At 26.0% G+C, this 275,869-nt stretch overlaps 16 protein-coding genes and 3 long non-coding RNA genes across 32 annotated transcripts; 8 read left to right on the top strand and 11 right to left on the bottom strand.

The window, feature by feature from the left end:
• Positions 1–32,193: 32,193 nt before the first annotated feature.
• LOC114120820 (nitric oxide-associated protein 1) lies at positions 32,194–36,258 on the bottom strand. The gene is made up of 5 exons (XM_027982865.2): positions 35,667–36,258; positions 34,793–35,580; positions 34,583–34,733; positions 33,897–34,475; positions 32,194–32,469 (listed from the first exon to the last, which is right to left on the bottom strand). Exons 1-5 carry the CDS (start codon positions 36,049–36,051, stop codon positions 32,303–32,305), a joined length of 2,070 nt encoding a protein of 689 aa, XP_027838666.1. The 5' UTR covers positions 36,052–36,258; the 3' UTR covers positions 32,194–32,302.
• Positions 36,259–37,111: 853 nt separating this feature from the next.
• Positions 37,112–42,855, bottom strand: LOC114120805 (choline transporter-like 1). Its single transcript, XM_027982843.2, has 14 exons — positions 42,747–42,855; positions 42,245–42,660; positions 40,966–41,105; positions 40,742–40,876; positions 40,377–40,648; positions 39,913–40,002; positions 39,692–39,831; positions 39,447–39,633; positions 39,268–39,384; positions 39,068–39,206; positions 38,865–39,002; positions 38,647–38,797; positions 38,348–38,569; positions 37,112–38,191 (listed from the first exon to the last, which is right to left on the bottom strand). Exons 2-14 carry the CDS (start codon positions 42,356–42,358, stop codon positions 38,039–38,041), a joined length of 1,998 nt encoding a protein of 665 aa, XP_027838644.2. The 5' UTR covers positions 42,359–42,660; positions 42,747–42,855; the 3' UTR covers positions 37,112–38,038.
• A 9,238-nt stretch (positions 42,856–52,093) lies between these two features.
• On the bottom strand, positions 52,094–54,724 carry LOC114120811 (uncharacterized). Of its 2 annotated transcripts, XM_027982850.2 has the most exons (7): positions 54,295–54,724; positions 53,911–54,149; positions 53,674–53,737; positions 53,360–53,609; positions 53,160–53,289; positions 52,986–53,085; positions 52,094–52,730 (listed from the first exon to the last, which is right to left on the bottom strand). In XM_027982850.2, the coding sequence occupies exons 1-7, from the start codon at positions 54,383–54,385 to the stop codon at positions 52,624–52,626; spliced, it is 981 nt and encodes a 326-aa protein (XP_027838651.1). In that variant the 5' UTR covers positions 54,386–54,724; the 3' UTR covers positions 52,094–52,623. The 2 variants fall into 2 exon arrangements, with proteins under 2 accessions (XP_027838651.1, XP_050053144.1); XM_050197187.1 differs by lacking the exon at positions 54,295–54,724 and having other exon boundaries at positions 53,975–54,117.
• Positions 54,725–63,283: 8,559 nt separating this feature from the next.
• LOC114120784 (survival of motor neuron-related-splicing factor 30) lies at positions 63,284–67,600 on the bottom strand. 5 transcript variants are annotated; one of them, XM_027982817.2, is made up of 8 exons: positions 67,116–67,598; positions 65,134–65,199; positions 64,929–65,067; positions 64,803–64,872; positions 64,522–64,648; positions 64,197–64,449; positions 64,011–64,137; positions 63,284–63,589 (listed from the first exon to the last, which is right to left on the bottom strand). In XM_027982817.2, exons 5-8 carry the CDS (start codon positions 64,604–64,606, stop codon positions 63,452–63,454), a joined length of 603 nt encoding a protein of 200 aa, XP_027838618.2. In that variant the 5' UTR covers positions 64,607–64,648; positions 64,803–64,872; positions 64,929–65,067; positions 65,134–65,199; positions 67,116–67,598; the 3' UTR covers positions 63,284–63,451. The 5 variants fall into 5 exon arrangements, with proteins under 5 accessions (XP_027838618.2, XP_027838617.2, XP_050054788.1 ...); XM_027982816.2 differs by having other exon boundaries at positions 64,803–64,855; XM_050198831.1 differs by having other exon boundaries at positions 64,803–65,067.
• A 1,675-nt stretch (positions 67,601–69,275) lies between these two features.
• LOC126549489 (RNA-binding protein PNO1-like) lies at positions 69,276–71,192 on the bottom strand. Its single transcript, XM_050198832.1, has 2 exons — positions 70,695–71,192; positions 69,276–69,603 (listed from the first exon to the last, which is right to left on the bottom strand). The coding sequence occupies exons 1-2, from the start codon at positions 71,034–71,036 to the stop codon at positions 69,343–69,345; spliced, it is 603 nt and encodes a 200-aa protein (XP_050054789.1). The 5' UTR covers positions 71,037–71,192; the 3' UTR covers positions 69,276–69,342.
• A 468-nt stretch (positions 71,193–71,660) lies between these two features.
• Positions 71,661–80,560, top strand: LOC114120771 (zinc finger-containing ubiquitin peptidase 1-like). 2 transcript variants are annotated; one of them, XM_027982793.2, is made up of 7 exons: positions 71,661–72,366; positions 72,455–72,575; positions 74,378–74,668; positions 78,071–78,455; positions 78,706–78,836; positions 78,915–79,126; positions 79,760–80,560. In XM_027982793.2, the coding sequence occupies exons 1-7, from the start codon at positions 71,995–71,997 to the stop codon at positions 79,793–79,795; spliced, it is 1,548 nt and encodes a 515-aa protein (XP_027838594.1). In that variant the 5' UTR covers positions 71,661–71,994; the 3' UTR covers positions 79,796–80,560. The 2 variants fall into 2 exon arrangements, with proteins under 2 accessions (XP_027838594.1, XP_027838595.1); XM_027982794.2 differs by lacking the exons at positions 71,661–72,366; positions 72,455–72,575; positions 74,378–74,668 and adding an exon at positions 77,198–77,948.
• A 4,485-nt stretch (positions 80,561–85,045) lies between these two features.
• LOC114120789 (replication factor C subunit 1) lies at positions 85,046–89,707 on the bottom strand. Of its 2 annotated transcripts, XM_027982823.2 has the most exons (13): positions 89,376–89,707; positions 89,213–89,297; positions 88,785–89,057; positions 87,695–88,198; positions 87,407–87,632; positions 87,260–87,328; positions 86,826–87,193; positions 86,597–86,764; positions 86,383–86,534; positions 86,207–86,324; positions 85,765–85,910; positions 85,307–85,694; positions 85,046–85,235 (listed from the first exon to the last, which is right to left on the bottom strand). In XM_027982823.2, the coding sequence occupies exons 2-13, from the start codon at positions 89,219–89,221 to the stop codon at positions 85,149–85,151; spliced, it is 2,508 nt and encodes an 835-aa protein (XP_027838624.1). In that variant the 5' UTR covers positions 89,222–89,297; positions 89,376–89,707; the 3' UTR covers positions 85,046–85,148. The 2 variants fall into 2 exon arrangements, with proteins under 2 accessions (XP_027838624.1, XP_027838623.1); XM_027982822.2 differs by having other exon boundaries at positions 89,213–89,707.
• A 145-nt stretch (positions 89,708–89,852) lies between these two features.
• Positions 89,853–91,839, top strand: LOC114120781 (uncharacterized). The gene is made up of 4 exons (XM_027982806.2): positions 89,853–90,058; positions 90,829–90,989; positions 91,066–91,475; positions 91,572–91,839. The coding sequence occupies exons 1-4, from the start codon at positions 89,986–89,988 to the stop codon at positions 91,738–91,740; spliced, it is 813 nt and encodes a 270-aa protein (XP_027838607.1). The 5' UTR covers positions 89,853–89,985; the 3' UTR covers positions 91,741–91,839.
• Positions 91,840–92,037: 198 nt separating this feature from the next.
• On the top strand, positions 92,038–94,287 carry LOC114120743 (uncharacterized). The gene is made up of 6 exons (XM_027982756.2): positions 92,038–92,301; positions 92,931–93,110; positions 93,177–93,290; positions 93,510–93,641; positions 93,764–93,906; positions 93,977–94,287. Exons 1-6 carry the CDS (start codon positions 92,218–92,220, stop codon positions 94,143–94,145), a joined length of 822 nt encoding a protein of 273 aa, XP_027838557.2. The 5' UTR covers positions 92,038–92,217; the 3' UTR covers positions 94,146–94,287.
• LOC114120742 (DNA polymerase epsilon catalytic subunit 1) lies at positions 93,649–106,916 on the bottom strand. Its single transcript, XM_027982755.2, has 29 exons — positions 106,731–106,916; positions 106,535–106,667; positions 106,234–106,452; positions 105,926–106,155; positions 105,307–105,629; positions 105,006–105,243; positions 104,491–104,737; positions 101,676–102,228; positions 101,174–101,615; positions 100,777–101,014; positions 100,507–100,709; positions 100,295–100,445; positions 99,831–100,229; positions 99,444–99,755; positions 98,177–98,604; positions 97,920–98,121; positions 97,659–97,831; positions 97,418–97,584; positions 97,015–97,354; positions 96,771–96,910; positions 96,374–96,584; positions 96,183–96,267; positions 95,835–96,038; positions 95,629–95,763; positions 95,297–95,559; positions 95,086–95,215; positions 94,812–95,023; positions 94,593–94,725; positions 93,649–94,529 (listed from the first exon to the last, which is right to left on the bottom strand). The coding sequence occupies exons 1-29, from the start codon at positions 106,784–106,786 to the stop codon at positions 94,368–94,370; spliced, it is 6,729 nt and encodes a 2,242-aa protein (XP_027838556.1). The 5' UTR covers positions 106,787–106,916; the 3' UTR covers positions 93,649–94,367.
• On the top strand, positions 102,552–104,457 carry LOC114120744 (LIRP). The gene is made up of 3 exons (XM_027982757.2): positions 102,552–103,163; positions 103,320–103,509; positions 104,216–104,457. Exons 2-3 carry the CDS (start codon positions 103,326–103,328, stop codon positions 104,407–104,409), a joined length of 378 nt encoding a protein of 125 aa, XP_027838558.1. The 5' UTR covers positions 102,552–103,163; positions 103,320–103,325; the 3' UTR covers positions 104,410–104,457.
• Positions 106,917–121,803: 14,887 nt separating the features above from the next.
• LOC114120776 (uncharacterized) lies at positions 121,804–129,380 on the top strand. Its single transcript, XR_003592151.2, has 4 exons — positions 121,804–122,164; positions 124,352–124,606; positions 124,679–125,038; positions 129,074–129,380. It is a non-coding gene; the product is annotated as an uncharacterized LOC114120776 (long non-coding RNA).
• LOC114120775 (NADH dehydrogenase [ubiquinone] 1 beta subcomplex subunit 7) lies at positions 125,150–131,347 on the bottom strand. 2 transcript variants are annotated; one of them, XM_027982799.2, is made up of 4 exons: positions 131,105–131,347; positions 130,852–131,020; positions 130,327–130,466; positions 125,150–125,289 (listed from the first exon to the last, which is right to left on the bottom strand). In XM_027982799.2, the coding sequence occupies exons 1-3, from the start codon at positions 131,211–131,213 to the stop codon at positions 130,355–130,357; spliced, it is 390 nt and encodes a 129-aa protein (XP_027838600.1). In that variant the 5' UTR covers positions 131,214–131,347; the 3' UTR covers positions 125,150–125,289; positions 130,327–130,354. The 2 variants fall into 2 exon arrangements, with proteins under 2 accessions (XP_027838600.1, XP_027838601.1); XM_027982800.2 differs by having other exon boundaries at positions 130,352–130,466.
• A 156-nt stretch (positions 131,348–131,503) lies between these two features.
• Positions 131,504–134,766, top strand: LOC114120774 (microfibrillar-associated protein 1). The gene is made up of 8 exons (XM_027982798.2): positions 131,504–131,702; positions 131,785–132,236; positions 133,120–133,210; positions 133,270–133,427; positions 133,639–133,811; positions 133,976–134,135; positions 134,219–134,308; positions 134,370–134,766. The coding sequence occupies exons 1-8, from the start codon at positions 131,651–131,653 to the stop codon at positions 134,550–134,552; spliced, it is 1,359 nt and encodes a 452-aa protein (XP_027838599.1). The 5' UTR covers positions 131,504–131,650; the 3' UTR covers positions 134,553–134,766.
• Positions 134,767–138,295: 3,529 nt separating this feature from the next.
• On the top strand, positions 138,296–142,790 carry LOC114120767 (acyl-coenzyme A thioesterase 9, mitochondrial-like). The gene is made up of 10 exons (XM_027982789.2): positions 138,296–138,755; positions 140,255–140,367; positions 140,449–140,567; positions 140,711–140,831; positions 140,893–141,005; positions 141,073–141,295; positions 141,376–141,578; positions 141,645–141,818; positions 141,891–142,041; positions 142,098–142,790. Exons 1-10 carry the CDS (start codon positions 138,709–138,711, stop codon positions 142,178–142,180), a joined length of 1,347 nt encoding a protein of 448 aa, XP_027838590.2. The 5' UTR covers positions 138,296–138,708; the 3' UTR covers positions 142,181–142,790.
• LOC114120765 (sodium leak channel NALCN) lies at positions 142,766–151,794 on the bottom strand. The gene is made up of 28 exons (XM_027982786.2): positions 151,499–151,794; positions 151,228–151,413; positions 150,942–151,165; positions 150,727–150,855; positions 150,512–150,657; positions 150,204–150,451; positions 149,842–150,063; positions 149,617–149,784; positions 149,341–149,532; positions 149,145–149,282; positions 148,876–149,082; positions 148,588–148,790; positions 148,391–148,519; positions 147,960–148,316; positions 146,791–147,043; positions 146,563–146,730; positions 146,288–146,496; positions 146,067–146,187; positions 145,455–145,588; positions 145,231–145,396; positions 144,964–145,158; positions 144,667–144,884; positions 144,369–144,592; positions 144,157–144,293; positions 143,582–143,718; positions 143,362–143,518; positions 143,191–143,307; positions 142,766–143,134 (listed from the first exon to the last, which is right to left on the bottom strand). Exons 1-28 carry the CDS (start codon positions 151,598–151,600, stop codon positions 142,823–142,825), a joined length of 5,199 nt encoding a protein of 1,732 aa, XP_027838587.2. The 5' UTR covers positions 151,601–151,794; the 3' UTR covers positions 142,766–142,822.
• Positions 151,795–152,197: 403 nt separating this feature from the next.
• Positions 152,198–170,057, top strand: LOC114120766 (terminal nucleotidyltransferase 5C). Of its 3 annotated transcripts, none has more exons than XM_027982787.2 (2): positions 152,198–152,722; positions 167,285–170,057. In XM_027982787.2, the coding sequence occupies exons 1-2, from the start codon at positions 152,585–152,587 to the stop codon at positions 168,587–168,589; spliced, it is 1,443 nt and encodes a 480-aa protein (XP_027838588.2). In that variant the 5' UTR covers positions 152,198–152,584; the 3' UTR covers positions 168,590–170,057. The 3 variants fall into 3 exon arrangements, with proteins under 3 accessions (XP_027838588.2, XP_027838589.2, XP_050054156.1); XM_027982788.2 differs by lacking the exon at positions 152,198–152,722 and adding an exon at positions 164,649–165,043; XM_050198199.1 differs by lacking the exon at positions 152,198–152,722 and adding an exon at positions 165,089–165,312.
• LOC126549346 (uncharacterized) lies at positions 165,569–166,606 on the bottom strand. The gene is made up of 3 exons (XR_007603487.1): positions 166,421–166,606; positions 165,744–166,184; positions 165,569–165,667 (listed from the first exon to the last, which is right to left on the bottom strand). It is a non-coding gene; the product is annotated as an uncharacterized LOC126549346 (long non-coding RNA).
• A 3,774-nt stretch (positions 170,058–173,831) lies between the features above and the next one.
• LOC126549241 (uncharacterized) lies at positions 173,832–184,736 on the bottom strand. Of its 4 annotated transcripts, none has more exons than XR_007603386.1 (4): positions 176,298–177,018; positions 175,569–175,675; positions 174,443–174,983; positions 173,832–174,168 (listed from the first exon to the last, which is right to left on the bottom strand). It is a non-coding gene; the product is annotated as an uncharacterized LOC126549241 (long non-coding RNA). The 4 variants fall into 4 exon arrangements; XR_007603387.1 differs by lacking the exon at positions 173,832–174,168 and having other exon boundaries at positions 174,311–174,774; positions 174,846–174,983; XR_007603388.1 differs by lacking the exons at positions 173,832–174,168; positions 176,298–177,018 and adding an exon at positions 183,337–184,736 and having other exon boundaries at positions 174,311–174,983.
• Between the last annotated feature and the right edge of the window lie 91,133 nt (positions 184,737–275,869).

The following is a 275,869-nucleotide window of genomic DNA, read 5'->3' as shown; positions in this document are numbered from 1 at the left end:
CGTTGATGAATGATAATAATAATAATAATATAATGTGCCATCCTAAACGGTTGGTTTGTTTGTATGCGTTGCTGTATTTGTACAGCGCATTGTTCCACGTTCTTCGTTCTTCGCTTAACATTTTATGTCCATTATTTCCTGAAAAATTCAAGTATGTATGTATGAAAATAATCAATTCCATATAGACATGTTCAATATTGTATATTAGTACGCATAAACGTTACGTTGAAAATATTCGAATTGACAGTGAGATTATAGTTTTGGCCAAAATAGACAAAACAAATACGTATATTCTACACTCGAATGGGCTCTATTTAATTCATTGAATTTTATACATACGAGGAACTGAAAAGATGATGTCACTGTCAGATGTCAGTAAATTATAGGTATATACCCAACTATATCTTCTGTTTAACGTTGATTATAGTGCGTACATAATATAATATATTAAAATAACTTTGCGTGGGAAAAATTTATTCTGACGAGACATATGAGATAAAAAAATCATAAAATGCGCGTTTAATGATACCATTAGTAACAATTTGAACCATGATTTATCTACTAACCGTCCATGCGCTGTGTATACATTTTTTATCACTGTTTACAGACTTTAAAATAAGTAAAATTTATAAAAAATTGATAAAAATAAATTCTCATTAAATTTTTAAAGAGGGGCTAACCCTATTTATTGCGCCTTAAGCTGGGAGGGGGGGGGAGTTATTGAACGTTTAATTATTTTTAACAACAAACTTACTAGTACCTAAGACGATTATTATATTTAGTATAATTTTGTAGAACTTTAAGACGATAAAGAAAAAATTCTTAAAAATCATTTTTATTTTTAGTATAATATTATAATATGTTGATTGTTGATTATTCCTATAGTATAAACTACTATAAATATTTAGTTCATGATCTAGCATTTTTCGTTTTACTTCAATTTAAACATGTAATACAGGCACACTATGATTAGTTTATGATTTTCAACATCTTAATTCTAAAAATATTTTTTTATCTAAACACAAAAAACTAGAAACAGATTTGACAAATATCGAGAAGAAAACTTCAGCTAAAATTTAGTTTATATGTAACTATTTAAACCACCCTTAAGCAGTACATGGGTTGAAAAATAAGCTACAAACACCCCCCTGAATCTTAAAAAACTTTTTGATATAACTTTTATTGAAACCTATCCAGTAGATTATGAGTTTATAGAAAACAAATTAAGAACAATTTACGTGTATACATATATAATGTATCATATAATGTCATATAATATGAATAAGTATCTACATAATTATTATAAACACCATAAACTCGTCACCAAGTTTAATTTATCAATTTTAAAAAACATATACTTACATTAATATTATATAATTATATACATATTATTATAATCATAAAAATTTAAAAACAAACGAAACATTTTTTCATTTTTTCGAGAAGTATATTTAATGCAGGTATATAAGTACCTATATATTTTTTATTAGCTACTATTATATAGACTTTGATACCTCAATGATTAAAATATGATTATTTTGTATTATAATATCAATTATATATTTTAACTTAACTGCTATTACTCGATTTTAAGCGTACACAATGTTTATTAATTTTCCGGTTCGATTAAATATTGAACGCCAATGAAAAATATTTCAGTTTTATTCATGTAAAACGAGTGGATACGACCGTGAATACAATGTGCTTGCATATCTAATGCATACTCCGTACATATTGCAATGCATATAGTAAATAAATGAGTCTTAATGAATAAATAGTAAACGTTTCAGGTGTCTGTAAATATTTACTGCTGAAACATACTCAAATAACATAATATAATTATTCAGAAGTCAGTATTTCATAAAGTAGAAACGAGTATTAGTGAAAAAGGACAAGGTAGGTAAGCTTAGGTGGAAACGAGTACCGCCCATATCATAACAATACCGTCCCTTAAGCGTAAATTTCTGCTAAAATAAAAATAGTTTGGTTTTTGTTTTAAATCATTTTTTTTTTCAAAATTATCGTTTTAAGATTTGTGAACAACTGTTTACTAGTCATAATAATTCTGGTTTTAATTCTATTTCTAATGTATTATGATAAATATTTTGAAAATTATATATTTAAAAATAGTATGTTTCTGTCTACAACATGGTGCAATTTTAAAGATGATTTATGCAAAACAACAATTATTAATAGTGAATCATTCTAAATACATTTTAACAAACAGCATACAACTATTTGTAGAAAACCACATCCTAATACTCATTAATATTTTTTTTTAATTTTAATTTCATGAGTTCAAACTATTGTATAATACATACAAATATGCAGTTCTAAATAAAACTATATATTCAAAAACCAAAAAGAAAAAATATTCCATCAACTGCAATAACTAAGTATAACATATTACGTATGGAATTATTGAGAACTTATGTAAAAACTATTATAAATTGTAATATTTTAACAATCACTTAGTTAAGAGTTTAAGACTAGATTATTATAATATATGCATAAGAGTATAAGACACAAATTAAATCAACAAATAAAAATAAGTATTATAATTTTTTAGGTTCAGCGAGAACCGCCCACTCATGATGTCCTATGGATGATTCTAAATGGTTCTCAAAGTATAAATCAAGAAGAACGAGATATGGCAAAAACTAATAAGTCTCTCCGTATTTCCGGAGTGATAGTGACGATAACGCGAAATGAAATCGAAAACCCGCAGAATAATAGCTTATAACTGTAATTTCTTTATCACGACATTACAGCTGCAAGAGATTATTGTCCTAAGTTAATTTTGAACAAGTTATATAAAGATAAATTCAAATCTAAAAAATTTCCTATTGCACTATTATAGAATATATCATTCATAAATTTTACAAAATATTATGTTGTTTCGCAATATTTATTAACATACATTTTTAAAAAAAAAAAATGAATAAAAATTCAAATGAAACTATTTTTAAAAATCGATTTTTTTCAAGATACGACTGCTTTACTCGTTTACCTTTCTTTTGTTATTGTTACACAGCTCGTCAACTGTGGACATTACGTCGTCCCGTGCGACTATACTCCATAAGTTCCTGAGATCATCAGACTTTCGAAGACTGCACGCGGAGTATGAATGATGACCGAGCATGATGCATACATTTCTGATACGTCATTTAATTATTTTCTATAATAATTTTTTCATGTTAGTTTTTCTATTCATTTATTTACTCACATTTTATTCTTTTTAGATGACGTTAACTTAATGTAATTCAACAAACAACAGTTTATTAATATGCTGATGTTCACTACTGTACGTTCTAACATCGTTCTAATTATATCATTTAATTTCAGTATGACTTTTATGTTTTCACATCAAACGTCGTACATCGTTTTTTAACGATTTCTGAAAATTAAATTCATAATTATTGAAACAAATTAATGTTTTTTTTTCCACTACTCATTACGTCGCTCATAATTTATTAAACTCTTATTAGTCGAATTTAATTTGAAACGCAACAGTGCACATCGACACAATTAAAACACATGGGTATTAAATGTACGCATTTAGGTACTTCGTCAGTTTCAATATACTATTGAAATCACTAGACGATTTATTCATAATATAGTACTCGTGCTAGTTATAGTGTACCTAATGAAAGTTTGAACATATCTCTTTAACTTTGAGCATCCCTTGCTCCCCGCATAATTATGCATCTGTTGTACGAGTATGTGTGCTTCAACTGTCAAGCCTAAGAGATCGTCATTGTCTAGCCTATAAATCTTTTCTGACCAAGCTAGAAAATTACCATTAGCTAACATAATCAAATTAATAAAAAATAATTTTAACTACCTGTCTCATTATACGCACTATATGGTTGTTATGGGATTTTTTTTTTTTAATAAAAGAAAATAATATTTAATTTATTATTTTTTATTCAAATGTATAATAAAAAACAATGCTCTTATACTTGTAGCTTAAAATAAATTTAAAAATTACCGACCAATTCTGTCGAAAGTTTCAAAAATTGTTCTTGGAAATATAAGAAAAATTTAAAAATTAATTTGAACCATGTTAAAAAATAAGTACTGACTGGCTCATAACTTTATTCTTTTTGTCTCTGAAGACATTTTTTCTAGTAGTATTAATAATCTGATCGTCAACTCCGATACAGAACTTAAATTTTTATTTTTATCAACAGACAATAAACTTACAGTCCCATAAAAATACTAAATACTAATAATATATTATTACGATCTGAAAGCCACCTGATTATCAATTATTACAATCAGTACTCCTGTACGCTGAAATGCGCTATACTGAAATTATTTATTCCATCTAAACCAAAAAAAAATGTAACTAAGATAACTGAACAATATAATAATAACATTAAAATGTTAACAAATGTTCGAATATTTTTAGTTTGTTTCAATTATTTTAAAAAGTACTGATCATTTTCCATTTTACCTCCCAAAAATACCTACTAAATTTAATTTTTCTAAAAAATTAAAAAATTGATGATCATATCATATTTTTCTTTTATTCAAAAAAAGTATCTTCAGACACACATTGTAAAATGAATATATTTATCGCTCCGCTCAAAATGAAAATATTTACAATATAATCATATAAATAATATATTACTTACTAGTTACTACTAATATAATATGCATACTAAGTTAAAGAGCAATGGAATATCAAATTTCTGAAAATCCAATTATAACAAGTTTCTAAATTGTACTTATTATTTTTTTATTATTCAACAACCAATTGTACACTGTGTTTTCAATTCATCGTACACTACAAATATTAGCTCGAAAAAAGTCATTAATAAATTATCTGCAAAAAAGCAGTTTATATTTTATTTTGTTTCTTAATAAAACTTATGTGAAATATACTATTGTGCGTATTAAGAGTAAAAATAATATTATCAATTGATTTTAAATATAAAATGTAAACATTCAAAATTATTTATGAGTTACATATATTATATTAAATATTAAATAAAAAACCCCTCCAGGTAAAAATTACGTCTACAGTCTACGCCAATGATTAAAATATAATATGTTGCCGATGGTCTCCTACACGTTGTGCCGAAACTGTCCATATACTAAACTAACAAGATCGCCTCAGCCATTTTTAAGGCACAATGGCACATGTATATAGTAAACGAAGAAAGTAAGGTCAAAGATTCGACGTACAACTGCTATAAATCCAAAAACTCAATAATAGCAAGTCACAAGCTCGCACGTTGTTGGCTGAGTATAATCTACTGAAAACCTGTCTACAATGACCTTGACAATATATATAATATACGTATAATAATAATAGGTGATTTATTTTTCCCCGACAAGTAAATTTATTGATAACTAAATACAACTGCAGGGACTGAAACCAAATTTAAGTATATATTTTCAAATAACCGGAACCGAACCAGGAACCATTCAAATTTTAAAAACATCGAGTAAACGATAATTATTTAATTTTATTCTTATCTCCGTAGTATTTATTTCTGATATAAAAGCACTTTAATACGTAACCAATAATATTTTTGTCACGAGTCGATTATTTCTCGTGAAATCTTAAAATGTAAATTGCTATTTATATTTCGTTTAATATGTGTGTTATGTATATTGTTGTTTGTGTATCCTTTATAATATAATATATAAAATAACAGACCTTTTTTATGCTCCCATTTTAAACGACACTATTTTACTTTTTTCATTTTTTTTTTTCGTAAAAACTGTACACGGGTGAAGCCGGGTGATTCAGCTAGTATAAGATAAAAATAAAACAGATGTTAGAAAAAAAATTTAGTTAATAATTCCTTAACACTCGGAGAGTGTTTATAGCCTATTTTTTTCAACCACTATAAGTTGCTTAAGAGTGGCTCACACTTGAATTTAATTTCGGCTTGCAAAAATCTACTATTTATTTTGTATGTTTTTTTTTTTTAATGGAACTGATATTCTAATATTGAATCTTGAATCTACGTTAGTTCTTATAAAAATTCCTTCTATTTATCTCTAATTTTTTTCATGTTTTAGGTGCGGCGTACGGCGTTTCATTCGAAATTTCAAATATTTATTCTTACAAAAATCTATTTTTCTTTTAAAAATAAACACAACATTTTTTAAAATAATATTTTAATTAGTGACCCATTGCTATAATATATACATGCTAAAAATATATATTAAAATTTCCAAGTTTCCAAACAAATAAATAAAAATTGATTCAAATAGTGTTTCGAAACCAATAGATTTAGTTAAATTATAAGTTAATTAATTTTGTTGCGTAATTTATAGCTTTACATAATTTTAATTGTATATTGGTTTTTCTTTTTACAGTAAAAAAATCTAAGATGTATAATTAACTTGTTTTCTGTTAAAATCAAATACTGACTAGCCCCTACGGGATTCTTAAACCTTAACCATAAAAGTCATATTTCCATGCAAGCAAATTGCATTCCAAGAACTACTTGTTTCATTATTTTAATCAAATATTAGCATTGGAACAATTTCAAAATATTTGGAACATCGTGACAAAACAAATTTTTTTGGGGGTAGGTTCCAATAAAATATGTATAAAATTTTGTATCTGATAAAGTAGAAACGATATTTCCCTACATTTTTCAAAAAACACCCGCATCCAAACATTGTTCTGGTCATTATGGAAATAATCTTGCCTGATACTTACATAATTTTGGAGGTTCTCATTGCACTAGACATTCATATAGATTTGTACAATCTCACAAATTTATCTAAAAACACACGTTCAGGGACATCCTTGGAGTACTCACTTATCCAAACAAGTTTCATTTAATTAATTTAAATATTCTCGTTTTACTATATAGGTATCAATATGTACTCCTAGTTTCCTATAAATCATGATAATTTTGTATCGTTCATATACTAAACCAATATAAAAATGAACACTCTATTTAGAGCAAAATAAAGTGAATTATTATAATAACTATAATAATTATTATATGATGACTTTTTTATACATAATAATAAGTGTAGATTTTATATATAAATACTATTCTAGAACCATTTATTCCTAGAAAAAAAATTTCTAAAAAATTTATATTGTATCTTTAAATGTAATAAAATAAAGATTTTCGATTGAAGCAACAGGCGCTTAATATGTGTACAAATACAATATAGAATATACGTATATCGTGTTGACATATTATACTCGTGTAATAATTTTAAGAATTATATAATACATATTGATGATGATAAGTACCTAATTATGATTGAAATAAATTCAAAATGAAAAATAGTTTTTTATTTAAATGAATAATTTAAATTGTTTCGTAATCCAAAGCCTTCGGAATTTTAAATAAATTATTAGTAAGTAAGTAAAATGTTACCTACTACCTATACTAACTTCACAGTCATTCAAATCGAAATTCCTTACATATATAATTATAACACGGCTAAGTCTTTTCAACTATAGTTTATATCTTAAAGTCTAAAATATTCTATTTGTAAAAAGCATATATAGTAGAAAACAATCGTTCTTTTTCGATTTGTATTTTTCACTTTGGATTTTATTTAAATAGGTGCATTCATTCTTATTCCACTCAAAACTGAGTACTTTATGTACTTTATGATGTCATAAACACGACGAACATAGGTGCCATTTGCCGATACGGCAATCAGAATTCGATGGCTTTCGTTTCAAACAATTTTCTAAAGTGGTAAAAGTATCATATTATTATTTTCCTACTCAAAAACAATAACCAAATTAAAACCCATATATTTCTGGTGTAGTTTCTATTACAATTTTAACAAAAATAATGATAAGATTGAATTAGTTTTTCCCAATATAGACGTTTCTTATCATTTTCGTTATGTTTTAAAAATGTAAATATCTGATGACGATACTCGTATTATGTTTATTATTAGTGGGAGAGGGAATCATTTTTAAATTATTGCTAGTATTTTTCTGGAATATTTTGTATTTTGGAAATAGATTTTTATCGTAATTATGATAATATATAATTAGTAATTACTCTACTCTCATTTTTCATCTATCATAAAACACAAACTCGTTGACATAAGCCTCTATTGGGACTTCAATGTTGTTCACGATAGAGAGATGTTATAAACATCAATGCATTAGTTCATTCTATACCTACCTAACCTATGCACTAGCTAGTCGTACTTGAACATTTTGTTAGAAATCATAAACTCAAAAATGTCGTATGGTTACTAACGGAAACCCGTTTTTTATACTTTTATCATTATATTACTACCAGCTATATGATAGTTATTGTATTACCTATATACCTATATACATAGTAATTATTCTTATTAAACGTGATTTTGGCATGTGTGCAAGTTTCCGTAGCGTTCCCGTTTCGGCGAGATATGGCTCTGAGTTCTCCTTGGAAAAAATGTGAACTCGTCAAGGGCAAATAAACGTATAGTAGTTGCTCGTCTACCTATTAGGTTTATCTTGTACACCTACTGAACTATCTTTAGGTACACACTCTGCCACTAACAACAACAGCTCTAAGATTTCCGCGACTACTGAACTCCAATAATATATTTTGAACGTACAATAATAAACAGCATTATTTGAATATGTAGTCCGCTTTCTCGAATCTGAAATACCATTGTGTCTGATGATCGTGGTCGAAGGAAAAAAGTGTTATTGGTCGGGCGTACGATAAAAGTACAGATACACTTACCAACCTAGGGCTGAAAGTCCATGTCGGATTAATGGCACCAAAACTTTAATTAAATCAGTTTTGTTAAATATGCCAATAATTTATTTATTTAAACACTAGTCACTGGTATCTAGTAAACTTTGGTGTTTTAAATAATTAAATTACTTATTTTGAATGTAAGATGAAAACATAATATTATGGACTTCCTTGAAGAATACTATACTTAAATTATGGAACAATTATAGCTAGTATTGTTCAAGACCTTTTTCAAAGTGAAAATATATATATTTCGTTTTATAGTACCTACCATATATTATTGAATTAATTCACAAGTATGAAAATATGTTAAATGAAAACCAATTAAAAATATTTTTATCATCGTCAAGAGTAATAAAAGTAGTTAACGTATTTAACTTAAATTCAGTAATAAATTATTGCATATGGTTTAAACTATAAATAGAAAATAGTATAAAATTAATCTAAATATTTTAAAAATGTCATTTTTTTTTTTACAAAATATAAACGTAAAAGCTTCAAAGCCTCGCGAAAAATATTTTTGAATTACCTACAATAGATCGTTATTCTTTGTTTAAATATTTAATTTCATCTAAATTTAAACTTCAAATTATTTATTAAAAAAAATGATGGATAAATATTTTTTTAGATTTTAGGTTCTAGTTTAAATTACTTATTAGAAATCTTTTCAAGGCCATAACTGGAAAAAAAAATTTTAAAAACTAATTTTACGTAAAACTCTCATTTTCCTTAATTTTTTTACTTATCTTCATTTAATTGTTGAAAGAACCAAAATCGGAACTGACAACAATCCGAAGTATATAATTTATCGGTACTTTTACATGCTTTTTTTGTTAGTATGTTAGTAGAAATAAGATGTAAAATTACCCATGGCACACATCGAATCATTGAAAATAATACAACCAGAATATAACAGTCATCTCGCTACTACTATTTTCGTACCACATGCAATACGGTCACAGAGGTTGCAAATTGTATTTTCTTTTTTAAATTATGTATTAACACCTCTCCGCGTTTTAAAGCCGTTGTCGTCGTCGCGCATCACAGAATATAAAGCTTCCGAAATATAAAACTCAATAAACCTATTACTTATTTTGGTGATCTTATTATAATGCTATGTTGTTTCGTGATCTAATGAAAAAAGAAAAAATCCAAAATTTAAGGAAACTCCTATACTGACTATGTTTTATTTGTTTTGAGTCAATATTATACATTTATATATCAGGTTGTCAAGTATAATTTTGATCTAAAATTTGATCAAAATGTTTATACATATTATTCTCTCTGTGTATAAAAATCAAAACATATATTATTTTATTTTGGTTCGAAAGTACACGTTTTTAATGACTATTTTTTTCATGATGTGGGACCTATATTATAAGTAGTAGGTACCTAAAAATTAGATATATTAAATAAAGTATAAAATCGATCAATAATTTATATTTTTATAGATAATACTAATAAGTGTTAAAAATAATGTAAAATATTCTCATCCCAACTTGAACTTATTAGACTAAGAATTTAATGGTTATTATTTATCATATAATTCTGACAAATCAACATAATCTTGTCAAGGTTAGACTGCGTAGCAACTATCATTATTATTAATACTAGTAGTCGAATAAATACCTATATATTCTAATGCTGACATTGTGCTCCTAAAAGTCATGTTTTTTATACTATATACCAAGGGTGGCCAACTTTCGGCTCGTATCATAGTCAAATGCGGCTCACGTTTTAATCGAAAAATCATCATTATATTATTATAATAAATTTTAAATTTTATTATATATTTATAACAATTTATTAAATTATATAAAATGTATTTATAAACATTTTGGCTTTTGATATCATTTTTTTATCCATGTAGCTTGTGAGCATATTCATGATGATCACTTCTGTAATATTCTGATAAACAAGTAAAAATAATAAAATATATTAAACATACATAATATTATAATGTTGATCTCATTACCAATTATTAATAAATTTACAAATGACATTTAGAAACTATATCTAATATATTTGTGTGAATAATATACACACAGTTATCAATTACCCAAATCCTAAACAACAACAATTTAACTACTACTTAAATAAACGCTAACTTAGAAATATTTTTCTGTACATCGTTATTATAAGTTTTGAATGGCAAACAATATTATTATAATGTAATAACTGATGATATAAATATGTTATTACTTATTAGTAATTATTACTATAACAGTTGCTCATTTTTTTTTTTTGCAACCATGTGTTCATAATATTATATTAAATTCTAATCACAATATTATTGATGTTTGGACATATTCTATACTGACCTGTTAATTCATATGTATTTGGTGTGTAATAATGTAAATATTTTAAATATATATCAGTTGAATCCATATTTTAGTAGTCACGCGATTATAATTTATCATAATCAGTTATAAATAATAATAGTATGCATCGATAGCTGGAAATTTAAAAATTCTAATACTTTATAATAATATAAAAATCTTACGAAATTAATTTTATTAAAAATGTTTGATTTATTATTATAGAAGTACGTTACTAAATAGTTTCCATATAATATTTAAAAATAAACAATCATTATAAAGTTAAATTTATAATAACATTATGTATAATACGAATAATCAATGAAAAAAATTATACTCGTATTAAATAATTTTCACATTGTTCATACAATTAGTTTGCTCATACATTGCACAAATTTACGATGTTAGCATTTATTGTCTCCATCTTACAAGAAAGTAATGTAACAAATTTAAAATCAACAGCTTACATTTAGCTTCGTAACTTTTAATACTTGAGTGTATTGACCGATTAAACAATTTTAATCAACAATAGGTATTTAAAATGTTTTGTTAAAGCCGTTGAAGATTGTGTTATTTGATGTTTTAATTTTTAAACGAGTTATGAACAAATTAAAATTGTTATATTTTATACGCTTATACAACTTGTTTTAAATTTAAGGTATCAATAAAAACTTCTGACAAGATTAATTTTTAGATTTGATAACAGGTCAATGAGCTCTCATAAAAAAATCTCAATATAAAATCAACAGATATTTTTAAAGAGGATATCTCACCATTATGCCATATATCTTAATCTTAAAAAGATGTTATGTAATAGGTACATTTACACTTAACAGTCAACGGTTCATGTTCAACTTCGTAATTTTTAATATTATAATGAATTTACCGGTTATAAAACATAAAAGTAACAACATTTTCAATGTTTTTTTGAAGGTTTTTTATTCGATATTTTAATTTTGAAGCAAGTTATGTATATTTAAATCTTCACATTTCACACATTTTTTAAAGTTGAAATACCTATAGAAAAAAAACACTTCCGTCAAAACTGCAGAAACAAACCAGACAATGTTACCATAGAACATTTAATAATAAGTCGATGCACTCTATAATAACTTACGAAGCAGCTAAAAGTGAATTGTTGAGCGTAATTTTCAATGTTAAATGTATACGTATTGTAAGTAGAGATGTGAGCTCGGTAAAATACGTAAATGTACGTGGTAAAAAAAAAATTATCTACATTTTACAGGGTTTTTTTTTATCCAGATAAATTTTTTTTTATCACGGTTAACTTTTTTTAAAAGATTTTACATGCGTAATAGCTATAATTTAAATACCTACTGAGTACTATATTAGCAGTCTTCAAGGCTATACCTACGAAAATATTGTATTTAGTCTTTTTACACATTTTATAAAAAGTGTAATCAATAATATCATAAATTATTTACACAGTTTAAATTTTAAAATATATTTATTATTTATTTATATTACCTATTTTTGATATATTTTATATTGTTATTACAATGATGCAAATCTAATGATTAATGAATTAATTAATGTCAGTATAAAAAAATTTAGAAATATATTAGATAGGTGAACTAACAAAAACAATTAATCAATTTACAGAATTGTGCGTAAATTTCACTAGCCAATTTACAGAAAAAATTTACCAGTAAATTCCACACTTCTAATTGTGAGAGGAAAATAAAAAAATACAAGTGTAGTTTCCTATCAAGATTCAAATGATCGTATGAAAAATGTAATTAACGATAAATATAAAATGCTATGCAAAAGGCTGGAAATCACTACATACATTCTTCTCTTGAAACACAGCAGTTCAACTTCTCTAGAGATTGATTGTTGTGAAATCAACATTCAGTTATACCGGGTTGTAAAAAAATAATAATAATGCATAATATTATATATGTGTATGATAAATGATAATAGTACACATATATAGTGTATTTCTATACACTACAAAGTTTTATTTTATTTAATGACGTTTTTTCCGTTCACATAAAATGTTTTATCAATGTACATAATATAAAAGGCAAATGCTTGAAAGGTTTTTTTTTAATTATTATATAATATAGAACATTGTTTTTAATCTTTTATTACATTTTTCTAGTTCTATTTTAAAAATCAACGACTAGAATAAAAATTACCAAGAACAAACTAGCAATATAAATTGACCTGGACAATTTTCTAGTTTTCCAAAAATAACATATTATTAACCTCTCAATTCCTAGTATAGGTAACGCGTAGATATCATAAAGCATTATATTATAAATCTTATTCTAACATTTCTAACAATAATAAAAATTTGATATTAATTAATTAAACAAACATACGCCTGAGAAGAAAAGGTAGCTATGTACGTCATAATTTAATGAGCCGAAATTATTAAGGAAAATAATACTATTTTAGACTTAAGATTTAGTAGGTAATAAAAATGACACTATATAAGAAATAGATTTATTATTGGGCGATTATAAACTCGGCCCGACAAAAAAAAAATATTGAAAAGATTTACAGTAAACTCGGCCCGTGTTTTTTTTTTCAAGTAAAAATAATTTAGATGTAAACTCGGCCCGGATAAAAATGTACATATAATTTTCTTGTAATATTTTTGAGAACCATTTAGGATTACTCAGAGGACACCACGAGGAGGTGATTCTCATTATCCTCCAAAAATTATTTTCATTTTCATATTATTCATGGAATAAAATTCGTTGTATAAATGTTAGTGTGTATTTGTAAATGTAAAAAATGTAAAAATATAAGTAAAACTGTTGTGTAAAAATATAAGTGAACAATTGTAATGTAATAATGAATAAATCTATTTTTTTAAGTAAAAAGCCATGAGTTTAACATATTCATTCACTGATATTTCCTTATTTTTATTTTTTTGTAAGTGTTCTTTCTAAGAGTTTTTTTTTTTAAATTAAATTACGTGGTGCTTATAATATTTTAAAGGTAAATATTATCGGACCGAGATTACAACGGACATTTTTATTACCTGAAATTTCCGAGCCGAGTTTACATTCTACCCAGTTGAGTTACAAGGGGGACATGGGGGTCAGATCTCCCCCATTGGCATTATTATAATTTGTTTTTGCTTGGAATATTTAGTATGCACTATGCACTATAATGTAATATTTTGTTATATTATGAATTATGATCAATCGAGCTATTGAATTTTAACAATTTTGTCAAAACTGAATACCATAATAATTTTATTTTGATTTATTTATAGCAAAGTAATGTTTGTTTGGTCGAAATAGTCGAAAACAACTATGATTATTTATACTTTATTATAATTTATAGCTTATCTTATTGTGTTTGATGTGAATTTTGAATCAATTAAAATTATATTTATTGTTTCTTATTGTTAAATATTTTACAACCTAAGTAAAAAGTTTTGAGAGGGTGGTGGATTTTCCAATTTCCCCTTTCTATTTAGCTATGTCATTTTCTATATTTGATCCCCCCCTTTCAGAAATCATGTCTACGCCACTGATTCTATCTAATTTATTATCTAAAAATTTTGGAGCCGAGTTTACAACAAAAAAAATAATCAAGGTCCCAGTTTACATTTGCTCGATTTATTAAAACAATATATAAATACAAAAAATAAATTTTTTGTATGTTCGTCTTCTATAAACTCAAAAATAAATTACTTCGCCATTTTCAAGTTACTTATATCAATAAAATTCTTAAGACTCGGAGGGCGCGGCGTTTACAGCTTATTTGTTCAACCCATGTAGATTGTTATACAGAAATTCATGTCTCACACATGAATTTAGTTTTGACTCACGAAAATAGAATATTTTTTTTATTTATTTAAATAGTTGCCGTTGGAAAAAATTATATTTCTCGTATAAATAAAAAATATATTGTACATAAACATTTTTACAAATATATTTAAAAAATACAAACTTTGAAGACAAATATTTATGAACGAAATTATAACGATTACTTTTATTATTTTCAATCATTATTTTTTTAGTTAATTAATCTGGACATTTTTTTGATGTTAACACTCAAATTCGAATACCAATATTAAAGATATTGGATTTACGTCAAATTTTAACCATTAGTTTAATCTGTCTCCAAATGTTTGTGTTTACATCAAAAATACATACGGAATCAAGAAGCTTAAAATTATAAAATTACTCATTTTAATTGTACTTGTATTATATTATATTTCAATTCTCGAAAATCGAAAAACTATGAAAATAAAAATTAATTTTTAACCCGGGTGAAGTTAGAATATCCATTACAAAAAAAAAAAAAATGAATAAATTTGAGTTGAAAAATATATTGGCCCACTATTGTACATATACTCGTATTTATGTAATATTTAATGATTATACATTGTATATAACTCAGTCAGAACACTTCCGTTATATTTTATATTTTAATATTCAATTTTTTTTATTGTTATTATTATTGATCTTCAATAAATTTAACTTCGATAACTTGGCCATCAGCACATTTTTTAGAAAAAAATTTTATAATGTATATATTAACCTACAGTATCTTTAGTAATAAATATTCATTTTATAATAATAATACTAACAGCAATACTATATAAACATGATAATATATGAAAACATATTATCATAAGGTCACTGACCCGGACACCACTAAATTATAATTTTAATATAAAAAAGTTTTTGTAAATTAGTAACCATCATAATATTAACACCATAAAAACATGATATTATAATATAAGGCTACAGGTAATATATATATATATATATATTATAATACAAAACTATAAGTAAAATATATTATTATGATGTATAAACCGTTAATTTAAAAAAATAATAATATAATTACCAAATAACCAAATAACCAAGTCTAAATTGAAGGAACTCAATGATGGTGAGAGGGGGTAAAAATCTCAGAACTGAGTATTATCTGATTTTTAATTAATTTAAAATTATGTACTGAGTAATTTACCAAGCATATTTTTAATAATTTATATTAATCTGTCAATACTAATAATTTGTGAAAATGGTTATAATATAAGTATAATAACTCTAGATATAATATATTACATCTATTTTAATTTTTGTAAAACTATTTTTGAGGACTATTATACTTAATATGGACATTAAAGTAAATGAAAAACTATAATAAACATTCAAATTTTGAATTAAGTGCATCAACATTTTGAAAAAAAATTGTCCAGTTTATAATTTACAGTACAAAAAGAGGGAACTCATTTGAAAAATAGTAGTTTGTACCATAACAGAACATTCCTTAAGTAGTACAAAAAATCTAAGAATTTAAAAATATAGTCTTTAAGTAAATTTAAAAATTCAGAATTTAAATAAATTAATAAGTTAATAAATAATAGGCGGATGAGCATACTCAATAAAAAAAAGTAGATATGGTACATCGCTGACTTTTACAATGTGGTTGAGTTGATTATCGAAACTTACTTAATGTATAAATTGATTCCAGAGTAAATTTACACACATAAAGTTAGTTCCTGACTTGGTTTCCTGCATTTTTTTCAGATTTTAAATTTGATCGATCGTCATTTTTTAATTCATTATGTTATCATGACTATTTAAAAATAATAAAATATGTACTACGCTTTTTTGATTTAGTTATTAAATGTTGTCGATCATTATTTGCATCATAGTTGGCTTTTTTCATTATAAACTAGAAGATTATTGAAGGGAAGGTAAGAATTTTAAATACGTCACTATCAAAAATTAGTACCTGCCAATGAGTTTTTGGCTATTACTTGTGCATTATTTCCTATATAAATACTTATTTTTCTTCACTTTTTACATATATATAAAAAAAGGAAAACAACTCGTATGTAACCGAAATTTCTACCCCACCAATAATATTTCACGGACGGCAAATTTAAACTCGGCTCAAAAACACCTTTTTTGTTGTAAACTCAGCTCGTAAATATATTAGCAAGTAATCAAAATGTCGATTGTAATCTCGGCCACCTTTATTTTCCCCAAGTCCTTTCATGCTCAATAATACATTACGTAGACATGTAGTATACATTACCTATTGTGTGTTCAACTTACCCGAATAATATACTCCGTCATCGACAAATTTCAACAAACGAAAACCCATGAAATGTACACTAAAAAGTAAGTTTTAATCATTATTTTAATTTCAAAATAGAAATCTAGAGTAAAGGAATTATTAAGAATTAAAAATAACGATCTGCACCAATACTATGAATACATGCATACCATATGTACATTATATATAGCTTACTATTTCAAAACAAATATTAATGCATTTTAAATTAAATTACATTTTAAGTTTATACTTATATTTATAATTTTTACCCATTCATAAATGTTCATAGAACCATAGATGTATAAGTATATTTAGATAAATTGAAATGAAAAATAAACAAATCACATTTGTTACATGATAATTCTGGGACGTAAAATCTGAATTTACTGCTCAAAGTCATTTATTTTTCCGTATAATTTATAATTAATAAATAATATAAAATGTGGAAATGTCTTAAATATTAATAAGTAAAAATAAGAGATATTTTTTTATTTTTTTATTTAATCAATCTGTGTTTTTTATTACTTGAAACAATTATTTTTTGAATAATTTGAAAAAAGGTTTATAAGTGATTTATGGTTAATGACTGTATAAGATGTAACAAGACTATTTAAAAAACTCCTGTTAGAAATGTTACTATATTTGTTAAATAGTCCTGGTACACTCTGTATACTCAAGAAAAAGTGCTATGAACATATATTATGGTTTTTGAGAATCACTGAGGTTTTATATTGCACAAAAAAATAAATGGCTTTGAGAGGAATAATCCCAATCAAACTCGAAAAATCTTCTTGCTAAAAAAAATGCTGTGAACATACAAATAAATACTTCTTAAACAATAATAATTATAACTTATAATCATGGTTTAAAAAATCAGGTTAGGTTAGATCAATTATCAATTTTCTCTTTTTTTATTTAATTAGTTTATAAATTACGCTAACGATTCAATCGACTACATAATATTATGTAGTACATATATATATTTTAATTTATGCTGATGATACGAAAATTCTTAAAGCAATTAATTCACTAACTGAAAATAACTAACTTTCTATAGGTGTAAATATTAACAAATATCTAACAATTAGTTTTTTAAAAAAAAAACCATACAAATTTGTGATTAATAATTGGTCTTTTAACTATAATTTAAATAATACTTTTCTTTCTCGATTAAATTCAGCTAAAGACCTTAGTATACTCTACAATTCTAAACTATTATTCTCTCATAATATTATTTTTATTACAAATGAAGCACTATTTATACTTCTCTCTTTGTTTTTTATTTTTATAGAAAGAAAAATCATTATGAAGTTTTTTTTACCTCTAGTCTGTAGTGAATCTAAAAATGATCAATTATAGTGCATGCAAACATCCATTTGACAATTTTCAATACAGCAATACATTTCATGAAAATTATGAAAAAACTATCGAAAACCTAGGAAGAAAAATGATAAAATTTACAATGACACATACAATTTATTTCGTTACCACAAACTTGTAATGTAATAGATATCGTATAATGTATATACCTATAGTATATTTGACCGCTTTGCCATTTTATTAATGTAATAATATACGGGATTTTATTATTACTTTAAATGGTTCAACTAACGATTTGCAAAAAATATAGATAACATGTTTTATGAATAGGTATTATAAAGCAATTATTTTTAAACGAATGTTGTTATTATGTCATCGATCTATGATTAAGCCACGACGTTCGAACACATTAAAAGTACATATTAAACAACTTTCGATGAAATATTCGTGCCACACCATGACATGTTGATGGCAATGAGTTTTGATATAATAGAATCCTTTTATGTGATTGTCTCCGTTTATCTAATAAACAATACAGTAAAATTCTACAACACAAAATCAAAATTATATCGTGCAGATTAATATTGGGAAGCTTAAAATATATAATGTGATCATAAGTTAACTGAATTGTTTTTTTTTTTTTAATCAATTCGTATATTTTAACAAACTGTAAACAGGATGTTTTTTATTCTGTTTTAATCCCGTTATCTCCATATTACTATATATATGCGTAAATAAAATAAACAAAACATTATTTTAACAGCTTTATATTGAAACCATAATTAATAATTATAATTTATAAACAACAACTGTTGTATGATTGGCGTTGAGTGACGACAAGCAATATTGTCAGTGATAAGTATAACATATTATGTAGTATTATAGGTGTATTGCCTAGTTAATTGGGTTTATAATCCCAAGTACAGATGACTACTGACAAAAATCAATATACGTAGTGAAATTAATAGGTGTGTTATTTAAAGAAGCACACAAAAAATAAAAATAAATTTATTTAAAAGAGCGTTCAATTCTAAGACAAATGGTACAGGGTCCAAAAAAAAATGTTTGAGCAAATAAATCGTTGTGTGCAGCGAGGAACTTTTACGCGTATACATCGTATGTAATAAGAACGATTCTGAGCAAAGATAGTCTAAATTTTTGGTAATCAAGGTTACCAAACAAATATTTTAAAAATCATATTAATAATATTTGTATGTTTTGTTATTTTTCTAACTACTTAAAAATAAGTTATAAATTAGTAGTTAGAATTTTTAATTTTGAGCTCCTAAAAATACCAAGTAAATATAAATTTGTTACCAGAAACCTTCCACAAAATTGATGATCAAAGCATAAAAAACTTTTTCTGACACAGAAATAAAAAAAAAACACACACACATATCAGAATCTACAGAGTCTAAGATAATCTGTGTCTATTAATTAATTACATTTTAATAATATTAATAATAATTTTGTACAAACAAAATTCTAGTTTGGTTTTATTACTAAAGAGAAAGTTACAAAATTATTTTATCATTAATACATTTTTTTAAATGGTCATCCGCCAGCTACCGACTACCATTTGCTTATAAAAATAACATCTCGTCCTGCAAACTGTATTATTTTGAGGCCAATTGTTTAACAATTATTTATAATTGAATTAATATTACATCTATTTGAACATTTAAACATCTATTAGCTGATTAGATATGGCTATTAGCACAATAACGAACGTAAAAACGTCAGTGTACAAATTATTTGAGTAATATTCATCGATTCCTACTATTAACATTCTTCGGTTTTTTTTTTTATATAAGTAATGATATTATTAAATATAATTTAATAAATATTAGGTACAGCATCGCTGCAACTTACTAATTATTGAGTTGTACATACAAAAGTACTTATGAATTATGGTGAATGCACAATGGGTGATATTGTGAGAACTCAATACATGTACGTGTACGAAACATGCTCACTTATTTTATTCAACATAGAGTATCGTGAATTCGTAAGTGACCGCAAACCGTAAAACATTATTATAAGGTATTACGATGATAATATTATTATAACGTTACAACATAAGCATTTAAATATTGTTTGTTGAAATCGATATTTAAATGCTTATAATACATACATAAATGGACAAAAAGATAATATGTATGAGTAAATCATGCATTTTTGTAAGATATGCACATTTGCAATCTTCATTAAAAAAAAAAAACGCGATACTATTTTAAAATAAGCAATATACGGTCGGTTCCATTTTAAATTTTATATATAGGTATCACGATAATATTGTGTGTGTTGTGTCAAAGTTAAAAATCCCAACGTTAAACTTTTCCATTGCATTGCATTGTATATTCATTGTCCGTCGATGCTGCAGGGTTGTAGTTTTCGAATAAATATTCAAGATAAAGCTGTTTGGATGCAATGATGGAAATTGTAATCTTACTTTGCAGTTATTACTGTGACTACTGCACAAACATTTTAAAAAACAAAATATATTAAAATATCAGTTCATAAGCCGAGTGACTACCATCATAAAATATTAATAATACCAATGTACTAATATGTACATTGTACATTATAATGTAGAGACATTCTTGTAAAAAATTTGAGTAAATATATTTAAACACTTTTTAGATTAAACTAAATAAGTGTTTGGAAAGTATTTTAAATACTGTCTTGGACATATATTTGTAATTGAAAATCAAATACTTTTATGTAAATACTTTTTAAAATTCAAAAGAATTATGTATCACCTTTAAATTGTATTTTGATTAATCATTATACTACCTTTTTTGTTTTATAATTAAAAATTTATTTTAAACGTTTATTGTTAAATTAATATTAAAGTATTTTAGAATTAAAATATAACACATTTTTATTTATTTTAATTTTTCGGCATAAAATGAAGTAGATGGCAGTTGAGTTTTAAATTTTAACGATACTTAAACATGACATAACAATTTTAAATAATTAATTATTAATCACTAAATTGATCCTTTTTCCTACTTGCATAATTAAACGCACACGCTTTATACATCATAGAATCGTTGGGTAATGCCCTAAAAATATTACGAATGCCGCAACGTACCTATAATATATTTCTAATGGTCATTTACATCAAATGATTTTTTTTCTATCGCCAACAGTCTCACTAATATACAATATTATTATAACAATAATAACAGCTGCACAAACCATAATCCGAATGACCAATGCGGATTATGAAGTGCCCTACTGAGATATTATATAGCATACAGGGTGATTTACTATACATACTCATCTCAATTTTTCATTTAATAATAAATTATTTTATGAATTGTTGACACTTTTTGTACTATATTATGACTATATGAGTGTCTTTTTGTGATACAAACTTTTTTTTTTTTTAAATAAGAGCTCTAATTCTATAATCCAAATTATTCGTGGGTAATTTTTTGAAAATACCTAATGTATATACCCAATTGATAATTCAAAACTTACAAAAGTAGTTTCTCAGTCATTAAAATATTTATACTTATGATAATAGTCCTTAAAAATTGTTTTTCAAAAATATAAAATAGATGTAATATAATATCAAATATTTACCATACCTACTGGCTACTTGGACCATTTTTAAAAATTACAAGCGTTGCTAGATTAATATTAAATATTAATTAAGTACAATCATTTTCAAATCACTATTGTGGTTCTACATTATACTTTGTACAAAAAGTCAAATGACTTATAAACTTATTTATTTGAATTTTGATTTTTATACATTGACATTTTCAAAAACTTATCTGTGAATAATTTACAATAGAAAACCTTTTTTACTCTAAACAAAAAGCTTGGACACTTCTTAAGTAATACAAAAACCTCAAAAGTTTTAAAACACTGTCTTTTACATTTAAACATTTTTATAAAAAAATAGGGTGAAAATTGTTAGTGAGTCACCCTGTATATACGTATTTCGTATTCAACTTATATATTTCATGTTATTATATCTTAACTCGCACGATCATTCTCACTATGTTAATGCATCACTTATAAAAAGTGATTTTTACTTACCTAGTTTTTACTAGTTTGACTCTTATTATTTTATTACGTGTTTACAATTATTATTTTAATTACACCATATTTTGTATAATATTCATGGTTTATGTAGATTTATCCCTCTATTATTATTGTTTATTTTATCTTCCAAAAAAATAATTTCCATGGAAAACGAAAAGTAAAAATTTTTATTCGTTATTTTGACTTCCATGTATTTTATTAATAATTTTCTTTTAACAAAAGACATAAAATTGCAATATACAAGGGCGGGGGTGACTATTTGATTATTGGAGTGAACAAAGATCCCAGTAAGTTAAAATGAGAAGAACAATTAGGGACAGACCCTATAATTAAGTAATAATAATAGTTATGATATAAGGTTGGAATCATAATAAATGAAAATGACGTTTTTTACAATTGTATCATGAAGTTATTTGCAAGGCCCGATTTTCGATCCACGAGGCAATGATATCGGTATATAATATATATTACTTATGAAACGTTTCGATCAGTATTTTTTTGACCCCAAAAAGTGTTTGCGGTCACTAAACAAACAGGTAAATGAAAAAACCGCTCTCGCTTTATAATATTGTTGTATAAAACCAATAACGCATAGTCGTCCGTCCGTTTGAAAAGTCACAAGGGCCATTATGGATAGTAACGCGTACGTGGGAGTGAAGGGATAGGCAATATACAGTTAGCCACTTCCGTGCGTATTTCCATTACCCCGCGAGGACTTGATAAAGTGTAATAGTATATATATATATGTATGTGTGTGTGTGTGTGTGTCATACGTGATCGACTAAAAAAAAAATAGTACAGTAGTAGGTAATATATTTGACTGCTGGAATAGTTACGCGTAACGACAATAATAGCTGTTGTTCACAACTTGGTCTATCCTGCAAATGTAGCTCTGTCTACTTGCTTGAGTGTTGCGTGTATAACTGCAGCTTTCGGGAAACCATTCGAGAATGTAATTTTTTTAATGTAGTATAAAAATGCTATAGTAATCAACTATAATATAGCTACCACAAACTTTTGTACGTCGTCTAACTAGAATAGAAGTGGTGAACATTTTTCGGATAACATGTCAACATTTTACAATCAAAGCTTCCAACAAATGTTATAGTAGTAGAGTTTAAAAAAATTTACCACCATTTTTTAATATCAAGTGCATATTGTATTTTGTAGTCTGTCAATACACAAGTGACATTACCTTCGTCCATCAATGCGAATTATAATTTCCCTATTTCGACTTGATCGCAACCAAATTGATTCTGGAAAATAAACATATATATTAACTCGAATATTGAGAGTATAAAAAAAATTTTCTTCAGCAACTATTTGTCTAGTCGTATACAATATTGAACTATGAAACAAAAATTATTTGATGTGAAGGGTTTCCTCGCTCGGCGGTGCTCGTGCTTTTTTAATATTGCAATAGTCGTTATTGACGTAGTCGTCAATATAATGATCATGCCGATTAAAGTAAACAGACAAAATTACATTAACGAAGAAAAATAACGCAGGTGATTAATATGTTTTAAATGTTTACAAATGTTAAAATTAGATATTATACAGTATACTTATAATATTTATGCAAAACACGACAGGTTTGTTATGAGACATAATACTTTTGTATTTAAATATATATGATAACTTATATAATAGTTGAGAAGTTGTAATTATATTTTAAAAATTGATGAAAGGCCTATCTATGGGAATTTGCTTATGACCTTGTCCTTAATCCGGTTCTGATTTCAACCATGGTCCGGATACGAATTACCGACTAAACTAGTGGTGACGAATAGATATGGTATAGGACTTCATGCAATAATTGTCTTCAAGTATGATTGAAAAATAAGACCAAGCTGGTTACGCAAATGGTTACAATTATACACAATTATTAAAGTTGTAGTACCCTCACCAGCCACAACAGATAATATTAAATAGATAATATTGTAATAATAAAAAAAAATAATGAGTTCAAATATTGAAGCTGATTGTTAATTTTTTTTTGTTATGAATTATTTATAAACCAGCTAGTGCCTAATACCTATACACAACCACATATAACCATTTTGGTAATCATAACACTTTTCACTCACAATTAACCATGTATATTGGTTTATATATATATTATATATTTAGAGATTTTACTTATCCATGTATATATAGTGTATACGTACCTACTTACGTTCAGTGGCATACATACGGGAAGGAATTTTTTTATATTTTAGACTACTAGTGCACCAAAATACTAAATATGTTGCTTTTTATTTACCTATTCATTAGATAAATTTGATTATTTGATTATGCGCGTAGTACAGACTAATGCGTAATAAATATAATAATTCTATCATATGTATGCAGCACATGTAATACATCGGCATACAATAGTTATTATTGTAAATAAGCACTTCTTTCGTCGAGATTTTATTTTATTGACAACCACAATGGCTAAAAACTATTTAATATTTTTAACACGATTGTACATTCTTATCTTTTTTTCACAAAAAGTAAAATACACTTTGAAATTGACAAGAATAGAGATAGGAAACATACAAATCCAAAATTGTGGTTAAAACAACTATTAATCATCAGATATTATAATTGCAATTTACTTACCTAATAAATACATTTTAACAGTATTAATGGTAATTAGCCTACCTGTTACCAATTATTTATAATAATTATTTTTTTTTCACTTTAATAAAATAAAGCATTTACTTCATTCAACTTAGACTTTAAATAATATTAATAAAAAAAAAATAATAATTCTAACTCCTAAGATTACCTGATATCCCTGTACACTTAAATAAATTACGTACCTTATTCCCATAGACAATTCCTAGGTAAACTATTACTATTTATCTATATTATGTACGAATATATTATGTTGACCCCTATTTTGTGTTGTATCATCTGGTGATTTAGACATTCAATGTAGACTCTACGCTATAGAAGCTAAATGATATAATATGTACTTTTGTTAAATTATTGCGTGTAAAATAAAGTAGTCACCGATCGGACAATATCGCTATTAAACATTTACAATCAATGTAAATATTTTTTTTAAATAGATAATAGAAGCTAATCGTCAAAACCAGTGAGCTTCGGCAAAAGTATATCGCCATTTGCCTATGGCATCTCTACAGGCGAAAACATAAAACGCCAAGCTTTCGAAAACTTTTTCATTTTTATGCATTCCAACATCACAGTTCAAAGTCTAAATATGTCTATCAAAATCGTGTATGCCACATTGTTAATATTTAAATAGAAAAATAATTCTACATAATATCACAAATCTACTTCCATTACAAATTACACTAACGAGAAAAAATTAAAAGTTAATTTAACTTTTAATTAACTTAATTAAATTATAAATTAATACACATTTTTAAACTTTTTATTCAGTTAAAAAAGATTTTTTCTCTTTTGTTTGTAAACACTAGCCTACTTTTTTTTACCAACTCAAAACTTTATAGTTTTTACTATTTATACAGTATTTCTATCTAGTACTTCGTTGAAGTTTTTTGTCAAAAAAAAAAAAGCAATTCACTCCTAAAATATTTGTTGAAAATGAAATCGATTGAAATGTTTAGAACTTTTTCAATGGGCCTAGAAATATGCATTAGTTATTTATAACTCCTCAAGAGTCTATACATTAATAAATTGCTTTTGGATTATGAAATTTTCATTCGATGCAGCAATAAATGCAAATAGCTGTTTAATTTCTAATTAACTATATTGCCTCTTCAATATAAATTAGCGTATACTTCTATAGTGGTAATTTATTCAGAATTTCACAGATAGACGACATATATTTTATATTAATCAAAAATATAAAGCTCAAAATTATAATTCATTTATTTTCAAAAGTCAAATACAAAGGTGTAACCAAATAAAAAATAATATTAATTAATTGTTTTAATATCTAACTATTTAATCCTATCTAATCTAATTGTCTTGTAATTATTTTAAAAGTATCCAAATATCAATATAAGTATATTATTGGCATAAGTAGACATTTGGAAGCTATACGCCCGCTATACATTATTTCGTATAACCCCTAATGAAAATTCATATTCATCTGTGGACCAGTAGAGTAATGATTGAAATAAGGGAAATTTTATTTTGAATAATGCTTACTTTCACCCCCCCCCACCACCGCACTATAAATAATTTAATCAAATTTCCACTTGTACTATTATAAGCTTTCGAAGTAAAAGTGTCACTTTATGGTACCTAACTAATATCTATCTATAATACAATATGTAGGTATACGGTTCGTACAAAAATAATTTAGTACAAGTAATTAACATCTTATATTCTATATAATAGCCATGAAAATTGATTAAAGGAAGTGAGTATTACGACATATTATTAATTATAGGTTAGAAATCATTGAATTTGAAAATTTAAAATTATGATCGATACATCTACATTTTATTCAAAATACCTATGTAATCGATTAAATTAGGTGACATGATATACATTATACATATTATACAATCTAGTCTCGATAACTCGAAAACCTCGATAAGTCAATTTTTTTTATTCCAAGGATATTCCTATATACTCAAATTTAACTCGAAAAATACATAAGTTGAATTAATTTTTACCTCCCTTGAATTTCTAATAATCGAGACTCGATTGTACTATTTAATATTTTACGTATACAATTTATAAACGCACTTACGTAGTAACGCCTGTATATGTACGTATATACTTACCTACTTACACTGTGCGTATAACACGTATATTCTTACTTCTCAGTGACTCAGTACAATATATGTACTATTATGACTAGTAAAATTATAGATTGAGTATCTATACCTATACTTATGCTCAATAACAATGTTTGTTCAATAAACGTATTGAGTGTACATCGCGATTTATATTTTTTTGGATTTAGAAGTCGACAAGGAAACAGTTTGTGTGTACTTTGCATATTACCTACATGTAATCTAGCCTATAAGGTAGCATTAGTGTTGTCACTTGTCGACCTCGAAACACAAGTCCTGATGATATTTTAGAGGAATACAGTATACACTATACACAGTACAATAAACATGCAAACACAATATTAAATTAACTTTTAGATTCTGAATGGAGCGAAGAATATATTGATTTTACAATTAAATGTATTTTTATTGTTATAACATGAGACACTTTTTCTACTAGTAAATTCTCCTATTACCAATATTAAGTACAGTTTCTAATAGAAAATTGGATTTAGTTCATACTCCGGGAATTGGAAAGTAAACTGCTGTACAATACTTAATATAAAATATGTATCTCGTCATTGAGTAGGTACTATAATGAATGCATGCTTTAAACTTGAATTCAATGATAAATCAATGTATACGATAAAAAAAACGCTTCTAATAATTAAAGACGATTTAACTTTTTGGCAACAAGGTTATATAACAATTATTCTAATAATATTAAAATTTTAATTTATATTTATATTTTTTTCTCATTCAATTATTAAAAAAGACTGAAAATTTCTAATTTTGACTTCCTTAAATTGCCAACTGGTTTTTCTATCAAAAAACCTACTCAACGATGAAGTATACTCGATACCCGCCATAAATCAAAGCGGTAACCTAGATACTTGATAACTTTTTATTTTTTTTATTTTTGTATTACGATTGTTATAATAAATAAAATACTATTTTACAAGATATATAGCAATTCGTAAAATATAAATTATAAACAAAAATCAAATTATAGTTTGTATGGACATTGGACATATGGTTAAAGAATGATAATACGGGAAATATTATATTATATTCTTAGAGGAACGATGAATGTATTTATTTTAGTTTCTAAAAACACTTTTTCTAATGGGAAAAATTCTCTTATCACCAAACTTTGAGTGAGGAATCTATTAATAAATTTAATTTAGTTTGTACTTTGGTGTTAAAAGTAGAAATTTCTTAGTACTTTATGAAAAAATACGAACATTAGTCATAATTTTTATATTATTATTAAAATAATTATTTGGTCTAAAAAAATTAGACCATCATCTCCGCTCAGAATCATTTTACATCAAACAATGATAAGTTAATCAATAAATTTAAAATTAACATACTCATTACAGCGACCAAATTAATGACGAGATATCCTATACTGTACGATTATTGATTGTAATTTACTAATATTAATAAAAACCTTTATTTATATTTCGACTTAACCAATACCAAGATTACATAAAATTATAAAATAGTTACGTTTACAATAATAATATCGTGGATGCTGAACAATGAACCCTGTAGTGGATTTGTCACAAAAATGTGCAATGCTAACAGTGCGAGTGGTGTATTATGATGTTTTTTTTTTTCAAAAGAGGAAATTCGAACTCAGGCAGTCAGGCCTGACCATCATTATGCGGCAGGCGCCAAAGCGAATAAAGTAGATATATAAATACACGACAGCAGTCAGCTCCCCTCGGGATTCGGTTTTGTCGTCGAATCGCAACGATATGACCAAAGAGGCAGAGAGCAAATGAAAGAAAAACGTCCTCGTTTAGATATTTTATATCATCGTGAGTGTGTGTGTATGATATGATCTCCCGCCGACCAGTGGCGGCGCCTTAAAAATGAGTAACCATAGAAATGAGACTATTTTCACTAGGGATTTCAACTTTCAAAAGGGTGTAGAATTATTGTAAACATCTATCTACACGTAGATAAGTAATAAATCGCCAGACCGATGTATTTTAAAGGTGTTATGATCGAGAATTAAAAATTAAAATAATACGATAAATGATAATATTTATTGATTACATGGTACTGCAGATATAATACACAAAGAATTAAAAGGTATATACTGATTAATATATAATATTATTAATTTTAGTTTAATTAGAATAATAAAACAATGAGTATTATTTTAGTAAAACCTAACCTAACTGTGTGAGTAATCAAAAATAATTTGCAAATGGTGCCTTATTGATGTAAAAACAATATGAAGAGATTGAATGAGAACACCTTACTTGCAACAAAAACCTGAACTCAGTTTTACAATTACTGCAAGATTCACTACAACTATATGCATCTAAACAATCTCCATCTTCTAATGAAAGAGTCAAAGAGACTGAAGCATTAAAAAGTAGGTAACTAATTAATTAACAATTGTATAAAGATTTAATTTAGAGACTAAAAATTGTATTAAAAAATATGGTGTATCATTTAAGATGAAAAAAATAATTATTGTGCAAGGTAATTTTATAATAAAAATATCCATGTGTAAACGCACTCATACATAATATTCAATAAAACATTATAATACGTGACGAATGACGATCAAGATATTATATTAAGATATAGATATTTTAATAAATATATATTACCAATAATTTGAAAGTACATTCAAGTTTCTTTTTCTTTAATTATCGATCGAGTATAGATTATTATTTACAATAATATAAAGTATATTATACTATTGAAATGGAGTGATAGTACCACTAAAATTTGTAATCAACTATTTCAATATTTAAAATATTTGTACATCAACATTTCATTTAGTTAAGTGTTCTGATTTATAATGTCATAATCGAGGTTCGAATGTTCCTGTATTGAAAAAATTTAACCATGTGAGTATGCACCATATCAAGAACTATGATATAAAAAAAAATTACATTCATTTTTATCGAGAAAACTATCTTATGAACTTTTATGAAATGACATTGTTTTATATTAATGCATTAATTTATAATTGTATTTATTGGATTTACGAATTAATTCATTTCAATAATTTAGCTTCTTTGTCAAATACTTTGTTTTGATTATAGTTTATACTATAAAATGTATAGATTATGTTAATTATTTTTGAAGTTTTCAAACACATTTTTGTTTTTGATACACGTCAAATAAATTAGTACTTACATCATAGCTGTAATTATATTAATAGCTTACTACGCAAAATAAAATTACATTTAATATTGAATTCTATACCATCGTTGAAACAAAGGTCCATATTACCGAGAGGCAAGAATTTAATACTGCACATGATCTGCAGCAAGATACAAAATATGCTGTTTGATTATTATATAGTAATATTATATTGATTCGGCTAAATTATAGTATTCTAACAATGTACAAATACCTAGAAAGTACGTCATACAAATCTGCAAGAGATCTACACTGCAATTTGGGTTCCTAACGTTTATGTTATTATCGTATTATATAAAAAGTATAATTATTGTTTTAGAAATAACGACGATACACACGTCAACTTCATCCTCCGTGAAAAACCCCCTACCGACTGACCACAACTCACATTATCCACCATAACTATCCTCACTTAACTGATATAATGATGGTATAAACTGCCTCGGTAATTAAACAACTCACACTCGAAAGCTTGACGACATATAGATGTATAATGTAACATAATAATAAAAAATTTTATTCTTAAAGTATTGAAAATAGGAAATTGTATTATTATTTGCATTTTATACTTCCTATAAAATATGTTGATAAACATTATATAGGTATAAATTATTATGTTTTATAAAAAGCTTTGTTAACTATAACAAACTAATAAGTACCCATTATGTTTTAGAGTCAAGTAGACGTATAATACTACCGTTATGTAATATTAGGTACCTAATTTGTTTTTTGAATAATTTTTTAAGTTTAATACACCTTCGTAGTACACTTAATATACAGGATTATGAAAGTTGTATAAATTATTCTGTATATGTATTAACTTGGTTTGGAAAATGTAAATATCATTAACTACCTATATAAAATATGTATAACAATAACAAAATAATCACATTAAAATATGCTCAAAACCAGTAGGTACCTGCACATTTATTACATTTAGAATTAACAAACATGAACAACTCACATAAAAATATTTTAATGGATTCAGCTGGTTATAACATTAAATACTACACAGTTATTATTGTTGCAGTATTCGAAAAATAACGTAATTTTACAAATCAAAATTTTTAGAAATGTAAAGAGGTTTGAGGCTCCCGCGAATGAATCAATTTTAAAGTAGGCAGTAAAAATAGCATTAAATCATAATATGGTAGTAGAAAATACAATGCTGGAGACGGCAATCTAAATTGAAACACTATTTACTATAATCGAATAACGATTGATCGATATTACATAATTATTATCAATCGATATTATTGTACCACACAATAGATGATCTATTCATCTATTCTATGATTGTACTATATAGCACGTGGCTCAGATAAAGAAAACAAATCATGTCATTATATCCTCTTCAAAAATTAAACCATTGGGTTATACATTAATTCATTACTAATATATATATATTATAACGTATAATATTTTACCACTAAGTTTATTTCTCACTTTCTCAGTAACCATATCTTGATGTCAAAAAAAGTTTGTCACTTGTCATATAAATTATAGGTAATCATGAATTGGAAACAATTATTTTTTCATTAAATAATAAATTGTTTATAAATTATAACATAACATTGTAATTTTATAAAAATATATTAGTTAGGCAGTTTGGCTTATTGGGTTATGGAAACATTGCAATTTTATTTTGAAATATATAGATGTGGTTTAATAAAATAACGAAAACTCTATTACCTACCTATAGTAAATTTTATCTTTAGTAAAACCAAACATAAGTTATTTAATGGTACATGCTTATTTTTAAACTGGATAGCCATCAAAATAAAATTAATATTACAGAGTAGGATCAAAATAATTTAAATTATATCAAAAATAACGATAAAATAAAATAATAATTTTCTATTAAAAATATAACAATGTACTAAATAATAATTTTACAAATATTTTGTGTATACCAAGGTTTTTTTTTTAATAATTATTACATTAATAGTATTTACTCATTCTTTGGATAATATGTTGGAGTAAATTTTATTCTTGGTCCTCTATGATTAACTGCATACCTTAATAATGGTGGTGTACGGATATAAATTCCTCGACTTTCAGGTGTCCAAGCTTGTAAATCACATATGTCATTTTGAAATGGAGTCACAGCAACCCATCCTTAAACAAATATATACAATACACATATATAATTATTATTTTACTCTATTTTATAATCAAATAGCAAAGGCATTAGAAATTTAAATATAATAAAATTTAAACTTTAAACAATGAAATACATCTCATAAACATTAAAGAGCATCTTAAGAGAACGTAGCACCGCATGAAGTATTTTTGACACATTATTATTTATTCTGAGGACAAGACGGTGCATTTTTTCCATTATTCCCAATATAACGTTCATTATATCGTTTAAAAATAGCAAAAATGTCAACATTTTTAAATGACCTTTAACTTTTTAAGTTTAAATTGTTTTAAAAAAGAACTCACCGTTTTCTCACAGAAATATTGTCAAAATTCAATTTTATAATAGGTATATATTATAATGAAAAATTTAAATATTTATGTGAAGCTAGTGTCCTTTTTAGTTGATTCTTAAATTAAAAAAAAAAATAATTGTTTATTTTCCTAACAACTGTAATCCAATTTAATTGTAATTTTCCACAATTCTAGTTAGATCACTAGTAAAATGTTCAGTCAATAAAATAGAATTTATAAATTATTCATTTTAAGTTACATCAAAGAAAAACAACCATAGAATGAAGTTTACATAAAATAAATTGAAACATATCTTATATTATAAAACTTCAATACACCTATGATGTAAAAAGCAATAATTACTACAACTTTTACATATTGTAGATTAACATATATTTAAAAAAAAAAAACTTGAAATACGATACTGATAAACTCATTGGACTTGTCTATATATTACAATTATCAACTATAACCAGAGGTGTATTTGAAGGGGACCATGGGGGCAATCGCCCTCCCTCCCGAGAATTTTTAGACCAGGAAAATTTTTATATAACTAATATAATATATATATAATTATTTTATATGAAAAATGATTATGCTTAAGTCGATTCAAAGAAAACTTTGCATAAAATCTTTGACTAAAAAATGTAATTTAACAAAATTGAGTATATTATATATTTATATATTTACATTGCTTAAAATTAGGGACTTATAATTCTTCTCTTTGCTTACTTTTGTTGCTTTTTTTTGTTAGATTGAAAACATGATTAAGATCCAAAATGGGGCAAAAACACTTAACTGGTTTGGCTTTGCTAAACATACATCATACAATAACCATATCAATAGATGATGTTTTAAATAGATTTGCTAGTACAAAAAATAGAAATATAGATTTTGTTCTATAAATATGTTGCTTTTTTTATCATATTTGTTTAACTTATTACTTTATAGGTTATACAAGTGCAATATAAAATTCATTATGTCTTGGTAAGTTTGTGAGAATAGTTGGGTAAACGCTTTTTAAATTCCCCCCCCCCCGACATGAACTCTCATATACGCCACTGACCATAACCATTATATTATATACAATAAAACTAGTTATTACTCACCTGCAGATGACAAAACAATGTCGGCACAACTAGTTTTTTCATTTATACCAGTCAATTGAATTGGGTTCTTGTAACTACTCAATCCAGGCCACTTGGACAGCCTTTCTATACTACCACACGGAACTGCTAATAAATGTGTACCTAGAAATTTCTCATAAAACTCATCTGCATCCTCTGTATTACAAACAGTTATTGGAAGAGTATGAGCACTAAAGACAGTTAAACGAACAAATTTAGCTCTGGACTTCAAACAGTCAATTCTACCAAGACCACCAACAAATAGTGTTTGCAAAGATCTTAAACTGAATGTCCTCGGTTTCATAACAGTGGTGGGCAGAGTCATCATTAGTTCTTCAGTGGTCAATAAATTAATAGATTGATCTGGATGAACCACGCCTGGTGTATCATACAAAAATTTACTGCCTTTGAATTGTGGATCATTTTCGTCAAAACCTAAAGTGCTACTAGTTACACGTCTTGTATTAACTTTAACTTGGTTTGAAGTAAATGGATCCTTTTCATTTTGTTGTGAATTCTCATTAGTACTTGATGGTTTATAAAAAGTAAGACCAATTTGACCTGAAATATAGTTATTATGGTTTAAATAAATTATTATATAACACATTATAATTGAAAATAATTTATTAATTACTATATAAAATATAATTAAATTTATAAATACTAACCAATAATTGAAGGTAAATTATTAATTTTCAATTTTGAAGAGCGTCTTTGGTCAGCATCTAGTTGTTGTTCTAAAATTCTTTCTTTTCTTTCATATTGAAGACGTTGAGTCCTCATATACAATCTCCAATTAGATGGCCGCATTATTGGAAACTTTAAAATAAATAAAATTAGCAAAAAAAAACCAAATAAAGTCTAAAAATTAACTTTACTTTTAGTAGATTCAATGTAGTACCAGGCCAGGGTGACATAGTTGCTCTTTGCACCAAATCTATAGCTTTTACTTTACAATAATCTGATTGCAACAAAGTATTAAACATTGTAGATTTTCCAACATTAGTACATCCAATTAAATAAACATCGCCTTTAGTTAACCAAAGTGAATGTAGTTTATTGATTAATTCTTCAATGCCAAACCCTGTTTTTGCACTAACAACAGTTACGTGTTTAATATTAACTTCTTTCGGAATGCTTTGAACCAATGATTTCTTAACATGTTCAACCCATCCAGGGAAATCACCAGGTAACAAATCTAATTTATTACCTACAATAACTACTGGCTTATTAATTCCAATACACTCCACTAAATTTGGCCAAATACTGCAAGGAAAATCTGTCAAATCCACCATTAGAATGATTAATGCTCGTTTCTTTTTGATGGGATATAATAACTTTGGATATTCAACAGGGTCAACTTGTACAGATAAAGCCGTATTATATTTTTGTATGAAATGGCATCGTTGGCATACCATCGTTCGGAGATCTTCGGGTTCACAATGACAAAATAACTCGCTGGGCAAGTAACCTGGTATTGATGAGTTCTGACAATGCAACAACGCTCCACAACCACCACACGGTATGTCACTGATTTGTATAGATGGATCAGGTGTACCATACTCAGAAGTCCATGAGGGAATGCTGTTTTCCTCTTCTAGATTTCTCTCTTCGTAACACTCATAATCACTCATCCAATTTTTTTTCATTAACTCGTTCAGCTCATCTGAAATGTTATAAAATAGCAATAAAACAATGTCATAGTAAAAAATTCAAGAAAAAGAAACTTCATCATAATTATGGTCAACTAACAATCATAATGTATTTCATTGTCTTCATTATCTTCTATCTGTTTGCCGACATCCTTTTCAGCGACGGTTTTATTAACAATGCTATACGGAAAATTATGAGGTCTGTCTATTGATACTCCAGCAGCTCTGTGTTTAGTTGTTTCGTCTACTGCAGCATACCCATCCAAGTATTGCAATGACACAGGCTCGACGTCACACTTCATCTCCTCAATCATTTGCTTCTTAGACTTCTCCCGGACGTTAGTCCAGTGTTTCACAGCCTTTTTACCCTGCAACACAGAGTTGTACACGATTCTGTCCAATACATCGTTCTTAAAAGCCGGCGACTGGCCATAGGCACGACACCGCCGCTTTAGGTGCGACCGCAACAACCGACTGGCGAACATCACACGAGTACTAGAAGTTGTCGTCTAAATTCACATAATTATAATATAATTCTGAACTTCTAAAGTACTATTTTTATGTAAAATACGCTACTTAATAAATTGAAACAATACTTCTACATAAAAATGATTATATAGAACTATAGAAACTAGAACTAAGAACTTATTTTGTGAAAGCACCCACGCCGGACTTATTATATTTAAATATTATCAGTTATCATTATTCCGGCAAGATTTAAAAGTTGCCTAGTTTTTATCAATTTATCACCAGTCACGAGGTTCTGTATCACTTTATTACTATTCACTACCGGCATCCGCACCGGCGTGTTAGAAATTAAAATTACAAAATACAAGACTCAAAACACAACAAAATACATAAATTCAATAACTTTTAAAACTAAAAAGCAGTGAACACGGAATTTTGCTTTAAACATTTCTAAAATAACTTTATTAAACTTATACTTTTAGTTAATAGTTTTTACTTTGAACTTACTTTACCACAAAGAAGAATGCCGCTCGTCTTTCACATGGGTTCTCTTAACTTAATACATACAGTATGTAAATTAATTGAAAAATCAGTAGCTGTAATTCAAAATAATATGCAGATATTAATCATGTGCAACACTAAAATCTATGGCTACTTCATCTCTAGACTACATCATTATTTCATTTTAAAATTAACTCAATTTGGAGTACAATTTATTGATATTCATTTTAAATTTAAATTGTAGGCTATACTGAAGACTACTGGAGATGTAATGAGTGCAGTATACAGTTAACCATTAAATGTATAGTGTAGTATAAAAACATAATTAAAATAAGGATACAAATTACATGCAAAAATAAATAAATAAAATAGTTGGAACATTTTTAAAAAATAAAAAAAATTTATTAATAAAAATTAACAACAAAAATTTCTGCCATATCAAATGTATTAAATCGAGTTTAATTAGTCCCTGCTAAAAGTCATTAGCTAACTAAGATAAACCATATAGTAAGCAGTGAATCATATTAATGATCTATAATATATAATATTTTATAAATAAAAAATATTATAACCAAAAAAATAATAAAGCTTATGTATTTTCCAGTATAAACAGTGTACATAATCAGTATACTACATAATACACCAGACAGTTGTAGTCAATAGATTCCTTACTATAAAAGAGCTGTTTTTATTTTACAACATAATTGAATAATTAATATATTTGCTACAGTCATACTTTTAATTATACGTGAAATACAAATTAAAGAATTATAATAAATTTTCTTTAAAAATTTTAAAAATAGTTATACCTAATAAATCATGTTCTTGTATTAGTTTTAAAAAAGCTTATTAAGTACATCTTAAAAATAATCATATAAATACACTTAAAAAAAAATATTATTTCAACCATCTGAGGATTATTACCAATAATATTCATTATATTAACAATTGTTGTTTGAAAAATATATATATACTCCATTAAAATAAAATTTGTATAAACCAATTAAAACATGAAAAATATTTAAATATTCAAGATAACATATAAATAAATATTTATAAACATTGTCTATAGAAGTATTTAATGAGTCAATAATGAATTAATGGTCCCTTAAACATGAGGCTTTATTGCTCTATTAAATTGTATTGAGCCTTTAAACTATCATTCATGCAAACTGGCAATTATCTAAACTCTAAATTCATAAATACATAAATACTATAAAATAAAATAAAATGTCAAGTTTCAACAAATGTATAATGGTCCATCTTAAAAATATATATGTTTAAATGAGTTAACAATTTTTTTTTTTTTTTTTAATAATAGGATAAACAGATTGCACAGTGCTCATTAGAATAGTAAGCAACTTAATGTAAGTTAATAAATATAAATATATGCCATCAGTTAATATAAAATAGGTATTTTTTAAACAATTATTGACTATAAATAAGACAAAGAATCTTGGAATCTTAGGAAAAAGTGTAAAATGCGTAAAAGCTAAAACAACCTTATGTGTTGGTTTTTATAATTTGTGTGTTAGTAGAATTTTTTACAATCGGCTTTTTAGACTTTGATAGTTTTATTATTGGACTCTTGTGCCACATTTCTCCATTAATATTTTTATCTTCACATACACATAAAAATAATGTATCAATTACCACCTGTTAAATGTAAAACAATAAAATTATCTTAAATATATTTAAATAAATATGACTCATTATGAAATTACATATTAATGCATTTATATTTAGTTATATTAATTATAATATAGACAAATATAAAAACCTATTAAAATAATTGTAAAAAAATAATTTTACCTCGTGTAATGAAATGACACAGTGAGCAACAAAAAATGTAAATATACATATAACGATGATTGGTATAGCATGAAAATGTAATTCTGAGTTAGATCGTAAAGTGAACAATGCCAAAGAACCAACAATCAGAGTGACCAAACACTTGGCCAGGAATAATATAAAGTCACCAATGCTGTTTATGGAACCCAATCTCAAAGCGTTACCAACAATAACATGCCAAGCCTTAAAAGAAAAAGAATCATTTTATTAACATTTTTATAGTATTTAATATTTATATGATAAAAATAATAATAATATACCCTCGAAGCAGCTAAACAAAATCCTATGCCTTCCATTGATACTATGGTATATGCATTATGATTGATATACTTAAAAAAATTGTCAAAGGAATATGTACAACAAGAGCATGTCTTTTTTATACAATGGTTATCTGTTTTTGTTGAACTACTCCTAAAAATGTTAATTTATTTTATTAAACAAAATTATAAAGCACAAACATTGAATATTTTTAAATTACTTAGAATGACATGTTGTCAATATAAGCCTGGGAATTTTAAATAAAATGATTAACAGAGATCCAAGAGCAATAGAACCCAAATGGTAGAATGCTAGATTATACATTGATGAAAGGACAACAGATTTTTTATTTTTTCCACTGAAAAAAATAAATAATTTCTGTTAAATCAATAAATTAAAAAAATGCAATTATAGATTACTCACTTGGTAAAATACCATTTTGCGACTGCTCCAGAAATAATCATATGTTGACATGCTAATATAAATTCAGATGACCATATTAGGCCAATTAAATATACCCACCACATATAACGTACCCAAGTAGCATCTTTAAACTCTACAGCTGAAACACAATGATGATAACTAATAAGTAACCAATGATATAAAAATAAAATAAAACACACCATTGATAAATGGCAAAAAATGTTTCTCCGACTCTTCCAAAATCATTGAATCATTGGTTGTCATGTTTTGCTCAACAAAATCAGTTACTAATTTCAGTGATCTTGTACCAGGATAATCTGCAACAATTTATTTATCTTAAAATAATTATTGTTAAATTATGAACTTAAATAAAACTTACTTGCTGTAGCTAAATGAAGGATCACAGCAGTCCAAAATGCATACAAACCAAGTAGCACAGAAAATGTACACATAGGTTGCCAATATAAGGCTGGAAGTTTAGACAAACAATCAGCCGACTCATGAAACAAAGTGGACAAAAAATTCAATCGCTTACGCATAGCCAAAACCAACAAAAGTATAATAATCTGTAATTTAGAATATGAATTAGAACAATGATGTATTAAACACAATAATTTAATTTACCGAAAATAATGTAAAAAGGATGGAAAGTATTAGAAAGGTGTGTTCATTGCAAGCATCGGCACTTAATGTTTGTGCTTCGATAGTTTTGTCAAGACGTATTTTCAAAGTAAAATATTCCCACCAAAGTAAAAATACATTTACTGAAAAATTCAAATTATAAAACATAATTATTAATGTTTCTATAATAAACACTTTTAAATAATTAGATAACTAAATATTACCTAGAACCATCAAGCTGACACCAATCAATAATATATAGGCAACAATTTTTGTAAGTAAATGAATCAGTAAAATGATGATAAATGTCAATACTATAATTAAAACAAAAAAATATTTCATTAAATACATTTAACTGAATGTTAGGCATAATATTATTGCAGTTTTTTTTTTCTTTTGTATTCTTTTTTGAATCTTAGATAAATTTACTTGGGGTTTTTATAATAATATTGTCAGAATAGAATGCAAACACTTAGTTCTAAATAGAGTTTAAGTGATTTTAAATTTACCAATTCAGTTACAATTTATATCATAGTTTTAGTCTTATCTGCACACTTCCATGAGTTTTGCAAATGAAAAGACAGACTGTTAAACTAATATTTAATGTATTCAAATTATTTTGGGCACCCTTATTTTTAAAACTTCAATTTACCTAGGTTTCAAAAAAAAAATTTCATAGCATTCTTACCAAAAGCTAATATTGTGAAATACAACATTTGTGGCCAAGTTTTGTACAAATCATTCAATATTTCTTCTGTGAAATCCCAATCATTCATCATACTATAAATATTGTAAATCAAAGGCAATGTTTGATTATTCAATTCTTCAGGAACACATCTATTCAACACATGATGACTTTTGTAAACAGGGAATGGAGGACAAGGCCCCAAAGATGTAGTGATAATAGTAGACTTGTAAAGCGCTTCATCAGTAGTAAAATTGTTCAAATCAAAATTGTAGCTATGACAAATAATTATTAAGAATACTATTATTATAGCACATACAAATAATAATTGTAAAATTGTAACTATAAATATACAATTAGAGGATTACCTGCAAAGTAATGAATCTGTTCGGTTATAAAAATTCTGAAGATCTTCCAACGCTAATATATCACTATCTGGACATTGTTTAACGCATATCTGCATACTATGTTCAATGTTGGCTGGATCTAAATAGAATAGGAACCTGAGATCCAACAGAAATTGTTAATTGTTAAATTGATAAAATGTGTTAAATTCATATCTGCCAATTGAGGAGAACATTTTAAAGTTTACTTCTTATCTGTAGTGTCCAAGTTGGAGAGTTTGCCCATTTTGAAATTACCAGAAGAACCACAAGTGTTACCAAAACTATCGTGGCCATTAATCAAACGCAGAGGATCGCCATAGATAAAAGCAAATACAGCTATAAATATCTAAAAGATTATATGAAATTAGAAACTTGCACATACAATTAATATTTAATAGGTAAAGCAAGAGTGGCCATTAATGAGTTAAAAAGTTTTTTATAATTATTATTATTATTATTATTATTATTACAAAAGAATATATTATTTACAATCAGCTAGAGGTGCATAATACAATAAAGTAGCATTTGTGTTGCAAGGATCTACCTTGGTATAATAATCTACTTACAAATACATTTGTATCATAATTTATTTAAGTTCAGATGTCATTTTATGAATTTTTCGGAGTATTTTCATTCTAAGATGTGACCACATAGATAGTAGATAGTATATTAATTAGTGTGAGTTTTAACTTCTGTTTGTGGATCAACAAAATTTTATAAATGGCTTACAGATTTACAGTCAAGTAAATGATTATATTTTATAAAATTGTATACATAGTCTGTACTTATCTGACACAATAATTATAGATCGCCAATTATACCTAGTATAATATAGTAAATCACTTCCTAGTTCCTACACTTAAAAATAGTGGTAGATTACCTGCTACATGAATGTACAAATTATGCAGGAATTAGTATATATATTTGGTTAAGTTGGTTAAGAAAAGAGAATATTCAGTGACACAACTTTAAATTATAAAACTCATTTTATAGGTAGGTATGATTATATATAATATATACTATTTAGTTAGAAGGCCTGTTGTATTTAAGGTAAGATAGGAGATCGATCATAATAAACGATGATTGGAAATGGAGATATAGAGATTAAATTAGTTTAATTTTTAATTTCTGATGATATAACAACTATCTTAACTCAATTTGATATTTATTTATTGAATTAACTAATTCAATTTTCACTTAGGTTAATTTATTTTGTTTTCAATTAATTCTATTTTCAGATGAAAAAGCTAAGATTCAATGAAAAAAAAAATATTTTTAAATTGGTAAAAAAATAAGTAAAATAGTGATTTTATCAAACAAAAAAATGTATATTACTTAATAAAAAGTTAACCAAAAATGAAATCAACTTTTAACTTTTAAATTTTTATTATTAATGCATAACAAATTAATATAACTCAGTTTAAGAAAATCATGAACTTTCCAAACATTGGTATATAGAAATATAACATATATTTAACTACTCACCATCAGACACCAGAGAACCAAAAATGCGCACAGCCATACTATGTCCGTACACCCCCTGACACGGATTTGTCCAGGTACTTCAGGCGCGTCACGGTCGAATCCAAAGCAAGCCATTTTTGATTCGATGTAATTAGTAAACCATGGGCTATGAGTCAGCTAGGGCTAAAAAGAGGCGTGTTAAGTGTTATACTTCGTCCAGATATTTGAGGTGAGAATAATGAACGATGAAAATGTCATCAACGCGGCAACAGGTGGCCAGCCACGGCACTATCTTGCGACAACATCTCGATTGATATTTTAAATTTTTAAATTTTTTACGGAAATGTAAACAGAGCAAACGGCAAAATGTGCAGCACGTGACAAGTAGCAGTGAGTGCAGACCGACCTCAACAATGGAAAAAATGGAATGACGTTGACTGACGAGTGACGACAACAATATAAATAAATTATTATAATAATATATTATATATATATATAATTTAATAATTAAAATAATATGTACCTGTAATGTGTTATGTGTATACTATCTAAGCCATGCTTATAACCAAATATAAATTTAGGAATATCAATAATATAAACAAATAGCAATTATTATTATTGTTGTTATTATTACTTACTACAAAATGATATATAAACATTACGTTGATAACGCTTATTCACACTGATAACATATATTTATATATAATTTTGTTATCAGTGCGAACTACGGACTGTAGACCGTCGATATTATGACGTGACATGTGCGATCGATCCTGAGGAATTTGAATTTTGAATACACCTAGGATAATCTATAGTAAGTACTTAATCTTAGCTATAAAACTTGCTGCCTACAATTTTATTATTATAATTTTTTAATATTACATAAACAATAATAAAAAACGTAGGTAAACGGATAACGCTTTGCTGTACATTAAGTTTCGAGTGGATCTCTATTATAGTGTTATGGATGTGTTAAATTTGAATTCAATGATATTATATGATTGTATACGAAAAACGATAATAAACGAAGACGGTCTGCTATCCTTATTACCAAGTATATTTTATTAATTTATTATATATTAAAATTATTTATTTACTTTTAGTATTTCGGTAGGTTAATAATTAGTATAATTTTTACCAAAAATATTGCATTTTTTTATGTTATTAATACTCAAACTCAATTATTATTTAATAATATGTATTTTAGTATTTATATTTTATCAACTAATATCACTCAAAATTTAATAATATGTTTTTGTAAATACCGTCAAACAGTATAAATATACCTAATAGATTCGTAGTACCTACCTACCTATAATAAAGAGATAATATTTTAAAATCAAATGTTATTGCGTATAGTAAAATACTAAAATTCATAATAATATTATAAAATACTAATAAATAAAAGTTAAAGTTGCCCCACGAACATGGGCGCCCATAAGTAGAATTTTAGGGGAGGTCAAAATAAAAAATTCTCAAATGTAAAGATAATAATTATATTATGGTAATATTTATTGAGTTACAAGTTTTTAGTATTTTTTGTCCAGGGGGAGCGAGTGCCCTATCTTACCCCTCCCAATGGGCGCCCATGCCCACGAATAATATTTTTAAATTATTACAAAATAAAATATATCGTTACTTATAATTGTATAAGTAATTCTAATTTGAAATGCTCATAAAAATTAATTTTGCCTACTGGTAAAAATTTATTTTATTTTTCGTATGTAGATTGAAAAATTAAGAAAGAATTTTGTATTAAATTTTTATGAATTTTGTCAAAATTCTAACTTATAATACTTATAAAAAAATGTGTATCTTTAAAACCTATTTTAATCATGTAACCAACTAGGTACAATACTTGCCTAATATTTTATTAGGTTAACTACAATTTACGATATAACAATGAATAATTAAAGTCGAATTGCTTGGATTAGAGAAATATCAGAGGGGCACCTGGTACTAAACTTCTATAAAATAATATAATTTATTAGAAGTAGTATCACGTATGACGAATTACAATCAATAATCATGTTTATATTTTTCTATAGTGTACTTTAGGTACACTATAGAAATAAATTAAGTATTATTTCAATTATTATTTTACCTATAAGCTTTAATTATAGAATTAAATTATCATAATTATTTGGGAGCAAAAATTAATTAATTTAGTATACTTTATTAGTATAGTATATTATACGTTTATTGTGCATAGTATATTATGAATTATAATTAATATTTTTATGAATAATTTTTTTAAATAATAAAAACACTACGACATAGATAAAATTATTCTCTATGTGTTGTAAAATTTTGGTTATTCTATTATAATAAATTATGATACGAGAAAAGTTGTCCCCCGCGAAACAGTTTTTACAATCGAATTACGAGTGGTGTGGCGTCCCTTTGTCTGATCTCCAGTGGTGTGGCAGAGGCAATCATATTTCAAACCCTAAGTAAAGTATTTTAACAATGACCTCTCCACCACCTCCTTACAACATTATTACATATATGTAATAATTTAAAACTGTATGCTAATTTAGAATTTTTTTATACCTAGGACATAGCAGGTCATCAACAATTTTGTATAAAAAAAAATAGTATGATAATATAATATTATAAAATAATACATTTATTCATACAAATTTTAATTTTTAAATTCAAGAAAAATATCTAGGGTTAATCAATTAAGGCTTAATTATTGACAAATAACGACGTTTGGTGAATGACTACCCCGCTACCGCAGTAGCTTGAATATAACATTAACATTTAACAGTAGTGAGGTGACATATTTTGTTGAACCGTTGAAGAACCTGGCACTATGACATTTCTAAGCTTTTTACATTTCTGTATGACGGTAAATCAATAGTAATATTATAGTATATTACAAATATTTAAAATGCAATGTTAATAAATATGATATCAACTATCAAGTATTAGTGCAAAAGTCCATTTTCCCATAGTTACTAGATTTACTGTTTGGCAATTTTAATTTATAATAATGCTGAAAAATATTTTACGAATAATAAACGTAATAATTAATAATAAATTAGGTATCTGTTAAGAATACACTTGTAGTAAACTGAGGCCGCCGCTTTACTATAACTACACTAATACACTATTATATTTTACTATGATTTAGCATTAACATGTTGTCACCAAACCTAAATGTTACCATACTGTTTTTATACCTAAAAATAAATCACTGTATTATTCATTATTTAAATTATATTTTAAAGCATAGAATATTGCCTAAACCACACATTGATTTTTAAAAATCATTCGTATTAAACAAATTAATAAAATTACATTATAATTGTATAATGTTGTACACTTTTACATCATATTTGTAACATTATAATAGTTGTACCATAAGTACATAATTAATATAGAAACTGATTTTCTACATTTTTACATTTTCGGCTTATTTTAATACACCACCTAAATTCTCTACCGCATATGTCCGTCCAGCCGAGAGTCAGTACCTATATATACTATTTATTGTTATACAGGTCTCGTTATGCTGTTCGGACAAAATTAGACTAATTTCCCAATTTACCGGTCTTAATGAGTTTAAAAAGCCGCCACTTTTTTAAGTCCATTCCTAGTATTAGTTTGTAAAGGTTAGATACTGCAGGTTATTAGGCCGTACCTTAACGCCGCCGCTTGTTGTTTAAGTCTATAGATATTAGTATTAAATTTACTAATTTCCCTGGCAGAGTTATTTCACTTAATTAATAGTATTTCAATATATGTATATATTATATGTTATAATAAGTAATAAATAACTATACATTATATTACTCAATAACTGATGTTTATTCGGTTCACCTTCAACTAACCTCCTCAAATCCAAATGTGAGACTGACAAGTGTCGTCAGAGGTTTTTATTAAGTGTACTGTGCAGTAGTACGCAAGTACCTGGGATCACTACACTCGAATTTTAGTATCAGATTTGAGGTCGCAACTATACATTTTCAGAGTAAGTAGTGAGTACATATTGTGTTTAGGTTTTTTATTGAAAATTCGATTTTATTCTATTCCTCCTGAATCCTGAGTAACTTCACTTAGAAGTGTAAGCTCCTATTGGAGTATGACCTCCCTTCTAGTTTCATAATTTGATCCACCTGTTTTCCCAGGATATAAGTAGCTCCTGAAATTAATATGAGGTCCCTATTGCAAACTGGCCTACGGTCGTTAAATTTCTTTTTTCTAATCTGTGTATATATTGTGTATACCAGTAATGGCGGGTTCATTAGTGCTTTTTAAGTTCAAAACCTCAAAACTGTGTTTATAATTATTTTTGGTCCATTTAAAAAGTACGTGCATTTTTAATAGAGTATTTCACGTAAAGCAACCAACAGAGTCGAGAGTAGCAAACGATAGTGTAACCCATAGAGTAAGTTCAATATTCAGGATCAGGCGGACAACCACGAATCACTTGTAAGTCATTAAAATTTCAATATATTAGAATATGGTTGAAACAAAGTTTGCGAGTCAAATCAGTGTTGGGAAATAAAATAACGAGCCTATAGTATAGTTGTTACTTGTTGTACAAATCGAAATTCGACGAAAAACACACTATGTATTCATCTCTGCACAATTTTAAGGCACAAATTATCAAACTATAGGTTTATATTATAAAACCTATAAATAAATTTTTAGTCATAAGTATAAATCAATAAAAGCATTTCTCTAATCATGACGAATTTCACTATACTTATTTATTGTAAACATGTAAGAGTTTAATCTCATAAATCATTATATCCCAAAATAGTTCATTTATATCCACATAGATTAACAAATTTTTTTTGGAACATTTGAAAATAATTTAATTGGTTTTATCAGCATCTAGATATTTTGTTTGTATTTACAATTTTACGTTCGTTTCTTGCAGTAGGTATAATAAAAAAAAATTTAACACTGTAATATTGTTATAGCCTTATGGCTTATAGGTATATAATCGTATTATATTTAAGAGGTACATTAAATATCATTATACGTGTATAGTTTCTGAAAAAACGGTATATTTATTATACGTATACTGCAGTTATAAAATACGTTAGGTACACTTTTTTTACATAAACATTTTTTTATACCATAATGGCATAATGTGTTTATGTCTATTTTATATATTATTATATTATAAGTACACTTTACATGACATTTGTTTGAATGCGTGTAGGTATTATGAACACACATACATAAATACATTATGTAAAATAATACATAATATGTAATAGTGTAGTAAAATACTAACGTATGACATATTCTCTGGCAATTTGAAATTGTCACAAATATAACGACCTATAATAAGATAATGCAGTGGTACATACAAGTGATTTTCAAACGACATATTGCATGTCAGGCCTCCATTGTCAGTCATTGTACCATAGGTCCATAGGAGTTATCATCATGATATTATTATAGTGCCTATGTATACTTATACGGAAAAAAACAATAATAAAAATCAAAACAAACAGTCGTGTGTACAGTGTAGTGCAGTGTATATCATTAAAAATTATAATATAAATAATATAATAATAAAATACATAGGTACACTAACACTATACACAGTGATTCGATATAAAAGCATATTCACCCATCTGTAATATATCAAATTATATCAGTGTATTTATTTAAATTTTTTATACTATATTTTCGATTTGTTAAGCGGTTTAAGAAATATATACTATATTTCTAATTCCTATGTCAAACTTCATAAAATCTATTTATCCCGCAATAACTATTCGTTCGAAATTTGTTATTTATTTAAGAGTTATTAGCCAATAGTTATAATATTAAAGCTCAACAATTATTTTTTAAATTACAATCAATTTCGACTTTAACAATACAAATAAATTATATATTATACAGCTCCCAATATGAAAATAATAAAGACAAAACATTTCCTTATCATGTAATAAAAAGAAAAAGATTGTATAGGAATAGATTAATACACCTTAAATTATATCTAACCTAACCTATTTAAGCACATTTATGATAAAAAAAAATTAATTTATAATGTATTTGTGTAAGTGTAATTGTGTGAACAAACTATATAGTATACCTATACCTATACAAATAAACAAATTACAGAGTGTACTGTGAGGATTTACCCATTGCGATATCTCTTGAAATAATGGAGGTATCATAATTTAGATTTTTTTTCATATGAAACATAGAGACAAAAAGGACTAAAAGAATTTCATATTTAAATTCAATTTCATTTTTTGGTAAAAAAGTTTAAAAAAAATTAAAGATAGCCATTTTGTAGAATTTATTTTTTTGAAAACGTTGACGTTACGCAGTATCGTATTTTCATTAACATCGTGATTTTTAATATTTTTTTTAGTTTTGAGAAGTACAAATAAATTACCGTCTGATAACAATGATCATTAAAAACCATGTTTGATATCATTGCAGGCCCGACTAAACTCCTCAAGGGGTAGGCGACATAGGCCTACGCCTAGGGAGGCATTTAACATTTTTGTATATTATAGATAAAAATAAATATTTGATGTAGTATGTGAGGGGTGAAAAAACTCAAGTATGCCTAGGCGTGTTTAAACACTTGAACTGGTCCTGTATCATTGTCAATATTAGATAATTCACAGTTTTTCAAATAATGAAATTAATAAAAAAAAAAATGTCGAAAAGTTAAAATTTTCATAAAAATAAACTCTACAAAATGCTATCTTCAATTTTTTTGAAAACAATTAAATAAAAATAATTTTTTTAACTATTACCAGAACATTAAATTAAATTAAAATTGAAAATTAATTTTCATTATTTCAGGAGATATCACAATGGGTAAATACACACGAGTTAAGTTTAGGGTTTTGTTAACAAAATTAAAAAACTATTATACATTTATTTGATAAATATCTTTAAAAAATTGAATAAATATATCTTCAGTATTGCTTACTAAAAATGTATAATGATAAATAATTTAATATTAAAATTTTAAACGTCACTAAATATATTTAAGTAGGTATAGTTGTTGCGTATTCGGATAGATGACATTTTTCAAGTGGTTTACAAGTTTTCTGTTTATTTATATTATATATTATTTCAACAAGAATATAATATAATTCTTTATTCAACAAGGTTATTGGGATAATATAGCAATAGTAAGTACTAAGTAGTACCAATAATAACAAAAGTTATGATTACGTAGAGCACGAATAACAAACAATACCTACATATCTATCTATATACGAATATATTTAATATATAATATATATGTATAAAGTATAAAGAATAAATAGGTCACAATGTCACACATACGACACGAATGCCAAATCATGTGTTCAATCTATAATGCATGGAAATTTGAGTTATAGGTAGGTAATGTGGATTGTAGGTATATTATGTTTAAATGCTATACGTATATAATATATATATAATAATATACCACACACACAGTAGCATATTTATGGCTGGTGATCCCTACTATGACTTTTTTTCTTTTATCTATTCTATTCATTGATGGTATTCACTATTCAGAGTATTATTATAATACAGAAAAAAATACATTGTAGTACGCTTTTAGTAAAAATAGTTTTACGATTAATGGTGTTTAAATATACCTACCACTTATATTTGTAATTGGTATATAGGTATATGGGTACTCTATTTTGTTTTAGAAAAACAGTTTATTAAGTTTTATATTTTTAAAAAATGTTGGAACATTTATATTTTGCATTTACGATATTAATAAATTACTAATTTTTCAAATTTCACATCAATAATATTGTATACTTACTCCCCTACATAATATTTTAAATAGTGTATTTTTAATTTTAACGTTATCTTGACTTTGGAACCCAAATACCCAATCGATGGTTTCTGACTATAAAATTTAAGGAAATTTGTGAGGAGGGCACAGCTCCCCTAAGGCTCTCTAAAAACAAAATCAAATATACACCACTGCCTATATTAACCTACAATAAACCAATAATTACAATCAATATATACAAATATATGTAGGGACGGCCTGGGAGGTTTCTGGTGGCTTGACGGCTGTATTACATTTTTTTTTTTAAATAATTAGGTAGTTTTTAATTTCTTTATACTAAAAAATTATATCATATGTCTATTACATTTTTCCAACTTGAATTTTTATCCCAGGCCGTCGCTGTTATGTATTTAAGATACAGAAATCATAAATGTTATGTAAATGTAATAATATAACTACTATAGAATATATTATAATCGTATCAAATTTTACGTCATTCGTCACTCGAAAACTCAACAATTCATTATTCTTTTATAGTTGTAATTTTATATACATATACCTATAGGTAGGGTATACCTATGATAACATGTATAATAAATTTATAATGAACACGAGTGGATGTTAACACTGTACCTTATTGTACCTATACCTGTAATGGATATATAAATTGTAAAAATCTATATAAAGATATTCATTATACAATATACCTATTATATTATACTAGTATACTACACGTGACACGTCTACACTATATCTATATTGGTCATATAATCTATACTCTATACTATATATTATTTAATAATTAATAAAAGATATTCATATAAATTTTATACTATTTCTTATATGATTATATTTATTTTTGTTTTATGTATAAATTTTCAGTATTTGAACAATGTAAAATATTATTATTGTAGTTTATTATTCAAGATAGATACCTAATTCTTATTGACATGTGATAATCTAAAAAATAATCGTACTTGCGCTTAGGACGTTTAGGTACATAATTATAAAAATGAATATTGAATTTTCTTCACAAATATTATTTCACCAATATTTTTTTCGTCGAGCTTTTAGGCAAAATGCCGATTTGGCCTGCACTATAGGGACCTACATCAGATTATCTAAATAGATAATAAGTAGATTCGAATAATAATAATAATGAAACGTCAATGACCTAACCTTATTTTTCTATAATGCAATATATTATGACGTAGATATGTTGCGTATTAGACTGCAGAGACGTAATTTAAAATACGTTACAATAGTCAATAGAATCAGTTGTATTCGACAGTATGACGCTCGTCCCATCAACGGCATTTGAAAAATTGTATTTCGTATTTATTGTTCAAATTGTTCAATAATGAATGATGAATAATTTCCAATGTATGTACTATACTGAATGGGTTGACGACTTAACATAACGTTCCATGTTTTTGTTAGGTTGACCTACTTATGAAATCAAAAGAAGAAACATGCGATAAATATTATACATAGATATATTTGTCGATGAACTAATGTTTCAATAAAATCTGTCTAAATGCATATACACATTACGCAATACCGTTGAATATAAAATACAATGTAAAACCTTCATTTACTACAGCTAAAAAGTTAAAAGCTTATCAATCATATAGGAAATCATAAGCGAATTAAGATATCTCGTAAATTACAGCATATCCTGATATCATATTAAAAAATAAGCCAGTAATCTGCATTATCGCGATAATACAAAAGAGTTTTCAAATATATAACAAATGTTATGAATAATAATTATTATACACCAGTTTCTAATAGTTTTGAAAACTTGTCAATTGGACTATTTATGTTAGATTGTTATAACATTGTTGGTTTTACTTTTGTACTTCGGTAATGTTTAACTGACAATAAATTTACATTGCTTTTAAATAATAGTATTTAAAATCAATAATAATATTAGTTATACCTTTAAATATTCAAAATAAAACTTACAATGTTATCATTATGTTAATATTTAGTTACATACAACTACACACAAAATGAAATGGGTAATTTGTGTAACCACAAAATAAGTATCACAAGATATAATTAATTTTATCATTAATACAAATTTAATCATTTAAACACCATATAATTTATAATAATTTAATACACAATTATTAAAGACAAAAAACATATAATTTTATTATCACTTCAATATAACACTACACTTTTTTACATGATCTTTATAATGGTTTAAAGTGTTTTAAATATTTAATTTTAAAAATATAGATTGACTAGCCAAACCACAAGCTTAAAATAGTTGTAAATAATGTATATTTAAAAATTGTCTAATTATATTAAACAAAACACTAATAAATAGTACAAAAACATTCAAATCTTTTAATTTAGTATGATTTTTTAATTTCAAATACATGATTAATAATTAAAAACAATTGTATTTAGTAAAACATTATAATATTAATAGAATTAAAATTAAATAATAGTAAAATAATAACAAAACATTAGGGCGTTTAATACGCATTTAATTTATGTATCACAATAAAAATGGAAGGAACATAATGGGATTTAGCGAATATTTGGCAAAATAAATAGACTCAAAATAAAACAAAATATGAGAAGTAATATTGAAAAATGGAAAGATAAGTTGAAAGAAGACATTACATAAATTAACACAACAAACAATTCATTCGGCTTTTGAAAGGCCGTTTTCAGTCAACAAGTTGTCACACTTTTTATAAAGAGACTGGAGTGGTACATGTAATAATTCAACCAATTCTGGAAAACGTGGCTCTGTAAAATTTAAATTAATTATAGTAGATACAATAAAAAAATGTTTTAGATAACTAGATATAACTGTAATCAGTGGCTGTCTTAGGTAGGTACCAGCCTTGGCCCTGTCCTGCCTCACAAATTTGTATAATATTTTCAGCCTCAAGTCATAAAAAATTATTTTCTGAGGCATCATCTAAAACAAAATGCCCAGGCTTTTCCAACTTAAGGCCGGCTGTGACTATATAATAAATTACTTTTCGATACTAAACTTACCATTTTCTGGATTAATGATCCCATGTCTGATCAAAAAATCAATAATTACAGGGCAACTAGTAGTCTTAAAATCTGGAGATAAAATTCTGTTCACAGTTTCCTAAATGAAAAATTTTAATGAAAACAAAATAATAACACAATAGATAATAAAATATATACAAAATAAATACTAACACTTGCAGTCACCAATTCAAATTTTTCTACTTCATTGTCTTGATTCCGAGGCACAAAATCTGGAGGTAATTCTAAGTCAAAAACAAATTCTGTATCGGGAAACAATCCTCGTTCACTTTCATAGAAGAAACTAAAACATAAAAAGTATAACATTTACATTTAACAGAAAATTAATATACATTTAAAACAAAATATCTTACGACACAGTGCCAGCTGATTGCAAATTTTTCATAAGGTCTGGAGTTAATGATGCTTCTTCTTCTCCTTCTTTATAAGCAGTGTGTATAACACTGTTTCCAACTGATAAACCCCCAGCAACCATATTATCCCATTTCCCAGGCCATGTCTGTTTAGTCAATGATCTTTGTTGAAGCCAAATGCATAATCCTTTCTGTGGATGGTTCACATAACCATTTATGTCGACACCATAATTACAAATCCCAAATAGACCTACAAATAAAATAGCCAATACAATTATTTGGATAAAAAATTGTTTATTGTCTAGGACATTTACAAGTAGCAGACCGATCCATTTTTAGCAACGGTTGATCAGCAAACATTGTCCGTACTTCATAACACTAAATTGAAACATATTTCATTAGTTATTTTCAATAATCTTACAATACATGTATTCATAAGAAATAATGAAAATACTAGGAAATACAATATTTGAAGGTTGTTAAAATCATGCTAGTAAAATACTGAATAAATCAGAAATTGTTATATCAATAAAAGAAGCATGTGTTAATACCTCATCCCTCCACCCTTTCAGCGTTATAAACAATTTTTTTTCTTTCATTTCTTTAAGTACAGACTCTATGTTAGCAGAACGTTCATCGTAATCCCTGAATGCTGGGTTCAGTGTGACACTATTGGGGTTGACGATAAACACATTCGGATAGCGGCTTAATTCTATTGTGACGGTAGACCGGACCAAACCGACTTGGATGCCGTCCACGATGAATGCACGACATTCTTTTTTCTGTAATCCTGTGAGTTGACAGAGGATGATTGTTAGTGGGTATGGTTTAAAAAAAAGTGAGTATGGTTAAGGGTAAATAAAGTACGATAGAACATAATAAAAATTATAATCATACAATAATCACTGGCACAGGGTAAAAGGAGGCACACGTACCGTTTAAGTAAAAGCTGTTGAACTTATGCGCTAGTTTTAAAAACTTGGACATTGTACGGCGGTGATGTGCATGTGCGGTAGAGTCGTTCATCACCGAATGAGAATTATTACGGTTGTGGTATCACCGCCGCCTCCGCCGGTTCAATACGTCATCATCTAGCAACGGTAATGACGAGACGGATGACGAATCGTCCGCTAACTCAATTGAAGCGATAGCAATTACCTATGACAAGAAATCGTAATAGCGCCCGACGGGAGCGACACAAGTCATAAACTGGTCGATGTGTTCACGACGACGATAATAGTCAATAGACAAATATTGTTATTATTTATTATTAATTAATGTTCTATATTGGTGGTATTCACTGCGGAAGGAAGCTGAGTAAAGAGGAAATAATATTTTTATTAATTATATTAATGAATATCACGTATTCGCATTTAGAAATCTTATATTATATTTATTGTTAGGTGATAAGAAATAAAATTCCGCTGGATGACAGATGAACGTTTACCAGGTAATCGATATACCAAGAGGTTTAAAATGGCGCAATATACTGAACTTTCAAAATATACGCCATTTTCCCATGCGACACAAATCTTAATAATACTTATGTCCATTCCGGAAAAACAACAAAAACCTAACCTAACCTAAACAGGAATTTTTACACAAAACCAGTTTTTGACAGAATCGATTTTTTTATACGATTGTAATTTAAAAACGAACCACTGTAATTACTTGAAATTTCCACCAAATTTTTATATTAGTGTTATTTACCTACAGTTAAAATTTCAAAAAATTTTGGGTTTTTTTGAGTTATTTGTGGAGAACTGAAATTTAAAATTTTTCAAAGTATTTTTTTTTAACTATTGATAAAAAAAATTTTGGTGCCTAAAAAAAATTTAAAGTCAAATGATACAGTGGCTAAGACATGTCATGAGGCGGATTGGCGGAATACTGATACAGTAACCAAAATAGTACTAAATTGGAAACCAGAAGGGAAAAAACCACGGGTCATCCTCGGAAGAGATGGATGGATGTTGTAGAAAAGGATTTGGAAGATCTTGGAGTGCAGGATTGGAGGGAGATTGTGTAGGATCGTAATAAGTGGAGTGATTTGGTGATAGCGGCGAAAACTCTTGGAGAGTTATGAAAGCCAGGAAAAGAAGAAAAAAAAATTGAAAATTTATACAGGGTTTCTCATAAGTCGTTCTTACTGTGGTTAAAAAAAAATCAAAAACCGTTAGTCACAATTTTTTTTTTTATATAAGCGTTTTAAGTTCTAATTTTTAAAAACTAACCTACTTCAAAATTGCAAAAATGTACAAGTAATTTTGTAGTTGAAAATTCATAAAAGTTTTCGTATTATATCTAAGGTTAAGAAATTCAACACTAAGTTTTCCATAAGTTTTACTATACTGAAAACTCGAAGCCTCATTATAGGAAAAATGTTAATAAACATATTATAATATTACGAGTATATTGGCTAGAAAGTATTGATTAGTTAAATCATAATACTGTGCTGGCTTATTAGAATAAAATATATTATAATAATATTTAAACCTATTGTTTATCTTATAATTTTTATCGTCGGTCAGTAAAGTTATTCAAATACAATTTCATGGTTTATATTAATTTAATACTTAAATAATGTATCTGTTAATTGTTTTTATTCTAAGTACACTATTCGATTTTTTTTTTAAGTAGTTCTGTTTAACAAAAGTTATTTTTTATTTAAAATGTTTTTATTCTAATTTACAATTTTATCTTTGGTGTATAATTTTTCAAGAATGATTCGCAATCAGATGAGTATTATTAGTATCTGCGTTTTCTAATATTGTCCACATAATTCTAGATATAGAATCATTTGATTTGTTTTATTTTATTTTTTATCATTGGTATAATGATAGTCAAGAAAGACAAGCAAGATTTTAGATGTATAATGGATTATTAATGATACATGAAAAATATGTTACTTTTGTATTACAGAATTATTAAAATAAATATCATTGAAAATATATAGGTAAGTGTAATTTATTTGTGTAATATTAGAAATAATTATAATAACCTTATTTAAGTTAAAATACTTAAATACTACCTGTTTTAATAGTATATCTGTATTATAATATTCATTTATACGTATTAAATATTAATTATATTTATTTTAGTTATAACTTATATGTGTACACATATTATAACAGTATTGAATTCAGCAGACAAAAACATATCAATATGAACGAAATTATTTTAATTGTGGAGTACGTTTTTTAAAAATTTGTAATATTTAATCAGATTGGACAACAATGATTACCGTTATTAGATCACCATTAATATCATATACGTCTTGAATTCAGCACTGATAATGAGGGCAATGCGAGATTTTCGGTCACATAAGAGATACTATTTCATTAAATCAAAATTGTATTTTAAACATTATAATTTTAGCTTAAAATTTGCATAACACGATAAATTGTGACAATTTCACATATTATAGCTGCCCGAAAGTTAACCATTGTCCTCTATGTGGATTAGGCCTAAAGTTTATACTCGGGGAAACCACATTAAAAAAAACGCGCCACATGCAATACCTCATGCAACATTAAAGTTGATATAATAATATAGCATCGAATATCATAATGTGCTAAGGTGGTGAGGAAACTTGCATTGAAAATTGAAAGCAAAGTTTCTCATAAGTTAGTCTTATAGTGATTCAACAACTATTATTATTATTATTTCGTATGGCGTATAATTCAACAATTATATAAGAGTACCTACATACTAATTAGGCACATTTTTTTTTTATTAATGCTTAAACTTTGAAGTTCAAATAACAACAAAAATTCGTCAAAATCATGAATATTTGCAAATAATTTTTTGTTAAAATTTACAAAATATAATATATTTGTGTAAGTATCTAAAAGTTGAAAATTTAATACTAGATTTTCCATAAGTTTGGCTTACAATAATTAAAAAAATACTTGAACGTTGTCCAATTAAAAAAATGTTATCGTTAGTTTACATTTTTACGAAATTCAAAATTTACTCGTAAAATAACAATTTACTATCAAATAATTTTAGATTTTTGTTATAGTTAAAAATAATTATTCTAAAAAACTTGAAACATACACCAGTTATTTAAATTGGCATTTTCTGTACATGAATTAAATTTGGGAATCTATACAATAGATATTTCCCCCCGAACGGGACAATTTCCCCCCGGACAAAAATAAATAAATATTAGATAATAATAATATAAAATGCAAATAAATAAAATATGTATAAATAATTAAATTAATATATAAATATAATTGTATAAATGTAAATAAATGTACTGTTTAGTGTTTACGAAAACTAAATAATACAAAATATCAAAAATATCACGAAATATCATAACACTGTTGATATTAAAATATAAAATTAAATATAATGAAAATCAAAAATATGACGGAATATAATAAAACTATTGATAAAAAATAAAAATAAATATAATTATTGATCTATAAATTAAAATTTTTATTAAAGCACTTGAGTTGATGAGTAGCTCATCTGTAGATGAGCTCTAATAAAAAGCAAAATATATTTGGATGATTAATTCGCACTAGTGTTGCATATTTATTATTCCACTCTTCCGAAATATTATTTGTTTTATTAACAAATTGAGAAAAATGCTCTAAAAACTAAAAAAATTCATTAAAATCGTAAAAAAAAATACAAAAAAATTTCTTTTAATTATCAGTATCATATAAATATATTAAGATGATCGTATATTTTTGGTAAAACCAAAGTAGATTCCTGGTTTCAAACCTATTTTTTTGTAAAAATACATATATAATATATATCGATTCGGGGAGGAAACGTCTAGGTCCGGGGGGGGGGGAATGTCTAGTACCGCTAAAATTTCCGGAGGGAAAGGCACAGAGGGGAAACGTCCATGTACCTATAATTTTGGGTATTCAGGTTATTAAAACATAAACCACCTTTTTCAGTACCCAATTTACAATATATTTTATGTGTTATATCCTAGGCTGAAAAATCATCTCCGTTCGGAATCATTTTTCGTATACAATGATACTCATCATTGGATTTAAATTTAACGCATGAATAATATAGTGACCTTTGCAAAATATTGAAATGGTTAAATATGTAAAATGTATTATTACTTATATTGTTTATTACAGACTACAGAGTTATATATTATATTAATGTAACTACTATTTACTACTTACAACCAATTTCAGTTTTGTGTAAAGTACAGTATACATTACTATATAAGCCATAAGGAAACAATAAAGGAAAAACATTTTATTAGGAGGCTGCAAATTTTATGTTGCTCCTGGCAGCTGGCACAATTTTTGTAAATAAGAGCCTGATTACTTAGTTATGAGAGGTGGCTAATAGCCACTGGCTATCATTAGTCATTACACATAATATGTTACAAATCATTTTGTGCTTTGTCCACCGGATATGATTAGGTAATTAAAAACAGGTATTATTCTTCTATACATTGTATTTGAAACAATTATGATGACATGCAGACACACGTAGTACACAATAGTATTTGACTGTCTGTATCCGAATTAGTTCCCATACCTAAAAATTGACATAATGACATCCGAATTGATTCCCGACATTCCAGGCAACACCCATCAGAATTGGTAAACACTTAGACAAAATAGATAATAATAATATCTATAATATTATTTAATATTTAAATTAATGTCATTAAAACCGATTAATGTAAAGCTTGATGATTTTTTTTTAATTACATTTTTGAAAATTATATTGACAAAGATAACTCATTTCCACCAACAATGTGGGCCGAAAATACGAGTAGTATAGAACGAACAACTACCCAATTGTTGTGAATCATTTCACAGAAAGTTCAATAGTGTTGTTTTTATTCTGCACATCCGAACATTTTTCAATTCATGGACGTATATTTAAAGAAATCCAAATTGAATCTTATATAAAATTACGGAGTATAGAAAAAGCACAAAATCTTAAATCTAAAAATAAAGAAATATAGGGTAGGTACATAAAAACAGAAATGGACAATTATAAAAATAATACAATTAATCGATTAGAGTTTAAAAAAAGTTTGCTATAAATTGTTACCCCAATAATGCATTAATATCTACTAACAAAAAAAGGAAGTAGACAAATTAATATAATTTTGTTAATTAATACCTCTTTATTTTATATTTTTAATTTAAAATATTATTATTATTAATTATTATATGTACCATAACAAAAAATTATAAAATGGCAAAAAATCATAATTTTTAACTATACCTGCATAATATTGTGTAGACAATCCTAAATCTGTATAAAATGGGAAAGAAAATTGAAAATCCTTTGACCAAGGAATCAATTCGGATACACCCTTTGTAACAAACCGAGAACCAAGTCGGGTATTCCGATTTGACTGTACATAACGACATTTAAAAATACCAAGTATACTAAAATCAATGATAATAGACTACTAGAAGAATAGACTCTTAAATTTAAATAGACGTTTAGCCAGTTGAAATATTATCTAGTATGCACTATGCATAGGTACTATGATAGTTGCGGTCATGGTCACAGTACCTAAGTAAATGTAACCTTTTTGAAGGGTAACCGCAACTAGTAAACACCGATTTAAAGATATATATCGTTTTCTTTATTACCTACTCACATAAATATATTTTTGTAATATTATTATTTTTATTTAAATATTTAATCTTTGAAAGTTTGGAACGATTTTTAATGTTTCTTAACATATATAAATTTGCACCTTAGTTGTAATATTAATAAAATAATGAGGGCATTCATTATTTTAAAATAAATTCATAGGAATGAAACAATATAAATTATAATATTATTATTATATCAGTATTTTGTGGAATAAATTATAAATTTAAAGAGGTTACAGCCTACAGGTTTCATACCTAACTCGTCAGTCGTTATTTGATACGATGATAAGATTTTACTTGTGGCGCAACAAGTAGGAAATTTAGCTAAGCCGTGTCATTGTTAACAGCAATAATATTTCATTTAACGTAGTCATCCATAAGTAATTTATCATTAACTCAGATATCAGCCAAGTAAATTCTGATTACCCTAGATTTAAATAGCTGATAACTAGGGTTCGGATTTATACGTATTAAAAAACCAAAATATGTATATATATATATATATTATATGTAATAAGCAAAATAGTTTAATATTATGGTTGAAATATAGGTACTTATATGTATATATCAACCATGCTTAATATGTAAAAAAAAAATAAAAATATGGAAGGTAATAAAAATTTACAAAAAAGAATATTACTGAAAACAAAACTAAAAATTGCTTTATACCTACCTAAATAACAAAAAAAAAATTAAAATTAAAACATTAAATTGAAATTATTACCGATTAAATTGAACCTTATTCTTCTTGATTTTGATAGCAATGAGATATTATATTCATTGTTACTTACTTAAATTTTCAAAATGGTATACTCTAAAATTTGGCTGTAACACAGATTTATACCCACTGAATGAACAATCAACCTGAACTTATGTAATTGTTGCAAATTTTATTTTAGAAATATCCAAAACAGTAAGTTCAGTCTGGAATAATGTCTCATCGATTCCATAATGGACATCTCTGTTTAATTTTATTGAATGTAAACCAGAACTTTTACTTAATACTTCACTTAATACACTGTTCATTTTTTCTTTAATAGCTAATCCTAATGGTCCTTAGCCCTATTATACTTGTTCTATGTTATTTAAAGCTTCTTCGATGAGTCTTAAACTTTGAATTAGTCATTTTACGTGTTTCTATTTGTTTTATTGTATCCTCCAAGGCTCCAAATATCCAAAATTGACATATACATAAATTAAAATTAAAATTATTTTTTATATCATCTTTGTTGAATAGTTTAATCGCTTTTTGAATAAAAACTGCTAAAGTACGATTAAACGTAAATATGACCTCTTTTATTTAATCAAGTTAGGTACCTATCACAATAGTGTTTGATTGCACTTAATTATGTCCCCCATACCCCCACTTGGCAATTATCAGTTGGACTTAAAATTATACAGTTGATAAAATATACTATTATACATATATATATATATATACTTATGAATAAAGACAATAATTTCAAAATCGAAATATAGTTACCAATTACTATATGCGCCCGCAGAAATTTTTCTTGGAAGGATATTTTTAAGCATTCAATTTAACAGTTTAAAACATATTTTTGAAAAGTCAGGGGGGGGCAAATGCCCCAGCTTGCATCCTCTTCCGGGCGCCTATGATAGTTACACAGAATACAGATGTATTGTTTAAATTAACAAAGAAACTACACTCATTATTCCAGTCAATATTTATAACATTTAATAAATGTATAAGTACGTAAAGTACGTCATAATTGTATTTTATTAATTTGACTGATTTTTATTTTTTTTAAGGAAGAAGAATCAACTATGATTTTGTAACAAAATATTTTTTATGAAATAGCATTCATATATGAGACACATTAAAAAATTCACAATGCATTTGGATCATAATATAAATAACAATATAAAAGCATTAAAGATAAAAAAAAATCTTGTACCTACCAGTTAAATAGTTTTATGAATCATACTGTGAAAATGAGTGATGGAATTTGCACAATAAAACAATTACTCTGCAATTGATAATTGCATTTAATATTTATTAGATACACATTCTCAAAATTCATTTCTCAAATTTTTATTACTGGCATTAATTAAATATATGTAATGTGTATATTTAATTAATGTAACGATTACCTTCTATTAATTAACTGCTCAGTTCATGATAAGTAACTTTTGTTTCGTTTTAAATAGTAATCAATTAAATTGGTATAATACATAGTATCATAGTATTCAATATACTCTTTTTTAAATTATTATAATTTTTAGTTATTTGACTGAACAAAATTGGTATAAAGTACTAAGCAAGAGTTTAAATATACCACACATTATTACATGTAAAAGAAATTATAGAATAATAAAGAAATCAACTATCTACTTAAACAATGTGTACTGAATTTATGACATATGTATAAGATTATTTTTGTTCTTTGAATATTTGCTTCATTTTTAAACAACTATTTTGTTAACTGTTGAGTCTTACCAGTCATCACTAGAGTAGAGGAGTTCACATATATATTCTGTTAAAACGTAAGAAACACACATTTATACGCAGTATATGCAGCAAAAATTGATGAAATATTCCTAAAATAAATAAGTAAATTTAAATTTATTTATTTATCCATATTTAATTAATTAAACATGCAATATAATTATTATGATTATTTATTTTATGCTATAGGTTTATTATCAAAAAAAATTAATATTCAATGTTTTTAAAAGAATGTATAATAAATTGTTCTTTATTTTCCAGAGTGAAGTTACTAGTTAGAATAACGGTCCATGATTATTATCTTATGTTATAATATAGTATATACTGAATGATTTTTCAACATCTACAGACGTTTTATTTTTTTTTAACGTTTTCCAGGTCTGGGGCCATAGGAGATAAATCTTGAGGAAGTATCACATTAGATTTGTACCACTCATTTAAACTCTATTTTTTTTTTTTTTTTTTTGAAGTTGCTGTATTAAGTTGAAAACTTAAAATATGTTTCTTTATTTTAATCCAATACAGAGGAAATATGCTAAAATATTCTTTAACATGTACCATAAACTAAAATATTTTTTTAGGTCAATATAATATGTATTAATATGAAAAAAAAAACTTTTTTTGATAAATTTTATAAGTTATGAAGTAAAACATTTCTTTCTCTCATCAAACAGCATATGCTTGTTAAAAATATGCTTTTGCATAAAAATCCGGACTCTAGCTATCGCTATTTCAATTTATAACAATAATTTTACGCTATACATATTCTATACTTCTATAGAATAATAGAATATATATTTTTATTTACACGCTAATACGTATTTTTAAAATTAAATAAGTAGTAACTTTAATTACACATAACTTATATTAATGAAAAAATATACATTAAAACATTAAATGTGAGATTAAAAAAAAAAGAAAAAGAATACAATTAATAAAGGTAAATAAGCATGTTGATATGATAGCCTTAATTTTTTTTTACAAAATTTTAAATACAATGCATCGATTGCAGTCTTATTTTTTTCTTTTCTCAGCAGTTGGAAATTCTGTCATGCCTTTTCCGCCCAGGCCACAGGTGCCAATACCAACTCGTCCATTAACATTATCTGGCGAAGCAAATATACTTTTTTTTGGTATGCCCTTTTTCACACCCTAAAACATATACAAATATACATTTTTCATAAATTAAAAAATAAGCAAAATACAATTTAATTTTTGATAGTATACATTATTAGAGTGAATATTTTGCAATTTAAATATAATATTAAAACTGTTTTGTAATATATTTTTTTAATTTTTGAGTAATATGAGTTTTTTTTCTTAGCACTTTGAAATTTTATTATAAACATTATATTTTAAGTCTAATGATATGACTGAAGAAAAAATGTATCAGCAACATAAATATATTTATAAGTTGAATTTAAACTTTAAAAAAAAATACATTTTTTTGAGGTTAATTAAACTTAGTTTATACATAATTTGGTTTAGTTTTTGGTAAATTTATCAAATTAACCATTATAGTAAGTAGAAACTTATGAATTAATAGGGTATAAAAATATTTGATATATCTTACTTTAGTAGCAAATGCTAGCCATTTATTTTTCTCAACTTCACGTTCCTCTTCTAACTGTTTAAATCTCTGCTGTTTAGCAAGTTTTCTTTTCTTTTGATATTCTCTATACTTGGCTACAGGTTGTTTCCTATTAACAAGTAACAATAACTTATAATTAAGAACAAAAAAATTTTTTTTATGTTTTACTTGTGTTTCATTTCATTAGGATGAGTTCTAGGCAAATCTTTAATAAAATCTAATGTTGTTACTGCAGCAGCTTTTTGTCCATCTATTAAAACTGCCACCGCTTCTCCATCAATAGTTTCAATAGTACCTTCATAAAATTTACCATCATCCGCTAGTTGTGCCAAACATCTGTCTCCTGATTTCCATTCACCTTTCGTCTTTGCAACAGATGGTAGTATATCAGGTTGATAAGATGATTCTTTTTTTGTTTGAACTATGGAAAATAAAAAAAATATGTTACCAATTTGTTATTCAATATACTTTACAATTTATTATAGATGCATACCAATTTCTTTTTTAGGCTGAGTTTGAGTTCTTACTAGTTCAGCTGTTAATTCAATAACTTCTTCTAAATCAGTTTTCAGTTTCATAAGTTCTGGGTCATCAGGACTATTTGTTAATGCAGCTTCTACCTATAAGTAGAATAAAATAAAAGCAACACAAATATTACAAACATGTAAATATTTTGACAACTTAAACTAATTAGATCCTAAAACAAAAATATATAGAATTGATACAATTATATACTATGGTCAATAGACCATAGCTTTGCCAGACAAACCTTACCGGTGCGTATAAACGATTACATCCGGATGTAGAATGTTCAACATGACTGAATCCTAAAAATTCCGAAAATCTTTTAAAAATCTTTACTAAAATCTCAACCAGGAGTACTTTTAATTAAATACAGACCATGGTTATTTGTTTTTACAGTAACCAATCAGTTGGTGAATAAATATCAGCTAAAACTGTTCCAACTGCAGTTGCCAGGTGAATTGGGTATAATGCAGGTAAAGCAAATCTGAAGACTTTTATGATCAGCAAATTTTCTCTACAATTTTATAAACCGGGAGAAATTATAAAATATTTTAATTAGTTGTTTGCCTAATTGTAATACCTTGATACTTTGGATGATGCCGATGTAAGATACAGATGATGCTAATAATGTTTTCCAATGCTGCATCTATTTATTATTGAAAAAAAATATTTATGGTGAAGAATTTTCACTATAAACTGTTACCTATTTTTTAATACCGAAATAATATTTTTTTTTTTTTTTTTTTAATTGAACTCCATGAGAGGCTATTATTTTATCTCAATAATAAATAAATAATTTTATTTTTTATTAGAAACTAATATAGAATAGAATAATAGGATTAGGGCACGTAAAAATAAAATAAAAATATAAACTAAACAATTTAATTTTACATAAAAATGTTGATGATTAAGACAATAACATTTAAAGTATTTATTTGTCTAGCATATGCTAGATATTTCAATAGCATTGTCTTTACATGTTATAATCAAAGAAAATACTACATTTTATAAGCCGGTCAAAAAGTATACATCGATAATGCAAATTACACTAATTTGAGTACTGGTTTGTTATAGCCTAACCCGGGTTTGTTATGGCTTTACCAACCATATAACAATAAATACATCGTACAATTAATAATCTAATAATTCAACAGAAAAAACATACCGTTATAACTATAAAGAACCTATCATAGATATTTATCACATAATATGGATCGATATACTATATTATATCAATCAAATATCACAGTACATATTAATTTGTCGTTAGTTCATGTTTAGAATTAATTTTTATACATTTTTACGTGTTTTATTGTCTATTTATCTATTGTAGGTATTTATTATTATTCCATTTTTAAAATACTTTATCAATATATTGTCAAACTATAAGATTAATATACATCAATAAATAAACTCATTATTTTATACTTATATAATGTATATATTATTATATGGTTGGTGGACAACAACAAACCTGAGTGGCGGGGGCTATACAGTTTTTACTCGCTGCATCAGGGCTATAACAAGCCAGTACCTTAAGTTATACTTAAAAAATGTTTATTCTCAATTTACAATGAACTATAAAATGGAAAATTAAAATTAAATAAGAATTAATCAAAACATTCGTTTTTTTTTAAATAAATGAATTAAAATTTTAAATTATATTTTTCTTAATTTCATTAATGTAAATTGTAATATTAGTTCAAGACCATCATATTATACTCAATGAAAATTGCAAAAACATCTAAAAATATCTTAAGGTATATTTAATTTAGCAAATTTATAGTTAATATTAACAATGATCATAAACTCAAAATTTACTTATTCAAGGACATTTAAAATTTGTAGAATAAATTAGTTATTTTAATACCTATATTAAAACACTTATACTTCATATTATTTAATTCATTCGTTTTAGTAAATTTAAAATACTAATATACCTACAACCTACTATTATATTAAATAAATAATTTTTGCACATCAAAAAAGGGTAACTATCAGGCAACGTAAATTATATTTTTAAAAAGAGTAAATTTAGTTTTATTAACACTATTTACAAACATTATACCTATTACAACTAAAATATAATTAATTGATTGAAATGGGTATCTTGCAAAAAGCATTTTAAGTTCTAAAAAATATGTTAAGCTGCTTGTTGATATTCTAAACATCTATGTAAACACTATGCCACATTTAAGCTGGGTCATAACTACATTGTTTATCGTGTCATGTCTATAAGTTGAGCTCGGCTCAACTCTGAAAATCTCTCGGTAGATCAAGGTTAGTGAATAATACTATGATGATCAATCAGAATACAATAAAAAGCATTTGAAACAATAGACAATGTAGGTGTGAACTCAGTTCAAAATCAAATAGATTTTGATGATAGCATATGGATAACATCAATGAGTAGTACCCAGAAATTTTTTTATGAATGTCTGACAAAACATATATTATGTTACATATCGCAGATTTAATACTTTATTTATTATTTCATACACCTATTTTGTAATATGAAACTATATAAGTAATAGCATTATGCAGATAATGAAAAATAGTTACCTGCTGTAGTTGCAATTTGTAATTGATTAGCTCGTCCGCCATTGATAGCAGTTGTGTAGTTTTGTAAGTGCAAATTGGTTTGCGAAAAATTATTTATACAAACAATGAGGTTGACGCTGCCAAAACCGTACGATTTGGTAGATCTTTTAAGATATATAAATAAATTATATATGAATCTGTGCGTATCTTAGCAATACAAACCGTGACCTAGGAGTCCGATCTATCACCACTGACAAGTGTTAAAATGAAACTATTATGATTGTCGTAAAACGTTAGTTGTGATTAAAGTTTTCTGATTACGATTTCTAACTTTAAAGTACTAAGTAGTAAAACGTAGTCACAACTCACTGGTTACTGGCCACTGCTAATGTGACGCGAATTGGTAGAACTTTAATTTAATTATAACTATTAATAAAATAACAATAGTAGTAGGGGCAGAACAGAATGTCAAGTAAACCATAAAAAAATAATACAAGTTACAAACTTACAACCAGACAGCAGGTCGTGTCAACAACTCATATAGCTCATCGACCATGATCGAAAATTAATAGGAATGCTATCTAGGAAACTAATAATCACTATCACTACTATCACTACGCATTTGTCTAACATGACGTCACATTATTTTTGTTTTGTAATGCCAAACATCTTATCAATATAAAATTCAAAATAAATAATCTGTTTAGGTATAAACTATAAACCATTAACCAAGGTGTATTAATTCATCGGAAATTCGGAAACTAATAAGTAATAACTATTCCTGAAGTTTTAAGTTGAAGCATTATTTCGACAGGTTATGGACTTATGGTGTATTATATAAAAACAAAAATCACACACGTCGCACACCCATCATTGTAAAATCAATAAATTCCTTACTCCGTAATTGTACGGAATCTAAAAATGTATGTTACGATTTTAATGATTATTTAGTATTTAAAAATTATATAGTACTTAAAAGTCTGTTTCCATATCGAATAGGTATGTTAGGTATGTTTCTTAAAATTGGAGTTTAAATAGTGTTTATCAAACTCAGAGTCTTAATAGTTAATACTGTTCTAAATAATTGTTTAAGATAATTAGCTAAAAAATAAAATATTGAAAGAATTCTTCATTTTTAGGGTATATCAGCCAGTTTTTGTTGCTCAGATCATAGTATAATAACTATAGTCTATAATAGTATAATACCATATACTCGTATCATAGATTTCAAAAATAAAATAACTTACATTACTCAAAAGGTTATCAGTTTATAACATTTTATAAATTATGCTATATATTATTTACTTAATAAAATTGAACAATCACCATCAGGTAACCAGGTAACAGGTAACACCATTTGTTGGGAGGCGGAAAAAATGGCCACGGAAAAAAAACCCAAACTAAAAAACACACCCCTGAAAAAAAGCCCAAGAAAATAAAAGTGCTATCATTGTAATCTTATATTATGAAATATTTTATAAGCTGTGGTTGATTGTTGATTACACAATGGATTTACAATCTTATAATATATTTTTAATAATAATTTTATCATATAATTATTTAATAGAGCATAGGGACAAAATATTCTCGTTTGTGGTAACATAATAATAACTAATAATTATAATACGAGAGAGATCATAGTCATAATAATTAAATAATATAATAATAATAAATTGTTAATTTAAAAAAATAATTTTCGATAAGTAGTCTATACAATCATGATAAAATTCAATAATAACTTGTAGGCTATATCTATACATAAAAAAATTTAAATTAACTTAACAGTATAATAATGATAATTAACTATAAAAAGCTAAGTTAAAACAATACAAAATTTAACTGAATAAGTTATATTATATTAATAAGTTTGATTAAATAAAAATAACTTCCTAGTTAAGTTAAAAAGTAAAAAAAAATTAACTTTTTAATAAGTTAATGCCCACCATTGCTAAAAAGTATGTATGTATAATTTAATAAAGTATTATATTTTACTACTCTGTATATTATTTAAAATATGTATCTATAAATAAATGTAAATATATTATGCATAATATATTTTTTTGGGCTTTTTTTCCGGGATGTATTTTTTCCGCTATTCCCATTTGTTACTGTTTAATACTTCTTAATCTTTCATTAAGCCAATATAAATTATACGTCACCAAAATAACATTGTACATAAACTTGTATAAATTGTAATTATTTATTAATAGTAAATAACATTTTTAATTTAATACTAAAATACACAATTTTATAGAACTTTACTCTTGGAGAGTTGTTGTAATTGTCCATAAACTTTAGAAGGTGGAGACCCAAGAATTAGATTACAAATAGCTCTCATGGCTACCTGAATATTTTGAAATGATCCTAATATGTGAATTTTTGAGTCTGCCAACACTATTCTAGTTTTTGTAACATTTTCAATGGTAAACTTTGTTCGTCCTCCTTTTCCAGCCAATCTTCCAATAGCACGTGATAAATGATCTCCTTTTAATGTTTTTACATCTTTAACCTAAATAAAAAAATAACCAATATTAATATTTTTTAAAATTAGATAAATAGGTACATTTATATTATTATTAAATAATTTGTTTTGTGAGGGAGAAGACATTACACAATCTAGAGGTACAGAAAAACCTCATTGATCCGGAATAATTAGCGCTCTAGGTTATCCGAATTAAATAAAATAACTAAAAATTGTAAATTTAAATTTAAAAAAATGTACTATACAAATTTTAGTCTAATTCATAAATCTAAAAAATAGAACATACTTTTATAATAATCATTAAATATACATACACATAGTATTAGGGCACACTTTTAGGATAAACTAACATAATTTATGTATTATAAATGGCTTTCGGGATTAAGTGAAGTCCAAATTAATAAGGTTTTACTGTACTTATATGAATATCAAATTTATATCTAGTAGTTGGGATACTACTGTTTGGCTAAAGTTCACTTTACTAATCCCATCAGGTTTTTAAAATTTTTTTTCAGACGACTTGATTTTTATGCTTAAAACGATGGTGTAATTTTCTTTTCCTGGAAAATATTATTTTAGAAGTTATAGCCTTCCAAAGTTTACGATTTTACATTTATGCGCATACGCGCAACGCTACTTGACTGCAAAGTGCAGCACCTATAACAAATTTTAATTTTTTTTTTTACGTATTTAAACAAGTTTTGGGACATAGTTAAAAGTTTTGTTCGAGCGAGTGACTCCTCTCGGTGCAACAAAAATGCAATTTTCTTAACTTTGTGAACCACTTGGGGAGATGTTGCATAGCAAATCGGGGGATAAATTATTATTGCACCATCGTTTTAAACAGGTTAGAATACATAAGTACAAAAAAATAACAAAAATGGTCCTCTGCACGGTATTATAGTAGTGTTGTGCACATGAGCATCAATATTAAATCGCAAACTTTGAAAGGCTATAACTTCTAAAACAATAGTTTCCTTGGAAAAAAATTTACACCATCGTTTTAAACTTAAAAAACCAAGTCTTTATAAAAAAATTTGAAAATCGTGAAGGGGTTGGTAAAGTGAATTTGTTCCCTGCCATATTAGTGGACACTGTTAATGTATTGTAGTACATACTTCAAAAGATTCAACAAACAAATTGTCCAGTCTTATTAATGCTAGCGCATCTTCCACTTCAAACCCGTAGACAAACGCCTTGACAAAGTCTGCAGCTTTTTGCAAGTGTTGCGAGCCGATCTCGTCATCGGGGACGGGATTTCTGATTTCAACGTTTCTGGATTTGACATTGAATCTGATATCTAGCCTAAGGTGTTCGACGACAGGTGTGTAAATCTTTAACCAATGTTCTTTGAGCGGTGTGAGCCGATGTGAGGGCACAGGAACTTTGCGGACCTCCCGGTTGTCGGAGGTGGACTTGGTGGACTGAATTTTTCTCAAAGGTCTGTTGTGAGTTGACATGGCGTACTGAAATTTGAGGGTTCTTGTGCAAAAAAGTATTAAAAATGTTTAGTTAATCTAACACGAAGAAATGGCATAGGTATAAAAAATAAAACCTATTAGATAGATTCTGATGAACCACACGTGCCTGGCGTGCAGGTAAGGATAAATGATAATAATTATTATTATTATTATTCAACAAATAATAATACATATTATTGAATTCTGAGTGATAACAATGATAAATGGTTCAAAATAAATGGAGAAGGGATAAGAGTACTTTTGTCTGAGAGAAAAAAAAATCATATGTTTTGATATTAAAAACATCTGATGCTCTAAGTGTTGCCATCGTACATTCTACGTCGTTTTGGGTCTCTTTTCCGACGAAAACTTTTTACATTTTCCACTCTCATCTCACTAAAAGGGTGAACTGGGCTGATCTATCCATGATTTATCATCTAACACAGTCGTCAAATCGAAGAATCAAACCGTACTTATTTTCCCGTGACGACCTCGTTAAACAGCTGGTCGTACTCCGTAGTGTTGGCCAACCTATGTCGCCCCGTACCTTTGTTATCTGGTTCTAGGATATTGATAATCGAATTGTCGTAATTCACATAATAATAATATTATATGATTATGCTCGATGTGATATTATTATATACACACATCATATTGCATTATACATTATTATTATTATACACGCATTCATTACACACACGAAGAGTATAAAGGAGGAATCTAAAATTAATTTTTCTGGCTTGTTTTTGAACATCATTTTTTGATTTTTCTCCATTCGTATTTCGTTGTTTGTTTTACTCTTTGACTACGACGACGACGACGACAACGAACGACGACGATTAACAACAACGACATCGGTGACGAATAGTGGATACTCCTTTTCCATACAGACCTTTCGCCGCCCCGTCTTCTTTTTTGTCACATTTTTATTTTCCAAACGTATTGCGTCTGCAGAAAAATGTCACTGAGATCGAAGACGGTGTGCGAGATATGCGGTGAATCGTTTTTGACCGAAAACAAACTGTCTAACCATATAACAGAACGACATGTTCATTCGTCTACGAGCCCATCGCCAAGCGTCGGTTCATCGTCAAAGCGCCGAAAACTGGACGCCGACTCAGACGTCAGGTGTCCGCTTTGCGATTACGTTGACCTAGACACCGATCGTCTGCAGCAACACGTTAATCGCATGCACTTTGACCCAGGCAGTCCACGGCGTCCGGGTACTGTAGACTTCCCTTGTCCGATATGCCCACTGGCGTTCGACCACTGTGATAATCTCGAAACTCACATAAATGAAGAACACCACGATATTGTTAGCCCTCAAACGGTAACATAAATATACCTAACACAGTATTTGATACTACTGTATCCCATTAATGTTTTATTATAAATCATGTTATTTTCTATGTCTACAGGACTGTGATAGTCAGAGAATACCATTGTTGGAAAACATCAATGAGGGTTGTGTGATATGTGGAATGAAAAATTTTGATAGCTTAAGAGATTTGGATGCACACATTGAGCAACATTACCGAGGTATTGCCTGTTATATATTATACATTTTATTCTTCTATTAGCACATTATGTACTGTCTTTATTTATATATCAAATTATTTATTAAATATTAATATACTTAACTCGTAAACATTTAAAGTATGTTTATTATTATTTATTTTCTATAATTTAAATAATTACATACTATAGTCCAGGAGTGGTCACAACGAGGCTCGCGAGCTGCATGCAGCTCTTAAATCAATTTCGTGCGGCTCTTGAACCAAACTTAGACTAAAATTAAATGTAAATTAATGTTCCTCCATTTGATTTAAAATGAAAAATGTATCTTTATTTTATAAACATTGCTTTATAATGTAGCTCACCTCGAATTAATTTATAAATTAGCGGCTCCCAAAGTTAAGGTTAATGGCCACCCCTGCTATAGTCAGTGGCGCATTCAAAGGGGAGCAAATTGGGTGGGGCAATTGCCCCCGGCGTCAGATTTACAAGGGCGGCAATTTTTGTATATATTTATTAAAAATAATTATAATAAAATCGAATAATGTCTGTACAGTATACACATAGTATACTTGTAATTTAAAATTTATAAATTTTAGGTACCTACCAAACACTGAATAGTCTTTTTCAGCTCTAAAAGAAGTAAAATCATATTTACAATCAAATATAAAAGAGGAAAGATTAAATGCATTGGAAATCTTAAATATTGAAAATGAACCTAAAAAGAATATTTTTAATGATAATTAATTTGCATACCTATATAATTAATATTTTTCTTTTTTTTTTTGAAGGGGGTAAGGGTAGCAAAAATATATATAGCCCGGAGTGCAAATTTTCCTAACCTAACCCGAGTATAGTATGCTTAAATTCATTGTTGTTGTTTTGTATCATTTATAAACAGTGATTATAAAAATTTAATATGGTTATCTGCAAGAACTGGGTCTAGACTAATTAAGCAATTTACACTATTTATAATATAATTGTTTTTAATAAACTAAAATTTTAAGAAGTTTGTATTATTAGGTATATTAGAATTATTTAGATATATTTTTTGATCAGATCATAAATATAAAATTCAGCATAATTTTCTAAAATTGATTTACAGTGTCTTGCGATTATTTTGGGTTGCCAGTTACAATTTTTATTTATTAATTACTGAGGATTTAATTTAATTAATGAAAAAATCAAAATATTTAAATATTTATATTTTTGCTTAAATATACTCCTATAAAAAACTTTAAAAAATTTTGTTCAACATTAATTTTAAAAAAATGGTATATTAAAAAGATAAATACTGAATAAATAAAAACAAATGAGAAATTGAGTAATAGATTGAACTGATATGGCAGTATCAAAAATTGTTTATTATTTTATCTTATTTGTCACCACATTCATTCTCAATTATAATTTATGAAAAATTGAATGTATTTCCCACAGTATAATGTTGATTGTAAATATATCTATATAAAAGTAAATGTAAAAATATGTAATAATAATTCTGTTTTAATTGATTTAGGTTTTTATGAAATAAGCTCATTTTTAATCAATATATAATAAAAAATCTGCATTCAAAAAATTTTGTATTGAAAATAATTGTTCTATTAATCACTTACAATTAAAATTGTTAAACTCCTATAAATTGAACACAATTTTTATAATCCAATTTTTCTCTTATCATCTTATTCATTGTAAAGTTTAAAATCTATTCATTAGTGATTTTAAAATTTAACTTTTAAAAATTATAAATATAAGGATCTACATACCCTAGTTTTTATAAAATATATTGATTATAAAAATTCAATCAAAACAATTTTTTTTATTTTTAGGTTCAACACCACCTACCCAAGATCATTTACCCAATCATGATCAGCTATTGGCAAAACAATTGGAAAAACAAGAACGTGAACGTATGAAACAAAAAGAACAAGAAGATTTTCAAAAATTACAATCTGCTTATGGCATGGACAACAAAGGCAATTATAATCAACAAACTATGACTAACCTACAAGAAGCTGTATCCAGTGGGCAATTAACTGTTTATGATTATTATGAAAAAATATATGAAATAAAAATGGCTGAAAGTAAAGGACTTGATACTGGTGAATCAGCTACTAGAGGTTAGTTTTGTTTGTTATAATTTCTTTAAATCTGTTCATTTATAAAACTATTGCTTACTTGATAAAATTCCAATAACACATCAGTAGTATCTATGTGGCTTGGTGTATTGCTTCTCAAACTGGCATACTGACTTCTATAGTGTTTTTTTTATTGTATATCCTCTAAATAAATTTATTGTGATGTAAGCATACCTATATGCTAGTGGTGGGTCAAACTCAAAAATATGGTCTCAAACCGAACTTTTTAATCGTACTTCAAAACGAACGTCTGAAATTGTATCGGATCTAACTTAGTTTAGATTTTAGAACTATAGTACTATAGTATTATAGTTGTTATATTCATATCTTTCTTAATACACAAATCGTTAGGTACCTATCTAATGTTTTAAAAATAAAAAAAAAAACAGTTAAATGATTTTAGATTTGTAAATCTTACGAACTATGAAATTTAAAATATCTAATATTTTATTTATAACTGTATTTTAAAATTAAAAATACCAAACATAAATTTAACTTTCATAGTGTTAAATTAATTTTAATTTATAAATAATTAAATAGATACTTAATGATTAAACAAGTAATTATAAAATAAAAAGTAAATAATATTATTATGTAAAAATCAAGATATTTCAACTAAAGTGGAGATAGTCATGTTCTTCTTGAGGATACTATTAAAACACTTCCAGAAAATAGTCCATCACTACAAACTGATGTACCCCGTAAACCCAAAAATTTTAAAATCACAGGTAGCAAATGAGGAAATGGTTAATGATTTCATTCTCACTATTTTAATGAATCTGCTGTTGGTTCAATATTTTTTAGCTTTAAGTAATTTTCTATCTAATAAATTTAAAAAAAATGGTAAATATATTAAAATAGAAACTAAGACTAATAAATAATAATAATCAATAATCAATATTCAATATTAATATTAGTGTTTTACATTGTTCTACGTGTTACAAACGTTGATAATATAAATTATAAATAGTAGGTACAAACCAAAATGAATATCTTAATCTATAAAAAGTTTGATAACACAAGAAATAATCATATCTTGGTCTTATTTTTACTTTTGAAGTATTTAAATATATAGTAGACAATAGACTAAATAAAAATAAACACTCGGAAAAATTTTGGTTTGGAATATTTTACGTGTTACTTGTGTTAGAATTTTTTTTGGGGTTCATACATTTTTTTTTTTAAGTTCAAACTATTTTGATTTTCAAACTTTTTGTTGGAGTTCAGTTCGGTTTGGTTTTTTGAACTTAGATCAGTTTGACCCACCTTTATTAAATACCTATTAGAATTTTCAGTTGCAAACAAATAATGAATATTGTACATGTGGATCGTGTGTATTTGTGTGTGTAAAGTATATAAGGTTATATTTAACATGACCATAATTTTTTTTCTTCAAAGCGGGACACCTGTACATTTTAATAAAAAAACCCATATAATTTTGCGTAAAATAACATATTTTTATATATGTAATATATTCCTATATTTTTTGGATTCACATAATCTGCTTTAAAATAGCTTGTTTGGTTTTTATGTATGAAAGGAACTCTTGACATGATTTTTTTGATTGTGATTTGTGATCAACAACCTACCATATACCTACCACAAGTCGACTTTTTTTTAAAGTGGTACATTTTTAGGTTCTTTGGGGACAGCGGGACACTTAGCTCATAAGCGGGACGTATGGTCACGTTAGTTATATTATACTCATTAACTTATAAATAATGTGTGAACATTTTTTATCTTTGAGCATCATATAATTTAAATTTGTATTTTGTAAGAAACATATGTGTAGCATAAAAATATAAGCTTTTTATTCTCATAAAATATTATAAAAATATCCAAAAATCAATATTGTAAATTTATAATCGAAACATTCTTACAACCAAACGGGTTTTACCTAATAGTATGTAGGTATAAGTAAATGCTTTTTAGTTATACAACACAATTTTCATATTGTTATGTATAAAATGTTTTATGTCACATAGTTAAACTATCTATAAATTGTAAATAATTAAAATTCTTGTGACCAATGACCCAAGTAACCAATGCAGTTTTTATTTATAATAAAATGTTTTATTATTAATAATCATTAATCATACTTAATAAATTTAAAGACAAAATATATATAATATATAGATTTATGCTAATTATACTCTAAAAAAAAATCGATAAATATCCTAGGAAAATAATTTTCTAGAGTTAAATAGACTTATTATTCTACTGCTATTAATACTTATTAAAAGCAAAATGATTGATAAATAATATATACATTTTTAAAGAAAAACATTTATATTCAGTGTTTATTATTTAACTACTAATTGTTGATTTGTGTTCCGTTTCTATAAAAGAAAAAGCAAGTGTAGTTAATTATTCATAGGTTATGTTGCATTATAATTTAAATAATAGCTGAATATGATATTTTATCTTATCATTTGTCAACCATATGTTTTTTTTATTGAGCATTTAAAACAAACAAAATCATTATTGATGTTAGGCATTATTTTTTATTTCTTTTGTAACAACAAAATATGATTTATAAAACGTTTTATTTATTGCTTTAAATAATGTTAGTTACTTTGGTGCATAATATTCAAATCTCAATTTTGTAGTTTTTCTTGCGTGTTTTTTTTAAATGTGAAAATTAAAGTATTATAGGACATGGCTTCAAAAAAAGTATTTTTACCTTGTGAATTTTGCAACAAAATGATTGTTTTGGAAAATGTGTACACTCATCAAATAGAATGTCAAACAAAAAATGATTTTTTAAATAAATGTGATAGTGAAAACAATATTTTGCTTCCGTGCGAGTTTTGTGAGATTCCTACAGATTCAAATAATTTAATAAGTCATCAAATTATATGTAGAAAAAAATTGAAGAAAATAAATAACAGAGCTTATACTACAGAAAAAACTGAGTCAAGTTTAAATTCCAAAAATATGATGCTATCAAATGTAGATGAAACATTATCTTTTCAAGATGAATTTAATCATAACCTTTCAAGTTTATCAATAACAAAAAATTCTGTCCAAAAGAATAGTTGTAACTTAGATTTGAACTTACCCAGTACTAGTAAAAACTATGCAGTTCCTACTTTGGTATTAAGAAAACCAAAAGTAATAGATGATCATTTATATAATAGTTCATTATCTTCAAACCGAAGTATAATTTTACCAGTTGAATGCAATTCTAACACAAATTCAATGCATGTTACTAATGTAAAACATTTTCAGAACGATTCTACCAGCATAAATGTAACTTACAGTGAGCATAAATTCTTATGTATAATATGCAGATTATAATATTATATTTACAGATTTTAAATAATAATTTTTTACTTTTGTTTAATATTCACTCAATTATACATTTTATTTAAATATTTTTAGACTTGATTGAGTATATTCGTCACTTCAGTGCATCATCGCCAAATGTAGTAGAATTACATCTGGCTTCTCCGACCGACCATTATAGATCAACTTATGGTGACAAAGGTTGGGGATGTGGTTATAGGAATATGCAAATGTTGATGTCTAGTATGCTTTTACAAATGGATTATAATGAACATATATCAAGAGTGTGGGAAGTTGAGAAAGGACCTTTACCAAGGGCTTGGATGCCATCAATATCAAGATTACAACAACATTTAGAGAAATCATGGAGCATGGGTATTGATGAACCTGGCAGAGAACAACTTGGCGGTACCGTATATAACACAAAAAAATGGATCGGAGCCACTGAAGTTGTTACTATGCTAACAGCTTTGAAAATTAAGTAAGTTTTATTTTGAACTACGAAGAAGAAATATAATTAAATAAATTTTATCCCATCAATACAAATTATGTTGATTTTACTTTGTACTTGATATATTAAATAACATAGGTATTAAATTGATTGAGAAATTGTGATGAGAAATTATTGGAGATTTGATTCTTTTAAAATCTTTGACATTTTTAAAACATATTTTAATATATAATGTTTAACATATTACTTTAATAATGATTCAATATATTTCATTGTTTAGAACATTATTAATAGACTTTCGAAAACCAACTGGTTTGAAAAATACTCATCCAGAAATGTTTCACTGGTTGTATGAACATTTTAGCAATAGAAAAAAACAATTTATTCCTCCGGTTTATATACAACATGAAGGTAATTATTGTACTGTTTTTTTTCTATATGTTGTCAAAAGCTAATAAATAATTAATGATGTTGTTTGTTTTTATTTAGGTCATAGTCGAACTGTAGTCGGTGTTGAAAAATTATCTGATGGTACAATTTTGCTTTTAGTATTAGATCCAAGTGGTCATTACGATAAATTAAGAACAGAAGCTGGGATGACAACTATGTCACATATAAGAAAATCTATGTATACATTCAAGGCAAAGGAGTATCAACTAGTCACAGTCAGTGGCATAATGACAAGTGATTCAGAATTTGAAGTGAGTAAAATTTACTCAACCATTTAATTCTGGTTTTAAAAGTCTAAACTATTTTTCCAAGAGTATATTGCAGACTTATATACTTAACAAGTATTTATACTTAAGACTAAGTAGCTAGTTGATGGAAATAATATTATTTTATTTTTAACAATAATATTAGTATCTATATAACTGAGTCATTCGATTAATTATTTTTTTTAAATAATTCTTATTCTTGAGATACAAATTTTGGTAATTCTGAATCCTTCTGGTTATTTAATATCACCATTATATATACAATAAAAAAAACCTAAAAAATTCAATTTTTAATCTGGTCTTTACTTTTAAAATATTAAGAATAATTGAAGCAACTTACCAATTATTGAATAATTATCCATATTTATTTCTGGTGGTAAATAATTATTGATAACAATCTTATAATATTATAATTCAGGAGAATTTTTTTCGCAAGTAATGGATTAAAGACAGTTTTATTGGATTTGATAAAGCTATAATTACCATAGTCAATACATTTTTCATATAATATTTACTTTTTGCCCTTAAACATTTCATTTCAGTAGTTAAGATATACTTTAAAATGTTGTCAACATACCAGTTTCATTACAATGATTTTTAATGTTTTTATTGTTCCAGAGTGGCAAAACAATTAAATCTACCCGTGGTTCATAACAACCATCAAGAAACTAAAATTGATTTTGCAGAGCTTAAAAATTTTGTTTATATTTTAATTTTCCTTTTATACATTCTAAATTCTGTGAAATACAATTAAAGCCCTAACGCGAACTATAATATTAACACTTTTAGAATGTCTTAATATCTACATTAAAATTTACTTTATCTAATGTTTATAATATAATCACTCTTAAAATCCATCATTACAGGTAGTGATTTTAATAAAATATTGTACTTTATAGAATTTATATATATATATATTTTTTTTTTTATAATTTAATTTATTTATTGTCAAAATAAGAACTCGCAAAATAAATAGAGTTTTTAAATTAATACGTTTATTAGACTAGACAAAATTAATGTATGTATCTACAATGTAAATTTGTACAAAAAAAAAACATTTACAACAAATTTTAGGAATGCTTACTATTCAAATATTAAAACCCATTTTTCTCATGCATTCCTTATGTGCTTCAATTAGTTGTCGACAATTTTCTTCTCCGTTTTCCATAATACTGTAAAAATCAAATAAGTAAATAACAAATAATTGTTTATGAATCTATATCTTTTTTGTAGTTAATTTTTAGAAATAATATCAATAATTTGAGTTTCCATTAAGTAAATATATAAATATATGCATATATTTATGAGTGTGTGTGTAAGTTTAGTTTTAGATATAACAGATTTAAGATATATTTTTTACTTGTATAATAATAATACTTGAATACTGTCAAAATTAAAATATTATTAGATTTTTGTTGATTTAGTTTTGTCTTTTTTTTATTTATACATTATATAATATATTATAAATAGTATGAGCTATAATAAATGTTATTATATTGATAAACCAAGTATATAAAATATTATATTACATTAGAGTTTTGGCATGGAATTGTATGAATTGTACAAAATATTAAACATCCATATACAACAAATACAAATTAATACTAAATGATATACTATATTTAAATACCTAATTAAATTATAACAGTACAGTTAAATTATAACATTTAGTCAATGTTGACTATGACTAGTCATTAGTCAATAACGATAATGCCTGATTTGGTAAGGAATTATCAGTTAACATCAATAACTAGTCATTAATGATAATTAACAATAAAAGAAAAACATTGATGAAAACATTAAAAATCGAATAATAATATTATTATAATACTTATTTATTAAGGATAAATCATAATCTTAATCTAAATATCATTATTTCATTTATTTTTAAATAATAATAAAATTGAGTTGTTAAATTTTATCTGCATTTCATTTAAATCCATTTTTAAACATCATTATTGAATTATTACATTTTGTTAATTAGTATTTCAGAGCACAAACAATACTGTGCAATTGGGGGGTATGTGTTCATAACAATACCAGTTATATAGAACAATAATTTTTCATTTTTTGTCAATTTTATTAAAAGTTATAAGTAATTAAAACCATAACAAAAAACCAGATTTACTATATATATTATGGGTACCTAATCTACTTATGTTTCACAATCAGATAGATTAATCACTAATAAAGCAGTGTTGATACGGATTTGTAACATTGTCTAATATAAAACTTAAAAGGAAATGTTTTTAAATTCTATGATTATTGTACATAAATTATGCACATAAACATTATTTATATTTTACTTATAATAAAGCCACTAGTAACCAACTGATTTATTTTGTTATAAGGAAACTTCCATTCTTCATGGAATTCATTAAACAGTATTATTGTAATCAATATTTTATTAATTAAAATTTTTCTAATAAGCAATTTGATTAAATCGTTAAAATATATGAGGTTGAAGGTTTTTTCAAACAAATTTTTGGAGATATCTAGATATTAGATTAAGTTTTTAAAATTTACGTTATTACTCATTATTATTGATAAAAAGTAAGATATAGGTTCATAAGGATCTTTATATCATGTTTTAATCTGAGGCCCACTTATCTATTTGAAGACCAAAAACACTTTAAAGCATAGCTGATATGTTTTTAAATAATTTATTGCAAATTACATCCTAGATTTATATAGGTAATTGTATTTAAATAAGTAGTTTTAGATTTACAGATGACAGAAACTATTATTTTTACTGATAAGTAAAATTTCCATAAGAAAGAAAGTGAGTATCCGAGAATTCAACAATCTGAATATCATAAAATAGTAAAACCACTACAACTTGATCAAGATGATGAAAAAGTTAATTAAAATTATTATTTACTATTATCATTAATTATACATTAATATGAACATATAAAATAATTTTAATTAAATTCATATTTTTGTATCAAAACACAAATACTGCTTTTTTGAGCTTGTACACAAATCAAGTGGAATTGCCTAGTTTGCTATTAGACACAATTTAAAAAATATTAAATATTGGGTTTTTAACAGGGATAGAGAATGTTATTGTGAAGTAAAATGTTTACAAGTCTTATAATATTGCTGGCTCATGAGTTTTTTTTAAACTTATCACAATATTTTGGCAGGTGACCCAAAAAAGGTTTGCTGTCTCTGATCTAAAATATACCTAGAATGTCAAAAATAAAGGAAATATGATAAACATGCATGATGCAATTACTGTTAATTCATATTATAAAAAGTAAATAAATTGTATGTATCAATAGATATATAACTATAATGTAAGGTCTGCCTAAATACAATATGAAATTAAAAAGTAGTTGCAAAATTAATAAAACAACATTACCAAGCATCTCTGATTCTTTTCGTTTCCGGACAAGCACAACAAGCTTTTAATTTTTTTGGTTCTTCGGCGGGCTTATTTTCTGACGATGGTGCAATGGATTTATCACTGATCAAGGGCGTCATTTTTTATTTAAAAAAATACTGGGACGGAATTAAAATTCAATAAAATGTTGCGTAAGTTGACGCAAAAAAGTGCGTTATGTGGTTATGCACACTGCGCGGTAAAAATGTAATGACTCAACCAGTCAAACACATATAACACTCTGGACTCAAGTCGAAAAGTGAATTTAAATGTTGAAGTTGGACAGTTTTAATCTTGGTTATAGATTACAGCAGGTTATATAGAAAATAATAAATATACTTTATTATTTTAAGGTTATATTTGTGAAGATGTTGGAGCAGCAGCTGCTGCAGAGTGATATCACAACTATTCTATATTTTATTATTATGATAAATATAATCTAATAATAAAAATGGAAAAGTAAAAAAGTAAAAATAAAAAAGTAAAAAACATTCGTGCAACACAGAACACTTATATCAAAATCATTTAAAAACATATTTTTGTACATAATTTCCAGTCAAAATAGAACATTATAATTTTTAAATACATGGGTTTTAATACTTTTTATTGTAATTTTTTTACTATTTTAAATAACATATTTTTAATTCTGAAACAGTATAATTTTTGATATATTTCATTATAATATGTATATAATCCAAATTCAGATAAATAGTTAAGGAGAAGTGTTAAAAATTTAAGTGAGTGGAGTGGTGGGTTATGGAGACTGCAAAATGATGGATTTTTTTTTTTAATTTTGATTTTTAGAAATCGAAATTCTCTAAAAAAATTGTTTCATAATATATGGAATTAAAAATGTAATTTGTCATTCAAAAGGGAATAAAATAAAAATAAAAAATATTAAATTATATTTTGTTTTTACTGGAAATGATGTACAATTTTTTTTTAAAAACGTTCATAGATTTTTTAATATTATAATAAGTGTAGTTTAAATGGTTTGATATAAGTAACACTCACTATAATATAGAAGTTTCAATAGATAGAAGATATAGATAGAAGAAAGTGTAAATCGCAGCAATGGGCCTAAAAGGCCTTTGAAGCTGGAAAAAAAAGTACATAATATAGGAAAAATAAAGAAATAGGAATTATTTAAATTAATTTGGATTTTCGATTAAGATCTGTTGGCTATTAGAATTTCTTTGAGTACCTAGTATACTAATTACAAATTTATGCAAATGATTACTTATCATTATATCATTTAGGTCGTATTTATTGAGAGATTACATTTTTATTATAGTACTATTAAAGTAATATAGTATATATCCATTAAACCCTCAGTTATTACTTATTAATATTTCCATTTAATTCGCATATAATATATATGGTATATAAATATAATAAAATTAATAAGTTATGTATCAATTTATAATTTACATATATTCTATGGGAAAAACAAAAATAACATGTTAACATTGTCATCCTATCATAATTTATGTACCGCAAAAGGAAATTTTAATTTCTTCTTCAAGAATAAACTTATAATATACATTTTCTTAAGTTCAAAAGAATGTACTTTAATAATTGTTGAGCTATTATAGTTACATACTAAAAGCTATTAATAAAAAAAAAAAAAAAAAAAAAAAAAAAAAAAGAATGTACTGTAAATAAGTCAACATCTCATCAGCCATCACCATTAAGAGAAGTAAAATGCATCAATTTTCAACTTAAATATTTTTTCAGATACCTACCAAATTAGACCATTACATTTTACTATACACAATAATTTTTTTTTTAATTTAGATCATTTTTAAGCTATTGCCTATTATACCATGAACTAAAAAATTAATAAAAATAATACATGATATAAATATAATGCATCATTATAATAATTTATTATAATGTATCTGCTTAAAATTGAGTGATTAATCTCACAATGATTTATTTATGGAATCAAATTTGACACATGCATTACAGCAATCTATTCTGATAGCTATCTATTGTGGTACATTAAATTACTATATTGCAGAGCTAATTACCTATTTTTTAAATTTGTTTTCAATGCTTTTAACGATATACATTTTTGTCTTACGGCTATACAGCCAAATACATAAAATGGTATATTAATAAATAAAAAAAATTCCTTTGTTTTTACTATCATATTATTATTTATGATTGCTATTTTTTCATATAGAAATTTGTTTACTCCTTTGTTTAGTTATTTTTTCAAAACAATAAATATTAATTTCTAAGACATAGGTACCTTGTGAAGTTGTTTCCAACTAAGTTTTACATGGTAAATCATTCTTAAAGAATAAAGACCATCATTATTAATATTGAAAATCATAAGAATACAACAATATTATTCAGTATTTATCACATACCATAATAATTACAAAATAAAAATAAATTATGAAATTATAATAGTTATCCAACATTTCTAAAAATAATACTTGAATAATTGTAATTATTAATCTTATAAAACATAATATGTATTGGTAAACATAGTAAATATGATGCAATTAAAAAAAAAGTAAAAAATTATATTTTATTTCTCATACTCAACTGTAATTATTATAATGTTTAAGTAAATAGGAAACAATTTTTGCAATAATAGAAAACAAGCTATTTCTTTTTTTTACTTTTGCCACTATTCTTGATTTTCTTATCGGGAGGTGGTGATGCTGCTTTTTTACTGGCTTTTTTCTTCACCTAGATACATGGTAGTTTAAATAACATGTATTTTATATGTCACAAATAACATTAAATATATTTATACGTACAACCATAATCAAGGCATCATTTGTAATATCTTCTTCATCTTCATCATCAGTAATATCATCTATTTCTTGTTCATCACCCAAAGCTTCAACATTATCTATTCCTTTTTTATTCTTTTTGGTTACATTAAATGTTGGTGCACTTTTATTATATGCTCTAGTAAAGGCACTTTTCACTTTAGCTGGGATATCAGACATTAAATCTTTATGGCCAGGCCATGAAGATAGTTCATTAAGAGATTCCACGTCATCTTTCACAAGATGATAATGATTCATAAAATCTAAAGATTTATGAACACCATCACTGCCTTCATCAATAAGAGGTTTAAGAATTTTATCTCGAAGTGTGTTTAAGTAATCAAGATTTATTGCTTCTTTACTGGCAGATAATCTAAATTAATTATTTAATATATTTAACACATTTCTTTATAATACATTTATAGCTTATTATATATACATACCTTATCCTAGTATGAATTTGTAATTCTTGTAAAAGTCTATTCATTTTATTTCCTTTAGAAAATTTCCCTAGCCAAGCAGGGAAGTTGATTTGTTTACTTACATGACCTCTAAGAAATTCTCCAGGGCAATAACTAGAAAATATAGCCTAAGCCAAAATACAAATACTTAATAATTTAAATTAAATTTAAAAGGATTATTAAAATACAATTTTTATTTTTATTTGATTATTTATTAAAAAATGTTGATAAATAACTAAAAACATTTCTAATCAAAAAAATAAAAAGATTGTATAGTTAAATTATTTTTATTGGAATAAAATTGTTTTTCAATTAATTTTTTAGTTGTTATTTATTGTACCAGTAACACATATCTACAGGAAATTAAGAGCAAAACATTGTTTCTTAGCTTATTAGATAAGAAAAAATATTAAAATGTAATTACTTGTGCGGGGAGTAAACTCCAATTATTGGTGGATCTAATTTTTGCACTAACTATATCTCCTATTCGTATACTGTCAGCTGCTAATGAATAACGTTCAAATGTTTTCCATTTAGGACCTCTGAAAAAATATACAACCAACTAAATAAAGAAAAAGGATTATCTATAAATAAATTTACTCGACATCATGAGGAACGGCAGCTAAATAATTTTCTTGAACAAATAATGGAGATATGTTATAATCATAGAAGAAAAGGTCACATTTATCAGTAATATTCATAGATTTATGTTCTTCAGCAGAAAAAACTTTACGCACAACATCCCATGGACCCTAAAACAAAATCATTACACAAAAAATATGAATAACTAAATTCAATATTAGTAATACATTACCATTTTAATATATTTTTTGTTTATGTTTAAATTATCTTTCCCTGCAGCCACAACTGACAAATGATTGAGTGTTAATCTTATATCATTATCTGTACTAGCAATAATTGAAGATAAAGTGTCTGGAGAAATTTTCAATTTTTCTTTATAACATATACTCATCATAGCAGCCTACAATTATATATGATAAGTACAAATATATTTGACTATTAAAACTAAGAAATATTTTTACTTTAATCTGTTCCAATTTTGGTTTATGAAATCGAAGATCAAAACAATAGTTGGACAATGTACGTATTTTTGGATGATTCCGATCATTACACATACATATTACTGGGCATTTAGCATTTTTAATTAAAATTATTAACTCTTGTACTCCCCCACGATCTTCATTGCCTGCCATACCATCAACTTCATCCATTAATAGAGCATGTTTTTTAGTTACAGATTTTCCACCCAAAAAAGGACTTAAAGAAGTTGAAGATAAAAGTTCAGATACATGATTTTGCAATTGTTTCTTGGATCTCGTATCTGAAGCATTAAATTCTACAATATCAAAGCCCAACTCTTTACAAACTAAATGTGCAGTTGTTGTTTTTCCTAAAATCAAAATATAAAAAATATAGTGTTATAAAATCAAATCATACCTTTTTTAAAAGCACTTACCAACACCAGGAGAACCAGAAAGTAGAGCGGCTTTGAAAAATGCTCCATTATCATCTTTAGCCCAAGGACCTATTAATATATTTAGATGTTATACATTTGATGTTATACATTTTAATTAAGAAACTTGCTAATATTTTTCAAACTTACTTGGTCTAGTTAATTTTTTATTGACTCCAACTCCATGGTTTGAATACCAGGATTTTAACCAATTAACCAGTTTATTGACATTACTTTTTTCACCTGTTTGACCAATAATTTGTTTTAAAGTTAATGGTTTATATTTTTCCACCCAAAGTTTTGATTCAACATTGTTGGTAAGAACAGTAGGTTTAATTGGCTGAGCTGGAGATGATTCTGTTGTATAACCACTTTCCTAAATGTTAATTAAAATGATAAATTAAATAATACAATATTTAAATAAGTAATATTTCTTACTTGGGTATCAGGTGAATCTACAGAACTTCTTTTAATTTTTTTGTTTTCTGGTGTCTTAGTAGGTGAAATTTTTCTTTTAGAACCTGATTTGCCAATAACTGATATTTCATCATCAAAATTAAGTTTTTTTTTTGGAGATTCTAATCTTGAATTGATGGTTTTGTTGTCAAGTCCCAATTTTAATGGTGAAACTGATGGGCTTATTAATTTTTGTGGTATTGTTGGTAATTGAACAGTATTTTTTGGAGACGGATTGGGAGATGAACTCAATTTAGATGATGATTTGGGTGTAGTAACAATATTATTCTTATTAGACGGTGAAGCTGTGGGTGTTCTGAAAGTATCAGATTTAGCTGGAGATTTTTTTGGAGTAATTTGATTTAATTTGGCTGGAGATTTTTTAGGAGATACATCCACATCACTTGATTTTGAATCATTGAGTTTTTTTTCAATGTTGTCTAATTCCCCCCATTCAAAATCAAAATCTTGTTCAAGTAGATCAACCTAAATAATAATAAATTCATTATTTAATAAATTCTTCTCAAATTTAATTAACTTTTATAAAAAAAACAATATTTCATTGAACTCATCCAAGAATATTTAAGCTATAACAAATATATTACATTTTTAGAAAAATTATTTAAAATTTAATATACCTGTATATCAAGATAATATAAATAAATACGGCACACGGTCGTATGCTATCTACTAAGAAAATCTTATCTACACAAATCTAAGCACACATGGCGTATGCTATCTACAAGTTTCATTATTTCACACAAGCATAATTCATCATTATTTTTTCCATTTCTATTGATGTATGTAAAAAGTGGAATATAAATTATAATAATAGTCATATATGTAATAAATTTGAAAGTTGAAAATGTGACAACAATATTGATAAAATATACTTTTAATTATAAACTTATTTTAAACATAGAATATGTTAAAAATTAATTCTGTAGATAAAGATTACCAACGGCAGTGATTATACAACATTTTATCTAGATAATTAAAATAAATACTTTAGTAGATGTTCATAAAATATAAATTTATAAATATATGTAAATCAAATACATTAAATACACACTTGTTTCTTTTTTTTGGGTTTAATCACATTGATGGCGCTTTGTTTTACTGGTTCTGAACCAAAAACATCTACTGGGTTAATGAGTTTTCGTTTTTCGGATAATTTTTGTTTTGTTTTATCTACTGGTGTAGGAGGTACTACATCATCTTCATCATCACTAGCTAGAACATGTTTTTTTTTTGATGATTTTGGTTTTTGACTTGACGATGTTGTTTTATTTAGGTCTCTCTTTTTGTTGCTCGAGTCAGTTTTTGTGAAATATGATCTTATATCCTATAAAATTAAATTTATTCATAGTTACTTTGTTGAGAAACAATGAAAACAATGTTTCAATTTTAAACAGAACATTTTAAAGCATAATCATTAGTACATAGTGTGTTCAGCAAAAAATTAAAAATGTGTAACATTGATGATATGACTATACTTACATTAGGCATGTTGATGTTGTTTGAGATAGATATTACGATCACAGAATATTATTATACTACGAGTGTAGTCACAAATATCTAATACCTATGAATGAAATATAAGGAGATTCTTAAGATAATTTAAATTACTCGACATTAAAGCAGTTCGTAGTTTTGAACTAACCAAAACATTGAGAAATATTAAATGTCAATCACTTAACCACCAGGCACCAAAACACTATAATTACTGTTTAATAATACTTAAAATTGTGTGTATTAAACTTGTAACTAATTTAAAACTAATCCTAAATTAAAATTGAAATACTCTAAACAGTCTAACCCGTGATTGAAACTTTGAAAAATTGAAACTATCAACCGGTAATCACGATTATTATTAACTATTTAACCATAGAATAGTATTAATAGTAATAATATGAATATACCGTGGTCTAAACAAATCAACGTTTTGGAAGAAGTATTTTGTGGAACAAAAGTCGAAAAATACAAAATGGAGCGAAATTATAGAGCGAAATAAATACCCCGATGAGATTAAAATATAAAAGTTATGATACCATGTGATACCACGTGATCATGGACCATAGATATATATATTTAGCTAATGATAAGCCCTGCATCACCTAATGTTCATGATATGATATCGGAAGATAATACAACGGATAGCGAGTAGCTTTTAGCAGTATAAACTAAACTAGACATGAAAGTTTTCTCAATTTATTAGTAAACGATTTCACACTACAACCCATACCTATTTCTTTTTTATAAGATCATTAATAATGTTAAATTGTTGTTATCGGATAGACCTTCCCAAGCCAAAGAAAATGAAACTTCAAGCTACCATCAGCAAAGGTTAGAATATAGTCAGTGATGCCTAGTCTTTTTTCTTTAACTAACCTTTGTTTTTCTAACCTTTCGGCTATATTACTATATTAGTCATTAATTATTATTTATTTAGTAAAATTTTAACTTTGTGCCACCAATAATTGTATAATATATATATTTTTATATTTTATACCTATTTAATAAAGGTTGAGTTAACTACTTTACTACTTACTTTATTATAAAGTTACTGTGATCCCTCTATTAAAGACTACAAGCCATCAGTTGGAAATATCTTGAAACTGGAATATATTTTTGTGTTTATTTTAAATATTTTTGGTACATCTAAGACCTATTGCAATAGACCTATGTAAAAGGACATACAAAAACTAATGATACGCCATACTTATGGTATTCGAATATCTGCAATCCTATATTCCTATCCCTTAAATCAACTGCATTCTCAAAATGATCTCCATATGTTGTGACAGTGTATTTTATTAAAATGCAGTACTTAAATATTCCCATCTGCACAAAATATTTGATTTATTTAATTTTAATTTTTGTAGTCTTGGTAGGGTTAAATATTTATTTACAATTGTTATTATTATTAGCATATAGCTATTTAATAATTGTTAATTATATATAATAATATTAAAAATAATAATAATAATATAACAATTAGTAAATTTATGTTATTTAATAATTCATAGAAAAATACTATTTTGTTATTATAATTTATAGCGTATCTATTAATCTTTTAATTATTGCATTTTTTTTAATGACATGTTATTTTTCAGAGAAACTAGACGACTTACATAATATGTGTAAAAATATTATCACAAATCAAGCTACAAACGATTTAAAAAAACTATTTGATGAAGGTGCTCTGATTTCAAGAATGTGCTGTAAAGTAAAAAAAAAATTTCGCGGAGAAAAACTTTTTAGACGTCTTAAACAAGTAATTAGCAGTTGTCTTAGAAACACTGATTAAGTATAAATTTAATTATTACTCAATATATTTTGTAATATTTTAGACCACTGTTTCTATTAGAAAACTCCATCAACTAAATATCGCTGAGGTTATACAAATTTTACTGTCGACATTTGATAATGGTATGCCAACAAAACAAGCTTGTCAATGGGTTGGCACTCGTATTTTAGCAGCTTTAAATCTGATCAATCAATTACAGCAATTCAGTGAAGGAATAGCTCAACTGATAGTGAAGGTGTTCCAGAATGGCCAATGTTGGTTAGAAATGAACCTTGCACTTGCTATGATTAGCAGAGTGTGGATACTTACTAAATCGTTGCTCAAATCATTTTCACGATCCTATGAAAATTTTATACCTCTAGTGAATCAATTAAAAATGTCTGAAACCAAATGGCTACCAAATTTTGAATTACCTGAATATTTAAATAATAATATATTAGAAGATAGTCAGAGGTAAATGTTCATAAATACTAAATACTATATCGCTTAACTGCTTAAGTGAGGATGTGAAATAGTGTAAAACTTTAATAATAAATTATTTTATTTTAGTGATTCAACTGTGGAACTTGTGAAAAACCCCGGTTCTGTTATGAGTCGTAAACCAGAACAAGAAGATCCAATTATGAAAAAAAGGAAAAGACCTGGAAAACGAAATAGAATGCTACAAGAGAAACATAATAATACAATTAAAGTTGTTAAAAAACGAAAAATTAATTAATTTTACACCATATTTAATTTTTTTTACATTTGCTTATATTGTTGTATTCATGTTATACCTTTTTTAAATGAATAACATTTTTTTCATAATTTAACATAATGAATTTCTTGTTAATAATTACCTACATCATTGATCAAATATATGTTTATTTAATCAATGTATTATATAAAAGGCTGTACCTTAGGGGATTTTGAGGGTTCACCTCTCCCCCTACAACAAATTATTTTTTTGGAATATGACTTTCATTATATAAGTATTTTATCATTGATTGTAACATGAAAAAGTGAAAATTCTTAACTTGCACTTTGCAGGGAATGGTCATGGTTGTCATGGATACGGGTTTTATCACCTATCAATTTAATTTGAAAATTTAAAGATATAGTTATTTAGTGAACAAAAATCGTTTTTTTTTTATTTTCTCACTAAGTGGTCAAACAATATAAAATACAAATTTAATATTATTTACACGAATACACCATGAACGTTAAGAATAATGATAATTATGTGACATCTTACAGAGCGGCTCATACATTGATACCTAATGTACCATTCGAAAGTAATGTAAGAGCGATTGAATTGTAAATTTTTAAACACCTGTCATAATATTTTATAATTTTGATGTATTGAATTATTATGAAAGTTACTTTTAATAGTAATTAATTTTGGTAACTATACAGTTAATAAGTGGAATTTATTTTTATATTATTAATGAGTAATGGTGACGTAAACACCAGGGTAGTCAATTTTTATTCATGGAACTTACATTTTTTCAACCCATCTACCCCTGAAGTAAAGTTAAAAATAAAATATGCAAGTTACTTGTTAATAACATAACCCTTCAGTAAAGCTTTACCCATTAACCCAGTGGTCTCAAACTCAAATTACCAACAAGTCATATATATTTATGTCAAAGGTTAATGGGAAAAATATTTTTTTATTTTTACTCATTTTAATACTAACTCTAAAATAAACGAAATCTAAGTTTTTAAAAAAATAAATATTCATTGCAAGCCACATATTTTAAGGGCTAGCGGGCTGCGTATTTGAGACCACTGCATTAACCTATTCGTTATTTTTTTTTTTTTTTTGATAATTTATTCAACATTTCTATATAGTACTGCCATCATTAACGACTTAACAAGTGTATTTTAAGAGGATTGACAAATCATAAATGTTTTTTTTTTACTAAGGTATCGTCACTAGACCCTGGAATTGAATCGAAACCCAATATTCCAGAGTTGAAACAATGGAATTATGACACGTCGACAAACATTCATCATGATTATAAAATTAATGCAATGGATCCTATTCAGAAATCTACAAAATTAAATGTTGACCAAATTCAGTATATAATGCCTCATTTTGAAAAAGTACAATACATAATAATCCATCAATCATTTTCAATGTATAAAAATATACTATAATTTTTATTGCAGTATTGGTCAAATCCTCCAAAACCAATATACATACCACCAACTGAATACAATGATAAATACATACAACCAAAATTGATGTCGAACATCGAACATTTGCCAGCAACAATGATTTGTGTAAGACTAAAGTCTTAAAACTAAACGATATAATATTAAGAAATTAATTCCGGGTTGCATAAAAATTCACTTTTATATATAACATTTTATAAATCAAATAATGAGATCTAATAACCACATCATAAACATTATTAATCTTTAAAATTTTAGTGAACCATTTAATGAATCAATTTTTTTTATGCAACTCGGAATTAAAATTGAGTTATTATTTAAAAACAGGGGCAAATAACACCAGATGCTCAAAAACATCTTAATGTAATGCAAACGTTAAAAGTTAGTGATGCTGGTGCAATTAGAAAAGTAGACCCATATGTTAGTACTCAGAAATTAGATTACATCGAAATAAATCCAGTAAGTGTCAAGTTCTAGTGTATATTTTATTAACAGTTAAAATTAACAGAATAATAAAAAATAATATTATAATACAATATACATCAATTTACATTTATACATTTTGTAAAATACAATACTAGGATATAGCAAAACAATTAAATTCTAAATATTCAAAATTAAAACACATTAAACCAGCATACAAGCCATTTTATGATGAACCAATATTCAATCGACAGAATGCTATTCGTTTACTGCCAAACACATTAAAACACATTCCACATAAGTAAATAATAATTTACAAATTATAATTGAAATTAAATTTCATTATGTAAATCATGTTATATTTTATCCAGTGCTCTTAAATCTGAGATGAAAGCTTCATATAAAATACCAGTTCACATATCAACATTTGTGAATACTGTTGAAATTCCAATATCCATATCCAGGAATTTAACTTTGTCTCAATTATTGTCTGTACCAGGGATGTACACAAGTGAATACTCAAAAATTGGTGGACATTAATAATACACAAATTATATCATCATAGTAAATAATTAGATGATTAATGATTACAAAAAATATAATTTTACAATACTTAGACTTTTTTTCAGAAATAAATAATAATAATTAGTTTGTTATTAAAAATAAAAATTGATCAAATTAAGTTTTTACATTAAATTTTTTTATTGTTTTTGAATCACAGCTTTAGTCACCGTAAATTGGCTTATAATATTGGATTATATTTTAATCCAAATATTGTTTTAGTATTTGTTGTAATAGAGTCATGTCATAATAATCAGCAATTGCTTTAAATGTTTTTAGATATGACATTATATCATTTCTGGGTATTACTGTAGTGTAACTACCAGCACATGAACAATACGCATTGAGATTTTCCATTTTTATCTGTAAAACAATAATTTAGTTGAAACAATTTAAAAATATTTATTATATTTATTATATACATACTGCTGAACATTTTGTACATTGCAGATCTTGTAGAGTATATGCCATAACTTTTCTACCAAGAGCATCGATCAAAAAATGTTCGATTAACATATTATCATAACAACTATTACAATTAGGACATAGCCATGTTTTTCTAAAAATATAATTTATGTATTTAGTTTTTTTTTTTATAATAATTGATTAAATATTATTGATATTAATTCTAAACAGTTAACATACTTTCCATCAACTACCCTTCGATGGGAATCTTTACACAAATCTATGTCACGGCAATGGTTACAACTTTTACAAATTACTTCAGGTAATGTCCAAGAGAGACACGGGTCTGTCCATTCAGCTTCATCACTAAAATTACCTACACCAATTAAGCGTAAAAGATTTTTTCTTAGCTTTATGACATCATCTTCAATTCCAAAATCCAGCGAAAGTACCTAAAATATTTTTGACACATAAATTAAATTGATTTAAATAACTCTGGAAAAAAATAACTCACTTTGCAAACTGTCTTCACAAATTGCAGAGCTGGATTTAAATGTTTTCCTTTATTTTGCAAGAATGGTGAAAGTGTTTCTTGTAGTTCTACATCCAACACTGGATATTTTTTGTAAATTTTTTGTGTTATTCTATTTAAAATATTATTTTATAATTATTAATGAATTGAAATAATATAAGGTAATATAATTTAATAAATGCATTTTACTTACGAGAATAATCTTGTCGTAAGTTCATCTGCAATTACAGTTTTTGCATACTCTGCTACACCTTCACATGATGCAACACCTAACATGTTGCTTTGGGTAACTTGTGATAATGATTCTGATATACGTTTTAATGTCACAGAATCAATTGATCGCATATGTTTATAAATAGCACTCATGTAAACAGCAATTGTTTCTTCAAAATGTTTGCGAGCATGACAAACATTAGGTAAGAATTCTGAAATGTTCCAATTCATTTCAATTCCCACCTAAAAATGTACGATAAAAAATACATGAATTATATTTTTATTTGTTTTTTTTTTTCAATTCTAAATTACTTCTTCAATATCAGGTCCAGGTGCTTTGTGTTCTTTGAGAAGATGTTCAACGTCTTCATTTGACATATCAATTATATCACTCATTGCTTCTTTTAATTCATCAGAAAACTTGGCTTTTACTCCAGAATAATTCCACTATTTAAAATGTTAAAATAAATTATAAGGTGTCAAACACTATTAACAATGGTTAAACAAATTAACTTTACCAAATCTAGCCACATCAAATATTCCCAACATGGTCCTAATGATATTTGTAAGCTATGAAACAATTCTTTGTTGGTAATGTTTTGTACAACATAGCGCACATAAAAAATTGCATCTTCTAATGATTTTTTTTTTGTACAAATAACTATTTTATTGAAATTGGCAAATATTATAGTAGAACCAAGTCGTTTAAATTCTGCAATTAACTGTATACAAAAAAAAAGGTAAATTAGTCATATGATCTTATAAATTTTATTTAACTGTTGAGCTATCATAAATATTCTAGTAGCTAATAAAAGTAATAACAAATTTTGTAATTGAAAAATTATTTTTATAATATAAGTACATACTTGCATGAACAGTTTTCTCATCAAACTATAAAGTGTTTTGCGTAAAGCAGGATCATACAATAATGCATTTGGTGATCTTAACCACCTGAAAAATCATTAAAAAATTATAACTCATTATTCAATAGTATTAAAAATTCATTTATTTAATAACTGTAATAGTGATTTGATATATTCAATTATATTTATATTACCTATAAAAATGAACCATTTGAAAATCAGCAAATGGATTTTTGTGCAGTACAACATCACGAAACCAAACATTTACCATGGATCGTAAAACTCGAAATGCAGCTGAGCATAATGCTATTTCATCGTAAGTTGGTGTTACATAAGTTCCACCATCCATTATTTCTTCAAGAGAAGCTTGAGGTATTTGATCAAATGCAACACCAGCACTTGTACCTGAAAAATATATTGATAGACAATGTTTAACAACATGAATATAATTTAAATAAAGCATTTAATAATTTCAAACAAATAAACCACCGTTAATGCATTTGTATAACTAAGCTTCTTCATTAAAAAATTTCAAAAATTTGTTTATTATATAATATTAAATACCTTATATTTTTATTTATATTTAAATACCTTCAAAATCATGAATATGATGTGACTGTAATAATGTTGTGACAGGTAAGGCATCAATTTCAAGTTCTATACAATAGGAAGTATAACAGCCTTCATTATTGACAAGCATACTTGAACTTTCTTCAGAGTCCATTAACATTCTATTTAAAAAAAAACAATAAGAATTGGTAATTTATACAGGCAATAAGAAAATATCAACTATATTATATCACATTAAGTTACTTATACAAATAGGACTGATTACCTATTGTCATCTGTTTCACGACCACCTAAATCAGGTTTATCAGTTTCTGAAATCCATAGTACAAAATTGTGCTTCATCAAATGTCTAGCAAAGAAAATATCTGATGCAAATAATGTTACATCAGCTGGTAAATTTCCAAGAGGTATTTGTAAGTATCTGCATTGCTCCAACATAATATTTATGTTTTCTGGACTATTTAAATAGTGATTAACAATCAAGCTGCACCCTAAACGTTGCCATTCCATTTGAGCATACATAGAGGTAGTAGAATCTTGTACGTGGAGAGTTACCACTGGGAATTCAGTCATTATTGGAATGTTAGATAGCAATACTTGACTATCTAAATTTGAATACAAAATTAATGATTTAGAAATAACACATTTCATAGGATTTTTTTTATTACCTATTGGGGATTGAATCACTAGCATTGTAGGTCCTCGTTTTTCATCCCTATACGATTGAAGAGTTCTCTGAATTTGTCTGTAAACTTGTCTTTCTTCTGTTTCTACTCTAACTTCAAAAGTTACATCAGATGGAGGAATACTTGATTCACTGTGTCCACGAGAAATTCTTCAAACATTTAATAAAACACACAAATTAAAGTTAAAAAAAAACGTAAATCAACTACTATTAAAAATTATTACTTGTTATTACGTTCTTTGCTATACAAAGTATTTAAATTTGCCATCCGATTTGTACGAACCGTATCTGTGACCCAAACAAATGCTTTTTTATTAGGTGTTAAAAACAGTGCATACATGGCACGTATACCCGTTGGCGCTTTATTACAGTATAAGAATATATCTTTTATAGAACTCTGTAAATAAATTAATAAAATAAAATAATTTTTTTTAATCATTTAAAACATATTGATTAAATTTAATGAAGAAAAAAATTATACTAACATTGGTTAAATATTTATGAGAAACTTGTTTCATTTGCTCTAATGAAAAATTTCCAAGATCTGGCAATGCAGCCATTTTTTTTGCTGATTCCAAAGTAACAGAACACATACATCCAAGGTTTAGTAAAGCCCTTAATTCCGGTGTAACTTTAGTTTCATATATTCCTTCAACACCAGATTTGGATAGGTTGCACATAAAATTACTAAACAAACATTAAGTTTTAAATAATGTTAAGACCAGAACAAAAATTTACTTACTCTTTGGTTTCACCAAAATCTTTTTCCAAAACCGTATACTGGTATAAGTTTAAAACTGGTCTGGCTCTGGGCAATATCATATTCACTTTAGTACAAGAAATATATTTTTCACTGACATCAATCTCTGTTTGTCTTTGGTTTACATAAAAGAACCTAGGTATATTCATTCGAATATTGTGCAATTCATCCCCAACCATGGCCCAAAGTTTTAGAACACCGGGTTCACCAGATGGACACACTTGTATAATCTGCCACGGTTGACTCAGTAGCGTTTGCTGTGCCCGTCTTAAAAATCCTCCTAGGGTACCAGCTCGTCCTTTAGGAACATGGATTTGATCGTCTCTCAAACGTTTACCATGTTTACCAATTATTTTAGCTCTCATTTCAAGTTGCCAATTCCATTTTTTCTTTTGATATATGATCCAATTCTAAAAATATTATATTTAACTTTAAATTAGTGAAAATTACTAAAATTGTCATACATTCTCTATAGTAATAATTACAGTTCAGATTTATAAGTTTTTACATTTAGTTACTGAGTATAATATTATACACTCTCATAAGAGTGAAAATTGTGGACGATTCATTAAACATTGAGTTTACAAGGAAAAGTTTTTTTTGCATATTTTAGAATATTTCAATGGTTATAGAAAATTTAGCATATTTAACATATTTTGAAACATTTGGTCCATTATAGGAAAAAAATTTTGATTTCTTAAAATTTCAATAAAAAGGTACCAGAAAAAAATTGTTTGGATCATTTACAGCAAACAGATTTAATAATACTTAGAATTTTTTTTGTATCATTTTGATACAAAAAAAAACACATTACTTTTATGGGGTCAAAATGTTCATTAAACAAGATGGCTAATCTGTAATGTTAGCTGTTATTTATCCATTCTTATAAATACAAAATATTTATTACATCAATTATTCAAAATTGTTTTATGTTTTAATTATATTTTTTATATATTATATTTCAATAGTACAATAATTCTATTATAAAAGTGTATCTCATTTGAGTATAATTAGATACTTAAAGAATAATTTAAAAAGAAATAATACAAATTTATAGATTTTTTAAAGCGAATATAAAAAAATATTTTTAGGTTTTTTTAAAGAATAAAAGCATCATATTTTAGATATATTTATAGAATATAAATCTGGATTTATTATCTAGTTTAACAAATAAAATACTTAAATAATACTTTTTTTCAAATATAATTATACCTACAAAACAATATTTTATTTTAAAAATTATACCAACCTGAATATCATTAGCTGGAGGTGGAGGTCCTAGAGCTTCTTTCCAGTTTCTAGCATCAATTGGCGAAGGATCACGTTTACGTTTTTTGGTTACCATTGGTCTTGGCCTAATGTCTACATGGTTATTATCTTCGTTTTCTCCAAAATCTTCTATATCTTGAAGTGCATGTTGTTCAGTTAAATTTTCCTGCACATCCATTGGCTTTATTTGAAACATAGTATTAATTTTTCTTTGTTTTAAAGGATCAGCTTTCATCAACATTTTTTTATGTAACCAATCAGGATGTTTAACTCTTGGAACTGGATTAGCAACCTAAAACCAATTTGAGAATAATTTTGATTATTTGTAGATATATTTTTACTTAATACAGAACAAAACATTACTTACTCCCTGTAATGTTGCTGGAATAGTAATGATTTTCTGAATTGTGCCACTTAAACGTTCTATATAATAATCCCAATCAAGAACATCACGAATATCAATATCATCAATTGAATGGTCACCAAGCCATCTTCTTAAATAATGTCTCTTCACACTTAACTCAGATTGAAATATAGCTAATGGTATAGCTCTTTGTGTAACTGGAGTACCTTCTGGTTTTTTGGATATTATAAAACGACAAGCAAGTCCTTTGTCTTTCACCATTTGATCGCCTAAAAATTCAGCTAAACGTTTAGCTGTAGATATAGAAGTTGATTTTTGAGCTCCATAGTCTTCAAGCTTACGGCTCATGGATCGATTTTCTGATATCAGTTCAAATAATTCAGAATCTGGCATGTTTTTACCCTATAACAAAACATTTTTTAGATTTTTTTTATCCAATTAAATTTTTTTAATTATAATATGCTTACTTTAGAGTACAAAACATCTAGCCAATAGTCAGCAACAGTTGCAACACTTTCATAACATTTTTCTAAGGTATCACCTTTTAAGAAGGCTTCAAACACTGATGACTGAAAAATCTTAATAATTTGAAGTTCTCCCCTTCTTTTAACTTCAAATCTATCAAAAGTTAAAAGCTCATTTAAAAAATTTTATACAACAATTTTTAAGTCTTACATACCCTTTCAATTCTGCCAGTGATTTGTCTAAATTGAACACAGCATAACGCTTTTTAAGTTTTTTTCCTTCTTCTTTAGAAGCTGGTAAAACCATTGCTAAATATGGACCATCGACTTCAAAGAAAATAGAATTTTCACTTCTTTGTTCATAAATTAAATTTTTCGAATCAACTAAATCATGATAGATGTGATTGGTGAAATGATCCTAAACAAAACTTGTGTTTATTTTCTATTAATTAAGTAAATATATTTATAAGATTTATTTCACTAACTTTGACCATTGAGTTTAAAACTGCATTTGGAAAAGATACAGTAAATTTAGGTTTTTTTGCATGCGTTGATTCAACATTATAATTTTCAGGAAATGTTGATGGAAGTATACACCATATACCGTCAGTATCTAATTCTAGAGGACGACCAATTTTTTCAATTATTTCACGAGCTTTTGTAATTATAGCAGCACCAGTACAACACACTATTCCAGCCATTTCCATACTATGCCAACGTGCACTATAAATGAAACAATACAAATAAAAGAAAATTTAGTTTAAAATGTTTGACAAGAACAGAAATTGTAAGAGATCCCTTTAAAAAATAACCTTTTGTAATGTTAAAAATTAACCCAACTATTTAAGATATTACTAAAATGATAGCCTTATGTTGTATTACCCTTTTCTCATGACATATCCATAAAATGAGTTAAGGATACACTTGTGTGCTAACTGTAATGAATCATATAATATTTCACGGTTTTTAGCTGATTTGATTTCAACAGGATCACCAATTGCTATTGCTTCAGAAATTTGTTTTTTAGCAACTTTACACAGCCCTTTATACTCATAACGTCTATCTCTGAATGCTCGAACAGTATCAACGTAAAATGAATTTTCTTTTTGACAAATAGTTGTAGAACGTTCTTCAATTTTGGTTACATGAGTTTTTTTATATACTTTACGACAATATTCAGTCAAACGTTTTTTTTCCCAAGTAGCTCTTTCATCTCTCCTCAGTTGATGAAATGCTCTAGGAGGGTCATTAGGAAATTGACCAGGGAACTTTTCAGTTTCTAATTGCTGTTGGATACGTTGAAACTCAGTTCTTGAGGCAGGCACTAAAAATAAAATAAGTAAATTAATGATCATTACACAGTTTAACAATAGATATAACATACTAAGCTCTCCTCTCCATTGCCAAGTCATAGTTCTTTGGCATTTAGCACCTGGAATATTAAAATCACAAGCAGCACAAATTTCTTCATTAACCATAGCTGAAGGCTGTAATCGATTCGTAAGTATAATGTTGGGATACATAGCGCCAACATCTAAATGATATATTAATGGTTTCAACAATGGGTAAGGATCTGCTTTTAGAGCTTCCAACTTTTTAACAACATCTTCTAATATTTCATTTAAATTTGTTACACTATCCAAAGGGACCTTTTCTTCTTCTTCAATTGCAAATCTAAATATTTCAGATGATTTCTGAATGAGCATATCAAAAGCTGATGTATCTAGTCTAAATCTACAAGGTATGTCAGCTCGAAATACACCAGATTCTAAAGCTTCTACATGGCCACCAACATAAGTTTCTTGATCTAATACATGGCCATCATCACTAAGTTTATTTAGTTCTTGTTCTTGTTTATTTGGAAAGATAATATTCGCATGAAATGCTTCTACCATCAAAAGACTTTCACATAATGTTCCAGAACCTTTTCTTAAAACCTAAAATGCATACATCTAACATAAATACTCATACTAAAAGTAAAATTATTAGTCAGTTTTTTTATTTTATAATACATTAATGGGATTAAACATTCATTCAATAATAATAAACATGTGTATTTTATGTACTAAATATTAGTTTTAGTCTGATAATATTTAAATTAATTAATTAAAGACTAGGTACTTATTACTTATTAGTTTTACTTCAGGAAGTTGTTTATAAAAGTTGTATGTTATAATAACTACTATGAAAACTTTAATTTTGAAATATAAGATTTAAACTAAATATTTTGTTATAATAGCATTAGTTTGCTAATTTAGAAATAATAAACTTGTGTTGGTATAATCAAAATTGTTGTAAGTTATAGTTAAAATTAAAATATAATACAGATAAATAACAAATTAAATAGATTAAAGATTATTAAAATGTGTGACAATCCAGTACACAGTGTGACCTTTAATTACAAAATCTAACCATAAAAGTGTCAGTTTTTAGAGATGTTTCTATAAATTATTAGTGAAAATGTACCCATAATAAAAACATATTTAATAATAAACTAAAATTAAACTAAACTGTTATAACAGAAGACATGTGACATTTTGACATCTCATTAATATTATTTTATTTACCTTTAGAAGTTGTGATTGGGCAATGGGAAAATGTAATAACAACCATCAACATTTAATATATGTCAATCAAAAATTAAATTAATTTTCTCTCAATAATTATTAATATCTTGACCCTTGTTCAATCATCATCTTAATGTTACTTGATGCATTTTAATTAATTACAACTATTGGATCTTTACTTAAACTCCTACGTAATTTTAAAATGGGGATGAAACCATTATATATAAGACCAACAACGGTTGAAAATAATCAGTTCATCTACTTTCTGCAGACCATATCCTTACCAATTTAAATATTCATTCAAGGTATGTAATTTTTTTATATTATACCATAGTATTGTAAGGATAATACTTTAATTCAATGTTTAAAAAATTGTATTTGATTGTTATTTAATTTTTTATGATATAACTGTAACTATTTTTTAACATTTTTTTTTTTTATATACCTATATACCATTTTAGAATACAATGAAGATCAGTGTACATTTGAGTATACTCCTCTTAACATTAGTCATCAAAATTGTAATAGCCAATGCTAACCTACAACTACCTTCACGACAATATTGTGGTTCTAGTTTGGCAAACATAATGCAAATTGTATGTAAAAACAAATACAATGGTCCATCACATGGAAAAAAACGAAATGAGATTGGTAAGTTCATAATGTGTATACATAGTACATACAAACCATTTTAAACTAACCTATAAGAATAATAAGTAATTATTTTCAAAATAAAACAGTCACTGATTTTGATTCAAATTTAAAGTATTTATAAGTTATTGAATAAAACGTCCAAAATGTCATGCTTTTTAGTAATATGAAATAGGTAAAAATAAATTTAAGACATAATATAATTGTAAATAAAATAATCAAACTCTATCATATTGGAGTTTTACACATGGAAATTTAAAAACATACTAAGTATAACGTCATTGTTAACTTAAAAATATATATTAACTTATTGTGATGTGTTTAAAAAACATTTAAAACGTGCTATTTATTGTTGTCATACAATATATAATTATTAATAATGTTATTTATAATAATATTTCAAAAAATATTGATTATTCTGTATTGTTATAAATTACATTTTAATTTTATTATCAAATAAAATTATGCATGATTATTTTGGACCCTTTTAATAACCTTAAACAATATCTTGTAACTCAAAATATAAGAAGTAAGAACCAAGTTAATAAATAAATGATATTTTTAAATTATTTTGTCAGTGGAAAATTTTAACAATTAGATATTACATTAGATACATTTTTTCAAATAAAATATAAACAAACAAAAAATGTATTTATGTACTATATTTAAAATCTAATTAGTAAAATTAAAAATATTTTATTAATAGATTCAGATGTATTGGATTATAAAGACCTAGAAGACTATAATGCAATTGACTACCCATACCAATCAAGACAAGAAGCAATGTTATTTATGCCCACACGTATAGTACGCTCTTCTAAAAGAACTATTATCGACGAATGTTGCCGCAGACCCTGTTTAATATCTGAACTAAAAAGTTATTGTGCTAATCAAGATTAATAGATTTAAGTGTTTTTAGATGTTAAATAAAGTTTAAATATTATTATATTAACATAATACTTATTAAAATAAAATCCATACCTCATCAGGCTCCATAGGGATGATTGTGCATAAAGCAAATATAAATGGATGAACATATTTCATATATAAATAATAAGTAGCAACAGCATCAGACACTGAATAATTAGATAGTACTTGAGGTTCATCTGTTGCTAGTCGGCACATATCTTCTGGATCAAGCTCAACTGGGTCATAACGTAATTTGGCTTTAGCAACAGCTTTCAAATTTTGCGATCCTACTGGAAGATAAGAATCTCGTTTTACCCAACTAAAAAAATAAAATAGTCAATATTAAACATTTAAGTATTAAAACATTAACCATTAAAAATAATTATAGTTATAAAAAACAATAAAAAATAATTCAATACATTTCATAAATACATATATTGCAATTTTAAATTGTACAAACTTTATTTAATTTAACCAAACCTCATTTCAAGAGATTATGTTAAAAAATAATTTTTACAAAATAAAATAAAACAAATATATATAGTTTACCCATATTTTAATAAACATTAATTTAATTTGTTTTTTACCATAAACAATCCATATGCATAGCTGGCCGACAACTATACACTCCAGCTGAATTTTTAGAAAACCCTATTTCTTGTGACATATTTAAATCATGAACTGCTGCTCGAGTTTCCACAAATGGCCAATCAAAAAAGTCACCATTGTATGTTACAATTATATGAGGGCGGATTTCCATTATGTGCTCAAAAAAGCGATTTATCAAAGCAGCTTCATCAGGTTCATTAAAAACAGTGAATAAACCTAAAATTGACAAATATTAGAACTCTTAAAATATCAATATTTACAGTTAAGTTACTGAATTACCTTCAAATTCTGGTGTAGGTGTATACTCAAAATCAACAACATCTGCAGATATAATTTCCCGATTATTAATTAAATATCCTTGACCATCAATCATATATGAAATCATCATAATTTGATCAGTATTTGCATCTGGAAATTTAAGTGGAAGTTTTGTGGTTTCAATATCAAATGCCAAGACAATCATATCAGGACGGTCTATAATATCATCACGGTGAGTAAATATAGCTTGGTTATATGGACCACGGCATTGAACTGTATACCATAATCCAGTAAATATCTTTAGATCTGTAGATACTCGGACATGATATACAACATCATATTCTCTAGAAAAGCACTTAATATTTTATTATATTTTCATATAAAACCAATATATAATTTCCATAAATGGTACAAATTCAAGTATACTTTTGAATTTCTTCAAGTTATTTATAGTATAAAAAAATTAGTTTTTGATTTAAAATATTACAACTCTTATTTGATAAAATTTTATAATTATTAAGTTAAGTATAAACAGCATTAAAAATTTAAATACTAAGAAAATGTTAAATTCTTAATATTACGAGTATATCAACCATTTTTATTATTGTATTTATAAATATAAAATAATTTAATGTATAACCTGATATCAATTATATTTTCCATGTGATCAACTTGCTTCTTTGTTGAAGCTACTTCTGATAAATTAGCTAAAGATTCTGTCAACATTTCTGTATAATAAGAATTATTTTTTAGTGCCATACGATTTTTACGTACTGCTGGCATTATAGCTTGGCGCATTTTATTCATTTCAGTAACTGTTGCAAATGAAATTTTTATATATCTTTGTTGTAAACCTATCAGATGGTTTGGCTAAAAATATAATATTATAAATGATTAATAAGATAAAATAGTCATGAATTAGAATATATGCATTTATCCAATAATTACCAGGTCTAGGTCTTCTTTCATAACAGTGTCAATACTTGTAAAACTGCCAGCAAACTTTTTACTTATATAAGCAACAACTTCTTGAACATATTCTTTTTTGGCTAAAAGAAAGAAATATGGTTGAAATGGTTGTGTAATTCTAAATCGAGATCCATCATCTTTAATGAAATAATAATCAACGGCAGCTACCAAACGTTTATCTTCATCAACAATTTCCGTCTACAACATTTTTATTAATCAGCATTAGTAACATTCCATAAAAAATAAAGAATATTATGGTTTTAATACAAATATTATTTACGCTATGCATGTTGATGAGGTAACCAGTATGCTCTTGATAATCTTTAACGCGAACAAAACCATATTTATTGTCAATTATATCATTTTCTATGGATTGCTTCAATCGAACATCATTGGAATCTTCTTTGAATTGGCTGAATAAAAATATAAAAATATATAACATTTAAATCTAATGCATAATATATTATAATACATACTTAAAATATGACTTCTCTACGGGTTTAACAAAACGGCCTGTATTAGCAGGAGCCATATTTGCATATTAAAATTGAAATAACACAGGTCCCCGTCAATACACAATACTAAAATACTAAATTACTGAATTAGCAAGTACTGAAAAATGAAAATTGAAATGAAAAATACATCAATATTTAAGACAATTGAATTTATTATGATAATACATTGAACAAATTGGCGGGAATTGTAATCATGGACGAAAAATTATTGTGTGTATATTGATAACATTTTAATATTAAGCGGAAAAACATCAAATATGAAATCTCAAATCATAGACATACAAAGATATTAAGGTAATTATTTTATGTCTTTATTGATTTTCTTTATTAAAATAAAGTTTTACATTTCTCAAATTAAATCAGATATATAATAAAAATGTTCCTACGGCCAGTTTTTTTTTCAATATCTCCTGGCCATATATTATTATTTATTATTTAAAATTTGTATACCGTTTTAAATAAACGGATCATTTCCATCGCTATCAACGATACGGTAATGTAGATTTTTACGTAAGCTAATTATAAACTGATTTTTGTTAATACAACTTAATTTTTGATTATTGGTCAAAGAGATTGTTTTAATTTATCTGAGCCTCCTTTGCTCCTGAAATATATTCTCCATCCTTAATTTTGAATAATTTCAACACTAATAGTAGTAGGTATAGTACTTTTAAATTTTTAAGAACTTATTGATTTATAATAATGTAAATATGTAATTTTATGACTATGAAGTCGATTAAGTAAGTAAGAATATAAGATAATATAACATCATGAAAATATAGTACATTAATACCAAGTCTAAAACAAATTGTACATTTTTCTATAAACCGGTAACCTTGGATTGAGTGTTTTGTAGTATAATATAAAATTTATATACCTAATTGTAAAACTGTAAATGTTTTCTAAATTGTTTGAACTATTCTTTAACTGCTTTACAGTGGCGCAAATCTAGGGGAGCAGGGAGGACAACTGCCCCTCTTCATACTGTTATCTCACAATGTAAATTATATTTTCTATTTTTATTTGATACATTTTGTTAGTATTTATATATAAATGAGCACAGCGAAATATTTTTTTAATAGGTGGGTATTGAATACTTTTGTTTTGCCCCCCCCCCCATAATTTTAATTAGTTTGCGCTTCTGCTGCTTTACACTTTTCTGAAATTATGTAGGTATACCTACTCTGTAAACTTTCAAAACATATCATACATAGATACCTATATACTCTATAGTGTTAAGCACATTGCACATATAATTTTCAGTTTATTAAACATCCAGTTTATTCTTCATGATATCTATAATAAGTTCTTTAAATTATTGGTAGTAGTTACCAAGTAGGTATATCTTGTATTGAAATATTGACAGTTAGGTATAATCGATGGTTTATACAATACTAAATAATTAATATCAAAGGATATATTATTTTATCTTAATGCGTTAAGCTCTGCACGATTAAAGATATCTTTAATCGTGGTTAGGCTACTCCTTTTTTTATTTTTTACCTAAAATAGAATACTGACACTATCGTTTATCACTGACAAGAAATGTTTTATCAAAATCATATTTATGAAAGCATGTTTGGACAGACTAGACTAAGTAGTGTCTATAATATCATCGTGCTATTGATCAACAATAATCACAACTGATTGATTATCAAGCTCACTGCTAGCTCAATAAGATCCAAAAACATACTCATAAATACAGGATTATCATTTATTATTAAATATTCCATACTTCCGTAGTGACCTGTAGTAAGTTACTGGCTTATTGAAAGAGTTTCTGAGATAACTCATGAAACAGTTTTGGTACCTATAAATGCAGTTTAGTTTCTCTTCGTCAATTTGATTTTTTTTACTCGAAACTTATATAACACGACGAGTTAAGGTTAGGTTAGGCTAATTTTTATTCTGTAATTATTCTTAATTATTTTTGATAAATTCTGATAGCACCTACGTTTTAAACAGGTGAAAATACGTAAGTAGGTACCTACCAAATAAGAAAAACATTTTTATATGAAAATCGTGGTAAATTATAGCGTATTGACTATTGAGTATACGTTTAAAACGCAAAATTCCTTAAAGGCTATAACTTCGAAACTAAGTCCGAGGAGACAAATTCTTATTATACCAATGCTCTTAACTCGTTGAGTTACATAAGTTTCGATCAAAAAAAAATACCAAATTGGCGAGGGAGAACTAAATTGCATTTGTTCCTTATTTAAAATTACCTACCTAGGTAGTTTTATAATTTATGACTATTTATCATCTATAGACTATAACAATGATGGAACGTAACTGATTGTTTATACTATTATATAATAAATAATGATAATTTATGATAAATTTAATATTGGTTAAGATTTTTTGGCGAATGATTAAAAAAAAAACAAAAAAATTATGTAAGAATAATCTTTACCTTACATACAGATGTGGTCATGTGGATAATAAAATGGAATAAACTCAAACTTATTTTTTCTCCATAAATATTTTTATTAATATCTTGTGTTTAGTGATCAATTTATTATCATTACATTTATTAAAATAATTCATTGAAAGTTCAAAGTATTATAGTAGGTAATATAATTTATAAAATCGACCTACAATGAGAAAAATAGGTTTTTATTATACAATTATATTAAGTGAGAATAATAATTAAGAAACTATATTACGCGCTCATTTGCTTAATTTTGCTAATGACATACCCACCGATAAAGTATTTGTTAGTACTAAATTACCAGGTCTCATATTAATAGGTGATGACAATTTTTTAACACAAAAAATAATTAATTAAAAAAAAATTGCTTCATTTTTCATTAAAAGTAAATTTTCAGTCTTTTTTCAAATTTTATAATCTGCATTTTTATGATTTATAAAACATTTAAAATTCTGAACCCTATATTTTTAAACCATTGAGAGAAATATTTATATTTTATTTTTGCTAAATTTTGTTTTACATAAAATGATCGCATTGTTATGATATTATTCAGCTCTGCATTGGTTTTGTATACCTATATATTATAAACCCATAAAAGGGGTTCGACCTATATATGACACACTGCAGTGATTCTAATACCTAAAATCTAAATAAATAAATAGAAATTCAATTTACTCAATTTAATATGGGAAGTATCTATTTATAGAAAATTCATGCGCTACAATTCAATATATGTACTTACTTTATTTAATATTTTAAATTAAGTATTAATTATTATAAAGGTTAATTTGTTTATTTTTAATGCCACACTTATTTATTATTACTTATTTTTTAAAAATATTTATTATATTAATGGATAAAATATAGTTTAAATAATTTATTATTTATAGAATGAATTAACAATTTCATGCTTTATTAATTTGTTTCTCACCTTTCTTGAAAAATTTCTACCTGGTGAATTTGCCAAGTGCAGCGAATAACCCACTATCTATTGAAAATTACAAACATAAACAATCGAGACGTATGATTTGGTTTAGATTTGATATTATACTATACGTAATGTGTAAAGTCGTTTTTACAAAATAGTATTCAGATTAAACAGAATTCATATATTTATATATAATATGTATTAACATATTATTATCATCTATATATATATATATTAGAATAAGAATATATATATTCTGTTTCTGTATGTACTAATCCAAAATTGTCTTTGTTCAATAATAAATTGCCCATACATGTTCATTGTTCTCCAGATACATTAATTTTAAAAAGTGGCAAATTTGATTTGATTTGTATAATTTGAGGGACTTAAAGATTACCATATTCCAGTATTTTATAAGTGAGACTGCGGAGGATATAATATATATATCACAGCAGTTATAATGATTAAAAAGTTAAATTATTATTAAAAAATAAAAATTCATAAACATCAAAGACTTAACATTTTCTTAAAAATATTTATTTTTGAATTTTTTAAAGGCATGATAAAATTTTCAAAATATTTTCGCTCTCTTTAAGTTATTTAATATAGCTTTTTAAAATGTTTGGCTAATTTTTTTTTTACTAAAAATTAAATTACCTATCATAATTAATCTTCGTGAGTAAAAAAATTTAAAACTTTAAAATAACTTAGATAGGTAGGTACCTCACCTATAGGCTTATAAGCTGTTCTTACAGAAATAAAAAATATACCAAAATAAATGATTTTAATAAGTATTTGACGTTCAGATTTTGACAAAGTTAGTCAAAATTATCAAATTTTAAAAAATTGTTGTAGTTAAAATTTTGAAATTTTCATTAATTTTTTTTATGTATTTGTTTACAAAGCCAAATTTATGGAGATATTTCCTAGTCCGTGAACTTTTATAGTCACCGTAGTGTAATCTAAAAATAAATATGAAAAAATAGTTTTTTTTACTACTATACGTCAAAAAATAAAACTTTCAGTGAGGTTTTATGACAATGTAAATATAGTTTTTTAAATTAAAATTTTAAATAATAAATAGATAAAATACGTTAACAAATATTTTTCATTCCAGTGAAGCCGATATTTATTACATACTACACATTATGTTTATAAAATTTATTATTTTTTATTCTTGTGTATATTAATAATAAAAAAATAACTCAACAATAATGTATAATTATACGTATAATTTGATGTTTAATAAAGACATTATTGTCTCTGGAACTCAGTCACTTATAATTTTATGTTCGAATGAAATCCGGAAAATTCTTTATCTTATTAGCTTTTGCATTTTTTCCACTTTTCTAGTACCTATGCCGTTTCATCAAGGGAAAAAGCACCTACCAGACATGTAAAATCCTCTCTGATGTTCTACAAAAGTAAATGCTCTATTCGATGAAGGATGCAGACATAGTCATAATAATTACACCAACAGCTGAAAATATCATTGCGAAAATGCATATATGTGTGTTAGAAAATGTCAAAAATGCAACTGGGCGACACATAAAAAGAGTGGCTTTCAAGTATACACTGATGGCAGTGACATAGGGTGCGACCGTGATGTCGAAGAGGGGAGGTTTATATATATGTTTATAGTAGCTGCTGGATATACTTTGAACAAAAGAAATTTTTTTGTTCATTTTTGTTATATGCATCTCCCCACTACTTTTGTTCACGGTGCGCACTGTTCTACGCCAATTATTATTATTTTTCACCAAACTATAAGACAAAAGCCAACTCCCTCCGCCTTGTCGTTAGAACACACGTAAGGGATTTTTTTATACATCATAATGAGGAGCGTTTTTGTGCGTGCTTCAAGCACCCGCCACTTACGCGCCTGTCACCGCTCTATAGAGGCCTGCCACCATTGCCATCACCACCACTACAACTTCCAACATCACATGATCCATGCTATATATACCTATCTAACTATTTAGTATTTAATATAATGTACAATAATATATATAGCTGAGAAAAAAGGGGTGGAACACTATTTGTATAGAGAATCTATTGTTCAATGTTGGGTATAATTAACATTACGACAAAATCACGAAATATAGAAATTTGAGGAACCAATGATTTACTTCTTCTAATACCTATAGGCTATAGCGCAATTTTTAGAACCCATGGATTATTATAGGTAGTAAAGGTATTACAATACCGCAGTAGTTCCGTTTTACACCTGGTTTTTTTTAAATCCACGGGGCCGCCGCCTTATGTTCCTTCCTGTGAAAGACGTTATACATAAGGAAGAACCAAATAGAATGGGACCAGTTTTTAGCTAACATCTGCCCTCTTTTGTTCCACCATCATCGAATGTAATAAAATAAAAACTGGGGGTCTTTTCATTTTGGGGGGAAATGTCCAAGGGCTCTTGACATGCGTATTCTTTTCATAAATTGAGTGTCTAGAAAACAGAAATGTAACAGTAATTTTACTTTCTCGATCATCATTTCGGCTCTTAAGTTGTATGTACCTATATGGCTATGTGAATAAAAAATATAAGATATATAATATGTATACCTATAATAATTCGATTACATATAGCTAGTATAATATATATATATAGTATAAGCACTATAACTTAAATACAAATTCTTTAATTAAAACAAATTCGTTTAAAATTAGAATATCTTCCATATTATATACATATTTATTATTTATACATACAGCATTTACATAAATAATAATAGTGATTAAAAATAATACCTAGTTAAAAGTGTAAGTATAATATTCAATTGATTTTGTAATGCTAGGTATATAGTCGGTTTAATAATTACGATTGTATTATAATTTATAATACACACATACATTTTATATTTATTATAAAATATATAGAAGTAAATATAAAATATGTTATAAGCTTTGTGGTTTTTAGACTATATTATAATATATACACTCTTGTTTATTATAATGTAATAAAATATTTAATTAAAATTATACAAGAATTAGAAATAGACGATAAAGCGTGGTTTACAGTGTTTACACGATTGGTACTAGTTTAATAGTTTAATAGTGGGCTATAGTTTGTTAGCATATCCAATTAGACAATGCTTTCTTACTATCAGATAGTGAACTGCTTACTAGTCGCTACTAAACTAACATCGTATAAACTACGCTTAGAAAATAAATATTATGCTAATAAATTCCGTTAATATATATTGTAGTTATTATATAATTTTAGTAATAATTTTATACAAGTAAAGACGTACGCCGTTGTATTTAATAACTTTTAACGGAAATAAATAATTTTTCTTAACTACCACATAATAACAATTAACAATCATAATACAATTTATTAATGAATAACAAAAATTGTTTAAAGACAAATCATTGTTATATATCTAAATGTTTGAATATTATCAACATTCAAACTTAATAGATGAAATATATGTACGTGATTTTGCCAATTTTTTTTTTTTAATTTCAAAATATTAGGTACCTAGTATTATATTTTAAGTTATTTTGATAAAAATTAAAATAAAATAAACAATTTCAAATGCGTATAAATAACACAGATTAAATATTTCAAAATATACTTAAAATTATATTTTCTATAGAAAATTTTAATAGAATTATTTGTTAAACATTTTTATGGTGATTTGTTTTTTTAATAACATCAAAAAAACAAAATTAATTTTCTGTACATAGGATATAGGTATATTAGATGCTATTAGATAGATACTAAAAAATATTCACATGCGTTAGGTGATAATTTTTTTTATTTGAAAAAATTATTTAAAACCCTTCCACTTTGCTCCGAATCTAAAACGAAATCAAATTGGTCGAAAACTACGTGTTGCCTAAGTAATCTTGTTTTCGCACATTTTTTGTTTTAATAATTTGAAAAACTAGAAATTCACTATTTTTTACCTCCGCCTAAGCTCCTAACTAGGTACAATTACTAACAGAAACTATAATTATTGTTGGAGATTAAAAAGAATTTTAATTTTTATTTTTAAACACATTCAGAAAAATGAAAACCAATACATCCAAAATAATTTTGTTTAGAGTGAAAACATTTTTTTTTTTTTTTAATTATTTATTTATCAAAATTGTAGATTATATAATATTGTTAAACCTTATATTAACACCTAGTTATTTATTAGTGTTGTCAAATACAACTGTAAAACTGTACATATTATAATATAAATATAAATGTACATAGATATATGCCTTTGCGTTTTGTCTTCTTAATTCTTATAAATAAATAAAAATGCAAACACTACAAAAATTACACATAAATATCTTGAAATTTCACAGTAGATTTTTATATTTTATTAGTGGGTACGTCACTGTACGTGGTCTTAGAAATATAGACCTCGATTTTAAAGTGTTTCACACGATTGATACAAGAATATTGCACAATCCATTAATGTGACTTTTATAAACATGTTGATTGTTTAATAATGATACCTATTTACAAGTTATTAATTATAATATATTAATTTAATAAAGATTTTAGTTTAAGTTTTTGATAACTTTATACAAAATTAGAAACTGATTCTTAGATTCTAATTCTATAATTCTAGTACGCGTAACTATGAAACTATACATTTTAACAATATGGATAGAGCCAGATAGGTATCACTATAAAAGTATTTTTTAATGTTAAATGTCCTAAATATTGTAATGTATATGTTATTGAAATACGATACTATACATAATAATAATAATTCGCATTCTATTCTTCCATCATCACAGTTCCACAATTTCACGTGTTATATTTCAGTAAAAATTAGAAGATGACAACTTGTAAATAAATATGTTTGTATAAATATACATAATATAATATAACAGAGCGTATATTATATATTTATTTAATAGTCACATAGGTACTAGTACTTATAGATTATAACTAAAACTTTGTAGTTAAGAGAATACCACAACCGACAAGTGCAAGGGAACATACAGCCATTACACAGTGTCAATTTTTATAGCAGTGAACACGTTTAGCTTCATTATTTTTAATATTAGTGAGAATTAATCTATTATCAAACTTAAAGGTAATAATACTATTTGTGTTTGTACGTTGGATTTTTACACTATATTTAATTTTTTAAGTAAGTTCTGAACATTTTTATGTAACTATATATAATTAACATAATCAAAAATGTATAACTCAATTAAAAATTTAAATAATTGAAACCTAACCTAGCCTAACTAGTTAGGTCAATCAATTCACTCTAATAATAATCTAACTAACAAAGTTAAATGTGAACAGCTGGGCGTATATTTGGAAGTTGTGTATTTGTAAAAGACGGAGACAATCAATATTCTCTAAATTATTTTCGTTCAATTTTAAATGCATTTTTTTTCAATTTTTATTTACTTTATATAGGTACTGTATATTTTGATTAGTAAAGGAAAAACACTATACATAATTTGTATAATTAAAGATAAATATTACTAGTAAACGGTATACTAAAATACAGAATATGGAGAGTGTGCTGCAGCTATATACGCTTATTATGCTATTTAGACATTAAACAAATATCTGTAGACTGTAGTATTATATATTATAATCTTTCTCTACACGTCATATTTTAATTACTAAAACTAAGACTAATCACTGAGTATATAGAGATATTATTACCCAAGCAAGATTTGATATGAATATTAAATACCATTTATGAGTTCAAAATTATAATAAAATATATACATTGTAGATATAAGTACGTGTATGAATATAAATCAAAAATAAATACAGCTTATTTATATTATTATGTCGATTAGATAAAAAAACGCTGATTAAAAAAACATAATTGCAAGGTTAAAGGCTTAGATCATATTATACGATCTAAGGTTAAAGGTAATAGGTAAATAGCTAACATGGAATAATAAAATAAAAAATGTATAGGTATATCTATATACAGGCAATAGATACTATATTATTGAGCAATGAGTATATTATAATATTATGGTAATACGTGAAAAAAGTGTTTATGAGAGTATAATATAAAACTAAGATTCACAGGAAATAGCCGTGTACAGTAGTAAATACTATAATATACTTATAAACTGGTTCAAATTTCAAATAATTGCTCTGCTGTAATGTACCTTGAGATTAAATACCTAACTCGCTGTAATGTATGTGTAAAATTTTAATTCAATGATCATTGTAAATGAAAAACGATTTTGATTGAAGACGGTGATCGGTGACAGACGACAGTCTATCAGTTTATTAGTCTCTAAAACTAAATATATTTTGTGATATATTTATATTATCGTTCAAGTAATTTGTTTTACTATTAGCATTATCTACATTAATTATAAATAGTATTTAGTAAGTTAAATAAATTTTTGTCGAAAACATGGCTTTTTAAATAAGTGCGTATAAAAATAGTGATTAATAATAGGAATATGTTCAAGTACCCATATGAATAACATTTTAACACTACTCAGCATTTAAAAAGATCATTTTTATTTTCAAATATTTTGTAAAATATAAATTATGTTTTACTTTGTATATTATTATTGTCGAGGATTTTAAACCTTGAAAATAGATGAAAAATTTCTGTTTCCCAATAGAATGATCCTATTAAGTTTTAAATTATTTATTTATTTTATAATACCTATTGTGTTTTCTAAGTTCATGAAAATGAAAAATAATTAAAATACAGGATTTAACATATAAAGTCATTTTAAATGGTTAAACTTCCGGAACACACAAGTACCGAATTAATTTAAACGGATAATGTAAATTATATATGTGCTATATAAGTATATAACATATACGGTTAGCTGTGGGAAGGGAGGGGGCTTAAGTATATATAATAATATAATATATCTGTATGTATATACATAAAGACGTCGTTGGTTAAGAGATTTAACTGCTACAAGATTGCGAACTGCAAACATACAAAGAAACAAAGAAATTTGCGCGGTAGAAGCTGTGGATTGATCGCAACATTTAAGAAAAAAGAGAAACAGAAATAAAGCCGTGGTAGACGTCCCAACCTATAGCTATATGTAATATGTAATATAAAGGTTGATTTATCAAACATGCTCACCCTTTTTTTTTTTTATAACATAGCTACCTATTCAAAATCTAATTTTTTAGTATACTTAAAGATTATAATTTCAAATTCATGCGAGATTTTTTAAGTACTCAGAATGTTACGCGGAAATACAAACTTCTATTTTTCAAATGACACCACCCCGCTTTTATTCTAAATTATTTAGCGAATAATTTTTCTGAACATTTAAATCAAAATTTAAACGAGTAGTTTTTCAGTTATATTTAACTTGAATGCGTACTAAACATAATAAGTAATAGGTCCATGATATATTGGATTTGAAAAATTAATTAGCTGGTAATCAATATTTTTATTTTAAAAATAGTTAAAATATAATAAATAGCAAATTGGATATTATTTATAATTTGTATATTTTTAAGGGCTTTTATCCTTATTATAAATATTTTGTTATCCGAAAAACTGTTCATTCGAATTTTGAAATAAAGCAAATAAATAAAGGGTTTCTCACTTGAATAACAAAAGTTTGTACCAATACGCTTTTATAGAACAAATTAACTCAAGAGTTTAAAAATATATAAATCTGTAAGTATACTTAAAAATTCCGAAAAATCAGAATTTTAATTAATTATCTATATAAAATAAAAAAAATCTAGGATGAGTTTGCTTGATGAATTACTCTGTATATTGTACATTAACACAACCGCATTGCAGAAATATAGAATAATATGATGAATAAATGGTAAATGCCTGTTTTTGTGAGTACCTACATTAATCGACTGTAAAATAATACAAATTAATGGCTCTAAAAAAAAAAAAAAAAAACATAATAATTATATAAGGCTGCGATTATTAAGAAAAATATATTATTTTTAGCTTATTGTAAAACATAGCTTCTTTAACACAAAGTTTGAATTAAGTACTGATGAATTCAATTTTTAAACTTTTTTTTATTGCACTTTTGATTTATATAAGGTCTGTTTTGGTCTTTTTTAGGTCATTATTTTTAATTTTTTTATTACTTTGTTTGATATTTTTAATAGTATTCATCAGTTTAAATTTTTTACTCACGTTTTATGAATTATTTTTTAATTTCCATCTTACAAACATTTTACACGCTATCCACGGACGTCATATAGGTACACCTATATATGGCTATATACTTAATTAATAATATAGTCTTTATTCTTTAAATAAAATATTATTTACTTGAATACTTGTTATACATTTTTATTATTTATTTTAAAATACGTATAATGGTTCATAGTTTCATATTATGTATACTTAATACGGTGCATTTTGATTGTACCTAAACTGTATTTTTAAGTTTTTTAATGCATTAAATTTACAGCCCTTGAAAATTATAGGCGATTTTTTACTACTCTTGCAGATGTATACACGGAAAAAAATAAATAGTTACAGTTACCATTTAAATAGTTACCTCAACCATAAACCATGGTAGCTATACAGACTATCATTCTACATGGTTGGGAGACCTATAATCTCCTATAGTTGATATCACTGTGTTCAGTGTTGGAACAACCATTTTATATGGTTGAAAATGATCGACATTAAATAGCTACAATAACATAACGTTATAGTTATAATAATCTTAATTATTAGATATAAAATATTTTTTCTTACTTACAATAGTAGTACAATCAACTGCTCAATATAGTTGCTTCAACATATAAGTTTGGTTGCTTAGACCTAATTATATTATACGTCAATTAAAATACCTATATTGGCTACACTTATTTAGGTAATATGACAGTCATAGATAACTTGTGTTTAAAAAACTTGTGAAATAAAATGATGGGGACCACCTTGCAGATCTGATTACATCGTTACCTTAGGATCTTCGTCGCAATTTCGCCACCCAAATTTGAAATAATAAACATAGGTAATCTAATATATAATATAATATAGATTATGTACAAGTATAATAACATTAATAAATAATAACTGTCTGTATTGTAATATGAAATCATATCTCGAGTTAAATATCCATATAATCTTTAAGAAGAATAACTTCCTTTACCATATACTCGTATTTTTTAATGAATTTTCTCAGTTTTTTTCACTTCATTTTTCCGGAACTATGAACTGTTTTTTTCTTGCTGATTACATATAACTATATAAGTATTAAATACAATTATATAATATGTATAATTTTTGCCTATATATTATAGCTGTATTGCCTGTATGGCTGTATTATACATTTACATATACTAATTACTAATAAAAAAAGGTTATATTTTAATAAATGAATGATTAGTAAATCCTATAAAATTTTGTTTTCTTAAAATTTTGAAATTGTGTATTTAAACCATAAGACGTCATACTCCGCGCATTATGTGATTGTGGTGGTAGCGTCTATATGAATAGCATAGCACAGTTAATGCATAATAGTATACATTTTACGCCATTTAACCCATTTTATTTTATTTTTTTTAAATTACAATAACTTTACATTAAATTAAATAGTTAGGATATTACTTAGAGCTCTACGAATAATTTGTTCAGTGGCGTAAATAGGAATTAATTTCGGGGGAGGTTAAAAAAAATGTATGATAATATTATATATAATATTATAACAATCAAAATCAATGCCCACACCAACTATACATTTCAGGGTGGTTTGAACCCCTAAAAACCCCCTTTATATACGTCACTGAATTTGATAAATATTTTTATTTGAAAAAAAATTACGGACATTTAAAAATTTTAAAATTCTTATAATTTATAAGTTAAAATATTAAATACACGTATATAAATAAGTTATACATTTACTTCAAAATAAAATTATCTCAAAAGCCTATGGAATATGGAGGGCCTTAAAAATATTTTTACCTTCAACTGTGATAATAGGTCATTTAAATAAAATATTAAAAACAATAGCGTAAAATATATTATATTCCAAAATTCTGAATGTACAATTTACCATTTAGTTGCATGTGCATTACTAAGATAGAGTCAATAACACTTGTAGGTACTATAAAAACGTCATCTTAAAATATATTTATAAAAATAAATTACTAATATACTATTTTATAATTAGGAATTTAAAATTATAATATGTAAAGACCTTCCCCCCATGAATTACGAATAGGTCTAGAATCTAGATGGATATACCTATAGTGGAAACCGACGGACGCCGCTGCAGCAGCAATGATGAGAAGTTTATGTAACATATATAGTACATACATATGTACCTACGTAAATAATAATACTTTAATATATATAATTTATATAAGCAGGCAAAAGGTTAGTGGTGATACGGGGTGCTCGGTGCTGCTATTTTACCGGTTCAATTTTTTTTCAACTAACTCTCTGTCGCCCTTCCACACCCCTTTTTGGCTTCTCGTGCGAGTGAACTCCGAAACACTATACACGCGCGTCACTATACAGTGTATTATTATATAGCTGCGAATATCCCCACCACCAACGACGACTCTGGAACGCACTGCAAACAAAAGGTTTGCCAAAAGGGATCTCGGCACACACATATAATACTCTCCCCCATAACAATAATAATAATAATAATAATAATAATAATAATATATATTGTGTAATATGCGCGCGCGCGGACCCGTGTGTAAGCGGCGTACGATTTTTCGGCGGGTTCTCATATACAGGGTGATCAACCGTGCAAGCTCATCACGCCTTTCTTCTTTTAATAACGTATTAATTCAAATTCGGTTTTGATTGGAATTTTCGAATATACTTAATACTTTTAGCCTATAAGCTACATTTTTAAATACTCAGATTTTTCGTAACATATTAAAAATGTCCTGTGGCGATACAATCTTCTGTTTGTTTTTCAAATGAAAACCTCTTTTTTTTAAAACTGTAAGTTATAAAAAATATACTCTTTTGAAAACTTTGATGTACCTCTGAATCAAAATTTAAGCAAATATAGTTTCTGAACTATTAAAATATGCATAATAAAAACCTTAAAAATGTTTACAAAAATATAAAATGTATGTAATACTTAATCTTATACTTTCTCCCATTTTCATGGACTACAATCCTATTATTAGTGTAGAATATATAATAACTCAAAAACTACTTATTCAAATTTCAATTTAGAAACATTGAAATTTCTAAAAAAAACATCATCTGCTATCTTTACATTAAAAACGGTGGTTAAGCTCATTTTAAAAACAAATACACGCAGGGCACTTTTTAATTGTAGTGTAAAAATCTAATTACAGTTTCTCCATTTTTAAATATTGCAAATATTATTATTAAATTGTCATTTTAAATCTAACTTAACTTATATGGCAATATATTATGGAAATATGTCATATGTTATAATCTGATGGCTAATAACCTTTGCTGTTGAAGTCTTAATCATCAAATAAAAAAATGAAAATCCAAGTACCTAATTAAGATTATGGTTTTTTTGCATACTTCGAAAACAGGAATATGAATAAATGCATTATTTAAGTAAAAAAGGGGTGAGCAATGAGTATGCTTGATGAATCAACCTGTATAATATATGATATGCGTGCGATCGCATATTTCAGTGTGTGCATGTGTGTGCGCGCGCAAAGAACAAGAAGCGATGGATAAATAATAATAATAATAATGAAATGATGATGAAAAAAATAATCGACATTATTTTCCCGCCAGTCGATTGTCGCCGTTGCCCGTTGGTCCGAAACTCCCACCGAAATGCGTCAGTCGCCGGGCGCGCTCCGGCGGGTGTGTGGGTTCATTCATCAGGCACCCGGCACCGATCGGGCGAGTCGTCCGGCGGCGGCGTGTGCTGAAGGAAAAGCGAGCGAGAAAAAAAAAAAGAAGAGAAAAAACCTTAAAAACCGATCGCGCGTGAGTGTGCGCGCGCCCGCGGTGGTGCTGTTCAGTCGTAGTCCGATCGTTTCGTTGTTGCCGTCGTCTATCGTTTTACTCTCCCTCGATTCATTCGTTCCCGACGGCGTTGTCGTTAGTGGCGGCGTTTACACCCCCGAAGAAAGACGGCCTAAGGATATCGCGCTTATCACTGGTAATATTAAAATAATATATAAATAGATTTCTTATAATACATTCATGATACAATATAAATACATAAAATATTGAATGTGTAATAGTATGTACTAATAATATAATATATGATTGCGAATTTATATACCATTACCAATTCGAACTAAAAACTATACGATATCGTAATTATTTTATTAATAAAATTTATATCATCCATGTTATACTGCGTAGTTTAATAGGTAATAGTATTATTTAGTTTATTATAGCTTGAATTCATATTATTATGGTACGTATGTATATTTCCCTGGTAAATATTATATTTTAATACTATAAGGTGGTAAGTAGAGTCTGCCTCTGAACGGCGCTGTACATGCAACAACAACGACAACAATAGTAATAATAATAATAATAATAATAATGGCCCGATGCTCCGGTGGAATGCTGTGGATTATAAAAAAAAACCCACAGGGGGTGGGTTCGTAAATTGCGTACATATATACCTACAATAATAATATAAGGGAAGTCGCGAGAGCACCGCAGTTTGTGATGTGTGTACCTTATTATAGTTCTACCTGCGGAGCGAAGTGGAGCAATGTATTATATTATTATTTTGTACCTGAGCGCAGCATATAAGGTTTTATTATTATTATTATTATTTTTAAGCTATAATTTAGTTTTTCCTAGTGTAGAGTGTAATGATATGATTAAAAATGTTAAATTAATAGAAAAGAGACAATTATTTACAGTAAGTGTCAAAATATTTTATTCATATAAATATATATATTCACGTCTCGTAAAAACAAAAAAGTCAAATTTTAACAACGTGCTTTGTAGCTGAGATTTTATTTAAATTTTTTACACGACGAGAGGTAAAAAAAAAAAATTTTAAATTAAACAGTATTTTAAAATGAATCTTAGTTATATTATCGTAAAAGTTTGTGTTCGGTTCACAAAATTGACGAAATCGCCTTAAATATCTGGATCTATACATAGAATGAAAAAATTACATTCAAATACGAAAATACATTAATTTAAAATTTCATATTATGAATATTGTACTAAGAAAACTGTCTTATATTCACCAAAGAAAATCCCTATAATAATAATAATTAAATACATACTTGTTGTTTAGAATTTCAGATAATTATTGAAAAAAACTAAAATAAACTACGAAAATTTTTTGTTTTATATTTATTAATAGAATATTTTTAAATTTTAACGTATAGGCCAAATTTACGTGATACAAAAAATCTAATCTAATCATTTTAACTTTTTTAAATAAACGATTAAGATTGGCCACGGACTAAGACATAGGTAAGGTATATCTTAGTCCGTGATGTTCGCTAATGTTATTTAGGAGTTGCCATAAAATTAAACTATCATTGTCATCACTGTAAAATTGCATTATAGTTTTTGTTTCAACAAATCGTACTACGATTATTCCACAGAATAAAGTTGTTTAAACAAAAACGACTAGTCATGGTATGCCAAAATACATAGGTGCATATTGAAATATATAAATGTATATCGATATTAGTCGTAAAATAAGTTCCGATGGCCTTGAAAAATTTCAGTGGACATAATTGGTTTAATGGTGTTTTGTGTATATTAGGTTATAAGGTCATAGTAAATGTATATGAATATATATTTATGATCAAGCCCATTGGAAATAGGAAAATTTGGCAATTTTCGTACAAAATATAGATATATACATAAGTACTTACAAAATATGACATACATGCGTTACATCAAACATTTTTTTTATATAAACGATGACAAATAGTAGGTTATTGTCTCTTGGTTAATCGTGTGCGCCATGAGTTTTACGTCTACACAAAATATACCCGTGTCGTGTTATATTATTTAATTTTGTCAATAGTACTATAATTCAAATCAAATCAATTATATCGTCATCATAACTACATTCAATTTTGATACGGAGTGTACAATATTAAAAGATTTACTAATTCATTTTATTTATCTAAAGATAAATAGCTGATAGTAAATGTTTTTTATAAAATTAATTTAACAGTTGATATATACTGACTTATGAAATAAAACTCTATATTATACGTTGATTATTAAATCGAATACCTACCAATTTTCTTTTTAAATTTTTTTTTTAACAAAGAAATAGAAAATAATAATATTTTATTAATCTGTTTTAAATAGTTCCAAGGCTATTATATTAATATATTATATTTTACAGTTAGACGAATTGCCTATCACTAGATGGGAACAATGAAAACAACAAGCGTTCAGTTAAAAATTTTCGCTAGATTTAACTAAAACAAAAAAGAAAGAAAAACGAGTTTTATTCATTGACCAACACACGAAGCCTTATAATATTGTTACCAGACACCGGTAGTATGAGACTGTAAGCCACCAGGTATCGGGTTTCGACAGTCGTCTTGCATTACCACGTGTTCCCACCCATCAACCCTGAGGAAATTGTACTCGCATGGTAAGTTCTAAGGACAGATATTTTAAAACAATAATAATACCCAAGAATATAATATGATTTTTATGAATCAAGGGAATGGAAACAAATGAGTACCTGCCTACTGTTATATTTTATGCAACGTCGCTGCTGCACACCTTTTCCCTCTATATGCGATAATAGGATAGATCATCATAGAACAAAACTATTTTGCGTATATAAGTCAAAGGATTCCCGACGGACAAGCACAGTATTCACAACACTCTTCTTTTGGATGTATCAAAGTGTATCCATACATAGTATATAAAACGAGAGCTGTGTATTCGGATTGTTAAACGTCAGTGAATACTGGTTTCGTAGTGGTGCATAGAAGTAATTTTTGAACTAGTCTAGCACCATTTGAAACCAGTACTTATTGATGTGACGTCTTCAGAAGATCTTATTCATTTAGTAGAGGTACCTATTAAGCTATATAATTTGTATTATTTTTTTTTTTTTTATATACATATATATTTTACTGTCATTTGTTTATTTTTCATGGTGAAATTAAAAATTAAGTAGTACATATTTCATTTATATCAATACAAAGTGAGTTTTATTTATTATTTTATATAACATATAATCAGAACAAAATATCTATACCACATTCTAAAGATTCATATTGCTCATATATTTGCATGTGTTTCTTCATAATATTCAATATTTCTCTGGAAAAAAAAAGTTATAACAAATATTATAGTGTATTGTGTAATCTTCAATATGTTTGGTTATTAAGTACGAAATTAACGAAATTAATTATGATCACTTATGTTATAATTTTCTACTGTAAATTATTAATTTGTTAAAATACATTTTATATTTTTTTTTAGATGTGTAAAATATTTTATTTAATTTACATGACTTTTTTGTCATACTTGCATAATTGTTTATTAAATTATCTATATCTTAAATAATAAATTAAATATATAATTATTCTTCAAACTAATAGGAAGTTTTTATTTTTATTAAACCTATTAATAAGAAAATTATTAGACTTTGAAGGGGTATTTCTTGTTTAGGTACTTAATCATCAGATTATCTTAAACTCATGATATTATATAGTAAAAAAAAAGTTTTTGTAAAAAAATATTTTTAGTTAAATTTAATAATTTCTTATAAATTATAAAATGTTTATTATCTTAAAAATAAATCAATACCATTAGTTGTTAAAAACCGTAATAACTTAAATTATTTAAAGTAAAAATTTGTTTTAATATGAAAATAAAAGCGGGTAAGTGGGTACCGCTCTGCTGTACAGGTGCCGTGTGGATCACTATTATATATTATAGGAGTGTTAAATTTGAACCTAATGAATAATGATAGTTATCTTTGTATACGAAAAACGATTCTGAACGAAGATGATTTGTCAGCCTAGGATAAAATTTCCAGTGGTTGGTGAAAAAGGTGGTTTATTATGTTTTAATGGCCTGAATATACCAAAATTTAAGTTCTTTTATAATTATTATAAGCTAAACTTATGAAAAATCTTGTATTACATTTTCAACTCTTAACTACTTATGCAACATTTTTTATGAATTATACCTACAAAATAATTTGCAAATATTCATGATTTTGATGAATTTTTGTCAATATTTGAACTTCAAATGCTAATAAAAAAAAATTGTACCTATGTATTCTTATAATTATTTATTGTTGAATTACTATAAGACTAACTAAAGAGGAATAGTGTACTAACTTTGTATTATAATGATCAATCACAAAAGAAGATTGTTGATTGTGTGCACTATAAGAGTAACTTATGAGAAATTTTGTATTAAATTTTCAAATATTTTTATTGGACCAAAAAAATTGAAAATTTCAGTTGTATATAAATAAATCAAAAAAAGTCAACATATTTTGAAAATTAAATCATGTAAAAAAAAAATGCCAATCTAAATAACTGGTGAAATTTTTGAATAATAACAAATATTTGAAATCGTTTGAGAATAAATCGTTATCGTTACGATATTTCGTAAAAATTTAAAATTCAAACGCACTTAAAATTTTTCCTATAATGATGCTTCGAGTTTTCTCTATAGGTAGATACTTAAAAGAAAACTTATTGAAAACTTAGTGTTGTATTTTTAATGCTTAGTTATTAACGCGAAAATTTTTATGATTTTTCAACTTCTAAATTACTAGCAAATTTTTGCGTTTTCGACAGATTACGTAAAAATTTGAACTATAAATGCTTATAAAAAAAATTGTGACTAACGATTTTTAATTTTTTTTAGCTAGAATAAGAAAAACTCATAATGAACCTTGTATTAAATTTTAAAGTTTTTTTGGTAATCCAAAATTTTTTTATCGACATTTCAAAAAAAAAATCTCATAAAAATAGAAAATTTCAGTGGTCTATAAATAACTCAAAAAAGTCAAAATTTTTTGAAAATTTAACTGTATATAGATAATACTAACATAACCATATAGTGTAAATTTAAATTATTTACAGTGATTAGTTTTTGAATTACAACCATATAAAAAAATCGATTTAGTCGAAAACTGGTTTTGCGTAAAAATTCCCGTTTTACCGTCACTTTTTTTGTGTTTTTCTCGATTTTTTTGAAAACTGTTGGAAAATGTTTACTTTTGACCTGTATAATGCACCAAGGATATTAACTTTTCCATCGGAAACCACTCCTAAAGCTAGAAATTGAAGCATTATTTCGACTAGTTATGCTGTACACAGACACAAAAAAAAAACACACATCATTGTAAAATCAATAGGCACATTCATCACTTCGTTCAAAATCTAAAACTATTTATAACATATAATTTGATTTTGTGTTGTACCTATAATAGACTATAATCAAACATTTAAAATGCAATTTTTTATAAATTCATATACAGTAGGACCTCGATAACTCGAACCTCTATAAGTCAAATTCTCGATAACTATATTTTTCACCCTCCAAGGTGAACAACACCCTAATTCGAGTTATCAAGGATCCACTGTATATTTTTATTTTTAAATGTTTTATAACATGTTTATAAAATAACTACATTAAAGAATTGAACTATTTAACTTGGAAAAATAAATGAATCTAATAGATATGTAAAAATATTTAAAATTAAATAGTTTATACAGTATAATTTTTTAAAACAATTTTAATTTATGCAAATATTCTATTTATTAGAAAAAGATTTTATAAGTATAAAGTAAAGTTACTGATGCATAAATAATAATAACTATGATTCAAACTTTGCTCAGAATATTTTTTTAAAGTGATCAATAGTTTATTTATAATTTATTAACACAAATCTTGTGTCGAGGTGAGCAAAATGTGAAGAATGCATAATAGTATTCAGCTTTTTTATTTTATGTTTAGTAACAAATTTCAAAATATTTAAATAATTAGTGGGTATGATGGACTTGAAAAAAAAATGTAAAATTGTTATAATAATAATAAATATTGAAATTTAAAACTAACTCTTTTAAATATATAACAGTTTATAAGATAATATTAGTCATAATAACTCAATAATATGATTATAATACAAATGTGATATTATAAAACAAAAATAGGAAGTAGACATTTGATAAAGATAGCATTTTAATATTGGAACATAAAACAGAATGTAATTCAGAAGTTTTGTGTTGACTTAAATCAACTTTCTAAGTAATATTGTTTGTCTTTTAAAGACCCAATTCCATAATATTTATTTATATTTAAAACCAATTTAATTTATACATACAGTGTAATGCAATAATTTAATCTCAGGAAGGTAAACATTTGGAAATTGCATTAAATTATAATTTTAATGATAAACTTATCATATTATCATCATACATATTATATTATCTAATTTTGTTGACTTTGTAATCTGATTTTTTGATAATTATTGCTGAACAAATTCAACAATTTTGTCTTTAATTTTATAAATTCATACTTCTGTATCACTTTGGAAAATTCTATGTAAAAATGATTAAAATTGCATTTTAAGATCAAGGATTACGTAATAAATTTATAAATATCATAGGTACTACCAAACAACAAAATTTATCAGACTGAAATAATATAATAAAAAAAAAATTGTTAATCTACCGCATTATAAAATAATAATAGTAAATATTCCAGTTTTAGCAGTTTTTAAGTTTCTATTAATTACACAATGTTAAATGTTTGAGAAAAACTAAATTGTTTATCTATTAATGATAAAAAGACATTTGTTTTACGTTATTGATATTTTATTAAAATGTAGTTTTCAAAGAATCATGTACATTTTAATTAACTACAACTATTTATAATAAATAATGATGAATGCCTAAACACATTGACTGTGTACTGATGCCATTTGGTGTCCAATATATATTTAAAATAAATGGTGTTAATTCTCTATACGTTACTTAATATTATTTTATTATTTTTTAGCGTCATTAAACGCATGTTTTAAAATATGTATTTATAAGCTGTTTGAACGTATACAAACAATTTTTTATGTTATTTTTAGAAAAGTGACATACACGTTGGATGAAGACTGCAAAAAGACAAATGCAGTCATGTGTTAATAAACAGTAAGCAAAGGAATTTAATTTTCATAAGACACAAAACAGTAAATAAACAGCAAAATGCACATGCTTTGAAGAAAAATAAATGCCTTGATATTTAAATGTTGTTTTCACATATAAATTTTGCTACTTTAAACATTACAGATTTTAATCCAACAGTAAATTGATTGATTAAACAGTAACACAAAAAAAAAGAATATTTTATTAAAAAAAACTGAAAGAATATATAAATAGTTAAACATGGGTTGAAATATTTTTCACAACATACCTATTTTTCCTTATTATAATGAAAATTACGATACTTGTGCATTATCGCGACTACCATATATTATGGATTTTAGCGACGCCGTGTCCCAATTTAATCTTGCATTTTGCAAGTGAATTCTATTTCTAGTTTTAGGGGCCAGCGTTGCCAATCGCTTGCTCGAACATTCAAAACGAAAATATCCCTCAATTTGCTAGGCAACACCACCTAAGGTAGGTCACAGGGTTAAAAAAAAACAATGCCCATGGCCTATAATTTTGCCAACAACATTATCAATAAATACATTGGCATTAGCTTTGGATAGTTTTGTATTATTATAAACATATTAAAAAACATGTATTGCACGCTATGCATTCGACCTCAATTAATACTTTAAGGTAGTCGCGTTCATCATTGCAGTAGTCACAATAACACACAATTATCAAAATTACATTTGACGCTGATAATTTTATTTTATATTTTAGACTACAACCTACTTCAATATTTTACTTAAACGGAACTACTTTTAGCTAGAAAATTCGCCAAATAAAAGTTTGGCAATAAAATTTATCAGTTTGAAATATAGCATCTAATAATATCTATCCTAAATTATTTAATTATGCATAAAACGAATAAAACCTTTCATAAAATAATAAAAATATGAACTTTGTGACATTTAAAAACTAATTTTTGTTACAGAAAAATTACTAAATTCATTTAACTACATAAAACAAAAATAATTAAACTATGTAGGTGTATAACTAAATAAAATACAAAAATGTTTAAAAAGTATTGATATAATTTTATTATGAAACAAATTAAATATCGAACACTACATTTAAATATTTTTTCAATCACATTTTAATCAGATATATGAGTTAAAATAAACACTTAAATCTAACAAAATGTAACTATAATCACTGTATTCTAAATAGAAATTATTATAATTACCTAAATTATTAAATGATATTAATACCATTTAAGCACTGATTGTGCCTTCTTCTGCGTTTGGTGCACCTCCTTGTCTCAATTGATGTCTTCTTTGTAATAATCGCTTTTCTCTTTCATAGTCCTTCATACGATCCAAATAACTAAAATTTATAATTAAAAACACTTAATAGTTATGTTAAAATTTCCACAGGAATATATTCAAAAGCAATATAGAATATTATACATATATATATATATATATATATATAATTATAATTTTGTTACAAAAGTAAAAGGGTCAAGCAACAATCTTGTACAATTGCTATCAAAATGAAACAATATTTCATCAGCTTGTTTATTTTATAAGTGACACAAAAATTGACTAAGTTACATATAAATTATACAGGTCCAGACTTATAATATGTATAATCTGTATAATCATGATAGTAAATAACTTGATGAATAAGTTAAGGACAAAATAGAATAATGCATGCTCGAATTTTATAAGTCTGTCGAAAACCTGCAACTCTATAAAGTATGACTTACTCGTGATATTGGCATTCGTAATATTCTTCTCTTTCATGATGACAATGGTGATTGAATGGAAAGTGATCCCTGATACAACCTCTTAAATTCAATAACATGTGTGTACAAAAGTCTCTGGCATCCAACGGAACTTTAGCAGATTCCATTTCTGCCAGTGAAGCAATCATTTCTAAAGAAGAATTTAGTTCAAAATTTAATACATTGTATAATGCACAATGAAACTTAAATCGTCAACGTGTGGTTGATACATTACTTTTCTCTCGTCTTTCTGTCGTAAAACCAAAGTGAGGTTCAAACTGAGATGGTTTGTCTCGTAACGGGGTCGTCTCTGGAGCGACATATTCCGACCAAGTGTGTCCCATATTGACAATATCGCCAAACGTTGATCTACAAATATAGTTATAGTTGATGAAAAATTATAAAATTAATTATTTGTATTTTACAACAATTATAGTAATAATATATTGTAACTTTGAAGTACAACGAATGTTAAAAAATAGAAAGATAAGAAATTATCTTTGATAAAAATCATGAAATAAAAAGCATATCACAGCTGTTCAATTACCAATGGCCATTGGCCGCTGAACTCAATCGAATATAATTTATAATATTTTTATATTCTGTTATTATTATCAACACGATAGATAATATCTACATTCTACTATTTACCGTGATTATCATTAACACTCAAATAATGTATTATAAATTATAATCCTTTAAGTTATAAACGTTTAAATTATAATATAGTATTATAGTGTCTAGTTCCTGCCGTTCCTGGATTCCGTCGTATTTGTTTAAAATGGAGGAAATTCAAAGTACAGCTGGTGCTATTCCTGTGCGAAATGAGAAAGGTAATACTACAATTTTAATTACCTGCATAATAATGTCTTGTACAGTTGTACAGTAGCTAACTTTATTTTTATGGTTTCATAGGTGAAGTATCAATGCAAAAAGTAAAGGTTCACAGATATGTTCAAGGCAAACGTCCAGAATATGCTCCAGAGTCTACATCTGAAGAAGAATCAGATGATGATGACTTTTTGGAATCTCGTAAAGTACGAGGTGCTTCTCCTACCACTAATTTTGACCCAGAACAGATGATTCACTTACCATCAGATGCCTTAAATGATGCACGTCTCAAACGTTTGGGTGGTTTAACTGCTCGGCATAAGCATAAAGAGAGGCGACCTTTGCATGAGCCACAAGTTATTAAGGATGATTCATCTGATAGCGAATCTGATGCTGAACGTAATCGTAGAAGTCGTAGGCAGGTATCTGGTGATGAAAAAGATAGTAATGATGATGATGGAGAACTTAGCGACAGTGAAATAGAGAAGAGAAGACAACGATTAAGACAAAGAGTTTTGAACCAAACTAAAGAAAAGGTAAAGTAAAGTAACAAAAATATAATTCATTTTTTATTTTTTATTTTTACATAAAATAATCAATTTACGGGCCTATGTAACTTTATGGGCTTAATGAATATATACGTTTATTGGATATAATCAAGGCTAATTGGAATAAAAATTCCTCAAAAATGACATTTTTTTTTTTTTTACTTAACTATTAATTTTATTATATTACATAATACATTATAAAAGTTAAATTGTTAAAAATGTCCAATCAATTTAATTTTATTAAATGTATCAAATTTTAAAATTATATGTTTTAATTGTTGCATATTTTTCTCATAATCTCTCAATTTATTGCATTCATTAGTTAAACTATGTAGCTATCAATATTAGTACCTAATCCTATTCAGTTAAGGAGTAATTGGTTAATTATCTCTTCTACCCGAACTGGTCCTGTAACCTTGTTAGATCAATATAAATAAAATAGGACACTTATGGCTAGATTTTGTTAATTTTTATTGTAATTATTATCTAAGCATATTTTATTACAATGTATATTTCACACATTACTATACTATTATAATTTATCTTATTCATTATAGGTAATGACCATTTCACTTAACATATATGTTAAAATGTTATTGAAATATTTTTATGAACTAAAGTAACTGATTTGATTTTAAATAATAATACTTATAAGTACATTTATACATAAAAATAATTTAAATATACATACGTGTATAATTTTTTTTAATATTATTCATTTTTTAATTGACCCCTCACCCTTTTAAGTAGCGGACAAAATTTTAAGGTTTATTATGTATAAATATAGTTGATATACTTTGAAATCGCTAAATAGTTATAAAATAATTAAACTTTAATTTAGTCTTAAAAATAATGTTGTTTTCAATGTTAGGAAATGAATGAAGTTCTTGAAAAAGAAGATGAAGGACATAGTTCAGATGATGATGATAGTGATGAATCTTCAGAATATGAAGACTATTCCGGTAAATGATTATACTTATAAATGTTTATAATTTAATATAAAATTATAATTTTATTTCAGCATCTGATGAAGAAACTGGTCCTCGTCTTAAGCCAATTTTTGTAAGAAAGAAAGAACGTGTTACTATACTGGAAAAAGAAAAAGAAGAAATAAAACAAAAACAATTGGAATATGAACAAAAGAAAATAGCAGAAGAAAGACGCAGAGCTACATTAAGAGTAATATAAAAAATGAATAGATATTTGGGTATTTTCTATGGTCTCTCATTATTAAAAGTTATAAAAAAATAATAATAATAATTAGATAATTATTACAAACAATATAAATTAAATATTAAAAGTATTTATTGAGATAGGTACTCAGTAGTCCAAATTATTTACAACTAATATAGTAACATTGATATAATTTAATATTATTATTCATAAATAGATGGTTGAAGAAGAAATTCGTAAGGAACAATCCTTATCAAAAGCAAACAGTGCACTTTCTGAACCATGTTTAAATGATGTAAACACAGATGATGAAAATGATGAAAACGAATATGAAGCATGGAAACTTCGAGAATTAAAACGCATCAAGAGAGACAGAGAAGAACATGAACAGTAATATTTAAAAATATTTATATATTTTTGCATTTTATAATTACTTAATTTTTAAAAGATATTTTACTTTTTAAATTATAGGATATCAACCCAATGTTTCTAACATTTAAACAATCAAACAAATTTAAATTAACTTTTTATTAACTCATATATATTTGTTTTAGGCGAGAATTTGATAAGGCAGAAATAGAACGTCTTAGGAATTTAACTGAAGAAGAAAGAAGGTTGGAAATTAGACTTAATCCAAAACAAGTTACTAATAAAGCAGCTAAAGGCAAATATAAATTTATGCAAAAATATTACCACCGTGGAGTATTTTATTTGGTAAGTATTGTTTTATTCATTAAACACTAAATATAATATTTTTAAAACACTCACTACCTAGTTATATTTAATTTTTTTTACAGGATGAAGAAAATGATATTTTCAAGAGAGATTATTCATCAGCCACTCTTGAAGATCACTTTGACAAGACAATCTTGCCTAAAGTTATGCAAGTAAGCTATTCAAAATATTATCAATTTATTTCGAATATTGTACATTTTATTTTTATTTTAGGTTAAAAACTTTGGTCGTAGTGGACGCACAAAATACACACATTTGGTTGATCAAGACACAACTAGCTTTGATTCACCCTGGGTGTCTGAAACTGCACAAAACTTGAAATTTCATACAAATCAAGCAGCAGGCATGAAACAAGTATTCCAGAAACCTACTTTAAAGAAACAACGTACAAAATAAATCTATGACTTATGACATTGCTGTACAATAATAACTGATTTTTAAAAATATTTTGTATGATAAAACAATAAATATTATTGTCGTACATTTATAATGTATAAAATGTGTGTACAATATAATTTAAAATATAATAACAATTATTATTATCAGTCATGTTTTTATTAATTGTAATGTATAAAATGCAAATTTTTAATTAATACATAATTTTATTAGATGTAGATTTTTTTATTTCTGATTAAAATAAGAATATTTCATAAAACCTCTAATAAAATAAAATGTTATTATTAAGAGTCTTAAAAGTGATTAATGTCCTGATGTGGGTTGATTTGTTTTCCTTGATAATTTAAATCAATTCTGGTGTCTTAGTAAAGTATCTTGGATGTTTTTATATAAGTTAGAAGATATTATTTATAACCTGTCATCTGCAAAAGTATCTAGGCTAGTGTTGGTAGTATGGAAAATATGAGCAGTGTAAAAATTGTATAATAAAGGAGCGAGGATGCTGCCTTGAAGTACACCTGCTTTCATGGGATGGACTTAGGATAGTTCTTAATTACAGCGTGCCATACATGTACGATGGGTGAGAAAGGGTTTGAGAAGAAAGTACAGTGGAGTAGGTAGAAGAAGTTTGTGTAAGAGGGGTTTGTGCCAAACTCGATCAAATAGTTGGGCAACATCTATCAAATCAAAAATTTTACTGAGTAAAACTGATTTTGTTCTAGAAACACGACTATTCTATGAACTTGATGAAAGGAGGAGTATTTATTTCTAAAACTGAATTATGTATTTGGTAAAATACTTTTTATCATGCATGATTGAGTAAATTCTTTTGAGTATTTTTTTTTTTAATTTCGAAAAAGTGAACAAAATAATATATTTATAACTTGCATAAAGTTTTTTCGGTAACACAAACCCCCGACCACCGAAAAAAGGATGGTCGCCTATCTTGGGTTATAGGTTCAATCATAGACCTTATACTAATAGACTGGCCTTTTATACACGTAAAACGGTCATAGTTAAAGGGCGCTTTTCGTGTGTGACTTGTGACTGCACAATGTTAATATTATATTTATATACACAGGGTGCGGCAGGTCAAATCCGACGATTTACAAAAATTAAAAAAAATAGAAAAACATTTTTTTATTAATTTTTCGCCAAACAAATAAAAACTACACAAGTGGAATTTAATGTTCTATATTTAAAAACTTCATTTTTTAAAGATTATGTTACACAAACGCCTTCCTTGGTTAGCCATACATATATCATTATTCTTGTAATACGTTTTTTCCACGAACGCACGCTGTTCACTCGACCAATGCTTCATGATTACTAAATTCCGGGTATAAAAATGCAATAAGAACATTCCCAAAATCTCTATCACTTTAGCCCTGCTAACCAGTTCTTTTTAAATTGTCGGGTTTGACTGCCGCACGCTGTATGTACAATGACAACACTGATATGTACATTATTCTGTACATTATTTCAGTATGTTTACCCGGTTACTTCTATAGCTACTTTATAGTCAAGGCCAGTCTATTAGTTCAATGCCAATGCCGTTGAGATTCTTGAAACTTTGAAACAATTGTTAATCAAACTGCCTTCCAACTATTTGCATTCGTTTTCGCAGTGATGACAGTCATCAACAACATCACTGTGATATTCGAACTTTCCGGTTTTCAATCATTTCATATTGTTTGCGTTCCGTGTACAAATCTTTCACCGTTATTTGTTTATTTTATCAATTGACATTTGACAATTATTGTACTGTTTGCCATTTGATCACTTTAATTATTATTCTGTATTGTTTTTATTAATTATTACCAACTAAAATTGTATTGTTTTTAAAAATATATAACAATTTGGTACTTATAGCTAAGAGTTGAAAATTTATTGTATAAAAGATTTTTCATAAGTTTGGACTACAATAATTATAAAAAAAAGTTGAACATTGGTCAATAAAAATTTTTACGAAATGCAAATTCACTCGTAAAATATCGATTTACTATCAAATGATTTAAGATTTTTATTATAGTTGAATAAAAAATTAGTTATAGAAACTTGAAACATACACTTGCAGTTGTTTAAGTTGGCATTTTCTGTACTTGATTTAATTTTGGGGTATTCAGGTTATTAAAACATAAACCATGGTTGGTTCGGTTAGGTGTAGATTAAGGAAAGGTGCACCTTTTACAGTACCCATTTTAAAATGTATTTTATACATTATATCCTAGGCTGACAAATCATCTCCATTCAGAAATGAACTGTTTTCGTTTACAATGATATCGATCATTGGATTAAAATTTAACATATTCATTATAGCGTCTTACTCCTCTATGCCCGAGGTTCACTCGATACCTGTTGTACAGCCGAGCGTTACCCACTTGACTACCTTTTTTTTTTTTAAATATATGCATTTGAAGTTAGGTTAAGAAATATATATGATCTGCAAAGTCCTACAATCATCTCCACATAATGCCGACTGGTAATTAAATTCCGGTTACTGCTAAAAGACAAATCGTATATAACCGAACATTTGAAGGGTCAACAATAGCGACTAGAAAGCGCCAACGAGACAAACGTCAAGATCTAGAACACAGCGACCCATCCTGAGCCTGAGTATCCCTCATCTAAAACTGTCCCCCAGCAACGTGCTTGCCCCAGAGTATTAGTATTAATATGCTATAGGGAGGCGGATTTATCGTCCAGGTGGTTGCGACTTAAGTAAAAGAAAGGCGCACAGACTGGGTTGCCGCAGACCAAATGCGATCAGCATGACAGCATAGCAAAACGAGAACGGAGGATATAAAAGGAAAAACTGTATAAAACTAAATACCGACGAAGTACACAGTTACGAAGGATCAACCAGGCGTCCAGGCGCTGATACGAATTAGGAATGCGGTCTGGCCATGGGAACAATAATTTAAATAAATCTCAAAAAAAAAAAAAATAGGCTTTTCGATCAATTCTATTTACTTTTAGTTCTGTAATTTATAATCGTGATGATGATGATCAACGATAACATGGACGGTTCACGTTATCGCCGTAATTGCTTGCATATAGGCAATAGACATACGCAGACTTTTCACCACGTACCACGGACTATATAAGATATACCGTGCTTTTCACAAAGAATACCAGTGTATCCACAGATATATAGTTGTATTATTTATCTGTGTGTGTATCTACTTAAAAATAACTTAATTTTTTTCATAAAACAATGCTCAATTTGTTGTTGTATAAGTAAAATTATAATTTTAACTTTGAAAATTATTACTAAATTATGTGAATTTAATTTACTTAATAATTTAGTAGGTACAGTTCTAATCTTTGGTCAAAATAATATAAATTATAAAATATAAATGTCCAAACTCATTAATATGCAAGCTTAACAGTCAATTTTTTAAACTGATTTATATTAATTATAATTTATAAGGTTTATAAACTAAACTTATCAAAAAAGTAAAAAGCAACATATCAGTTGATATAATATTCTAAAAATTTGCAACATCTACTTACAGTATTTATAATTAACAATAATACTATTGTACTAAACTGTATAAAATAATATAGTAATTAATAATGCATAATATGAAATTATAGAAAGTTATCTACAATATGGGATTTATTTATGTTCTATACATACAGCCATACAGGTAGACGATAGTACTATCAGCTGTAAAAGTGTGATCTCAGAACTGTCTGTCATATTTCTGTGGTCATTCTCCTACGCTGTAGATACTAGATAACATTCTGAAATTTTGTATTCATTAATAATTAATATTTTATACTATTATCTATTACTGTGCACTGTGCAGGTATTAAAAATTTACAATATTATGTGAATTGTCAAGTCATCGTTTTTTGAGTAGTCTTGCATTCAATATTTCAATCGTTATTCATAAATCAAAGTACAATCTATTCAAATAATTACCATTAAACAATCTCTTAACTTAAAATTAATAAGTGTTAGCAAATTGAATAAACAAAAAACTTATGAACTGTATGATTATAATGATTCACAATTTATTCCCTAAGTTGCAAGTAGGTGTGGCATAGTCTATAGAGATTATGATTATCTCAACCTTTACATGGTCATTACGCAAAAAGTAATTTGTAAATCAATAACTTTGCAATAAACAAAAAATAATAAAATAAAATGAGTCCTAAAGTATTTGTTAACATCTTGACTTCTCCTAAGTCTTTGTAAGTATAATAAAAATATTTTTAATAATTTATTTAATTTTATTAAACTATCAAATGCTATTAATTATAATATAACTTATTATTAGTTATTAATTGTGGTAAAATAATGTGTTGATTTTATGCTGAGTAAAAGAGTGTGATAAATGATTTGCAGATAATTACAATAATTATTTATTACCTAATCAATTTTTTCAGTAAACATTTGTTCTAGTATTTAGAAAAGTGGGAACATAATAGTATGTCAAATAATAAGATATTTATTAAAAATTATCCAGAACTAATTAATAAGCCATATTTATAAATGTAGTATGTACTTATAGTTATATCCATATTCTCTGTTAATTATAAATTTAAAAAAAATATCCTTACTTAAATAGAGTAGAGCTATTTTAAATTAGTCTAAAAACTTTTATATTAATTAATTTATACCTGTTAATTGATTTTGCTTATTACCATTATTTTAGTATTCTTAGTAGATAACGATGAACAATAATAGATAATTATATTGATAATGAACAATAAGCTAATTAGAAAATTATATTTTTATGGTAAAATATTAATGGCAAAAAATTGGTTTATTTTATAAATGAGAAATATTAAAAACAATTAGTTTAAAATTATTTTTTAATGATACACATTTAACCAGATTACCAATAACCAGAAATAATTATTTCCTCTCTTTTGATTTATGACTTTTGTTGTATATTATTGAGATAAACTAGATAGATAATACGAATTTGAATTTATATTAATGGGCTTTTCAGTTTCTAAACTAACTAAGAGAGTTATTTCCTATTGGTTTATTGAAAATTAATTATTGAACATTTATATTTTATTTTTTATTTAAATCTAAAACTATAGAAAAGTACACATAGTAACTGTATAACTAGTCTTAGTTGTAAAGTTGCAAACAAATTTAATTTAAGAGAGATGCATTATTAAATATCGTTTTAAATTGTAAAGCTAAGCTAGACCGGAAAATTATTTCTGATAATGTCACTACTTACTCAATCATGTTATTGCTTATGACTTATGAGGGAAAATTAAAAACATTGCCCGTGAGGGTTTGGTTTAATAGTTTAATAGTTTAATAAATAGAAAATTATAAAAAAATAAACATAATAATTATCAAAAATTATTTTTCCGCATCAGATTTTATCAACTTAAAAATGATGAAAATTGGATAAAGCATAGACTATAAAACTATTAAATTTTACATTAAAATATGTATTTTAATATATATTTTTTAAAATAAATTACAGACCAATATTAAGTTGAAATTATAGTTATATTCATTCTAGATTTAATGATTTAATATTTAGACATTTTTTGATTATAATTTTAATTTTGTAAAATATAATTAATTGTTGTAGGTAGTTTATCTCATTGATTAAAGATACCTATAATGTGCATTTGTGGCTAAAAAGAATTAATATTGACAAATTCCTAAATTTATATAAGTAAAATAATATGTTAATAATGGTTATATTAATTTTTAGATTTAGGAAAAACATAACACATGGAATATATGTTCAGCAAATATATAGGCGCTGGAAGAATGAAACAAATCTACCGCCAAAAGACTTCTGTAAATTACAGACTATGCAAGACAGTAATTATTACTATATTATTTTGATTACTTGTTTAATTATTATTGAAGTAATTAATTTAAATTATAATTCAATTTTTTTAGTTAAACTAAAACTATCTAATATAATGGGTATATCTGGAAAATATGAAAACGAAGATAGAGGTTGGTTATCTGAATATCTACCGAAAGAACAAAATGATCTACCCCCACGCTCTATGAATGTAAGATAATATTAAGTTATGACATTGTATTTATTTCTAAGAGGTTTTCTTATTTAAAACATTAAAATTGATACTTTATGTACACCTATGATTTAAATAATTAATAGTAAATTATACATTATCTATCTTACGTAATATTATAGGATAGTTTTGATAGAGCTATAGTTCCTTTAAGCACTGATTTGGCATTGCAAAATAAGTACACTACAACATTCAAAAGCTTACGAATAGGACGCCTTTTGGAAGATATGGATCTTTTTGCAGGTAAACATAAGAGAAAATAATGTTAAAAAATTGTTAATGATATTATTGTATGTAATTTTAGTTTGGATTGTTATGAAGCATATTTATAATCCATTGCAACCTCCGGATGTCCCAACCCCATACGTTGTTGTAACATTACTGGTAGATGATGTCGTCATAAATGCTAATCGATTTGTAAGCTAATATCTTTAATATTTATAATAAAAAATAAAACAACAATAATCAAGATTTTTTATTATAGCCAGATAAAGATTTAATTTTAAGTGGCCAAGTAACTTATGCTGGCAAAACCTCATTAGAGGTTACTTTGTGGCTGGAACAATTTAACAATGATAAATTTGAACGTATTACCAGAGCTCATTTTGTATTTGTTGCTAGAGACCCAACAAATACATCATCTGTCATGGTAAATAATTTAGTACCAGTAGGAGAGCGCGAAAAAAATCTAATGATTCTTTCTGCAAGTAAATACAAAAATTGAATGTTTTTAAATAAAAATAAATGTCATGTTTTATAGACAAGATTAATTAAATTTGGTTTTTAGAAAAAAACGAGGATAGAAAAAGGGCTCGCCAAAACTCAATATTGAATAAAATGCCAACACCAGAAGAACAATCACTTATATATGACACATTTATGAAAACAGTTAATAGTAAAGAGCCAATAATTGGTAATAAAGTATTACCAGCAAATAGTGTGTGGATGGATGACACTATGCTTGAAACTAACATTCTTTGTCATCCTGAAGTATATTACCCATACAAGTAATATAATACTATTTTTCTTTTATAACAATTTTCAATATAATTTTAGGATCGAAATTTACATAATACTGTTTTTGGTGGTTATTTGATGCGTGTTGCTACTGAACTTGCATTTTTAGTAGCAAGTGCGCACAGCAAAACAAGAGTAACATTACAATCAATTAATAGTATTACATTTCGTAAACCAGTTCCAATTGGTAGCAAATTAAAGTTAAATGGAAAGGTATAACTTAATTGTTATTAATCTATTATTTAAATTATAATTATGTCTATATATTCTTTATTAATTCATTAGATATGTTATACCAGTGGTAGAGTAATGATAGTAGAAATTATTGCAAAAGTTGAAGAACTTGAAAGCAAAAAAAGTCTAACTTCAAACTCCTTTTATCATGTTTATGTTGCTCCAAATGATGTCGATTCAGTATTACCTCAGAACTATCATGGTAAAAAGAATAAATTATGTGATTCGTTGGACTAATAAAATTAACTTACTTTTTAGATTCGATGCTTTATATTGATGGACGTAGACGATACTTGGATTTTGTTAACTTTTTAGAAAAAGGACAATCAGAAAATAACTGACCAACTATGAGAATTATAGAATATTTTAAGTGAGGAGTTCAATATTCACACATTCTGTTTTAATTTTTAAGTATATAATGAAACTTTAAAACTAAGAGGGTATTGCTGATAGGTAAACAGTCATTATTCAATTCCAAAGGAAGCTTAAAAAAACAACAGCTTTTTATTAAAAAAATTACCTCTTTAATTTTATAAACTTAATATTTTCATTTGTCGCATTTTTGAGTTTATAATTTGTTAACTAGATACAGATTATTTTGTAACTATTTACTAATACATTTTTTACTAATATATCATTTCTAGTATTAAAAATATTTTTATGTAATTTGTGTTAAACTAATAATATACTCATAGAATTAACTTTAGCTGCCAATTTATAGCAAGCAGCCACCATTCTAAAATGAGTTTATTTGTAATACAAAAATTATGTATGTATTGTATGTTTAATTACTAAATATAACTAAAAAGTTTATACATAAAAATATTATATGATCAAAATTTATAATTGTACCCTAACTTTGAATGTACCACTAGAATAGTTCAAGACAGTACATTATTGAATAAACGAATGGTAGAAGCTTATGCTTTGAATCCATCATCATAAATATAATTATAAGTTAACTAAATACAATAGTTAATCTATTAATAATTATCGTCATCACTAGATGAAATATCTGAATAATGGTCTAATTGATCTAACCACCATTCATGTATTTCCTTTACTGCATTTGAAACTTTAGGGGTATTTGTTTTTTGTTCTCTCGAAGAAGTCGAAACATTCAAATTAGACATATTTAATGGTTTTAAGTTCCTATAGGAGGCTTTACGATTTTTTTCTTTATCTGAAGGGTCCGATAAGGTTGGTGTCAAAAATTTGCGTCCAGATCCACTGCCAACACTATCTGAACGTGTAATTCCTGAAGTTGATTTGAGCTTTGAACGATTTGTATCAGACTGAAATTAAGTAATGACAAAACATTAATTGTTTAAAACTTTTTTAAATAACATACTTTTAAATCTTTTTCTTCGTTTTCTTTTTCATTATTGGCAGCTTGTTTTTCTTCAAAATCCCTAAGCATCATTTCATTTGTCGCACGTAAGCCAGCTAATAGACTACCTTGTTGTCTCTGAAAAAAGTCCAACCTTAATATTTGTATATTGAGAAATATATTTCAATTTACATTAGCTGCTCTCATTTTTCGTAAACATCCTTCTAGCCAATTACGTATGGTTTGTTTAGCGACTTCTTCTTGAATATTGACTTCAAAATCTTCACGTGCAACTAACTCTTCAAGTTGTAAAGCCTTTGTTATATCAACTGTGCGATACGATAACATACTGTGTAAAAATAAATAAATTATATATTCATGTTGTATATTATTTTAAGTATTTTTAAATTACTTTAAAACGTCATGAAATGTTACTTCTTGTCCATTGTGAAGTCTTTCTAATTCATAGCACATGTGTTTCAATAACATTTTTCCTTTTTGTGGATCGGTTTCTAATCTACCTTTCAATAGGCGTAGCAAAAACTTTACCTATATATAAAAAATTTTAAATGATTTTATTATAGTTAAAAAAAAAAAAATAAAGCTATTAAGCAGTTGCTTAACTCAGAAATACATTTAAGTTTTGATAAAAATTTAATTTTTTAGATAAATTTTCTTAATTTTAAGTATGGATTGCAAAACTATACTCTAATCCAAATGAGATCAGCCTTGCGCTGCGACCAGTTTTTGTCTGGTGGTAGTCAGGTTCCCCCCACCTAGTAGTATTTCGACTGCAACTTTACTAGCAGCGTAGGCCACGCTCATGCGCACAACTTGGCCGCTGAAGGCTGATCTCATTTGGAATAGAGTATAATTATATTTAAGATGATAATTTCATATACATTTAACAAATGTAGTTTAAGTTATGGATGAGATGTGCCTTGTCAAAAAATATGCAAATAAATCATTGTTTTCTATTAAACTTACTTTGTATACTTGAATGACACCAGCTTGTGTATCATCAACAATGTTCCACGAGTGTTGGAAATTCCTAATATCTGCATATGAAAGCAAAGCATCTTCTTCGTTGGAATAAAATAAGGAAAAATTTTCCATAATAATTGCTGAAAAAGAAAGTTATGTTATTGTTTTGTACTAAACACTTGGGTTGTTTTATTAAAATTGTAAAAATAAATTACCAACTAATAGGTTTAGTACAATGTATGTGATCATTACGTAAAACGAACAGAAATAAATTAAAGCGGCTGCATAGTTTCCACAGTCTGTTTGCCAATAATTATCAGCGGGTGTACATTGTGGTGGTAATATCATACAGTCATGCATGATTTTGTTCCAATCTTCACCAGTAACGATGCGAAATAACATAGCTACACCAGTAACAGGAGAACCAAAATTTGCAAGTCTGTAAAAATAAAAATGTAAAACCAAAAATATTCTTCAATATAAGTCAGTATAATAAGGTATAAGAATAATTACCTGCCAATTCCTTCACCATACTTTACAGTACCAAATAAAATAGTTCCAGCCAAAGCATATGAAAACACCAATAGAAACATACCAAATATAATGAAGAAGCTTTTACACACTGAGACCCCAACAGTCAACATGAGCATTTTAAGTGTTGCATGTTTGCCTGTGATAGTAAAAAACCTTAATACAACTACTATATAGCCAAATGAGAAAGATAATTCGTTCTGAAATTAAATAATGATTCGACATAAATACAATTTAAAAATTAAAATAATATAAATATAGGTGTATTTAAATATTTACATGGAATACAAAATGTGTAACTATCCAAATTACTCCTAGAACAGTGACTAAAAGATCATATCGATTCCGACGTGATTGCCAATAACCACGAGCAGTGAATGCTATCATTTTCATAATTACTTCAGCTACAAATATTAAAGTAAGAAATGCACTAACCAATGATAAAGGTTCAGTATGTTTATCTACGGCCCGCCACTATAACAATAATTCATTTTTATATGTATGATAAAGATACAATGTAATATTTATATTGAAATAACAAATTACCGAAACACATAGTAAACAACTGTTGATTAACACAATAACTGCAAAAAACCTTTTAAAATGTATTTTTTGAGTAATATCATATATAAATGCCCGGAACTTTCTACGATCTGGTCTCGGAGGTAAATGTAATGGTTGAGCAATCTTCAGTCTTTTCTTCAAGTCACACCTGCAATTATCATTTTTAAAATATCTATTTAGAGTGAATTTTTTTTTTTTTGGATTACCATCGTCTTTGATCTACAGTAAGTAATGCAGTTCCTTTGTTTTCGGAATAATTAGCAATTACGACACCGACAAATAAAGTGAGGCCAATCATACATCCCAAGAATATAAATATATGAATGTATATTGCATGAATCTAATAAGACAAAAAAAAAAATAATTAATTTTACAATATTATAATATTTTATATTCATAATAAAAAATAATATCATGCTTTCACACTAAATTAAAAACAAAGAATTCAATTTTTTTCTGAGCATTATAATAAATAATTATAAACAGAAAAATGAAGCTAGGAAGCGCATATTATGAGAATCAAATAAAATTCAATCACATAGGTATTGACTTTTCAAATCAAAAATTTAACAGATCTAGGTTCCCTTAGACTGTCGTAATAGCCAATAAATATTGGAAAAATAATCGTTCACAGCTATAACATTAAAAGCTATTTGTCTTATTACACTAAAAATATAAAAAAATTAAGGCTTAAAATATATGAGAAATATACAGTTTCAGCCATGCTTTGATTCTATATAAGGGCTAAACCCCTAAGCTTTTTTAATGACAAGTCTTTTAGATGCATGCCCGATCATGGCAAACAAATTAAACATTACTGGTCCCAAAGCGCTGATCAGTATATCACGAACATCCAGCCAGCCTTTGAATGATAACACTTCAAACAGAGTCAGCATTGCGTAGCCTATATTATCGAAATTGAACCTCCTCGGGTTCGCCCTTCATTGTGAATACATAGTTCCTCAATTTGTTTTTTTTTTTTAGAATTTTATTAAAATGTACCCAAAGGTAACATATGATACAATAGTTTTATATTTACCAAACTCTTGGCACTAAGATGGCAGGATAAGTTTCATTTGGTCCTGGTCGCATTTTCATTTTTGTGACAAAAACTTGACGCATAAAAACTCCAGTACAAAGAGCACGGTCTTTAATAGTTGGATCATTACATCGAGCTAAACGACCACCAAAGATTTGAACACCATAACTGGCAAATACAAACATCAGCACAATCAACAGTACAGATACCTAAAATCAAGTATATATTAAATAATAAATTTAACTTAATTAAACATAAATATAATTTGTACTAACCAATAAAATTTCTTTAAATCCACGACAAAGTTCATCAACTACCTTTCTCATGTGTGGAACTAGTGAAAATATACGTAATGGGCGTACACATCGGCAAATCATTAGTAAATGAGCAGATGAATTTGTAGCTACATTGGTTGGCATCCAACATAAAAATACTAAACTTGTCTAAAATAAAAATAAATTGAATGCAAAAAACATAATTTAAAATATTAATGCATAACTTACTACATAAACAAATATATCTAATATAGCAGCAACATCTTTCATATATGCTTTAGGAGTAAAAAAAACTCCATCAGCTAAAATTTTTAAAGCCAATTCCATACTCATGAAACAAACAAATACATATTCAGCTATTTGCAAAGCTGGAGTTTCCATCACCCGATACAAAGGTGTTTCAAACATCATTGATATACAACTTAATGTGGTCACTAATATCATTAACCAATCTAAATAAGTTACTAATCCCAAAAAGTTACTGAAAACAATTAAAATATACAGTAGTAAAGTATAAATTATAAAATTGTTATTTTCCATTTATAAACCCATGTCTTATAATTAACTAACCAGACAATTAAATTAGTATTTTTATAATATAAAATACTTCAAAACAATACATAGATAGTCAAATAAGTGATAAAAGTAAAATCATTTTAGTATGACCAAGGTTGGGATTTGGTAGCAAAATAAACCCTTGAAAAAAAATTAATTTTTATAAAGGAAACAAAGCAAAAATACATTTGTTTAATTTTATTCTTAAAAAAAGAAGAATTTAATTATACATTCAAAAAAAATTGTTGACTATATATTTTTAGCAAAGTTATTTTTGCTTAAACTTATGTTATTGGGTGCTAATATATTTTTGTAAATTGAAATTAACCTTATATTAACTGATTGAAATTTATCAATTAACAAAAGTATTTGAATGTGCTACAAGAATATTTACATCAATAAAATATGACAGATAATTTTCCTTTTACTTAAGGTTTAATTGTAACAAATTAAAGTTTTTTTAATAAAAAATAATTCAGGTAACTGATAGATTTTAATTTTATGAGTCATACATTTATTACATTTTAACTTATTTCTACTAATAGTAATAATAATATAATATTAAAAGGAAAATTATATAAATATATGAAACTTTCATCAAAATTAAGTAAAATAATAAAGAAAAAGTACATTTAGTGAAAAAAAGTAAACTCAAGTTAAATTCATTGAAGTTAGAATAATTTAAAATTTAAGAACTACTTATCTGTCCACCACACCATCAAAATAGCATTTGCTATAAAACCTGAACCCTAATTATGACCTATTAGATAAACTTTAGACAAAGTATAAAGACGAAGGGTGTAACAAAGGATGTTGGTAAATTAAGAATAAACTATACTTACTGAAATCCTTTATATTTAACCTGTCGTTCTTCTCCTGTGAGTGGATCTCTTAGTTTCAAATCATATCGAGCATACACAATTAGCTGACATAATTTTCGAAATTTGGATTCCCTTGGTACAATAAATAATGGGGTGTCAAACAATGGATGATTTTCTCGTAAGTCTTCTTCTCGTTGATTACGCCTCATTTCTGCTTGCTGTCGTTTAGCTTGCAATAACTTGATATCAAGATCATGGGGTCTAGCTCTTGTGGCTGTAGCTAAACGATTCATACCGCCTATATCTCCATTTTCCATAAGGTGTTCATATGTTTGTTTGAGTTTCATTGATCCACGACGAATACTATGTCTCATGGACCTTAATATTATTAAAATATTTACATTTATGAATAATAATAATATTAAAAATATAATATTTATAAATATTAATACTTTTTATGGTCCATGCGTGAATGTTGCATATTATTAACAGTGCCTTGAGCATGTAAACCACCTTTATTACTAGAATTTGGAGGTAAATATGTTGAATCTCCCAAAAGTAAACGTTGGTTATTAGAATCACTGTAATGATTAATAAATAATTATTTTATTTTATTATAACTAAAATTTAGTAATATTAAAATATTTACTTAATTATGTTTGAAATAATTGATTTGCGAATTTCTGGTGTTACTGTTCGCACTTTAGGTGGATTGGATAATAATCGCATTGGATGCTGTTTACGAGTGATCAAGGGAGGTTTGACTACTTCACTCGTTTTATTTATAGTATCTGAAGAAGTTTCTTCATCACTTTTATCTAAAACAAACTGTCTCATAAAACTTTCACGAACCTAAAAAAGAAAAATTTGCTTTTAATATTATAATTATTATAATTTTTTCTTTTTATTCATAATTAAGTTTAATTTGAAACATTACTTTAGGTAAATTAAAATCTGATGGTTGCTTATGTATGGAGGTCATTTTAGGACGATCTGGAAATTTTTCAAAAATTCTTAGTCTAAATGGCAGTGTTTCTTTGATTTCGGCACTTTGTTCACGAAAACGTAATTGTTTTAATTTTTTTAATTCTTCGTCAAGTTCAAGATTATCCAAAATTACAGCTACAAAAAGACTTAACACAATCTAATAAAAAAAAATGGTGTTTTTAAAAATTTCTATGTTTCAAAAATAGTTTATTTTCTTACAAGTGTTACAAATAAATGATAGAGAATAAAGTAGACAGCAACTAATGGTACTAATGTTTTACGAGTTCTTAACATTGTTTCATCCATAACATCAACCCAGGCTTCTTGTGTAAGAATTTGAAACATAGACATGAAGGCCTATTAAATATAAATACATATTACAATTTTAAATAAATTAAAACAAAAGAAGACTTACTTCTGGGAAAGTTTCAAATTTTGGAAAATCGCATAAAAAACAAAATAGTTGCATGGAAATTCCTGATGAAATAACTAATAAACACAAAGTAAATATGATAAGACTACCCAGTTTTTTTCCAGGTCCAAATATCTTGTATACAAAATCTTCTAACATAGGTGAAGCTTTGATCAATCGAACAATTCTTAAAACCTAAACATAAATTGATTTAAATGCATACTTGAATACTGTTATCTTATTATCTATTTTAATGATGAAGAATACTGAATAACAAACCTGAAAATAAGTTAACCCCGATAAATAGAATTGTGGAAAAATATGTAATGTAGTTCCAACAGCTAACATAAGTTCAAACTTATGATATGAATGTTTAAAATATTCTTTAAATCCAAGTAAAACCATTTTAAACAATGTTTCAAAGTTAAATATTATTGTATATACAACCTGGAAAAATGTAGAGAAGTAAATATTTAACTTCCAAAAAATATTAAAAATGATTACTTCAATATAATAGTATTGCTGATAGAATTCTTCTCTTTGCCGTCCATCATGCTTAAAATTCATTGTAGCCATCGCAATTCCATTACTAAGTATAATGCACATAACAAGTAATCGAAACCATGCAGAATTAAGAATTTTATGTCCTAATGGTGACGCTAAAGTTCGATGTTTATTCTGTTCAGGAGTAACTAATCTCCAACCATTTTCATCACTAATTAAAATCTAAAAAAATTTTTGTACATAAAAACAATTAATTTAATAAACTTTTAAATTGCAATAATAATAATTAATAATAATAATAATAATAATAATAATAACAATTAAAATGTAAAACTAATAAAAAATGTATAATATAATCTTACTTCAGTAGAAGTTTTGTTTCCAACATGTCTTCTACTTCCCCACAGTTGTTGAAATTGCACACGCATTTCATTAAATGTCTCTGTAATTACTGCGATAAACACATTCTTAACTAACCATGCTAAGAAGAATATTAATGTAGAAAAGTAAAAAATTGCTCTCCAGGCTGGAAGACTATCAAACGTTCGGAACATTATGTATACCCAACCCTCTTGTGATGCAGCTTGATATACAGTGAAAATACTTGTTGCTAGAAAATATAAATACTCAAGTCTAGACATTAAAAGTATATAATAACGTAATAATTTACCAAATTCATCGAATCCACTGAAGCCAGTTATGTACCTTGATAATTCTAATTTCATACATTTCATACCTTCCGGACACTGATATCCAGCACCTGGTTCCTTAGAACAGAATGAGTCTGGTATGGCTAAATTATTAAGTGTTACACTCCTGTTAAGCATTTTATGAAATATTATAAAATATATAATGCTGAAATAAATACATTTAAAAATAAATTACGTTGGATCTGTTGTATTAAGAACACAATGATTTTTCATTTCACCAAAAAGTTGAACACCAAGTACACCATATAAAGACATAAAAAACAGGAAGAACAGTGTTACATTGTAGATTTGTTGACTTGATCGCCTAAAAGAATTAAATATAATTAAATATAAAATAATTCAAGTATTAAAAAAAAAAATATATATATATATATATTTAAAGTTAAGTACTTGAAAATTTGATTTATCCTAGATTTTGGCATTGAGAATTTTAGGAAGACACGTATAAATCGGATCATTATAAAAGGCCTTGGTGCTCTTAATATTGATAAGTAACTAAATTCGGGTAAAAATTCCACAATTTCAAAAATCTGTAAAATTACAGACACCCAAAGAAAAAATGCCATCGTACCATCAAATTGACACCAGTGGTCTTTCATATACGGTGATTCTCCCTGGACAAAAACAATAATAATGAAATTGAAATTACATAAGATGTCAAGAAAATCACTTATACCTTTAATATCCCACGAATGTGCATCTTTGCTATCATTTCAGCAGTATATAAACCGGTGACGGCAAAATCGCAGATAAACGTTGCATACTGTAGAAATGGAAAAGCCTTAAAAGTTTTTGGAGTATTGAGACTGACGCATAGTAAACTCAGTAGCGCGCAAAAACGCATCAACCGTCGGACCCAAAGCTGTAGAGAACAAACGTATTGGATTAATGAAGAAAAAATTATCCATGTTTCCATTTTCGTTCGGGCAAACGGTTAACGTATTTACCTTGTTAACCCAATCGATTTCAGCATTCTCATTTAGAGATTCATCCTGAACATAGTCCGGAGCCATTATATCCGCCCGGATGCTTTGCTTACGACCCAACATGCCTCCAATCGCCTCACATTTTCGATTTTGTTTCGAACCTAAGCCTCAAAAGTATAAGCTCAGCCTTCGGACTACGGAAAGTCATTTACAGCTAAGGACGGCAGAGTGGAAATTATATATATATATATATATATATTTTCTATGGTGAAAATTCACTTTTTTTATTTCGTTATTCCTTATCGTCCACTCGAATATCGGATTGATTATTTTATTTTTTTTTATAATAACAGGGGACTTTTGATAACAATTATCAGACTTCGTTCAAAGCGCGGGATCATGGACGAAAAAATAATGAATAAAAAAAAATATTTTTAAAGTAAATTTTTGTTAAACAACCTAATGGTGCATATTTTTACTACATTGCCGTATATTTGAACTTATTTTGTAGTATAGATGGTGATTGATTTATGTAATTATTTTCAAATATCACGTCATGTACATGATTATATTGTATATATATAGACAATCGGTACCGAGTAGTGAATTCCCTTATCTATCATATCATAAACGCACGACCTCCGTTTGAAAACCGGCAACATCGCATAGTCCTCCACCACCACAACACGACGACGTTACTACGTTAGGTCGACCACAAGCTGCGCCAATCGAAGCCATCGCCGCCGGTGAACAGCGCGGTGCTAGTAATCCGGACGTTTTTTTCAAATGAAAAAAATCGACATACAAGATAAAAGTTTACCGATTGACGAGTGACGATCGTAACACTCGGACTGTTTTACTTCACTGCTATTATAATTTTCGTCTTTATCGCCACAAACCCGCGTCTGTCTCAAAAATTATTATTAATGTTTTAATTACCTAGTTAACTTTTTTTTTTGTCGTTTTATTTTTTCCAAACTATTCGACGAAACTTTTATAAATTTAAATAATTTGATAATTAATCAAACCACTTAACTATATTGTTGGCCGTCTTTAGTTTTTTTCTTCTCAAACCAACTTGTATCTTTTCCATCAGAATATAACATTATGTGGAACGACGGTTACCATCATCTCAGTTGTAACAGAAACGGTATCTGTTCATTTTACAGAAGGAGGCATGTCTACCAAGACTTTCAGTCGAAAATGAAATCTGTCGAACAGGGAACGTCGTTACCTATAATGCAGGTCAGTGTAATGTGTGACAATAATAATAGTATAATTATTAATTACTAAGCAGTAATCAGTAAAATATATGTGACTGGCCGGCGGGTGGAATATTGTTGTCGCGAAATGTTATTAACATATTTGTATAAATATCGGTCGTACACCATCGGCATGACCAAGTTTGGTTCGGTCCGGGGGCAGACCACCGCGGACCGGTTACGGTGACCGGGTCGTGTGGCAATTTACTTGGTGGGAGGTTAGTAGGAGTAGGCGTTTGTATCGTTTGTGAACAGTTTTCGCTTTCTTTCTCCTTTTTTTAGCTTACAAGTTCTATTTGTGGTCCGGTGAGTCCGGGTTTTCACGTGTGTTTTCCTATATCCTATTATTTATTAATTATTATTTTAGTCGCCACTACAGGAATATGCCAACGTTGTGCGTTCTCAATGGAATACCTAATAGATAATATTTTAATTATTACTCGTTTGTCGTTAATGTTGTTTCCAATTGCTACGAAAGAATCTAAACATATACATTTGTGCTATTATTTTGTGTTTTCGAGTGTTGCGTCAAGAAATCTAGCCTAACCCTAGCGAGTAACAACAGGTCACAATGACCGCTCGTACCTTCGCCTTTTTCATAGACCGCAACAATACGTAAATTATTAAAAAAAAAATACATTTCAAATAATCATCAATTATATTATTTTATTTACGTTAAATAATGTTGCGTTTAACGAAATAATAATATCAACAAATAATTTTAAACTTTTATACCTATTCCGGTGGTTGGTGGTTTGTTCATAATTCATATTATAATACCGTTGGAAAACTATCACTCATATCAGCTGATGATGCATTTCAAACGTGATAAGAACATATGAGTCACGTCGTGTTCTTTTTAATATTTGTGTTACAATAATAAGTTGTAGTCTATTAATCATTTAATATATTATACACTCTCACATACACTTCCATTGGAAATCCTATGCATGGATAGGTCATTTTTGATTGAAAACGAAAGAAGTTATTTATAAATAGGTCAAATTGTTTTCAGTCTAAGTACTTACACAAATGTAAATAAAAATACTTTGCCGTGAATCCTAACCAAATTCTTGCCTCGGGAAACCGCCTATCTTAATCTACTTTTAAACTGGTATACAATGCACCGCTAATGATACCTGAAGGTTATGTTAGGTGAAATTATGAGCTTGGAAGTGAACATATTTTTAATTAATGTTGAACTACGATTAATGTGCTTTATGTAATTTAAATTTAGTTTTTTGATAATAAGCAGACTATTTAATATAACTTTAGTAATACTTCGTAATATAATATATGTAATATGAATTTACTCGATAAATTTTACCTTTTTTAAAAATTAAATTTCTAAAAATACCTATCGTATACCTATGGTATATTGTGATTTAAAACAACTTTTATATATTTTTAAAAAAATTGTAGGAGCTTTTCTACAGCTCTTTCTTTTATGAAATGATGATTTATTATGGGTTTTTTTCTCCCATTAAAAAGTAAAGCAAACCCTACCCAAACCCCATATTTTATGTTAAAAACTCAATTATGAATATTTTTCCACTTCAATAATTAGCATATAATTAGCGTGAATTTGCGTAACCTATTTTAATAACTTACACCAAAGGCCCTACTTTTAAAATATACTATTGTAAAAATAGGCCGGATTAGATGAATCGTATGCTGCTATTGAAATCTCATTTGTGCACGCCTATGGTCTATTGATGTTAGTAATATTTAGTTATGGATTAATTTCATGAGTCTTATTTTGTTTTGAAACCAATGATGTAATTACGTCACTCGATATTTTTGTTAAATTTATTTACTAAATTAATTTTCAAAGAATGTACTTTTTTTATGATAAATCATCAATGTGGGGAAACCCATTAGCATTACTTCCTCACATCTTGTACTGGTTTAATTATAAATGTTCATTAATGCCTATTAATATTTTATTTCCTTTTTTGGTTGCGAAGATTTGTATTGTATTTCTATTTGTTAAAGAATCAACTACTAAGTAATACTTACTAGTTAGTTAATAAATAATACCTACTTGTAACACTTCGTAAACTAACCTAAGTCTAACTTGATTATACTCTTATTGATTACTGTTTAAACTAGATAATACAAATATTTAGACTTAAATTTTTACTATCCTCATTAGTCCTATAAAATATAATGAAACTTAAAAGTTTTGAATTCTAAGAAAGTAGCAAGTATCTGTATTTCTTATTTTTCAAAATAATTGACGTTCTGAATTAAATATATCTATTAAAGAAATAAAGAATTCTTGAGCTATCCACATAATATTCTTATAGTTTTATAATAGTAGCTTTAAAATGATCAGTAAAAATATACCAATTGGTAAACGGGCAACGATCATACAAATTATTTTTCGTTTATAACTTGGTCATAAATTACTAATCTAAAGTTTGCAAAATATTTCCAAGTCAGAGTTTTATAATATTGATTGTTATTTGTACTGAATAAATAGATAAATAAAGACGTTATTACTAATTAGTATTTAGTAGTTTGGGCAGTCTGGCTATTCATATCAATAATTTAAAAAAATATTTAATTTCTTTAACCAAGAAGAAAATATATTTATTTATTAGAAGACAAAAAAAATAAATAAAAAAAAAAAACGTAAAATTTCCAATCTAATGGGTTTAGTTTATGTTGAAGTAAAAACAACACAGACATAACAGCTATTTCATGTTGTTTTTAAATTTAGCAACAAGTATGAATCGGCAACAAATTGGAAACTTTGCGTTTTCATCGAGACAGGTAAATCGAAATATTTATTATGTAAAATGTTTCTGTTGTTTTTTTAGGAAATGGGGTGCTGCATAGTTTAAATAAAATTTAGTAATTTTATAGTTATAGTTTCATTTATCTATTTTAAAAAACTCAAAAATATTCAGTATTAAAGTATTGATAAAACAAAAAATAGTTTGCTTTAGAAATTATCTAGGAAATTACTTTGATCAAATAATTTATTTTTATGAAGAAAAGTTGGTTAAACTTGATTCAGGACTTGAATCAAAATCTAAAATTTTAAAAATCTTGTTTATAAGTTGTTATATAATAGACTTTTTATAGATACCTACGTCAATAAAGTATAGTTTAATTCATCAACGTAGTTACGTAAATATTATTTATTAAAAATACAAAATATTGATTTTTATTACATAATTCTTGATTTAGATACTAACATATTGTTCCAAATAGGTAGCTATAGATACGCATTAATTTGAATTTTGGGATGAACTTACATGTAACTGTAAAATAAATGTTGTAAGATAATATTGATATTTATTAACCGTTTTGTTTTATTTTCACAAGATTTATATAGTTTTTGTGGATAAAATGGATAAATATTTTAAAATTTGAGTTTTTTGATTTTTATACTAGGTATTAAAATAACATAAAATATATTTGTTGGTCTGGTGTAAACCAAGCATAACATACTAGAAAACGATTAAAACATTTGAATTATTCTCAGTTCTATTTTTATACATTGTCCTGTATCGACGTTAGTGTAAATACGTATATTTAGGTATGCCACTTAACCAATATTACTATAGTAAAATTGGCAAATTATCGAGGGACAGCTATGAATATTATGTATTAAGCATACCTCATATGTTATTTAAACTACTATTTCATCAAATGTCATGACCTCTAATTTATGTTAACTTAAAATTTTAATAATTTTCTTCATTGCATTTATCTACTTGGTCGAAGTTTAATGTTTTAAGGTTTAGGTATGTTATTTTATGTTGAAAGTTTAATCTTGGATATAATAAAAGTTTTTAGGTACTTACAAAGTTTTCTTTACTCAATGTTATTTTTTATGTATTTATTTCTATTTTATATCATAATCATTATAGTATTAAACCTCGTATTACCTAAACATATTCCTTTTTTTTATTATTCAAATAAGTATTTACAATCTGCATTCGACGATACAATAAGCAACATTTTATAATAAAATGTACAATGCGTAATGACGTGATAGAATTAGGCATCCAATGACACTATTTCAAATACATACTACATTATAATTATTAGTTATAGTTATAACATACTCCCTGTAAACAAGTTTGTGTTGGGAAGAGTACCTATTTATGATTAGTTGATTAATCAACCACCTTAAGTATTTGGTTGAGAATACTCTGGATGAAAAAATAATAAATTAAATTTGTATTACATTCATACATTTTTTTTCCACTAAACAGTTTGTAGTTCAATTATAATTTTCTGGAGTGTTTAAAATTGATAAGATTGAACGTATAAAAAGTTTTTTTAACAATTAACTATTTTTAGTACTAATTCCATTTATTGACCACTGACAACTTAAGGTTTGCTTTCATTTCGATCTTATAGTGACTCAGTTCAATAATAATTATCATTTATAAATCTGCAATATCTGATGGCAGTTCATTACTGTTCATATTTAAATACTTAGTTATAGTAAATTAGTAAATATTTTATATAGTTTTAAAATATAACGTAGAATCATTATATTATACTGTTTTTTGTGGTGTACTATACTTGACTTCACACGAGTCATTTATTAGAAATATTCTAATATAAAATAATAAATATATAATATTATTTATTTTTATTGTCTGATGTCTAATAAATAGTATGATTTAAACCAATACCAAAATGTATTATGTAATTATTTTCAATTTAAGTAATTTATTATGTAATGCATTTAAGATAATAATTTGTTGAGTATTTTAAAAAGAAAAGTTGTTTGGTAGTTTTTGTTTTTCATCTGTTATAAAACGTAGTAGTTATGTACAATTTTGTCCCATTTATAGATCACATAAACGCCAACTGTCGTTAATGAGATAAACTAAAATTGGTTAGTTGTAATTATTGATGTACAATAAATTACTTTTAAATGCATTATATCAGCTATGATTGAAATTGTTTTAAGTAATAAATATAATTCCTTATTTTGTTGAGAAAGTTTAGTTATGTAGGTATATCCCAGTAACTTTAATAATTTTAACCGCACCTATAAACATAATATTATATTGATTGTTTACCTTGTATACTTATTATACTGAATCGTTCGAGACGTTCCACATTAGGAAAAAAATGTAATAGTACGTTGTTTTTGGCAGATCTATGTTGTACCCAATGACGTAGTAAGGTCATTCCTTCGGAAATTCGTTTTTATTCGCGGGACCTCGATTGTAGTAAAATGCACGTAAATAATATAGTACATTCTCTATAGAGTTGAGTTATTACAATACGTATAATGTATACCTAATCGAAAGTTACAAACTTATTTCAAAGATAAAACTTTTACTAGGTAAAAATATCATTGGTCAAATATAAAATTATAATTTATTGATTAAATAATATTGTATACCCATATTTTTATTTAATAAATACTTAACAATTACTAAAATAAAAGTACTTATAAAATGAATCAATTATTGTAAATATAGAAGCTTATTAGTATAGTAAAATTTGAAGTTACCTTATTGAAGTTTAAATGTTAAATAAATTTTGCGATTTTCATTAATAAATATAATACAATAATTGTGTGGTTTCAAAACTGTTAAAACTCGGATATACGCTACCGGAAAGTAAACGGGTCATCTCCTTCCGGTTGACGTTCCATAGAAGTTTTCCACCCACTACTTAAACAGTTCCTTAAATTTATATTAACAATGAAAATACAGCGGGGAAAGTATCATCAAAAGGTTTAGATGAGTTTTATTTTCTATGACGCCTACACGTATTTTAGATACCCAACTCCATATTTGATAACAATGTTCGACGATAGCATTTTCTATTTAAGCTGAAATATTCAACATAAATTAATTCATCTTTCTATTTATTCTATTTTATTATAATTTAAACTATACTGCACGACGTTATAAAAACATAATGTAATTTGAAATGTGTCCAAAAAATAAAACATGGTTAATCGCTATTGCATTTTTCTTTTCCTCAAATTCAAATTTATAAAATTATATATTTTATGTTTAAATTGTAGAATATCCTTATGCAACATTAAATATTCATAGGAGATAGTCGCAATAACAAAAACCTTTACCACCAATTACATCAATTTTGAGCCGCATAGTTAGCATGCGTTTAACCGCCGATTATACACGGGTACTGTTCAGGTATTTCGAGGCCGTGGCCATTCTCTCTTGAAAGACTAACTCACTACCCTGACATTGGTCCTTTATATTATAAAAAATATAATGTAATATTTTTGTTTTTCTTCTATTTCTTAAAAATTAGTGTTATATTTTAATATACATATTACGTGTGTCTATGTATAATTTATACTCTAATATACCATACATCATTTAAGTTCAAAATACATTATAATATACAATATTTAATGCGTTATGTTTATTTAAGTCAGGAGTGATCGGAGATTCAGATTAATAAACGGTTCGCATATTAACTCGAACGCTTGATTGTGTAATAACGCACGTTCTCCCGAAGACCTTGGTGGACACACTCTCCCCCACAATTAATCGACGGAGGAGAACCACCTTAAATGTTACCGTTGCGACGATACCAAACAGTTTTCTTTAAATGACCTAGCATGAGTCACTTGTTAGTTGTTGACAATAGGTTCGATTGAATCTAAATAATTCAGTTTACTACCTACCTATTTTGTAATTTATTTGTTCTGCAATCCTAAGACTGCTGATATATTTTTATTAACTATATTAGATAATGGATGTATGTAATAGTATATTATTTTAAATAATTTAAAATAATACCCACCGGTTACATATTCAGAAATTAAACATTTTAATATTACAATATTTCAAAAGTATTTTTATACGGATATCAGTTTATTTATTTAAATACCACTGCATTTTTTTTTATTTTACGCTTATAATATTAGTTATACTTAGAAAAAAGTAAATACACAGTGTTTTGTTGAAAAATTAAATATTAATTTTTAAATACGTATCATAAACTTTTTTTTAAAAATATATTATTATTGCTATTAGTACAATTATTATTAAATGTTAATATTATGGTTTATTTGATTTTAATTTGTTCATTATACTGTTTATAATTGGATATCGATCAATAATTAATATTAATATTTTTATATCTCATAGTGTAATAATGTTCAGCACTCCGCTGTATAATTTGTCATTTGACTACAGACAATAATTATAATTGTATTGTTCTCTTCTAATATCTATTTTTTAGAAAAAAAAGCTTGTGGATAGGATTATGGTTAGGTATTTTAATGGTCTTCTTCTTAAACCTTAATAAGTTCAAACAAGTAATAAGCATATTAAATTTTTACTCTTATTGATTTATTTTAAAACAATTTTTACTAAAAATAATAAAATATGTTTAATAGTACCGTTTAATTAGATATTTTATGTCTTTTTAAATTGTTTATTAATATCAAAAATTCTATTTTTTTATTGGATGTAGCATATTTGTGTACCTATTAATACATGTAATTTAAATGAAAATAAATTCTATTTCAATTCTATTTTAGAAACATTGTTCCGGAAAATTATTATCTTTGGAGTTTCGACTGCACTTAAATACTATATATATGCACTTTTTTTTTTCTGTTTGAACCGACGACCGGGAGGGAACCGCTTTCGCCTATATATATGCACTATATAGACTTATAGTGTATAGTGTACATACACACAATTAAAATTATTTAGTATTTATTAAATCTTTAGAACATAATATTATTATCTCACTTAGTATTTCCAAATCTATTTTTAATGCACTTCGATTTAATGTCAGAAGTACTTTTGATCATTATTCATTAAGTTGTATTAAGTTGCTACTGATTCTTTTTGTTTACTTTTATGTATTATGATGGATCAAACCGTTAATAACTTATACGTGTACAACTTTACGCGTAACTTATATGAATTTTTAATTTTTTTAATAGTAATAATTTGTGTTTAAACTATATATTTATTAATCGTTGAACTACCATTGTATATACAAAAGGCTAATAAAAACAAAATTATTATTGTTAATGTCTGATTTAGAAACCCATTTTTTAACATTTACAATTTCAATTACTGGCATCTTAGATTGGATTTATTTATTTGGAAATCGATGTTACGTTAATAAATATTATAGATTCCTTACAAATAGAGGAATGCGAAATGTTTTGGTTTATTTATTTTATTTCTCTATTGATATGAATAGTTTCTGTAGCAGAGAACCCAAGTGTTTTATTACTATTTTAAATAGATATTTTATAAAACATAATTTAGGTTCTAAATGATTTGTTAAACAGGACAATATTCAATTTTTTTTGTTATGCTTATGAATAAAAATTAATTTTCATTTAATAAATATCTGAATATTTTGAATAAGTATTAACTGGCATCTTTTATTAGATTATTATATTTTAAAAACTTAGGTATTAGACTCAAACAAAATAATTTATTTTATAGTTTGCTTATTAGATGACAGTAATAAAAGTATGGATGTAAAATCATTTTGGTCTTAACAGTATTAAAGTTATTTATTTTTTTTTAAATTCTTTTTTATAAGAAAAAAAGCGTTGGGAAAAGTATTATAGTGTTATGAATTTTAGTTAAGTGATTAATTAATTTATTTTATCAAATGTGTTACTTATCAGATCACCCAAACTGACGTTAGTTAAAAAAATAATTTAATTGTTTTTATTATTATTGAGTATTTTACGGGTAACACACATCAACCTGGTTTTATTTTTGGTCGAATTCATTAATATGTGAGTGAAGTTCACTAGGTGAGATAAAAGAATTTATGTTTGACATTTCAACCTTGAGAACTATATTAGAACATTATTATGCAACGGTAACCAACTGAAAATAAATTATTAATATTATGATTAGTCTATGAAATATTTTGATGTCCAATAATCAATATACTTCAATTTTATTGTTTAAAAATTAAAAATATTTTTCGATATTTCTAGCTTTTTAGTACAAAATTTAAATCATGTATTTTATGAAAAATTGCGTTTAATTTTGGAATTTTATTTGGCTACTATTGAATTATATAGTTTGATCTTATTGTAATTGTAGAAGTATTGACTGTATAGTTTCCAAATTTTTTTGTTTGTAGTTGGTTTTGAAACTTATGATTGGTTATCTATATAACCAGTTATTGTTTAATTTTTTTTTCTCATATTTAGTGAGTGGTACCCTTCGTGCACAAAATTTAAACATTTGGTGTTCAAAATTCAATTAATTGTGTACCACATTAAAAAATTGCACTTTTTTTTATGTGCTAAATAGTAATTTATGAGTTTTATGTCACTTAAATGTTTACATAATATAATATTAATTTAGTTATTATCTTATAAAAGTTTATCGGAAATCTAAATTTTTAAATAAGGTAAATTTGTAAAGGTTTGTAAATCTTGTCCATAGAAATATAGAATACAATAACAAATTTACATAAGTATCTGTTCTATAATTTATACTATACAGAATTTTTTTTTTGTAGATTAATTATTTTGAATATGAATTGTTACAATTTTTGTAAGTAAACACATCTGAATTGAATAGTAAATGTTTGTTGATTAATCATTATTACTCTACAAAGACATTTTTATATTAGGGTTATCGAATATAATGACCAGCAGTAGTGTTATGAAACGTTTGAAGACTTAATTATAAATTAAATTTGGCCTGATTATTCGTGTAAAAGTATCATCACAAATCATTTTAAATATCTCATAGGTGTCTAAAAAATTATAATGTTTGAAATTCTGAACACATGATTCAATGTTTTCCACTCAATTTAAATAGAAATCTGTATTCATGTATTAAAAATTATCAAATTTGTTTTGAATACTCATAAGGTGTTAAATAATTTGTTTTCCCCTCCAGTTTAGATATATATATATTCACTTGCGTTGGACATAAATATCTCATAAATATCCATAAAAAATATAACTTTAAAATTAGTGTTTTTTATAGATTAAGGCTATTAATTATTCGATGAAATTATTATCATTTATTTTTTTAACTTATTATTGTTAGTACTCAAGTACTTATAATCTATATAAACTACAGTATTTTTAATGGTTATTATGATATTGTCGAGTGTATAGTTTATAACAGCGTATTTTGCATTATGATATTGTTATTCTCAGCACTAATACAATATAAGCTATAGAAGAAATCGTATTAATTATATTATATAGTTAATTAGACAAGTGTTAGATTTTTAACGAATATATATATGTATAGTTTGAATAAAAAATTTTAAAAAAAGAATAAAGTATGCATCACTCATTAAAAATTCAATGAAATCATTAAAATGAATCAAGTTTAAAATTATTTTATAGAGACAAAAGTTAAATAATAAAGAGTAAATGCAAATGCACTTTTAAGGAATTTTGGAATATAGCTCCCGACCCGAATGGCAGTGTTGCCTATGACGTAGTTTTCGTCGTTCAAATGACGTCATATCGCCTGACGCCCACGCTACTCCCGTTGGCGTCAGACCATTTGGGATTATAATAAAAAAAGAAGGAATACATAAACCACCACTATCTCTCTTCATCCCTTTTCATTCCTGTTCCTCCTTCATTAAACGAAGCGTATTTTTGATGCTTACGTCACTATTTCCCCTTTTATTTATTTGTAATATGTATTCAAAATTACTGTAATAATATAATTATTAAAATATAATATTCATGAATACAATAGTTATTAGTACCTTGATAAATGATAAAGTAACCGTGTCGTGTGTGACTCTTGACCTGATATCACACATCAATTGATCGCTGTAAGAAGCAACATAGTTTAATCCCGCCAAAATAATCTTAAATTACACCTCTTCAAATTTGTCTTACCTTAATAACACAATTTGCATAATTAAAGAACATTTATTTTCAAGTTACAAAAAAAAAAAAAAAAATTGGCATGTTTTTAATTTAATTTTAAATTTATTAAATTTTAAACTTGTGTATTGAAATAATGTTGTGACGTAGGTTAATGTTAACATTTATTCTTAACTTTAATAATTAATAACTATCTATTACAATCTGTTTGTTTTGATTTCAAAACATTTTATTTCAATTATGTAAGTACCTACAAGTAGACGGTAACAAATAATACTAAATCGTTAAAACATTAACTACATTTTAGTCGTTGCGTTTATGATAAATTATAATTTATAATCGGCGCGATGACGTGCTATTATATTATGTGACCATACGGAATTGACTATACAACAGATGCGTGTTAAGGAATTTTTAGTGTAGTGGTTAGGCCGTTAGACAATTGTTTTTATAGATTTTCAAAGGGGGGAGATTAAGAGGTAGTAGAGTTATTTAAAAAAAGATTATACATAAAAATATACAATATTAATTATACATAATTAATTTTAATATACAAATTTGAATTATTTATTTAAAATGATTTAATCGACAAAGTCAAGTTTCACAGATCTTATAACCTCGTTAATCCATTTTTACTCTTATTTACATTCATCTTTACTCAACCACCCTATTTACACCCACGACCCTCGATAGATAATATTATTATTATATAGTCGCTGCGTTACGATGGGTAAGCAGCTCGTAGCTTGTATTGCACTAGACAGTGCCTGTCGTTGGCGTATAAAGCGGAAAGACTTATCTAGTAATTAGATATACGGCTGGTATTTATTTTTTCTGGCATCGCCACTCTACCGTTTCGCCTTGCCCTTTGAACGATATTTTTAGACCGTACGCGGTAACACCCGCGTGGTCGGCACCGTTCGGTCGCCGGCAGAGATTCGTGTACAATAATTACCGGTCTACACGGTAAATACCAAACGCGGCGGCGGTAACCCGACCGAGTGCGGTGGTGGTGTCGCTGTCGTCGGTACTGCAATGGGTGGGGATGGGGATCGGCTAGCGGGTCGTCGCCGGCGACGACTGATCGCGGATCAGCCGTGCCGTGGCAGTAGTTCCGTTTCGTTTGCGGTGTACGATCGTTACGTCGTGTGCGCGCGCCCTCCGGTCCGCTCGTCGCCAAGTAGCCGCTGCTACTGCTGCTGCTGCTGCCGCTGTCGTGTCGTCGCAGACTCGTATTTTTACGTGTTCCGCCGTCGTCAGTGATTCGAGCCGCGTGTGGTGCGTTCATCAAATTGACGTTAATTTTGCTGTTTAAAAGCAGCTCACCATCGCGCACCAGTGCAGGAGGAGGTAGAGTGTGGGCTCATTACTCTGCTCCTCGTCGAAATTGTGCAGTTCACGCCCGCCAGAAGCCGACGCAAAAACGCCACAGGAATTGGGGCGCGTATTATGATGGAAAAAGACCTGTGCCTCAAAGTACGACGATTTATACGATTTTTGTTTTTTCCATTTTCATCTACACATCTCTCACGAATTTTGAATTAATTATAAAATATTTGAATATCACGGTTTTTTTTATTGTTATTATATCCATGCATCGAAATATCCGCGCACGCGGTGTCCCGCCGCCGCCGTCGAACGTTCGCGAATTCGCACCGTTCCCCGCAGGGCTTTTCCTCTTCCCGCTACTCCGCGGGACGCGCCGCGTAGAATGTTCCAGAAGGTTCGTCGCCGCCGCGCCCACGGTAAGCGAGCAGCTGCTCTCGGATAAAACCTCTTCCTCGCCGCCCGCCGTGAATTTTTTCGTTTTCCTCGGTTTATCACCACGATGATATTAACAACAATAATATTATATTTTTAGCAATAATGATATCTCGTGGCTTGATATTAGTGTTCTTTAATAATAATATTAAAATAACCTACGTGACATATTGTTTCGTTTCCTAAACAAAACGTGAATGGTCGATATTTTTTCGCCCGTGTTTTTTATTTTATCGGTTACCGGAAATTCGATTACGGCGATAATATAATCGGACCATATGTGAAGGTCGTGCGTAAGTGCCTTACCGTGTTTTTGTATTTTCGTAATTTTTCTGCTATCTATCGTTAAAATGTATAAAAAAATAAGTTAATAAATTTGATTAGAAAAGTCTCATCTATAATTAAAATTGTTTACGCTGTGTAAAATAGATGTATTTATTGACTTGATTTAAACTAGGTAGGTATCTGTTCAAAATTATCTTTCTGTAGCGAGTATACTGATTGCATTCCCAATTTGTGAACTGTGTAATTTTGCAAACATAAGGTTGTTTACTGCAATCTACGTATTGTATATTTAGGCAGTTATTACGATCGTTATACATTAACAATTCAAATGTTGACCAAAAAAAGTACAATTCTGTATATTATTACCGTCCTTGACTCTTAATGTGCTCGCTATAGGTCGATGGAGCACAATGGTCCAGATTCGTCGACGTAATTTTTTCGTTCGAATTATAATTTTATGAAATTCACCTCAACGTTAGTAAAAACGTCGCCGTTGCTTAAAATATTCGTAGATACCTCTCTACCTGTCTGTTATTTATAAATTTTTAATCGTATTGTTTACGACGTCGGTCTAAACAATAAAATGGCAAGTAAACAATTTGTTGTAAAAATATAGATTATTAAGCTGTGTATTGTTTATTGGTAATTTTTTTAAAATATTTTATCGTATACCTATTATATTATGCGTTATTGCAAAAAAAAAACAATATCTACATGATTTCGACGTAATAATAAACTTGTGATTCCGCCATCGCTTTGACGTTTTGTTGGGTGCTATTGGTCACGATTTATTGGTGGAAAAATTACCTGCTAAATCTGTACGCGTGTCGACTGATCAGTACGTCACCATGCCGATCGTATTTTTTTTTTTTGTTTTCCGATGATTTCAGCAAACGCAAATTTCGGTTTACATTACCGCGTTTGTAACGTCATCGCGTGCATCATTCTCCGAGTATTTGGTCGTCACGGTTGGCTGTCATCGTCGTAACAAGTATTATAGTTGCTGGTAATGTACACCGCTAACCGTGTGTTGCCGACGGTGTGCACAGCTGCTGTGCCTATAGTTATTCGCGGACTCAACACCAATCGTTGTCAACACGACGTGCGTAAACACAAATAGTTAATAAATACGTGAACCAACTTGAATTGAAGTTCTCGCGCACGTATAGGTCTGTCATCTTTCGAATAGGTTTTTGTCATATTCTGATAGGCCGTGGTATTCATAGGGTGTCATTCACTAATCATGAAGTATATCAGAGAATTCACAGAGTTGGGTCGAGTTTGACTTTTGGCTACGTCAAACTAATTATACCCATGGAGCCGCCTTACACCTGTCGGTTTTAGCGCAGTACGTTAATAATTTTTAGGCACTAGCTAGTATGTGTTGTGTGAGGCTCGACGATTTGAAACATATGGCAACACACATGCTCCACTGGGGCGATGATTTCAAAATCGACCTTTCTTACAGCAGAATATATTACAATAGTATAACCTCGACCTTTGTTCGTTTGTCCTTGAACAACTCACCGGTTCATGTTTGTGTATAGCCTTTGAGTCGGTGCTATACCGCGTGGTTAGGGTTTACATACCGCAATTACTTGTTATTATGTTTTACAAATAGGTGTTTTATATTTGACTCGGTTAACCGTAACTCTGTTTTTTTTTTTACAGAACGGACGTCTAAACGTTTCGACAGACCTGAACCACGTGCGACCCTCCGCCATGTTGTCCACGTGCGATGATCGCCATCGCGGGGCTACCACCACCCCGGGTGGCCGCGCGCAACAAACCGATCTCAGCCGCCTGGCCGTCCTAAGCTACGAACAGGTGGCCCGACTAAACGACGTGATGGACGAGACGGTCAGCATCCACGGCCGTGGAAATTTCCCCACGCTCGAGGTACGCCTCCGCGACCTAGTGGCGATGGTGCGCGACCGACTGCGAGCTCAGGCCGCCCCCGAAGACGACGACGTCGCATTCACAACCGAACGATCTGCGGCACCGTCCCCGGACGCCGACGACACGTGCTTTCAGGTGCGGAGCATCAGACTGAACGGCGGGGCGGCTTCGCACGTGCTGACCACAGACACCCAGCCATACAACGACCTGGACCTGATATTCAACATCAGCCTGTCCGGAAACCGAGACTTCGACCGCGTCAAGTCAGCCGTGCTTCGGGCACTTGTTGATCTGCTGCCGGAAGGTGTCAGCCGCAAGAGAATGACGCCGTGCAGCATCAAAGAGGCATACGTTAGCAAAATGGTCAAAGTAAACAAGGACGGTGATCGGTGGTCGCTTATATCGTTGGGCACGTTGCCGGGCCAGAGGAACGTCGAGCTCAAGTTCGTCGACCGGATGAAGAGGCCTTTCGAGTTCAGCGTCGACTCGTTCCAAATCGTGCTCGACTCGCTGCTCTTGTTTTACGAGTGTTCCAGTGGCGTGCCGATCAGCGAAAGCTTCTACCCGACCGTGGTCGGTGAGTCCGTGTACGGTGACTTCCGGGATGCCATGTACCACCTGGAGAACAAGCTGATCGTCACCAGGAATCCGGAGGAGATCCGGGGAGGTGGGCTGCTCAAATACTGCAACCTGTTGTTGCGCAACTACGCGCCCGACTACGACGGTGATGGTACCAAAAAACTGGAGCGGTATATGTGCTCCAGGTTTTTCATCGACTTCTCCGACATACACCAGCAGCGCGCCAAGCTTGAGAACTATTTGAAAAATCATTTTTGTGCGCCTCAAGAGGAATACATGAAACTCCAGTACCTCAACGTGTTGAAACAGGTGGTTGAGGAGAGCACGGTGTGCCTGATGATACACGAGAGGCATCAGACCTTGTCGCTGATCGCCGAACTATCGTGGCGACTGATGGCTGGTCAAGGCATGTACTACTATTACCATCCACAGCCACAGCTGACCATGTCCATCGGGCACCATAGCCAATTGCCGGCACAACTACATTGCCCTTCATAAGTGTGTTTGAATTTGATTTTTTTTTAAATTTTATTATTATTATTTTATTAGAAAAATGATACGTTTAACAATTTAACAACAAAATGTTCATCATATTATGTTATTATATATATACATGATCTCTAAAAAAACAAGTCTCTCGCACTCTGCTCCGCCCGTTAGCCCCCCTCTATATCTCAACAATTTTTTATTTGACATCCGCGTAACGGCGCCGACCCAGTGAACAAATTTTCACGTTTGTATGTTGTCCGTACGACTTAAAACGATTTATCTTTAAATGTCTGTTAATTTATTTAAATTGTTGTTTAATATATTATGATAACGCATTCGTGTTTTACATACATTTTCCGTTTATAAAATGTATTAGGCTTTTTAGTCTTTATGAAGTTGAACAAAAAAAATTTTTATACTTACTTTCGTTATGTACTTAATTGGCTACAATTTTTTTTTGCGTTTTGGCAGCCATCGTTGACTATTGAATATTATATATCATATGAAACATAAAAGGGAATACATTCTGCAGTATACAGAGCGAAACGGTCAACAAATGAAACACCAAATTTATTATTATGTTATTAATTTTTCTAATCCAATCTTTAGTTTAAAAACAAAATAATATTAATATATATTTGTACATTTATCTATGATTCGATAATACACTAGACGATTAATAATATTGTATGCATTTTATCGCACACGTCGTATTATAATAGGGTTCAAATCAATCCGCAAATTCCATCATAAATATATTTATATGCTAAGAAAAAATGTTTTGGGCCCGAGTATGAGAGACTTATTCTTATTATTTTCTTTTTAATATATATATATATAATATACACCCATACAAACACACAAACCACGCGCATACTCAGTATAATTACAAAAATTTGTTGTTCTACTCGAAATTAAAAAAAATATATTTTAATATTATATCACGTGTTCGTGATGTTTTCTCGACCGGTGAGATTGTGTGTACTGCGGGGGAAAAAAAACTTAAAAAAAAAAATATGTCAACCGGTAAACCGCGCTGAAGTTTTAAATACAATCGTATAGTAATATATCATTCTTTTATAATATTATTAATCGTCTCCCTTACAAATATTATGTGTGAAGTTAATCTTTTTTTATTAATTAAACTCTCCCCCCTCAAAAAAAAAAAAAATTAAAATAAAAAAAAAAAAACAAAAAAAATTTTAATTTAATTAAACATCTTATTTATAACATTGCATTGTTTGTAATAAACATTCCGATTTTTAAAACGTGTAAATAATTATAAATATTATAATATTACGCCGAGAAAAAACATTTACGAAAAAAAGATGAACACCGTCGTGACGTTCGCGCGCACCATCTCTCTACTATAGTCTGTAAACCACGTGATAATTAAAAAAAAAAAACAAAAACCAAACATCAACAATTTTTCATTAAAGGCGCGTACATTATTTGGTAAATACGGATTATAATATAATTATTATATTATCCATATAATATCAAGCGTGTACCGTAATTTGTTACAATTTAATTTGTATGAAATATGTATAAAATATAATCGTTTATATATTTATTTTTTTTATTTAAAGCTTCCAATCCAATGTTTGTTCAGTATTAAAACTTTAAAAAAAACTATGTTAAATTATTTTAAATATATTCATCTAACGTCTTTTTATCGAGCAATTCTGAATGTCCTAGAGTTATACAATGTTGTGATATTATTATGTCAATCTATTATTATTATTATTATTATTAATTATTATATTATAATCATCATTATATATTATTATATAAATATATATTATTCTTATTATATATTATTGTTATTATAAACTTAATGTAATTTTCTTCTTGAATTATGTTGTTTTCATTGTATTATCGTCTGTGACGATATATTCTCGGTTATTGTCCGTCTGCCGAGATTTGTACGTAGTACGTACTAATATAAGTACACATCTTCCAGTAATAATAATATTATATAATTATTATAATTGATACCCTTCCCTTTTTCTTTTGTTATATAATTACCAGATTGGCGTTTAGAGTGAAACCACAAAAATAACGCACTGTTTGTAAAAAAAAAAAAAAAAAAATGTTTATATAAAAATAATAAGGCTGACGTCTTTTTAAGTTTTTCTCTTTTACGATATTATGTGTTAATGAAAAATTTAAAAGTATATTGATGATATTTTACATATTATATTCAAAATATTGTTACGAAAAAGAAAACCATTAGCGTTAAATCATTTTTAAATAAAAGAATATTTTAATTATTATTAGATAGTCTTTGTTTATAGTGTACTATGTAATAATATTTTAAACAAAAAATAAACCATTTTATTTGTGTAATAATTATTTTTTGTTGATTTATTGGATTGCCTTAAATTTACATATTATAGATGTTCGCACATATACGTTTTATTTTAAAATAATAACTAATATTGCATAATATCATCGTGCACAACCGTGATTTTCGGTCATAAAAGGTAGTTTAGTGTTTTTATAGCGATATTATAAGCAAAACGAGTCATACAATTTTTTTATACTGCCAGATCAATGGGTGGTATCAAGCATTTAAAACACATTATTTGGTCGGCGAAAAACATATAGTCGAAAAATCATTAAATCCTCTGCTGAAATTATTGAGTAGGTTCTACCTATACAAACTGTATAAGTGTGAAATGAAGAAAAAGTGCATACTATAATATTTTATAAGTTATAACTATATACACTTAATCGTCTGTTGAATGAAGGTAAACCCACACATGAAAATTCCAAATTACTGTGTATACGAAATGCATTAAGCGGAGGTTTAATAGAATTTGTGGCTTACATTTCTATATTTAAGTACCTAAAGCTTGCAAATTCATGTTATTTCAACACGTTTATAAATATTTTATCCACTACTAAACGTTTATATTTTTTGCGAGTGGGTGCCGCGTTAGTGTTTACCAAATTATCATGTAGTGCAGCAGTATAAGTTTAGATAGACGGGTAAATACAAATATGATTTTCCTCATACTAAACTTGTATATTATTAAACTAATTAAGTAAACAAAAACAACGTCCAACTCACTACAAATAAGATTTTAAAGGTTTTATAGAGATGTGGTGGGGCTCAAATTGCGTGACTTGATGAACTGATCATGTCGAAACCAATTACTAAAATAGTAATATTGGCTTCTATATTTAAAACTATTATATTTGCTATTACTGTGAATAGTAAATACATTCATTTTCCAAGTAAATTTTTGGTTTTTAAAATAGGATTAGTTTTTTTTAAGATTTAAAATATTTACAAGTTAAAAAAAAACAACGTTTTTACTAAATAAAAAATTAATAAAAATATGTGTATTGTGGAATACCGAAACTTGTTTTACATTCTCTCTGTAATTTCCACTAATCTAAATTGTTAAGTTCATAAAAAAAAAAAATTATTCAGTACTTCATACTTAATTAAAATTAATAATTATATGTATTTTGAAATATAGATACTGACTCTAAAATTGATAAAATTAATCGAATCATTATTATAAAAACAGTTGATTTCTTTTGTAAAAAGTGAAGACGACATAATATGTCATATCCTAACGTTCACAAATACCTTCTTAAACGATTCATATAATTTTTTTTTTTAATATACAAAAATTATTTCTTAAAACTTAGTAAGTGTAGTTATATTTTAACATATATAGCATACATAAATCATTAAGAGGAGGGGGCTGCATGAAGTGATGTCTTGATGTCATGTCTTCGTCTCACAAACATTCATAACAAATTTTAGTTCATTAAATCTCTTATATTGATGGTTTAATTTTTAATCGGAAGTGAATGATTCGGGAAGTCAATAAAGATTTTAACTTCTCATATTATGGCACTCAAGTGAAAATAAAAATGTTTCATCTATTAACTTAGTGCTAAACTATGTATAGATTGTAAATATTCAATAAATAAAATATTTAATAACTACTTATTTGTATAGATATAGGTACTACATTCACGATTCCACATGATTTTTATGCGACGTTGCCATTATATTTATACTTGCTCTTATTATTATTATAAATTATAATACACTAAGTCTATAATGTATAAAGTCTAAACTTAATTCATCTTTTCAAAACAGCAGAAAACCGTCTTATTACACAAAACGCCACTTACTTAATAATAATATAATTATTTTTATATGTTTTCCGGTATGGCAACGTTGCATTTAAAATCATTCGTATACCTATAAAAAAATTAAATTTGCGGAATTGTGTATCGTGTTATATACTAGTATACCTATAAATGGTTATTAAAATCTACACGATTCGGCAATTTTTAGAAATAGTGTTGTTGCCAATTTAATATTAGAGTGAATTCCAATTATCAAATCTAAGAATCTGAAGGTAAGAAAATAATAATATTGAATACCTCGTACCTAAGCTTTTATTAATAATTAAATTATTGAGAAATATTATAAGCATTTTAAAATTGTATTATTTTACATAGTAATATAATCAAGGGTCTTGGGAGTTATAGAAGTTTTAATCGATAATATAATATATTTTACATATTATGTAAATAAAACATCTAAAACATGCAAGCAATTTTATAACATGTAAAACAAAAATGTAAAATTAATTAATTATTAAACATAACAGTGTATTACTTACTAGAAATGTAGAAATCATTAAATAAATGATTGACAAATTTACCTACAAATGAAAAAATACTTTTTTTTACTTAAAAATGGACAAAAAATGTATGCATTTTAAATAGTTTTTAATTTTGTTATTATATATAATAGTAGGTTTCAATCATGGTCTGGTACAAATTGAAATCACAGAAACCATTAGCTTAACCTAAAACTTCCAAACTATTTTTATATAATTTCTGATTTTTTCAAATTTGATTGATTAATTTGTGTATTACAAATTATTATATCATATAGGTACATTTATATTATGCAAGGGTATAATATGTGATAAATAGAAATTATTTTTCTATTTTTCAAAATTAAATTGTATTTACTTCGAATAATTTTTGTAAAACTGGGTCATTAGTCTTTTTATTATTGTTTTTAGATAACTTTTTATTTATTTAGTTTAAGTATACTTACTAACTTGTCCAAGGGAGCCAAGAAGTCAAAAAGTCAAGCCCTTTACCAATACATACATATCAAATAACTTCTTTTATGAAATTTTTAATTTATTTGTTTGTTAATTTGTTATATTACTTATATAGTTATATACATATAACACAAATAAATAATAATAATACTAATAATAAATTGTTTAACATTATAATTTATAAGCGCAACTAAGGGATTTTTGTTTGATAGCAGGTATTTATAAGAGAATAATAAATAATAAATTTAAAGGTAAATATGTATGTGGTTATAGTGGCGTACATTCAAATGAATGAAAGTGAACGCATCCACCTCCCAAATATTCACTCTGAATGACTGGAACATTAGCCTATTAGCCTGGCCCGACCTGATAATGATATGTAGGTATCTAATCGGGTTGGGCAGTGCAAAATTCTACTTCTTGTGCTTGACGAACAGACGTGTCTTCGGAAAGTTGCAGGGATGCTATCACACACTTCACAATAATTATCCCCGTGAAATTAAGGAAATTTTGTAAATTCTTACACGAAAAAAAATACACCCCTAAAGATGAGTAAGTAAGTTACACGGAGAAAATATTTTGAAATTATAAGATTTATCTAGTATAAGATCTATACATGACAGATTATTATTTACCAATAGAAAAATTAATTATTATACATAATAGTAAATAATAATAATGTGTAATAAAACATCTTTAGGAATATAGGCCTCCGTTCAGAATGAATTGTCATTGTATGTATACTTACATAATATATATTGATTTATTATTGAATTTAAATTGAATACTTCCATTATTTCAGTGACCTTCTCAATGACGAAGTATTCAGAATACTTACTTTAAGTACAACAAAACGACTTCCCTGGTTTTTAATAATAATAATAAAATATTTAACTTAAATCTAATCTAAATATACTTTTTAGTTTTTCTTACAATCACTTGGTCTGGTCTTTGTCCTAAATCTGAATAATATAGGAAGGGAATTTGACATATTTTCGCGATTTTTTCATTTATACGTAGGAGCATAGTTTTGGATCGTTTATAGAAACTTACATAATATTTTACATTTTTATTATTTGTCTACAGGAATTTACATAATAATATAATATGACTCATAATACTAGAATATTTTTTTTTGTGTAAGAACTTACATATACTGCTATATTATGTCTCCGTGTGGTAACTGTAACATTTTCCCAAAAATACAATCCCTTTGGATTCACGTGGCGTTGGCGCGTTGCGCGTAGCCACGCTCCTCAATAATTAATGGGTTTGTCTACTCTGTCTGCCTAAAGTCGAATCAAAACAAAATAATTCTTTTAATTTTAATATATGATATGAATATTGTCGTTAAAAAAATTTCTAATAAAATATGAAATATTATATGTAACTACCTAACTACCTAGCTATACGTATTATAACCTCCGAAGACGACCCGTCGGTGCCGTCAAAGTTTCCAAGGTTGAAAACATTATTCTCTATAGATTATAATGCCAAAATACATTGGACGTCGTTGTCAACGTCACCGATTGTCGCGTGATAGTTCTAATGTAATATGACCGTGCGCGCGATATTAACTGTCGTTTTTTAAAGAAAAAATGGTTTTTTACTCGAGGTAATCGTGTTTTTATTTATACGTTGTCCGCGTTACTTTTAGGGACATATACACACACACATAAATAGTATATACATGATACTTTTACATAGTTGGTAGGTACTTGGAAACATGGACCATGCAGTTACTTGTTAAAACATTTTTATGTATAAGTATTGTATTTTTAAACTTTAAAATAGGTATAATATAATTATTTTCTATAGGTACCTATTTAAATACAAATGTAAATATCAAATAAATATTTAAAAAAATTACTTACCTATGTAATGCTATAGAGTTCCTCACAGTATTGGAATTTGACTAGGTAGGTAATTAAGTGATTATAAAATATATTTTGTTTTTTTTATGTATCTCAGATGACCTCTCCTATATTGCAAACAATATTAACAGTGTACAAAAAATAAAAATACTAAGAAACTCCATATTATTTAGCATTTAAATGTATAAAATCATTAATTAATTATAAATTTCAAATACTTAAGAAGATATCAGCACACTGTCTGTTATCTCTGGCTTACACGAAGTATATTAAGAACAGATAAAACGCATGCAAAATAATATATTTTATTATGTTTTTGGGTGATTTTAGAGTAAAATAATTAATTAGAAAACTCGTAGGGAATAATATGTTTTTATTATTTAAGGTTATGAGTGTTGTTGTGAGTGTTATAAGTTTATGACATATCGATTTGTCTAAATATTTTCAAACCGTTTATAATCCCTTTAAATGTATATATTTTTTTAAATTTGAATATAAAATAAAATATAAATCGTTGTAATAGTTGATTTATTCAAAATACGCCAATCCATTTTATTTACTTTGCGTAATATATTTCAGAATTCAGAAGTCTAAAGGTTAGGTTATTATTGTACAGAAGCAATGCGCCGTGGCTAAAAATAATTTTATGAATTCATTCGTCTATATATTTACAGCCGTGGTGATAATAAAATGAACGCGTGTGCATAACCAAACGATGAATATACGTACGAGGTAAATGACCAAAAACCGGACATGTGATGTGATTCCATAATATAGAATATAGATCATGTAGATATTTGTTTCCGGTAAAGTAAAGGTAATATTTTATATTAAAATAAATATTATAATACTATCGCATGTACTAATAATGGGTTTTGCTACCGGATCATTTCGCTCGTCTACCCCCTGAGGGCTTTTCCTTCACATCATAATATATAAGGATTGTATATGTTTTTTGACGTTTTGCAGAAGTCTAATATTTGTATTTTAAAATATTTAATTATATACATTTTCTTTAAGTAGGTAATGATTAATAATATGTATTTGTTTGTTGCCATGGAAATTTATTATGTAGAAGATATAAGTACCTATATTATACAAAACCTTTGTTTTTTATACAACAAAGATATCGATACAAAGTACAATATTGTGTGTGAATTGTGATGTCACTGTTGTTTAAATTTAAAACCGGAAATTATGATGGTGATTGCCAGTTGTCATGTTAGGATAAATCGTACGTCCCAGTCCAGCTTTAATGGCGGGGATCCAAAGTTCAAATTGTTTTGATTGGATAGGTGAGGGGAAAAGACCTTTATAACACTAACTGAATAATGCGGTTGAACAATGAAGAACCATTAATTAGTATTACCACTATTACCACGTTTATTACTTACAGATAATTGTATAATTACCTTATATCTATAAAACTTTTCAAAATGCTTACACTATAGTAACTTCTACGACATAATATAATTAAGTATATTGTTAATAAAATTATGATTAACAGTGAGTAAATATTATTATTTATTGGCTCAATATGCTTACAAAAGTTAATCAACGTTTACTATATTATTGAAGAATGAAGGCTAAAGGGCGTAATTATGCGAGATGGAAGGGCTCAGTGCAATTGCCAATTGCATCCGATAGTTGATTTTTAGGTTACATCTTACAGATTTGTTATTGAAAATAAGATTTGCTTTTTACTCCAGATGAGTTAACTGATGATTTTAGTCATTTTTGTTGATGAAAGTGATCATTTTAGATTCTGAACGAAGTGATGAATGTATTTTGAATTGTAATTCTTGAACTATTTGAACATTTTAAGTATTTTAGTATTAACTATCTTTTAAATTTATTTTTGTTTAACCATTTTTGATTAATAAAATATTAAAAACGGGCATTGATAAAGCGTGTGATCTACCGGGTCCGCCGTAATAAAGCGTGTTATCTACTGAAAAACAGTAGATAAATAAATAAATAAATAAATATGTAATATTATATTATTATTAAATTCAATAAATAACTATATTTAATACATTAAAGTTTTTTGTGTCCACATAGCAAATAATACAATTAGTATTCGTTAAAATACATAAATTATGTTCAAAATATGATAATTGTTACAATATTACATTTTATGAAACATATAAACTTTTTTTATATCTTCCAAAAAATGTATAAATAAATTATTCCTATTCTTTATTGAGTGGTACAAAAATTTAATTAAATGGCGTGGTAATAGATTTTCACTAGTTCTATATAAGCATTTTTCATAATATTTAAAATTTTGATATCGACCATAAACATTCTATTGTTTGTGTGTTAGCCCCATTTACAGGATACACGAAATTTTTAAAATGATTGACAGTTAAATCTAATGATTATAGCCAATATAATTTTAGACTGGAGTATGATTTCCATTTATCGGGCACTATGGTAGTCCCTGGTAAGTGGCAAAATGCTCCGACGATAGACCCAGTGACCTGTAGGCTATGAAATAAGATAAATTCATTTCTTTAATCGGTTTTTTCAAGACGTTATCGTACATTTTAACCGTGTATTTAGTCACAAAAGGCATATTATCCGTTACCTATTAATAGTAGATCACGGCGGACCCGGTAGATCACACGCTTTACCAATGCCTAAAAATGTTTTTGAATTAAACCCATTTAAATTTGTATTAAATATTAATAATTCTTCACTTCAGCACTAAAATATATATTGACATGTATATGTCTTAAGGCTGGGGGTCATTCTGTTAATTTATCCGACACCAAGAATGTTACCATTTGAGACGACGATTGCTTATAGCAACTGGTTGGTATAGTAACCGCGGGTTGCTATGAAAAATGTATAAAAATTATAATAACAAAAAAAATATATATATATTATATTATTTGTTTAATCAAACTATTTTTAACTATTTTTAATTTATTTTTTTTTATTCTAATACCAAATTGACATTGACATTCTTATATCAACTATATTCAGTAGAAACAAGACATATACATGTACCAATGTATCTGCATGTAGTGTAGATACTCTTTAGTTTTTTATCTATGACAATATTGTCATAGGTGAATTTATAAAGTAGTAGGGATGATATTTATCATTGTGTGTACACATTTAAAAAATATTAGTAATTATATTAAAGAAATTGATATATTTTACTTATTTTTAAATGTTGGCTATACAATTTATCTAATAGGCAACATAAAAACTATACTTAGTGTAAAGTAAGGTAATTATAAAAAATAGATGGGTGTCAAAATCGTATGCGGAGGGGTCTAATGTCATGGTTAAAAATTTTTGGACTTTGGTGCCACTATTTCAGTCAATTTACTTTTATAGGGCGTCATTCATTTGGGCGATAACTCAAAATGTACCTGAGTAGAGCATATATTATATCATTTGGGCGAGAAATTAACCGATCGCTTAGAGTTAACTTAAGGGGAATTTATAAATTATTGAATAATAGGGAAGTAACCTAACCTAACCTAACATATTACCTATCTATACAATATTTTTTGTATATTCATTACAACGTCTACAATTAAATATTAATATTATTATTATTATACGTATATCGTTTTGGCTGATTGGTGATAACTATTTTAAAGTGTGATATGTATTATGAAATTCTTGTTGCCATAATTCACAACCTTTTAAAATAAATAAAAGTTTGTATTAACATTTAAAGTACCTATTTGTAAAATATTTTCTTAAAAATAATAATTAAATTAAATTTGTAAAATTAATTATAAATGATTTCTTATCGCTTTATTTTTTGATTTTAAATCGCTTAGCAACATGAAAGCTAGTATGCATTACTTGATTAAATTTTCGAAGATTATTGACGGTTATTGACCGACAATAATGCTTATAAAACAGATAATACCTAAATATAATATTGTAAATATCGTTTATGATAGAACAGATAAGAATTATTGTCACGCCAATTAGTTATAATTTTATAAAATTAATGATGTTTTAGGAATAAAATTATATAACAATTTTTTTTTTAATTTTTGCTATATGGACATCCATCCAAATGACGGAACAAATTCCGTCGATGACGGTAAGATATCCATTTCACGAAATATAATCCATATTGTGTAATTACGTTAAGTGGAGAAACCGCGGTTCCATTTTGTGAAATGGATGCAAACGTTGTTCATATCGTGAAATGTGCAATTCCACGATGTGGATGTGACATATATAAATTTCATAAATTAATAACTCGGCTCGCCCAAACGATGTATTATTTTGGGTTATTCACACAAATGAAAGCCGTCCCTTTATACGAACCTTCTAAATTTATAAATTTAGGTACCAATAAGCGCATACGGTGCATGTGGAGTATACAACATATATTTTATATATAATTTTTAGATAGGCGGATTTTTTTTCAAGTAATTCTCAGGTGTATGATTCTAAAATAAGAATTTCTCAATGAAAGCCAATTCGAATTTAGTAATTTATTAAAATGTTGAAAATCGAACAGTTTGTAACATCCCTAGTTTTTATGTAGTTATTTAATAATAGTTATGTAATTATTAATTACATTATAAATATTTAATGACTAGTAATTTCAGTATTATTTAATAATTAGTATCTACCTTTTATAAATAAAAAATAAAACTCAAAATTATTTGAAAAAAAGTCTCTAAACAAGTATGGTAATAAAATCAGGTGTTGATGTTTTTTTTCCATACATACTACATAGTTACTGTAATACAGTGCTACACCGGATATTTTTGTTCGATTAATTATGTTTTGTTTTTAGTTTATTTTTTTGCCATGTATGATTGCTAAACCAGAATTATTATTTTTTAAATCTTTCTACTAGAAACATAATAGGTAAATTATTCGAAGTAATAGTATAACAATACTGTGTGTGTACTGAAGATCATAATATGTTTTATTACACCATTATGAGTTTAAGTTAAATTAACTAAAATAATAAGTATATTATGTATCTAAGCTATAATTATTCAAATATTTTAATAGTTATGATTTTAAAGAATTTTATTTTCGTTCTATAAGAATGCCCTTCATTGCCTAAATGAATCAACTTTCGGAGTAATGTTTACTACCTTTAGATATTTATTCGTTATTTATTTTTATTATTTTTTTCATACAATTTACAATTACATTTTACAGGTATAGTTTGTTTTTGTATTCTTAAAATATATATTATGATCGGACGGTCGGTTGAAAACATTCCTTGGACGTCAAAAACAAGTTTTAATGAGTATTCATTTTAAATACGGTTAAAAATGTTTTTCATAAAAGACTGACGAGAATGTTGCTTTAATTATAAGATGTTTGTTACTTATATAGGTTGAGTAGGTATTGCGAGAAGGCTGTGGACGTCTATAGCTCCGTGTATTCTCTATGTATATAAATATATAATAGCATTTAAGAATTTAAGAAATAACAGTATTGTCAACCAAAAATACACATAATAATAGCGTTATTAGTATAAAATGTTTACCGTGTGTACACAGAGTTCGCAGACTAATGGCCATATATTAAAACTTAATATTATAGCGAACGTAGGAAAAAGAAAACAAAAGTAATTTAAATCGATTGTGGTTATTGTAATGTTTTCTCATCACAGTGGGTGAAAATCGAGGACACTTCAAAAACAAAAACACCACTTTTCGATCGTTTTCTCGGTCGTTATATATTACATTGATACTTATAATAGCCAATAGGTACGTAAAAACATATTATTGCGCGTTACAAGGGCGTGAGGCGCGAGGCTGGATTTTATAAAAACCAGATAGCCTGTAAAATATTTTTATTCAACTCGCTGCGTGTTACTTAGCGGACAAACAAGAAATGAACCACTGCGCCCACTGCAATATCCTTGGGGAGTTGATATTTATTTTTTTCCTTCGAGATTTTACTATCGAAAATCATCGCGAATACCTCTTAATGGTTTTATGCACACTATTACACTTAAGTTGACTTTATTTTCGTTGTATGCATATTTCTATATCTATTGAAATTATAATACTGCGTACGAATTGTGTCTATATAGTACTTACTATATGCGATTATACAACAACAATAACAACAACAAAATTTAGCTCTGCGAAGCGGTTAATAGTAAACAAATTATTTATGCTGAATTCAACGATTGGTGGAAATGAGATGGAAAATAATAATGCGTACTTCACATACGTGCTATGCTATGCTATAGCAATATTATTAGTGTGTAAATTATTGTACAATAATGCACAAATTATCTTTTTCTGTTAACACATCAGATTGTAGTTAATTAGTGTTAAAAATCGTACATCTATTATTATTGTTATTTTACGCACCATATTTTTTAACAGAAAATTGATTTTAGATAGTGGTTGAAATTTTATAGATGATTTTACGAGTTTCTCAGTTGCGAGTTGTTTCTAAATAGTGTGACGAGAAACAACAGAAAAGTGTAGAGAGTAGATAATCTTCGAAAATTAATGGAGAAAACTTTTTTTTGCAATAATTTTGTGTATTGTTCCTAATGTTCCTGTATAGTGATTCTATAATATGTTATAAATTTATTTTTGAGACGTTGGGGAGGGTGGTCTTACTTTTAAATAATAGGATAAGTTGTTGAAGAAAAAAAGAGTTTGTTTTTGTGTTTGTAAAATATTGTAATTGTTTATGCTTTTTTTATTATGAGGACAGAGTTTTGAATCCGGATTTATAGAAAATGTAGTGATGTTAGGGCGCGGTTCAGTGATAAAACCTGCAAGTCTTACATACGTATACATAGCACATTAGGACTCGTACGAAAGCGCATTTAATTATACAATAAAGAAAAGAAAATGAACATCAATAAGAAGAATGATCAATTAGGTGTTGTTGTTATTGTAGTTTTACAATATCTTGTGAATTTTCCGCGGATTGACTTATTATTGTGGTTCATGGGGAATACGACAATTATTCTAAAATTTTATGAATGCATTTTTATGGCATCTCGGTAATCTAACTTGTTTTTATCACTATAAATTGTAAATGGCAAATGCTATAGGGATTGATAAACGAGAGTTTACAGCGAATATGTTTGATAATTTGAATAAATGCCAATTCTCAAATGTAGTAAAGAAAAGTAAAACTACGTCGTCAATACTTCATTGCTATTGAATTTAATGTTACAAATTCGGAACATAATGCTAAGAAAAATAAAATTGCATAAATGTAGTGAGCTAGGTACTTGATATTTTCTCAGCGGCACTAAAGGCACTAGATTTTGTTAACGTAATTAAATTATTCATTGGTTGATAAAGGTGCCTATAAATACTGTACTCGAAATAGCCAATTTGTAAATCGTATTTGAAGTTTTGTATATTGTAATTTTTGTAAAGTTAGTACATATCCGTATGACCGTATCAGTAAAACTTTAAATGTACCGATTTCAATATTATTAATTATTAATTATATTAAACGTAAGTAGAAATATAATATTAAAGCTCAACCATAATGATTAAAAAAAAACCAAGAATAATCAATAAATAATAATTAACTGAGCTTAGATTATTGCTTAGAATAAAGGGGAGGAAGTAAAATAATATCTTTGTCCCCTCTCAATACCACAGATTATGCGTATGGTTCAACAGCGGATATCTACTAGTATTATTAGATAACTAGCGGGTTCAGCGTATATTAAATTATAGCAATGGCATTATAGTATACTATATTATAGCTATATATTGTGTAAATGTAAATTAGTATGTAAATATAAAATAATCTCTGTGGTACTTACTAAATATTCTCACCAATCAATATGCTCTTCCGGAAATTAAACTTAAAAACAATAAATTCTTTAAAATACAGATACGAGATACCTACAACATAACCGAGTGTTTTATGTTATTTAAAGTTTTTGAACCAGAATGAAATATATGCTAATAAATCATTTAATCACCACATCTATTCTTTTGAAGAGATATTTTCTTAAAATAATACTAAATTATTACTGTTTAATGTATTAATATATTATGCTCGTAATGTACTGACTATATATGTGCTTATACAAGTATTAATATAATATTGTTTAAGTATAATATTTTGGTTTTTTTATGAAAATTTGATATTATATTATGACCAAAGCAATCCCAAAGTTTTTCCAAGCCAGGGGGAAATTAATTGTGAGCCTTGAATTTTATCATTATAAATCTGTAACACTTTATAATAAAAATATAGTTATTCAAATTATCAAAATGTTTGCAATTGACCAACCAAAGTCATTCAATCTCATTATAAAATTATGATAAAAATACATTTAATATAATTTTCTATAGGTAACCAATTAGACAGTAATAACTAGGGCTCAGATTTTAAAGCATATGCTTCTTTTGTTATTTAGGAGATAAAAATCTAATTTTTATACATAAATTTGTTTCACAATCTCATCATTCTGATCAAAATAAACCAATTTATTTGTGCTTTTTTATGTAAATGCTTTTTTTGCTTTTTTATTTTTTTTTCAATTATTCCAGCTATGAATTTTGTATGTTTATTATGCTATTGTAATAAAAAAAAATTTTAATAAGAAATATAAAAACCCAGAATGCAGGTATTAGATTATTATTGTTTTCGTTATCGGCTTGTTTATTAAATGTATAGATTTTCGATCTATATATAGGTAATATAGCCTGCAGTACCTATACTATCAGTATGCCTATAACATCGATACCTATCGATCGTTTCAAAATTTAAGATTTAGTGTTGTATTTTAAAACCTCTTGAATGAAGTTTGCACTAATCACTTCAGTGGATGTAGAGAGTTCGTTTTCTATAAAAATATTCTGTCGGACAATAGTCAGTTTCATTTCTGAAAATCTAGGAAATACATGGTATTTAATAATTCTTTTTTAAATTTAAATTAATTTTTCAAATTTTTTTTTATTCATTTTTATAACTAGTTCATGTTAATTTTTGCCTTTTGGTAATGTTTTTTTTCTTTTTTAAAAATAAATATAATATGCTTCTTTTCTACTCTTTTAAAACAATCGTGTGATTTTTTTTATTTGCTTATTATGCTTTAAAATTCGAGTCCTACTAACAATTATGTACATCGTTCTTATATTGCCATGTCGATACTTCTAATAACAAATTTCCTCAAGAAATTAATTCGCTCTTCAGCATCGAGGAAATAATATAAATATAATGATAATAATTATCACTTAAGATAATTAAAAACGTAACCTACTTGTTTGTATAATATAATTACAAATTACATAAATGAAATAAAATTATAATATATACATTTTAGAAAGAAAAAGATTTTTGCAATAATAAGTCAAGTCTTAATGGGTTATGTCAACTGCCGAATCATAAGATACGTATTATAGGTATTCATAGTTATAGATTCTTAATTATAATTTATAAGTATTATATCTGACTAACAAAAAGCCCATTTAGAAATTTTAAGGGCTCTCTAGAAATTGTCCAAAAATGGGGCCTTAGGTAAAATAGATCTGTTGTTCCCTCTTTTGAACTGTTACTATAGCAATATTGTTTACTTTTAGAACGTATTTACAACGCATTCACGTAACCGTCGACGTCATCCGGTTCACGAGGTAATAGTGATATTGTAGTGCATACACACACACGCTCATAAAATTTAAAATGCGACCGAAAGTCAACAACGCCGCTGCTACCGTCGATCACGTCCGGCAATTAAAAAACGCAATACGCGACGAACGACTATTATATTACATTATTATTATTATTATTATTATTATTATATTATTATTATTATAATGTGTAACGCGGCGGCAACAGCAACGGCCGTTACAACCGTTTGGGCCGGCGGGCACGCGGACGACAGACCTCTAGAAGGACGGTTCGGCTGCGACGTCGACCTTGTTCGGGCGATTTACCTCGGCGAAAATAAGAGAAAAAATAAAAATAGTACCTATTAATAAAAATAAAATGAAAACCACCAGTGATTTTTATAATAATTATTACACGCGGTGACCTTGACATTTCATAACGTCGAAATTATACGCGAACACTCAGCACACAAACACGCTTAAGCTTAATACCTACCTATTTGTATTTAACACGCGTATTAATATTTAATAATAATAATGTATATAGTGTTGCACTGGTGTGAAAATATGATTGAGCGATTTATAGAAAAAATACATTTATTTCTGAGTGGCGCCTCAAATACACTTGGAAGAACGTGTTTATTTATTTTGTACATTTTTAATACTATTATCACTGTGCATACTACATAGTTGCTCCTAAATTATCTGAATTGTCTCGTGTAATTCTTACATCGTAAATATAAAGGTTAATATACTTACACTAGTTGCTTCCAAGTTCCATTGATTAAAACGTTCATTATTCCATATGAGTTGCCTTCTAAAAATGTTCTTACTATTACAATAGTTACCTCACATATTAATAGTGGTTCGTAAACTTCACTAAAATATACTATGCAAATTAGTGAGTTCATGTGCACATAATATTATATTGTGTTACAATTATAAAATTTAAGATTATAGTAACATATTATATTTAATACGATATTAATTAATAACAGTAATAAATATTATTCTTATTTAAGTATAAGACGTATCTACATCTTGTTTTCTTATAACTAACATCTTGGTTTTATTTTAAGTTTTGGAAAAATTTCATAATGAAATTATTGAGAATAATGACGTAAGTGTTGAAATATTTAGGATTATGTAGAACAATTAAAAAATATCAGTTATAGGTAAATACTTATATTATATAAATTTGTTAAAAATAATACATAGGTAACTAATAAAAATAATAATGTAATTAGTTAATACAAAAACATTCGGTAATATAATTAAAATTATAAATATTATTTTATGATAATAATTAAAATATTTATGTATTTTTATATTGTTTAGAAATTACTTAAATATTTATTACCTATTCATTGTGAGGTAACTATATAGAATGTCGGAAGGCAATTCGTATAAAAATTATTGACCTTTTTGGCTTCGGGAAGCAACCGGTCTGTATCCGATTATTATTATTAAAGTGACGGTTACAAACTAGTTAATGCATACAACTTTAAAAGTTAAATTTTTTTTTATTAAAAATAATATTTACAGCAATAAAATTTGCTGAAATTTTTTTTTTACATAAATTAGCAAGAACCTGCACAAGAGGAGGAAATAGAATCCTTAGACATTAACTGTCCGACATTCTTTCTTTATCTAAAGTTGTGATAAATGGGTTGATTTAACGGATCAATTTGGTGTAGTGTGTTTTGTAGTATTTAATTGCTGTAATGGTTTTAACTGTTTCTATATCTATATATTTATGTAGTGACAATGTATTTTTACGATAAGACATTAAAATATTTAAAATATATTTATTAATTTTAAATTACTTAATGATACAATAAATTACATATTTTTATATACTTTTTTTATAGCCAACGTAAGAATAAAAACATACTTTTTGTAAAGTTTGACGGGATTAAATTAATATTAGAACATGCTACATGTAGGTACTCTATTAGTATTCTATTTTAAATTTGATGGGACTTAAATTTTGTTCTAATTAGTTTTATCGGGACTCTGTTATATGCTAAAATGCGTCTACCCCGATCGTATTTTATTATATTGCAATTATTTTTTATTTATAATTGATTCACTAATCACTATTATATATATATTGCTAACTATACTAACTTATACGTATAATAATGTGTATTTGTAATATATGTGGTTTTTTTTTATGAATAATTATGAAAAATCATACGATAAAAAATACTTTCGGTCGGTCTTCATTCTTTTCAGATTTTCAATAGTCAGGACTCACCCCGCTCAATATAATTCCCACGGGTGGGGTCACTTTAATATAATAAGTAATCATTATGAAAAGATCGAGGCTAGTTAATAATAACCCGTTTGTTCGGATTGGAGCCAAAAAAGTGTCACAACCCTTTAATGTTCCATCATATTATTATACTGTAGGTAAACCCATTGCAATCGTAAACGATTTTAATACATTTATGTTGTTGTATGTACGCGGTACGCCGACGTTAGTTAATCTTAATGTGGTACGACGGCTTAAATTATAGCAAATTTATAATACACGATACGCTTATTTAAAATTATTATTCACAGCTTGCCCTTATTTGAATATTACACATAAAATATAACTATAAAATATGCTTTATGTTACCAGCTACAGTACCTACACTGTCATACATTAATACGTATTTAATCTTATATTTTTTCCTTAAAATAACAATTTATCTATTCAATCGTTTTTTTATAATAATATATAGAACTGTAGAAGTTTATTTTTATTATTCTTCGAAGTTTATGTAGATACAAAGACTGCTGTTTCAAATATTATGTAATATATTTTTTTTTACACAATATTAATATAATAACTGAAAATTAGTTTTATCATCAATAGGTATTATACGAGTATAATATAGTATAATATTATTATTGAACACACTGCAATTATTTTTATCGTACCTATACTCAGTACTCGAACATAATGTAGTTGTTATTCAGGTATAATCTATAAAAAAATATAAATAATTGTTGTTATAAACGTGTTACAGTCTAAAGATATTATTTAATCATTCAGCCATTCAGTAATCAGGGGAAGAAGTTGCTCCAAAAATTTTACAAGGTAATCAGATATATTTTCAGGTCAGTGGCCCATGTTTAATTGTATTATTATAATAGGACAATAATAATTCAATTTAGTTTAAATATTTTATTTAATTTTTGTCATAAATTATCAACCAACATAAGGATGTTATAAGTTTATCACAAATAATATGTGATATTTAGTTATTTTCTTTTATTCAATATACCTAATTCTATAAATAATTATTTAAATAATAATTAGACATTTACTTCGAAATTTAAAAATTTAATTTAATATCTAGTTTGGCAGCAGTTAATTATCTATCTATAATCATTATATACTTACCAGTATCGGTGTATTTTACTGTTAGACGTTAGATACGTAAGTAAAAAATAACAATTCGAAAAAATCTACAAATATAAAGTAAAACAAATATGTTAGAAACAAACCTTAAGTTAGGTTAAAAATATTTATAAGATTATTATGTTTACATGAAACAACGGGTTCTAAATCTGAATTATTATTGAACGATCCAATTACTGAATACTCGGAAATAAAAACATTTATTTATATAAGCTTTACATTATGTTAGTGCGTCAATAAAAAAATTAGTACCTATAATAATATGCTTAATTTTTACTTTTTCAAGTACCTATCTGTAAGCATATATGTATATTAAATTATTTATAGTTTCAACCAATCATAAAATATTAAAATAAAATATCTTAAGATTTATTACTATAAATATCACACAATTTTCGAAATTAAACAACGGGCCACTTTTTAATGACTTTATATAAGCAACCCAGTCCAGTGTTGGCTACTACACTCTTTTACTACTTATAGTGAAACAGTGTTAGATTATAATTATATTATATTATTATTATAAACCATGCATTTCAATATTCAATTAATATTCATAGCAATATTAATTTAAACTTAAATGTTTTTTTTTGTTCCTAACAAATGTTAATGACTTATAAATAATACATTTTAAACTCAATTTAAAAATATTCGTTTTAAAAAGGGAAAACGAATGTCTTGAAATGTTATAGTATCGTTAATTGACAATTGTTATATTTATATAAATAGGCGCAATTTTTTTCGGGGAGGGGGCACATAAATAACGGTTATTACTATATTTAACACGCGCTAAAAAGAACGTTGCCGTTGTTTATTTTACACCAATTGTACATAATAAAACAGTGACGATATATTAAGTACTTATATCGTATTTTTACATACATTTTTCTCATTCACTTGTTCAGTTGTAAAGTTGACTGTTATGTATACTAATTTTTTAAATTTATAATTAATTATTTTATTTCTATAATGATAAGAAATTGTAGACATACAATTACATAAAGTATAGAAATTATCGAGATAAGTATATTATTTTTTTAGGTATATATTTCAATAATTGCCTGAAAATAATTTCTACTATATACATGCTTGTAAATATGTATTTAGAAATATTTTATTGTAGTCACTGGTTTTTTCTTTTGCTTAAAAGGGTTATTAAAAAATTACCTTTTAAATATAAATCATATTTTTAAATTTAGTGTTAATGTATTTGGGCGTCCGTTTTATTAGAAAATACGTTTTTACTTCTAAAAAGTGTAAATAATTAAAAATATATTATTGAACTAAGACCAAAAGTTTATGCTTGCGAATGCTTTTTACCAATATACCTAAGAATCCAAAAAAAAAAAAAAAAATGATGCGAGTTTTAGAAATTTTAAACTAGGTACCCCTATGATCAAGTATATAATATAATTTATATATTTATAACTATAAAGAAAGCAATTATGTTTAATTTCTCCTTTGGTAGATTTACCATTTACGTCTGTAAATATGCATTATTATAAAGTTATATAACTTATAAGTTATAAGTATATTATATACAAAACGCATATTAATTTTAACCTATTGTATATTTTGTTATTTTAGTAGAAGATTGAATCTTAAAAATTATTATTTTTATTATATTAAATATATTTAAACATATTAGTATAAAAATAAAGATATATATAATAGGTATAAATAGTAAGTTTTATAAAAGAAGTTTACTTAAGTAATTATAACTTACAAATATGCTTTAGAATTTTTTTAAATACAAAAATGATGTTCCGATTTGCTCAAATTACTTATATAAAAAATATACTATGTGGGTTACCATAAAAAGTAAACTTGCACATTTAAAGATATTGCTTTTATTTTTAGGATCCACATTTTCTAATTCTTATATTTTACATTTATAGCGTAGGTACTACTACATGTTATTTCTGTTAACTACACGATACTTATTTTCTATAGATGATATTTATGACAAAAATATATTTGTTATAGTCTAATTTTCAAAACATTTCATCTAACAACACACTTATGATTTATTATAACACTTTTCTTATCAATATTATACTCTTTTATTTATTCTCACATGCAATGTTTTAATAATTTAAATATTGAATTATAGTAACCAACTAACTCAATATTTTATATAATACTTCGTCGTTATTGAAAATTGAGCAAATATATAGGTTGCTATAATTTATGTGTTAAATTTAAATTCAATCATTCTATACAGGTACGAAAAATGGTTCTGAACAAAGTAGATAGCTAGAATACTGTCAATTACTATAATATGATAGTTTATTATAGTATTATTTAAATATATATTATATACTACATTTTTATTGTATAAAAATTGCTTATAAGTTATGAGTCAACCGAAGTACCCTAGAATGGTTTTGACATATAAAAAATTCGAAATTAGTCTAAGTATTTTTGAAAACTGCTAATGGAAAATAAACGTAATGACAAAAAGTTTTAAGTCATCATTATAACAAAATAATTAAAACATTTTGAGATAATTAATTTTCGTTTAAATATCCAATTTCATCATAATACATTTGAACTTTAAATGTTCATAAAAATAAAATTGTACGTATTATTTTTTATTTATATTTTTGAACTACTGTGGAAATAATTCATAGGGGAGCTTAAGTTGAAATTTGAGTACATATTTGAATTTTTGATCAAGAAATAAAAAGTCTGTCAACATTAGAATTTAAAATGTTAAAAGAATGTCTTAGATCAAAAACAGTCAAATTATTTTTTAAATTTTATCATGCATAGGAAATTTTATTATAAATATTTCGTGATAATGTTATATTAACACAGTTATACCTTTCTGATATTTATAACAAAACAAAAATGAGAAAAAATAATTATTTTATGCGTGAATATCCGATGTCGTAAAAATTATTACTATACTTCAAATGTTAGCATAAAAAACTATAGTTAATTATAGTTAAGCCTAACCAAATCATAATTTGGCTTTCTAGTATTTTTTTTTTACATAGGTTATGTTTATAAGTTTTACAAAAACTAATGAAGAGCTCTGTATTGTATTTTCAAGTATATCTATCCAACAAATAATTTTTAATCGGAATTTATAGAAATACACTTTGAAAATTTCTTATGCCTATTATTTATAATAGTAATAGAAATATTTTAAATAATTTATCGTAAATAGATTATAATAATATAAACACTTTGTAAAAATATCCTGTATCTATAATTTATTGTTTTTGAGTAATACTAATAAAAAACAAAATTTATTTTGTTAAGTTGGATTTGCGTAAAAATGTCTGTATTTTATTAATTTTTGTTTTTTTCCATTATATAATTCATTTTTAAGAATTTTTTTATTATCGACTCCACAACGTTTTCACTAGCTCTAATTTTTTACTAGAAACCTTTTCCATTTTTTGAAATTGAAGCATCTTTACTGCCTCGGAAATGTTTACAAACACATACATACACAAAAAAAACTTGAAAGTATATTCAACTCATTTTAGTTCTTTCAGAATCTAAAATATTTTTATTATTATAATATCCTATATTCAGGAAATAATAAGTAGAAACTAAATTTATTAGCTAAACATTTTTTTTTTTTTTTTTAATGTTACATTGAAAATTACAATTATTACGAGTATGACATATTATGCCAATTATAGATAGATGTTTTGTGTTTTGTGAAATTAATTTTAGTAATATTGTTGTAGATATACTTTTACAGCTATTCGGCCTTGTTAGAGAAAAATACAGTTTAATATGCACATAAAGCAATCATAATATGTAATAAATAATAATAAATTTGTATTTAATACGAAATACTCAAATTATATTTATCATAATTCATAAGTATTTTTAGCTAAAGTTTAATAAAACGGAACAATATTTTGTTGGAAAATAATAATGTTAGAATGTTAAGAATTAAGAAAAAAATTTTCCTAGACTATATGTTTTTGAATCTGTATTGATTTAGAAATAGATTCTGATGGAAAAATATTAACTAGAAAATGTATGCATTGAGAAATTTAACTTGGCAAATATTGTTTTGTAATCGTATTTAATAAAATGTATTTTTCTGAAATAGTATTAGCTCAGAAACATATTTGACCGGAAAGCTTTTCTGGGAAAATTAGGTATTTGTTCGGAACCGTATGCCGTAACCAATAATAATATAGGTACATTTCCAACTAAATATTTTTCATAAAAATAAGTTTCTAAACAATTATACGACCCTGACAAAAATTTGTAGAGTATATTATTGTTCAAACAACTGAGTTTTCAACAGAATATTTTCCAAGTAAAATGTAAAGTTCTCAAGCGAATTCGTCTCCAACATAATATATTTCAAACGGATTTCGATTCCAAAGTAATGTGATTCAGTGTAGTGGCGTACGCAGAATTCGTTTATTGTGGAAGGGGTTACCAATTATATATGTATAAAAAATGTTATTAATGTAATATTCCATAAAAGAAATCATTATACATGTTTTACTTATGGGGGAATTAATCTCCCCACCCTTCGGTACCCCACTGATAGGTACTGATTCAATACAAATATTACAAATACAATTCCAATAATATGTGTCTCTAACGGGATATTTTGTAATAAAAACACGATTCTCAATGAATAATTTCCATCCGTGTGTAATAAAAATTTTTACCTATTTTTACCTATATTTTTCTTATTTATAAATTGTTATACTACAGCTTACCTATACATCATTAAATGGGTATCTGAAATAATTATCTAGTTTAATAATATTTAAAATAATTTGATAGCTATACATCTTCGAGATATTATGACAAAAATGTAATAATTCTTAAAAAAATCTATTACATTTTTGGTTTTTTTTTTATACTGATTTTTAAATAATAATGCTTATCTATATGCACGTATGAAATATGTACCTACATCAATATCTCACTTATTAAAATAAGACATATCGACAACGACTGACTATGTAAGATTAATATTATTATAATAAATACAAAAACCACCGGTAACAAAATAAGAAAGAATGAAAATAATTTATTCAAATATACCTATAATATAATATTTAATGTATTATTTAAATGCATTTTGTTCTTAAAAAGTGGTTATAGTATACATAGTTTTTTGTCTCTGTACATTTTTAAATTTTATGAAAACATTCAATTTTATCTTAATGTAAGCTAATTATTTATAAACTATGATTTATGACAAATCTGAAACTTATATAAGTGAATAAATAAATTATTTTTCGTGGTTTCAACTGTTTCAAGTATGAATATGTAAAATTAATTTATGTTTCATAAGCCTTTGTTTGTTTATTTTAATATTACATAACATTCAAATAATTCAAAGAATTAAGTATAGTCTAAATCAATACATTTAAGAATAACTAGTAGTGGATACAGGGAAGGTAATGAGGTGAACGTTCCCCCCTTTGAGTCGTGTTTTACGTAATTCTAATATTCTATAACTGTTTATATGGTTGCTATATTTTATGCAAATCCCTCATAAATATAATATAGGTATTAATTAAAGCAATATATTTTAATATCAATAATACTGATACGAGATTTAATTTTTTTTTAAATTTTAAATAAATAAATATTTTTTGATTATTTGTCCCCACCCCTTAAACAATTATTTGGATCCACCATTGGAAATAAAGACACAGGTAATAATTATTATTCAGCATGATATGTGCATAAACACCATACCTTTATTATACAGTATGATTCAACAGGGAAGCTCATCCTATTTTTGATTTAATAATATAATTATTGAAAAACTAGTTTTCTTGATTTGTATGTTATATAAATAAAGATCATATTTTAAAATTTTTAAGGTTTTTTGTACTATTTAAGGATTTTCATGTGAAGATTAAAACTTTTGTTATTCAAATGAGAACCTTCATTTTACACTGCAAATTATTTAGTGGATATTTCTTTCCGTAAAATTTGATTTATCAAAATCAAAATGAAAACTAGTAGTTTTTTTAGTTTATATACGAGTTTTAAGAACAGTAGATTTATGATAATATGTTTGAATGATTAAGAGCCACGGTGTTTTAAAATGTTTGAGTAAATAGTATTAATAATATAAATATTTTTTAAGTTTTTTCTTTTGTGAAATACCACATACATTTTTAATTTTATATTCTAAAGCAAAATATTTTGATACATAAAAATTGAAAATTGGATAAGCGGTTTTTGAGTTATGAGTTATGACTTAATAAGAAATTAAAGTTCAGGTGAGTTTAGTGTTGAGGTACTGGATTACCCTGTAGAATGGGAGAAAACTACTCTGCTTACCTAAACTTTAAATACTTATAACAGTTATAAGTTATAACTCATAAACTACTATAGTCTGCATTTTTGATTTTTATTATCGAAATACTCGGAGAAATATTCTGTTTCTGAATATGAAACGAAAAAAATATGATGTCTTTCAAAAAAATAAAACTTAAAAAGTTAAAAGTAATATAACGATAAAAGTGTAATTTTAAAATAAATATTGTTTTAAGAAGTTATTTAAACAATTTTTTTTTAAATATTTATACATTAAAACAATGAAATGTTCAATAAAAGAATTAACCATAATACTTAGTAAATACTTTGTATTTATAGCACTTTCAAATAACTATATGAAAAAAAGTTTAAAGTAGTGAAATCATTTATATAAGGCTTATATAATTTCTTGAACTATTAACATATTATTTATTTTATAATTTTGAAGTCGTGTAATTTTAAAAACATGTATATATTGGTAATTACTTTTTGACAAATGTTTTTTTTATAAAATTTAGTATTTTAGTTTTTCACTTTTTTAGACAGTAAAATTTGTAATTTTAATAAGTAATATTATGTAAAATCACATAGGTACTTACCTTATTGTTCAAAAAAGCTGAAAACGTTAAAATATAAATTTACTATATGCAGTACAATATATTATAAAGATTATGGTATGTTTTTACTGTTGAAAATTCATTTATTTTTTTGGTTATATTATAATGTTCACTTCACTGATTAAATTTAATAGTCCAATTTACATATTTGAAATGTTGGTTCATTGAACATGTATTATTTGTTACACAAACGTTTTGTATGAAATATAATATGTAACTATATGTACCTACCTACTACTTATGATTCTATGACGTAGGAAATTAAACATATTTAAACTATATCAATTAATTATTTCGTATATTTACATATTTGAATTATCGTACGAATACCTATTATACTTACAGCCTATACTGGTATAATGTGTAATCTGCAATAACAATTATTGATACAAAACAAAGTTTCAGTACAATAATAAGTAATAATAATAAATATCAGTTTATACTCGTATTAGGTATATTATAAACTATAAGTACGGCGAACACATAGGTATGTTTTTACATTTTTAAATATTACATCATTATATTGTTTGCAAGTTTAAACTATTTGTATTTTAATCAAACCATTTGAATTTGCTAATTTTTATTCATATTACATCAATGGTGATTTTAGTGTATATTATTTCATATTCATATTTTATTAATTAATATTTTTATTTCATTATTTGTATTTATTATTGTTTACTTATAAATAACACGCAAATAAATTTTAAAACGAATGCACATAACTGCTGTATTTTAGTAATAGCATATTTTTAAATAATATATGCATATTATGTGCATTGTGCATATGTGCATATATTATGATCATTGAAAAGAATAATTTTTATACCTTATATAAATTCGATTAGTTTTTGACTATTTTGTATAATTATAACAAGAATGGATATCTTATCAACAAAATAATTACCTCTGTTTATATAGCTTTTGTAAATCAATCGAGTACTCGAATCAATACGTAATATCTAATGAGTATAATAATATAAAGTTAACTCGCAAAACATTCTAACATTTTTATTTATAAATCAACGTGTGATTTTCGTTACATATACAGGCCATAGTTACAATCACGAATAATACCTTTACTTTAGATCATACAACTCACGATAAATAGCTATTTATCAAAACAAAATGTAAACAGTCAAACTATATAATAATTGCTGTTTATGTTCAGTTAAATATGAATGTATTATGTATTATTTTAATAATAAACGTGAAGATAAGAAGTAAATATCTGTATTAAATACAATGATACCTTTACAAACAGCAAGTGATTGTATGATGTACATGTTATTACGTTTTAAAGTGTAACCTTTTAGGCTATTTTGTTTATTGTACAATAATATACATAATAGTTATAAGTAACTGAGTCAATATATCGTGAAATATTTATGACTATAATATACTTATATCTTTTTTTTATTATTATTAGTTGTTACCTATATAATATCATAGGAACTTTTAATTGTTTAATTAAGCTCGAATTATTTTTCAATATTTGTTTATCAATTATCAGTTTTTTAAGGTTAGATTAATAACAATGTTATATTGTTATTCTCTACTTGTCTTGGTTTTTATTTAATTTATTTCAATATTATCAATTGGTATTTAATGATTGAAGAAGTAACTAAGTAAGGGCTACAAAGAGACATCTTCAGTAAAGTTAATTTTTCTAGAGGAACAAAAAACTATTTTTGGTTTTTGCATTAATAATATATCAGATATTTCCATTTGCTTAATATTTCAGTATCTAACGATTGGATTATTCTGTTGTTGCAACAATCGATGTGTTTTTTATTTTTGTAATGTAAACTAAAAAAGGAATTTTGGCCAAAATATAAAAATGCTCATTAGTCATTAATGTCCTTCAATCTCCAAAAAGACAAAATGTTCTATACTTTAAGATGAAATTTAAAACAACTACTTTTGCAAGGTTTTATTCTATGTTGTTGTTGATAATTTTTAAAAAACGAGATTGAATACTATTACAAAACCTATTAATTAGGTTATAGTATGGTAAAAATAAAGTGTTCGAAATTAGACTTTTACTTAGTACCTAGATTTAGTTTAATTATTTTTAATTATTCTATGTTATTTGGACCTATAGTTATAACGAATAAAATATGGGCTTTTTAGATATTTTTTTAATAAAGTTACATTAAAATATAAAAGTAATAACCTGCATTTTAATGACATAAAAGTCCATACAAAATATTATCTATTCTAATATTTCACAATATTTTGTTTGGTATTCGTGGTATTCGCTCTATGATTATATACCTATACCTAAATTAAAAGTTTAATTAAGACAAATTGTTCTGAATTTAAGTTAATGAAGTTAATCGAAAAACATAATTAAAATTGCATATACGTAAACAACATTAGTACCTATACAATTTACTCATATTCTATATAATGTGCTCATAATAATAATATATTAAATAATTATTATTAATCAATCTAAAATTAAATAGATTTATCATTCAATTATTATGTAATTTTATTTTATTTTTAATTTAATTTCTTCTTTAGAACTAAACAAAGAATCTTTTTTACTTACTCAATTTAAAAAAATATTCATCGTCAAAGCTAAAAATTGATTTAAAAAAAAAAACACACGATTTTATTACGGGAAATTACCACGAACAATGTCGAAATTGTTTAACCGTGCCCTTTTATGATTATAAAACTCGCAATTATTGTTATGATGTACCATTCAATTCAATTGGGATAGGCAACAATAAAATAACAATATTGATTACATTGATTTATTTGGTTGCGTTATTAAATTGACTGTAAATGTAAGACAGACTCAATAATAGTAACTTTCAAAACATTTTCTCAAATATTAAATTAATAAACTGGTCAATAATAATAATAATAAATTATTATTTAAATTTAATATACTTTAATCTATTTAGGTACTTAAAGCATATTTTTATTAAGGTATTATTTAAAAATAATATTTACTTCAATTTTATTCAAGCATACAAAGACCTATATAAAACAAATATATTGCTAAAAATAATACGAATAATCAATTAGCAAAGTCACTGTTAAAGATAAATGTAAAAAGTGAAAACAGAAGAAGCCCGGGAAAAGACCCACGTAGTCTTGTCCAAAGGCTGGGGAAAATGTTTTAACATAAGACAATGTGTACTGAAGATTATAATGATAAAGTTTGAAGCTTGGAAAGTAGAATTTAATATAATATAAAACAGAAAAGCAATAGATTGTAGAGGTACAAGGGCCGTTCGACTTGCAAGAAATGTCACAATACATCATATATAAATGAATCAATACACACTACGGAGTATAGGGTCGACGTGTAAATAGGTTTATCATATAACATCCAAAGATAAGTGGTTGATATTAAATGATAATATGATGTCCAAATTGACCTATTTAAGGTTTCAAATATCATCATTATTTGAGAATAAAATAGAATACTTTAATTGCATGTGTAATATAAGATATAAGTATTATAAATTATAATATTATGTATTCATTTACATTATATATAGTATTTTATAATCACAATCGATGATTTTATTTTTCATAACGAATGTAAACGGGAAACCTGTAATATACTAGTTAACCGATAACACTGTACTTGTACAAATGTAATGCAAAATTAAAAATATTTAAATATAATGTAATAATGGCCAGTTTTTATGGATTAAATCAAAGAATTTTTTTTCCGTAAAATTATGGTTTTTATATTTTATACTACACAGATACATGCAATTTATTTAAATGAAGAAAAACAAAACATTATGCAAATATATTTTATATGAATGAGTACTCACTATTCGTATATATAATTTATTACTTACGTCATATTTATGAAATAAATTATATTTTAAAATATTAAAGGAATAAAAATACTTCATTATCCCACCCATAATAACGTTTAAATTAAAAAACCTTACGTTTAACATAATATACTAATAGATACTGCATTCACTCTATAAGAATACGACGGGGATAACAAACAAGTAACTTTTGTCAACTATAATATTCTAACTTCTTTATATGTCTTATGCTCGTAAATATTGAACATTAAAAACAAATAACAGGCTTAATGTTATTAATATGCTTTGCGGTCTTATTTAAAATTTAAATTTATACCTAATAATTTATTATTGTTAGGCATATGAAATTTCTCGTTTGTGTTTAATTAGTGTAATTATTGTACATCATAAACCAGCTTATCTGCAGCAGTTGTATTATTATTATAGAACTAAATTTTTTTTTTCATTAGAAAAATTTAATTAGGTACTATAAATAAAAAACGAACTATGGTTTTTTTACGAGATGATTATAACTAAATATATTAAATATTTGTAAATGAAAATGAAAATTAAAAAGTATCTATACATAGGACGTATCTATAGTTGTTTTTATATTTTATACAGCAGGTATTATTATTAATTTTCATTGTAAGCACTATAATAATAGGTAATTGGTAATAATTAATAAGTATAGTTGCTACTATATAATACCTTAAATACCTATGCTATTATGGCTACTTAGTTTGTTCATCATATACTTAGATAATAAACGAATTGATTGAACACGCATTCACCAATGCATATGATGAATCATAATCACAGGTTAGATATAAATACATATACCTATATAGTATATATATATATATATTTTTTTTTTTTGGTAAAAGAATGAGAGAATCGAAATGTTTCCAAAAACTTGAAATAAGTAGAACACAGGGGTAGTTATTTTTAATTACTCATTTTTATATTATCTGTATTATAAGTATATTGTATAATAATCCTGAATAACTTTATTTATACATGATTAATAATATTATAATATTAATATATAGAGATACCTACATAAAAAATTAAAAATAATGGACCTATAAAATTTAACGTAATCAAATGTTTTTATTTCATAAGAATATTATTTATTAAATTCAAAAATGTTTGCAGAACTTCACTCTACTCTACTCTTCTATGCGGACTTTAAATCTGGAAAAATAAATATTCTCGTTTAATTGGTCGTCACTGTATTCACAATTTCAATTGTTATGGCATGCCTTTACGGATCCGTTCAAGATATAACGCTCGTTTTATAATAATCGATTAGGTAAAAACCTTGTTAGCACGTTATAAAGTTACTTTTTCAAGGAAAAATCTTAAAATAATATTTTTTTTACATGATTTTATTGTTAAATGTCCTAAAAATTCTAAAAAAATAAATTACAATTAAATAAAAAAATATAAAATAAAACCTTTTGTTTTGATTAAAAATTATACGAAACATCTTATATATTATAAAATGATTATAAAATGAACATAGCGCTAATAGCTTCAAAAAACAATGCAAAGTGCATCGAAATCCCAAACAAAATTATTTACCTATATAGTTATTATTATATAGCTTATCAATTGTTATTTGCACTCTTTATTGTAATCTATTACGAGTACTTAAACTCTTATTTTACACTTTATACTATACCCAATAACTAATAAGTGTCCCAGCACACCCTCCCATCAAGTCTAGGTTTTAATATTTATCATAATTATTATTATTTTAATTGCCTACAATATGAAGAGTATTTGAAGGACTACCTATATACTTACTTATAATCTTATAATAGTCTGCAAAATTTTGTGTATTTATTAATTTTATTTATTTGTTAGGTAAATATGAACTAATTACAATAAATTACTTAATTTATATATTGTTATAATTAGAGCTGGGATTTTAATGCTCTAAAAAATCTCAAAAAATGCAATATAAAAATCCATTTATATTTATTATGGCTTAATATAAAAATTTAAAAAAAATTGTATAGTTAACTTTTTGTTATTGTTTGTAACTTGTTTTTCTTTGTTGTATTTCTCTTTTCTTAATCATTTATTATAAAATAATAATTAAAAAAAAAAAAATTATTTTAATATTTTAACTTGTTTTTGCTAGTACATATTAGCCAATAGGTATATAACCGTGATAATTTAAGCGGAAAGTCCTAGCTATGATAAAATTGTTATCAACGACAATCGATTGTCATTTGTCGTGCTATATAATTTATAAATCGTACCATCGAGTGTTGGCAGTTTGCCAAAAATATCTTGTTATCGCAACAATTTTCGTTCATTTTACGAACAAATTCTGAAAAATGCTAAGAAAACTAAGAAAATGCCCTAAAATCTTCAAAAAATGACCTAAAAATGCATTTAAGGTTAATTTTGATAAAAAATGCAAAATAAAAATTACTTAAACTAATCAGCATCATCCAAAACACATTTTATACTTACGAAGCAACGTTTTGAAACACTAGAAAAAAAGATGCATTTTCATCAAAATCCCAGCCCTAGTTATAATTTATGATTATTTTTTTTTTATCGGTAATCGTATATTACTATAGTTTTTATAGTTATGCATGCATTTAAAATAAATAAATGTAATCAAAGTATTAATATTATTTATTAGATTTCTATAAAATTATGATCATACTAAAGATGTAAAAATATATAACGAATATCAAAATATAGTTTCAGCGGAGAAAATTAGGTACATTAAAAAGTTGAGTTTTTGTTTGTGGTTACCTCGACCGCCATATGTTTTTAAATTGTGTAATTCAATCTTATCGCTTCGTAAATTGTCTGTGTACAATATTTGAAACGAATCAATTGACATTCATTACCTAATAATATTGTGATTGTCACATCATTGCAGATATAAATAATAATAAAAAAAATACAGTGTATCAGAAATGATTGCACAAATAAAACTGATTATTTAAAAGTAAAATACAAATATTAGTAAATTAGTTTTTAATTTTATTTATACATAATATAATATCTATATACTATTAGGGATGATTCACCAAGCTTGCTCTCCATAATTGTTTTCTTTAACTATGCTTAAAATATATTTCCAATTATTTAGATTTTTATACCATTTAAGGAGTGTTCTGTGGCAACAAAAATATAAAAAAAATAAAAACGTAATTGAAAACTAACTTTTTTAATTATAATTTGTTAAGCAGATGATATTTTTGAAAATGTTTATGAATCTGAATTTTGAATAAAATTTGAATGAGTAGTTGCTGAGTTATTAAAATGTATAAAATAAATCTTTAAAAATAGTTTTGTAAAAATATTAAACGGATGTAATTTTGAATAATGCATAAGACAAAAGGTATGTTAAATTATCTTTGGAGAATTTTTTACAAATTAAAAAATGTTAATAGAGATTAAAATGTTAAAATAGTACTTATATCTTCCAAATAAATTATCATAGCTTTATTATGACAAAGTTAAATAGGTAACTCAAAAAATATTTACTCTTTTGATGTTTGATTTTACTTTGACATTTTCAAACAATCTCTTTAACAATTTATTGGGAAAAGGGTGACTAGCATATGAAAAAAAGTAAATTGATATCATCACAAGATACTCGTTCTGCGTGGATAATAGATCTAACTATCATAGAAAGTATTTTAAAACATGACCTTTTTTCCTTAAGGTAAAGTTATACTTTAACGTATTAGAACTCAGATTTTGGATCGATAATTATTGAAGGAAAAAGAAAAAAAAATTGGGCGATTGATAATTATTGGTGAATCAACCTGTATATAAATCTAATCGTATAGTAAAATATATTTTCACAATATAATTGATAGATTATGTCTATTTCTGATGTAATTTGAATAATAGGTATGGCAAAGTACGCCTTCAGTATTATATGTGATACACAAACAAACAAGTTATATTATAATTGAGTTGATATTCAATTTCTAGAACCTATATAAGTATATAGCAGTCGGTAACGCGTGTTCTAAACAGAATGTTTGAATGTTTGCCACATCCAGAAAAATAAATATCAAATTAATGCTTTATGTAGTACCTACATCATATCATTAAAAAAATGTATTATTTTCCTATTTTCCGCATAGAATATTAAAAAAAAATGATAAACAATAAATTGGATGATTCTTGTAACAGTGAAAACTTAAAGCACTCATTTATTAAAAAATTTTAATATTTATTTGCGAATGTTTTTTCACATACTACTAAGACATTACAAAACATTTTTCAAAAATATTTCTTTAATTATCAATAAATAGATTTTTACTTTTTTGAATGACTTTAAATTTAAATATGATTTTTAATTTCATATTCCAAGATTGAATATTTTTTTAAGAATTTCAATTTTTAAAAAAACAAACTCCAATCGAGTATTTTATTTATTAATTTATAATAATAACAAAGTATTTTAAGTTTAGATAAATGGGAAAATATGATTTAGTGGAGGCAGTTACACATCGGTGCGGCACATTTATGATTTTATGAACACATATTGCAGAGTCATTGTACATATTGTTTTATAAGCAACGGCATAGAGCAGAGGACTTGGGGCGATAGTAGAATGTGTAATAAATAATATATTTTGGACTTGAATTGTTTACTACCAACAGTAAAAATTGTCGGTCAGATGTATATCAAAATACCAAAGTTCAATGCTTTTCTGGATATTGTTTTCGCTTCCGATTCCGATCTGTATAGTATTATTTATTATGTTTTCAATACATATGTATAACATTGCCCGACGAAAGGTAAAAACCCAGCTGTAGCAATGGCTCGATGATATGTGCGTGGAATACATCTATATTACGTGTACGGCTTACTTAATACTATATTAGGTATGTACTAATAGACATTTGGCCGTCAAAATATTAGTGTGTGTAAAGTTTTTCCGATTACATTAAATTATTATAACACACATATATTTCTTACTAGACCTAGACCTAATGATTTAAAAACGAAGAGTATATAATAAGTGCTTATTATTATATATTAGTACATATTATTGTTCAATTAAACGATAAATACCCGAAGTATATTAAATTATATAATACCTATCCATTTAACGTAAGAAACTTATTATTTTAGAAAACACAAAACACAAAATATTTTGCTTTAGAATAAGAAATAAAAAATGCAGATTACCATTCAAATAAAAAAAAAATGGTAAAAATAATAATAGTTAATAATAAAAAATAGTAAAAAATGAATGTTACTTAACAACATTAAATTACTTATATACGAAAAATATTTTCAAACACTTCTAATATTTCTGAAAAAATAAGTGTCTTTTGTTAAATAAATTACTTACGGTATTCAACAGTGTACATAAATTACTTGAAAAATAATTTTTTTAAACTGCTAACTAGGTGGATAAAAGAAAATTTATTATCGGTATACAAGTGATGACACAACCACATTAAACAATATTATAAAAGTGAATGAAAATGTTGTAATGACCATAATTTTAAAATATTTACCATGGTTATTTGTAAGTTATTATTAATTATAATTAAAAAATATTGTACCTAATACCTTTGCATATTATTATATTATGTACCTACATATTAAGTCAATAGATGGAACAAAGTAGGTGCTTATAACAACAGATTTTTGAAAAAAAATATAATCTATTGATTATTCAGATTGAATACCTATAATACAATTACAATTCAAGTTTTGACGAGTGAAGTAGTTTGATGATGTATAGGTTTTTTAGGTACACCCCACCACTTTACCCCTCTTAAACTTTATTAAATAGTTAACGCTAAAAACTAAATTAAAAAAAATTATTGTGTTAATTATAGTATAAAAAAGTGGTATTTTACGAAAAAGTAGTTTAACATAACTGTATGTATAAAAGTTTTGACTGAAAAAATTTAAACTAAGTTTTAGATTAATTGGATTGCCCTGTAAGGCTGTATATGCGTACATGGACTAATAATAGTGAATTTTACTTCGTTCTACCCACGATGTATATGCATATTGTCATCTTTACAGTTGCCAAGTAGTCAAAAATAGTTAATTTTTGTGTGTGTGTGTGTGTTTTTTTTTTTTTAATATCACTTCATGGTTGTGGCAAATGTTCAACACCATATCAACAAATGTGCAACGATCATATTTCTCCAATAAAATATTTAAATAGTTAGACGTTGTCGTGTTAATAGTAACAATAATAATATAATGTGAATAGCAATATAACATCGTATTATTATAGTGCTGTCCTTTATTGACTGATAAAATAATTTCGGCACCGACTATGACTTGTGTGTCACCCATCATAATATTATACTGAATTGATGTATCACAACCATATAAATAAATATGGAATAACATTTGCGAATACTGAATACTCGCTGTGTAAAATTTATATGAAAATAATTATTATTTGTGAAGCTAATATTTTATTTTCTATCAGACTTTATATTATTTACGTTTGCAAAACAGATTTTTTTGTTGTTGATATATTCGCTTTCCACACACAGGTTAGGTTATATACAATATATTACGCATTTACGCACATAAGTATGTATAATATTATTAATATTATTTATGTATTATACTTTTTGTTTGTTTAATTTATTTATATATATTATGTATTTATGTAATGTTTCATTATTAAGTCTTTGAAGTGAGACGTTTAATTAATTTGTTCGTGTTTAAATGTTTTAGTAATATTTAAATATATATATACCTATATATATATAATATTATGTAACTAAAACAACTACTGTTATTTTTTGTATTTACTTATTTTATAACACCTAGGAGGTATGTATACACAACAAAATTATCGTTTACACCATTGTTCAATGATTATAGATATGTTTAAATAATAGTGGAATTATTTTTACTTTCATATTACATATTAATAGAATATTACAAGTACATTAGTGTAAAATACATTTTATTATAATTTGAATAAGAATCGAATTATTTTTACTTTCATATTGATAGAATATTACAACTACATAATAAATTCAAGGGCTATGAATTTAATACATTCGCTGAATGTTTTTGCACATATTTATGGGTTTAAACATAATATGATATTATAACGTAAATTTTTTGTTTATTTAAGCATATATTATTTATTTATTTATTTATTCAATATACGGGTATATCAGCTCTTTTTACAAAGTAATAATAATTTAAGTACAGAGAAAAAAAAACAGAAAATATATAATATAGCAAATACTTATATACTTATATAATTTAAAACAGCAAAATGATGGCAATAAAATGTTATATTATTTCCTTTTGCTGATAAAAATTGTATTTTTATCATTTAATTATTAAGAAAAGTATTAGGTATTTAAAGTTTTTTTCAAAATGATTTGCATTTAATTTTTATTATCACACACACACACACACACACACACACACACACATATATATATATATAATAAAGCTATTAAAAAAGTCAATAACTAACTTTTTGCTGTCACAAATAAATTATAATATCTTGCATACATTTTTATTGTACATAAAGGTAATTAATTTGAAATGTATTTTGTCGAATTATTTTACTTTTAGCTAAATATTTTACATATTATAGGTTTGGGGTAGGTACTTTAATATTTTTTAAAAACTTCTTAGAAATTGGTCGTAACAATTGTACCATATTTAAACTAATATTTGCATTATAGATGTTAATATGATATTATATAATATATAGATATAGATATATAGATACCAATCTATTTTACTTTGTAATTTTTAATTGTTAATGTTGTTTTGATATTTTGCATAATATATGCATTGCATATAATTTCTATATATGCTTATCTAATTATGCATTCATAGTAGGCATACAGAGTGATTATTTTAAGGTGAATTACAAAACGACAAAATATTAGATTTTTTTTTTGTGCTTCAATTATTTGATTGGTTTGCCGCAGCACTTATAATGCTTCTCTGTCCAAATTCTTTTAAATCTCTATAACTTCTCATATCTAATATTTAAATCCGTTGGAAAATCGTCCTAATGATATCATTCAATAATATCATAGCAGAATAGATTTTTATGTACTAACAATTATCATGTCATACATTACGCAGTAAAAACCATGAAATTATACAACAAATATACAAAAAAAAATCTTTACAGTTAAATCGTTATTCATTTAATAATTATTAATTTATCAATTAGTAATCTAACGCAAAACAAATATTTTTTTAATGAAATTTTTTTTAAATAAAATTATGAACAAGATATTTAAAATTAGGCAGTAAAAATAAATAACAATTTTTGATATTATTTTACCAAAAACAATTATATAGGTAAGAAATAGACAAGATATGTTATAAGAATCAATATAGAATAATGAATACACATGCAATTTTTTTGAAAAGTGTAAAAATATAAAAAATGAAAATATATTCAATTACATTCAAATTCACGCTCTATATTCATAAAAACAATAATAGGTATAGATAGTACTATAATAGTATACTTATATATCTACGATGAATATGAATTTAGATTTTCTGTTGATTTAATTTATTTTAGATGTTCCAATTGAGACTATATTTTTAGTAAAATTATTCTAATTGTTTCACACGGTAAAACAATCACCCTGTACCTAACAATAATATGTTTATGGATTATAGTATTGTAGCTGCAGGTAGGTATATTCAGTAATGTTTTGCAGCTGCGCTTACTCATTATTATACTAGTAAGAAAAAAAAATTGTGGTACAATAATTATTTCGCTTAAAAATCCGCCCAACAGTCTACATTTAGAAATGTTGACCTGCTGCTGTTGCTGGTACAGCAAAGGATCAAGGTCAGTTTGGGCGTGCCAAGCACGAGCAATATATACTTGCCCCCGTAACCGGATTTTCGTATTTTACTTCTAATACGACAAGAGCAATGCAACAATATAATATAAAACGGACGACTGGTGTACAAGTGTGTGTATTGTGTGTGTATAATGTGTGACCTTATGTCATTCCTAGACGATATAATATGCGGAATAGTTGCATCATAAATGCAACGGTGTAGCGCGTATAGATCCCCAATAATGCTATATGGTTTATAATGGTAGGTATATGATTCTATTATATAGAAGGAGGGAAGGTAAGCTGGATTTGTACGTTGCAGAAAGCACAGTGGTTGGATTCATCAGTAATTCTATTTCAAGCCGACGACGACGATCAGGATGTAAACCAAACGTCACATACATACTGCAACGTATATACATGTATGCTGTTATATTATACACAAAATAAATATGATCTAGGCTAGGTTGTTCAATGTAGACATTAACAATTTTTCCTTTTTACCCGCGAGGACCTTTATAAATTAATTTAAATAATATTTTATCTCCTTCTGGCTTCTATAGTCAGAATCATAAATGTTTCGTTAAAAATACTTGGTGTCTCGTATATATAACAATGCACGTATAACTATTGAACACCATACATTTTTATTAGCAATTTGCCAATGAAAATAACATTAATGTATTTATTACTACAGATTTGATAACAATATTTATGGTTTGTGAATTAGGAGATTCGAGAGAAAACATTTTAAACGATTATTAAACAGATACTCAAAGAAGATTGTTTAACATTGAAAAAAGCATAATACATTTTTTCATCGACGGAACAAAGAATTGAATAGTTTAATAGCATCAAAACAGTTTGTAAAATATAAAATATCCAGAAAAAAAAGTCTTTCAAAAGTATAGTCAGTATAGAGATGCACAAGATGTTTTCACTTAGTGTGTAGAATAAAACGGGTTTTTTAAGTTTTAAATTTATATAAATATAATATATGTAAGTATACGTTTGAAATTTTAGGTACCATACTTTTAGATTTTACAATGATATGTTTTATATACCTAATATAAATATTATATCTGAAGGCACATTTTCTAGTAAACGAAATGTTCCGAGTATCAAATTTGACTGTGATTCCTGGTAAAACATTGGATCTATTTTGGTGAAACTAAAGTAAAAAATGTTTAAAATAATTGGAAGAAAAAAAATACGAACATTTCTTAAAATTGTAATATTATTATTAAAATTATTACTTGGTAACCATGGTCATTAGGTTAACTAAAAATTAGATGGCCATCTCCACTAAGAATCGTTTTTTATTGTATACAGTGATTACAAATTTAATAATAATATATTCATTGCCTATACATCAGTCACATAACTCAAGACGAAGTACACTCCTATCTACTGTACGGCAGAACAATTGCTTATTTTGTTGTTAAGATTTTTTTGAAATGGTATTTTGCTCTAATTTTAGTGAAAAATGGTATAAGTAAATTATAAATGTTGTATGTATACAAAATTGAGCAAATTACATAATCTTACTTATTTATTTAATTTATTGGGTACAAAATACAACATTAAAAAATGGCGTTAATAATTACTAAAATTAATTTTAATGTGAAGTATATAATTCTATTTTTTTTTTTTTTTTGTAATTTTTGGTGCAAATTATGTACGCCAATTTAATTTGTTATTTTAACTATAGTAAAAATTATAATAATATTTGTATGTAGATCAAATATTTAAGGAGTATACAATTTTTTTGCAGTTACACGCTATACACAACCCGTGTGCACGTATAATATTATCAAAAGTCATGTTTTAAACCCCCGAGTGCATCCGGTTATCGACTTCGTACCTTTTTAATAATCCAAGTGCATTGGCAATGTCAAACAAATAAACAATACCCATATCATACAAATTACAAATATGTAATACATCACATATTATATTATATGCTTTATTATCATTACGTGTAGGTAAGTACGTGTAACGTGTTGACGCGATATTTGTTTGAAAGTGAAATGATTTAGCCATACAACACTTGGATATGGGCCATTAACGCTACTATATAGGTAGATAGTAGCTCTGTGGCTATTAATAAAACGATTAATAAATCAATCAATAACATTATGGTTATGATTTGCAACAGGTACCTATGGATTTTTAATTATTGGTTCTACGTTTGATACCGATCGACATTTTACAATAATAATATATAATTCCACTCGCCTCTCCATTTGTACGCGGCTGTATTCGTTTGGACGGTTTCATAACGAAATTTTTCGAGTCGAAGTGTTATTATGATTTAAAAATCCGTGTATTGTGTAAGTTTGTATTATATGAGATTATAATATATTATTCTGAATTTAACATTGAAAATAATTAGATTTGATGTAGGTATACGTCATACGATATACTTATACTGCCAAGTTTCCAGTACCCATACCTAAGTCCACATATATATGAATATAGTATTATTATACAGGGTGATTCACCAAGCATATATATAACCCTCTATTTTTTCTTTGATATAATGAATACTTTGTTCAAATTTTAATATTTGTTATTTTCAAGTATATTAAAATTGTGTATTTTCAAATAAGTACTTACATTTTTATAAAATTAAAGAAATGTCTTATGGCGATATAAACTTTTGTTTTCGAATGAGAACTACCTTTTTTAATTGTATATTATTTAGCAGTTGATATTTTTTTAAATGTTGATATATCTAAATTAAAATTTGAAAGAGTAGTTTCTCAGTCATAATGTTACACTTAATAATGCTAATAGTCCTTTAAAATGGTTTTTTTTTTCAAAAATATAAAATTAATGTAATATTAGTTAATCTAGTATTTACCTATACTATAAACTCGGGAATTTTTTTTAATTTTTAAAATGTTTATATTTTGGTTTTAACTATAATCCTTAATAAATTTAATATTATAATGTTAAATAACTTGGAAATTATTTGTTTGCATTTCGATGTAGATAAATATATTAAAATTTAAAAAAAAATCATCTGTTAAATAATTTACAATAACAAAGAAAAGTCATCATTTGAATAACAAAAGTTTTTTTTCTGTACAGAACATTTCTCCAATAGCACACAAAAATCTAAGTAATTGGAAACATGGTATTTCAGTAGGTAAACATAAAAATTCTTAAAATGAGAAATTAAATAAATACATTTTTAAAGTAAAAAAATGGGATGAGCTCTTTTGCAGATAAATCATCCTGTATATAATCATGTTATATGCATGAGTGTGTATTTTAGTGATTATATAGAAAAACGTGCTTTAATAGAAGATAAGATCATTATAGGAGTACCTACATACAATTTCTGTTCCACAAAGGTAGTTTAGAATGTAAAATACATTTAATTGTTCACTATCTAACAATCTTCAAAATATGCAATAATTTTACACTCGCGGTGAACAACTTATTTTAATTCAAGACATAAATTTAACACGAAACCAATATGAATTATAGTCAGTGGCGAACGCAGGGGGGAGGGGTTTGGGGGTTCAATCCCCCTCCGAAATGAATGGATGATTAATTTCAAATATAGTTATTTTCACTTATGAACCTTCAAAAAATTCTAATTTATTCAACCCCCCCCTCCCCGAAATTTTTTCCTGCGTCTGCTCCTGATTATAATAAAATATTATATTATAGTAATAAATGTATACAAAATTTATACATAAATCTTAATAAAAGGATTTGAGGACGCCGCTCTACAGCACACGCATAAAAATATGTTGTCTTCGTTTTACATTACAACAATATGGCAATTGGCAAATTTGTGTTTAGTAGTTCCAATTTTGTGTAGTAGATACTATTAAGCATTAATAATAGATTAATTTGACCTATTACCATACTAAAAATTAAGAAGATCATCAGTGTTTTACACTATTTTAATTTTTAAGCGAGAAACGTAAAACACGAGATTATGTTATTATACTTTATGGTTTGATAATGGGTCAAATTAATATACTATTAATGCTTCTACTACACAAAATCGGAACTATTGAACATAAATTAGCCATGTATTGTACGTTTGTATGGTGCGTGGACATAGGCAAGCGCAAATATTTTGCACAAAGTATGCAGAATTATTTAAGTACGGGTTACTATTTACTTGTTCTACTACAATATATTATTATTATTATTATTATTATTATTGAGCAACGAGTTGCGTTCCCTCTGCAAGCAGATAATAGTCTGTATATATGATACACAATAGATTAATAATTATACACTATATAATGAATAACTGATTATCAGTTAATTATTAATTTTTTAAGTTTTTGATAAAAAAATTTCAATCAATAATTTAAAGTAGGCACAAATGTTTGCAGGGTGTGCAGGTATTCCGAAAAAACGTTATATTTTTTTTAGTTTTTAAATACATTTCCAAGTAAATTCTAAACATCGTTTTTGATACATTTATTTTTGGGAACTTAATACTTATATTGTAATTGTGGGAACAATTTATACGACATTATTAAGGTAGATAGGTACTTATATTTTAAAATCAACTAATAACAATATTTATTATTCATTGGCATACCTGTTTACCCGAGATTATCACTTCAATCACGATGGTTTTAATTAGTATAGGTATAGGTAATGATTAGGTATCATTATTTATTTACATCATTAGTATTTAATACGTTATATCATTTTAAATTTAATTGAAAAGTCAAACCATATTGTAATGTATGCGGTTATACTACATGTATCTATACTAAACGCAGGTTAAAATAGATATTATTAGATGTATTTTTAACATTACATCATAATCTATTGATGTATGTACAAAAAATATTCTCTATACTTCTAGTAAAAACATTTTTAATTATGAGATGTTGAATCAAATATATTTATATATCCCATAAAAAGCATCAAAGGAGATAAAGTATCTTAAAAGATTAATTAAAACAAAACTATAATGCAATGTCGATTAAACACATTTTATCATACAAAAAAAAAAATAAGATAGATAACAATCAAGTTTGTGCGTGTACTGTCAAGTTCATAATAATTAAGAAATATATAATAAATTACACCTCAGATATTTAATGATGATGCTGTTTACATTTCTATAATATATGGGCTAGCTATGTATAATTTATGTAAAACAAATTATTCAATTATAATTCTTTTTCGACTTAAAAGATGCATTCAAATCAAATCAAATAATAACACTGCGTTTTTAAAATAATCTCTAATAAATGTAAAACAATATTTGCTTCCTTTGAAATAAAAAAATATATTATTTTATTAAAAAAAACAATAACTGTATTCCTACAGATTTTATTAACAGACTATTTGAATCCCAAATACGAAATACCCAGCAGGCTTTTCAATTCATAATTACATGATGTAATTAATTATAAGTTTTATTGATTTATTATTAGCGGGTTAGAAATAATGCATTCGACCCAAATGTGAAAGTTTAGTATAAGGTCCTTGAAGTTTGATACATATACATATATATTATAGGTATGCACACTCACACGTGCAAATAAATTCTATAAGTTTCTCTCCAAGTCCGAGGGACGTCAAAACTGGACCCCAGCCTATTCGGTCAAGGTAGTCGCATATAATTATTACTATTTGGATCAAACGAATAGGTAAATACATGATTATTAAAAAATTAAAAGAATTTATGAAATACACGTACAGTATCTTTTGTTTATAGTTTAATACATTATATACTATTTAAGCGTTGACGCCAAAACATTAGTACCTACATATATGCCTAAATCTGCGATACTTCTCGTTAAATTGCGTATTGTCCTTAAGTACAATTTTAATTTAATAATTCAGTCGTATGTACAACACTAGTATTAGATACTAGATTTGTACCAATATTAAATATGTTGTTATTTACTTATTGTTGTTATTAAATATATAATACTGTGTATATTTTTTTACAAAATATATTTTAACTCATTTATAGGTCTGCAAGTTTTAGTACTCCTGCAATAACAGAATACGGGAAGAAATGCTGCTGGAGGTTTCATAGTACCGAGCCTAGGTGAAGATAGAATATGTGATTTCACGTTGGTTAGTGGTTGGTTCTTGAAACCACGGGACTTACTGATTAGTCAAATTATAATATGTGGTCTGAGGTTCTCCTAATTGTGAGCCTCCTCACCATAGTGGTCGGAAGGACTACAGAAATGTAGATAGTTTTAATAATAGTTAATGATGGTGACAAGTGGAGTAATAATTAAGAGATGAAGCCTTTTTTTCGACCATTTAAAATGACAAGAAAATATTTTTTCCACCACATTGTGCAACTGTAGATGTTTTTTTTTTCGAGACAATCATTTCGACAAAACTTTGAGAGCATCTAGTTAATTAAAGATGGTTTGTTGTCGCATTTAGGTATTTAAATATTGTTATTAATTATGTAACACTTCACAGTTCTTAAAGTTTTTTATAAGATTATTTGTACAGTGTTTTGCTCAGTTCTACAAAATGTATTCTTAAAAATACATAAATTAGACATTATATATAGTATAAGTAGGTGCTATACCGTTATTACTCACAATATATTTGTGCATTTTTGATAATCGGTGGTGACCGGTTAGAGGAATTGCATTCGAATGTGTAAAGGGAGGATTTAGTACAGCCACTGGGGCTCTTTTTTAAAATTAAATTTAGAAACAAGTTTTTACCGCTTAAAATTTTAAATAATTAAAACTTACGTGGGGTCCTGGGTTATATAATTTCCATAAAATTATTTAATGTTAATACAGTATTATACTATTATAAATAACAGAGTAAGTAATGTAGAAAATATTTACATTTTACATGTTTATAAACACGACGGACGTGTATTGATATTACATAAATACATAATATTATTCAGTATAAATACAAAAACAAAGAGAAAAAATACAAAGAAGGAGCTGAGCTCCAGGCTGTCTGATGATATTTTAATATTTTAGAAACAAAAATAAACGATACGACGGATTTGGTGTTTTAGTTAAAATATTAGTGTAACCGGTTATGTGAGTTGTAACTTTTCACGTTAATAATAGTATATGAAATAATTTAAAGTTACTTATGTCATTCAATTTAACTATTGCTATTTAATATTATGTAATGAAATGAGTCGTGACTTGTAGGTCCGGATACATGATTTTCGACATTAAGCTGTGAGCTTTTTAATATTTCATTTTAATCGACTTACATTTTTAATCTGAACATATAAGTGTATAAAATATAGACTTTCAGTTTATATGTAACTGAACAATTATATACACAGTGATAATGCAATATAATATATATGTGTACCTAACTAATTATCAAAAAATTACTTTTAAGAAGAAATAGTATTTTTTATGATTAAATAATAAGAAAAAAAATTGAAATATTATGTTAACCGTATTAATTAATTTGTTCAATAATATGTTTTTAAAGCCTAATAGCTCAACTACAATCTTTTAATAGCTAACTATAAAGTTATTTAATGGGCCGGAAAATTTTTTAGATCACTATATTACATTAATACTAATGGAAAGGATATAATATAAAACGAACTAATTTAGTTTTTTTTTTGCTCATACCTATATTTAATGAAATTAATTTCAAACTTAAAATATGTTTACACAACGTGACAACTATAATGAAACATAAAAGAAAAAGCGTTAAAATAGGAAAATATTTATTTATTTTTAATTTTACTGAGAAAATTAACAATATATTATACATCTCAAATAAGTATATAATATATATAATATCACGCCAGAAAAATAAAAAATAATATGAAAAATTTTGAAAAAGAGTAACGACTAACGGTACTTTAAAGTTTAAACTACATCTAAACTTTAAAAAAACAATAAAGGTATTTTATATTATATTTATTTATGATGTACCTATCCACATATTTATCCGTAGATGCATACAGGAACTTTTCTGCCGAGGAAGGTCAAGCTTCAATATTTCTACCTATTTTACAATATAATATGAAAAATATTACTGTCTCATTTCTGATTTTAATAAAATAGAGAGGAGCAAAATGCTCCATATTACACTTTAAGTCCGATGCTTTTAATTAAATTATAGTTATAATGATTTTAACATTCCGTACTGCTAAATATAAGTTTATTTAATATGATTTTCTGATTTTTCAAAATATTTTTCCTGAATTTACGTCTTTGATGTGTACTCTAGAAGCCTAGCTGTAGTGTTTAAAGACACAATGTGACAATGCAATATTTTCTTTCTCAGACCCTCACGAAACGTATAAGTAGATAAAACATTGTGTATAAAAACATAAAAATGAGTGTGACATATCGATTTTACATTTTATTAGTATGCGGGTATAACTTTATGCTCGAATTAACAAAAAAAATTAAACACATTGTGAATTTAAATAAATATTAAATTGTTTTAAGACAATATATATATATAAATCGATATATTATATTCTATAGCCATAAAAATATTATTCTCTGTAATTTTTGCGATCGATTTAATTCTAAAACATAAAAAAATAAATAAATATTTTGCGTGAATGTATTTTGTATTTTTGTCTATGTTGTGTGAGGGCCATAGAAACAAAACCATCAGTAGCGCCGATACCTTTTTCATAATAAAATTAAAATAAAATTTAGGTAAATTTTTCTAATTAGATTGTGAACAAACAAAAATAATTCACTTTATTAATTTTACATAATATATTCTCAGTCAAATTCAATGTACATAAAATGATAAAACCTTAAATAATAACGAATTGTTAATTAATTTTAAACAGCACAAGATATAAGAGCTGAAGTTGCTGGGATGACTTATCAATATTTATATTAACAACATATACACACTACACACACACTGCACATACACTTATTTCCTGGATTAAAATTTCAAATATTTATAATTAATTAACCGTTCATTCTATGGACTTTTGAGTACAGACACTTGAAAATTAATACCATAAATCATTTACGTCGGAATATCAAATACAAATTTGCAGAATGGTTAAATTCACGGTAAAAAGGACGGTCCTCTTTTAAAATATAATAATTTTTTATCGTCGAATAACATTCTTTAAGCTGTACGTTTTAGAAACCCTATAGGTATTTAAAAATATGGTGTTTGGTAAATAAAAAGTTGAACCTTGAACGTTTTCATATTTTAGAGTAATTTTTTCATCGCTTATAATATGATCTATCATTGAATTCAAATATCTATTTTAGTGTATATAATACATTATTGAGTTAGTAACTCAATGACAAGGTGCATTCGACTCCTACTACAGAAATTATTATATATTTATATGCAAGTTGCACTGTGTACGGTGTACCCCAAAATATCTTGGGCCTCAATTCGAAAGAAATGTTTATCACGGGGCACAATAGTATAATATTATGCATAGTAGTCACCCGTGAATCACTCTGTATACGAACCGGTTCTCGAGCAAAGCACCTAACGTTTGTTATGTGGTGTAGGTATATAAATAAAACGATATACTGGTAAGTCTACATGTATCAAACTGTTTGAGTGTACGTGTTGGTTCGCTTATTTTTTCACGTTAAAAATCGAAAATTAACTTCTATAGAAGTTAAATGTAGGATGCAAACCGGTCTCGATCACTTGTCTTGTATGGTCAGATACATTTATTTACATATTGTATACATAATGGCGAGAGCCCCCCCCCATCCGAATGTACTTTGGGGTGAGGGAGGGGTGACAAACTCCAGAAAGTCCTAATCTCCTCCCCGCATTATCTTAATATAATATTATACTGCACTCTACACTGCCGCCGACGTAAAGATGTAAGGTATAAGAAATTATGATATAGTATTATAAAATATTCACACACAGTTTATAATTTATATAATATTATGTATTTATGTACATATATAGGTAATACTATAAGTATTAGGACACGGATTTAAATGCGAATTGCATTTTTCCACGAATGTTTCAAAATATTGGATTCTAATTACAAAATTTGTATCAAAAAATTAAAAAATGAGAATTTTTTTTTTCATTTTTTAAGCGTTCAGTATATCTTTTGTACTGATGTAAAGGCAAGTTTCTCGTATATTACTTTTATTTTATTTTATACATGCCTTATACCTAAAAATCCATACATAAAATATATCATGTAAATATAATACATACATATATAAAAAAAGTATATTAAAATCAACATAATTTTAATGATTATACTTTTATACCTAGTTTGTTTTCTTAATTCAAAATATATTTTTAATGTAAACACTTAAAGAAAAATATCAATCTTATGATGTTGAATTTACGTCTGCTTTTAAGCAACCAGTTTTTTGTACTTATATTAAAAATAAATCCAGAATTAAGAAATGGAAAACCATGAAATTAATCATTGCAATTGTGTTCATATCATATATTTATTTTAAACTAAAACAAAACAGAAAATGATAGACAGACATTTTTAATTCGGAAAAATTCGGGTAATAATTTAAAGTATTTTTTAAGAATTTGATAACCATTTACCATAAACTAAAAAGAAACAAAATTAAATAGATGCTATTCATTTTGCTTCATCATATTATTTTTATTACATATATTTATACCTTTGTACTCTGTGTACCAGAATCAGATATAAACAGTAGCGTAGAGGCTGCATTACGGATTGTCGCAAACGAAATGTCAAGCCCAGATAGATTTATACGAGTATATACTGTAAGTAGTTTTATGGTAAACATTATTCAAGATAACGCCAAATTAGATAAGTAAATTTAAGTAATATAAATAGGTTTTTAACATTTTATTAATATCAATTTACGTTTTTTAGTGTATCTATTTTGTTGTTTTTTAGGATATTTAATTCACGTTCTAATAATCATAATATTATAGATCAAGTAGGCTGTTTTTGGTGTTATTTTAATCCAGATTATAGATTGAAACTAAAAACTGATCACTCTGCATTCGGTATACGGAACCTAATTAGGAGCCGAAGTAAAATGATTGAAAAGTTTCTGCAGGTTTCGCTCTTTAAAAACAATTATTTTAATTTAAATCGACCAAATTCGAATAATACGCATTATATATTGTTTCAATATTTTGTAATAATACTTGCAACCTATCTATCCGTTTTATAATATAATAATTTATAATATATTGAGTATAAAAATTATTCAATCAAAAATGAAGAATTGTAATAATAGTTTTTATATTTTGATTGAAATGATGTATATGATGTATTATTATTGTTGGTCTTATAAAATGTTTCTGTGTGTTTGTTTTTTTTGTGATTTTTATTTAATATTTACCGTCTTTTTGAGTAGTAAAAATGCTTCAGACATAAACTTAATGGGTGATGGTTTCTGTTAAAAAATTGTATCTATATTTGATACTACAAAGAAGTAATATTATACCCTAGTACTTTAAAAAAAAATTGAGTAAACTTAACAAAAAACATACAGAAAAGGCAAATATATTAACAATAGTTATTTACAATATATTCAGTTTTGTTTTTTTTTATTAAATTTACAAAGGAAAAGCCATAGATACTTGAAATTTATATTAGTTTTTTCTAAACATGATTAAAAAATGTTCTCACTATTTTCAAGCTATTTATAGATAATTGTCAATTGACATTTTATCCAATATTTTAATTTTATATGAATCAAACCTGTATATAATATTCTAAAATAAAATATGTTTTCTAATAGTAATTCTATAATATTTCTTATTGGAATTTAAAAAAAATGCGTTATGACTAATGGCTCATTACACTTTTATGAACGTTTTAAGTTCAAAATTAATTTACGAAATTGCTATTTAAACGTACTAAGTTGTTAATATGATTCGTTTAAAGAGTATTCCTTTTTACCTGTTGATTTAGCGAAGGACTTAGGTTTCATCTATGTTTCTTTACTCAATATCTGACTACATATAGATCTAATTATATGTAAGGTGTGTGTTATGAATTATATTAGACAATACTTCGAATTTTGATACTTACATTCTCATACTCATGCTGTGTAGTTCTTTGTTACATAACGCCTTGGTTAGATCAGTATTAGAATATAATGCCATCATCTGGTCCCCTTTACCAAAAATAACGTGCGGTGATTTGATAAAGTTAAGAACTGCTTTTTCAGCTTTTCCAGGTATTTTATAAAATATATTGCCCATCATTCGTATGATTACAGTCTTGTTAATGGAAAATTGAGTATCGAATCAGTATCCAAACGTTGTATTAGATTATATGTTAATTTTACCCTTAATAATTTGAGATCACATATTCACATTGTTCACATTGTTGCATCACGTTTATAAGAGCAAAATTGCATTTGTGTCCCAGGTAACCCCAGATTTCAGGAGTCTTTTAGTGATTAGTACCTATAATGTGATCTAGTTTTGTAAAAATACTCCCATAATAAGAATGATATGTTTAACCAACATCAACCAAATACCAAGGCCAATCTTTTTTTATCCAATAGGTAAATAATGTTACCACTAAATTTGTTAATTTTGTGATATTTCTTATAAGCTACTGTTTCCAAAAAGTCCAACAACGTTAATTTGTATAAAATAAATTAGTTGATCAGAAACTACATAAACAATATTTGTGAATTTTAAGTGGAATGAAATAGATTGTTTGAAAAAAGTTTAAAAATAAAGAAAAATTAAAAACAAAAACAAAAACGAATGTATATTTCAAGACATTTTTAAAAATTGGAGGATGAATTATTTCTGAAGCTTGCAGCTTCATCCATCATTATGATGTTCAAGAATTATGGTAAATAATACTAATACAAATCATTTTCCACAAATGAATAAAATAGTAATTTATTAGAAAAATATTAGTTAAAATAATACAATAGAGTGAAAGTTTAAATGTATAATAGCCGTGAGGCTATATATGATAGTGTTTAGAATTCAATGGTTAATGGTTCTAATAGGTATATTTTAATATGCTGTTCTTCAGACTTTGATAATATATTATATGGTGTTCCCTATAACCAGTTTCTTAAACCAGAGGTTCTAAAATTTGGCAAAGTCTTTGTTTTTTTGTCATTGTAATCTTATTCTTGCTGTTTTCGTAAATTTGAATAATTAGATCGTAATTTGCAATATGAGAGGATCTCTATTTAGTAATTGGTGCATCGGATAGGGGTCTATCAAACCAATTTATTCTTTTCATTACTTATGATAAACAAGTTTTACTAAAATCCTTGATAAATATATAATAATAATATTATAATATAATATAATAATATTGTAATCGTGATAAATAATTAATTGTGATTTCGATTAAGTTGCATGCATGTTGTTGGCTTGGTAAGTATCCTGGAATGTTCTTCTAATCGTGTTAGCCTATATCGTTTCTAGTAAGTATGTTCAGAGAATCCGTGCCAACTAAATTTAAGCTTATTAGGTATTTATATCCCGAATTATGCATTATCACAACCGGTTCTCATTATCACCGATTAATTCATTCTAAATAACAAAGTGATCTCATTGATTTCAAAACATACAATATAATTCAATATAATATTAATTTTATTATTTACCTTTTATTGAAATAATGTATAATACTCCAATCACTAACATATGAGTAACATTCAATCTAAATTACTCGGTTCTATAATATTAAAACAAATATTACTGTAGTTGGAAATACATTTTTATTCTCTTTATTATATTTTAATTAAAATTCAAAAGTTGAAATTTCAAAAATACCTAAGTAATATTATAAAACTATAGGTTTATTATTATTTTACTCTAAATTCTAAAGTATTAATTTTATTAATGATATCGTGTTTTTTTAGTCATATCTATTATTCTTCGAGAAGCCTTGGTTTCCGAAAATAGTTTATCGTTTTATATGGTTTCAGTCTTATAAAAGACTAGCTTCCCCATGTGTATTGTTTTATTTTTAATTGTATAATAAGAATATTGATGTACATGAAATGAGTAAGATTATTTTTATCCATAAACTTCTCTGAACAATTCTCATCTACACGATGGACAAAAAGGGAGTAACCGAATTGGTTCTCATTTGGCCGAATTGGCCCTTGTTTGAAAAACGTATTTTATTAAGTTGAACCGAATTGGTTCCCGTTTAAAAAAAGTTTTTTATTGGGTTGAACCGAATTGGTTACCCTTTGTGTTTAGGTCAAGTAGTTACAATTTTAATTTCATTTTTAATAATTGGTACAAAATATAAATGTACCTACTTACACTCTATATAGTAACAATGTAGATTGTTGGAGGTTTAGCAAATTATCTCTGATAGCCTGATCGATTAAGTTAACGATTAACATATATACGTACTTCTATTGCTATATGGATGTATCATTTATAAATATATAATATAATCATATCGTATATGACAATAATGTTAGTGAACACTGTACAGTCTCGAATAACACACCATCATGTTATTATGTACTCGTATCTATATAAATTTGTTTTGGCTTATAGGTACATCGATCATAATTTAATTTATATATATTTTAAATTTTAATTGTTTGTTATTATGGAGTTTATGTTTAGTGAAAAGTTGTTGATTATTGTCTTTAACCAAGCCTATTTTAAAGTTGATAATTATAAACCTATACAATTGAGAAGAAAAATGTGTGTACATAAACGGGAACCAATTCGGCACGTGAGGTTAGGGCTCAGGAATCAATTCGGGGCTGCATACTAGTTGCGGTCATGACGATTTTTGAGATAAACAGATATAACGCAGTTGCGGTCACCCCTCAAAAAGGTTACACACTGATTTCGGTCACTCAATAAAAAATCTTTTTTTTAATATTAATAATTAAATATGAAATTAATATTTCGTTTATTTATTTAATTTAGAAAAATGTATTAAAATATAATATAATATAAATAACACTGTTTAATAATAATTATTTTAATTTGTATCAAAATATAGTACCTGTAATGTGTATAATAATAATTTTTAATTTTTGAATTTTGTAGGTACAAATTTGAAAGAAATCGACTTTAAATATTCAAGTTGATTAATTTCACCTTCTTCATAATATCGTATTTGTTGCGCTAGAAAATGCTCTTTCTCGGTTGACATTTTATTAACACCTAGGGTAAGCATGGTTTCGTAAAATACAGTCATTAGCAGACATCTAGTAAAAGCGTATATGAAAACAGGTGAAATTTCCGAATATTTGAAATTTTTTTTTGAACACAAGTTATAGTAATAATAATTTATTAAACGATATTATATATATTACCTATATTATATTTAGACACAAGTTTAACCACTTAATTTAAACATAAATATCAACATTTTTAACCATACCTACACAATAAATAATAGTGTAGACAGTCTTAATGTTTCAAGTCTGTTATTTTTTCGATATAAATGGGAAGGAAAATGTTGATTAATATATTTTTCTAAATTAAATAAATAAACGAAATATTAATTTCATATTTAATTACTAATTAAAAAAAAGAATTTTTTTATTGAGTGACCGCAATCAGTATGTTTCCTTTTTGAGGGGGGACCGCACTAGTATGTAAAATTTTTGAATGATGACCGCAACTAGTACGAAATGTTTGATTTTGACCGCAACTAGTAAACAGCGCAATTCAGTACCAGCCACAAAAAGAATAGGTTACAGGTAACTGGAAACCCGCGAGCCACAGTGCAGCGCAATGTGTCGGCGGTGATTAATTATTGTTAACAAGCCACTTAAACTCAACATTTTTTTTAATTCATTCTTATTGCAAGGTTTAAGTATTAGAGAAACGACTATACCAAAATTAAAGTTCGTACGTCATGTGGGTTTTGAGATACAGCGATCAGTGAATGAATGGTAATTTGGCTTTTATATATAAAGATTGTCTCTAAGACCGAGATATTTTGCAATTCTTTAGCTAAGTATACATTCTCAAATTTTCTTTTTTGGCTGTAGAATATTTTTTTTGATTTCATTGTAGTGTTTAATCTAGGTATCTTGTATCTGGACATTTGATGTTGTTTTGTTGATAACGCCTTTAATTACAATACCTATGTTTCTTTACATAGTATTTTTTCGTATTTCTACAGTAATATTTGCAACAATCAAGGAAATTTAAAATTTAAATTTTTTTTTAAAAATATATACTTGATTTCCGATAAATGAATTAAGGGTACTCGTGTTCTACCAATTTGGAACATATTGTTCTCTCAAAATTTTAAAAATCATTAGTGAACTATGTTTTATAAATTATAATGTGTAAATATTACATCGTATATCGTATATAGATCGGCACTTTATTTATTATATATTATTATTATCTTATTTAAATAAATAAATACCTTATGATCGTACCTAGGTAAGTATTTATTATTTTATCAATTTTCATTGGTAAAAATGTAAAATGTAAATATTGCTATAAAAAATGTTAAGACTATACATTATACTTCATATTATGAATATAATAAATAATATATTTTATCGACCACTTTAAATTTAGGATACATATCGATTGTTTTTGTCTCAAAAATAAAAATAGAAAGATAAATATATCTATCGTATTAAATCAAACGGTACCTATCGTTTCATTAGAGAATTGCTGTCTATTCAATATAACCAAAATACTAAACATACTCATGGTAAACCCACTCGTGGATTCTTAAAGTAAAATTCATATAATTAAATGCGATATCAAGTTATATATTACAAATATGCCAAAAATATTGGACATTAATGAATAATAACATATTTGTGGAAAATCTGTTCATCATTTATCTTATAAGAAATTAAAATTGTAAGTTGTAACATTCATTATAAACAAACAATAATTAATCAAGTTGGAACAATCCGAAAAAACATTATAGGTACTACAACACCTGTTCGATGTTCTTTGATAAGAAGAGATATTCTTTTTTATTCTATTTATTTATTTGTATCTCTCAACAGACCAAATTATTATTCAGTTTTCCTTTGTTAGCGAGTTTGAAAATTTAAATTTGTTTTTGATAACTACTATTTTATTACAATTATATAATATTATGTATAATTATAGTGAATAACTAAATTTGAGCTCAATTTACTTTCGCGGTAATAGAGGAAACAATTATTATATTTGATGTATGTATACTAATATAAATATGTCATTTTAAATTTTAAATAATTGGTTGTCTTGTTATTTTATTTATAATGAATATTATAAATTTAATTGTACAAATTTAAAATTTCAATTCGTAAATGCATTTTACTTGATCAACATGCTGTTTTTATAATTGTATAATGTTTATAATAATTGATACAAATGCATACACCCCATAATATAAGATAGGTATCTTAATAAATAAAAGAATGAAAGTTGTAACGTCGATGAAATTATTCTAGTCCATTGGTCATTCTAACTTTCTGTCAAGGTTTACCGATACTAACCGGCAAAATTGGTGGAAAATTTGCATCAAGGGGATAATTAGTTATCTAATATATTAAGAATTCTATGTTACTGGTAAAATAATTTTCAATTAAATACGACATTGTTGACTAAATTTTCGGATAAAAAATCAAGGACGAAAAAACATTTTAGCAATTATACCTATTTCCATATTTGAACTGTTTTTTTTAATAAGTATTATTATTGCTTAGAATTTTTCTAAAAATTTATCTCACATAAAAAATTTTTGGTGCACAATCATAATGTATTAGTGGTGTTGTATGGAAATATATAGTCATTTTACAAAACTAAATCAATTGCTAAAAATAAGTGTAACAATTCCTGGGGGTCAACGAGAATTACCTTCTCCTAGTGATGGTTCCAGGATAATTCTAAAAGTTCCTTAAAGTCACGTTTAAGAAAACCTAAATTTGAAGGAATGAAAATCAAAATTTATTTCTTTTTTGTCAAAATGAAAATTCTTGATTTTATCGAAAACCAATAATCCCCTAAATATCTTACATTTTTTTTTTTTTTTGGTAAAAATTGCATGCGTTTATTCTATTGCAGACAATTTATTGTGGTAGCGTCTCCTCCACTCCGCTTTTTAAATACTATATGCAACTGCACTATTTCATGCCAAGGATAATGTATAATAAATGTATACTATATAGTATAATGTGCTATATAGTCATTATAAGACCGCAGATCGTTTAAAATATATGTATTATTTATATTTAATAATTTAAATGTATACATAATAATAATATTATAATATTGTAACCAAACCAATATTGCAATCATGCTCAAGAATTATTTACCACTGTATATTAATTCAAAATAAAACCACTGCATGAATATCCTAATCGAGTTTTTGTTGGTACTTCAGATAATATTATATAAAAATAATAATATGTTAATACTTTAATATTATGTACATATTATTTCTGTTAAAGTGCATATACGTTTATAGTACAAAAATACATTGACTGTATAGTAGGTACACTCACTATACTTCATTACTTGCTAGGTTCCGAATGTTCATCAAGAATATTACTTGTTGGCAAACCGTCGCACAATACTATACCTACTACATAAATATTATACTTTACTTTTAATGTGTTTGTGTCATGATATTAAAAAAATACCGGCTAAATAAAGCAATTAAATTACAGTAATAAAAACCATCATCATTCAAATATACCTATTGGCTATTGATAATTTAAAACAAAAAAAAATCTTTTTCCTGGTTAGTGGTCACAGGAGTGGCCGCGGATCACGGCCATTCAAGACTAAGGATGAAAGACTATAATATTATTATAGTTCACGCATCTTCTCATAGAATCGATATTTATTATACCACTTTCAGTTTTACCGACCTATTGCTCATAATCAGTTTTATTAATGGAGTAAAATATAATAATAGAACAAGGAATTTTTAATCAAATTTATCATGTTAATTTGGGCATAATATATTCTTTCTTTTTAAAATAAAAAATAAACCAATTTTTTTATTTATTAATATACGGAAATAAAAATTGTATTTTAATATTGATAAAATATTGTACCTTTGTCTTATACATAATGTAAATATGTACAGTGGCGTATTTTCAATAATTTCTTGGGGGGAGGTTTCAAATTTTAAAAATATTATCTGTGTAACACACATTGCAATTAAGATAACGCAGCGATACTCCACACCAAAATAACCCAACTAACCTGTCTTAGATAGTAAGTTATAAAGACAGTCTACATCTTATCTACATAGTTAAATTATTAGAAAACCCGTAACAAAATATTTATTTAACATTAAGTAACTTTTTTTTGTTCTGGGGGGGGGGGGGTATTGAATCCGAAAACCACCCCCGTAAATACGCCACTGAATATGTATATGTATTAGGCATTTAATAATGATACCTATTTGATACTAAAATAGTTATTTTTTATTTTTTATAATAATTTGAGATTTCAATTTTCAATTACATATATAATATACTTAATTATACAGTACCTATGTGTTAGATATATAATATTGACCGTCTTAAGTTTTACTTAATTTTAATAGTTTTAAGTAGGTATTTATTTAAAAGTTAAAACTAAAAAAATTTAAAAAAACATAATGTTAAGTAGTTTTAATATTTATATTATTTATACAGTTCTAAATTTTAAAATATTACTATTTCAAACCGTAAAACCTTATAATGTTTAGGTACCTATATTTCCAAACTAGTAGAACAATATAGAAATCTAATAACAATTAGTTCATTTTTTTAATATTTATTAACTTATTTTACTATTTTGTATTAAGCAAACTATATTATTATATTTTAATAATGATAGAAGTTATGAAAAAAAATTCAAGGCTTTTCTATTTTAATTTAATTTTAGTGGTATTTATAAAATATGCTGTTGAAATCGATGATAATGATTATTGATTTAAATATTACATGCATAATATGTTTTCGCACCAACCATAGGTACCTGTTATAATCTATTACAATTACCAATGTAACCATTTATAACATATTTTATTATTTTTATTTTTATATTTTATATTTTAATACCATACGCTGGAAAGAGATTGATGAAAGTATGGGCGTGTACATGAAAAAATAAAAATATATACAAATAGTTTTAATTAAAGTTTAAGAAATATATAATACTCTAATGGTTATTACTGCCAATTATGTTTATAAATCAGATACTCTAGGTCACGTCAAGGCTTAAAACAACTAAATTCTAGGTAATAAGCTAAATGCCTGTACCTATTATTGATTTAGAAGAAAAAAATATTTATTTGATTTACCTACACTTATTAAAATTTACATAATCTATGTAAATACATACCTATATGTACACGAATTTATTGAAGTATTTTTCCGATTTTAAATGTTTTAAATTTAAAAGTTTAGATACAAAGATTTTCTGTAGTTGTGAAAAATGATTATGCCAAATATAAGTTCGGTTAGTTAGTGTAAATACTTAATTAATTAAATTTTTTTTTTTAGTTTGAATGTTTTATAAACGAAATGAAAAATTAAGGTTAAACAAACACCAATACTTATTTGCGTTAATATCGATAGACGATAGATATATTTACTGCAAGTTGCAACATGTTCAATAACCATTAACCAATATCTATCTATATTCAAAATATATAATTAGGTATACATATATTATGAATTATGATAAACAATATTGAAAGCGTTATAGTCATTACTCATTAGTCATATAATAAAATTATAAGTATCAGTATTAAATAATAAATGGACAATATTGTAGTAAATCGTATTTTATTATACTAGTATGTATAAATACATATTAGTGCATTAGTTTAACTTGATAGCAGATGCAGATAGGTCAACGTGGAAGATTATTTATTTTCATTCAGCCTTTTAAAAAAGTATGTTTGTTATTAGTTATTGAATTATTTCTTACACTATTATTTATATATTGATATTATATTTTAATAAAGTTTAATTATTAACAATTTATTATTCCGATTTCCGATGGGCATATATAATATTATTATAATATATGGTTCCAAATTAAAAAAAAAATTCATCAGATCATAGTCATATACTCATATGTGTCATACTGTTCATTCATTTTTGGAATCAACATTTTGCATGTTAATATGTTAACACAAATAACACTTTAAAGAAAAACCGCGAGTCCCACTCTGCTATATAGTAGGTTATTATAATGGATGTATTCAATTTGAATCCAACCTTGTATACGAAAAACGATTCTGAACGGAGATGATTTGCTAGTCTCGGATACAATTTCCAGTGGTTGGTGAAAAAGGTAGTTTATGTTTAAATGGCCTGAATACACCAAAATTTAGGTTCTTAATTATTGTTAGCCAAACTTATGGAAAATTTCGTATTACATTTTTAATTCTTAGCTACTTATAGAAAAAATTTTATGATATATGTCTACAAAATAATTTGCAAATATTCATGATTTTGACGAATTTTTGTCAGTATTTGAACTTCAAATGTTAGTAAAAAAAATATGTCTATATATTTTTATAATTTTTGAATTACTTAAAGACTAACTTATGAGAAACTTTGTTTAAAATTTTCAAGTAATTTTGGCTCAGCCAAAAATTATTTATCGATATTTATAAAAAAAAAATTAAACATGAACGAATATTTCAAATGCTTATAAATAACATTAAAATAAGCAAAATACATTAAAGATTAAATTATACAAAGAAAATGTTAATCTAAATAACTGGAGAAATTTTCAAGCATTTACGACTTATACTTTTTGAATAATAACAAATATTTAAAACCTTTTGAGGATAAATCGTTAAATTTACGCAATTTTGTAAAAATTTAAAACTCAAACGCACTTAACATTTTTCCTATAATAAGGCTCCGAATTTTCTCTATAACTACTTGAAGGAAAACTTAATTATGAATTTTTTAACTTTAGATATAAACTCAAACATTTTTATGATTTTTCAACTACAAAATTACTTTCAAATTTTTGCGATTTTAAATTTGGTTTTTTAATATAAAAAGAAAATTCCAAGAAACCTATTATTTTATAATAACAAGTATAAATAATGATAGTGGTAAAATTAAATACTTTTAAGATGGTAGTATAAGACCATTTATTTAGGAGTATTTATATTTTTGGATCACTTGACCAGCTGCATATAATGCATGCGACCAAATATTGACTATGGATATATATTTTTTTAAATTTTATTTTCAACATAAATGTTTAGATGTAACTGTGTAAGTACCTATGAAGGTTATTCTATATAATAAAATATAGTTTTTTAATAACATTAAAAAAGTTTTTATTTATGAAAGTACATTGTTGAGTGTTTATTATAAATAAATCCTCCTGCCCAGTGTGTACGCTACCTCGATATCCCTATACAGACCATCAACTCACTTGGCGACTACAGATAATAAACAAAACTCAATGACCTAACACTAAATGACCGTTTTAGACTCTTTCGGCCACTTCTAACTTCAAAACACACGAAGCTACCCAACAAGCTCTTACTCTTCAAACTCTTATTAAGATCTATTTGGACTTACGTAATCCAACTGCCAACTGTGGAGTACTATCAAAATAACCATTATTAATCGCATACAACTATTCCAAACTAAACTAAATTTTGAAGGCGCCTTTCTATATCTCAAACCACACTCTTCAATCTGATCTTAAAATACCATATGTCTCTGAACTTGCCAAAATTCACTATATAAACGCTTTAACAGTAACTTAGCCCTCCATAAAAATTTCTTAAACTCTGCTCTTTCATTTGTTACTATACCAGGTAACATAATAAAAAGATTTGAGTGAAAGTGGTGTTGTGATCTGCTAGCCTAACTAAAACGTTCATCACATCGTAGTATCTCCACATAGTAGAGGCCTCTACTATATCGGTATAATCCGTCATTTTTTAAAATTTTTTTTTCATCAATTGTTCTTATTGTTCATCCTTGTGTAACAGATTGAATGAAAAATATTATGTAACAAAAAAAATAATATATATATTATATATAGATAAATGATCTATAACACATAAACTTCAAAATCGTTGGATAAGCAAAAATATTCTAGTCTCCAAATTCAAATAATACCATAATGGTATTACCATGCATATTATTGCACAGTTATAAAGTATAATATACTATAATAGGTATTCAAAGAATAATATTTTTAAATATTTTAAGTACCTACGTTCTAAGCATGGTACGTAGTACACTTAATGTAAACAAAGCGCTTATGTAAACTCTTTTTATCGAATGCCGCTTATATTTCTTATAAATCAATATTCATTAAGACTATATTATGAACAAATATTATTTGTACTACTTAATTGCAAAAAAGTATTAAGCAGGTTTTATTAATACTGATTATATTTGTTATAAAATTCAAATACAAACATCATAAATATTGTTAATTTTTACCATGGTTAAAATAGTAAAACCGTGAACAACTAAAATTTTAGGCACTCAATATTAAATGAATCGATAGGTATAATATTATTTTATTATGCCACATAATACTAGGTTAGGTTTTTATACTAGGTGATTTATTAATGTAAAACACTTCTTATATCAAAAACTATTAACATTTTAGAATATATTTTTTTCATATAATTTTAAATCGTTAAAAACAGCATTTTTGAAAAACTTATATTTTAACAAATTTTTGTCATTAATCATTATAATTTCTTAGTTTTTACTTTTGTAAATGACAATACATATACAGATTTTACTTTATATTCCATATTTATATATTATACTATACAAATATTTATATAATTTTCGAAGTATTTCAATATATAAAAATACTTTTAAAAAACAATAAAAAAAATAAAAATGTTTTGTAACATCTTAAAATTATTTCAAAAATAAAACATAAATCATTTTTTAAATAATAACTTATGAGTATGCTTGAATAAACAACAGTAGTTCAACATGGTTTTAAGATCGAGAGCATCATATTATATTTGGCAATCGAAAAAGATTTAGTGAGCATATAAGAAGGTTATATACATATGTATACCGTGAATCCGTTGCGTGTAGGTACATCGTATTACGTATAATAATATTCTTAATGGAATCCTATGTTTAGTGAACGAATACAGGACTGCATATAATGGTGCATTGTGTGACGATAAAAAAAAGTGTCGTTGACATTATAAAGGGAAAGCATTAAAGAATCACGCTGGTGCTATTTTATATAATATATAATATGTGTATGGTGCACATATACTCGATGCTACAATATTACGGTAATAGAAAATAACGTTTACAAAAAAAAAAAAAATACTCATAAAGTCATAATATTTTGAGAGTGAATGATTATTCAGACGTATATATTAAAGATCTACGTGGTGCACTATTATACATGATGATTCACTGATTCATCAAGTATATTTTCAACCCCATTTTAGGCTGGCAAACCTCCTTAAACCTCAGAAATCTAATCTAATCTTAGTCATCTTATGAATAATATTTTAAACATATATAAATAAAATGTATTTATATTGTATATTTAATACACATGTTTTGGGGCTAGATACAACTTTTCCGACATATTATCACCTAGTAAGTACAGTTTCTATGGCAACAAATCAAAAATAAAAAAATTAACTTTACAATTTAACCTAGGTTTTCCCTAGCAACTAATGAACAATATAGTTAAGTTACCGTCATAGTAACCAAAATAAACGGCCCGCAAAACCTAAATACAATTTTTTTAAGGTTAACCATAGTAAACGATGATTAACAAATTACATTACTATTGTAACTTAGTTGAAACATTTTTAATAATAATTTTAAAAACGTATATGATTCAATTTTTATTTTTTTCCGTACAGTGAATGAAATATCAATTAGTATGCTACATTTTTTTTTATATGCACAGAATTCAATTTATCAAAATAATAACATTATAATTTTAGTGTAGTTATGTGACATTTTTTAAGCCCATTTGAAATTTAATATTTTACAGATTATATAACAATACAATATTACATTTTATAATGTTAATTATATTACTTATAACTTTTTAATAATAAGTAATATTATAATATTATTTATACGTAAATCGTAATGAAAAATTTCAAAACATATAAAATACAAATCTATAGAACTAATAAAGCTATAGTGCATAGCTATAGTACATTTGAAATGTTTTCAATATATATTTGCATAAATTACTTGCAGATAATGTGCAGTATAGTTAAAAAGTTAGAAAATGGCACACGCGTCATGTAACTTTAGAAATCAAAATTAAAAAAATATTTATATGCACATTTTCAAAATTATTGCCCTACATTCACATCTATGAAAACAGCGAGTGTGAACACCGAATATCAATGATTGTAATCATAATCTTCCGCAATATAACACTGCAGTATTTTAGTGGTTATCATACATTGGTTTTCAAACATATGATAGTACATTTATAAATAATTAATTCTAATAATAGGTTCTAACTTTTGAGCGGTACTTAATGTATTTATTTTCAATTTTATTTATACATGCCTATATATAATTTATAGTTGAAAAAATTCTTAGATTTTCAACTTCAATAATTTTCTGGTAAGAAAGTAAATTTAGTTAGTACTTTTAGGAAGTTAAAATTAAAAAATAGAGAAAATGAAAAAAATTTAAGGTATTCCTGAATTTTTACTCGAGACTAGTTAAACTTAGTGCTTGAATTAGGAAAACATTACAAGAGAGATGCATAAATATTTTTTTTAAAGAAGAGGAACTCCGTGTTCTCGCGGTTCCCCTCATCAATTTAAGTATCGAGCACTGGTTAAATCAATATGTAGTATCAATATAATTAATATAAAATCGGTCAAAACTGCGGTGAATATAAAGAATAGTCTACCATAGATGGATGCATAGGAAAACGGCTAAAAATAATACCCTGCAATAATATTCCTACTGTGGTTATTGCTAAATAATATTATACAATTGTGATTTCAAGTATTTCTACAATCGAGATAGCTGATGGGAATACTGGATTGTGTATACTAACCTCTTAAATATTATATCCGCAAGTCCACAACTATGGTTGAAGTTGAAGAACGCAGTGTGTTTTATGTATCAATCATGTCCGTAAAGCAAATAAAAAAAAACAACTGATGACAATGGGGTTACATAGTTATTACGAATAACTATATTGCAGACAAACGAACGTCAATTGTAAAGAATATCAACTACAATGATTTACTCCATTATACAATAAATCACTGGTACGATATTATCTTATAATAATTTTAAAAATATTGTACTATTCCAGTAGTTTTAAAATTGTAAAAATATTTGAATTGTTTTATTTTGTTTAAAAATGATACGAATCATGATAATTATTGACAACGCAATCTATTTCAGAAGTATCAAGACCTCTCCTTCAAATTTAATTTAATTTGAAATGCATGATATGTTTACACAATACACATGTATTAATGTATTATAATCATTAGTGTCAGTTTTTATTCCCTTCAATCGAGGACTAAATGGATTCTAAAGGAATTGTTTATTAGCATTTAACATTTATTTTAAGGTTTGTATAGGTATATATCTTTAATCAAAATTGTAATTAACGTGCATAACTGTATGGTCTCTATATTTTTATAAATGTTCAGGTTCGACGACAATCCAGATACATAGCCACATAGGTAATCATAAATATATTTTATTCTTTGAAATGGAGGATCTAGGTTTCTATAAAGTGTAAACTGTAAAGTTTTGATATGGGGTAATATTTAAAAATAATATTAATATAATAATGAAGAAATAATTACAAGCATAGCATTTTATTTTACTTCTTTTAACTATTTGATCGCATCGGTATACAAATGACAAAATAATGATAAGTAAAAAAAAACATGCTTATAAATAATAAAATTATTTATACTTTGGAACTAACTAGCTATATATTGGGGTTCTTAAATGTTTGCATCTTAGGTAGGTGTTATACATATAATATGTTAAATGTTTATTGAATGCTGATATTACGCGCTAATTAAATAGACATTTAATGCAAAATATATACTAGGTTTATATGTACATCGTATAATGATGATATTCTCAGAAAAACATTCTACTGAATTTTAAAAAATAAGAGATAGTTGAGCGAGTGACGATATGGGCCACTAGGACAAGTGTCGTGCAGGATGTGCAACAGTTTGAACGGGAAATCATAGCGTTCGAAATACAATTTATATTCCGAGTGGACTTATTTATCATAATTATAATAATATAGTGTGTGAATAGGGCGTTTTTTAAATGTTAAGTACTAATAAAAAGGATTTACCAGTGACGATATTATCTACTAATATATTACAAATGCGATACGACCATAAAATACGCAAGTACCTCCATTGTATTTAAATTTGAAGTTTTAATGCCAAAGCTTAAAATTAAAAATTGTCGGTATGCTTAGTATAACAGCAATCTAAAAATTAATTCACCAAAAAAATGTATAATTTCAAGACTTATTTATTTGTATTTTGGAACTATACCTTTCTGGTGACCGATCAAAATATCTCTGACAAAACATCTCTAGTACAAAATACCTCCTGTTAAAAATATCTCTAATGGAAATATCTCCCATGAAAATATTAAAAAATATGTTACCGTAATCAAAATAATATGTCATTTTTAAAATAATACAAGTACAAAATAAATTTTAACATAATCGACTGTATACAATAATGCGCAATTGAGTAATGAAATAAAATTTAACAAAAATTAAATAAATTGAGAGTAGGTAACTAATGTAATAAAATTTAAAAAAAAAATCAAGTAAATAAATATAAAATTTTAATAACATAAAAACAAGCATTCATCGTAATCATTGTACTTTTTTCTTTTTTTCGGATTTTGTACTGAAGATATTTTGACTGGAGATATTGATATGATTTTTTAAAATTTATAATTTGTTAAAATGGTCCAAGTATAATAAATATTAGATCTAATACTACATGTTTTCCTTATATTTTTGTAAAATTATATAATTATCCTTTAGAGTAAACATTTTAATGACTAATCATTTAAATTTAAATTTTGATACAATATTTTTAGAAAAAATTACTAATTAGTAATAAAGAGGTGCTCCCTTGAAAAATAGAAAGTTATGTTTCCAAAGAACACTCCTTAAATAGCACAAGAAATCTCATGAATTTTAAAATGAGTCTTAAAATACATTTAAAAGTTCCAGAAATCAGATTTTGAAAAACTACATTATTGAAAAATAAAAGGGAGCGAGCTCACTACCAGAATCACCGTATTGGTAATTTAGTCCGTAACATGTCATAAAGGTAGATATATAAACTTATCAATAAATAATAAATACAATTGACATAATTCTATATTTTCTGATGAAATTGCTTAGCAAAATAATGTAGTTAATAATATATACGAGTATAAATAAATTACACTGTACACAGTAATAATTGTACATTAAACTGTAATTACTACAAGACAAGAGAATTAAAAAAAAAATGCTCCTCTATTTTTCATCTTTCATTTTATTGTGAGTATATTCCTTTTAACTACTTTTATAATACTTGTAGATACACGTTGCAACAATTAAATAAAGGATACACTTACAATCTGGTATCTACAACTATGTGGTTGCCCAGCATAAATTTCACCAAACGGCAAACACGTATTATATAAGCAAATCATAATGTCGGTTGGTAGGAAAAATTGCAACATTATAAAATGTTTTGCGATGATTTAAAATTATGTGTACTTATTCTTTTTTTTTTTTCTTTGATTATCTTAGCAAAATAATTAAACACTTGTGTGTTGTAATATATGATAAATGATTCATATAACATTTTATAATAAATACTGTTTAGCCATAAACCATTATATGTATAGGTAACTTAAATAAATATCGCATAAGATTCAACCATTTAGTTTTTAACTGTATGTATATAATATTATATACCAATGTTATTGTATAGTATATGATATTGTTTAGCAAAGTACTTATCAAGTAAGTACTAATTAAAAATAAAGTTTTTTTACTATTTTAAAATTTAATCAATAAATACATTAAAAAAAAAAATAATAAATAAAATATTTAAAATGATATTTTTGTAGTTAAGTGATTTTAATAGATGACTATATAAATATGAACAATAAGAATATTGTTGTGTTTTTCGTAGAGAATATTTGAGAAAACATTAATGACCAGATTGTAGCAGTATAATATTTTACTATGTATACGTATGTATTTTAATGTGTATTTTCCTTGGTTTGCATTTTAGATATACGATATATCGTAGATATTGAATGTAAATTATGTAAATTATAATTAGTGCTATAATAAATGCTGGTAAATAATAATAAACATTATAATTGTTGAGTAGTAATAATAATATGTATACACTATTCAGTTAAATATTATGAGATATTTAAATAAAAAGTAGCTTTATACGTGGTTGATAATTGATTTATTTATGAACCGTGTTAAAAGTAGATAATATGAGAAAAATATCTCGGACTGTAATTAAAAAACAGGATTAGATTAAGTTTACATATTAAATTATATTAAATAACGCGTGTGCCTATATTATATAATTGTTTGGCTCATGGCTCATAAAATTATTTTATTGACAAATAAATTCGTCCCAGAAATAAGTATAATATAATTAACGATGGATGGAGTATGAAGAATTTCGTTACGTTTTTTTTTACGAAATCAATTAACATGTAAATGTGTAGGTAACCTATAAAGTTATTTCGATTGAATTATAGGTATTTATGTAGGTAGCAGATAGTATATACAAAACATTCGTAGTTAACTAAATGTTATTGAAATTAAAATCGCAGGACATATTTAAGATAATATTAACGAATAATAATAAAACATTTAAGTACAGGTATGCGTATATAAGTATATAGGTAATATATAGGCCGAGGCCGAGGGCGAGGATGCGAACTTGATACCTACATTAAATCGCTCAGAACGCATAACTTATTATTGTTATAATATTATAAACGGTCGTTTTGTGCGAAGTAATTGCAAGTGTCTATACCGATATAACCTAATTATAAATATATATATATAGTGAGTTTACCTTCGGATACATTCGATTGCTGTATTAGATCTTTACGAGAGTATTCTTCTCATTATATGTATCATTGATTCATTGTATCTGGCACTACATGTCTACTGCACATACTACATAGTACACCCCTCAGTGGCTTAGATTTGAACTTGGTAGCTCTAGGGCCTAAAGAGGTGGAGGCCTCCTCAAACATGGAAATTAAATAATTAAATAATGATGCTAGAAGCGAATAGTATATAATAATAATATAATTGTTTTACTACTTATATATTTATTTAAAACAATACCATTATGTAATATTGTACTTATAAAAATGAACTTTTCAAGCTTTATCGTTTGGTTAAAAAAAATTATTAATATATTTTTAATATTTTGATAAAAGTACTATGGCTCCAAACTTAGATTCATCTTGGGGATCTCAAGCCTAAATACATCAATAAATATACTTAAGAGATTCAATACGTCCTGTATTTTACAGGATTGGCCCGTATTTGATTCGTGCATCCCGGCCTTCTGAAAATATATTATTCCAAACAACACTTTTGTTTCTATACCTATCGTGTTCCGTATCTATTCCTTAAATTTTACAACTATAACTTTTCATATCAAGTTAAGATAAAAATACTTATTTAAGTTAAATAATTTTATGTTATAATAGTACTTATATTGAACATTGTCTTGTACGCTTTATAAGACTAGAAAACAATAATGTTCTAAATACCTCAAGGTCAAAACTAAATTTTAGTTAAGTACTTGTATATTATTTACAAGAAACATCACTTAATATTTCAAGTATTATTAATGAGTTCATTTAATTAAATAATATTTTTTTTACAAAACATTACTAAACGAGTAAAAAAAAAATAAATTGTTCAATGTGATTGAATTAGTAACTAAGGAACTAAGGTACTTTAGGGGTTTGAGGAACTATATTATATCCTTACTCCTTAGTTCTAACCTCTACTATTGCTATCTATTTGACCTATATCAATTATACTTGTAATTATGATTTTAATAGTTATGTTTTGTATTTAAAAAAAATGAATTTAGGCAAATCCTACAGTAAAATATATAAAGAAGTTTTTCGATTTCCCATACTAGAAAAACTTCCGCACACTTGCAAGACAATCATCTGTCAATTTCATTCTCTTCGCAGAATATAATGATTATGATGAATATATCGTCGGTGCGCGCGAGGATCACGATTTTGAGTTGAATATAAACAGGGTTTAGTTTTCATAATATACATATTTTCAAATTTTATATTCAGCATATTTATTCTGTCCTATGATTTGATACTTTTAACAAATAATAAGTATATAATATAAAATATGCGGGAAATATGTATAGACAACTGTATAGTGAATATTATATAATGTTATTATAATATATTCTGCATTCCATTGTAGTAATTGGTTGTGATGACAGGCATTATAGTCACTATACCTACATAATAATTGATAATATATAAATAGAGAGTATCATTAAACATAGGTATATAATCATTATATTATAAATGAGCATTACAAGTTGTTTAATGTAACATTTTATTGAATAAAAGGCCTACTGCATCTACATTTTTGGTTTAAAAAGCACCTAATTAGAATATTAATGCAAATTAAATTTCTGGTCCCGTTAAAACTATACTACATTTAATGGTGCTACTTTTTATATTTTTATATTTCAGTATGCGATAAACTTTTGACACACATCACATGACATAATCATGTTTGTAGTAATAATTTTGTGCGATTTATTCATTTGCTATATACCTATATAACATAATATATAAATATACTGGTAGTTAGAAAAGAGACTGGCGAAAGGATTTTTTTTTCAAATGGGGAAGAATCAAGTATTATTCCTTTCACTATATACCTAATATTATAACGAAGATTAATACACACACACACACACACACATAATATATACATACCTAAGTGTGTGTACTACATTGAAATGATGTACGCCCGAGAGGCCATATCGTGATCATCTTTATAGTTGTGTAACATTATTATTCTATAATCAACCGATGTAATGGATACACGTATTATCATTACATATTATACAAATGAAAATATTAATATATTACATTATATTATATACTTATAGACTTATAGTTGATTGACGAGGTTTAAATTATATATATGTAGTTAACAACAATATTTATATTTTACGAATTGAATAGGTAATATTACTATACTTAAAAAAGTATGTAGATGTTTAAAGACGACTGAAATAATTTTTAGTATAAGCAATTATGAGTATGATTTAAACTTAACCGCACTATTACATGTTTTAAAAAAATTATATTTATGACGTACGAGATATTATACATGTAATAAAGCGCTGATTAAAATGCAAATTGAATTTTTTTTTTAAATGTCTTTTTCCAAGCTTAAAAATAAAAATTTTACCTTGAATTTTAGTCTTTAGATTCTTACATTTTTTTTTTAAATTTTTAAGACATTTTTATACTTTGAGTATCTACACAATTTATATATTTTATAAGATTCAATAACATTTGATAACAATTTATTGTAAGCAACAGCACTAAAATGAAATAAAAAGTAAGTGTTATTTGTTTTGCTTCGTAGGTAATTTTATTTTTATTACAAATGTATTTACCTATATATACCGTAAACAAAAGCGGTAACGGCGTCTGCACAACCGTCTGACTAAAAAAATGTTGTCACATTCAAGCAGATATACATATAATATACTCTACTATACGAGTATATTGTATAGAAAGGTCGTTTTTTTTCAACATGCATCAATCACGATTATGACGCCAAATTTTATTACGTATATAATATTTAAATTATATTAATAGATTTTTAACATTTTTGTTTGATTATTTTAGATTCTAAGCTAGACAACGAATGTATTGACTCAACAATGATATGTGTTTTTGAGCATTTGCTATATTGTGATAAAAATTTTAAAATATTTTGACTCTTTTTGAGTTATTTATAGAAAATGTCATCATGAATTTTACTGTACATACAGACAATTACATTTTAAATTATTATTCACACGGTAAGTGCGATAATTCGGCATTAACTCAAAAGTTGATAACAAATAATATACCTAATAATATGATTTAAAAATATATTATAACAATAATTAAATATTAATAATGCTTATAAAAAATGCAATGTTCTCGAAATAAATATAGGCTGTAAGTCAGAATCATTTTTCGTGTCCAATGAATAATGATGGAACATTGAATTCAAATTTAACACATCCATTACAGTGATCCACTCAAGACTCAGACCCAAACTGTGTAGTGTGCAGCATGCAGAGTGGTACCCACTTGCTCTTCTTTTTATATTTAACATTATGTTGAAAAAAAAGTGAAGTATATATTTTAATTTTATAATAGATTTATACTACATTAATAGTCGTATTTTTTAAATAATTTTTATTTGTCTTTTAGGTTATTTAAATCCACTCCTTAATTATATAGATTTCTCTAATATATAAATTGATCAGTTACAATTATATTAGTGCTATAAAAATTACCTTATGTATATATATGTATAAATGTAGTCTGAATCACACTGTATTGTTAGTTTATATAGTACAAATAAATAATAAATCGTAATTTTAGGTGAACCACGGGTGTTATTGAAAAATGTTAATGTTAAGTGTCAAGCTTGCAAACAATTACATTGTAATAGTAAATGTTTTTTCATCTCATATTTGTCAAACCTATTGAAATTTGAGCGTTGTATAGAAAAAAAAACATTTAAAATTTTTATGTAAATTTGTAAAAAATGAAACAGAGTTTCCGATATATCAGGTTAGAATTGGTTTATTTAGTCTTTTTATATATATATTACTCTAAATTTAAGGTTCCAACACAGTATCATATAAATAAAAATTTACAAAATGCCAAAGAGAACAATCTATATAAGTAAACAAAAATAAAAAAAGTAAAATAAGTCATAAGTAAATATATTTAGTGCTCATAAGTTTCAACTGCCAACATAAAATAACATAATAATTTATACTATATACATTTAATAATATGTTTTATATAATAACTATTAATAATTGAAATCGATAGATATAATAATTTATACTTTTAAATTGAAACGTTATTCGTAAACAATCGTGTACGAGTGGATTTATGGAGTAGGTATATAAAACTTGTTTATGATTTAGATAGGAAAAAAATTTGCTCATTACAATAAATCGTTTAAAAATAAAAAACAATTATTATAATAAAAACATTTTTATAATTATTCTGTGTAATAGAAATTAGAATATGAAATAAAATAGTCTTATAAAATATGATTATGGGTGAGATTAAGTGGTGATATCGATCCATATGCGTCAGGCGATATTCATTTTAATCATAATAGATACATATGATGATTAAATAGCGTAATGTTTATACATATAACCATCATGGTAACGAAAAAAATGTTTGAAACAGAAATTAATTTGTCAACAATTGAATATTTTTATCGACGTAAGCCGCAACAATAAATTTTAATTTATTTAATACATGACAATAACTTTCGGTTTTTCATTAGGTTTGTACGAGTCATACAAATCAAACATTTATGGGATCTAAATATGCTGTAGATAGTATATTAAGAATATACGTTAAGGTTTGGAAAGTATATTAGAAAATGGCTGCACTATCAATGTTTGAGTTAAAAAGGGAAAAAACAAAATGCAAATTGTTAAATTCTATGTGCAGTATACTTGCGATAGCGAGCAGTAAACACGATGTATTTTATAGGTGTAAAGTCTAAGTGAATACAATATTTATATTATGTGAACATTTTTTGATAATATTATTATCGTTTGTATTATAATATCATATTTAATATTAGTAAGTTTATTAGATTAAATATTTATATTATTCCAGCATAAATGTCATAAAGGACAAATAGCAGTTTTTAGTTTCGACATATTATATGAATTTATATAACCTTTTAATAATAGCGTTTTGAAGTATAGCGAACTGTGATGCACTAATGGACGCCTATAACATATATATGTATATTATTTTCATAATATATTCATATAAATATTATGTATCTCGTTTTATATTCCGTTCAAGAAATTTAATATTTTAAACCTTAAAATGTTGTTTAATAAGTGTATTTATTATACAGAGTGATTCACTAAATATACTTGCCACTTTTTATCTTAAAAATGCAGTTATTCAATTTAAGATTTTTTTGAAAATTTCAAATAGATCAACCATATTTTTAAATCCTTGAGATTATCTGTACAATTTAAGTATGAGTGTTTGAATGTTCTATAAAATACAAATACCTATCCTTTTTTCCTACTAGAGCCCCATTTTTCTAAAGTAAATCAATTAAGAAATAACTTTTTTTAAATATCACGATTTAATTACGTATTAAAATCGAAATTTTCTGACCAGCTTATGAATTATTTAACTTTGCATACTAAAGATAATAAGTCCAAGATAATGGGTTTGGGGGATATGAGAGCTTTAGTTTTAAATATTAGTGATTTGTATTAATATTAATTAACATTTAAAATTTGTAAAATTGATTTAAGTATAATAAATGCAAGATCAAATTTTATATCAATTTTACATTTTTGTAAAATCCTCAATCACATCTAAGAACTATTATCTTCAATTTAAATATTTTGATAATAATTGAAAAGTTACTCGTTAAAATTGTAAGTTTTAAGTTTAAACCTATCTAATCAAAGTAAAATGGAGGCATGTTCTTATTTAAGAAAAGTGTATATTTCCATAGGACAAACTTAAAGTAAAATAAAAAATCTCCAGAGTTTTATAATACATGATGTTGAAGTATATTTAAAAATTCGAAAAACCACATTTTAATAAGTTAAATAAAAAATATGGGGTTGATTATACTGAAGTGAATCATTCTGTACATACATTTACGAAATACTCGATAATATAATACACTACACGAGGGATTGTTTTTATCAGTCAAAGACTGACGCCACTGATGTGTCATCTTTAATCAACAGTTAATTTATTTATTTTGTGCCAATATAATAATTAATAGGTACTAATATAATCGAATCATTATCATGGTCGTCACACTCACATACAAAACAGTTTAATGTATATAATTAATGTAATATTAAGTATTTTTATGTAAACTATATAATAATTGGTTAATTTTTAAAATATTCATTTAATATTGTTTTAGTAAACTATTTCAATTAGCTCATTGAAAGTTCTTCGAACCAAGAATTCAAGTACCTGCTATTGTAATAAAATATTACGTCTTCATTAAATGTAATGAATACTTGTTCAGACAGTGTGAAATGTCGAGGTCATAAAATAGCAGATACGATTTTTTAATTAAGATTGTTAACTCATCCAATTTTAATGATAAAAATAAATAGACTTTATAACAGTAAAATGTAGACCATATACGCTTCACGCAAGTACCAATATTTGATGTAATAAGATGAATTTTTGTGTGTTGTAACTATTGTAATGAAATAATTTAAATATTATTTAAATTAATTTGTTACAGTTAAACGTTAAACAACATAAACCTATTACCGGTTATACATAGGTACCTACCTGTATGAATAACATACGTTTTGAATGTGAAGTAAAGAACATATTATTATGCATAAATATAACTATTTATAATATATAATACAATTTATTTATACGAGTATATATTATATATATATATCATAATTGCATAGATTGTATGTATAATTTTTTATCAAATCAAATTTAAATTCTTAATAATATATATATAATGTTAAAATAACATTACATAATTTCAATTTAACTTAAACTAGTGATGTCTAGGTCGAAAGAGTATCCTCAATTTTTATTTTTTTATTATGATAATCATTTGTTTACAGCAAATCAAAAAATATATGAATTAAAAGTATTTTATATGATTCTTTGAGATTTTGTCGCTTCGTTTCTCTAATAATACTACCACGAAAGTTTGATATTACAACTTTTCAAATGTATAATATAATATAAGAAAATCAGATTGGTGGGATAGCATCAACCTGGTATTATTGACTGTAAATATGCTTTAAAACCTTTTTACATACATTCAAATGCTTTGCTGTTTATACAACGTTTAGCCGTGTTTCGTTTACCACAATTCGTTTATGAGCTGAAATGTGTAAAATTATCATGGAAAAAAAGTTTTGTTCGAATGTCAGGTCAGATTATAATAATATATTTACATTAAAAATCATAGGAAGTAGGTACTATTATGATAATATATAACATGATACACTTAATGTTTTAACAGTCCAGAGTACCACCGTGTAGTATAATAAAATAATATAATTTAATGAGAATTACGGCATCATCCATCATTTCTTATTTCACGATTCTCCGATTATTTAGAAGTTTTTATATTTCTGATTATAATATATGAATAGCTACTTTAATAACGCACTTTAATAAATAATATCTTAATCAACAAATGTTTAGTTCGAATTATTAAAAAAAATTTATGAATCGATGATTAATCAATTAGTCTATTCTAATGTATACATATCCGCATAACTTTTAGATTTCATTTTCATTTTTTTCTCTTCTTAGTTAGGTTATAGGTAAAAATGTAGAATAACAAATAACAGCAACAAAGCAAAATAAATTCAATTTAATTAACTAATTTATTACTATATATACTATTAATAATATCCAAATAAATTATGAGAATCCCTAAACTTTGGATTAAAAAAATATCCTTCCAAAATTGTATTACATTCGATTTGTTTTTATTTATTTAGGTACAATTTAAAGTATATTATACAGTATTTTTTTTTGTCTACCATATTTTTAAGAATTGTAAAAGTTAAAAAAACTATAATTGAACAATGACAAAATCAATTTAAAGTGGGAAGGCAGTGTATAATATTAATAATAATATAGTGAGTGGATCACGAGAGATCACGTCCAAGAGAAACCCATAAGTATACGTAACCCGTGAACGTTTAATAATGGGCACGTTCAATTCGTGGCTTTCGAAAAACCAAATTATATTGGACCTGAAACAAAAAAAAATTAAATAAATAAATATGATATTACAATGCTATGATAGCCAATATCGTGAAACGAGGGATATTATTATGTTATGTTCTACTGTTCAATTGCGACGATGAAAGTCTCATCGCTAAGGTCGCACAAACACATATTGGTCGCTCTAACCATATTGTTTGGATATTGAAAATAGATAAAATCTAGTAGCGGGGAACTTATACCTAGTTGTAAATATTAATATAGTATATACGTTATCAAACGTAATCATCATATCATACAATATATCTTTAAAATAACTATGATTACTTCAACTAACAGTGTCAAGTATAAGTATACTATATTATATTGCTATTTTTAAATAGAAATAAATAAAAAAAAAATGTATAGAGCTTATAATATGTTTACTTTTTCTTAGGTTATGATATTTTTTTTTACATAATACTTATATTACCATAAATAAGTTCAATACACATAATACCTGTAGTACTGTACATGTAATAACACAATATTTTATTTTATTTTTTTTGTTTTTTCATATTATATACTATTACGAGTATGTTGACTAGTAAGTATTGATCAGTTAAATCATAATACTGTGTTGACTAATTAGAATAATATATATTATAATATTATTTAAACCTATTGTTTATTTTATAATTTTTATCATCAGTCAGTAAAGTTATTTGAATACAACTCGTTTGTTTTTTTGCTAGTTTCTATTATTTTCATACTTAAATAATTTATTTTTTAATTGTATTCATTATAATTACACTATAAGTTGTTTTTTTTAAGAAGTTAAATTTTACAAAAATTATCTTTAATTTTGAATGTTTTTATTTTAATTTATAATTTTAATTTTAGTGTATCATTTTTCAAGAATGCTTCGCGATCAGATGAGTATTAGTATTTGCGTTTTCTAATATTATCCACATCATTCTTGATATATAGAATCATTTGATTTATTTGATTTTTATCATTGGTATGATGATATTCAAGAAAGACAAGCTAGATTTTAGATGTACAATGGATTATTAATAATACATGAAAAATATGTTTCTTTTCTATTACAGAATTATTAAAATACAATTGATAATATGTAGGTAAGATTAATTTATCTGTGTAATATTAGAAACAATTTTAATAACCTTATTTAAGTTAAAATACTACCCGTTTTTAATTGTATAACTAGTATTTTAATATTAATTTATACGTATTAATTATATTTATTTTAGTTATATGTGTACACATATAACAGTTATACATATTATAACAGTATTAAATTCAGTAGACAAAAATTTATCAATTATTTAACAATGTAATATAATATTTTAATGACGGAGTACGTTTTTAACGTTTTTTTATAAATTTGTAATATTTAATCAGATTAGACAACAACAATTACAGTTTTATTAGATCACTAGATCACCATTAATATCATATACCTCTTGAATTCAGCACTGCTACTGAGGGTAATGGCAGATTTTTTTGTCACATAAGAGATACTATTACATTAAATCAAAAATTTATTTTAAACATTATCATTTTAGCTTAAAATTTGCATAACACGATAAATCGTAAAAAATTCACATACTATAGTTGCCTGGAAATCCACCGTTACCCTCTATGTGGATTAGGCCTAAAGTTTATACTAGGGGAAACCACATTAAAAAAACGCACCACATGCAATACCTCATGCAACATTAAAGTTGATATAATATCGATTTTCATAATGTGCTAAGGTGGTGAGGAAACTTGCATTGAAAATTGAATACAAAATTCTTCATAAGTTCGTCTTAGAGTGATTCAAAAATTATAAGAATACACTGACACATTTTTTTTATTAGTGTTTGAAGTTCAAATATCAACAAAAATTCGTCAAAATGATGAATATTTGCAAATTATTTTGTAGTCAAAATTTATAAAAAATTTGTGTAAATATCTAAGAGTTGAAAATTTAATGTAAGATTTTCCAAAAGTTTGGCTTACAATAATTGTAAAAAAACTTAAACGTTTCCTATAAAAAAAATGTTATCCTTAATTTAAATTTTTACGAAATCCAAAATTCACTCGTTAAAGTTAAATAACGTTAAATTTCGTTAAATAACGATTTACTATCAAATAATTTTAGATTTTCGTTAAAGTTAAAATAATTAGTTGTAAAAACTTGAAACATACACCAGTTATTTAAATTGGCATTATCTGTACATGATTTGATTTTGGAGTATTCAGGTCATTAAAACATAAACCACCCTTTTCAGTTTTCACCATCCAATTTAAAATGTAATATATTTTATATATTATATATCCTAGGCTGACAAATAATGTCCGTTCATAATCATTTTACGCAAAAACAATGATACCCATCATTAGATTCAAATTTAACACTCATATATATAATAGTGATCCACACAGCACCTAATGTACAGCAAAGATTGTTTATTTTATTATGTACACATTTTAGAATCAATATCAGTGTTATCCTCTATAACCAAATGAAACTTTTTGGAATCGAAAATTTTGAATGTATTCTGATTAACAACAAATAAAATTTTAAATTTTAAGCGTACTTATCTATATTTCTTTGTAGTTTGTATATACCTACATTGTTCCAAATATTGACACTTTAGCGACAACAACGACATTGCATGCATCACTGCACGGCGAACGTCAGATAATTATAGGTATTTACTATTTTATCATTATAATAATTATTACTTTGTAGGTAATAACTATTTACATCCGTGTATAAAATTATAAAACACTGCAATTTATTATACAAATGTCGGCTGTAGTATCGTGCTGCTAGCCACGACAACCGAATATACCGATAATAGCACACAAAATTAACATGTTCTATAACATTACTTTGTACTTTAAACGTATATAACATATATATATAAAAATTGCAAAAACAATTGGGGCCATTTTATAATTCAACAAAGTTATTAAAAGCTATGTCCTGCAGACATCCCGTGGCGAGACATTAGGTTAAAAGCCACATCGTCCTACACTCGCCGATGGGCGAAGAAAAAGAGACAGCGATAGGGAAAAGGAGTTCATTGAACGAAGATAAAACAACTATAATATTTGACTTTAGAAATAAAATAATAAAACAAAATTAAAACGAATTAACATATTTTTCATCCAATTTTAATTTACGGTGGTCTAATAGTAATATATATTTAATTGATTGTATTATTTTGGTGTATTATATTATTATAATAATTTAGAATTTTCGTGCGGTATAGTCCTTCAAACAAACCTAGAATACGGGTAGTTATTCAAATTTTGATTTTTTGCATTTTTAATTATACTCAAATTCCCTTTTTGAAATTCTTGAATTTTTTTTTTTTTTTTGAACTAGGTACTTTAAGGAGTGTTTGGTGGTAATACAAATTTTTATTTTTCGAATAAAATAAAAAAACAAATTATTAAGTTTATTATTTTTTCTTTTAAATAATGATACTTTTACCTAATTCATAATTCAAACTAGTAGTTTTTCTTTATACCTAGTGCCTACAACTGAAATTGTGCGCTTTAAATATTTTATTTAGTAGTCATACACTTGATTAAAAAAAATTGTTAAATTGGAGTAACCATTTTGTACAATATTTTTATATTTTACTAAATATAAAAGGCATTTCCACTTCATAAAATCGACAAATTTTCACGAATATGATTGAGTATAATATAAATCTACGATACTCACATAATAGACTATAGTTGTATTTCAATAACGTTTTAATAATTTATTTGCAATCTAATCGCAAGTATATTAACTATTTTAAATAATTATATATTTATGTAAATAATTTGAAACTATTCAAGTTAACTGAATTATACATAAGTAATAATAATATCATTATACCAGCTATTATTGAAGTTTTTAATCTATTCGATTAATATTATTTTTTTTTTAATTTAGATAATCTAAGTTTACCTGCCGTTTTTATACAATTTAATAACTAAAGGTAATTTTGTCATTTATTAAAAAAGTTTAAAGAACTCTGTTGTTTGACTGTATTAATATTCTCCAAGATTACAAATGTATAGTTTACCTATATTTTATTAAATGTATTGATTTATTTTTAATTTTTATATGTACAAGTGCCTTTACATTTTATGCAATTTCTTGTACAACGTCCTGTTAATCTGTTCTGATAAAACATAAAACATAATATGTACTTAAATTTCCCCAAACATAACTTTCTCGTAGTAGTTTGTAAATTTAATTTTATATACATTTTATATATATATATATATTTCAGTAAAATTGTGAATAAAAATTTGAATTCTATTTTTCTATAGTATTGGGTAGAATTTAGTATTTACATTAATCTATTAGGTAGCATTTATTTTGCAGGTTTATGTCCAGTACCCAAAAATCGGTGGTCTTTACCTATTAGTACCTAGTATTATTATTTCCGATCACAATATAATCATATTATTATGATCGATCATTTATATAATTACTAGAGTAGGTACAATATATTATATTCAATAGTCTATATTATTTTAAGAATTTAAGTGGGTACAGAATGGCGATAAAAAATTTAAAACCCCGATTCATTAAAGTAAGTATTAAAGTATATTACTGTATAATGTCTTATATTTGCATAAGAAAATACAGATTACACTCCAATGAACATATAACACAATATGATAATAATAATATGCGGATTGTATACCACGAATACAGGTAGTCCATCGCGCATTCCCATAGAACTAATAACATAACAGGAAAATGGAAAACTATGTTGGTTGATCATTATAATATGTATATAATACCTTATTCGCCGATAAACTGAACCTGCGCGACGAACGAAAACTCGTCGTTTGTCCCTATTACAACACTTGACGGCTATGGTTCGCGGCTTGCCTACTTATCACCTGTTGCGGAGAAGAAATTTTTGACGGAGCGCCCATCAGTCGGATGCGCGAAATGATCCGGTCTCTCGGCGAACACAGTATAATGTGTAATGGTAAACATAGTAAAGTTCCTATTTAATACGTTAATTAAATTTAATCGTTGTTGCGTTTAATAAATAACGAAATACAAAACATTATAATACAGTAGCTACTATAGTTAGAAAATTGCTGATCCCCTACCTATTATTTTTAATAATTATTGATTATTTTGATAATAATAATGTGCAACTAATTTATAGTTATAATATTACATCAATCACAACAATATGATAAATGATCACCTTGGCCACTGTTAAATAGATAAAACTTCACTCCAACTATTGCCTTAAAAACTTTAAGAAATTAAATTAAGTTTAAATAAATTTTTGATCATACCAATTTAAAATACCAGTAAAGTTGTATTTCCTATAGTTCCAAAAATAGTAGCAACTCGAAAACACGGAGATACCTAATTAGTTTATATATATATATATATATTTATATAATAATGAATTAATGGTTGTTGCATTTACTTCAGGGTCTACATTTTTTTAATCCATATTTAGATGACTTGCTTTCTTCTTTAATGGGCATGTTAAAATATAAGTTTCTTATAGGCCAAACAAATAAGGTAAATTTTTTTCTGTCTATACACTGAAATATTATTACATTATACTACGTAACTTATTAGATAGGTACCTACCAGGTGCCTATTCTAACTTATATATTATATAAAAAAAATTATTTTAAATTGGTGACATCGATAATAAAACCAACAATTATTTATAAAACGCTTGATTAAAATCACAATTTTTCATAATTTTTCATGTACAAGTTTTTATGTTTTACGTAAATTATTTCATTATATTACAGATTAATTTATAATTAGTTAAATAAAAATATTTGAATTTTTCTATTTGACAAATAAACGGGGGGGGGGGGGCTTTTCGGTCCAGAATTTTTGGCCAGTACATTATTTTGATCACCATTGTAAAATTATATTATTAATTTATCGTTATAATGATATCACCCGATTTAGATTTATGAATTCGCCGTTTCTATTAAGTCACGAACACCTTACAATATTATATTATTATGTAGTATGTACCTACAATCTACATATTTTGTTTTTTTCTTTAAAAATTGTTATTTGTTTAAAGGATAGATATTACGGTTTTATTAACTGTTAAAAATCGTTTATTTGTTTTACCATAAGGCATACATGTACATAATACATATAACAAATGTTCAAATATTAATAACCGTTCTCAAATTAAAATTCTTAATGACTTTGTTGTTGTTGATGATCTGAAATCATTTTGTGTATTTAGATATAATATAGAATCAGCATGATATATTTATTTACTATTATGAGATTTTTATTTTTTTGTTTTTAAATAATATTTAAATCATATTGTATTGAGAACGCTAAACAATTATTTGGTAATCCCCAGGATCAGAAACACAAGTAATGGTAAAATTCAAATAATTTTAAAACTTTTTTGTGTAGGTATGCTATATTATATAGTCAATAGGTATAAGGTAATCGAAATAACAATGCTCTTAAACCTAAAACCACATAGCACTTAGTACTTACTGTATGATATTTTACTGTAAATAAAAGGCAAAAGGGCTAAACGATATTAAGAATACACGGAACAACCGTCAGTATAACATTTTAGTGTATTTCTGACAATTTAATGAGAAGATAATTTATTTTTATTTTTCTGGTCAAAAAATGTTCTAATAAATATACCAAATGTTAAAGGCTGTAACTTTATTCGGTTGGAAAGGGATCAAGTGGTTAAAAATTTGTGTGCGCTATAACACAATAGTATGGCACTTGACCCTTACTATTACTATACTTATCGGATTGCTATTATTTTTGTTACATTTTATAAGATTAAAATTGTGCTATTCCTTTCCTTTTAATATTTTGTAAATATATTTTCTGAATGAACATACCAAATAAGTTGTCTTGAAAAGTAATATAATTGTCACATGGCCATGTTTGCCTTTTATTATTAAAATGATCTGTCTCATCTGGCAGATATCGGACAATTGTTGAGCTTAAAATGTAGCAGGAGGATATTTTGCACAGCTCACTATTGTATAATACCACTTACTGTATAGAACGCAGAAATACATAATATTCAATTAGTTTTGCGCGGTGTTCTAGTATAATATTCTTTCACGTGGGCGCTATCATCCGAATCTGAATGTGAAAAAAATTAAATCCATATTCCACACACCAACGTACGTGAAATAGGCAGGTATATAATGAATATTATGTATACCGACTACCGAGTGATTCATTGAACAAAAAATACCCATCTTATCTTATCATGAAAAGTAATTATTTTTTTAATTTTCTAAATTTAACAAAGGTGTAAATACCATAAAAAATTGTAGTATGTTATTTCAAACATCTAAATACTTTGAATATTTATAACTAGAACTCAGAGTTTGTAAAGAAAATAAATCGTTAAAAAAGCATCTAAAAAAGTCAAAAAAAAGAAAATAATTTTTAATTGAAAATGTTTTATTTTTATTTAATTTGCCATTCAACCAGATAATTAATTGAACATGCTATGAAAATACGCTAAGTATGTTAATATATACGACAAATTATTGAACCGTTCCAAAAGTCATAAGTAAAACAATAATTATAGTCACACTGATAAAACTATAATTCTGATACCTAGAATTATAGTTTTTATCTGACATTAAATTATAATTATAATTTTATTATATTATGACGATATCACTTGATTCTGGAAATAGTAAGATAATTAAATTAAAGAAATGTGTGAAATTTTCTTTAAAATATGTACAAATTAAAAAAAATAAGACTTAATAGTATAAAGCAAAATAAAATTTGCTTTAATCAATCAGGAAAATGTATAAGAAATCTTTTTAGTTTCTACCACTCTCCTCGTCAAAATAGCGCTTGCCACAAAATTTGAGTCCTAAACAGTTATAATTACTATAATAATTAACTATATACTGGAGATATGTATGGTAGTTTTTTAAAATCCTCAGGAAAATATTCTATTTCAGATAACAAAATTAAAAACGTATACTTATAAAAATACTCAACATTTTCAAAAAAATTCAATAAAAATTAGAAGTGTTTACTATTAAAAGAATCATACTGTATGCATGTTACGTCGATCACACCATGACTGAAATACACGTGGGCATAGGATAAGTGGTGCATAATAATATGTATGTAATATAGTTTACAAAATATCGTTGATATACATGCTGCCTATACTTGTCTATTTCAATATAATATATGAACAAATAAATTGCTATATAATTTATTATATTTATGTACCTGATGATCCATTTAACATATTAAGACACTAATTATTTCAATAATTATTTAAAAACAGTTTTGTAAATTTTTATCGTTATTGTTTTAAAATTATTTGAATTTGTATACAATTATTTATTTATTTATTTATTAAACTAGTTTATTTAAGTGTTTATGTTAAAGGTTATGCTGAAAATCTTAGACACTTATTATAGGTATAATACGTTCATCTTGACTTCAAATATTTAGGAGTTATATAAGTAATAAACAACTTGTCCGACATTTTTGATTTTTATGGATCCAAATTCTCTAAATTTTGCTTTGGAAAATCAAATAAAAAATATTTGTTATTTAAAATAGTAAAAACACTAAAAACTATAATTTATGTTTTTGAACGGCTAAAATTTTTTTTATGTTATTATTTTTAATTTTAAGAAAAAGTGAGTGGCTTAAGTTGATCACCCCGTATATGGGGATTCACTGATACGTGAGATAATAATAATATGCTCACTACACTCACTAATGTCTATTATATGACGTATATATATTATATGCTGGTAATTGGTATAGTAATAATGATAATAATATGTAAAATATATTATGTATAAGATAATAATATTAATAATAATTATACATCCGAGACGGAGAGTGTTTTTCGTTGCCAAGAGAACGGTGTTATATATACATGTGTGTGTGTGTGTGTGTGTGTCTGTCGCGAGAAGTTTGGTTGGCCAACATCATAATACAGCGTCCTTGTCCTGAATACCGCGAAACTACTGCAACAGTGGATTGGGTTGGATCGAATTGCACTGCATATGAAAACATTTTACTTAAAACAAAAAAAATAATTGTACATAGATAATAACTGTATTAACTTGGATTGGTAATTTAATGTATAAAAAATTCACTTATAATACATCGAAAAAATGCACTATATAAATTCCGAAAAATGGATTTAACAACCTTTTTTTTGAAAATATGATAATTTATAATTAGTACAATAAACAAAAAGTATAAAAATCAAATTTTTATATGGTGAGGAATTAGAAGCTGTGTGTAGGGAAGTCGTTCACTGGCAGCACCTCAGAAACGACCTTATAGAATATGAATGTACCCAGATCAAAAAATTTAGTATAAATCATACAGTTTTCTGTAAATATATTTATTATTTACTACATAATTATATTAAAAAATAGGAATATCTATGTGATGTAAAATAAAATATTATTAAAGCAAAAATTAAAAATTAATAGGTATATCGTATATGTATACAATGTATGTAAATAATTAACAAATTAATTATTAATTATTATATAACTCCTATTAAATGATAAAATGTATTGACATTGAAATAATTTATTTTGCTGTTATAGTAATACAGCGTATTGGTTACAATTTCACCAAATGTTTAAATTAGTGTTATCTATAAACAGTTAAATGTTCAAAATATTTTAGATTTTTTTGACTTATTTATAGACAACTAAAATTTTTGATTTTTCTAAGTATTTTTTTTTTTAGGAGTGACAATAAAAAAAATTTGAGTGCTCAAAAAACATGAAAATTTAATGAAGGTTTCTTATAATTCATTATTATTCAAGTTAAAAAAAATTAAAGTCGTAAGTCACAATTTTTTTTTAAACGTTCAAGTTCAAATGTTTACGAAATATATCGAAATTGCGAAAATGTATTAGCAATTTTGTTTTTGACAATTCATAAAATTTTTCTTATCAATATCTAAGGTTAAAAAATTTAACACTTAGCTTTCCATAAGTTTTTCTTCAAATAACTTTAAAGAAAACTCGAAGCCTCATTATAGAAAAAATGTTACGAGCGTTTCAATTTTTAATTTTTACGAAATCGCGTAGCGATAACAATTTATCCTTAAACAATTTTCAATATTTATTAGTAGTTTTCATCAGCGTGCTCTGTCCTCATGAATAGTTGTTTGAAAATTGTGATGAGGCTGTTTATTTGTATCATAGTTATCATAGTCTCAAGATTAAATACGTCAGTCGACAGTCGTAGTTAGAATGTAGTGATCTATACATTAAGCCCCAAAGCACCAAGCCGTTGTCACATCTCATATATGTTGACAATAATAATTGATTCATCGTCGATTCTATATACACATTGTAAGGTGGGTCGTGAGCTTTACTTTAAACGCGTTAAGCAATTTTTTAAATATATTATAATATATGTATTATGTAAATACATATACGTTAAAATTAAAATTTTACAGAAGGTACACACAACTTTATTTTGTGTAACTTATTATGTTCGCTTTTCGAAATAAATGAAATAAAGGTACATAATGTTACTATAGAAACACATACACCATACACATAAGTAGATATGTTTTAGTTCCACACCAAATAGTGGGTTTAGAGATACAAATAAAATATTTCTGTAAAAATCTGAAAATGTCAAAATATTGGACATGTTCCCTTATGAAAGTGGTACTCAAACCTCCAGCAAATACACTCAGGTATAACAGTAAAAAATTTGGTGACGAAACCTTGAACGGTGTAGATTTGTATGCGTGACAAAAAATCGGGACTTTTTTATAGTATAGATTATTCAAAAAGTATAAGTCGCAGATAATTGAAAATTTCATCAGTTTTTTAGATTGGCATTTTCTTTACATAATTTCATTTTAAAAATATTTCGCTAATTTTAAGGCGATTTATAGGCATTTGAAATATTCGTTTTTGTTTAGTTATTTTTATAAATATCGATAACATTTTTTTGGTTAAGTCAAATTTCTTGAAAATTTAATACAAAGTTCCTCATTAATTAAACCTTATAGTTTTTTTTTTTAATCACTAGGTATTCAAAAATTATAAGAATACATAGCCACAATTTATTTTATTAGCGTTTGAAGTTCAAATATTCACAAAAATTCGTCAACATCATGAATATTTGAAAATTATTTTGTAGTTAAAATTTATAAAAAATGTTGTATAAGAAGCTTTGAGTTGAAAATTTAATACAAGATTTTCCATAAGTTTGGTTTACAATAATTATAAAAGAACTTACATTTCGGGGTATTCAGGTCATTAAAACATAAACCACTTTTTTTACCACCCACTGGAAAATATATCCCAGACTGACAAATCATATCCGTTCAGAAACGTTTTTCGTATACAACGATACCTATCATTGGACTCAAATTTAATATATCCATTATAGTGACCTACTGTATAACAGAGTATTACTCATTTAACTACTCTCTTTTTTTTTTTACTTGAACTCTACTATATATTTCATAATTTATATTATTTAACAATATAGGTACCTATGATTTGGTTCTAAGATTTAAAATGATTTAAAAAAGAAATAATAATCATGTTATAGTAACGATTTTCCCCTCCTCTAGTTTTTTAGTTAGTTATGCCAATGACCGCTATAATCGTTATGTAAACAGTTTGTTAAAAAAGTATGTTTTTGATGTTTGAAATGTCTTGGCTACTGAAGCGTCATCAAGATCATTGTCAGTGCTCGTCTTACTCTTCCACTGCACGGCGAACTCGACGTGCATGTTTTGTATACTTAAAGAGCACAATAATTACATTAAGTACCTAAGGTTAAACTATACGTGCAGTATATTTTGTATATTTTGCAGTGATTGAGCTGCCTAATATTATAATAAAGTATTTGAATTTTCACATTGCTTGGTAAGAATTTTTTCTGCAAATCGATTTAAAATTCATAATAGTATTTTAAATATTTTAAACGTATTCCGTCTGCAGTTTATAAATAGAATACGTATTAATAATATAAATCATAAGCTATGAAGCCATTTTTGACACTCAAACTTGTTCAAATGATCTCTGATCTACTACCTAGTTTAAAATTATTACTTCATAACCATATTTTTCAATAAGCGAAATACACATGTTATCGGTTGCAAAACGTAATTAAAATGCCGAAACTTTTAACACATCCGTGATACATAACTATAATATTATACACTACATGATGTACCAACAACTTAAATGCACATACAAATACCTACTTACCACAATGTCAATAGAGAAATTCAGAAATAACATTAGGTACCTAGGTAACTTGTTTTTTTTCACATTTATGTATAAAACTTATTTTTTTACTTAAGTTTAAAAAAAAAATTTTACCTAGTTAGCTAACATAACCTTGGTTAATTTTCATTAAAATCTCGTTATAATAAAACTATATTATATAATATTATGCAGTTTATGTTGTAGATTTTTAATCAACTTTACAGCTGCCCATTCATGTGCAGTAGTAATTCATAATTGTAATATTATTGTAACGACACAAGTCGAGTTCATTAAACTCAAGTAGTATAGATATTTTTTTTCTAGGTAGCGATCGACTAGACGACAGGTAGGTATATTACAAATTTATGTACACACCGTACCTACATAACCTATATATTTATATACATTTAGCTGAATAACAAGCACTGTGAGAGTGTGAGATGTACACACTTGTTATAATGTGAGAAATGTGCGATTAATAACTATGACACATGGTACTTAAAATATTACGCAATAGAAATGTAACCGCGAGAAAATTCGAAATAAATAAATTACAAAATATTATTGTTAGTATAAACACAGTATTTCCCGGAAATAACTTCTTGAACGTTAGGTATCTCTGCACTGCGCATCAACCTATTGAGTCGATAATAAATTCCATAGTATTTTTAATTTTTATGTAAATATCAACAGACTTCACGTAGAACAGTGTGAACACAAAAGTGGTTAAATAGTCAATAATATAAAATTAATCTAATTATTTTTAAATGACATTGGGTATAAATAAAATGTAATAATATCTACAAAAGTGTCTGAAAAGAATATTTTTGAATTACAACAACAAAACAAAAATCGTTAATTTTTGTTTAAATATCTAATTTTATCCAAATATTCTAAAATAAAAATGTCTAAAAAAATTTTTTTATTACAGTATAAACGCACTATAAACTAGGTACTTATAAGGAACATTGTATTAAATTTTCATAATCCTTATCTTGAAATTGACTTAAAAATTGAATATCTTATACATTTTTTTAATACAGAATACCCAGCAAATTTTTGTGATTTTTATGGATTTTTTCAAAACTTGAATTTTAAATGTTTAAAAAAACAACTGTCCCATTTTCTAAAAATTTATTACAAAACTTATGAAAAATCTTATATTATATTTTAAAGTTTTTTAATTAATTGAAAACGTTCGACCAAACGTCGAATTTCAAATGTCTATAAATATCCCAAAAATATTTAAAAGATTTATTATTTATAGAAAATTTTAATTTAATAACTTGGTAAAAACTACAACTACAAATATCTAGTGTAAATTATTATTGAATAACAATCAAACAAAAAATATAAAAATAAAGTACCAAACCACCAACTGTAAGCTGTTTAATGTCCTTCTACATATGTGATATAAGTATAAAATATGTAGGTGTATTATATTATATCTTGTTAGAATAATTTATGAATTTTCGTTAAATAAAAGTTTCAATTTTGTAATTTAGTTCCTTCCTAAAAAATATCATACAAATAATGCTGATCAACTTAAACTTATTGCAAATGTTACATAATTTTCAAAATGTGAAATCGTATGTTTACTCAATTCGTTTAAAATATTTGATCATTTTTGTTATTGAATCGTACTAATAAATTAGATAGGGTCAATTAATCTTTAATCAATATTAACATTTTGCGATAAACAATTAGACGCTATATCAATCGAAAATGCTAATACAACCATTCTATCAATATTAATTTTGATAATGTCTATCGGCGAGTTTTCAAAACAGATAGCAAGATGAATACTTTATAAAATAATTTTCAATCTATTTTGACTTTTTTTCAATTAATTTAATTTATGTATTATTAAATTAACAAAAATAACCTAACCTTTTTTTTTTACCTAACCTAACCATGCATTAACTGTAAAAAAATTTATAATATTTTATTCCAAAATGTTAATGAGCCTAGTATTTGTGTGAATTGAGACAGATAATAATTAGGGCATATAATTTTACGAGTAAATTACAATTGAACTATGACTTTACTGAACCTCGTGGTAAATTACACTACCTAATCTGGTAGGTACCTATGTATGTATTACTATTATTTTTTAGAATCACATAATTAAATACAAAAAAATTTTTCGATCTAACCTAACCTAACAAATGCTATCTTGACGTCATACAACATTATTAATATATCACAATAATAAAATGTATTGATTGCATTCTTCGAGTAAATTATGTAAATGTCGATAATCTAGAACAATATGAAATTAAACAGTAATGCGATTAATAACCTAACCAATTATGTATGTATAAGTTACCTGTTAGGTAATTATAAAAAAAACAGCTCTAAATTAAAACCATGTATATACGAATACAGATATGTATGTAAAAAAAAAAATAATAATAATAATATTATTTTTACTTGTATTTTATATGATACAAATTTATAAATTATATTATATTAATAATATGAATTCAATTATGTACCATGATACAAATCAGCATGAAAAAATGCATAATAATTTATACTGCTTACCAAAAGAAAAAAAATCATTCATTAATTTAAGAAGTAGATTTATCGGGAGTTGTAAAACATAAGGGTGGGTCCACTGAAAAAATGTGCATGATCGCGTTTACTACCTTTATGGTATGCCTACTTATTTTGACATGAAACATCGACAATTCACATTGTACCTACCTATAATCTATACAGCTAGATGAGCGCAATTTAAAAGATATTTAATATCATTAATTCCCTATCATAGTAAAATGTATATAATGATTCATTAAATCGGCAACACCAATTACTAAGTGTAGGTATATATGAGTTTATTTTTAATATAATTAAAGAAAATATATGTATGAAATAAATAATTTGTCTTCACTCCCGAGTCCTGACCACTTCATATAAACGTATTTAATACTGATGTTGCCGCAGTATGAATTATGATCGTTTGATAAATTACTCGGATAAAATATAAACTTATATAAACTTGTATTATAAATGTGTAAGAAGTAGTACAGGTTTCATGTATAATTTTAAGTTATTTTATGTATTTGCGAGTATAGTATGTTGATCGTTTTGTCAAACAATTTTGTAGTTTATTAAAAAGAAAAGTACCTAGGTATTTAATTATTGTAATGCATAAACGAAGACGCGATGTGTATACCTACTATAATTAGGAACCAATAATTTATAGTTTGTACGATGATTACATTAGCTTAACGTTTATATAACCGTGTAGATACTAATACTACTAATAATAGTTTTCGTTCTAGTGTACATCAAACAATTTATCGGTCATAATCCGCCAATTATTTTATCCGATTATTAAGTTATTATACAGGGTGATTTTACAAGCATGCTGGTCACCCTTTATTTTTATTCAATAATAGAATTATTCAAATTCGAGTTATTCAAATTTTTACATACAGACCGTATTTTTTAATTCTTGAAATTTTTTATACTATTTAAAGAATATTTTGTGGAAATAAAGTTTCTGTAATTCAAATAAGTACCCTAACCTAACCCTAACCCCTTTCTACTGTATATTATTTAACAAATCATATTTTTTAAATGTTTTCGTATCAAAATCAAAATTTGAAAAGGTCGTTTTTAAGTTATTTAAGTTTGTGTACTAAGGATTAAAAGGATAAAAAAAGTTCTATGATTATGGTTTTGGAAAATATTAGTGCTATGGTGACTTGAAAATTTTAATAATTAATATTAATCTGACAACATTTTAATTTGATAAAACTGTCCAAGTACAATAAATACTAGATCCAATATTAAATTTATTTAATTTTATATAAAAGGAGATGAAGGTTGACATACTCTGAATTACTTTTATTAGTCATTATTTTTTTAGTAAATAAACCTTAACCATATATTTATCAGTGTCAAATACAGAGAGGAGAGGCTAGGGACCACCTCCAAAGCCCGTATGTTCAAAAAAATTGTAAAAATAGAACAATAAACCCTCATCAAGTCTCAAGGAATCTATTGATATAATTTTTGTTAAAAGCGGTCCAGTAGTGTAAGTGGAAGATTAACAAACAAACATTTGTTTTTATATATTAGATTGCATAACAACTAATAGATGTATTGACATAACTCATAAGTATTATAGTTCTAAATTATAACTATTTTATACATGTATATTTAAATTTAAAATGATTATATTGCCTATTTAAAACCCCTTAAAAAGCCTGTTAGTTGTATTCGAGCAAGAGTGGTAATTATTTAGTACCTGTTTACTCGTTATAGAACTATATAAATTTAAAATAAATAACGTAATTCTATATTCTAATAAATATATATAAATAAATTACATATCATAATTAATGAGGTGGCACTGAATTGATAAATGCGTAAACGAAAATAACCTTTAGGCCAGTAGGCCACATTAATGCATTACCTACAGAAAATATAGTCATTCGATTTTTATAATATAAATAGGTATTATACAAATAAAAATTATATAATTCATTTTTTTCATTTCTACTCTAAAATGTTTAAATGTATGTGATAAATGATAATATTCATAAATAAATATACTTTAAATATAACTATCAGTCACTGGTCTTGCGAAGTCCCACACAAAAAAGTATTGTACTTAACACATTTTTTGCTTTTGTTTTTTATTTTTAAGGAACAGTAGAATTTTACTTACCTTGTTTTATTATTTGACAATATTCTTTGTCAATTTCAAAAATACAATCCGTTGGACATCAGATTTTAAATAGATTTTTCCAAATAATTTTAACACACTAACCTCTCTAAAATAACTGCTCCCTACTACTATATTGCAATTACTTTAGTATTCTACTCATTCTTAATTCTCGTTTGAAAAATTCAATCGGGGTTAATTCGTATTGGACCTACCATAAATAAAACAAATAATATATTAGAAAGTTTTACATTAGTACTCTTAATTCAATTATTTGACTTCACGCCTTTTCCATTCTTTACAAAGTGATTCAATAGTTTATCATTGGTCGCATTGTATCGTCATCAATCATCAGTCATCACTCATTACTATATAATGTACATTCGTCATTCAATACACTATTAATTCATGACCGTATTGTCACATACCCGTGTTAAACGATTTATATTATGAGTTTGTACGAATTTAATAGCAGAATTGAAAGTCATAATCACAAAAATTATTATAAATATTATTTTATCTTAAACTCAATGTTTTAATTTTTAATTGACTATTATATCACTTTTTACATAATAAACGTTATATATTTAGTGACACCATTTAAAAATATTTTATAAGGGTGCCAAAGTTATGCATCAGAACCTTTCCACTCTACCAAAAGAAAACGCTAACATTTTTATTATTAAATTAAATTTGTATTTTAATGGTATAAATACGAATATACTGTTAAGTTACGATAGACTGGTCATCGTCGTAACTTGGTACAGTTATCGCACAGTCCAAGGTCGGACTTATCTTCTTCATAATGGGTGCGCAAATCGTCGCTCATTAAACGCTGCCAAAAATAAAACTATCAAAACAGTCCCACTGCTAATTATCCTCCAAATCGTTAAAGCAGACCGGCGATTATTCACCTTTCGACTTCTCCAAGTTCTTCGATAGCGAATATAACTGTCTAACAGTCGAAACGGACAAACTGTTGCGTTTAAACTAAAAAGCAATTTCGTTGTATTTTTCAGTCACAATAAAAATATGATTTCGACATTTTCGCCTTTTCGATTTGCTACTCCTAGATTACAAAAACTTCAGATAATGAAATGGACCCTTACTTAACTTTATAGAGCCACTAACTAACGAAAACAATAATACAATAAGGCCCAACTCTATCACATATTTTTATCAAATCTGAAATTAACTATACAAATTGTTGTTGACTAATAAACAGTTAACTCTCGAAACCGAAATTCGAATGCAAACTTTTCATGCATTAAAACTCCAATCGCTCTTATAGGCTTGTTGTCAAATATCTAAAAAAAAATAAATATAATTTTTCCAACCTATAAGATGCCAGTCCTACGACCATACTAGCTCATATTTTTTTTCGTGAATATAACAAATCTATAGCCAATATTTAAAAGGCCTATACATCAGTAAAATGTGCGTTATGCAACAGTGAATAACACGCTAGTTATAAAAAATATGCATAATGAATCATACAAAGACTAGTAAAAAAAAAGGGAAAAAATGTTTACTAATAATCAATGTTCAAAAACAAATGATCCATCTCTAGACATTGCCGAAATGATATTAATATAATATGAATACATTAAATATATCTGCATTCAATTTATATAACACCTTTCATTCACAAAACCCAAATTCATCAACTCGTAATCCAAACATAATCTCAAATTAGGGTCTAGAACTTATCAAGCAACATTTTACCTTTATTAATGGCCTTAAGGTATTAAAATATACTCGAATTTAACTAGTAACCATCATCATTAATAAATTAATCTAGATTCTAGACAATTTACTAAAACTCCGGTAAAAAAACGACTCACCATGCTAACATGAAACTCACTCAAACCATCTATTCTCAAGACTATTATTATTCAAAATCCTTGTGACTTGTGAGTCACAGACAATCCAAATAGATAAAAAAATCGAAATTGGCTCAGAGACCTATTATTACTTACAAATTAAATTAAATTGTTAATGTCTCAATAATTTTGAAATTTCCACCTCAAGTGTATTTTTAAATTCAAGTCAATTTATCTATTAATATCATTTCATTTATTGTTAGAACTGAAAGATTAACTACGAATTTTACATTTTCTGGGAAGTATATTTAAAAAACTTTTATCATAATTATGCCAGAATATTATAATCATTTTGTCATTACAACTTATTAATAATTATGACTTTTATCATAACTTGCAATACAAAATGAGGATTTTACATTTTTTCAGTTGTTTTTAAATTGTGTATAAATAAAAATATACTTTATAAACAATCAAAATTCGTAAAAAAAAATGCGGGTGAATAAATTATTTATTTATTATTATTATTATTATTTTTTTTTTTTAGCAACGATTACTCGTAAACTATTAATAAATGATAATCTTTATTTTATACAATATATTTTACCCATAAATTATTGTAATACGAACAATATTTAAATCTAGAATCTGTTAATTAATTATTTTATGTATCGCAATCGCGATTACATTTAACCGTACGTACGTACACATAATTACTGACGATAATAATAAATATTTATTAGGTTGACATAGTTCATTTACATTATTTTACCGTACCTAAACGAGGGAATTTGACTATAAAACGTTTGATTATGTTGCGAAGATATAAAATAACATAATGAATCCACTGATCCGTGATTTAAATTGTACACAATAAAGAGAGTGACCGAACAAAAGCCAAATAAAATAGAATTATAAAGGTGTTCACAATATATTTATATTATGTAATATTATATTATATGCATATTATCGTCCGAAGGTCCGATTTATTTTATAAATATTATACGATAGTCGATAATTGGTAATATACATGAACCAAGCAGCAACTTAACATATTTAATGAATATGCATAATACAGCGTAAAACAATATTAGTTATTGCGAACTGTTATTTATTACTATCGTGTACGTCATGTACACGTAAATTGCAAGTATGGCTTTTTATTTATTTTTTTACTTTTTACTTAAAACGATTTGTTAAATTATCTAACAGTGAAAAATGGATGAGCGGTCAAAACGTAGATATATATTGTATATATTATAAGAAAATGAATCTTTCTTTCTTTGTCTGCTATTTTTTTTTTTTTTTTTTTAACTTTACATAGGCCATTTAGACCCTTCAACTCAACCACTACTCATATCCATGCTTCTATATTATTAGCTAGTTCTTCACCGTTAATAACTCTTAGCATTTTCAGGTCACTCTTAAATCTGTCTTTACCCACTATAAATTAAAAAACTACTGAACCATTTTTAATAAAAGTTTTATCAATAGAATATGAGAATCTGTATCTTATTATTTCAATACATATTATATACACTTCTATTGGGTGGTTCATGAATAAAGTTTTGGCTCATGAAAATCGAATATATTATATTATTTTTTTAATAAGTTGTCATTGGCTACAAATACATTATTATTAAAATTACTAAGAAAATTTGGTACCTTAAAGTATAAAAATGTTAAAAAATATATTATTTTAAAATAAAATATTTATAAACATAATTACAATAATTATTTTTTTGATTTACAATTATAATTTACTTTTTTAATTGTAAAAATATTTTGTAATGTAAACACATAAAGGAGAATATCTATTTTATGTCAGAATACCTCTAATCAAAGCTTCTTTATTTTTTTTCACTTCACTTTTTATCTTATATGAGGTCTTTTTGGTGACCTTTCTGGGTTATTTTCCAATACTATATGTAGCAAGGAATTCTGAATGTATATCGGGGGGTTGCCAATTTACGGCTCGCGTCTTGTTTATAAAACCAACATTTACTTATTATTATTTTGAATTTTAGAATTTTAAATGTATTGGTAAATACATTTATAAAAATTTATCAAATTATATTAAATGTATTTCTATGTATTTTGACTCTTTGCATAATTTTATTTGTCCATCTAGTCCGCAAACACGTTCACGTTGCCCACCTCAGATGTATAATATAGTCTTCAATATATATTGTGTTTGTATGGTAGAAAATCAATTCTATAGTCTATTATTTATTCTTATTTTCTATTCATTTCTATTGACGTTCTTTATAAATTCAGACATCATTCTCGGAACTTTAATGGATTCAATATATTATAATCAATATTATACAAAACTACAACAAAAAATATATCTACTTATATATTTGCTTAGTTAATCGTTAAAAATTTTTTAGAATTCATCATAAATCAAAATATCTACAAATGGCCCATGTATATAAGACTTATATTATAAGTATATAACATATAAATAAGGCTGGATTTTCGATGAACATTGCATTGTTTCCCAAAACTTACTATGCGATGCTCGTGCTGTCATAAATTTTCTTTATGTAGTTTTGAATGAGAATAAGAAAGTTTATTTTTGAGTTTTTGGTATCAAAATATGAATTTGAAATTGTATTTTAAGATTATCATACAGTATACACCATTGTAAATTTTTTAATTTTATATACGTAAATATATATAATAACAGACTATAAAATAGGTACTCATAATTCGTATCATTATATTATTAGTATCATATTATCGAATAATAGTTGAAATGTCAAATTTGATGAAATTTAGCTTTCTATACAACTTTTTTTTTTAAATTTATTCTAATACTACTCATACTTATTTAAAAAATAAAAATACACTTGTAATAACATATGCTTTTAATAAATTTTAAGTCATTTTTATAATGCATTTTTTGAGTTTTTTAAGTCATGTTTACATTTTTTTAAAGACATGTTTTTGGCATTTTTTAGGGTTTTAAAATTCCATCTCTTTACACACAAGTAACTACTAAAACATGTGCAGTATACCTGTTAAGTGTAAAATAACATCCACGTGCAGTATTCATCACAATTAGTGTAAGTACACATACCATATTTGGTGGGTAAGTCTAACTTACCCATGAATAGTCAATAGATATATAATAAATAATTTTGATTCATAATCATAATTCATAATAGGTTCTGTATAAGGAACAGGCGATTTTTATTTGATTTGTTGAATTTGTTTTATTATATTATATATCTTTGTGGTTTGTTATTTTACAAGGACAATCTGCTTTTGCTGTATAATATCATATACCATAATTATTATTTATCAATACTAAACTATAATATATAAATAATAATATTTTCATCTGAATTTAAAAATGTCTCTGTTAATAAAATAGTAACATAGATAATACGTGATATGTTCGTGACATTCTGTCACAAAAAATATAACTACATTCAAAAACATAATCTTAATCGTGTTTATCGTTTATTATTGAGCGGATAAGTATTAAATACGTATAAGTATATAAATGTTTAGGTATTATCGAATTACCTACCTCAAGTTGTCCAGTGTAATATATTATTGTATATTTTATCGAATAACATGGTTTGAACCAGACCCTAGTTATCCTATAAGATGACTTTCGTTTCTCTTTACACTTCTATAAAAAAAATAAAGTATAGGTAATATTATTATGTTATAAACTTATAACACTCGTGCGATCCGGTTATTATGCATTTGTAAGGTTCAAGGTTATGTGTGTGTATATATTATTTGCATACTGGAATGTTATTCTTTTTACAGACGAGTGTATGTTGTAGTACTGTGTATCGACTCTACCAATCTGTGTACCTACATATAACATCAGATAAATACAAATTATCACGACATTTATGTCACTTTATAATGTATAAATACTGTTCATATGTCTCGAAACAGTCTATAATAGTTAATAAGCATAAAAATGATTAAAACCAGATTTTTTCTGAAAGATTAAACATTTGTTTACATTTAATGATGAAACCGTAACTATAGTCCGCAGACCCCTAGGAGTCTATACATACACAAAAAAGAGTCCTCGAATGTAAATTAAAAATATTGTGTATAAAAACAAAAAATTACCAATATAATACTCATATCATACTGGAAAATAAACTGTTAAATATAAGTACACTATAAGACAAGACTACATCTACAAATGTCAAAAGCAACAATAACACCATTGATGCTTTTTTCAACAACCTAATTTTGTAAATAAGATTTTCTATTCATGTAGATTCTAAAAATAAATATAAAAATTGATAACAAGTAAAACAGATTAGAGAATACAACCCATCACCTAATATAGATCCTATTACACCCGATTTAGTATCGAAGAAACATCATCATCCATCATATTGAACCTTTTTTTTTTACTAACTATACAAACTATATATTTATCCATTTATTTTTCTTATTAATTCAATTTAATGTATAAAAAAAATGTACATTTAGTTAAGATATAATACAATACAATTATTATTATTATTATTTATTATTGTATTATATTTTTATTTTTATTAAAAGATTCTCAATCATTTTTACGATCTTGAAGTCCGATGGAAGAAAATTTTCAAAGATGCTGAACTAAGGAATATAAGTTTGAAAAAATGTTATCTTACGTGGCACGATAACGAATGAACTGCAGTGAAAAATGTTTTCATACGATTACTTATTATACAAAAACAAAAAATAGTAAGTTCCTTTTTTCTATGAAAATGTTCATAAATATAGCAACATAATGTACACATAGAAAATTTAATTTTGTACATAAACAGTACTGTTTTTGTTTTCAATGTGAATTATTAACATTATTTCTCCCTTAATTAAAGAGCTTGAAAATTCAATACAAGATTCCTCATAATTTTTATTTTTTTTTTTTATCAGATGCAAAAATACAAAATGTATATATTTATAGTATATTCATAATAATTTTCAAACGCTTACCAATAATTTTAAACATTGTTTTAACGTATATTAATAATGTAAAAAAAAAAAAAACATTTATTCTGTGAATCATTAAATTTACAGTAGAATTTTAGCTCTTATTTTAATTTATGTTTGTAACATTACACATTTTACTTTTAAAGTAATTTTACTACAATTTATAGTATCCGTAATGCACAAAACATAGTATTTAATGCATTCTATAATTAATAGTATATTATATAGACATGTAGTTTAACTAATAACTTTAATATTTATTTATACTTGGAAAGATAAATAATAATATAATAGTTATCAATTTATCATCCATTATGTTAGGATGTAGATATGATAATCTGATTATATTGTAAGAGTTTGGTTTTGGTCAAATGAAAATTAAATGGCGAATAGAAGAATATCGATATAATAACCGACTTCTATGAAATTATTTAATTAAAAAATTCAATTGTAATACATATACTTTCATATTATAATATTTATTTATTCATTCATAACTTAACGGGGCTAGCTTTTTTACAGTATTAATATGGTATAATTGACCAATTAAGTATAGAAAAACTAATTTTAAGAATAAAATAGATACTATACAAAAAAATATTTAAAAGTATATAAGTGAAAATTTTGATATCTGATAGGTAATAATATTAGTATATTCATAGATTATAATATTTATTAAAGCTACGTAATTATGATAATTTATTTACAATTTTGTTTTGTGAATTTCAAATTAAATTCCTTAAATAGAAACAAATATTTTAAATAATACAGGAAAATTTTAAATTTTCTTTTCAACTATTGTATAATTAACACTGATGTCTTGAATATAAATGTAGGATTGTTTCTTTATTCTTTACTATATTATGGTAATGGTAACTAGCTAAATAATAATTACACACCTTAAATATTATTATATACTTTATGATAATTATTGTATTATATATTTACGTACATAGTAAAGTATATTATATAAGATTATTTTTAAAATGGGTTAATACACTAAATACTGACAACAATAAGTACATATATATATATAAAAAAACTATTATAATAAATAAAAATTTTATTTATAATAAACGGTTGTATTTATTCTAACATAGGCGAAGACCAATTATTTCATTGTTAATAATAATATACTGTTGCATTTGAAAATTTAAAAAAAATGGGTTTTGTCAATTGGTTTGAGGAAGAGGTGGATACAACAATACACTGTAACTATAAAAGATCTTTTATAATAGCAGATGCAGAATAAAGTCACAAAAATCTATTCGGAGGGGACAAATTTTATTATTAAGAGTTGACACTGTATAGCGACACTTAGACATTTTTAATGAGTGTGATAGATGCGAGATCTAATAATTAATCGTAAATGTATAACATACACAGCTGCACACATAATATTATAAATGAAATTAACTATAAATATAATGTAATGCATCGAAGGAATGTATTTATTTTAATTTTTTTTCAATTAAATTATTACATTATGTTTTAAATATTATTTCAAGTTATAATGTATTTAAAATGTATTTATCCTGTGAATCTATGTGCAATAGTAAGGCAAATAAATTTTTATCATATTCTTCATCATCATTTTTATCATATTTAACTATCTTCATCTATATGCAGTTTTCATGAAAATTAAATTTTATTAAATTAACAACCAATTTACAATAGTGGTTTTATTCTTTTATATATTTTACAATTTAAAACTTTTTTTTTATATTATGAGTTTTATTTTTTTTTAAATACAATAGATACTATTGAATTGAAATTAAATTGACCTAAATAATTCACAGAATTTTTTTCAAAAAAAAATATCTACTTAACATGAATTTCATAAGTTCTATATTCATATTAATTAACATGTTTTAAACTATATTTTACATTTATTTCATATAGAATATTTCTTGTTTATAAATTTGACAGTTAAAACTTGTAGATCTTCATAAATCTTAAAAGTTCTGTAGATATCTTAAATCTTTGTAAAATTATCAATGTCTGTTAAATAAATTTTGTAAAAAAAATTCTTATTACTTGATAATTTTGTTGTAGTTTTAGATATCTTAATGTAATGTCTACAGTCTACACACTTTCTCATACTAATAAGCCATATTAAGAATTGATTTGTACAATGCATAATAATTGTTATGAGTAGTTAACATTTTCAATATTTTATAAATTTTAAAAATAACCAACATTAAACTCATAACCAAGTTTCTAATGTATGTATATTGCAATCATACATTCCAAAGAATGGTTAAACTTAATTATTTTACGCAAAAATATATTATAAATAAAAATGTTTTACAATTCTTTTAAAGTTATAACTGTAATTTTATTACATCTAAGTGTTTCTCTTTTTAATTTTTGGAAAATATTTTTATAGGATTATCCGTTTATCCATAAACCACTTATTACTTAATTTATTAAAAAGAAAATATAGCAATTTCATATTTAAATATTTTACATACACATATAGAGTATAACGTTATACGAACGATTTATAGTTAAGCAGTGTTTTTTTGTCATTTTATTATTTTCATAGGTCAAAGACTTATGTTAATTGAGTTTATTTAAGTTACAGACTTCCAAATTAACAAATATACAATGAATTTAAATCATGTGTATTGTAGGCTAAATAGATTTTTAGAATTGAATAATATATTATTACATGTCACACGAATAACATTTTTTTGTTTATGAATATGTATAATTTATGACTAATAATTGTTTTACTCGTAATTTAAAAGATTGAAGTTAAATTTATGTGATGACCTGTAAGCTGTAGTGACTTTCACATTCAAGTTCTAAATATTAAATGTTATAACAAAGTACTTCAAATGTTTTTGAAGTAGGTACTAGGAACACTAGAATAATGTAGTGCTATAATAGATGTGTATAAATATACATAACACTTGTTAGGTGTACAGGTATTTTTCAAACTGTGTCTTTTGTCGTAAAACGGTGAATAAATCTCATACCTTTATATAATACCTATTACCTACCTATGCATATTATTATTATTATTATTATTATTATTATTATTATATTTCTATGGTTTATCGTGCATTAGATATATCATATTATATTATACCATGTACATAGTGATATATAATATAATATAATATAACAAATTATGTGGGGCCTTTATGAAATTTTTAAGCATTTAACCCGATAAAATTCAGGACCAGCGCTGCCATTAAAATCTCTCTCATACGCTGTTTCTACAGTTACGTTTGGGTCTATCATTACGCAACTACGTCAATCCATCAGGTTTTGAGTCGTCCTAGGGATCTCATTTTATTTATTTTATTGATTAGCACATTTTTAATTAACTATAATATTAATTGTATTTTATTAATATTTATTTAAAAAATATTTCAAATATCTATAAATACAAACCTCTTCTTAAGCCAATTTAATTATACGGTATCTAACTGCGGGAAACAGTAAAAAATCTAATATCTATAAAATACAAACATTCCAATCGATCTTATTACAAATGATTATACATGTGCTTGCTCCACCTTATGTTTCAAATCACACCTTACATTCAGACTTAAAATTCATACCGTTCTAGAAGCAGCCAAAATTCCGTGCCCGTCTTACAAATCACTTAATCTACTAATCCTTATTCTAAACTCTAATTACATTCCAGGGAATCCATCAAGAAAGTTAAAGCGAAACTGGAACTGTGACCTGAAATTACACCAACCCTCTCTAGTTAGTAAGTGTTCCCGCTGGGCGATTGCTTCATCATGTCAATCAAGTTTGTATATATTATTATATTGGAAATCCCCAAACATTTATTTATAGATTGTATGTATAAAAAAAGTCAACCTTTTACTGAATTCCGTATATTTGGAATAAAATTTAGATGAATGTTGCAAACTAAAAGAGACTCGGGAGACATGTTTATTTCACGCAACATCTTTCAATATGTTTCGATTTAAAATCAATGTGCAACCAGTGGAAACCTGACAAAAACAGAATTTTATTATTTATAAATAATACGCCCGTAATAGTAATATCATCTCAATTATAATAGTCACATTATATCTATCTATGTATCGATTTAAGCAAAAAATTTAAATTGATATACCTACTAATATAGAACGTTTTATACGTTTCACATGGCGTGCATGATGCCATAAAGCACGCACACGTGATGGATAGATTTTTATTGCAAGTAGGTAACAACTAGATACCTAGATGTAAATATAATTATTAATTATATATATATATATGCTATATACCTATGTAATACATAAAATGTCATAGGTGTAGTATTGAAATACAGACATAAATCATAATATAATATGTTATACATATGTATATTGTGTGTATATATATACTGCACGCTATTTATTATAACATAATATTATTATATTATTATGTCTGTCTGTATTTTATTACGTCTGTGTAAGTATTACCAACTGGCAATTATTACATCGTTATGCTGATCACCAGAGTATATAATATAAATATATATGTGTGTATTCGAAATTTGAAGCACTTATTTTAATTCCGCGACGCAAGGTCAATAGGAACACGACTGCAGCAGTGAGATGATTATATATTATTAATATTATATATACATTATACACTCTATCCACTATAGAACGATAGGTGTATTATACCTAAATTGAAAATAAATATACAATCGATTATTATAATAAAGTACTTGCTACTTACCTAATATTATAATTTAAATGCAAATAAAAATGGCGAACACCTGTTATGATTTAACTTATTGGCTTTTGAATAATATTGAAAAATTATAATTATTATGATAAAAAAAAAAAACAACAAAATATATATTCGATAGAATTACTAATTTGGTATAAGTTTTTTATTTTTTTAAATGACAACATACATTTATTTATTTTTATTCTGAAATAGAATATTTTTTAGAATATTTTTTAAAATATTTCAATGTATAAAAATCAAAATTCAGAAGAGTAGCTTATAAGTATTTAATGTTCAAGTAAGCGTGAATAGTAAACTAACATTTGACAAAGTATCCCCGTATATCATCCACTCCATTTACCTAAACTTTAAATAATTTAAATATTTATAAGTTATAAGCTACTTATCTAAATTTCGATTTTTATGCATCAAAATATTCCGAAAAACAACCTGCTTAAAAATATAAAATTAAAAATGTATGTTGTCAATCAAAAAGGAAAAACACTTAAAAAAATGATGAAAATAAAAAATATTTAAAAAAAAAATTAAAAACTATGTTTAATTTCGACTGAAAACCATGTTTTTTTTAAAATCATTTTATATTATAAAAAATTTTTAATTTTATTTTAAATCATTTTTATATTTTATTTATATATTTTGAAATAATGAGTGTTGTTTAATAAAAGAATTGCCCTGTATAACATACGAACTAACCTGAATTCGCCCAGTAAAAATGAATAAATATAGAATATTGCTCTAATGCTCTATGTCGTTTTATTTCGATCTAAGTGTACCTCAATCGGCATCGGTATACCTCACTATGTAATCAAATTCTATCAAAATAGGTAATCCACTTCCCACAAGCGGATTACCCACCTACAGCGTTTTGGATATCCATATACCACTTGGAATATTATTAAACACATAATTCAAACTAATCTCTGCAGAGCTTTCCTTATATCTCTAAGAACAATCTCTAACATTTTTTTTTTTTTTTTTTGAGATATGTTGATAAGTTTTGAAGTCTATAATCTAGAAACATAAAAGCATTATGTTCTGTTTTACATGTGAGTAAAAAAACAATAAAATACTGTTTTATTTTATTTTAAAAAAATTCTATAGCGATGACGCTTGATGGTTTGATTAGTTTATATCATTTTTTCTTGTACCCAATGTCAACTTTATACATAAACATAAAACTATTTGATTTTCGTGAGTCACCCTATTGAAACTTACACGAGTTGAGAGGGAGAGTTAAAAACACTTACGAATCTCGTGGAATCTATTAAATCTATTGATATTATTTTTATTAAAATCGATCCAATACCTTTTGAAATTAGCGCGTTGAAACATACAAATAAACTCATCAGATTTATAATATCAACTATGTATTAAGTATAGATGATATAAATAACGTGTTTTAATCAATCAACTGTACTAAAGATA

The sequence above is a fragment of the Aphis gossypii genome, chromosome 1 (genome assembly GCF_020184175.1).
Source record: "Aphis gossypii isolate Hap1 chromosome 1, ASM2018417v2, whole genome shotgun sequence".
NCBI classification, from domain to species: domain Eukaryota; kingdom Metazoa; phylum Arthropoda; class Insecta; order Hemiptera; family Aphididae; genus Aphis; species Aphis gossypii.
Note: the sequence above shows the minus strand (reverse complement) of the source record. Positions and strands in the feature narration are given on the sequence as shown.

What these genes read in the sequence shown, in the direction of transcription:
- LOC114120771 (XM_027982793.2), top strand. Translation starts at nt 71,995, where the DNA reads ATGTCACTGAGATCGAAGACGGTGTGCGAGATATGCGGTGAATCGTTT. An exon ending in TGGTGAATCAGCTACTAGAG is followed by an intron (nt 74,669 to 78,070) that starts GTTAGTTTTGTT and finishes AAATATTTTTAG; the next exon opens with ACTTGATTGAGTATATTCGT. An exon ending in CAAGTGATTCAGAATTTGAA is followed by an intron (nt 79,127 to 79,759) that starts GTGAGTAAAATT and finishes TTATTGTTCCAG; the next exon opens with AGTGGCAAAACAATTAAATC.
- LOC114120820 (XM_027982865.2), bottom strand. Translation starts at nt 36,051, where the DNA reads ATGTTCGCCAGTCGGTTGTTGCGGTCGCACCTAAAGCGGCGGTGTCGT. An exon ending in CTACATTGAATCTACTAAAA is followed by an intron (nt 34,734 to 34,792) that starts GTAAAGTTAATT and finishes TTTATTTTAAAG; the next exon opens with TTTCCAATAATGCGGCCATC. An exon ending in CATTGTTTTGTCATCTGCAG is followed by an intron (nt 32,470 to 33,896) that starts GTGAGTAATAAC and finishes TATTTGTTTAAG; the next exon opens with GATGGGTTGCTGTGACTCCA.
- LOC114120781 (XM_027982806.2), top strand. Translation starts at nt 89,986, where the DNA reads ATGTTAAATTGTTGTTATCGGATAGACCTTCCCAAGCCAAAGAAAATG. An exon ending in TCAAGCTACCATCAGCAAAG is followed by an intron (nt 90,059 to 90,828) that starts GTTAGAATATAG and finishes GTTATTTTTCAG; the next exon opens with AGAAACTAGACGACTTACAT. An exon ending in TTTTTAGACGTCTTAAACAA is followed by an intron (nt 90,990 to 91,065) that starts GTAATTAGCAGT and finishes GTAATATTTTAG; the next exon opens with ACCACTGTTTCTATTAGAAA.
- LOC114120805 (XM_027982843.2), bottom strand. Translation starts at nt 42,358, where the DNA reads ATGGCTTGCTTTGGATTCGACCGTGACGCGCCTGAAGTACCTGGACAA. An exon ending in TTGGACACTACAGATAAGAA is followed by an intron (nt 40,877 to 40,965) that starts GTAAACTTTAAA and finishes GTTGGATCTCAG; the next exon opens with GTTCCTATTCTATTTAGATC. An exon ending in TTGACAACATGTCATTCTAA is followed by an intron (nt 38,798 to 38,864) that starts GTAATTTAAAAA and finishes TAACATTTTTAG; the next exon opens with GAGTAGTTCAACAAAAACAG.
- LOC114120775 (XM_027982799.2), bottom strand. Translation starts at nt 131,213, where the DNA reads ATGGGACACACTTGGTCGGAATATGTCGCTCCAGAGACGACCCCGTTA. An exon ending in GACAGAAAGACGAGAGAAAA is followed by an intron (nt 131,021 to 131,104) that starts GTAATGTATCAA and finishes ATTCTTCTTTAG; the next exon opens with AAATGATTGCTTCACTGGCA. An exon ending in TACGAATGCCAATATCACGA is followed by an intron (nt 130,467 to 130,851) that starts GTAAGTCATACT and finishes TATAAATTTTAG; the next exon opens with TTATTTGGATCGTATGAAGG.
- LOC114120743 (XM_027982756.2), top strand. Translation starts at nt 92,218, where the DNA reads ATGAACGTTAAGAATAATGATAATTATGTGACATCTTACAGAGCGGCT. An exon ending in TAATGCCTCATTTTGAAAAA is followed by an intron (nt 93,111 to 93,176) that starts GTACAATACATA and finishes TTTTTATTGCAG; the next exon opens with TATTGGTCAAATCCTCCAAA. An exon ending in TTAAAACACATTCCACATAA is followed by an intron (nt 93,907 to 93,976) that starts GTAAATAATAAT and finishes TATTTTATCCAG; the next exon opens with TGCTCTTAAATCTGAGATGA.
- LOC114120774 (XM_027982798.2), top strand. Translation starts at nt 131,651, where the DNA reads ATGGAGGAAATTCAAAGTACAGCTGGTGCTATTCCTGTGCGAAATGAG. An exon ending in AGAATATGAAGACTATTCCG is followed by an intron (nt 133,211 to 133,269) that starts GTAAATGATTAT and finishes ATTTTATTTCAG; the next exon opens with CATCTGATGAAGAAACTGGT. An exon ending in TCTTGCCTAAAGTTATGCAA is followed by an intron (nt 134,309 to 134,369) that starts GTAAGCTATTCA and finishes TTTTTATTTTAG; the next exon opens with GTTAAAAACTTTGGTCGTAG.
- LOC114120811 (XM_027982850.2), bottom strand. Translation starts at nt 54,385, where the DNA reads ATGAACGACTCTACCGCACATGCACATCACCGCCGTACAATGTCCAAG. An exon ending in TGAAAGGGTGGAGGGATGAG is followed by an intron (nt 53,738 to 53,910) that starts GTATTAACACAT and finishes GTTTCAATTTAG; the next exon opens with TGTTATGAAGTACGGACAAT. An exon ending in TTGAATTGGTGACTGCAAGT is followed by an intron (nt 53,086 to 53,159) that starts GTTAGTATTTAT and finishes TTTTTCATTTAG; the next exon opens with GAAACTGTGAACAGAATTTT.
- LOC114120766 (XM_050198199.1), top strand. Translation starts at nt 165,160, where the DNA reads ATGCATCGAAATATCCGCGCACGCGGTGTCCCGCCGCCGCCGTCGAAC. An exon ending in TCGTCGCCGCCGCGCCCACG is followed by an intron (nt 165,313 to 167,284) that starts GTAAGCGAGCAG and finishes TTTTTTTTACAG; the next exon opens with AACGGACGTCTAAACGTTTC.
- LOC114120742 (XM_027982755.2), bottom strand. Translation starts at nt 106,786, where the DNA reads ATGGCTCCTGCTAATACAGGCCGTTTTGTTAAACCCGTAGAGAAGTCA. An exon ending in GCAATGGAGAGGAGAGCTTA is followed by an intron (nt 101,616 to 101,675) that starts GTATGTTATATC and finishes TTTTATTTTTAG; the next exon opens with TGCCTGCCTCAAGAACTGAG. An exon ending in TGAGAAAACTGTTCATGCAA is followed by an intron (nt 96,039 to 96,182) that starts GTATGTACTTAT and finishes TTTTGTATACAG; the next exon opens with TTAATTGCAGAATTTAAACG.
- LOC114120784 (XM_050198830.1), bottom strand. Translation starts at nt 67,157, where the DNA reads ATGGCGGACGAGCTAATCAATTACAAATTGCAACTACAGCAG. An exon ending in TCAGCCTAAAAAAGAAATTG is followed by an intron (nt 64,450 to 64,521) that starts GTATGCATCTAT and finishes TATTTTCCATAG; the next exon opens with TTCAAACAAAAAAAGAATCA. An exon ending in CCTAATGAAATGAAACACAA is followed by an intron (nt 64,138 to 64,196) that starts GTAAAACATAAA and finishes ACTTGTTAATAG; the next exon opens with GAAACAACCTGTAGCCAAGT.
- LOC114120789 (XM_027982822.2), bottom strand. An exon ending in CAAAATTGGAACAGATTAAA is followed by an intron (nt 86,765 to 86,825) that starts GTAAAAATATTT and finishes ATATAATTGTAG; the next exon opens with GCTGCTATGATGAGTATATG. An exon ending in CAAATTCATACTAGGATAAG is followed by an intron (nt 85,695 to 85,764) that starts GTATGTATATAT and finishes TAATTAATTTAG; the next exon opens with ATTATCTGCCAGTAAAGAAG.
- LOC126549489 (XM_050198832.1), bottom strand. Translation starts at nt 71,036, where the DNA reads ATGTCAACTCACAACAGACCTTTGAGAAAAATTCAGTCCACCAAGTCC. An exon ending in TGTTTGTTGAATCTTTTGAA is followed by an intron (nt 69,604 to 70,694) that starts GTATGTACTACA and finishes TTTTTTATTTAG; the next exon opens with GTTAAAGATGTAAAAACATT.
- LOC114120767 (XM_027982789.2), top strand. Translation starts at nt 138,709, where the DNA reads ATGAGTCCTAAAGTATTTGTTAACATCTTGACTTCTCCTAAGTCTTT. An exon ending in ATTACAGACTATGCAAGACA is followed by an intron (nt 140,368 to 140,448) that starts GTAATTATTACT and finishes CAATTTTTTTAG; the next exon opens with TTAAACTAAAACTATCTAAT. An exon ending in ATTACCTCAGAACTATCATG is followed by an intron (nt 142,042 to 142,097) that starts GTAAAAAGAATA and finishes CTTACTTTTTAG; the next exon opens with ATTCGATGCTTTATATTGAT.
- LOC114120744 (XM_027982757.2), top strand. Translation starts at nt 103,326, where the DNA reads ATGAAGATCAGTGTACATTTGAGTATACTCCTCTTAACATTAGTCATC. An exon ending in AAAAAAACGAAATGAGATTG is followed by an intron (nt 103,510 to 104,215) that starts GTAAGTTCATAA and finishes TTTTATTAATAG; the next exon opens with ATTCAGATGTATTGGATTAT.
- LOC114120765 (XM_027982786.2), bottom strand. Translation starts at nt 151,600, where the DNA reads ATGTTGGGTCGTAAGCAAAGCATCCGGGCGGATATAATGGCTCCGGAC. An exon ending in AATTTGAAACTTTCCCAGAA is followed by an intron (nt 149,283 to 149,340) that starts GTAAGTCTTCTT and finishes TATATTTAATAG; the next exon opens with GCCTTCATGTCTATGTTTCA. An exon ending in ACGAAGAAAAAGATTTAAAA is followed by an intron (nt 143,135 to 143,190) that starts GTATGTTATTTA and finishes ACTTAATTTCAG; the next exon opens with TCTGATACAAATCGTTCAAA.